Genomic DNA, 288,358 nt, shown 5'->3' with positions numbered 1-288,358 from the left:
AGTCTACGAATGGCAGGATGAACATGTCAGACAGACCTTTGTATGTACTGTTTCTATTTTGCATAAGCAACACTTTCACTAGCTCAGCAGTCTTGCCACTCAAAGCCTTGTGTCTTGTATTTCATTTCCTCTCTGCAGCTTCACACCTCAGTAGACTATAGTCCAAAACTACAGACATCGCAATTACGGCTGATGTGTTGTCACTCCTGTCTCGTCGTCATCACAGAACAAAAACCTGAAGTGATTGACGACCGGTATGTGTCTCATGAAATAAAAACTACAAGACAAATCTCATTTGTCAGCCACTAAGATTCAAAGAAGCTTCTGCCAAAATATAAAACAGTATGATACAACTTAGAATAAAACAAAATCTGTATGTAACATGACGCTAACAATAAAAATATAAAAAGCATTTACAATTATTTGGAAAAACTTAGTTGCAGTTTACATTGCTGGGCTTAAGGATCCTGGTGGGACTTAAATCTTTACCAAACAAGTCATATCCAACAGATTAAAGTGCTTAAAATATCAGCTTCTTTGCTACCTCTGTACTTCCTCTACGTTGTTCTCGACAGGCCGCTGAGGCAGTAGAAAACTACAGACGAGGTCATTATGGCTGATAACAAAAGATCCTGTTGAACGGCTCTGAGACGACGAGACACTGATTCTCCTGTCTGCCTCAGCAGGGCCACAGGAAGCAGCAGAGAGCAGGGGATTCATTCATGTACATTCACAGTGGAAGTTAGGGAGGGAAAGCCTGTTAATGTTCAACCACACACAGGAACTGATACAGTGCTTCTACAGTGGAGGGATACAACTCCCCCACCTCCCATTTGTCCAAACTTTCAAGTCGGGCATGTGTATGTGTTTTTGCGTATATACAGTATGTATTTGTATGTGTATATATGTGTACTGTCATACACTGCTGGCCAAAAGTAATGGCACCTCTGCAATTCTGTTAGATAATGCTCAATTTCTCCCAGAAAATGATTGCAATTACAAATGCTTTCGTAGTAATATCTTCATTTACCGTATTTTTTTTTGCAATGAAAAACACAAAAGACAATGGGGGAAAAAAATAATTATCATTTCACACAAAACTTCAAAAATGGGCTTTACAAAAGTATTGGCAACCTCAGTCTAATACTTGGTAGCACAACCTTTAGACAAAGTAACTGCAAACAACCGCTCAATCCATCAATGAGTTTCTTACAATGCTCTGCTGAAATTCAAGACCATTCTTCTTTGGCCAACTGCTCCAGGTCTCTTGAGATTTGAAGGGGGCCTTCTTCAAACTGCCATTTTCAGATCTCTCCACAGGTGTTCTATGGGATTCAGGTCTGGACTCGTTGCTGGCCACTTTTGAAGTCTTCAGTGCTTTCTCTCAAACCATTTTCTAGTGCTTTTTGAAGTGTGTTTTGGGTCATTGTCCTGCGTGAAGACCCATGACCTATGAGGGAGACCCAGCTTTCTCACACATTATGCTGCAAAATTTGTTGGTAGCTCTCAGACTTCATAATGCCACGCACACGGTCAAGCAGTCCAGTGCCAGAGGCAGCAAAGCAACCCAAAAAGATCAGGGAATCTCCACCATGTTTGACTGTGGTGACCGTGTTCTTTTTTTTGAAGGCCTCATTTTTTCCCCTGTAAACTCCATGTTGATGCCTTTTCCCCAAAAGCTCTACTTTTCTCTCATCTGACCAGAGAACATACTTCCAAAATGTTTTTGGCTTTCTCAGGTAGGTTTTGGCAAACTTCAGCCTGGCTTTTTTATGTCTCTGGGTCAGAAGTCTGGCCTGGGTGTCCTACCATAGAGTCCCTTTTCATTCAGACGGCGACTGATAGTACGGGTTGACAGTGTTGTACCCTCGGACTGCGGGACAGCTTGAACTTGTTTGGATGTTAGTCAAGGTTCTTTATCCACCATCCCCACAATCTTTTGTTGAAATCTCTCATCAATTATTCTTTTCCGTCCATATCTAGGGAGGTTAGCCAAAGTGCTGTGGGCTTCACACTTATTGATGACACTGCGCACGGTAGACACAGGAGCATTCAGCTCTTTGGAGATGGACTTGTCGCCTTGATATTGCCCATGCTTCCTCACAATTATGCTTCTCACGTCCTCAGACAGTTCTTTGGTCTTCTTTCTTTTCTCCATGCTCAATGTGGTACACACAAGGACACAGGACAGAGGTTGAGTCCACTTGAATCCATTTTAACTGGCTCCAAGTGTGATTTAGTTATTGCCACCGCCTGTTATGTGCCACAGGTAAGTAACAGGTGCTGTTAATTACACAAATTAGAGAAGCATCACATGATTTTTCAAAGGGAGCCAATACTTTTGTCCGGCCCATTTTTGGAGTTTTGTGTAAAATTATCATGATTTATTTTTTCCCCAATCTCTTTTGTGTTTTTTCATTGCAAACAAAATAAACGAAGATATTACTACCAAAGCATTTAAAATTGCAATCATTTTCTGGGAGAAATTGAGCATTATCTGACAGAATTGCAGGGGTGCCAATACTTTTGACCAGTACAGTTTGTCAAGCCACAGTTTCTAAATAAACAACCACAAAGAAATTATACCTAACTCCCCTGTGGCACATTAAAACTGTTTCAGCATTTTACGAGGACGCATGTCCTAGTACTTCAACAGGATTGGTAAAAAAGTAATAAATGAATAAATAATGTTCATGAAAACAAGTACAGTAATGTTGTGCTTGGGTTAATATATATATATTTTTTAATCTATTTTTATAGCATGAGTCAAAGGTCCCTTAATATTTCAACAAACTCATCCATTGTATTTTTTTTTTTTTTTTTGTACAACAAGAACCACAGCCAAAAGTTTCCAATTTCATCACTCAGCATCAACAGCTCCAAATGTTTCTTTGGAAGCTAAACATTATTTGTGGAGAAAAATGGAAGTTTAAAACTAATAAGGGAAATTCATCTCGCAGTTAGCGTACATTACTTACTGCGAAGATGGGAATAGATAGTGTTATTTTTGGACGCCATCATCTTCAGATCACATCAACAGCACTATTCAATTTCAGTCTAAATTTATCATCCTAAAGCAGAAGCACAATAGAGGCAGAGCATTTTATAATAGGTTTTATTTTGCCTTCCTGCCATTAGTCAAATGACGTGAAATCTATTTGATTTCAAAAGCGTGATGTTAAGTGGGCCTCATTAGGTATACTATCCACTTTGGTGCCCAGATGTGCCAGAAAACTTCATATCCTCCTTCTGCGCTTGATTGACATGTTAAGAAGTCAATTAAACAATAGACTGGTGTAATCAAATTTAAGCAATACCCTGTTGAGAAGGTTTACGCTTGTAATAATGTTTTTGCCACACTCTTCTCGCCTGGCCCTCACCAATTAACACACGCATAACAACAGCCGGATCAATTTCGGCTTGATGCCCGTGTTGTTCTCTCGGAATCCGCTTACACCACTGAAATTTAATAAATGGTATCATTTTTGTTCCTTAACGACAGGGTGCAGGTGCAGGGTTCTTTTCAATTCAGATTTCAGGAGACGATTTACAAAGAGGTGCGTAGTACTTGGGTAACTTTTTGAGAAAAAATTACTTTTTAAGAGTAGTTTTACTTAGCCTTACTTTTCCTTGAGGAGACGTGAAGAAGAAACGCTACTCTATAGACTTCATAATGATATTGACGGGACATAGGGCCGATTAATAGGGGGCCTGCATTATTGGTTTGGCCGTCAAAGCTGACCGAGTGGAATCACAGACAAAGAGCTTTTATTGTTGAACATTCTTGTGAATAAATGCTTGAATCCCTGAATTCTTTATACTGTAGATATGGATGTAAAACAGTCTCGATTCTTGGATAAGAGCAAAAAAAAAAAAAAAAAAAAAACGTGCAGTTAGCAGTTATTACCAGGGGTGAAAGTGGGCCAGAACGGTCAGGAACGCAGTTCCGGTATAAGATTCAGGGCCAGAATGCAGTTCCGGTACACGGTGCTTTGATTCCGAAAATATGACGGCAACTGTCAAAACGCTTTGTAAAAAAACAACAAAAAAAATGCTAAGCTGTCACACATGCATTTCAGCTCCAAGAAGAAGACAATCTACCAACATCAGATTTACATACACAAGTGTTAACAGCAAGCATAATAAAGTGCTTGTGTTGCGTAATCCGTTTCCACCAATATTTATTATTATGTTATAAATAAATAAAATTTGGGGCTCCGTGCTGAACTTTATGTTAGGGAGTTCCGGCAAGAAATTCTAGCCACTTCTTACGCCTGGTTATTACATAAATATGTCGAAGTACAATGCTAGCCTGTCAGTCAATGTAGCGGCCGCCATATGTAAACAGAGCTTTTCGGGTGAAAATTCTTGTGAATAAATGCTTAAATCCCTGAATTCATGATAGATATGGACGTGAAACAGTCTCGATTCTTGGTTAAAAGCAAAAAAAAAAAAAAAAAACTGCAGTTAGCATTTATTTTACGTTAATATGTCAAAGTACGATGCTAAGTCTGTCAGTCAATCGGCCGCCATATATAAAAAGAGCTTTTCCATTGAAAATTATTGTGAATAAATGCTTAAATCCCTGAATTCTTCATAGATATGGACCCGTACAGTACAGTTTTTTTAAAATGTCTGCTCAGTGTCGAGGTGCCAGTCTTTTTTCTCTCGTATGAGAGCAAACTGCCACATTCCTTACATTCAAGATAAGCCGACACAGGTTTCTGTAGCATCTTCAACAATCAATTTGAAGCCTTTCCACACCCCACTCTTACCGGTGCGTGTTTGTCTTTTCAATTCCCCCTTCTTTAGTTTTTTTTTTTAACTTCTTGCTGCTCCATATCGAAATACCCGGTCAAAAATATGGATGGTCTATGGATGTGGAGGGGAGGATTAAAAGAGGGCGGGGCCACAGCATTCACGTGTTCGGGGCATGCTCTGGCTCTGCGGCTCCTGTTTGCAATTACCATACAGCGCCTACTAAGTTAAACTAAGTATTCCTCAGTTCAACATCCATCAATCATTTTAGGATACATAATATATAGATGTATATTAATTTTTTAAAAAGTTAGCGAGAGACCCGGACGTAATAATTGACATTATGGGCCAATTTCGGGCTGGATCGGGTTCGGACTCTGGTTTGTGCTTAAGATCTTACCTCAACTCTGTACAGTATAATAATAACCGTCCGTATAGATGACGTTGCCGTAATTAAAAAAAATGTTTAAAAAACATACATTGTAAACAGTTACTCATTACTTAAAAAAAGATATAAACAGATCTAACATCGTCAAATAAATTCAAAATACAGATCATTGTTCAAAATACGGGCGGCACGGTGGCTGAGTGGTTAGCACGTCTGCCTCACAGTTCTGAGATCAAGGGTTCAATCCCGGGCTTCGGCCTTCCTGTGTGGAGTTTGCATGTTCTCCCCGTGCCTGCGTGGGTTTCCTCCGGGAACTCCGGTTTCCTCCCACATCCCAAAAACATGCATGGTAGGCTGATTGAACACTCTAAATTGTCCGTAGGTATGAGTGTGTGCGTGAATGGTTGTATGTCTCCTTGTGCCCTGCGATTGGCTGGCAACCAGTTCAGGGTGTCCCCTGCCTACTGCCCGTAGTTAGCTGGGATAGGCTCCAGCACCTCCGCGACCCTCGTGAGGAAAAGCGGCATGGAAAATGAATGAATGTTCAAAATACCCACGCGGCCAGAACAATGTCTCACCAAACCGCCGTAATTCATTTCATTCTGCAGGACTTTTTTTTTTTTTTAAGATGTGTAACGCAACCACAATAGAAGGGAAGACTTCTTTCACTCGTGTTCAGTCTGCTGGGGAGTCCGTTTCATCTGCCCCCCCAAAAAATCAGCAGTGAAAAAAAATGATGTGATATCACTCTGCCCTGCTTGGCTAAACAGCCTTTTCCCTGCAGAGCTGCTGGATTACAAATGTAGCTGTTCATACAACTATTATTGACATGCAATGGTAAGGTTTAATAACTTTATCCGGAAAACATAGCCAACACTTTTGATTGCATGGTTCATCTGTGATTCTCATGTATGCTAAGCAGGCACCATTTGACTAATTAAATCCCTGCTAACTCAAAGATTAAGCCTGATGTCAAAAATCTTGAACTTCCCCTTTACATTCATTGATAGGAAAGTCAATTAACATGCAATGACATTTTTCAGCCACCTGCCCCAATCTCCGCCTATGGCGCTCCCTCGCTCCCTCTCTTTACATACCTTATAATTCATTCATTTTCAACACCACTTGTACTAATCAGGGTCATGAGCCACTATCCCAGATAACCTTAGGCGAAAGGCCGATCACATCCTGAACTGCACGCCAGTCAGTCCATAGACATCATTACTATTGACGTGTCACTTCGTCATTCTTTGCGCGACGCCTTATCAGAGGAGGCCGAGCTTCATTTTGTAATAGCCGAAGACGGCACACGATCATGTTGGATTTAAACTTGGATTTTTTAAGAACTACGAAAGCTGTACCGCATATAAACAGGAAGGATTGTCTCAGGAGTGATTTGTTCGAAGATTCAAGGTAAACATATTTTTCGTACCATGCATGCGTGATTGAAACATTTATTTGCAGGAATTTTCTTCTTTGTATACACATGGAGACGAATTTTCATAACTGACTAGCCTCATAGTTTACTTTTAACCAAGAATCAAGACTGTTTTACGTCCATATCTATGAAGAATTCGAGGATTTAAGCATTTATTCACAAGAATTTTCGCCATAAAAGCTCTGTTTATGCCGGGCGGCCGCTAGCCTCATTCGCTAACATAGTACATTGTACTTCACCAATATACGTAAAATAAACACTAACTGCACCGTTTCTTTGCTTTTAACCAAGAATCAAGACTGTTTTACGTCCATATCGATGAAGAATTTGGGGATTTAAGCATTTATTCACAAGAATTTTCGCCAGAAAAGCTCCTGTTACGCCAGGCGGCTGCTAGCCTATTTCGCTCACAGTATATAGTGTATAATGATAATAAAGGCATATTCTATTCTATAAAAGGTTGTGATTGTATAATGAATTTATTAATAATCTATTTACACATAATTTATAATTGATTCTGCATGTTTTCCTCAAGTATTAAGTTTCTGATGTTAAATTGAGTGATTTATTAGCTGTCGAAAACTTGCAGTAAATACAAAAAAATAAGTTGCTATTTTGGTCAAAAACTTATATGATATGTTAAATATTGCTATTGATCCTGAAATTATAGGTGATTATCTCTGCATTTGGTGATTTTTGTGCATCTAGTGTAAAATCTGAGATTTTTATATTTTTATTTTAAGTTGTGTTATACGTATATAGAAAAATAATTAATCTGGATTTTATAAAGGAACGACTTTGATTTTTTTGATGCCGCTGCTCATTGAGACTCGTACATGGCTAAGGTAGGTGCTTGTTTTGGTTTTAGGTCAGTAGCAGCTTTGGTTTTGTAAATATTTGAATTTGAAGTTTTTTAAAATAGGCCCCCTACACTGTAAATTCTAACAAGTTAAGTTTACTTAAATAAATTGAAGAAACCGATTACCTTGGGAAAAGTAAGTAAACAAACTTATTGTGTTAAGTAGTGTGGAATTATCAAATTTAAGTGAGTGGTACTTTTTTTTTTAAGTTGTGAGAACTTAATGTATCTTAGTAAAGTTAAATTAATATCAAGTTGTTACAACGCAATTACTTTGAGTCGAATGAACTTTAATATATTGTGCCAAATCAAGTGGGCTTTACTTGAAATTTGTATTACTTTACTTGAGGTATCTTAGTGTAATCCACTTCAATAAAGTTGACAGGAACTCAATAAAGATAAGTAACAATAACTTAATATACTATGCCGAAGTAAGTGGGCAGTACTTAAATTGTCTGCCCATTCATTTTCAATGGCAAAAAAAACAAATGTCCCCAAATCAACAGGAAATTACCAAATATCAATAGGACACGCCCCTTAAATGTCCCAAAATGACCAGGTCATGCCCCCCAAATGTCCCCAAATGACCTGATATGACCAGTACACGCCACCCAAATGTCCCCACATGACCTGATATTACTGGGACATGTCCCCCCAATCAACAGGAAGTGACCTGATAGGACCAGGACATGTCCCCCAAATGTCCCCAAATCAACAGGAAGTGACCTAATATGACCATGACATGTCCCAGAAATGACCCCAAATCAGCAGGAACTGGCCAGAAATGGTCTCTAAAATGTCCATACACCAATGTGGGCGGGGTTAAGATCTTCATCTTGACACAGCAAAGTCCAGAAAAATTTCTACCGAAATTGCCGTATCTATAACATACCTAGTTTCGCCAACTTTAAAATAAGAATTCACAAAATGGCATTATGAACATGTTTTATTTTTGTTTGTTTTTTTTACTTCAGTATTTGCAAACAATATGACAACACAGCAACAAACAGACTGCGCAACAAAAAGGCTTGGCAACATTTAGTCTGTAAAAATAAAAATACAAACTGATAAATAAAAACTAACATTCAGAACACATCGTTTCCCATTACACATATTCCTTGCCAAAACATCTACGGCCTAGAGCTGCAAGCTGCAAACACTAGGCCTAGGCCAAAAGTGCATTCTTTAACGTTTGCAGTTTTGGGCTTAGCTTTTGGTGTCCCATGTTCAACAAAACCTTCTCAAAGAACTCAAAAATGTTTTTCATAGTTTTGGGATATTTAAAATGCAGTGCAAAAATTAAAGCAAAAACAAGACAAATTGCTTTCGACATTGTTGGGAACCTCATTCATAACAAGGTTCCCTTCAAGGATGATCACATTGCTGCATGGCGTTAGTGGCATGTCCTCCGGTATGACTTGCAGAACCCCAACAGGAACTTGGACAAAGTCATCGGAAGAGTCTGAATCCTGCATTTAAAATAAAAACACAAATAAATTCTATTAAGATGGTAAGACAGCACACACACATTATAGTGTGTTCACTTTGCTTATTGAAGTGCCTGCACAAAATCACAGAGAACAAACCAAAACTCTGTAATACAGTCTTAGGCTAATTTCATACTACAGGTCTTAATGCACGAATCCGATTTTTTGTCATATCCGTTTTTTGGCGTGCCCATTCAGACTGCCTTTGTCATTTGAGACCGTTCAAGTATTACGCATGCGCACTAATTCGCAGTCCGACACGCGCTGAGCTAGAAGACCCGCATGCGCAGAAGCATCAAAACAAATGACACACGTCATCCGTCATTCCAGGGATATCATATTATGCTTTTCAAAAGGAGGACACAAATAACAGACATAAATAATTCCCGTTTAGGCTTATGTTCAAAGTTTATATGGATGGATAGCATGCACGCACTGTCTGTGCATGTCACACACACATACGGGCAGTTTGCCCCGACTCTCGGCCGTGTAGGCAATGTGGAAATATTGCTCACTTGGAGCAGAGAGAAAACTGAGCATTCTCAGGCTTATCCTCAACCCATTTTCATTTTTTATGACTTTTGTCAAGCCCAGCCCTTCTCCAAAAGCCATGTTCACTGCAAGCTAGGCGCTAATAACGCACGGCTGCACCGGTACGGTAGCGTCTCTCTCGCTATTTGATGACGTAATTGCTGCATGAAATCCGATTTGGGAGAGTGGACAGTACAGACCGCCGCGACAGTCTGGAAAAATGTGGCCCAGATCGGATTTGAACCACATACGAAAGTGACCCAGATCGGATTTGAAATGGTTCAGTTCTATGCGACTTGTCACGTTCAGACCGTCAAGTTAATGCCTCACTCGAGTTGGAAAAACACGAAAAAATCGGATTCGTGCATTAAGACCTGTAGTATGAACGTAGCCGTTCATACTACACGTCTTAATGCACAAATCCGATTTTTTGTCATATCCGTTTGTTTGGCGTGCCCGTTCAGAATGCCTTTATCCATTGAGACCGTTCAAGTATTACGCATGCGCACTAATTCGCAGTCCGACACGCGCTAAGCAAGAAGACCCGCATGCGCAGAAGCATCAAAACAAATGACACACGTCATCCGTCATCCCAGGGATATCATATTTTGCTTTTCAAAAGGTGGACACAAATAACACACATAAATAATCCCCGTTTAGGCTTATATTCAAAGTTTATATGGATCGATAGCATGCACGCACTGTCCGTGCACGTCACACACACATACGGGCAGTTTGTCCCGACTCTCGGCCGTGGAGGTAATGTTGAAATATTGCTCACTTGGAACAGAGAGAAAACTGAGCATTCTCAGGCTTATCCTCAACCCATTTTTATTTTTTATGACTGTTGTCAAGCTCAGCCCTTCCCCAAAAGCCGTGTTCACTGCAAGCTAGGCGCTAATAACGCACAGGTGCATCGCTACACTAACGACTCTCTCGCTATTTGATGACGTAATTGCTACATTAAATCCGATTTGCGGGACTGGACAGTACAGACCGCCGCGACAGTCTGGAAAAATGTGGCCCAGATCGGATTTAGACCACATACGAAAGTGACCCAGATCAGATTTGAAATGGTCCCGTTCTATGCGACTTGTCACGTTCAGACCGTCAAGTTAATGCCTCACTCGAGTCGGAAAAAGACGAAAAAATCGGATTCGTGCATTAAGACCTGTAGTATGAACGTAGCCTTAGAGACCTCTTTAGATTACGAGCAGGTGGAAATGGCTGCATTTCATCACTAAATATGCACAAAAAGATTTTGAAAAAAATCACATGTGGGACATCAAATTTGTAACTCCCAAATGATTCAGAATACGTCACTTTTTTGTGACATCCTCACTTAAATTGGAAAAAGTATTTTTTTCCTTTGCATTTGGCACCTTATTTTTGAAGTAAAACAACATTTAACTCATATCACTTCTTTATCATTTGACACCTTATTTTTTAAGTAAAACACATTATTTTACTCAGCCATATAACTTTTTTCGCATTTGGTGCACTTCAAAAGATATCGTGTCAGACGATATCCCAATTTTAACAACTTTTTGGACGTGTACTGATTCAGAGAAAAGGCGCTTATAAATGTAACATAACTGACGTTACACACGTTTACATCCCAGCACTAGCATGACTTCACGGAGCCCCCCCCCAAACGCGCACGTGCGTACACACACGCACACGCACCCCCGCGTCCACACACACTTCTCACCCGACATTACAGCTTGTTAAACTGAGCTAACCAGTTAACTCAGAAGCATCACGCAAACAGCTAACAGACAGGACCGGCCGGCGGAGACATGTTAGCATAACACGTAGCTCACGGCTACACCGACTGGTCTATGAACCCGCAGGCAGACACACACAGGCGAACATGCCAACACGAAGTCTAAGAGTGGACTTCCTTCCAACAATTCTCATTTTAAACATTAAATGATATTGAAAAGGTTAGAAACAAAAGCTTTACTTACCCAAACCAAGTCAGGGCAACATTCAGTTGGCGTAATGGTTCTGTTCTGACCGCTTTCTCGAATTTTCCTCCAGAGGTAGATTCGCGCCACCCGGAAATGGACATGCGCACCACAGGTGCGCAGCTCTCGTACCACAAACCATGTTACTCACTTAGTAGATTCAAGTTCATACAACTTAATAAAACAAGTAAGCAGGTAAAAAGTGCAGACAACTCAATATGAGAAAGTAAAGTTTAAAAACTAGTATGAATTAAGTGATATGAACTATTTAATCTTGAGTCAGGACAATTTTTGCATTTACAGTGTATGAATCGGCCACGTTTCCCGTGTCATGTCAATAGGTTATGAGGTCTATGGTAAGTCATACAGATGGACAGTCATTCACACTAACATCAAAACCATCACTCACTGGTCATTGATCACCAAAGTCAGCTGAATGTACCATTACACCATCAGTGACCTATTTTGATGAAATAAAGTACTTTTTACTGAGAGCAATTCTGTAAACAAATTGTTTATGTTGGTGCTCTCTGTTTCTAATTCGGTGACGGTGAGCTCCATCTTCTGACAGTAATTTACTGAAATGAAGCAGTAGATGGCAGAATAGACTATATTGTGAGACCACTTACTAACAACGTACTGTACAATATTTGCCATGAAACTACAAAGACCAATCATACAGCAAACCTATTTACGGTACATATTTACAGTACAATAGGTGACAGAGTTCTGCCCTGTTTTTTTTTTTTTTTTTTGCATGCTATAGGCAATGACAAAAAGAGAAACATCAAAATAAATCTTATAAAGGGGACATTTTGCGGAAAATTGACTTGTTGCAAATATTTGTGTATCAAGTATCAAGCACAAAATGAAACACCGAGTCCATGTTTTTGACATGTTTTTGTTTTTTTTTTCTATGTGGAAACATGTTTGGTTTGTAACTTCTTTAAATCATTTGATCCTTTTGACCCCTTGCGTTTTTGGGGGTAGGCGTGGGGGTTGGTGGTGCGTCCCCTCCTGCCATCCCTGAAGGCCGGTTGATGGGTGCGCGGTGGCTCGGGGGACCACCCTGGATCCCGGGTGGGGGGGGGTGGCTCCTTTGCTGGGCTACGGGAGGAGGGATGGGCTGCGCTTGAACCCCCACCAACCGGCCCGCCCTCCCTCCCCGGGCTGGCTGGGGGCCGTGGCCCTAGGTTGGCGCGGTTTCTCTGCCCGTCTGCGTGGCTGTCACGTGCCCGGTGGGGCTTGCGTGCTGCTGGATGTGGTAGGGCATGCTTGGGTTGGGGGTCCTGGTGCCGGGATTGGCGATGGGGTGGCATAGGGTTGGTCACCAACGGGCTCACACTCATAAGAGATTCACACGATTACTGGGTTCTAGATCACAGAACTGATTTGTGTACACTCCACCCCTTTCAATCATTTATCTTATAGACATCCCCACCCCCGTCCCACTTTCACTGGCCAATAGGCCCCCACATGGTGTAAACCGGAAATACATCTCGCTGACGATGGCACCAGCATATTACTAATTAGTCTCGATGTTCAATGTATTTCTTGTTGTTTGTGTATGTGTTTCTTTTCTTTCTTCTCTTGTGTTTCTTTTCTTCTGTCCCCCCATAATCCCTTCCTGTTCGCTGCTTTGTCATAATAAAAAGGTATTTTGAATGATCACAATGGGAGTATGCCAGACTCTCAATGTGAAACATTAAAACTGTTCAGACAATACGGGCACTTAGACTTCCATTCTCTGTGTCAAACAGCTGAACAGGACAGGTTTAAAAAAAATTAAAAAAAAATTTTTAAAAAGGCCGCTGCCGCTCACTTTCGCTGATAAGTCCCCTCCAACATACACAATGTTGCCGCCAAACCCTCCACACTAGGCTGCCGCTAGTTTGAAGCGGCCTTAAGGGAAACATCTTATCTTGAAAGGGAGGTTGTCATTTGGGCTGCTTTTCATTCAGCTGGGCGGGTTTTATGCTGTAATTGGGCTGGAAACTGGAAACCCTGATCGCCCAAGCAGATGTATAACCAGCGTCTGTACTACTGAATGGCATTCAATTATGAGCACATTTATCAGCATGGAGGTTAGAGCTCTTTCTAATTCACTCCTCCTCTGTTGTCGCAACATTAAGACCCTCAACCCCCACTCCCACACACACGCAGACACACAAATTCATCCGCTGCTCATCTGTTATCTAAACTTCCCACATTGGCAATCTGATATTAACGCCTGATTATGAAGTCTCCTTCTCGCCTCGCCACTACTCCTCCCCTGCCAAATGAACACAGTGAATGAGCTTCTCCTACGCTGTTTTAACAAGATTAAAGCTCAGAATCAGGTATGGTTTCATGCCAGTTTTATCCAGCAAGAAACCTAAGACCCAACAGTATCATTAGCGAGTAGACATAATGTAATTACTCTTGAAACGGGTGTCTGCGTGTTTTTTTGTCAAGCGTTATTTGGGCTATATTCATTTATCACCACCAACTTTTTCTTGTTACTCTTAATGGTATTTTCTATTTGTATGATGCATATAGTACAGCTAATCAAGTGAGATGTTTGCAAACAACCATAATGAATAAGGTGATTTTTTTTTTTTAGGCATCTAGAGTATTCGAGGTCAAAGGTCTCACATTTATCACAGTTAAGTGTCAGATATGGGCAGCGTGTGTGGGATGCAGTGTATGCAATTACAAATGCGTGTGTGATCACCCCCGTTATCTTTGTCAACCTGTCGGAGAAAAACCGGGGGAATAGATGACAGAAAAGATAAGGAGAAAGTCAAAGAAAGCTACGTGTGAAGATACAGACGTCGCATGAAGTTATGATGATAAGGAAATTTGGAAGTCAGAATAATCGTAAAGATAACGTGATGATGTCTGACAGGATGACATGTGCGTACCTGAAAAAAATTGGGAATCATCAGTCGGTCAAGAAGCAAATCATAGACATGACACAAAACGTAACCCTTACACAGGTAGTCCCCAGGTTACAAACGAGTTCCGTTCCTACGCTGGGGACGTAACCCGAATTTCCGCATAAATCGGAATTAACCCTTTAAGGACCCCCTAAATACATGTAACATCTATCATATGTCATATTGATATAATAAAGTAAAAAAATTAGATACAGTCATGTGAAAATTAGGACACCCAATTAGATAATCAGTTCTTTATTAAGAAATGTTCACATATCAATGTCCTATCTTGTTTTTCTTTATCTCTGGGAAAGAAAGTGATTTAATTGCAGGTAAACAACAAAAATTAACATTGTTTTACTGATTAAACCAAATATATCAACAAAAGTGCGTATTCTCACTGAGGAAAAAGTTTGGACACCCTACCACCCTAATAGCTAGTGTTACCCACTTTGGCTGAAATAACTTCAGCAAAACGCTTTTTGTAGCCATCGACCAGTCTTTGACATCGGTCTAAAGAAAGTTTGCCCCACTCCTCAATGCAGAATACTTTCAGCTGTGAGATGTTTGAGGGGTTTCTTGAATGTACAGCTAGTTTCAATAGTTTCTGATACACGATAGAATTCATGGTGGATTCTATGATGGTGAGCTGGCCAGGTCCTGCTGCATCAAAGCATCCCCAAACCATGTCACTTCCACCTCCATTCTTCACAGTTGGTATGAGGTTCTTTTACTGAAATGCTGTATTGGGTTTACGCCAAACATGTCCTCTGTTCTGGTGTGCAAATATTCAATTTTAGATTAATCTGTCCATAGAATATTATTCCAGAAGTCCTGATGTTTGTCTAAATTCACCCTGGCAAACTTCAGTCTGACCTTCATGTTCTTCTTGGAGAGCAAAGGGTTCCTCCTTGCACACCTCCCATGAAGGTTAAACTTGTGAAGTCTCTTTCTGATTGTAGAGGCATGCACTTTCACATCAACAGTAGCAAGAGCCTGCTGTAGGTCCCGTGATGACATTTTAGGGGTTTTGGAGACTTCTTTTAGCATCTTGTGGACTGCTCTCGGGGTGAACTTGCTTGGACGGCCAGACAGTTGGCAGTTGTTTTGAATGCCCTCCGCTTGTAAACTTTTTTCCGGACAGTGGAATGGCTGATTTTATATTCTTTTGATATTTTTGCAGATCCCTTACCAGACTCACAATCTTATTTCTGAAGGCTTCAGACAGCTCCTTTGATCTCAACATGGTGTTTTCTCTCACTTCAACAGTCAATCACTTTTGGAAGTATTCTGCATTGAGGAGTGGGGCAAACTTTCTTCAGACCGATGTCAACGACTGGTCGATGGCTACAAAAAGCGTCTCACTGAAGTTATTTCAGCCAAAGGGGGTCATGCTAGCTATTAAGTGGTAGGGTGTCCCATCTTTTTCTTCAGGTAGGATATGCATTTTTGTTGATATATTTGGTTTAATGAGACAGCCTGTTTTGAGATCAGGGAGTTATTAGTCATTTACTGAATTTGGCGTGTTCCCCAGGTGAGGCCCGTGAATGAAAACTCACCATTTTGATAACTTATATAGCTGATCACATATGTCTCATGAACAGGCTCACCAATTTTGAAGAGGATCCAACAAACTAGCCTGGTACTCCAGACTCACCGCTGTTCCAGCTATTGAGTCTGGCCACCATGAAGCGGATAAAATTTCCAGGGCGGAGCAAGCCACAGCAAACAGACAGCGGAGTGGACCGATCAGCGACGGGCGGGATGAGGGACTTGCGCGCGGAAGTAAACATACGAGGGGAGCAGAGTTTATTCAACATGGCTAGCGCGAGAAAGACTGTTGTCAATGACTTGTGTCGATGTGTTTTTGGTAATTTAAAACTGATTTTACGGTGGATTGGAACATATTCTCGGCTCTCCTGTTCGCCATCTGTGTTGTTGTGGAGACGACTTCCAACGCGGAAGAGTGACGTTGTTCGTTAAGAACACGTCAGTCAAATAAATTAATCTGATTTGTCGATTGATTTTGTACTTGCTCGAGAGGCCGTGAATGGGCTGGGTCCCAGACTATTCTCTCAGTGTTTGAAAAACACAGGGAGAACAGTCTGGCCGTGCCAGGCAACTAACAAACTCCCTTGGCTCCAACATCTCAAGTATGCATCCTGTAAATCAACTCAAATTTCACATTCAATCCTAAATACCTGATTTCCTTTTACAACATTACCGCTATGTAATAATAGTACGTCTTATATCTCGTAGTAACAGTTGGACTTTTTTTCTCGTTGTAATAGTAATTTTTTCTCGTAGTAACAGTTTAACTTTTTTTCTCGTACTATTACTACAAGAATAAAAGTCATATTATTTTTTTGGGCTAATGTCGCTAAATAAGCTGCTACTTACTTTACGTAGCCCTCCCCATCCATTAAAATCCACAATATTGAAAGCATCTTGTGTTTTAGACTCAGTTTTACGAATAAGGAAAAGGAAATCCTTCATATTTTGGCTCATCTACATCAAATCATTGTCAATAGAATGATTTTTCGTCATAGGTCCCAGCTATGTGTGGCTTTACGATGTCAGTGACATAATAGCGAATTGGAATAATACTGTGCAGTACCAGTACGACTTTAATCTCGTAGTCCTTTTTTTCCCCTTCTCCTTTACTTGGCCCTAATCCTCCATTGTAGCAAACAGATTTGCATGTGTACAAAATTGTACTCATATATTTGTTTTCTTGTAGATATATTAAGTATTTAAATAGTATTGTTTGTGGACCTCACATTAGCACCATAATGTCTGTCAGATGACTGACATAGAGACAAAGACAAGGCACAAAGTGGCTTTTTAATGTCTAGACTGAATCAATATAAGTAAAATATTGGGCTGCAGGGAACAACAGTCACTTTAAATGTTACTCATGTATCATGGCTTTTGTGGTGCAGGATCAATGAGCAGTTTTCCTCATGCATTAAAACATTAAGCACGGAAAGGAGGAAAAAACGCTATATGTATTCCTTTGGATAGGAACAGCTGATATATTCATTCACACGTGACCTTAACATCAACAAGAAATATAACTGGAAGAAGCAATCGAGCTAGGATCTATTTCACAAAGCTGTTTCAATAAACTCTGAGTCTAACCCTGGATTTAAAGTTGAAGTACTTTTTAGAGAGAGTTACACAACAGCTGATTTGAGTTAATTTAATCAATTTGAAGTATTTTCACTTGTAGTTATGAAAAGCCATCAATGGCGACACGATTGATTCATGATAACAGAAGGCTCTGTTGTTCTCCCCAAATGAATTTGACATTTTGACAACATACGACAACAAAATGTCAGGGATTGCTGGGCGGGCAGGTGTGTGAGGACCCAAACGCAGGAAAACAAAAGCAGCAAAGCAGGTGGCAGAGAACTCAAAAAATGGTTTTAATTATAACTAACAAAAGCACAAAGTACAAACAAAAAGACTAGGGATCAAAAGGCAAGGTTCAAACCAAAACTTACTTAAACAGAGGGACTGGTACACGAGTGCGTGGAACGGACTCGACTTTGGCAAAGACGGACATAGACAATGACGCAACAAGGAGTGACAAGAAACTGGGTCATTATATACACAGACAAGGGGTAACGAGACGAGGAACAGCTGGGTAACACAGGTGGATGCAGATTGCAGGATACACTGGGAGAACACACACAGGTGAGAGCAATGGGTAATCACAGGGACAAGTCACACTAGGAGAAACCAACACAAAACCTAACACAAAAGGATGTTTGGAAAGAACCAGGTTACAGACTCAGTTGCCAGACTAAAAGACAGAGTTTTAGTTACACCTCTCTATTCAACATGCTCAAATTTTCTAAGGTTTCTGTAACCGGAAAACCCAAATTTTCCCTTATTGCAGAGTTCAATGGACTCAGACTTTTCATTAAACCTGTGGGGAATGTATTTTTCCTTATTGCAAAAGAATGCTTTTTGTCATTTTCAGGAGAGGTAGAATCTAAAGCCTGAGTTATGCTCCTGCGTTGCTGTGACGGCGAAGTGACTATGGCGTCAATGAGCATTCGATAGTTCTGCGGTGAGGGAACGCGTTGCTCTGTAATTCTCTGTGTGTGTCTGTGTTTGTATGGTTTTGGGGCACGCTTGTCGACTTCCTCTAGTTTAACGGAGAAAAAATAAATAAACAATGCAAGATGGAACCCTTGAATGTGGATCTTCAGCTCATTATCATTGAATAAATGTTGATTATACAAATGTTGTGGTGCAGGCGGCGCAGAAGACAGTTTCGAGGCAGTCTGTCCGACTTTTGATGCCGCACAGACAGGTCTAGCCTCGGGCTCTAGCTTCAAACTGGTGTCGAGCGCTGCGTCCAGCGTTTTGTCCGAAGTCTGCAAATCCCTCCAGCCCGATTTGTTTGCCGTGTCCTACAACCAACCAGTGGGAAGCCATAGCAGATTTCTGGCGGCTATGGAACTTCCCAAACTGCGTTGGAAGCCTTGATGTTAACGTTATCATAAAAGCACCGAGGCACTCCCAGTCAGTGATGATGTATCGAGAATTGTCTGTTGTTGATAAATATACATCAAAACAGCTCTTTTGACACCAAACCTGTGCTTTATTCTTCATATACTTGAAGTGTGACACGTAAATAAGTCACAGAATCACAGCAAACATATGTACACAATAAATGATAAGGTGCACCAACCAAAAATACGGCATAAAGTGATAAAAAACTGGCAGTTTTGGCCGACTGGGTCATCGCTTCGTGTGGGCATTCGATTCCAAACACACACACTGTTAGGTTTTGTGTTAGTTTTCTCCTATTGTGACTTGTCCCTGCGATTGCCCATTGATTTCACCTGTTGTACCTGCTCCTAGTGTATCCTCCAATCTGAATTGTCCTGTGCTTACCTGTTCCTCGTTGTGTCGTTACCCCTTGTCTGTGTGTGTGTATATAAGCTCCCAGTTTCTTTTCACTCCTTGTTGCGTCATTGTCAATGTCCATGTGCACGTCCGAACCTGTTCTCGCCAGTTTTCTCCAAGCCCTCGTGTTCCCCTCAGTGAGTTTTGATATCTTTTGTTAGTAACCTGAGTTTTGTTTGCTGCTGTGTTTTTTGGGATCTCTTCTTTATTTGTTGTTACTTTGTTTTTTGATTGCCGTAATTAAATCATTTTTGCACCGTCAATCTGCCTCGCCTCCTTTCCCTGCATTTGGGTCCACACACCTGCCTGCCCGTTTTCTGACACACACACATATTTGTCTCTGTGGTTCTTCCATTTTTTAAAATTCAATCGCTGGCTGACCTGCAACCCCATATTTTCCGCAATCTCCTTCCAACGAATTGCTTGCCATTTGGCAATCTTCATAAGGTCTTGACGAGACATTGTAGAAGTTGTCGTACTTGCTTTTCGTTGATACTCTCTTCGGCTTGGTCCATTTTTGCGTGTAGCAAAATCTTGTTTGACAATAACGGTGATTTCGCGCTGAACCGGAAACAACAGTCTGAGTGTACCAATCACAGTCCATTTCCGCCACGTCATATGCGTAGACGTGAAGCGAAGTCACAAAATTCTGGAGGTGCACGTTAGGCTACGGCGGAGGGTCGTAAATCGGGTCTTCCTTGACGGCGCAAGCCTGATGCGGAAGCATAACTCGGCCTTAAGGGCACGACCAGAGTTTTTCTCAGATAGTAGTTTTGTAAATGTGAATGCACTTCTGAACTCTAGTTTGGACCAAACAAACAAACAAACTCTGGTCCGCTCAAAATCGCTGCTTTCAACGCTTTGCTTGTGAATGCAACCGGAGCAGGGTGCACTTTTGCTACGTTACGTGCTTTGTCACAGCCTGGAGCATACACGCAGTGCATCCTTGGAAGCGGAAGTACAGTGTTATTCAAGATCAACAATTGCGAGAGGACAGACGATTAACCATGGCCAAAATTTTGTTGTCCTGCGCTAAGCAGTTGCATTTGATACACAGAATCGGATTGTAATGGACAATAAAGGCGTTCTATTGTATTCTATTCTATTCTATTCTATTGAGAGAGGTGCGGGATACTTTCACATTCTATGTTCTGTTGTTGTTTGATTTAATTCAATTCAATTTAATTCAATTCAATAAACTTTATTCATCCCTTGGCAGAGTTCCTTCAGTTCAGTTTCCAGTGCCCAAACAAGCACAGCTGCAAAGATTAAAAGTATAAGGTGCAGGATAGCAACTTCGTCTACGGCGGACAGTAGCCGTGTTGTGTTGTAAATAATAAAATAAAGGTTTGAAAACCTGAAGAAACTAGCCAATTCCTTGTTTTTGTTACAGTATTAAATACCTGCACCAGAGGCTCCATTTTCAAAGAAAATGAAAATGAAAGCTGGAAGCTGCGAACATTAAAGAATGCAATTTTGGTGTAGATTAGGTCAGAAGTGTATTCTTTAATGTTTGCAGTTTTGGGCTTAGCTTTTGGTGTCCCAGGTTCAACAAAATCTTCTGAAAGAACTCAAAAGTGTTTTTAATAGTTTTGGGGTATTCAAGATGCAGTGCAAAAATTAAAGCAAAAACAAGACAAATTTCTTTCGACATTGTGGGAACCTCATTCATAACAAGGTTCCCTTCAAGGATGATCGCGATGCTGCATAGCGTTGGTGGCATGTCCTCCGATATGACTTGTAGAACCCCAACAGGAACTTGGACAAAGTCGTCGGAAGTGTCTGAATCCTGCATTTTAAAATAAAAACACAAATAAATTCAATTAAGATGCTAAGACATCACACACACATTATAGTGTGTTCACTTTGATGATTGAAGTGCCTGCACAAAATCACAGAGAAGAAACCACAACTCTGTAATACTGTCTTAGAGAGCTCTTTCGATTACGAGCAGGTAGAAATGGATGTATTTCAGCACTAAGCCTGCACAAAAAGGTTAAAAAATATATACAACCTCATCAGAGAAGCTCAAATTTGGCTCAATCTTTGCATGCATTGAAAATTATTTCCAACTTAAATGTGCAGTTGCATTTTTTTGATAAAACCTTCTGAACCAAAGGGTAGAAATGGAAATAAAACATTTTCATTATTGACTAATATGGAAAACTGCTTTCCTTCAGCATCACATGTGGGACATCAAATTTGTAACTCCCAACTGATTCAGAATACGTCACTTGTTGTTGCGACATCCCCGCTTAAATTGGAAAAAGTATTTTTTTTATTAGTATTTTACTCACCCATATCACTTTTTTATCATTTGACACCTTATTTTTTAAGTAAAACACATCATTTTACTCACCCAAATCACTTTTTTCTCTTTGGTGCGCTTCTAAAGATATTGTGTCAGACGATATCCACTCAACGATAGCCGTGTGGGCTAAGTAAAGGGCAAGGAAATGACTTGTTCCCAATTTTAAAATTGTGCTACAGCAGTAGCAGTAGTAGTGATTAAAGTCCTTCAGACTCCTTCAGACAAACAATAATAACTTTTTGGACTTGTACTGATTCCGAGAAAAGGCGCCTAGTTACTGTAAATGTAACATAACGGACGTTACACACGTTTACATTCCAGCACGAGCATGACTTCACGGATTTTATCTTCATGAAGGCAAATGTAGAACCAAGCCAGTGCTCCAATGCTCCGTACCACAAACCATGCGTGCTTGTAACACCGAGGGAGACTGTAGGCCGTAAATGTATCGTGGGTCCCTGGCGTTCGTGTAGTCATGCTGCTGCTCTGTTATGGAAGGTATGTGCTCTAAAAATCTGGCGCACGAAATGACTTGTTGCCTTAGCTATTGATATTACGATGATGATTTTAAGGATGATCTTTAATATTATTTACTACAACTACTGCTGCTAGCCTGTTACTAATCAGTACGTGTTGGATGGCACCGCTTAAAAGCAAGTGTTACAAGTTTTTTGTTTGTTTGTTTACAGGTGGAAAATGCTTTTAGGCAAGGGAATATAAGTCGATGTGCCTCACAGCACACTTACTTACTTACTGCAGGAGAACTTAACAGCTGTTAGACATACCCGTTTCCCACTGGCCAAAAAACCCATGTCAACCCACTATCAATCGGCTTTTGGTTGCAGTGGGAAAGGTGCAGCGACCCGCCTCGACCCGTGTCGATCAACCCGCCAAACGACCCGCGTTAAAATCACCTCGGATCTGATCGTCATGCAGTGCGAAAGCAAAACCCCGGGTCAACAGTCAACACCCTAATCTACGTGGTGACGTAGGCTCTTACGTGATGCGTCATAACGACGTGCCTGTCACCTCCCATTTAACACGCCCCCACAACCATAGTAACGTCGATGCTCATAACAAAGCTAGTAGAAGAAGAAGAATTCACATCGCCTACGTTGCCTCAGCACAAGCAGAGCGTTGATCCTTTGCTGCATTTCAATCATTTTGAGGGCAGTAAAAAGCATGAAAACAGAGAACACAAACAGAAAGGAGGCTTTCATGTTGCTCTGCATTGTTTACTTCCTTGAACTGAATGAATTCGGTCGCATTTGTCGACGCGCATTTTAGCGTGGTGACGTCACGTAACCTTACGCACGGCTGAGGAGGGGTGGGGGGTTAGACGGGTAAAAAAAAAAAAAAAAGACATGGCTTTTTTTTTGTCAATGGGAAAGGTGCCAAATGCCAATTGCTAGTGGGTTGCATCGGCTTGGAAAAAACGCGCGTTGACCCACTAGTTTCAGTGGGGAAGAGACAACAGAGAAAAATACGGACCTCAAACACACATGGTAAACTGTTACGCTTAAAAAAAAAAAAAAAAAAAAAAGACCAGGGACAAAATGGCGGATGAGACTTCGCAGTCATAAACAAGGAATCATGTAAGTCAGGTATGTCGTAACCCAGGGACTGTATTTATAATTTTTACAAATGGTTTTTAAACACTGCAAATGTAATAATTCAAATATAAATGAGATATACAGTGGTACATCTACATACGAATTTAAATTGTTCCAGGACCTGGTTTGTAAGTCGAAATGGTATGTGTCATAAGAATACATTATATTTCTATTAATTTGTTCTACAGCCCAAAAACCTACGCTAAATCCTTATTAAATACTGCTGGTACGATTACATACAGCAAAAAAAAAAAGAATGAATAAATACAATTCAGAGTATTAATGATATAAAAGATAATAATAATAATGTAACGAATTGGGTTCTAATGTGGCGGTTGTGTTTTGCGTGCTGTTCCTGAATGCACCGGGCGACTGACGACAGAGTGGGAGAGGTGCGTTCGAGTCTTTACTTTCACCTTTCATGTTCTGTTGTTGTTGGCGTCGGATATGGCAGACAATAGTCGTGTTATGTTGCACAAGTTCTGAAATAAATGCGAGTCAAATTTTACATCGGATGTTGAAAGGAACAAATGTCGATGCGATTGTATGTCGTGGTACCACTGTGTATTTAAAAAAAAAAAAAAAAAAAGAATGATTTGTACATGTAGGCATGCATTTATCTTAACATTTTAATATAAAATACAGAATATTTTTAATTGAAAAAATCCGCGATGCACTGAGGGCGTGAAGTTTGAAGAACGAAGTAGCGAGGGATCCTTGTACTTGTGAAAACATCTACCAAAAAACAAGATCTTCCCTGTTGAGGTGCTTTCTAATGTCAGATATCTGCTCTGGAATAAAACATTTGTATTTGTGGACCCTCCTCTTTACGCATTTTTACTCTTGTGCGCCGCCTAAAACGCCCAGCAAAGCTTGTCTGCGTGGGTACCACCCCCTCACCACACACATAATAAATGCATTTGTTGACAGTGGCCTGCTCATTGCTTGCGCTAGGACTTTATATTCTCATACTGTCAACATTCAAATTATATCTCATCTGTAGATGATTTGAGAATTATGCTAAGTGCCATTTACAAAAAAATGTTATTTGCATAATAATTTGGAACACTGAGGATACATCTTCGTCTCTCCCTGTACTGGGGGATATTATTTTAAATTCACTTTTAACCTATTACACTCATGATGAACATTTTTGCCAAGTGTTGGCTCTGTGAGGTGTCGCTTCTACTATAATTCAAACCAATTTGTTTCTTAAGAATATAAAACAATAAAGTCATTTTTGCCACGGCAACAAACCCAACACAATCTGCTCGTTTAAATATAGCAACATCATGGCTTCATACATCAACAGTGACGTCATTTGCCTATAATGGTGTGTGTGTATGTGTTTGTAATTTTGTGTGGGAGGTTGTCAGGAAGACAAATGACCTCGGTGTCATATAAGAAATCGAGACCATATCATGGACAAAATCAAACATATTTATTTTATGACACTTTCCAAGTCAATATGGTGTTTCTAATTTATAATGATTATTTTGTGTAAAACGGGTTACCATAAACAAGAAGGACAAAAAGTAAATTATTCTAAAATTATGTTTACATATGTTATTTACCGGATCTTCATTATTCTGAAATTTTTTAGCATATTGTAAAAAAAAAAAAAAAAATTGTGATAAAAAAAACCATGCTGAACAAAATAATGGAAACACCTAACATTTTGGCATCATAATCATTGAACATAATTGTTAAAGAATGGCATGAGTGACATTCTAATGAAGTTGGGCATCTCGTATGGTCTGCACCATCCCCAGACGTCAATTTCCACCGCCATCGTCTCTATAAGATTGAGAGGGTATTCTAACTGTTGAATGGCTTAAAATTCCTTTGGAAACAATTCACAAGTTGTACAAATTAATACCTCAGAGAATTGAGGCCGTAATTACCGCAAAAGGCGGACCTACACCACAAGGGCGTAGGTTTGCATAGGGACGGTTGGGACAAAACACTACCAACTTTTCAGGATGCTCAAATTGACCCCACCAACTTTTAAGCAACTTTATTTGCGTTATGTAATGACTGCAGTTACAGTATGTAGGTCATTTATATTGTCTTATGTTTTAATTGTTGTAATTGACCCCACCCTTATGAACTGAATTATTTTCCATTATGTTTAGGTTTACATGTACAACTTTTCACTTGCTGAATGTGCCGGTCCGTTTTTTTCATCCTAAACGCACATTTGATTGACTGATGACTTGACCCTCACACACATTAGAGATATGAGAAGTTTTTTTTTTCAGCCAGCAGCAGCCAATTTTAGAAATTATCTTTGTTTTTTCTACTGATAACATTAAACAAACTGTGAGAAATGTAGTGAACCCTGCTGGAAACTATGGACCTAGAAAAACGTTAGCAAGAAGCTGCTTAGAGAAAGAGGGGTGCTGCATAACCCCGTATGTAGCTCACACAACACAACATACACACAACAATCATAATGAATTATGTACATTATTTTAAAAAAGTGTTTTTGGGACGCATGCCGTGAGCTACCCACACTAGCTTTGCGATTGACTGGTTGTTCGTGATCGACGTCATGAGCACCCCTGATTTAGCATATCAATTAATTAGGTTCATATGCATGAAAAATGTAGCCCTGACCCCCGTTCACCCAATCTGTTTGGTCTTATTAATGTCCCATCCCAAGCAAAAAGTGTACATAAAGGTTATGCTGTAATATCGTCCCTACCACTGTTTTGACCAAACCTACGCCCTTGCTACACCATATTACATTAGTTTTTGTTGATTTTTTAAAGTGCGTACGACAGGATAAAAAAAAGTATTAAATAACATTATTATGTGAATTAGAATCATATTTTGAGACGATTCGAACATATGCAACAATTTGGCAAAGCGCAGATGATTAGAAATTAGTCTTTTAATCCGCCGTTTAGCCACACTTACCATCTAGCGTCCCCAACAGGAGGATGACGTCGGCAAGGTCATGGTTTCATCTGATTTAGAATTCAGCATTGAGGGGGAATTATTCAGAATGAGGAAAATGCAACAAAGAGAGCCGCAAAATGTCATTGTTTCAGTTTTTCTACTCCAATATTTTTACAAGATATTCTTTTTATCCAAGTATTTTTCCCCAATTGCTAAATAAATGGTATGGTCATGAGAAATAACAGTCTTGTGCTAAATGGAATTTGAAATATTAAAAAATCTATTTATTCAGTACGACATGGCAAAATTATTCCATAATGGTCAAAACTGTCCACTTCTTGCACCTCCCAAACTATATTTTATGCCACCGGAGTTCTTACGGCTTTTGTCATTTCCCTGCCCTGGCTTCGGAGAGCGTAAACAAACCAGGAGGTGTGACAGCTAGCCGACATGCTAACCCGAACCGAGTGATGTTTCAAATTCTTTTTCTCGGCTTTCGAAGCGAAAAATCACACAAAACCACCCAGGAATATATCACACGGCAGCGGGGTTGTCGATTGTCTTCGCCGATCGGCAACCCGCCCGGTGTCGAACAAGTTACAGCTTGTCATTCCCCTGCTGCGGCCAGGAGAGCGGGGGAAGCAGCTGGGCAAACTGGAGCGCGTAGCTGCCACATGGTAAACATGAATATGGCATAAAATAATGCTTTACTACACGGCGAAGACGTAAACAGTGAGAGTGGCGTCCAGTTGTTGTGTAGCTAACATGGCAGGATGTGTCTGAGGGGAACTTTTCTACATGTCCGTCCACGTTTACGTAAGTAAATAGTCCTTTATTTAAAGAAAGTTTGTAGTGTTTACTTTGTAATCGCTGTATTCGCAGCCATTTTTAACACAAAGTAGCAATTTTTGATGGAGTTGAAAATTTGACAGAACACCGGGCACACGAACAGGACAGTAAGCCGAGTATAGCACTCTTCCGGCGGGCACGCGAAGGAACGAGGCGGGGGTGCGGCTGAGTGGCATACTCGTTGGACAATCAGCCACAAAATGCAAGCCACCTCCATATTAAAACATGTGCCATGATCCCAGTATTTGAAATAATACAAAACATGATGTTTACTCACATCCTCGTAAGTCCAATGGTCCCACAGTTGTTGCACACTTGTCTTGGCGGATCACAGGGTGAACCGGAACTTTCTGAAACCCAAAAAGGCTCACACGCCTCTCCCTGGTGCAGCTACAAAAGCTTGCAGCCGTTTGACTGGCGTGATGCGAAAAATAAACGAATTAATCCGCAAAATCAGATGAATACGCAGTCCATCTGTATGCTATACAGCAGGGGTCATGAATTAAAAATCCTCTGGGTCCGAAATTTAAAAATTACAACAATCTCAGGTCCGGAAATATTTTTAATGCTTCTTTTTTCCAAAAAATACAAATGTATCTTTCCGTGGCCATGGTGATAATTACAACATTCAAAATTGTAAATAATATATAAAAGGAGCATGAAACTAAAAAAGTGCTTTAACTGAATCATTAAATAGCAACATAAGAGCATGTTCAAGACTTTTTTTTTTTTTTTACTGTGGATGCTGACAGGGGGACTTGCTTTATTTTTTGACAGACCTCTTCTTTTTGCTTTCCATGAAGCAAAGATTCAACAACTGCACTCATACAATCTTTGACAATCGGTGCGTCACTGAAAGTCTTTTTGTTTTGAACCAATATCCACGCTATTCTGAGGGAGCATTCATTTGCGCGTTGCTGTGCACTGAATGAATGAACCATGAGCATTGAGGTGCGATCATATTAAGCCCTTAATTCCGCTATTTTCTGAGAACGGATGGCAGAGTTCATAGGGAAACTTTGCGAAAAAGCTGCGTGCTTCGTCTCATAGTGCCTTTTCAAATTGCTGCTCTTTACAAGCGCTACCGTCTCTGAACAGAAGAGCCATAACGGTCTTGTGCTGCCGCCAGGTAAAATGAACAAAAATGTGTTGGTCCACTCCTCCTTAAACACTGTTTTCTGCATCAATCTTGCGTAGTTTCGCCTCTTCCTCCAACTTCATTCGGCTCAGTATTTGGCTGTCACTCTGGAAAGCGAGTGTGAGGGACCGTTTACATGGTGACCCTCCGAGAATACGAAAAATTTCAAATTTGCATTTGCATTTCCATTTGAACAATGTCGCAATTCCGCATGAAAATGATATAGTATTCATGCCAGGCCCTAGGGGGCAGTGCAGATTTACAGGGCAACAGAGAATGATGCTCTATGACCCCACCAAGCTCCCTCAGCCCGGAAAAAAATATGCCCACCCACTCAAAGCAATGGCATTTTTCTTTTGTTCAAAAAGGCACAAAAATTGAAACATTCAACATATTTAATTTAAAAATATTATTAAAACAGTATATTAAAGCTGACATTCCGCCATATTTGCTGTTTTTAAAATTTGGTAGCACCGCTGCGCACGCCCAATGTGACGTGTATGAGTGCTGACGTTAACGTCGCGGTCTCGCGCCGCGGGAGCCTTTAATATGCATGCCGAGGAAGCCCCCCTCAATTCCCGGCAATCGGATTCTTCCACTTTGGAGGCAGGATTCAGAATTTTTCGTTTTCGCCTTCCGTCTTCGCCGACACCATATGCACGCGAGGCAAGTCCGCCACTCATTCATTGCGTCTTTGTGTCGCAGAGTTGCCATGTAAACTGCCATGTAAACTGCCCCCGAGACATGCTGTTCTAAAAATAACTTTCAAATGCTTCACTCCCATTGGCTGGCTCACGCGCGTCACTGCTAAGGTTTTTGTTTGTTGGCCACCTCCGCTCTGCAAACCCGCAGACAAAAATGATTTTTGTTGTTGCAACATGTATTAGTCGCGACAGCTTGAGATCCGGTCCAGACGGCTTGGGGGTCTGGAACAGGACCGAGGTCTGCGTTTCCGTGACCTCTGCTATACAGCAATGCTGTATTGTGAGATGCTGACCCGGGTGACGTCACATTCGCATTCGTCCAAAACCCGAGACTGGAGTTACTCATTTTCATGGCACGGGATTAAAAAATTGAATATATATAGAACGATCACTTCCACACACATCCAAGTGGTCCATTTCATTCAGGAGGATAAAACACTGTGTGAAATATGAAATAAACCTGCTTGTTAGTGTCATACGCACTTTAAGGTGTTAGGGTTTTCGTCCTCCATTTTGTCTCCTGTCGTTTTTATTTTTTTATTTAATAATGTTAACTTTTGTTTTGTGATGCATGCTTTTATTTCCGCACATAAAGCATAGAGCAGGTAGTATTTCAAAACTCATCTGTTTGGTAATTTTTCAAATCACCAACCCAAAAAAACATTTCATTTCAACATTTCTGATCATTTTTCAGTGTTGATTCGCATCACTGTGCGCTCGAATATTGACAGCAGATGTAAAAATTTGATAAACACCAAAAAATTAAACTTAAAACATAGCTTACTTCCTTGATGGAAGGAAATCTGAGTTGAGAAATACAAAGTGCTGCAAAAACAACAAGTGTACGTTCAAGTGCATGAAGGATGGAAGACTGAGAGACATTAATTATTACTTCTATAGTGGTTAATTAATTTGATGGACAGCAATGTATTGCAGAGGGAACCTTGCTGCATGATTAATATACTGACAGGCTAATGGGTAAACGTCAACCCTTTGCATGCTATGAAGACACGCAGAAAAACACACAGGCACATAGATGAGTTGCACCAACTCTCATGCCTCAATATGACTGCTGCAAACAGCAATTACTGAGGCCATTTGCTTGACGGACACCTGACCAGCTCTGGGGAGGTGTCGGAAGATAAATGAAGCGATTCCACAAGTATGCAGTCAACAGGTGGAGATGTACTGTCTCTGATGATGCCATTTGCTTAATGCCTTTACCGTTTACTTGCTGTTTCTGGCCATCCACTCGCTTTACTCATCAGTTTAATCAATAGGGGGATTCTGTTGTTATCCATCCATAGACTTCATAATATATTGACATGACACAGGGCGCAGGGCCGATCCGTAGGGAGCCTATTTTCAAAAACTTCAAGTTCAAATAGTTTCAAAACCAAAGCTGCTAGCGACCTAAAACCAAAACAGGCACCTACCTTAGCCATATATGAGTCTCCAAGTGCAGCGTCGTTCCCTTATAAAATCCCGATTAATTATTTTTTAAATAAGTATAACAAAACTTAAAATGGCTATTAAATTCTCGGATTTTACACTAGATACACAAAAATCATCAAATGCAGAGATTATCACTTATATTTTCAGGATCAATAGCAATATTTATCATACCATATAAGTTTTTGCCCAAAATAGCAAATTAAATTTTTTTCAACAGCGAATAGGCTAAATCACTCAATTTTCACATTAGAAACTTAATACTTGAGAAAAACATGCAGAATCAATTATAAATAATTTATAAATTATAAATGATGTAAACAGAGCTTTTCTGGTGAAAATTCTTGCGAATCCCCAAGTGAAATCCCCAAATTCTTCATAGATATGGACGTAAAACAGTCTCGAGTCTTGGTTAAAAGCAAAGAAACTGTGCAGTTAGTGTTTGTTTTACGTAAATATCTCGAAGTACAATGCTACTCTGTTAGTGAATGAGGCTAGCGGCCGCCTGACGTAAACGGAGCTTTTCTGGTGAAGATTCTTGAGAATAAATGTTTAAATCTCCAAATTCTTTATTGATATGGACGTAAAACAGTCTCGATTCTTGGTAAAAGCAAAGAAACCGTGCAGTTAGTGTTTTATTTACGTAAATATGTCAAAGTACGACGCTACTCTGTTAGCGGATGAGGCTAGCGTCTGCTTGACGTAAACTGAGCTTTTGTGGTAAAAATTCTTGTGAATAAATGCTTACATCCGCGAATTCTTCATAGATATGGATGTAAAACAGTCTCGATTCTTGGTTAAAAGTAGGGCTGTCAAACGATTAAAAAATTTAATCGAGTTAATTACAGCTTAAAAATTAATTAATCGTAATTAATCGCAATTAATCGCAATTCAAACCATCTATATAATATGCCATATTTTTCTGTAAATTATTGTTGGAATGGAAAGATAAGATGCAAGATGGATATATATATATTCAGCATGCGGTACTTAAGGACTGTATTTGTTTATTATAACAATAAATCAACAAGATGGCATTAACATTACTAACATTCTGTTAAAGTGATCCATGGATAGAAAGACTTGTAGTTCTTTATGAAAAATGTTAGTACAAGTTATAGAAATTTTATATTAAAACCCCTCTTAATGTTTTCGTTTTAATAAAACTTGTAAAATTTTCAATCAAAAAATAAACTTGTAGCCCGCCATTGTTGATGGCAATAATTACTTACACTATAAAATCAGTCGCACCCAAGCGCCAGCAGAGGGCAGCAAAACTCCGCAAAACACAATTAACAAGTGGGCCTTTCACTCCTCTGTCATTTAAATCTGTCTGAGCTGGGCCAAGTGCGTTAATTGCGTCAAATTTTTTAACGGGATTAATTTAAAAAATTAATTAAAGCCCGTTAACGCGATAATTTTGACAGCCCTAGTTAAAAGCAAAAAAATGTGCATTTAGCATTTATTTTACGTAAATATGGCGAACTACGATGCCAATGCAGTAGCAGCTGATTTCTCCTATTGATTTTTTTCACGTTTAAAAATGCATGCATGGTACGAAAAATATAATAATTACCTTGAATCCTCGAACCAATCACTCCTGAGACAATCCTTCCTGTATGTATGTTGCACAGCTTTCGTACTTCTTCAAAAATCCAAGCTTAAATCCGGCTTGGACATAAGCATGTGCTGTCTTCGAATGACTATTACTAAATGAAGCTCAGCCCCCTATGGTAAGGCGTGACGCAAAGAATGACGAAGTGTCAGGTCAATAGAGTTTTGAAGTCTGTTATCCATACTTCCATTTCTATACCGCTTATCCTCACTAGAATCACAGGTGCTCCCTGGAATAGTCATCAGCTGATTGCAGGGCTGTTGTGATGATAACGCAAAACGTATCCTCCAAAACTTATTACAGTATTGCCAACTCAGTTGCAGCTGGAGTTGATTTATATTGTTGAAATATTAATAACAATATGTAGGGGTGCAATGGTACAAACAAGTAACGGTTCGGTATGGTACGGCAACTTGTGTGTATCTGTTTTTATTGTTCAAAGATTCTTTAATTCACAGTTTCTGTGCAAAAATTGGTCAAAGCTTGTGGTTTTCAGCTAAGGGAGGACAAGTATAGGGGGGTCAAGGCGCACCTTCTCAGACTTTTTGAACTGCCATGTGCATTATCGACATCAAAGATGCCCGCCACGAGAGCCCTACTGCCCGAGGTTCACGCTCACGATGGTGGTGCTTCCACCCCGGTTCCTCGCAGTCGTACTTCCGTTCCAGTGCCCGCGCCGCCAGAGCTCGCTCCATTTCTGGCGCTTCCCATCGCCGACATTCCCGTCTCGCCTCGGGCGCCACTTTCGCTCGCCTCGGCTTTGGCGATGCTCTACCACAATGCTGCCAAGCCTGTCACAGGCTTTGCTGACGCCGCTGCACCAGTCTCATGCCTTTCCGACGTTGCCGCTCCCACATCAGGCCTTCTCCTTACACCGCGCCCGCCTCTAGCCTTCTCAAAGACATCCCGTCCGTTCCTGGCCTTCTCGACGACGCCCTGTCTGTTCCGGTGTTTCTCGTCAACACAGTGTCTGCTCTTGGTCTTCCTAACGACGTCAATCCTGTGTCTGCATCTCTGGCCACTGATCAGCCCAGCGCCTGCACCTCTGGAAGTTTCCGGGGTCGACCCTCTACTAGCGGAGCTGGACGCTGCCGCCGCTGACTTTGCTACTGTGCCAGTGCCTCCGGAAGTCTCCATGGTTGCTCCTCTCCCAGCACCTGCGAACGCCACCGTTGATGTCTCTCTTAACTCGCCGCTTGTAGACAATGGGGACGTCTCTTCGACTCTGGTTTCAGCGTTTCACTCGCTCCTGCTATGACCGGTCGACTTGACTCGACTGGGTGGCACTGCACGTCGCACTTCTCCACCTCATCCTCAGCCACGGCTGAGCAACGCATGCCGCCTTTCTGGTCGCCTGTTTCTCCGGTCATGCCTGAACGGTGCTGCACTACGCGCTTCTCGTCCTGGACGTCAACCAGATTGTCCTGCTGGCTCGTCCAACTCCTGGCATCCCAGACGTCTTCCTGATCGTCGCATTCGGTAGTTCATCGCCTGGCGTTCTGGATGTCCTTCCGGTCATCCCGATTGGCTGGCCAACTTCTGGCGTCCTCGACGTCCTCCTGATCGTCCCATTCGATCATCCTTCACCGGCACCCCGGGTGTACAGTCAGATTTTTCCGTTGGTTCGGATTATGCCTGGCGTCCTGTGTGAGTGAATTCTGAAAAGACCTGTGTAGTGACCACCAGTGATGTCACAGATTACTTGAAAAAGTAATTTAATTACTAACTACTGATTTCTCCTCAAAAAAGTAATCTAGTTACTTTATTGATTACTTTATTATCAAAGTAACTAAGTTACTTTAAAAGTAATTTGTCAGTTACTTTTCCCAATTTTTCTCCCTTTGCTGCCTCAATAGAAACATTTCATCGTATGTAATTGAATTTTTCAGATAAGGCTTTATCTTCGAGTTAGCAGGGGTTTAATGGAGTTGATTTCAACCACCACTGACTTGCGCTAGCTCAGCCACTCCGGAGCCCTGAAACTAACAAATAACTGACAAACTGCACAGAATTTGTTCAAAACAACTCCAACGACTAATTAAACCCCCACTAACTCGAAGATTAAGCCTAATGTCAAAAATTCTGAACTTCCCCTTTAAAATAAAGACCTAGCTGTTAGAATGCTGTCTATAAAAGTTGTAAAGCAATAAGACAAACAACAAAAACAAATGAAATGAACAAGAATCCTACAAAGTATTTCATAATGCATTCAGTATAGGCCAAAAGTTTGGAGACACCTCAAGGGTGGACACTTTGAAGAATGTACAATATAAAACCTGTTTACAAGAACATAATTCCTCATGTTCATTCATAGTTTTAATATTTTCACTGAGAATTTACAATAGTAGTGAAAATATATAAAAAGCACAAATGATGAGGCGTGTCCAAACTTTTGACTCGCTCTTTTGTCATCCTCCACCCCCCCCCCCCCCCCCCCCCCCACACACACACACAACGTCACACTCCGCCTATGGTTACAAACTATAACTATAAAATGTACATAAAGGCTGGTTACAAACTGTAAAAGTGCTGGCTGTCTCGTTACCTGTTGGCTTTGATTCGATTTTTGTCGCGTTGTGCTGTAATTTCAAGTGGTTCCTTGAATTAGATGTAGAGTTATTAGCGGTCGACTGCCCTTTTGAGCCAGAGCAAAATTTGCGACACACGGAGATATTTTTTGTCATCTTTATTGGAGAGAAATGCGAAGTCATGGCTCTATGTCCAATAAGCAAATGCAGCCGTTTGTGGTTCTTCTCCTACGTCTTCCACTGTTAGCATCCTAAGAGGTAGCCAGTTGTTTGTTAGCCGCCAACAGCGCTCATAGCATGGTAAAACACGTGAGCCGTTTTTTCCCCCCCGATGAGAAAACGTGACATCTAACGGAGATACTTTTGTCATCTTTACTGGACAGAAATGTTAGGTAATGGCTGTATTTCCAGTGAGCAAAGGCATCTATTTGCGGTACATATCCTGCCTTTCACTGTTAGCCTCGCTGCCTCGTCAGAATGCTATGTTGTTGGCCGCCGTGGCAGACTGCGCTCAGCCTCAAACAGCACCGTAAAACACGTGACCCGTTTTTTTTTTCCCCCGATGAGAAATGCTCTTCGTACATGACTACAGTATTCTTCATTCTACATACATTATGAGGACAAAAACAACATAGTAACGCACGGGCACTAGGGAAACTAACTTTAATCGGATTACTGGCTTGGAAAAATTAACGCGTTAGATTACTCGTTACTGAAGAAAGTAATCAGACAACACTGGTGACCACTACCTCGTAACGGAATTCACCTATGGAACTTATGTGGGGCATGTTGTGTTCCGGGGGAGAATTCTTTGTCACGCGCATTTACGGCAGAGACACGAAAGATACAAGAGACACGAACAGCCTAACCACCGAGCAACAGACTCAACAACATTATCCGCTACAATACTACCTATACCTATACAATACTACCTACTATTTTCAATGTTGAAATCTCTTGAAATACAGCAAAAACACATCATCAGTATTTCAATGATTTCAGCCTAGGGTTAAAACAAAATAAGCATTTCCTGATTTAAAAATATAAACTCAAGAAAATTCATATATTGTTAGCAATAGTGTATAACTCTCTTCAACTAGTGATCGATGATAACCTCTTCTTCGTCTGTTTTGGTTTGTCTTCTTTTTCACGTATTGCCGGCTGTCGGTTTAGGTGCATTACCTCCACTGCCCCCTGGATTGGAGGAAAACTAACTGCAAGATGGATTTTAAAAAAATCAAACTCGAGCATAATCACCGTCTGACTGCATGCACCAAACCATGATGCCAGTACCGCGACAGCAAAGGAATGAACACAAATACTCTTACACTCTTAACAATAAACCCTGATAATCCACTTGAATAGTGGTTGTAGACCTTCCTAGAGGTACCGAACCCAACGAGTTTCACTTGTGCATTCGCAGACACCTTCAGAAATCGATAAAGTTAAAAAAAAAAAAAAAAAAAAAAATGTAAACCAACATAATTAAGCTAAACAACTAAACAAATTCCCATTCAAAATTATTGTAATTTTGAAAGTATGTTTGTAAGCAGGTCAAAATTTGAGTCCACGCTTTCCATCAATCTGTTATACTTCCTCATACAGTCAACCTTCCACTGAGCAAACCATTAGACAGAGGCCTATCAGTTGAAAGAAATGGAATGAAGCATCTTTATTGGAGGCAAATCAGTCAAAAACCTGGTCTAAAATGCCAATTTGCATATGAAAATAGGTCTTAACCTTCGCAGAACCCCTTAGACTTACTCACCAAATCCCTGGGGTTCAATCGAACCCAGGTTAAGAACCACTGCACTAGAATATTCCTGGAACAAAAAATGTCAATTGACCGACATCTGTCATCTTATGGTGCAAAGTAGTAACTACATGAGGCATCATATTTGCGGCTCTTGGCTTGTTAAAGCCAGCAATGTTCTTGACCCAATTTTGCGACTTTGGCACTTAAGGGTTAAAGTTTCCATTTTCCATTCTGTACATGGTGACACAAATAGGTTTCAGTCAGATTTCTCTCTTCTTCTTCTTCTTTTTTTTTTTTAAACACAAAATGAGAACATTCACAAGGCTGTAAAAACATGCACATGAACACAAAGTATTCATATGTGGACAATAGATAAATACCTCTTCTTCCATCCTCTAATGGGCCCAGTATTAAGAGCATTTAAAAGACTGCTGTTCCAGGACATTAGCATTAATGCGTCTGATGATGGTACACAAGTCAAATGTCAATGATGGAGCCTTGCACAGTCTAATGACTGAGACAGAGGATCACTTTAATGAGTGGATACCAAGTCTGACCTGCTGATCTTTGGCTGCTCCCCTGTGAGCCACCAGACATGGGAGAGCCCTTCCAAAAATAAAATAGCCATAGCTTTGTGTAGCTATCATGGCTGAATCTGGTACTTCCAGTGACCTAAAATTGTGTTGCAGCTGTGCTTTTCAATATAAAAACAATTCATAGACTTCACTATCAGTTGACAAGACAGCTTCAACAGACATTGCACAACGGTTACCGTAGGGGGCCGGGCCAGGCAGATCGTCGTGAAGACTTTCGCTCAAACTCGTTGCGTTCTAACGCCAGATTTAGGTGGAAAGAGGATAAAAGCATTGGTGCGTACAAGCAGGCAGGAGTGTCTCAAGAGTGATATGGTCGAGGATTCAAGGTAATTGTTACTTTGAAACTTTGTGAAAAAAATGAAATGAATGGGAAAAAATTTGCGTAACTTTAGCTCGAAATATTTACGTAAAATGAATTAAAACCTGTTTTGTTTTTTGCTTTTAAGAGAATCTAAGAATCTCGACTGTTTCACGTTCATACCATAGAAATTCCAGGATTTAGGCATTTATTTACAAGAATTTTCAATTCAATTCAATTTTCAAGTAAAAAAGCTCTTTGTTTTGTGATGGCCGCCATGTTGGATTTTGTATCCATACAGTAATAGTGTAACTTTACATTTAAATAATGAGGTAAATTTCTGGCAACTGCCTGTTTTTTTTTTTTTTTTTTTTTTTTTTTTTTAAAACAGAAAAAAAAGTTTTGACATTTCTGCGCCCATACAATTTTTTTTCCGGCTTTTACGTATTTTATTTTATGTAACATGAAAAATGCAAAATTTGCTTTTGTTGAGTAAAATTAAGAGGATTATTTCCTCAAGTATTAAGTTTCTGATTTTGTGATTTATTAGCTGTTGAAAACATGACAAAATTGCACTAAATAAAAAAAAAAAATCGCTATTTTGGGCGAAAACCTATGTTATATATTTATATTTAGTTGCATTAATATGTCAGCATTATTAAATGGCATGAAAAAGAAATGTTGTCATTGTTGCTTTTAAAGGGATCCTCGATCTTAAACACATGTAGGCTCTAATAAGGCACAATTGTTTTCTTGTAGGGTGAGAAGCTCAGTCATCCGGGAGGGACTTGAGCCGCTACTCCTCCGCGTTGAGAGGAGCCAGCTGAGGTGGCTCGAGCATCTGGTTCGGATGCCTCCTGGACGCCTCCCTGGAGAGGTGTTCCGGGCATGTTCCACGGGCGGGAGGCCCCGGGGACAACCAAGGACACGATGGAGAGACTATGTCTCTCGGCTGGCCTGGGAACGCCTTGGGATCCTGCCGGAGGAGCTGGTTGAAGTGGCTGGGGAGAGGGAAGTCTGGGCTTCCCTTTTAAAGCTGCTGCCCCCGCGACCTGATCCCGGACCAAGCGGAAGATGATGGATGGATGGATGGATGGATGGATGGATGGATGGATGGATGGATGGATGGATGGATGGATGGATGGATGGATGGATGGATGGATGGATGGATGGGTGGGTGGGTGGGTGGATGGATGGATGGATGGATGGATGGATGGATGGATGGATGGATGGATGGATGGATGGATGGATGGATGGATGGATGGATGTTTTCTTGTACTAAAATTAGGGCTGTCAAACGATTAAAAATTTTAATCGAGTTAATTACAGCTTAAAAATTAATTAATCGTAATTAATCGCAATTCAAACTATCTATAAAATATGCCATATTTTTCTGTAAATTATTGTTGGAATGGAAAGATAAGACACAAGGCGGATATATACATTCAACATACGGTACATAAGTACTGCATTTGTTTATTATAACAATAAATCAACAAGATGGCATTAACATTATTAACATTCTCTTAAAGCGATCCATGCATAGAAAGACTTGTAGTTCTTAAAAGATAAATGTTAGCACAAGTTATAGAAATTTTGTATTAAAAACCCTCTCAATGTTTTCATTTCAATAAAATTTGTAAAATTTTCTGTCAAAAAATAAACTAGTAGCTCGCCATTGTTGATGTCAATAATTACACAATGCTCATTCATAGTGCTGAAACCCATAAAATCAGTCGCACCCAAGCGCCAGCAGAGGGCGACAAAATGCCCAAAAACACAAGTAACAAAGGGACATTACACTGTGCTGTCATTTTAATCTGTTTGAGCGGGGCATGTGCAATAATTGCGTCAAATATTTTAACGTGATTAATTAAAAAAATCAATTACCGCCCATTAACATGATAATTTTGACAGCCCTCATTAAATATGTTGTTAGAAACACATAAAATGTTAAATCAATGGCAATATTTTATAATATTTAGCACATACTTTGACTGATGGTTGGCGCCATGTTTTGCGGGCTTGGAGTGATGACGTAATTGGGACGTATCCAATTGTGTACAACAACTGTGTATTGCTGCCTAAACTCGTAAAATGCCACAATATGCTACTTTTGGATGCAATTTCCAGTCAAATGGAAACAAGGGTAGTGATGTGAGTCTCCACAGATTTCCTATTGACAAGAAGAAGTGAAGGTTTGGGAAAATGCCTGTAGACTGACAAAACTTCCCAAAGACCCAAGGCTTTGTTCTCGCCATTTTTCTCCCTCGCGGTAGCGTTCGAGGCTTTTAGTTGACGACAACTTATAAAAGAGCTCACTGAAGTGGCTGGATATAAGCGGAGACTAAAATCAAATGCTGTTCCAACTATTTTCCTCACAAGAAGCCTGGATAGCGAGTGAAATGCGCGCAATAAAGCGCCAAAGACAAACTGCTGGTCGCTCTTTTAAGCAGGCAAGCCGCTCCTGTCGCTACAGCGGTAGGCGAACCTTCTGTCATACCGCTAGTCACAGAGGAAGCTAATAATTCACCTCTACTGTCAGTTCATCAGGCAGTAAGTGTGTCTGTTCAGTATTGACCTAATATGAGTGATGCTGCCACTCAAACTGATCCAAACACGTCCGATGCAGCGATACAGTGGCCAGCTGATGCGCGCCAAGCACTTGATATGGACCACCCTTACGTAGCTAAACGTGAGTTGGATGTACAAGACATGGAGGACAGGACAGTCGATCCAGATGATGAATTTAATGAGGACAGCCACGACACGAGTCCGATCCTGACTATCACACGTGTGCATTCATAGTTTTATTACCTTCAGTGAGAGTTTATAATGTCACTAGTCATGAAAATAATGCACGGATGACAAGGTGTGTTCAGACTTTTGGCCTGTACTGTATTTAAAGCACACAACAGCTTTGGATGCTAACAATCTACATAATTATACTGGAATAAGTTTGATCACGCAATAGCTCACCTTGAAGATCTGCTAACAGAAAACAGAGTTCTCAACAGCATACACTCTCTCGCTCCATTGTCATTGAGACGCACTTGCCGCGAGTACATCACCAGTTTTGCCCAACTCTTGTCTTATCAGGTATTTACTGCTCCGCATATTGCCTTTGCTGCTCGTCTTGTGAACGACCGACAGTGCTGTCCCGCTCTTCACTTTTCCGATCTGGTTCAAATTGGAAGGGCAGAACTGACGACATGTTGGGGTAGCTAACGGGCGACACGCTGGAAGTTCGGCAATGGGTCCGTTGACGTCACCGCACTGCAACGTCAACAAGAATGGCGACCTATCACTTAAAATAATTTTACAAATTTTATTAAAACAAAGACATTATGAGGGGTTTTAATATCAAATTATTATAAGTCATACTAACATTTATCTTTTAAGAATTACTTGTCTTAATGATCGAGGATCCCTTTAATAAATTTAATTTTGCAATATAAACACATTACAGTATGATACATTGAACAAAATGGACTCCAAATTTAACTCTGAATACGGTTTTAATACAAATCTGGCCCAGTTTGGGTAACGTGTGCCATATCCGGACCGTACATTAATGCCGTGCCTGCTAATTTGGCTGATCCTGCACGTGAATCCTTACAGAGTTTGGGCCATTGTTCAAAAAGACTCTGGGGCAAATCTGTTTTACGAAGTTGGGCCGAAATTTGCAGTACATCTGGCTCATGTCCGCTCCAGTTCTATTTTGCTATCTTGGTAGACAATGCGGCTCACCGGTCACCCGCCGCTGTCTGCCTGCCTACACACTCTCCTTCCTCCGACTTCCGTTCACCAGTAAGTTAAGGTGACAATATAAATGCTTTTTAAAATTTCTATTTATTATTAATCCGATTTGTATTTTTCATTAATGTGTATGTGTATGTGTAATTGCTTTCAGTAATTGTAGCCGAATCAGAGATTTCCAAAAGCCACATGCGGCTCCGGAGCCACTGGTTACTGACCCCTGGGCTAAGCCGTGCAGTATTGGCGCTACAAGACCTTTCAGTTAGCTACACCATCATTTTCCTATTGCTTCTTTAATTTGAAGTTAGCGTCTATGTGAACACGTTTGTATTTCTGCATGAGAGTGTGTGTGTAATCTTATACATCAGAAATTAGAATGTTTCTTCTCTCCACGGAAATACTTTACTTGCCCTGTAAAGTGATGGTCAGATGTGTAGAGAAAAGAGCCACCTACACTAAATTACCAAGAAAAACAGAAACCACCCACGGCCCAAAGAAGAAAGAAAATCTGCTGGCCAAACTGGCTGACATCTCCAACATGGTCAGCCTATGAGCGTGCTGAGGGAAGGAAGGAGTGGTTGGGGGATGGGAGGACAGTTAGAAGTGGGGGGTTCTGGCAATTTGGGTTGACAGTGAAAACTACAGCAAGTGGGTGGACAGTGACAGGGTTTGACAGACATGATGGCATGCAAACAATATAAGGCAACGTGAAGAAAGAGACAGCAGGGCAATGTTGTTTTTATTCTTTACAGTATTTCCATGCCATTATCATGTCGGCATCAATGTCCAGGCACAACACAAAATAAAGTTTTATAGGAATGAAGAGATTTTGTCAAATGTATGATATCGTCGTGTTTTTAACTTGAAGAAATAGTTAACGACTGACATGTATTCAATTAAATGATCACAGATTTTGTATTCTTCTATATTTAGCTGTGTGGCTGTTGTCTGTAATTCAGTGTTGGTTTCGGGACACTAAAATATAACGTGATGAATGACAGTTTTGGTGTGATGAGACGAGAACGCGACGAAAATGCACTATAGTTTCCATCACATATTCACAATGTGAGACATTTTATGTGTAGTTAGCCTGTATCGTAGCAATGTCAGTTTGTGTCACTCATGGGATGTAATGCGCCCCGACTCACCAGTGTGTCGCCTCCAATGTCCCTGCAGGCTTGCACACACGGTATGATTTGTTTTCATATCATGGCTAGAGAGCAGGCCCGGAGTGACTAATCGGGAGCTTCTGGACGATTCCAGAAGGGCCGGCCGGCCAGATGGGCCGGTCCGCGTTTTATTAAAAAAAAAAAAAAAAAATTACACTGTTATCATTTTTTGTTTGGTATTTATTTATGACAGTGTCACTGAGTATAACTTACATTCTGTTACCGCTGTCCCTGTGGGCCGTCTTAAAAAAAAAAAAAACAGTATTATTTTTTTTTCCAGACTCATCCTCATGTGTGCAGACGAAAAATACAGCATGCAGCTCCGCCCCCTAATTGTAGTCTGTATTGAGCCAAATTAGCTGCTATCTCGGTGCTCGGATGGATAAAAAGAGCAAGGGTGGCGCTGAAAAATAAGAATTAAAAAGAGAAAAGCACTCGTGAAAGAATCGGCAAAATGCGCGAAAATAGCTAATTTTTTTCATGCAACGACCTTGCTGCCTCAAACTACAGAGGATTACAACGAAAGTGGTAAGGCCAGATGGCGAATAAAATGCAACTTGCACCGTGTGATACGACAATATGTAATTGTGGAAACTTTGGCTTCTTGTAGCACCTCACAAGGGATATGTAGCAGCAAGCATTAGCCATAATGAACACACCACAGGTGCAGAGCTGGAAGGTAGGATTGCCATGTCGTTCAGCGAGTGAACATTAGAATTAATATAATCAATTACGTGGCGTTTTTAAAGTGGAAATGGAAAATGGATAATAGTATCATTAGAAGTTGTTACAATGTGCAATACGTATTCTTTATTTTTCATATTGTTATGTTGCTATGTTTGTTTTATCTGTAAGCACTCATTTTGTTAATATTTGATGTTGCAGAAAAGGTCTTATTTATTCATTTATTTTGGGGCTGCCAAAATTATCGCGTTAACGGGCGGTAATTAATTTTTTTAATGAATCACGTTAAAATATTTGACGCAATTAACGCACATGCCCTGCTCAGACAGATTTAAATGACAGTACAATGACATGCCCACTTGTTAATTGTGCTTTATGGAGTTTTGCCGCCCTCCGCTGGCGTTTGGGTGCGACTGATTTTATAGGCTTCAGCACCCATGAGCATTGTGTAAGTAATTATTGACATCAACAATGGCGGGCTACTAGTTTATTTTTTGATTGAAAATTTTACAAATTTTATTAAAACGAAAACATTAAGAGGGGTTTTAATATAAAATTTCTATAACTTGTACTAACATTTATCTTTTAAGAACTACAAGTCTTTCTATCCATGGATCGCTTTAACAGAATGTTAATAATGTTAATGCCATCTTGTTGATTTATTGTTATAATAAACAAATACAGTCCTTATGTACCTTATGTTGAATGTATATATCCATCTTGTGTCTCATCTTTCCATTCCAACAATAATTTACAGAAAAATATGGCATATTTTATAGATGGTTTGAATTGCGATTAATTACAATTAATTTTTAAGCTGTAATTAACTCGATCAAAAATTTTAATCATTTGACAGGCCTAATTTATTTTTCAAATGTATCATTTAATATAGTTTTTTTTAAAATCCATTTTTAAATTTGTTCAAAATATGTTGTGTTGCACTTGTTAAAATAAAGCCACCTTGTTAAACAACCATGACCTGCACTGAATTGGAATACACAGAATTACAGTACACGGCTTTAGAGAACACTGAACTTAACACGTGTATGCATAATGACATAATTTTAAATGAGTGGGCCGGTCTGAGGCATGAAATTCCAGGGCCGAAAATGAGTCCCACTCCGGCCCTGCTAGAGAGAATAGGCAACAGGACACATATACAGTATAAACACAGAAATATAGTTTCTATTTTTTTCATTTATGTAATAATGTTATTTAATAATGCCATGTGCAATGCAATACATATTTATAATACTACGAATCCTACACTGAACCTCAATTGTACTGTGCACAATCCGACGATTTTGTATGTACAGTGGTATGAAAAAGTATCTGAACCTTTTGAAATTTCACACATTTCTGCATAAAATCACCATCAAATGTGATCTGATCTTTGTCAAAATCACACAGATGAAAAAACAGTGTCTGCTTTAACACCCAAACATATATAGGTTTTCATATTTTAATGATGATAGTATGCAAACAACGACAGAAGAGGAAAAATAAGTAAGTTTGACTATGGAAACTTAAAGAGCAATTGAAACCAATTTTTACCAAATATAGATAACACCAAATATAAATAAAAACTAAATATTTATACCCCCCCAAAAATGGGATATTTTATACTTTTTTTTAACAAATAAAAACCTGAAAAGTTGGGTGTGCACTATTATTCAGCCGTTTTACTTTCAGTGCAGCAAGCTCACTCCAGTTGCTCAGTGAGGATATCTGAATGATCCAGTGTTGTCCTAAATGACTGATGTTGATAAATAGAATCGATCTATGTATAATCAAGTCTCCGTATGAATGCACCTGCTCTTTGATAGTCTCAGGGTTCTGTTGAAAGTGGAGAAAGCATCATGAAGAGATACTGTTATGGAGAAGCTTAATGCCAATTTTGGATACAAAAAGATTAAAAAATCTCAAGGAGCACTGCGCAACCAATCATATTGTAATGGAAGGAGTATCACCGCACCAAGACCGGGCCGTCCCTCTAAACTTCCATCTCGAACAAGGAGAGGACTGATCAGAGATGCAGCCAAGTGGCCTATGATCACTTTGGATGAACTGCAGAGACCTGCAGCTGAGGTGGGAGAGTGTCCAAAAGACAACAATCAGTTGTACGCGTCACAGAGCTGGCCTTTATGGAAGAGTGGCAAGAAAAAAGCCATTTCTCAAAGATATTCATAAAAAGTTTGCCACAAGCCACCTGAGAGACACACTAAACACGTGGAAGAAGGTGCTCTGGTCAGATGTAACAAAAATGGAACGTTTGGCCACAATGCAAAACAATATTTTTGGCGTAAAGGCAACACAACTTACAGTGGGCCAAATAAGTATTTAGTCAACCCCTAATTGTGCAAGGTCTCCCACTTGAAAATATTAGAGAGGCCTGTAATTGTCAACATGGGTAAACCTCAACCATGAGAGACAGAATGTGGCCAAAAAAAAAAAAAAAAAAAAACAGAAAATCACATTGTTTGATTTTTAAAGAATTTATTTGCAAATCATGGTGGAAATTATGTATTTGGTCAATACCAAAAGTTCATCTCAATACTTTGTTATGTACCCTTTGTTGGCAATAACGGAGGCCAAACATTTTCTGTAACTCTTCACATGCTTTTCACACACCGTTCCTGGTATTTTGGCCCATTCCTCCATGCAGATCTCCTCTAGAGCAGTGATATTTTGGGGCTGTCGTTGGGCAACACGGACTTTCAACTCCCTCCACAGATTTTCTATGGTGTTGAGATCTGGAGACTGGCTAGGCCACTCCAGGACCTTGAAGTGCTTCTTACGAAGCCACTCCTTTGTTGCCCTGGCTGTGTGTTTGGGATCATTGTCATGCTGAAAGACCCAGCCACGTCTCATCTTCAATGCCCTTGCTGATGGAAGGAGATTTTTTTTACTCAAAATCTCTCGATACATGGCCCCATTCATTCTTTCCTTTACACAGATTAGTCGTCGTGGTCCCTTTGCAGAAAAACAGCCCCAAAGCGTGATGTTTCCACCCCCATGCTTCACAGTGGGTATGATGTTCTTCGGATGCAATGCAGTATTCTTTCTCTTCCAAACACGAGAACCTGTGTTTCTACCAAAAAGTTGTATTTTGGTTTCATCTGACCATAACACATTCTCCCAGGCCTCTTCTGGATCATCCAAATGCTCTCTAGCGAACCGCAGACGGGCCTGGACGTGAACTGGCTTCAGCAGGGGGACACGTCTGGCAGTGCAGGATTTGAGTCCCTGGCGGCACATTGTGTTACTGATAGTAGCCTTTGTTACTGTGGTCCCAGCTCTCTGTTGGTCATTCACTAGGTCCCTCCGTGTGGTTCTGGGATTTTTGCTCTTGCATGGATCCTCAGATCGAGGGAGATTATAAGTGGTTTTGTACGTCTTCCATTCTCTAATAATTGCTCCCACAGTTGATTTCTTTACGCCAAGCGAAGAGTGAAGAGTTACAGAAAATGTTTGGCCTCCGTTATTGCCAACAAAGGGTACATAACAAAGTATTGGAATGAACTTTTGGTATTGACCAAATACTTATTTTCCACCATGATTTGCAAATAAATTCTTTAAAAAATCAAACAATGTGATTTTCTGTTTTTTTTTCCCACATTCTGTCTCTCATGGTTGAGGTTTACCCATGTTGGCAATTACAGCCCTCTCTAATCTTTTCAAGTAGGAGAACTTGCACAATTGGTGGTTGACTAAATACTTATTTGCCCCACCGTATCAACCTGAACAAACAATCCCCACTTTCAAAGATGGTGGTGGCAGCCTCATGGTTTGTGATTGTTATAATTGATGGAAAGATGAATGGAGCCACTCCCACTGGAGTGTGTATTATCGTCACGAAGATGGTGATGCCATTATAGGCTCTACAATTATGTGCTCGTCTGTCACGATTTTCATTCGAAATTTTTGGAAACATTTTTTTTATTCATGGACTAAAACTTTAGAAGTTTACAGATGAAAAAAATTTGACTGAAACTGGACGTAATTTGTCTGAGTTTTCGCTGACTAAAACTAGACGAAGATGAACACGAAATGACTACAATATGACTAAGACTAATAAGCATTTTCATCCAAAAGACTAAGATGAAAATTAAAGGGGGTGCCAAGAACAACACCTATTAGTAACACTGTGTTGCAATCACATTTAAAGCAACACTAGGTGACTTTTCAGTTTTAGACTATTTTAGTGACGTAGGTGGACAAATGCGGTAGTGTTTTGCCTTAAGGAAGACTGGGTTTCCCATGAGGACGAGCGCACAGTGCCGTAAAATTCTGATCTTCAGATGGTTTGAACGACATTTCTGTTTCCGCCGGCTGTGTGAAAGATGAATTGTAATGAGGTAATGAACCCAACGGTGTAGAAAGTAAGGAACGTTTTATTTAGTACTGTATCCCCCCTACTCGAACTCGTCAGCGCTGACAATTTTGGTTGGGGGGGGTCACGCTAGCGAGTGAAACCCGGCTAATGTTTATTATTGAGTGTCCTTTTATCCTTTTTTTTTTGTCTCTTCGGAAAAAACTTTTTGTCTCTTTTTTTGCTCTGCCTTCTCTGCAGGATTTGCGCAGAAGCATTCGCATTGACTTCCATCTTTATAACAAATGGGAAAAGGGGGAATGATGTATGCCATAAAGCAGTCAGTACATTTGTGTCTTTTTGTGTTTTTTGTGTTTTTCAATTCCTGTCCCCCTCTTAAAAGTGAATTAGTGCTGGTGAAAGCAATACAGACCCCCTTCAAGATGTAAAAGAGGTGTCAGGGTTTCTCAAAATTATATTTTAAAAATGATGAATTATAAAGAGGTAAGAGGAACTGGTTTGCTCAGTGGAAGGTTGACTCACACTTGTTATGAGGGAATACAACAGACCAACGGGCAGCGCGTCCTCAAATTCTGACCTGTTTCTAAAAACATGCTGTCAAAAAGAGAAGAATTTTGAATGGGTATTTGCCAAATTATTAGCTTGCTAGCTTATATATAGTGGTTTTGAATTTGAAAAAAATAAATTGCTTTATTTTCTAATTCCGAAGGGTTTGATGAATCCACATGTGAAACTTGGGGGGTTTGGTACCTTTAAAAAGGTTAAGAACCACTGGTGTAAGGGTTTCACTGACGCATTAAGGTATGAATTAAGTGTATCTATTGTTTTATACTGAATTGGAATCAACTTGAAGTCATTCTCTTATTTGTCTTTGTATAATAATACATTCATATCCCACAGCGCCTCATTAGCAAAAGTCAAATTAAAGTAGAGTAAATTAGTGTTTTTCTTTGAGTCCAAAAACTTGGGGAACCCTAGTGACACACAGAAGAAAGATGAAACGTCTTAAATACAAGTCGAACTATCCCTCAGATTCGGGGCTAAATGGAGCAGAGAAACAGTAGCACACAGAGGGATTGTGTTCGCAGCAGAGAAATGTTGATTGATCTTCTGATGAAGAAGCTGGAGGGGACCGTGGCCCCCGCTGCTTTCCACCCCCGGATGACTCTGGAACTCTTGCTGAAATACAAGACTGGTAATCGAGCGAGCGGCTCGGTGTGGGCGTGCCGAGTGTTAGGCCATCAAACCCCAAAGACCATAGCAGTAACGCCTCCTCCACAACCCCCCTTTTATTCGATTAGTATGTTCTCTTTATCTTTTTTTGGTGCCTTTTCAGTATACGCACTCGATGACTCTTTTCCTTCTCTGATCATTTGGTCTTTTGCTGAACCTTTTCCTTTGTTTATTTATGAATTTTTGTTTTTTTTACTCTGGCCCTTCCTTCTCTTTGCCAGTATATGTACCGTATTTTTAGGGACTACAAGACGCATTTAAAATACTTTTTTTTTTTTTTTTACCCAAAAATTGACCTGTAATCCCTTGCACTTTATGTATGAATTCTGGATTAATTAAAATGACAATTTATTGAATAAAAATCTTTTCCACTTTAAGTAAAATAGTTTAAAGTGGTAGTAGTTTAAATAGTTTAAAGTAGTTTAATTAGTAGTGTATTATTAGTAATTATTAAGGCAAGGCAAGGCAAATGTATTTATATAGCACAATTCAACACAAGGCAATTCAAAGTGCTTTACATCACATGAAGATCATAAAAATCACATTTAAATCAATACAACATAAAAACCAAGACAAAAGATCGCATTTAATCACAAATAGAATAAAAATAAATAAATAAAAATAAAACAGAAATAAAAATAAAACTACTACTACTAATAATAAGTGAAATCAGCAATGGAGATAAGCACAAGAGGAAGAAAGCAGGTAGATTGAAATATATAGCCAGTTATGGATATGCAGTGCTAAGCAAAAGCGTTTTTAGCCCTGATTTAAAAGAGCTAACAGTTTGAGCATACTTCAGACGTTCAGGTAACTTGTTCCAGAGGTGAGGAGCATAATAACTAAATGCTGCCTCACCCTGCTTTGTTCTTGTTCTTGGAACATGCAGAAGACCGGTTCCAGACGACCTTAGGGGTCTAGATGTTTCATAGGAATCTAACAAGTCAAGCATGTATTTTGGTCCAAGGCCATTAAGTGTTTTGTAGACAAGCAGTAGTATTTTATAGTTTATCCTTTGACTCACTGGAAGCCAGTGTAGCGATTTCAAAACCGGTGCAATGTGGTCCAGCTTCCTTGTATTTGTGAGGACTCTGGCTGCAGCATTCTGTACTAGCTGCAGCTTCCTGACTGATTTTTTATCGAGACCTGTAAATATACCGTTGCAATAGTCCAATCTGCTGAAAATGAATGCATGCATAAGTTTTTTCATGTCTTGTTGAGTGAGAAGCCCCTTAATTCTGGTTATATTTTTTTAGGTGGTAATAAGCGGATTTAGTGACGGACTTTAAATGGCTATCAAATTTTAGGTCTGAATCAATAATTACGCCAAGGTTTCTGACTTGATTTGTAGCTGTAAGTGACATTGTGCTAAGTTGCCTGCTTATCTTTGACCTTTCCTTTTTTGGCCCAAAAATGATCACCTCTGTCTTCTGCACATTTAACTGGAGAAAATTCTGGCACATCCATTCATTGATTTGATGAATGCATTTGCTCAGGGTGACTAAGGGAGTATAATCATGTGGGGACACAGAAATGTACAGTTGTGTGTCATCTGCATAGGCGTGATAGGAGATGTCATACTGTTCCATTATCTGAGCTAACGGAAGCATATAGATGTTAAATAAGAGTGGTCCAAGAATTGACCCTTGAGGGACTCCACACGTGAATTTGGTTCGTTCTGACTGATGGTTTCCGACTGACACAAAGAAATCCCTATCATGTAAATAGGATGTGAACCACTGAAGAATGTGTCAGTAAGCCCTACCCACTGTTCCAATCTGCTGAGTAGTATGTTGTGATCAACCGTGTCAAATGCGGCGCTGAGATCCAATAGTAGCAGAACAGATGATTTGCCTGCATCGGTATTCCGACGAATATCATTTAGGACTTTGATAAGCACAGTCTCGGTGCTGTGTTGTGGTCGAAATCCAGACTGAAATGAGTTAAAAAGATTGTTTTGCATCATATAATTCTGGATCTGTTCGAACACAACCCTTTCGATAATTTTCCCCAGGAATGTCAGATTTGATATTGGCCTGTAATTACTAATGGTTGAGGCATCCAGATTAGGTTTTTTTAGGAGATGTCTGGGGCTATGCAATGAAAAACAGTTTTGAAAAAGTTTGAAGGAAGGATGTCAAGGCAGCATGTTGTGGGCTTTAATTTCGACACAATTTCTGTTAAAGTGGCATAGTCCAAGAGGCTAAACTGTCTAAGACTGACGTGGGGGACATTTTGGGAGGCATTTAGTGTAACATTTGTTAATCTGGAGTTGCACACAGTCTGTCTAATCTTTAGTACTTTGTGTGTAAAGAATGCTGCAAAATTATTACAGGACACCTCAGATGCCAATTCCTGAGGTATTGATGCTTGTGGGTTTGTCAGTTTGTCAACAACAGAAAATAGTGTGCGGGTATTGTTAGTGTTTCTACTAATGATCTCTGAAAAATATGACTGTCTACCATGGGCATTACTGAATGCTTATGGCAGATGTCATTCAGATGTCATCCAGCGAATTATGGCACTAACGCCATTTACAGTGGGGCAAATAAGTATTTAGTCAACCACTAATTGTCTCCCACTTGAAAATATTAGAGAGGCCTGTACTTGTCAAATGGGTAAACCTCAACCATGAGAGACAGAATGTGGACCTTATTTGCAAATCATGGTGGAAAATAAGTATTTGGTCAATACCAAAAGTTCATCTCAATACTTTGTTGTGTACCCTTTGTTGGCAATAACAGAGGCCAAACGTTTTCTGTAACTCTTCACAAGCTTTTCACAAACTGTTGCTGGTATTTTGGCCCATTCCTCCATGCAGATCTCCTCTAGAGCAGTGATGTTTTGGGGCTGTCGTTGGGCAACACGGACTTTCAACTCCCTCCACAGATTTTCTATGGGGTTGAGATCTGGAGACTGGCTAGGCCACTCCGGGACCTTGAAATGCTTCTTACGAAGCCACTCCTTTGTTGACCTGGCTGTGCGTTTGGGATCATTGTTATGCTGACCCAGCCACGTCTCATCTTCAATGCCCTTGCTGATGGAAGGAGATATTCACTCAAAGTCTCTCGATACATGGCCCCATTCATTCTTTCCTTTACACAGATCAGTCGTCCTGGTCCCTTTTCAGAAAAACAGCCCCAAAGCATGATGTTTCTACCCCTATGCTTCACAGTGGGTATGGTGTTCTTCGGATGCAATTCAGTATTCTTTCTCCTCCAAACACGAGACCCTGTGTTTCTACCAAAAAGTTCTATTTTGGTTTCATCTGACCATAACACATTCTCCCAGTCCTCTTCTGGATCATCCAAATACTCTCTAGCGAACCGCAGACGGCTCTGGACGTGTACTGGCTTCAGCAGGGGGACACGTCTGACAGTGCAGGATTTAAGTCCCTGGCGCCGCATTGTGTTACTGATAGTAGCCTTTGTTACTGTGGTCCCAGCTCTCTGTAGGTCATTCACTAAGTCCCCCACGTGTGGTTCTGGGATTTTTGCTCACCGTTCTTGTTATCATTTTGACACCATGGGGTGAGATCTTGCATGGAGCCCCAGATCGAGGGAGATTATCAGTGGTCTTGTATGTCTTCCATTTTCTTATAATTGCTCCCACAGTTGATTTCATTACACTTTAAGCATTTTACCTATTGCAGATTTAGTCTTCCCAGCCTGGTGCAGGTCTACAATTTTCTCTCTGGTGTCCTTCGACAGCTCTTTGGTCTTGGCCATAGTGGAGTTTGGAGTGTGACTGACTGAGGTTGTGGACAGGTGTCTTTTATACCGATAATGAGTTAAAACAGGTGCCATTAATACATCGTTAGACTTCTTTAGACCTCGTTAGAAGAAGTTAGACCTCTTTGACAGCCATAAATCTTGCTTGTTTGTAGGTGACCAAATGCTTATTTTCCACTCTAATTTGGAAATAAATAATTTAAAAATCAAACAATGTGATTTTGTGTGGTTTTTTTCCACATTCTGTCTCTCATGCTTGAGGTTTACCCATGTTGACAGTTCCAGGCCTCTCTAATCTTTTCAAGTAGGAGAACTTGCACAATTAGTGGTTGAATAAATACTTATTTGCCCCACTGTATATCCAGCTCAGATCTTTAACATTAATTCAAAAGTGAGATAATTTGCAGATTGACATTAAATTAACATCTGTTATAATAATAATAATAATAATACCTCAAACTTATATAGCGCTTTTTTGGACACTCAAAGACGCTTTACATAACATAACACAAAGACAGAATTAAGAATTAAGAGGTGGGAAAAGCTAGTTTGAACAGGTGGGTTTTTAGGAGTGATTTGAAGTTTTGTAATGAGTCCGAGTTCCTGCTGGGTTTTGGGAGTGAGTTCCAGAGTGAGGGAGCAGCAGCGGCGAAGGCTCGGTCCCCCAAGGTTCGGAGCTTAGTGCGAGTGATGGGTGTGAGGAGATTAGAGTCGGCAGAACGTAGGCGGCGGGAGGGACAGTGCTGTTGTAGGAGGTCAGTGAGGTAGGAAGGGGCCAGGTTATGGAGGGACTTGTAGGTGAGGAGGAGGAGTTTGTACTGAATCTGGTATGAGATTGGAAGCCAGTGAAGCTGTTGGAGGATGGGGGTGATGTGCTCTCTGGAGCGGGTGTGGGTGGGGAGGCGGGCGGCAGAGTTCTGGACGTAGCATGTTATAAGCATTCATTAATGCTCATGACAGTGTCATGTCATAATTATGATTGTCTTATGAGTCTTATGGCACCATGTCAAATAAAGTGTTACTAGATACCCTAGTTAGAAATTAATGAAACAAATAGAAAAGTACCTGAAGAAATAATTAGCACAAAACATGAATTTTGATTGTTATTTACATCTGTTGCGCTGCAATGCATGCTAGGAGGCATGTTGGACGACAGCAGTGTTGACAGCAGGTGGCAGCAGAGGTTGACTGTCTCCCCCAAGGGAGCTGTGACGGCCAAATGAAGCTTCTTGAAGCAATGACGCTTTGCAGCTAATTGGTTCAAAGCTCTACGGTGGTTCATTTTGTCTTATGACGTCTTATAACGCAGCTGTCAAATACAGTGTTACCGGTTAATATCTTTTGTCGTAAATATCCCATAATACAGTGAGAACAGCTCCGACTTATAGTCAAGTGCGGCTTATAGTCTGAAAATAATCATCCAAAAGATGAAAATTAAAAGGGCTGCCAAAAACAACACAGCCTAGCATGTGCTGTTTTCTCAACAGCCTTTGCTCATCATCATCTAGTTCAACTCTGCATTTCTGTCTTTTCTAAACTTTTTTTCACCATGTCTCATGCTCCTCTAGATTCTTCTTTTTTTTTCTCTGTACCCTCTAATACTTTTGTACTTGTCCCATCTATTGACCCTAAAACTCTTCTCTTTTTTTCCTCCTTAGTCTTCACCATCTTCAGCGTACCAAATGATCTCTCCTCCCCTCTTTTGTTCAGGGCTTTCATTCAAGCTGTGTTTCTCTGCCACAATGTGCAAACATTTTTGCATCCGTGGGCGAGACAAGAGAAAAACAGGCCACATTATCCGAGGACGTCCCAAAAGCCCAACCATTTCCTCGTCTGACTTACTGGAGGCGGGAGAGAAACATTCTTCGAAATGTGAAACATTCAGATGAGTTTTATTAATGCTGGCCTTTTCAAACACTGTCAGTGTTCTGAAGAAACTGAAGAAGACTGAGCTATTGTCACTGGGATTCTTACACAACCATCAACTATGGTTTAAACACACTGCTGTGAATGTCTAACTGGACAGAACGCCATATTCATCATGTGATGCTTTTTGTTAGGTGGTGTAGAAATATATTTTCATATAATTACGTACAATCATACATATTTGTTCAGTGCACAATGCAAACAATGTAAAAATTAACAGTTCACTTCAATGCAAACTGTGATGTCCAGCTGAGGTGTTTGCAACATTCACAGTTCACACTAACAAAGTTTACAGACAATGCATTTGTTAACGTTTATTGAAAAGTGAGATCCTCCTTTGTCACAGCTTTCAACATATAGCATAAAAGTACAGTGTGTGCATGTTCATAACTACTTCATTTTTCTAACCTGTATTAGAATTTCAGAAAATAAGTTCCACAATTCACTGATGTCATCCACATGCCAAAATATCCTACAAGGCAAAACGTTCTATCAATGCCCAGTGTGCTTGGTTAAAAGCAGCGAGTACTTATTATTTTCATTTTTATTGAGTTTTTTTTTAATGGAGTAAGATCGCTGTCAAAATTAGAAAGTATTTGCATATTGGTCTTCGTATATAAAAGATTCATACTCACGGATTACCGCTTGTTGTCAATTCAATAAGTTCAGAAAATACATTTTGGGAGCTTTTCATTTGGATCTAATGTTTTTGCATATTGAATCGAAGAGGGCGTATCGAACTGTTCAATATAAAACTGAGTATTGTTGCATCCTTATCCGCAACCACAAAATTCTGGCACCGTTAGAGGATTCGAGGATAGACTAGTTTTTCCTGTTCCAGAGTCAGTGACGAAGTGTACGTTGTGCAGGGCCTGGATATTTAAACAAGACAATGACCCTAAACACTGCTCCAGTACTACTTAGGCATTCATGAACAGCCACCCACCCTACCAGGGGGGAGGGAAGAGTTTTATACACATATATACAGTATATATATATATATATACTGGACTGTCTCAGAAAATTAGAATACACAATATTCTATTTTTTTGAGACAGTCCTGTGTATATATATTTCCTGACTGTCTCAGGAAATTAGAATATTGTGTATTCTAATTTCCTGAGACAGTCCTGTATATATACACAGTCCTGTATATAAATTTCAAAATTGTCCGATATGCATGTGTGATACATCATTGGAAAGCTTAAAATCTCAATTTTCTGGGGGAAAACATTTTTGAACAGGAGGGCATTTTTAAAAAATTTTTTTTTTTAAACAGTAAAACCCTAACTGGAGGCGAGAGCACGCGAGAGCAGGATTAAAGACGCCACTATTTTAACGAGATACTGTATTATTGGGTACCTACCTTGTTTTGATCCAAAAACTCCATGTAGCATGTATCGCCGAGTGTCAAGACACAGCTGTGAATGGCTACAGCCAGATTTTTTGGGATTTTATGGGTGTAACATGGTGAGGGTCGCGATGCACAAATCGCAGACAACAAGGAGTGGTTGCGATTTTCTTTTTCATATAGTCACCCTTTTAAACGTTATTTTTCAATTTTTCTTTGTCTGGATCGATTATTTATCATCTAACATATTGGGGAAAATGCGACAGTAACAAAAAAAAATACAATTAAGCGATAGTTATGAGGTAGATATCTGTGACTTTTTTACACGTCAAATTTTTCATTGTGGTGTAATTTGTTTAAAACTTTAAAACATGAGAGTGAATCATGTTTTAAAGTCGTTTTGTTTTTTTAAACTAAATATTAGACATCAATTAATGATTCTAAGCTAAAAATGACAGACATTTTGAATAATAAATATAATTACTTACCTTCTTTTTATGGCTAGGTTGAAACAAACTAGGTTCCGTGACGTCTGTAAACGAGGGCTTTCAGGGTAAAACGGACAAATTAAAAATAGTTCGGGGGCTTAATGTGCCATGAATCTGCTATGGCAGCATGTAGACATATTGTTCTATCAAACACAACAGTTGTTTTGGCTTAAAATACTGCAGTTTCTTTTAAAGAGGAGTGCAAGAGCAGAAACTGCTTTTTCAGTGTTTTCCGCCATAAATATATATATACACTGTATATATATATGTTTATATATTTGTTTGTAAACATATTTTCATTCATATACAGTGAGGAGCAGAAGTACTTGCACCCCTTGTGATTTTGCAAGTTCACCCACTTAGAAAATAGGTAGAGGTCGGAAATTTCAATCATAGATGCATAGAGTCATAATCTGTAAAAGAAAATTCCAGAAATCACATTGTATGATTTTTTAAATAATTGAATTGTAATTTACTTGGGTTCATAAGTATTTGTACCCCTGAGAATCAGCAATAATTATGATTACACAAGAAAGACACAGACCATAGGACAGAGGTCACGGAAACGCGGACCTCGGTCTGGTTCTGGACATCCAAGCCGTCTGGACCGGATCTCAAGCTGTCCGGACTAATACACGTTGCAACAACAAAAATCAATTTTTTCCTGCGGGTTTGCAGTGCGGAGGTGGGCAACAAACAAAAACCTTAGCGGTCACGCGCGTGAGCCAGCCAATGGGAGTGAAGCATTTGAAAGTTATTTGTAGAACAGCATGTCTCACAGTCGCTTTCCAGACTCCATGGCGTGACAGCCAAAAACTGAGCCGTATGAAGTTGGAAGAGACGAAAAGGTACGGCAAATGGCGTGCTCAAAACTACGCAAGATTGATGCAGAAAACAGATTATTTAAGGAGGAGTAGACCAACACATATTTGTTCATTTTACCTGGCGGCAGCACAAGACCGCTATGCCTCATGTGTTCTGAGACGGTGTTCTGCCAAAATCTGCTACATCGGCGAATCGTCCTACATTAGTCGAATTTAACACCCAAAATACTACCGTGCGCGCTAAACTTGGTTTGTTTGGATACATACAAGCAGAACGTACTGAAAATACTTAAATGCAGTTATACCAAATAAGGACGGTTTAAATACGCTACGTGACTAATGTGGTCAACTGCTTCAAAGCTAACACAAAAAACCACAATAATTAAAAGTATGAGAGGGTGATACATGCAAAAAGTATTTTTGAGGCATTGTAAAGGTTCTAAAAAACTAAATAAAAACAAAAATAGTGAGTACTCGCCGCTTCTGACCGATGTGCACATGGGTGCGGATGCTTGCGCAAGCGCGCTGAGCATTGTGTAGACGTTTCACCGCGTAGTAAGGATTGGGCGAACAATGGTAGCGCTTGTAAAAAGCAGCAATTTGAATTGGCACTATGAGACGAAGCAGGCAGCTTTTTCTCAAAGTTTCCTGATGAACTCTGCCATCCGTTCTCAAAAAATAGCGGAATTAAGGGCTCAATATGATCGCTTTATTATTTATTACTAATTATTCATTCATTCATTCATTTTCCATGCCGCTAATTAATTATTATTAAATATTATTCATTACTTACTATAAATTTATTTTTTATGTTTTATTCACATTTTTTAATGTTGTAATTATCAGCATGGCCACGTAAAGATACGTTTGTATTTTTGGGAAAAAAAGAGGCATTAAAAATATTTCCGGACCCGAGATTGTTGTAATTTTTAAATTTCGGACCCAGAGGATTTTTAATTCATGACCCCTGCCATAAGACATCGTTCCAGTAATCCATGTGCTTTGTTGACATGTCTTCAGCAAACTGTTTGCGGGCTTTCTTTTGTACCGTCTTCAGAAGAGGCTTCCTCCAAATGTCATTTGACTCGTTACAGGAGTGCTGTTAGCATTGCTGCAGAGATTGAAGAGGTGGGGGGTCAGCCTGTTAGTGCTCAGACCATACGCCGCACTCTACATCAAACTGGTGTGCATGGCTGTCAAGAAAGCCTGCCCGTTTTATCAGACCATCCATGTGCTTTGTTGACATTTCTTCAGCAAACTGTTTGCTGTTTGAAAAGATATACTTAAATATATGCAGAAATGCGAGGGGTGTACTCACTTTTGTGATACACTGTATGTAAAGATAACTGAGTCGCAGGGGTTCAATGAGCCACATGGGGATCCGGACCCGCGGGTTGCCGACCCTTGTGTTAGTGGATGGTGTTGGTGCCTAATTAGCTGAGATTTATGGTACTTAGCATACTAATTTGACAACTTTTTTTTTTTTTTTAATAACTAGTAGTGCTGTCAAATTTATCGCGTTATCGGGCGGTAATTAATTTTGAAATTAATCATGTTAAAATATTTGACAAATTTAACGCATGCGCGGAATGACCCACTCATGCATTGCCTCAAACAGATTACCATGACGCCGTTTTTTGCACATTGAGAGCTAAGAGGCAGAGAAAGGCGAGTGACACAGGCTTTCATTGGACCGCGCCATTAACTGGCATACGCTTCGGCAATTCCTTCACAACAAACATAAGTACGATTTAGTGAAAGTACAACAAAAATAATATTCCAATCTCTCAAAAAAAATAATGTTCACAAAGAGAAAAGCGCTTCAATCTGTATTAATGAGGCCTTTTCCTCACACAGTTAAACAACAATGCAATTGGCATTCCCAATGAAAATAGCTATGCAAAATACACATAAAACTTACTCAGACTTTGGTCAAACGCTATTCAAACATTTTGTTTAGCTCAACAAATACACTGGATGGCAATATCTAGTCACAATATACAAACCATCAGAGGTCTCGTACGTTGTGAAGTCAGCACTCAAATGACGTGGATGGACCAGTAAAGAAGGGCGTCAGTCGAGGGACAAAACTACGGTGGCCAAGAGGTGTCAGGCGAAATGCAAAGTCCAAACACTTTGCAAATAGAAAAAGCACGAACCCCAATTGCAAACGCTTTGCAAAAGAAAAAAAGCACGAATGCAAACTGCCACAACACGATCCCCAATTCCTAAAACGCAATCGCAAATTGGCATCGTGCTTATACACCTCTTGGCCACCATACAAAGCACACTCATTGGCTTGATTTCTGAGTAATTTAAAACTCGCCATTGACACCTTGTGGTGTATTTCAATCACTACCTTACGTAGCTAAAGACACTGTGGAAGAACGGCTGTGACGTCACCGCTCGGCGACGTCAACAATGGCGAGCTACTAGTTTATTTTTTGTTTGAAAATTTTACAAATTTTATTTAAACGAAAACATTAAGAGGGGTTTTAATATAAAATTACAGTAACTTGTACTAACATTTATCTTTTAAGAACTACGAGTCTTTCTATCCTTGTGGATTTATTGTTATAATGAACAAATACAGTACTTATGTACAGTATGTTGAATGTATATATCCGTCTTGTGTCTTATCTTTCCGTTCCAACGATAATTTACAGAAAAATATGGCATATTTTAGAGATGGTTTGAATTGCAATTAAGTACGATTAATTAATTTTTAAGCTGTGATTAACTCGATTAAAAATTGTAATTGTTTGACAGCCCTAATAACTGGTCATTTTATCGTAATACATTTTTAAAGCAGCCCTTCTAACCTTAGTTACCATAAGCAACCACATCAATAACATTGACAACAACAATATCTTTACAGTGGAGGAGTACTGCACACACCAAACCCAGAGAAACTAGTCGGACCTGACAGCATCTCTGGTTCTAATTAGAATTATTTAAACAGTTTGAAAAATAATGAGTACTGTCAACGCGCGGGTAGCATGTCAGCATTACAGTTTGTAGGTGAGGAGTTTGTATCTTGGCTCCTGTGTTTAATCATGATAACCCAAACAATTTAACTAATCAAATCATTTCCGAATACGCCATCAAATATCAACGAGATTTCTGGTGGAGGGGTTTTATGATGTCAAAATCAAGGCATAATCTCTGTGCAGCCCGTGAAACAGTCAAAGTTACAGTGGGCCATTGTAAGTTCGATTTACCGCCCCTCACAAAACTACTGTCATTCAGGCTGTGTGAAGCATGTGTCTACTAAAGCGGGGTCCTGGGTCCCATTCGGAAACTTTCTCATTTATCTGTAGCTCCGGTTGCTTTCTTCTTTTTTCTTCCCCTTTTTCTTCTCTATCTTGGACTGATATCAGAGCGGTTCTCTTGCTTTCATGTGTCAGACAGTACACCATTAAAGCTGTCTGTGACGCCACAACGCTAACAGTCATAGTATCAGGAGTGCAACTTAAAAGAAGAATTATGGATGTAGTCGAAGTGACTTTTTGGGGGGTTCAATGATCCTCAATTTTGATGTGAATGCTGGGGTCATTGGTGCCATAGTTTAAAAGTTGAACAATAAAATACTTGTTTTTGACGAAAACATGGTGAATCTACTGTAAATACGACATAACCATTCGAACATTTGGCACAGTCTAGGGCAGGGGTCGGCAACCCAAAATGTTGAAAGAGCCATATTGGACCAAAAAAACAAATATGTCTGGAGACGCAAAAAATTAAAAGTATTAAATAAGAATTAGCTATTTTAGCCTACTATCAAAATGACTAAGTCGGTTAAAAATACATAATGAGCCTTCATGATTTAATGTTTATTTTCCCTGCAGTGCATCCAATGCACTGTGTTTTATGATGCCACCTCAAGTTTAACTTCATTACAATATTAATGAATTGTTTCATTGCTTTTATGAAATTATAGATACAATAAAGAAATCCGATTTTTGATTTCATTTTTATTTCGAGGTTTCGAAAAACAAAATGGAACGTGCATAACATGCCTTTGAGTTTCTTTATTATCTCGGTTTTGTTTTTTAAGTCAGTGCAGAAGCGTCAAAACAAATGACCACACATGCTGGCTCAACGTCATTCAAAGGTGGTCATATTTTGATTTCCAAAAAGAGAACACAAATAACAGACATAAATAATCCCCGTTTAGTCTTATATTCAAAGTTTATCTGGATCGATAGCATGCACGCACTGTCCGTGCATGACACACACACCATACCTGTCAACCCGAGGCTATTGGCAATCTTACGAATAGTGGCGTATGCCCTCACAAATTGGTGACTAATCTTACAACGTTTTATTTAGGATGCAATATGAAACAAAAATAAAACTCAATTTTTAAAATAATATGAATTTATTGGTAATATTGTCACATATAACCTGGTGCAATCAAAGAACAATCAATATTTTCAGCTACATCATGATTACTAAAATTTAACAGTGACTTTTGTTATAATTGTATGTAGCACTTTTGGCAATTTATATCATGTCTTTTGATGGCTGTACTTCAGCTCGCAATTCAGTTTGACTTGAAGGTGGTTTGTTTGTGTGTCCAATTGTAAATTAAAAAGGTCAATTGATAAAATTAACTTACCGATGCAATGTTTGAGTCAGGGAACATTTCTTTTGCTAATTCTGAGAAGAGCTCAGCAATAGTTGCAGGCAAATTGTGTTCGGTAACAAATTGGCAGAATAAAATCTCCACTTTCGTCACTTTTCATTCTGCAGACTTCATTTTTATGACCAGTGTTGTTAACCTTACTTTTAAAAAGTAATGCATTACAGTTACAAATGATTTCTCCCAAAAAGTAATTGAGTTAGTAACTCAGTTACCTGAATGTAAAAGTAATTAGTTACTTGGCAAAGTAACTAGTGTTACCTTTAATGGGTTTATTTTTTCATTTAAAAAAAACACACACAAAAACAGTAACCTTTGCTATGTTTGGAAGTCATTTAATGTTGTGAATCAACCGTTAAAGTTGTTAAAATTGCTCCCATTTTTGCATTAGTTTCCTTCTGTATACTTTCGATATGTGAAAGTTTTAAAACTGTTTCATCATTTAAAGACAGATTCAAGTCAAGATTTTGCCGATTTAGGAATATTTTAGATAAAAGGTTACTTAGGTTTGCTAGGAAGGTTCACAACAACAGAGCCTTTCTGAGAAGTCTACTGCTTTAAGATGGCGGTTGTTTACCAACGCCGGCAAGTGTATCATTTCGCATCTAGTTCATACATGTGATATCTAGCGTAGCATCATGTGGGCGTAGTTTGTAGGCTGTCGGCTACAATCAGGTATTATTGGAGCCACCTAACCTAGCATCCCGTTTGCAACGGCGTCACAACTCCAACTCGTCACAATTTTAGGTCCGGTGTGTGCCCAATCACTGATGAGTGGCTTAAAGCCGCCCTGCCCACTATAAAACACACACCACGTAAGAACTGTCTTGATGAGATGCATTGTCTGATGTGGATCATGGCTCGGTCAAAACAGCTGTCTAAAGACCTGCCATCAAGGATTGTTGATTTTTTTTTTAAAGCTGGGAAAGGATACAAAACCATCTCTAAAAGTTTTCTCTGGACAGTCAGTGAAGTTGTCTACAAATCGAGAGAGTTTGGCACTGTTGCTTCTCTCCCAAGCAGTGGTCGTCCACAAAAGATGACACCAAGAGTTTTGCGCAGAATACTCAGAGAGGTAAAAAAGAACCCTAGAGTGTCTGCTAAAGACTTACAGAAATCACTGGCACTATATCTCTGTGCACACATCAACTACGTATATGTAAAACTATGGCCAGGAATGGTGTTCATGGGAGGACTCCATGGAGGAAGCCACGGCTGTCTAAGAAAAAAACATTGTTGCTCGTTTAATGTTCGCAAAAAGGCACTTGGACACTCCACAGAAGTTGTGGTAAAATATTTTTTGGACAGATGAAACCAAAGTCAAATTGTTTGGGAGTAACACACAACGTCATTTGTGAAGGAAAAATGGGACAGCTCACCAACATCAACACCTCATCCCCACCGTGAAGCATGGTGGACTGACCATCATGATTTGGAGCTGTTTTGCTGCCTCAGGGCCTGGACAACTTACAATCATTCATGGAAGAATTAATTCAAAAGTTTATCAAAATTTTGCAGGAAAACCTGAGGCCGTCTGTCAGACAGTTGAAGCTACAAAGAAGATGGATGCTGCAACAAGACCACTATCCAAAACACAGAAGTAAATCAACTTCAGTATGGTTTCAATAGAACAAAATGCATGTTCCGGAGTGGCCAAGTCAAAGTCCAGACTTGAACCCCATTGAGATGCTTTGGCATGACCTAAAGACAGCGATTCATGTCAGACATCCCAGGAATCTGACTGAACTACGACAGTTTTGTAGAGAAGAATGGGCCAAGATTAGTCCTGATCGATGTGCCAGACTTATCTGCAGCTACAGGAAGCGTCTGGTTGAAGGTATTAAAAAATATTATATTAAAACATATTAAATGTGATGGTTCACTTACTTATGTTCCCCCTTCTGTCATTGTTAACATTCTATTCTCATTAAAATATGAAAACCTTTGAATGTTTGGGGAGTTTTTTTCAGCAGACTGTTTTTTCATCTGTGTGATTTTGACAAAGATCAGGTCACATTTGATGGTGACTGTATGCAGAAATGTGAGAAAAAACAAAAGGTTCAGATTTTTCATACCACTGGAGATTACATAGCGATGAGGGGAAAAAATATACCATTGTTTAAAAAATAATCAGGCATTGTCAGCAGTTACTCATAACTTGAGTATCCTGTTCATCAAATACTTTTTACTTGTACTTAATTTTTTGGATGACTACTTTTACTTGAAGTAACCCTACTCTAACGTGAGTAAAAATTTGGACTACTAGATCCACCTCTGCTGCATTTTACTGCCGTATCTGGGTCCCTTCCGAAACCAGTATCGAGAAAAAAGCTAGGTTGAGGAATAACCAGGGTCAGATCTTAGATGAATACACAATAGAAAAAAAAAGTGCTGGAATGTGGCGAGAAGTTGTAATGACGTGTCAATTAGACAGAAAACCACAGGGGTTTAATGACACAAGGCAGATGTGGGAAGACACAATCAAGATCAGGTGAGTATGTTTCAGGGGGTGGGGGCTGCAATATGACAGAATGAGGTCAAGGTTCATTGTACATTTATAGATGAGTTGATAATAATGTAAAATTAACTTTCTCATTTTGCCAGTCACTTACCTGTTTTCATTATCCTTTCCAGTCACACCACACATACACTGTTCACTAAACCTAACATTTTAAATGCACATATGTTCAATGTTCATATCCTAATAACCAGGGGTGAAAGTGGCTAGAATTTCTTTCAGGAACTCCCTGACGTGAAGGTCGCCTCGGAGCCAGAAATTTTATTTATTTATTTGTTTGTTTATTTATTTATTTATTTATGGGGCGGGTAAAACCTCCTAAAACTACTGAAATGCAAAGAAGTTTGGCACAGTTATTTCTATAACACATAAAAAAATGATTTTCATTCAAAATTGTATTTTTTCAATGACTGCAAAATAAAAGTTAACAAAAACAGCAATAACCCCAGGCTCCATATCCTAATTTTTATTTTCCCTCATTTCCTCCTATACTAAATGCCAAATCTCAATTTTAACTACTTAAGAACATATGATGCATATTAAAATTGAAGTCAATGTAAACACTTACTTTTGCTTTATTTTTTTATTTTTTTATTTTTTAAATAATAAAGATATAAGTAAGATACATTCAGAAAAATACAAAAGACTTGTATTATGCAGAGTGAAATGGAATATATTTTGATATTTTAAGATCGCGCATTGACTTTTTTAAATCATAAGGAAATGAATAAGTAGCCTAACATAAATGAACAAATATAAGTCCAAAGTGCACATTGCCAGCTAAGATGTTCTGAACCTCCCCATCAGAGCAAATAAAACTAAATATGATAAATAAGCCTCCTCAACTCTTTCCTTGCTCTTAAAGATTTGATCCATTTTCTCTTGCATTGCCCTTTTTTTGTCGCATCAATTCAACAAACTTTTTTCTGTTTTGTTGCTATTCCAGAAAACACATTTGCACATTTGAAACGTTCAGAGCTAACTATCTCTGCTGATCACATGTCAGTATGTCAGCCAATTGCTGCGTGCATTCGCGCATTGATGTGACTCATCATCGTCAGACTGAAATAACTGCAGCAGCTAGGGAAACCTCTATGCCATCCGTGAAATAAAATAAACAATAAATATCGGTGGAAACAGATTACGCTACACAAGCACTTTATTATGCTTGTTTGCAAACACTTGGGTATGTTAAACTGATGTTGGTAGATTGTTTTATTCTTGGAGTTGAAATGCATGTGTGGCAGCTTAGTATTTAAAAAAAAATTTTTTTTACATAACGTTTTGACAGTTGCCGTCATATTTTTGGAATCAAAGCACCATGTACCGGAACAGCATTCCGGCCCTGAATCTTATACCGGAACTGCATACCTGCACTGAATCTTATACAGGAACTGCATTCCTGACCGTTCTGGCCCACTTTCACCCCTGCTAATAACCAAGTGCGTCGCGTTGCATAGGGACGGTAGGGACATAACACTACTAACTTCTCAGGATGTTGAAATTGTCCCTACCAACTTTTAAGCAACCTCATTTGCATCATATAATGACTTAAGTCATATAGGTAATTTCGAATGTCTTCCCATATGTTGTAAGGATAGTCGCAACTGGCAACAATTGATCTTCGTTAGCTTGTTTTTTTTTGTTTGTTTGTTTGTTTGTTTTTATTGAAAATCTGTAAGTGATGGTGTGCCTATACTAGGGCTTTAGACTGTGACCAAATCGTCCCGTTTTGCGACCAAAATTAAAGCCATTGTGAGTATTTTTTTTCATCCACTCCCACGTGCGCATCCCGTAACATTGCGGGGTTTCTTTTTTTTTTTTTTTTTTTGTTGCTGACAAGCGCGTTCACGGTTAAATCCACTAGTTGGCGGTAATGTAACGAGCTGGTTTGCCAGGGAAAATACAACAGAAGAAAAAGAAGGTGCTGGTGGACAATGTGTGAAGCGGTCGCCGCTCGGCCAGCGGGGAGGTCGCCCACTCCCGACTCAATGCCAAGCGACTCGGAGTAGATAAAAAATGCATAGGGGAAAATTAAACCACGAAAGGGAACCGCGTTGTACCCCAAGTCATACAGACGCACATTCGCTTTCACTTTCGTGACTTTTTGGCCTGTCAAATTGTCGCCACTTCCAGGAGAGCAAGACTCGTGAAACGAGCGCCCAGGGAGGCTCTGACTGTCTTGGCCACTGTTACGCACACTTCACTCTGGTCGTCTCCGGTTGTGGTTTCCACTTCTAGGAAATATACGTGGCTCCACATCATATTTGTTATTTTCTAAGTGGGCACGTGCGCAAAAATTGTAACATCCCAAGTAGCTACAATGATATGAAAAAGTATCTTAACCTTTTGGAATTTCTAACATTTCTGCATAAAATCACCATCAAATGTGATCTGTCAAAATCACACAGATGAAAAAAACAGTGTCTTCATTAACTAAAACCACCCAAACATTCATAGGTTTTCATATTTTAATGAGGTTAGTGTCCAAACAATAACAGAAGGGGGAAAAAATAACTAAGTGAACCATCACATTTAACATTTCAGTCAGGCACATCGATCAGGACTAATCTTGGCCCATTCTTCTTTACAAAACTGCTGTAGTTCAGTCAGATTCCTGGGATGTGTGGCACGGATCGCTGTCTTTAGGTAATGCCGCAGCATCTCAGTAGGGTTCAAGTCTGGACTTGACTTGGCCACTCCAGAACATGTTTATTTTATTCTTCTGAAACCATTCTGAATATCCTGAACATCCATCCTCTTTTTAGCTTCAACTGTCTGACAGACGGCCTCAGGTTTTCCTGCAAAACATCCTGATAAACTTTAAAATTCATTAGATTAATGATTGCAAGTTGTCCAGGCCTTGAGGAGGCAAAATAGCCCCAAATCATGATGCTCCCTCCACCATGCTTCACGGTGGGGATGAGGTGTTGATGTTGCTGAGCTGTTCCTCCACACATTACATTGTGTGTTACTCCCAAACAATTTAACTTTGGTTTCATCTGTCCCAAAAATATTTTACCATAACTTCTGTGGAGTGTCCAAGTGTCTTTTTGTGAACATTAAACGAGCAACAATGTTTTTTTAGACAGCCGTGGCTTCCTTCGTGGAGTCCTCCCATGAACACCATTCCTGGCCATAGTTTTACATGTAGTTGATGTGTGCACAGAGATATAGTGCCAGTGATTTCTCTAAGTCTTTAGCAGACACTCTAGGGTTCTTTTTTACCTCTCTGAGTATTCTGCGCAAAACTCTTGGTGTCATCTTTTGTGGACGGCCACTGCTTGGGAGAGAAGCAACAGTCCCCAACTTTCTCGATTTGTAGACAACTTCTCTGACTGTCGATTGATGAACATCCAGACTTTTAGAGAAGGTTATGTATCCTTTCCCAGCTTTATAAAACTCAACAATCCTTGATGGCAGGTTTTTAGACAGCTGTTTTGACCAAGCCATGATCCACATTAGACAATGCATCTCATCAAGACAATTCTTACGTGGTGTGTGTTTTATAGTGGGCAGGGCGGCTTTTAAGCCACTCATCAGTGATTGGGCACACACCGGACCTAAAATTGTGACAAATTGGAGTTGTGACGCCATTGCAAACGGGATGCTAGGCTAGGTGGTTTCATCATTCCACAAAATATATTGCCAAAACTTCTGTGTATTGTCCAAGTGCCTTTTTGCGAACATTAAACGAGCAACAATGTTTTTTTTTTTTTTTTTAGACAGCAGTGGAATCCTCCCATGAACACCATCCTTGGCCATAGTTTTACATATAGTTGATGTGTACACAGAGATATTGGACTGTGCCAATGATTTCTGTCTTTAGCAGACACTCAAGGGTTCTTTTTTACCTCTCTGAGTATTCTGCTCTGAACTCTTGGTGTCATCTTTGGTGGACGGCCACTTCTTGGGAGAAAAGCAACAGTGCCAAACTCTCTCCATTGGTAGACAACTTTTCTAACTGTCGACTGATGAACATCCAGACGTTTAGAGATGGTTTGTATCCTTTCCCAGCTTAATACAAATCAACAGTCCTTGATCGCAGGTCTTCAGAAAGCTCTTTTGACCGAGCCATGATGCACATCAGACAATACTTCTCATCAAGACATTTCTCACCAGGTGTGTGTTTTATAGTGAGCATGGCAGCTTTAAACCACTCATCAGTGATTGGGCACACACCTGACTTAAAATGTTTGGTAAAAATTGGATTCAATTGCTCTTTAAGTCTCTTTGGGCAGAGGGTTCACTTACTTATTTTTCCCCCTTCTGTCATTGTTTGCACGCTATCCTCATTAAAATATGAAAAGCTATAAATGTTGGGGTGGCTTTAGTTAAAGCAGACATTATTTAGCAGACAGTATTTTTATCCGTGCGTTTTTGACCAAGATCACAGATCACATTTGATGGTGCTTTTATGCAGAAATGTGAGAAATTCCAAAAGGTTCAGATACTTTTTCAAACCTTCTATATGTTAGACTTTCTTTGTCGTTTTCTCAAGATTTATTTCGATCGCGACTCGGCGACTACTTGTGAAAGGAGAGCGTAACCACCCTCTCCTGCCAAGTGATGCATTCAAATATGTTCACGAAAGAAACAGTGCTCACAAAACATACTCGGACAAGCTGTCAACAGAACATAGAATATACAGAATATATATATATATATATATATATATATATATATATATATATATATATATATATATGGCGGAAAACACTCAGGTGACTTGAAGTTCCACTCTGAGACCCCCAAATTTCTAATTTTTCCTATATGTATGTGTGGTACATCATTGGAAAGCTTAAAATCTTAATTTTCTGGGGGAAGAAACATTTTGAACTGGAGGGCATATTTAAAAAAAAAAAAAAAAATTCTTAGACAGCAAAACCCTATCTAGAGGTGAGAGCATCCAAGAGCAGAAATACACATGACATGACATTAACATGATATTATCGCGTACTTACCTTGTTTCGATTCAAAAACTCCATGTAGCATGTATCATGTGTCAAGAGGCAGCTGTGAATGGCCACAGCCGGATTTTTGGGGGATTTTATGGGTGAAACATGGTGATATGATAAAAGTCACAATGCAGAAATCGCAGACAACAAGGAGTGGTCGAGATTTTCTTTTTCATATATTTACCCTTTTAAACGTTTCTTCCCATTTTTTTTTGTTTGGATCGATTATTTATCATCTAACGTATTGGAGAAAATGCGGCAGTAACAAAAAAAAATACAATTAAGCGATAGTTATGAGGTAGATATCCGTCACTTTTTTACAGACGCCAATTTTTTTTTTATTGTGACGTCATTTGTTTAAAAGTTTAAAATATGCAGGTGAACAATTTTTTAAAGTCGTTTTTTTTTTTTTTTGAACAAAATATTCGACATCAATTAATGATTCTAAGCTAAAAATGACAGACATTTTGATATTAAATATCATTAGTTGCCTTTGTTTTATGGCTGGGTTGAAACAAAAGCGGTTGCACGACATCTGTAAACGGGGGTTTCCAGGGTAAAAGGGACAAATTAAAAATAGTTCAGGGGCTTAATGCGCCATGAATGTGCTACGGCAGCATATAGACATACTGTTCTATTAAACACAACAGTTATTTTGGCTTAAAATACAGGAGTTTATTTTAAAGAGGAGTGCAAGAGCAGAAACTGCTTTTTTTTTTTTTTTGTCTGTGTTTTCCGCCATATATATATATATATATTTTTTTTTTTTTTTTTTTTTTGTCATTAATGGGACACTCCGCATCCATGTTATAGCTGTGTCTCCCTAAAAAAATCCCACATTAACCTAATTTCCAAGCAGTATACTGATTAATGTCAAAATTAACAGAGAATAAAGTATAGATTCATAAATTTGCAGTTTTACGCATTTACTGTATTATGAAAGTATGTATGGGTCAAACATGGATAATTAGAGGAAAACTTGTGTCGATTAACATTGCGCGCCCATGAATCTTCTGCTTGCGCCCCTAAAATTTTAGGTTAGGGGCCACTGTGCTCCTAGTAAAGTTAGTCTGGAGCCCTGATTACATTTTTTTTCCCCCCTTTTTTTGAGTGAGCTAGTTAGGTCATGTCATAGATGTGGTTGGCATAAACAATTTAATCATATCTCAGATTATTGTGTGCATACGGGACAGGGCAAATTAAAATCACATAAAATACTGTACATAGAATAATGGAAACCAAATTCCACTTGAGAGGCTCAGCGCTTTCTGTATGGCAACATTCTCTGCCTACACGGGGAATTTACCAGGTTTCAAAAGGTGTGACAGAGAGAAGAGAGAGTACCTTATGAGGCCTTGGGGGCTGACTGGGTTAAAGAGAGCATAAATTCAAAACAGACAGAATTAACAAGTAACCCCATAACAGTGGTCACTACAGTGGACAAAGGGTAGATGTAAGCTTGGTGGCCCAAAATGGTACTGCAACCAGGATCAAAATATTGAAGCGCACAACTTCACTTCTGTTTTGGGCTGACAGATAAGTGCTTCTCAATGGAGACTCAAGCTGCTTTATCATACTACATTATCATACATAATACCAAAGTTGCATTTCAATCAGAAACAAGAACATTTAATTTCTAGAGAAACTGCGTGGAAATGTTTGATGTGCTGCTCAGTATACTTGCAGTAAAATTACATGCATACTTGGAGTATAAGTACATGCAAGTACACATACTTGTAGTACAGGTGGACACAAGTAAACGTGCTTTGTTGACTAGTACACATACTTTTAGTGGTAGAACACGTACAGCAAGTACACACAAATACATGTGCTTTTAGCAGTAGTGGATGAAGTACTCACGTTTTTAATAAAGTAAAAGTACAGATACAGGTGCAAAAAAATGCCTATTAATTAGGATCATATTCATGAGAAATGTAGCCCTGACCCCCGTTCACCCAATCTGTTTGGATTTAATAATGTCCCTCCCTAAGCAAAAAGTGTACATGCATATGCTGTTACATCGTCCTTACCCATGTTGAGACCAAACCTATGCCCTTGGCCACACCTACACTGCCAGTCAATTTCTTCACGTGCTCTGCCTGCGGCAAGCAGTGTAGATCTCGGATTGGGCTACACAGCCATCTTGGGAAAAGATGGACAACCTTAACCTCACAATTTTGCTTCTCAATTCCTCAGAAAGTTCTTTGGTCTTTTTTCTTTTGTCCGTGCTCAATTTAGTACAACTTTAAACCATTTTAACTGGCTGCAAGTGTGATTTAGTTATTGCCACCACCTGTTATGTGCCACATGAAGTAACAGTTGCTGTCAACAACACAAATTAGAGAAGCATCGCATCATTTTACAAAGCGTGCCAATACTTTCGTCCAGCCCATTTTTGGAGTTTTGCGTAAAATGATAATGATGTAATTTTTTCCCCATTCTCTTTTGTGTTTTTTTTTCATTGCAAGCAAGATCAATGAAGATATTACTACCAAAGCATTTGTACCATATTTTTCGGACTATAAGTCGCACCTGTCGTACCAGCCATAAAATGCCCAACAAAGAGGATAAAAACATATATAAGTCGCACCGGAGTATAAGTCGCATTTTTGGGGGAGAGTTACTTAATAAAATTTGATGTTCTGTCATGACAGATCTCAGCTACTCTCCCCATTCACGACGCTAGATGGCACCAGATATCATTGAAGCGATGTTCTGTCATGATAGATCTTAGCTACTCTCATTATTTTATTGCAATGTTTTTCCTTATTCAGATTTGTTTCAAGACTACAGTTACAGTTAGACTTCACTTTGATGGTTAATGCAGTTATTGCAATTTTGTTCTTTTATCACAATAGATTGGTTTATTTACATTTCAAAATCCAGAAGCCATTCATTTACGAATGTGATTGCACTTTAGGTTACATATTTAAATGTTCAGATATTAAGATTTGAATGAAGCAAAATAACATGCTTTTTCTCTCAAATATAGTGTTATAATCATTTGTTTCGGATGTACTGTAATCATTTTCTGTATAAAAAAATAATTTGTTGTTCAAAAAGTCTTTTTTTAAAACTTGAGTCTTGAAAAAGAGGGGGTCGTCTTATAATCAGGGCTGTCCTATATTTGGGCCAATACGGTAATAATGTGTTAATAATTTCACATATAAGTTGCTCCAGACTATAAGTCGCACCCCCAGCCAAACTATGCAAAAAATTGTGACTTATAGTCCAAAAAATACAGTAATTGCAATCATTTTTTGGGAGAAATTGAGCATTATCTGACAGAATTGCAGAGGTGCCAATCCTTTTGGCCAGCAGTGTACTTTTAGTACAAGTATATTAAATAAGTGAAATGAGTGCCCTGTCATGTTTTTTTGTTTGTTTTGTTTTGTTTTGTTTTGTTTGTTTTTTTAGAAAAAAAAAAAAATCATAATTACATTTATTTATATCACACAGCCCACCACATTCTTCTTCTACAATGCAAATTTCTGTATATGTCATATTTAAATTTCCAGTACAGTCATCTTGCACGAAAACATGAACGCATTTCCACTTGGTCCTTCAAATTCACTTATAATCAAAAGTGGCTTTCTCACACCAACGCGGTAAAACTCGTCACTTTCCGACAGTCTCAAACAGGAAACAGAACCAAATAAGGCAAGACCTGATCCGGAAATTGTTTTTTCAAACACAGGCTTCAGTTGAACTAAAGAAGTAAACTAAATATTTCCTCCAAAAAAAATAAAAATACAGTTCATAAATGTCTGTGAATTAAAGTCAAAGATAAAAATTGTCGTTCATATTGACTGTCACACGCTTCTACTTCTACTCTCCATCGTCATGGAGCTTCCTTGCCAATCAGCATGTGGCTCCGCCCCCCGCCCACTCCATATTTGGTTAATGACGTACGGCTACAATGAAAAGGGTTCCCTCATGTGCGGCAAAGTCCCAGGGCCCGCTGCTCCCCAGTAATAAAACGACTTGTTCAAACTTTCAACAGCAGAGCGCACGAACTATGCAGCTCTCGTCTGCTCTCCTGTCATATTAAGAGACATGCAGCGGCTTTAAAAACTCGTGAAAGAGCGTCAATTATTCGAGCGGCTTCTAAATCTGACGGGATGACGGCTAAAACTCTGGAGAAGGTGCCGATGCCGCTCGGGGGGTTCGACAACGTGTATTCCGTGGATGACATCGCCGCCGGTTTGCCCACGTCGGTTGCAATTTTTCCCTGCAACTCGGACTTGGGGTCACATTACGAGCAGATCAACGCGGCTGGAGGTGAGAAATCACTTCAAATATGTATAAGTAAATTCACCGTGTGACTTAAGTGCAAGTGTTTTGCGTGAATAACATAAAAGAGATTATTTTAGTGATATATTGTATTGCTGCTCAAATTTTGAGAGTATCACAAAACTATTAAGCCCTATAAAGTGACGTGACTCTTATTACAGAGCTCGAAACTTTATAGCTCAGTTCTTATTCAACTAAATTACAGTGTCTCATCTGCAAATTTCTCTAATTATCTGTCATTTTTTTCCCACAGATCCCTTAATGAGCGCAGAGATGAGCGCAGAGAGGCGTTCTCTGGACCTCTCGTCTTACTCCGGCGGTTTCTCCCAGCCTTCTTCACACCGCAACCAGACCTTCACCTACATGGGGAAGTTCTCCATCGACTCCCAGTATCCCGCAAACTGGAATCCCGAAGGAGTCATCAACATCGTCTCGGGCATCTTTAACGTTGCCCATCCTCCTCCATCCACGTCATCGACCTCTCCGGCTCCCTCGGCTTCTCCCAGTCACTTTCCGAACCGAAATTTGAGTTGCACCATGGCCGCGGCGCATCAGAACCAAGTCGAGACAGAGCACCATCAGCTTTACTCCCCTCCGCCGCCGTACTCTTCCGCCGCCTGCGGGGAGGTGTACCAGGATCCGTCGGCGTTTCTTTCCACTTCCACCTGCCACATCGCCTCGTACCCGCCGCCCTCGTACTCATCACCTAAGCAGCACAACGGCCAGGACGTGCCGGGACTTTTCCCGATGATCCCCGAGTACCCTGGCTTCTTCCAGCCGGCTTGTCAGCGAGACATGCACGGTCCGAGCATCCCGGATCGGAAGCCCTTCGGCCCGTGTTCCCTCGACACATTCCGCGTCCCACCACCTTTGACTCCGCTGAACACTATCCGAAATTACACGCTCGGCGGTCCGAGCTCTGAGGGAGGGGGGCCGGCGAGGCTTCCCTCCGCGTACAGCCCCCAGAATCTCCCTCTGAGGCCCATCCTGCGCCCGAGAAAATACCCCAACAGACCCAGCAAGACGCCCATCCACGAACGCCCGTACCCGTGCCCGGCGGAGGGGTGCGACCGGCGTTTCTCCCGTTCCGACGAACTCACCAGACATATTCGCATCCACACCGGACACAAGCCCTTCCAATGCAGGATATGCATGCGCAACTTCAGCCGCAGCGACCACCTGACTACTCACATACGCACCCACACGGGGGAGAAGCCGTTTGCTTGCGACTTCTGCGGCCGAAAATTCGCCAGGAGCGACGAAAGGAAGAGACATACGAAAATCCACCTGAGACAAAAGGAGAGAAAGTCCTCCACTGTCTCTACTTCGTCTTCGTCGTCATCCGTTAGCTCCGCGTTAGAGCGCACTGGAAGCATTTGCGCAACCAACGGGATGAGTTCTTAGGTGGGACATGTTTTTGCGCTCAAAAGCGGCGTAAACCAAACAAATTTATTGTTCATTAACCCTTTTAAACCACGAATTATGATTTTTTTTTTTTTTTTTTTACTATTGTCCAACAGGACAATATTTTGTGCCAGTGTTGCTCACAAGTATTTTGCGATGGGCAATAAGAAATAATAATTAATGAATAATTAAAAATAAAATGAATAGATTAATTCACGGAAGCATTTGGGGGGGGGGGGGGGGGGGATCAATTGGTATTTTAATAGTACGGAAGCGTATTGTATTAAAAAAAGTTTTTTACGTGATCGTTATGTTTTTACATTATAATTATCACGTTATTACATGATCGTTACCACGTTTTTTACATAATTATTATGACTTTTTTTTTTTTTTTTTTTTTTTTTACTATTGTCCAACAGGCCAATATTTTGCGGCAGTGTTGCTCAGAAGTATTTTGCGCTGAGAAATAATAATTAATGAATAATTTAAAATGAAATGAAGAAATTATTTCAAGGAAAATGAATAAATTAATTCAAGGAAGCATTTTGGGGGAGAGAGGGAATAATTAGTATTTTAATATTACAAAAGCGTACTGTATTAAAAAAAAAAAAAAAAAAAAAACTCCAGTATCGTTTTTTATGTGATAGTCATCATGTTTTTACATGATAATTATCATGTTACTACATGATCGTTATCACGTTTTCACATAATTATGTTTTGGTAGTTATTTATAAGAATTTCTTTACATGATGACTATCACATTTTTACATGATAATTATAACATTTTGACACGATCACATGTAAAAATGTAGTAACTATCATGTATCAATATCAACGTGAACAACAAATTGTTCGTAAACCCTTTTCCACGATTTATGATTTTTTTTTTTTTTTCAAATTATTGTCTATTGGGACAATATTTTACGGCAGTGTTGCTCAAGTATTTTGCAACGAGCAATAAGAACTAAAAATAAATAAATTCATTCAAAGAAGCATTTTTCGGGGGGGGGGTGTCAATTTTTTTCATGGTACGGAAGCATATTGCATAAAACAAAAAAAGTACAAAGAAGTCCACTATCGCATTTTACATGATAGTTATCATGTTTTTACACGATAATTACCATGTTATTACTTGATCATTACCACATTTTTCATAATTATCATGTTTTTATAGTTATTACGTTTTAAAATGATAGTTTTCACATTTTTACACAACAATATTTAAAACTATCATGTAAAATTATCATACTAGATTTTTGTTTATGGGTGTCAGCATTACGCATCCATAAAAAAAAAAAACAATTAAAAAATGAATAAATTAATTCAAGGAAGCATTTTTGAGGTGGAAATCAATTATTGTAATGGAACGGAAGCGTATTGCATAAATAAAACGTGATAACTATCATGTAAAAACATACTGGATTTTTGTTTTTGGGGGGGCAGCAACACACTTCCATAATTAATAGTAATATAAAAATGAATAAATTAATTCAACGAAGCATTTATGGGGGCGGGGGGGGGGGGTCAATTATTCTAATAGCATGAAAGAGTATTGCATAAGAAGTACAAAAATGTCCAGTATCATGTTATTATGTGGTAGTTATCATGTTATTACATGATTGTTATCATGTTATTACATGATCGTTATCATGTTTTCACATTATTATCATGTTTTTATCGTTATTACGTTTTAATATGATTGTTTACATGTTTTTACATGATAACTCACATTTTTCCCGTGATAATTTGCATATTTTTACACAATCTTATGTAAAAACTATCATGTGAAAATATTATACTGGATTTTTGTTTTTGGGTGGCAGTGATGCGCTTCCATAATTAATAGTAATATAAAATGATAAAGTATATATGAGTAATAAATTTAGAAAATATATTTTATGTGTTACTCATGGCTTTAAAAAATATATTAAAAATTTAAAAAGACTGAAGACTTACATTCAAATAAGTGTAACCAGTGTGTAATTTGCTCTGAGAATTTTATTTATTCATTTATTTTTGTTTGTTTGTATTGTTTTATAAAACTTTTGTGACCTCACATAGCTTAACTCTTTGGCTGCCATTGACGGCAATAGACGTCCAATTCATTTAACTGGGAATCAGTTGAAATTACAGTCAATAATACCGTCAATAGTTGTGCTAATGATAAGTTTTGAAAAGATATCCACTGGAGTGACCACTGTCCGAAAGGTTTAATATTCATCATTATGAATGATTACTGAATCATAATTACACCAATCTACTGAATATACAACATCCGTGATTACAAAGCGATGAATACAAAAAAGAATTTAATGAGACTCCTGAATGAATAATGGCAATAACATTTTAAAAGTGGTCGAAGTTATTCAAAAAGTGAATTAACGTTCATTCTAACGCGTATTTCGCGTTCGTGCCTTTTTGTATATTTTGATTGACGGACGCTTCTTATACTATGTATATTTGTTCTTATGTAAAAGTTGAAAGATTCTATTTTTGTACTTTTAATTTTGTGTCAGTGTTAAACAGACTAGCTTGTACATGTGTCTAACTGTTAAAACAATAATGTACTGTGAAGGAAAAAACATGATTGCTGTGGGATTTATTAAACACATTTGTTTGATGGCTCACATAATTGATGGCGTAACAAGATGTGATGAATCCCCCGCCTCTTCTATGAAAGTGGTAAGTACGGAAAGAAAAAGTCTAATAATGATGTTGGAAATTAGATGAGGTAAATCCCACATTGCGCCATGTATGGTATTTGTGACTCATTATATCCCCACCCACTCGTGACCTTTTATGCAAAGTGTTTGTTGTTTCATATAGCCAAAATAGTGTCTCCCTTGCGTGACACGCATCATGGTGGCAGAAAATGTGGAAATTAAACATATAATTTCTTTTACATCCTCAAATTGGTCTTTTTTTTTCAACCATTGTTCCAGGTAGGCGTGTTGAGCCAAAAAATAGACATAAACACAAACATATAGTGGGTACTGAAAGTATTCAGACCCCATTAAAAATGTTCACTCTCTGTGTCATTGCACCCATTTGCCAAAATCAAAAAAGTTAATTTTATTGATAGAAAAAAAAAAAAAAAAGTGGAAATTGTGGCAACTTTGGTAAAAAAAAAAGGTTAAAATGTAAATATCATGTGGTCATAAGCAAGGGCTTAGGTTTGGTCTAAACATTGGCAGGGACGACATAACTGCATATTCTACATGTACACTTTTTGTTGGGGACCGGACATTAATAAGACCAAACAGATTGGGTGAACGGAGGTCAGGGCTACATTTCTCATGAATATGAACCTAATTAATTGATAGGCTAAATGATCAATGCAAAATAAATCTGTATTGGCTTATACTACCTTTCATGTGTATTGGTTCAGGTGACACACTGTTCGATTCAAACCTTTGTTTTCAAAAACAACTAAAACCTTTTGAAAACTTCCAGAATAAATCTCTGGATTTTATAGACAAGTTTCCTGAGCGAAATATGGGCGGAGCCATCTTGGAAATGTCTTCTCTGGACTTCCGGTTTCGAAAAAACAACATGAATTGCGGTTGAAGTAAGCAGTGTGTTGACAAAGTTAAAACTACAAAATTAAAGCGGAGGAACTCATGGAATCTCCAAAAATTATTTCAGCACGACGTAGATGATACGTAGATGTGATTGTATGATTGTTCTTATCAATGCGTTGATGATTCGAGGACAAAATTATAACAACCTCTCAGCCAATCACATTCGTAAATGAATGGCTTCTGGTTTCTGAAATGTAAATAAACCAACCCATTGTGATAAAACAACAAAATTACAATAACTGAATTAACCATCAAAGTGAAGTCTAACTGGAACTGTAGTCTTGAAACAAATCTGAATAAGGAAAAACATTGCAATAAAATAATGCAAACTGGTTAAACTAAAAAGAGTAGCTGAGATCTGTCACGACCGAACATCGCTTCAATGATATCTGGCGCCATCTAGTGTCGTGAATGGGTATAATGTCTAGACTGCGAATATAAGACAACCCCCTCTTTTTCAGTCTTATTTCAATGCAAAAAACACCTTCTAATAACCGGGCCAATACGGTATATATTAACAAAAATAGTATGTCATTCTTTTTTATTACAGATATTAATCGCAATAAAACATTTGGACAACACGATTTGATTTCTTGTTTTATTGAAAACAATTGGTGCATGTGCAAAACAGGTCAATGAATCACAATTCATAAAATGATGAGAAAAATATTAACAAAGGTCGAGCATACTAGGAATGTGTTATCAGACAACAGAGCTTAAGGGAGCCTCGCCAAACTTTCACCCGACATTACGAGACCCTCAGCGGCATTCAGACGGGCTTTCTCCCGCTGTCCTCGGTAAGTCCAGATCCAATAGCGTATCTTAAAGCTGCTGCAGTTAAAATGCTCGTAGTTGGATCTCGGGATCGAGGTGATAGTGCGCAGCAAGGCGAGCTACCGTCTGTCCAGCCCCTGCCTCTCGGCCACCCCCGGGAGTCGAGCCTTCCATCATCAAAGTAGAACGCACGTAGTCTCGGTATACTGTATGTCCATCAACGTACAAGTCAACTTGTCTTCCCTTGTCTAACAGCGTTTTCCACCTGTAAACAAACAAACAAAAAACTTGTAACACTTGCAATTATGCGTTGACATAATTGTGCCATGCTACACGTACTGATTAGCAACAGACTAGCATCAGATGCAGTAGTTGTAGTAAATAATTTTAAAGATCGCCATAATTATCATCATCATCATCGTAATAACAATATCAAAGGCAACAAGTCGTTTCATGTGCAAGGTTTTAGGTTTAGTATTTTTTGAGCACCGGACACATGAAAATGCAGGGATAGGAAGAACATACCTTCCACAACACAGCCACAACACGGCTACAAAAACACCCGGTCTTGGAAATGGATTGGATGTCTAGCGCTGTCAATGGCAGCCAGTGAGTTAATATGGACACTATTCTAATGGAAGATTTTCAATTCAATTCAATTCAATTCAATTTTATTTGTATAGCCCTAAATCACAACAAGGTTGTCTCAAAGGGCTTTGCAGAGGCAATAAAGAGGGAAAGCTGAAAGCACAGTCAGAAACAGTAGATGAAATAAATAGAGATGAAGTAAATAAAGGTCAAGTCCTGGGCATCCCCCATCCTTTGACCCTCCACGTCGGCAAGGAAAAACTCCAACACTCTCAGGGAGAAATGAGAAACCTTGGGGAGTACCACAGTCAGGAGAGATCCACTCCCAGGACGGATAGACAGGATGCACTCGGGCTGCCAATGGGAATTAGCAGACGGAGTTACAGTTTGTAAAGATGCAATAGAGTAAAGGAACAAGAAGAGGTCCATCTAGCCACATCAGACGGAGGTGGCGACGAGGACGACCATACAGCCAGGGGTCCAGATAGTCAGGAGACTGCAGCTGAAAAATAGCCCCTCCCCAGAGGAAAAGGGGGAAAGGGGACACCGGCTGACAAGTGATGAAGAGACTAGTCAACTAGATATTAACATTGGAAAATAGAAATAAAGTATGACAAGTGGTAGGTAGAGTGAGAAAAAGGAGATAGAACTCAGTGGCTGTACTTCCCCCTGCATTAAAGCTTCTAATGCAGCTTAGACTGAACTGTGAGTCTAGTCCGACTTCAATTAGCGTGACAATAAGCTTTGTCGAATAGGAACGTTTTCAGTCTAATCTTAAAGGGTATGAAAACGCAAAGGGGGTGTGAGACATCAATAGAACCGTTAACAAAGAAATCAATCACATTAATGAGCAATTATCGAAAATAGGTCGAAAATGACGAACATTTCCAAAAGTGTTCCGGAAACAGCCGAATGGGGCGGCGACGTCACTACAAGTGAATGAAAGTCGAGGCGGAGCCAGGTGCCATTGTTTTTTATCGACGAGAGAGTAGCGTTCAGGTTTGTTTGACCAAAACATCACTAAAATGGTTCAAAACTGCTCTGCTATGTGGTGTACAAATAGCTATTTATCGGAATATAGTATCCATGAGTTCCCGAACGCGAAAAAAAGAGCTGGACTACGCAATTTTCCAGACTCAGCCTCCGGCACGGTTTTGCATGGTGCGCATTTTCCACCTGAAAGCTTCTTGAACTATGGACAAGTGAAATCGGGTTTTGCTAAAAGATTGCTGCTCAAAGGAGATGGGGTGCCCACCATACACACACAGCCACCTAAATGTCCCAAGACACGAAGAAAGAGGACGAAGACTGCCACTGATGAGACCACCTCACCACCCCAGGCAAAGCAAAGGAGGGTAGTTGCTAAGCTGGAAATGGCCAGAGTGAGTACTCTTCTATAATAAAAAACATATCATATCCGATGTTTCATCAGTGTCATTGCTCCTCTCAATGACCGTTTCATTACGCTGCATTTGCGTTCGTTTGAGCTCAAATTCGTAACCTAAAACACCAATTAAAGCTTCGGAACTCTCCTCGTCAACATTAGATGAACATTCGTTACGTCCTTCTACGTCGGATTCGTCGCTGGAACTAGAAACAAAATTGTCTCCCCTCATCGCCGCCATTCAGTATTAAAGCACTGAGTCTTTTTCTTGTTGAAAAAACACCCCTCACTGTCAAGTCTGAATTCACTTTTATTGACAACGAGGGGTGTTTCTTCATGAGGGAACCTGGAATATGTGCAGAGCAGGATAAACACAATGCAACAGCATAAACAGCACAAAATACCCCTAATTCTCCCCTCACTAGAAGGAATTATATTGATGCAGACAGGCCCTGCCCCCCTAGTGGCCGGTGGCACTCTCTTCACTTGTAATGACGTCACGCACACAATCTGCCAGATCTCGGGCACCGGTCGTTTTAGCTTGACAATCGATCCAAATTTCTCTCATTTTCTTGTGTGTAATTACACGAAGTGGCATGATATGAATACAAACGGCATGCGTTTATGGATAAATGATGGAATATTAACATTTCCCCAGGGGTTGACATACCCTTTAAATGTACAGACTGTCTCAGCTTCTCTAATACTAGCTAGAAGCTGATTCCATAAAATAGGGGCTTGGTGACTAAAGGCTCTAGCTCCGACAGTACTTTTAGAAACCCTGGGAACTACCAGTAGACCTGCATTCTGAGAGCGGAGTGTTCTGTTGTGGGCGGTATGGAACCAGAGCATCGGTGAGATACGATGGCCCCAACCGATTAATGGTCTTAAAAGTAAGAAGAAGGATTTTAAATTGAATTCTAAACTTGACTGGAAGCCAGTGAGGGGCCTGAAGCACAGCAGTGATGTACTCTCTTCTATTAGTTCCTGTTAAGAGTCTTGCTGCTGCGTTTTGGACTAGCTGAAGACCTTTTAGAGAACTTTTAGGACAAGCTGCAAGTAGGGAGTTACAGTAATCCAATCTAGATATAACGAACGCGTGAATTGATTTTTCTGCATCGTTTTTAGATAAAATATTTCTAATTTTGGCTATATTGCGCAGGTGGAAAAAGGCCATTCTGCAGGTTTGTTTAATATGAGCTTTAAACGATAAGTCTGGGTCAAATAGAACTCCTAGGTTTTTAACTGTGGTGCTGGAGGCTACACTTACGTTGTCCAGAGTGACTATCTGGGCAGTTAAAGAGTCTCTCACACTTTTTTGGGCCGATTATAAGGACTTCTGTCTATTCAGGGTTAAGTAGAAAATAGTTAGAGCTCATCCAGGTTTTAATATATCGGACGCAAGTGCTTAGTTTATCCACTTGCCTGATCTCCTCAGGTTTAATTGATAAATACAGTTGTGTGTCGTCAGCGTAACAATGAAAGTTAATGCTATGTTTACTGATGATACAGTATTACCCAGAGGAAGCAAATACAACGTAAACAGGATGGGCCCGAGGACCGACCCTTGCGGCACACCATAACTAACTCTAGAGTACGGTGATGATTGCTGGTTTACATTGACAAACTGGTACCTATTAGATAAATATGATTTAAACCAGCAGAGGGCTGCTCCTCTAATGCCTATGTCACATTCTAGTCTCTGCAATAAGATATTATGGTCGATTGTGTCAAAGGCTGCACTCAGGTCCAACAGAACCAGGATCGAGACTAATCCATCGTCAGCAGCTAGTAACAAGTCGTTTGTTACTTTGACTAATGCACTTTCAGTGCTATGAAAGCCAGACTGGAAATGTTCAAATAAATTATTGTCCTGTAGGTGCTGACCGAGTTGTTTAATTACTAGATTTTAGGAGCAACGTGTTGATTCTTTTTTTTTTTTTTAAAACAGTGACAGAATTTTGAAATGATAAATCGATTCTTGGCGTGAGCATATCAATAACCATAGACTTCATAATAAATGACAGGTCAGATTCCACCTTTACTGCGCAACGCCTTTAAGTTGGCGGCCGCCCTACAGTCCGTTTCAGTTATTCGCAGTCGATCGCAGAGTCAACACATGCAAGTGATCCAACGCCTGATTTAGGACTGAAAAAGTACGAAAGCTGTACCGCATACAAACCGGAAGGATTGTCTCAGGAGGGATTTGTTCAAGGATTCAAGGTAATTATTATATTTTTATTACCATGCATGCATTTCGAAATGTGAAAAAAATCAATGGGAGAAATTAACCGCTACGAACTAGCATCATTCTTTGACATATTTACATAAAGTAAATGCAAACTGCCCTTTTGTTGCTTTTAATCAAGTATTGAGACTCTTTTACATCCATGTCTGTAAAGAATTCAGGGATTTAAGCATTTCTTCACAAGAATTTCCACCGGTAAAGCTCTGTTTACATATGGCGGCCTCCTCATTGAGTAACAGACTAGCATTGTACTTCGACAAATTTAAATAAAATAAATGCTACCTGCCCTTTTTTTTTTTTTTTTTTTGCTTTTAACCAAGAATAGAAACTCTTTTACGTCCATATCTATAAAGAATTCAGGGATTTAAGCATTTATTCACAATAATTTTTTAACGGAAAAAGCTCTTTGTTAACATAGGGTGGCTGCTAATTTCCTTACAGATTAGCATCGTAAATGACACTTTTACATCCATATTCATAAAGAATTCAGGGATTTAAGCATTTATTCACAAGAATTTTCAATGGAAAAGCTTGTTGTTTACATTTGGCAGCCGCTAATTTCCTTACAGACTAGTCTCATAGTTAGCAATATTTACGTAAAATAAATGCTACATGCACTTTTTTTTTTTGCTTTCAACTAAGAACTGAGACTGTTTTACGTCCATATCTATAAAGAATTCAGGGGTTTAAGCATTTATCCACAATAATTTTCAACGGAAAAAGCTCTTTGTCTGTGATTCCATTCAGTCAGCTTTGACGGCCTCGCCAACAATGCAAGCCCCGTATTTATCGGCCCCGCAACCCGTGTCCCATCAATACATTATGAAGTCTTTGCGATAACCTTTCGGGCTACACTGCAAATTTATAATGTCCTAATCAGATTATTTTTCTTAAATAGAGTGAAATAATTTTCTCCATCATGTTTTGAGTGTTAAAGACTAGTTAACAAATTAAAGTGTTAGGTTAATCCACTTACTTTAAGTAAATATTACTATTTTTTTCTTATTAAGCCCATACATCTAAAAGTTATCATTTTCACCTATATCAAGAAAAATGTGCTTAAAAATATAGTTTGAAACAATATTTGTTCTGGAATTAAGAACATTTCTGACAAAAAAAAGTTTTTTTTAAGATTAAATATCCTTATTTATTGCTTAAAATAAGTCTGTTAAGCTTATTTTCAGCTAGCTATTTTCTTATTTCAAGAAATCTGAGTAAAATTTCCTTGAAGTAGAGGTAGATAATTTTACTTATTTCTAGTAGATTCACACTGAAAATGAGGGATTTTGACTAGTTTTAAGGAGTTGTGTTTTTGCAGTGTACAAAGTGTCGCAATATATCTACTTTTCGATATATTGTCAAACACCGAGCTTGTAGACATGAAAAATGGCATCATGAAAATGCAAGCGAGACGCCTAATCTAGAAGACATTCTTACGGAAGACGCTACAACCAGTGGTAGCGCGGTGAATCCCTTTTCACTTCCAAAGGCAGGAGAATAAATCCAAAATTGTATCGATATTCAGGGGTTAATTTGTGCCGGATCCTGCCAGAACAAGATCCGGCACCTCTTGATTTTGGCCTCCCCGTGTTCCGGGACTTATTTGGGCAGATCTGGCACCTCTCATATGTAGAAAATAATAATAAAACTATAAAAACATTTTTAAGAAATGTAATAGCTCCAAATGTGTGAAAGAAGGAGAGGAGTCGAAGATGGCTTTCTTTACTTTATTGTGGCACCTATAAAAAAAAAAAAACAATAAACAAAATAACAGCGGACTGCTGCCACAGTCGACCACTAACTTTTGCTTCTCGTCTGTCTCCCCCTCGCTTCCTACTACTTCACAGCTCTTAAAGGGACCATGCATAGTTACTGGCATTACAGTAAAAATAACAATAATAATATGCATAAAATTATTACAGAACAAATCCCAAGAATTGCATTTTGTTTATAAAAATTTAATGTCATTTGAAAGAGTCGGAGATTTGTTGATGCACTGAAAAGCAGGACCAACAAATCAAGCCCCTGACATTAAAAAAAAAAAAAAAAAAAAAAAGGGAAATTTGCAGCATCTGGGGAGCAAGCAGCCAGGATCAAATGGTATTTCGACATGCCAAAAAGACAGTTGTATTTACTGTCTTTTTTTCAAAAAGAAAGAAGATGGTTCTACGAGTCAGAAAAGCAACAACCGTCGATGAGGGCAGCTGCAGCCATCATGCTAACGGAGGAGGCATGCTAACAGCAGGAGGCTCGCTGCAGCTAGCCGGGTTCACTGACAGCCAGCCAAGCCAGGGCAGCAGGCTGCTACTGTGGCAGAAGCTGGTCAGGTTCAGCGCCACCTGGAGTGGGGGCCAGCTACAGCGCCACCAGTCAGCTAGGTGGACCACCAACAGCCGGAGCAACAGGCCAGTACCCTTATGGGAAATTCGGGTATGGGCTGGGAACTTTGGGGCCAGAGAAGACGGAGGGGATGAAACTCGCAAAAGAATGGGTTTGTGTTATTTATTGTAATCTCAGATTTTTATTTTTACAAGTTAGATTGTACATTACTGTAAGTCCCACCTGTGGTTATGTGGCCAATTGCCTGTGCTGTAAAGAGTATAGCCTAAATAATTGTAAATTGTTGTCATAACATTTATACCATGGATATTATCTGAAATTGAGGCTTATACAGCCCACAGTATGGAAAGTGGGCATTTGCGTGTTGTTTTCAGCACCATTTTCTGCGTAGGTTCCGGTACCTGTGCCCGTCTCATCATCCTTGCGCTGTCATATGTACTTTGCGTTTCGGCACCTTATGATTTACAAATTAAGCACTGTCGATATTGCTGTACAGGTGTATATGTTAACCCACTTAGTACAGAACCATCCAACAATGAATGTTGAATCTACGCATAACAAAATCAGCTAAATATTGTCACTGCAACCAGATATATGTGCCTTCTGTGAATATGTTCATCTTTCCAGCAAACACATTTTTCATGTTCAGGTTGTTGCTGCCTTACGTTGCGACTTTAACGACAGCTCTTTGCCAATAGAATTATCAGATTTTCATCAACAAGTGCTCCTCTACTGGAAGTTGATTTTCAAACCTAATTTTTCTCCGCATAACACACCTGTATGGAATAACCGATTTATTCAGTAGAAGAAGAAAATCACGAGGTATTTGGGCGGTTGCTCATTTTCTTGACAAAAATGGGAGTATACTGCAATATGAGGAGTTTTGCTCAGCGCATGTCGGACTGCGAATTAGTGTGCATGCATATTACTTGAACGGGTTAAATGGACAAAGGCAGTCTGAACGGGCACGCCCAAAAATCCGATATGACCAAAAGGGTTCAGGTTCAGACCACAGGTCTTAATCCACGAATCCGATTTTTTTCGTGTTTTTCCGACTCAAGTGAGGCATTAAATTGAAAAGTGGACCATTTCAAATCCGATCTCGGTGACTTTCGTATGTGGTTAAAATACGATCTGGGCCACACAGTTTGCTCAGCTCATCTCGGACTGCGCTTTAGGCTAGGTTCATACCGCAGGTCTCAATGCACAAATCCGATTTTTTCGTGTTTTTCCGACTCAAGTGAGTCATTAAATTGACGGTCTGAATGGGAGAAGTCACATAATAGTGGCCCAATTCAAATCTGATCTAAGTCACTTTCGTATGTGGTTGAAATCTGATCTGGGTCACATTTTTCCAGAACTGCATTGCATTGACGCACAAGTACACAATTGCAAATAAGGACTATGCACGTCCTTGCCATTGACGTCCATGTATGTCGATTCTATCTATGCCAATGTACTTGGATTCCATTGACGCATATGTAAGTTGATGCCATTGACGGCCATGGACGTCCAAATTTCCCATTCACTTCCAATGGGCATCACATTGCATTGAAACCAATTTAGACAGATGCTATTGACGGCCATGTATGTCAATTCTATTGATGCCAACTTACTTGGATTCCATTGACACATATGTACTGTAAGTCGATGCCATCGACGGCCATGGACGTCCAAATTTCCCATTCATTTTCAATGGCAAATAAATGTTTTCAAATCAACTGGAAATGAACAGAAATCAAGAGAACGTGTCCCCCAAATGTCCCCGATTCCATTGGCGCATATGGATATCAATGCCATTGACAGCCATGGACGTCCAAATTTCCTATTCATTTTCAATGGCATTTGCTTTGTTTAATGCCATTGATGGCCATATTTGTTGATTCTATTGATGCCAATGTACTTGGATTCAATTGACACATATGTAAGTCGATGCCATTGACGGCCATGGACGTCCAAATTTCCCATTCTTTTCAATGGCAAAAAAACAGATGTCCCCAAATCAACAGGAAATGACCAGATATCAATAGGACGTGTCCCCCAAATGTCCCCAAATGACCTGATATGGCCAGGACGTGTCCCCCAAACGTCCCCAAATCAACAGGAAGTGACCTGATATTGTCCCCGAAATGTCCCCAAACCAACCTGGGCGGGGCTAAGAGCTGTATCTCCTCACAGAAAAGACCCATAGTAATAGTCCCATAGTCGAAACTTTCGACGTCAAGTTGTTGTTTCAACGTCATCTGATGGTACGTCAGGCGATGGTTGGGTTAACATTATTCTTTTAGTTGATGAACTAATGAGGGCAAATAGTTGATTTATGGTTGACCGGGAAATGTGATTGAAAAGACATTGAATCATGGATGAGCGGGCGTTTTGGTCGAAAACATAACATTGATTCAGCGTTCTTCCAATATTTTTAATAACTGAAATGACGTTTAGGTTTTGTAAGGATTTCAACGTTGAAACGACATTAATTGAGGGTGCAAAAGTGACGTTGATTCAACGATATAAGATTGACAGCGGAATGTTGATCCAACGTCTTTTCAACATCGGTCAGCTACCTGAGATTTGTTTTGATGCTCTTGCGCATGACGGTCAGTTTGCTCAACTCATCTCGGACTGCGAATTAGTGTGGAAGCGTGACACTTAAACGGGCTTAATGGACAACCTGAACGGGTACGCCCAAAAAACAGATATGGGAAAAAAAAATCAGAATTGTGCATTGAGACCTGGAGTCTAGCCTAGGCTAGGTTCATACAGCAGGTCTTATTGCACTAATCCGATTTATTTGTGTTTTTCAGACTCGAGTGAGGCATTAACTTGACGGTCTGAACGTGACAAGTCACATAGAAGTGGACCATTTCAAATCTGATCTGGGTCACTGCCATATGGGGTTTAAATCTGCTCTGGGCCACATTTTTGCAGTACGAACCTAGCCTAGTGACTTAGATCGGATTCGAAATGGTCCATTTCTATGAGACCTGTCCCGTTCAGACCGTAAAGTTAATGCCTCATTCGAGTCGAAATAGCACGAAAAAAAATCAGATTTGTGCATTCAGACCTGCAGTCCTGGAGGGAGAAACAGTAATGTGCTGGCTGCAGTCCCAACAAATTGATCTTTCAACATGGACAGTGGATTCCAGTTTAAGACAAAACCTTGTTTTAAACTTCGGATGATTGAGTTTCTTCTTTGGTATAGGTCTATGAAGGTGATTCATAAGCGAATATCCCTCAATTTAATGTCATTTTTTGAGTTAATATTGCTTTGTGAAGCTCCATGATCGTGTATTTGTATGTGTGTGCGTGAATGCCAACATACAGTGAACAACTAGGATTTTGTAAATTGTGGTATATAGAGTGTTACATATACTATTAGTTTCGTTCTACAATACTGTACTGTCAAGAGCCTGTTTTTGTTTGTATAGTTGTTGTGTTTAAAAATAAAAATTTTTGCAGCTAAGGGTTCAACGTTATTTGAATTTTATAATCTTAATAATTAGAGGTGCACGATAATTATCGGTCCGATAATAGGAATTATGACGTCATCCCAATAAATCTAATAACATAATATATTATCGGCCCTATTAATAATATTTTTGGCACGGTGTCTGATTGGGATTTGTGCGTTTGTTTCCACTCCTGTTTTTCCAGTATGCAAAGTTTTGTTACTGTCTTTGTTTTGTTCATTTTAATAATGTTCATGTCATCATGAAAATTCTGGTTCGGTCAAAGGCAAATCTAAGCTGAATCAACCACTAGTATTTTTGACCTACAGGTGTTCAAAAACTCAGGTGATTATACATTGAAAAATTATATATTATCGGTTATCGTATCGGTATCGGCCTTGATGAGCAGGAAGTTATCGATATCGGTTTCAAAAAATGGATATCGTGCACCCCAATTAATAATGCATTAATTTCATTAATTTTAGGAATTGAGGGTAATTCATTTGAAATATCACCCTCACTTTTATTTATTTACACAAGTTCTATTGTTTACATTTTGAAAAATAAAAGCATTCAAAGTATTTTTCCCCGCAGTTTTTTGTACCGAACATTAACCAATCTGAGCACTCCAAATAACTGAACCGAAATTATATTTAGCTTTCCCTTACACCCGAGAATAAATTGCCAAGAAATAATTCCCGGATGCAATATATTATACAAAGACAATAATCTGACTTGACTTTTCAACATTTTAAGATGCACTTTACTTATTGATTACAATTTAAATCAAAGGGCAGCAAACAAAGAAATTGTGTCATCGTTGCAACACTGCTAACCCAAGCCATTCACACACAATAAAACTCCTTTAGGTAAATATATGAAAAAAAAAACATCATGAAATGTGTATAGCATTTGCTAAAAAAACATCTTTAGCTGGGAATAAATAAGGATAAAACTAGTGATTATGCATTGCAAAAGTATTTTAAAGCTTATTGTTCTGCGACGAGAACTCAAATAATGTGCTCTGATTTAAGTAATCAACACCTCTGTTAGTCCAAGGTATTTCAACTTGGAGATACAAGCTCTGAGCAATCAGATCTTTCAGAGTAAATTCTACTTCAAGATTACATTCATGTGTACAAGGCAAAATGGTCCAAAAAAAAAAAAAAAAAGTGACATCCTTCTGGAAAATCACAATTACAATCCAATACTAAATAGTTGAATTTCCACTGCGTAGAGTATGTCACTAACCTCAACTTAATTTACTTTCTTTGTAGCTTTTTAATAAAGCACTCAAGGTATGAACGACCCTGATATTTGTCTTCCCTGTTCATAAATGAAATGAGTTAATGTCACAATACGCATTGCAGTACTGCTATAGTTCCACGGGTTTTCACACAGAAACTACGGGACCCGGGTAAGGCTCTCCTCCACAACAGAAGTCCTCCGGCTGAGGAATTTCTAAAAGCCACATTTCTTTCTCTTTCCCCCGCTCCTCTTCCTGCAGCTCCTGGTTATCTGCCACAGTTTTCAGAACTTTGTAATAGTGACAGTCCCGCCCGTCGTCCGGATCGTACGGCGGCGCCAGTATGTCGAGGAAAGCGGCGGGTCCGTCCACTGTGTCGATTTGGTGGAGATTATCCCGTAACGGCGTAAGGAGGCACGGTCCGCTGTTCTCCGAGTACTCAGTCACCGATCGGAGCAAGGAACGTCGCAGAGAAGCGCGTTGGAACGGAGCCGGTGGGGTCTCAAAGCGAGGAAGGGCACTGCCGACTGTCTGACCACTTTCTAACTTATCGAAGCAACTGACGTTCACCTTCCCGTAGAGGACCTGAAGAAAGAAGATGAATTTGAAACCAAGCCAAGGTATTTTTTTTCTTTACTGCTTATCTATTCACCAGTATTGTTTTTGGCGGCCCTTTTAACTTTCGTCTTAGTCTTTTGGACCGTAATACTTACAACCCCTAGCAAAAAGTATGGAATCACCAGTCTCTGATAAGCACTCAATCAGATATTTTATCATGTAGAACAAACATAATAATGGATTAGTTCAAAAGTGCAACTCTTTCGCATTCAGAAACACTGAACAAAATGAATAAAAAACATCGTGGTGGTCAGTAAATGTTACTTTTATAAAGCAAGTGCATAGAAATGAATATAGAATCACTCCATTCTGAGGAAAAATATATGGAATCATGAGAAACAAAGAAATAACAATCAAAACACATCTCTAGTATTTAGTTGCACCACTTTTGGCTTTTATGACAGCTTGGAGTCTCTGAGGCATGGACTTGATGACAAACAGTATTCTTCATCAATTTGGTGCCAACTCTCTCTGATTGCAGTTGCCAGATCATCCTTGCAGGTCGTAGCCTTGCTGTGGACCATTTTTTTTTCAATTTCCACTACAGGTTTTCAACAGGGTTGAGATCTGGGCTATTTGCAGGCCATGACATTGAACGGATGAGTCTTTCTCCAAGGAATGCTTTAACAATTTTAGCTCTGTGGCATGACGCATTGTCATCTTGGAAAATTACAAAAATATTTTCAATTGAAGGGATAAGAAAGCTGTCAAAAATTTCAATGTAAACTTGTGCATTTACTGAACATTTAACCACAGCCATCTCCGCAGTGCCTGACATGCAGCCCCATGTTATCAAGGCCTGAGGGAATTTTGATGTTTTCTTCAGGCAGTCATCTTTGTAAATCTCACTGGAACAGCACCAAACAAAAGTTCCAGCATCATCACCTTGTCCAATGCAGATTCTTGACTCTTGACAAGGTGATGATTTCACTCATCAAGTCCATGCCTCAGAGACTGCAAGCTGCTTGCGCGGATGTCCAAAAGACCAGTTTAACACCAGCAAGGTGAAGGCATTCACATTTCATATGCAGTAAACATTTTGTTGGGGGCCAAGGTCCTACAGATGACGAAGAGGTAAGCCATTTTGATATTTATACTTATTTTTTAGCGTGGCGTTTTGCTGTGCTGCTTCTGTCTGACTGTGAATTTTTTTTTAAAATGGTATCTGACTGCCACTGTTGCTACATTTTCTGTTGTAAAAAATAACAATTTTAGTGAGAGGGGGAGTGTAAATAAATTGTAAATTTAAGATTTTTTTATTAATGAAAAAACTTAAAAGTGTTCGTTGGCTGTCACTGAGTAGCATTTAGAACGAACAGAGACATAAGACAACCAGACAATATAATATATAAGAAAGACAGGGCATATGGTGGTAAAGGATAGATTGTTGAAACAGGAGAATGTCATCGTCAGTGGCGTAAGGTAATGCACACAAGAAAAAGGTGTCGATAAAAAGCTACCTCTGGATCAGGTCGGCTCTTTTTCAGCCCTCTACACTCAACCATCTCTTTAACCCTTTAACACCGAACGTGTCGGCAGCGACGCGTTTACGCATATCGTCTTTGAAGCTTCGTCACGCTGTAATTACATCACCCACGTGCTGCTGGTTGGTCTCGTTTGAAAGTGCGGAAGTTGATGTCCACACCAGTTTTTATTTGAAGTCAATCGGCCAAGAAAAACGGGAGATAATGTCATTTGAGTTTGATAGTTTTATTGCACTCATAAATATGCATGAAAATGCTGCATGGACCATGTATCCATCTCCATATTGTCATCATTTCTTGTCCTTTTTCAAAAGCGAAAGCAGCACAAAAGACTACTTATCCCAAGAGTCGTTGTGATGTCAGGAAGGACGAACCGAATGTGATCATTTTTAATAAATTTCCGAGCGAGGCGCCAACTATTGAAAGGGAGGCATGCGAAGCAAGCAGCGGCCGGTGTTCTGTGCCGAAAAATGCACAACACCGGTTGGTTTGAGCGAGCGACTTTGAAACGTGCAGAATGAATCTAAAACTACATTTAGCACAAGCTAATGCATTATTTCATTAACTCAAGGAAGAAGATGAGTCGTATTTGTCGTTGTTTTCCTCTGATGTCTCGGCGAGTAGAAGTGACAGTAGAGCGCAAACGGCGAAAGAGTAGGCTGTGTGACGTTGTGTGTGACGCAGCTCCGTGACCTGTTCAAGAAGAAGCTTTATTGAGTGCGCAAAAAACAAAAACAAAAAAAACTTTATTGGGTCGCATGCCTGAAAAATCCAAGAAATTGAACTACTTGTCAATATTTTTTAAAATACTTTTTTTCAATGTTATATATATTTTTTCTTCAATATAATCTTTTCAATTTTTATGTAGATGTGTGTGCGAGAAGCTTGATTGCATGTACTTATATACTTTTGATAAGGTGTTGGGTACAACACCTAACTTCACAAAGAGATATCTTCCAAACCCTTTTTGTGTTAGATGATATATATACATTTTTTTCTCACTATTTTGCACACTATATAGCCTGTTTTGACCATAGTATGTGTAAAGGCCAAAAACGCCTATGACCATACCTGCTGTTTGTGTTGAATTGTCAAACATAAAACTATTCAATCTTATTTTTTTCTATTGAATGTTTATCCTAACAAGTTGAATAAATATTATCAGGCTTCAAAACGGTTGGTCGAGCATGTTTGGTTGTCAATGGGACGTCAACATTACAAATTTTGAAAAAAGATTTTGGGATTTTTTGTCCTTTTGGGTCCAAAATGTGGATTATAATTGGTCAGTGAAGAAAACAACAGTTTAGACATGAAGTTCAAGGTGTCCTGAAAAAAGGGACCCAATTTGGCCAGTGTAAACAATTTTTTCTTTGAAATATAAAGGCAACATGAAATGCATGCAAATTCGGCCAAAATAGGCTTCGGTGTTAAAGGGTTAATAAACATTGGTATGTTCTTCCACATCTTTACCAGTGTATTTGGCAACAGGGACATCATTTTCGAACAGAATTGGTAGGTTTAGCTCAGTAAACATCTCGTTCGTACACTATTTACATGCATTTAGCATTAGGGAAAAATGCGAGCCTGACCCGCCGAGTGACAATTGCTAACGTGAATATTGCTAATATGAATATTAATAAGCAAAAGTGACGTGCTGCGTGCGGTACGCCATTAAAATCTCAATATCCCTCAACGATAGCAGCACAAACGTAGCAAAAATGATTGAAACTATTTTTAGACATTTTTAATCAAAATGGGGGGCTGGTTGACCTCAGACTGACCAGTAAAAGAATTGTTCCTATCTCAAAAACAATAGCAGCACAAACGAAATTGTGTCTGCTGGGTCAGGGCCGGTTGGGACGTGGGGGGCACTTTTCATTTTGTATACTCTGACAAGAATGGGTAGTTACGCCCCTGCCCCAGTCTCCTACTTGAGAACATTTTTTGGATGACTATTTTTACTATTACTTGAGTCAAGGGCGTAGGTTTGCATAGGGACATAACACCACCAACTTTCAGGATGCTCAAATTGTCTCCACCAACTTTTAAGCAACCTTATTTGCATTATATAATGACTTCAGTTACATAGGTAATTAGATTGCTAGATTGTAGATTGTCTTCCCATATGTTGTAAAGATAAAATTGACCCTACACCTATTAAGTGAATTACAGTTCTTTAATTATGTTCAGATTGACCCCTTTTCACTTGCTGAATGTACCAGACCATTATTTCCCTAAAATACACGTTTAATTGGCTGATGACTTGACACCCCCCCACACCCACACAATAAAGCATTCACGACAGAAATACAACATGCCCCCTCCCACGCCCCCTTCGAAGACGAACGATATTAGACGTTTTTTTTTCTGCCAGCAGCAGCCACTGTTAGTAATGTAAAAAAGTTAATGTTGTGTAGGTCGGGAACACACCACTAATTTTGCTACTGAAAGTCCTACCTGCATCAATTAGCATAACATTAATCTGTGTGAATTCTGTTAATCTGTTAACTAGCCTTTAACACTCAAAACAAGATGGAGAAAATTATTCAACTAGTTTTTTTTTTTTTTTTTTTTTTTTTTTTTTTTTTTTTAAATCAGATTAAGACGTTTTAAATTTGCAGTGTGAAAGTAGTATAAGTCAATACAGATTTATTTTGCATGAATCATTTAGCCCTCTCCATTAAATAAGTTCATATTGGTGAAAAATGTAGCCCTGACCCCAGTTCACTCGATCTGTTTGGTCTTCTTAATATCCCATCCCCAGTAAAAAGCGTACATGCAGGTCATGCAGTAATATCTTCCCTACCAATATTGAGAACACATTTACGCCCTTGACTTGAGTAATACTATTTTGACGTGACGCTACTCTTACTTAAGTAAAACTGGTTATTCTTCCCACCTCTGATAACAGTAGCGTCTTAGATAAACACTATCAAAACATAAAATACGCAAATAGGAGCATCCCAGACCTTCAGCATCCCGTTCATGCCTGGATGGTCGTGGAGAGGTATGGAGGCTCCGGTTCTGAGTAGGAATATCCCCATGCTGAACACGTCCGTCTCACAAATGTGCATGTAGGTGACAGGGGGAGGCTCAAGCTCCGATGTCCCGGAGGTCGCTTTGTTTTCCCGGGGAGCGATCTTGAGATCATTAGCCCGAAGCGCGGTCACTAAGGAAATGAGCTTGGCCTGTTTTTCTGCAAAAACTTTACTATCTCCGTGTTCCGAGCATTTCAAACCTTTAAAAGTCGTGAAGGCTTGTTTTGCTATTTTCTGGATAAGAGGATTTTTGTTGTTTCGCGACATTCTTGTCGATGGGAGAGAAAAAAAAAAACGGCTAAGGGTGCACCTTTTCCGCCGCAGATGAAACCCGTTTTAAATGCCTCGCGAACTACCCAATGTCAAAGAATGTTGCCCAGAGTCTGTGGGTCCACCTTATCTAAAGATAGAAAATCGATGTTTGGGTGAAAAACGTGGCTTTCGTAGTAATAACTCCCAATTTTATCGCCATATAGTGTCCTTCTTTTGGTCATTTTCTAAGATGCTATCGTTGCCTGGCTGCCTGCTCTCGCGGAGCCTGCGCAACAAACGCTTAGGATTGTGGGGAAATGAGTTTTATTTCAATTGCTGTATTCGTTTAATCGTCTTCAAATGTTCAATATTTTTGAAACATTTTACTAAATTGGTGTTTTTAAAAGTGGGCAACATTTCGCTCACAGAATCTGGATGAATTTTGCTTCGACATGACATAAATTGATCATGATATCACCAATGAGACTACATTCCCCATCAATGATGGCGGCAACCAATAGACGAAAAGAGGAAAGCCAGATAGGCCATTGAACTCAACGCATACCTTCCTCTTCCTTCCGCCCTTCACTTGAAAAGAAAGATCAATTAATTGTAGATTTATTAGTGATGCACGATAATACATTTTTCAACCGATAAATACCTCCTCATTCCAACCGAACCGATAATGTCAAAGCCGATAATTCTATTAAAAGATTTATGTAAAATTTTTAAGTATACACAAAAGAAAATATTACTGTGCAAAAAATATGATTTATTGCTCTTTTTTTCAACATAAAATATGAACAAGTATTCAATTCCAACATCTAAATAATGACAGATACCTAAGTTGCACAAAAATGCCTTTAAAAGTAAGCCATTCCTAACATATATAACATTAATACACTGCAAAACACACCTCCTTAAAACTAGTCAGTTTTAAGTGTAAATCTAATGGAAATAAGTGAAATTATCTGCCAGCGCTTTAAGTGTATTTCTCTCAGACTTCTTGAAAGAAAAATAGCTAGCTGAAAATAATCTTAAAAGCCTTATTTTAAGCAATACATTATTATACTTAATCCTAAAAAAAAACTTGGAAGGAAAGATTTTGAATAATATTTGTGGCTAGAGAATATTATTGTTATTTCATTACAACAGGAATGTGCATATAAAAATTGATAAGTGTTAATAAGTGCCAATAAGTTTTGATTATCTAATGTGACTGTAATTGAGCAGACAAATAAGTTAAATTAATTTAAAAAGTGATTGCTAATGTTATATGGTTTGTTGCACACTGTGAAAATGATTAACTCAAAAGAGCGAGATGTCATGTTACATGTTTCTGCAGCGCTTTGTTTACATTTGCGGCACACACGACATTTGCTTTACAGCAGCTAAACTGATACACGGCAGTACTATTTGGACGGAGTTGGAGCTCGCATCCCAGTGCGTGTTGTTTTGTGCCTGAGTTTTGTTGAGCCAAAAATAAAGGCAGCGTTACAAAGTCATTTGACTGCTCATCATTTTACATACTGAATGCATTATTGACTGGCTGACTTAGTTTTCTCCATGTTTAAATTATCACCTAACCACTGTGCCGTCATGATAAGCTTGCTTACTGGACATCACTTTTCCAAATGTCCGTGGTGAAAATGTGATTGGTATGTTTTTCATGAAGAATGGTGGACGTATAAACTGCATTATTTTTTTAGCCAAGGCTTTGGCTCTCGGGTCATTTCGGTAAAAATAAATGTCTTGTCTTGGCGGAGGCAGCTTACGTTCGTACCGGATAATCCGCCCGCACCGGCCAGTTCACCGCGGCGTATTCGGGGAAGGCTCGAGAAACCGGGGTGTTCGCCAGAGGTTCCGAAGCCGGGGGACCGGGCTCGGCCCGCCCCACCAACTGCGAGGCGGAGGCGGCCTGCCGGACCGGTCAGAGCAGCGGGCTCCGTCGTAAGACGGCTACATGCCGACTATCGGTCTCCAGTCGTGCCGGTTTTTAGCCTTAGATACGAGTTTACTACTCGCCTTGGCTGCATTCCCAAACAACCCGACTCTGTATCGTCACAAGCCCCGTAGTTAAACTTAGTTTGTGTTTACAATAGCTTTAGCATTCCCGCTAGCAGCAGCCTCGTATTTGTTCCAAAAATCTTTGTGAAGCAGTTTTAAATGGATGCTGGGTTAGTGGTTTTGAATGAGGACGCTTTCTTTCCGCCTCGTAGAACTTCTGAGGTACATGTTTCGCAGATAACGAGAGCGTAGTTTTTTTTTAGTAACAGTCGCCATAATATTCAACTACTTCTTGTCATGTAACTCTGCCTCCTCAACCCCTCCTCCCTCAGGGGCTTCAGAGAGGGGAGGAGTTGAGGAAGCGGCGTGCTGAATTCTTCGGTTGCGCACATTTGGAGGCTAAATCAAGTATATAATTATCGGATTGCATTATCGGTTTAATTTTTTTATTTTCTGGATTATCTGTGTGACGTCATAATTGCCATTATCGGCCGATAATTAACGGTGACCGATATTATCGTGTATCTTCAAGATTTATTTTTATTTTTACGTAGGGCCTGAGTAAAAGTACGATTTTAGTGCAGTATTACAGTATGAGCCGCAGGGTTCTGCAGTATTTTCAGTATGCAGAGCATATTTAAAATCTCTATTCCAATTACAAACATATGTTCTGTAACTTGTGTTTTTAACAGTAACTACAATCCCATCCTATTCTATGTCCAATTTTCGGAGTTCTTAAAGGGACATCCACAAAAATAAAATAAATTTAAGCAATTTGGTGCGCACCAGATAGTATTTGGTGCGCACTAGAAACGATCTTGTAATTTTGCCAAGTTGCAAGTTACTAGCAATGCAACGCAAGTAAGAAAATTGTAAAACTAATATTATTACTATTTTCAGAAGAAGAATGCCAGAGGTGGATAGCATATCCAAATATTTCACCCAGGTAAGAATAGTATTGCGACAAAATAATATTACTCAAGTAAAATTAATCATCCAAAAATTTACACAAGCAAAACGGTATTCGGTCAAAAGAATACTCAAGTAATGACTACGTACAATGTCTATTTTTATGAACAGTGTTAATTTTTTTTTTTCTCAGCACAACTTTAAGAACTGTTTTTATTATAATGTACTGTAACCTAATACATGATGAGAAAAGATTTTTTAAAAAGTCAAAAATAATCAAATTCCAAGTAGAAAAATCCACTGAAATGAAACATCACCTGTCCAAAGAGTATGAGTGCCCTCTTGTGGAAAAAACATATTTCCTACTTTGAAATTTAAACCATCATATCTCTGGTTCTCCATTGTCTATCGGCGCCAAATAAAAACTGGTAGAGAGGTTGAACTCTATGCTCTCAAATAATGTTGACAACAGAGCTCTATGTCAAAGAGTTATTTTTTTACAGTGCTTTAAAAACGCCACGTCATTGAACAGACCGTCGGAATAATAGTACATCTGGCTGCAAGCTTACACTGGTGGCCAAAAGTATTGGCACCCCTGCAATTCTGTCAGATAATGCTCAATTTCTCCCAGAAAATGATTGCAATTACAAATTCTTTGGTAGTAGTATCTTCATTTATTTTGCTTGAAAAAACACAAAATTGAATGGGAAAAAAATACATCATTATCATTTCACACAAAACTCAAAAAATGGGCCGGACAAAAGTATTGGCACCCTTTGAAAAATCATGTGATGCTTCTCTAATTTGTGTAATTAACAGAACCTGTTACTTACCAGTGGCACATAACAGGTGGTGGCAATAACTAAATCACACCTGCAGCCAGTTAACATGGATTAAAGTTGACTTAACCTTTGCCCTATGTCCTTGTGTGTACCACATTGAGCATGGAGAATAGAAAGAAGACCAAAGAACTGTCTGAGGACTTGAGAAGCAAAATTGTGAGGAAGCATGGGCAATCTCAAGGCTACATGTCCATCTCTAAAGACCTGAATGTTCCTGCTTCTACTGTGCGCAGTGTCATCAATAAGTGTAAAGCCCGTGGCACTGTATCTAACCTCCCTAGATGTGGACGGAAAAGGAAAATTGACGAGAGATTTCAACGAAAGCTTGTGCGGATGGTGGATAAAGCACCTCGACTAACATCCAAACGAGTTCAAGCTGTCCTGCTGTCCGAGGGTACAACAGTGTCAACCCGTACTATCCGTCGGCGTCTGAATGAAAAAAATGAAGGACTCTATGGTAGGAAACCCTGGAAGACCCCACTTCTGTCACAGAGACATAAAAAAAGCCAGGCTTGTTGTGAACGGCAAGCCGTTGAGGCGGATCCAAATCACAGACCAAGAAACAGAAATAGTGAACGTTTGTATTTAATAAGTACAACAAAAGGAGCACGCCAAAAATGCGGGTTTAACAAACTGAGAGAGCACGCCAATAAACGCGAGTGTAATAATAAAGTACAACAAAGGGAGCACGCGAAAAATGCGGATATAACAAACTGAGAGAGCACGCCAATAAACGCGAGTATAATAATACAGTACAACAAAGGGAGCACGCGAAAAATGCATGAATATAACAGTACAAGAATCTAACTACCAAGCCCAAAAGAGCACTAGTGTAAAGATGACCAAACCAAAATACGACCGTAGAACGTCGGGAAACTCGAAGGCTGACGATGAACACACAGGCGGTAAGCAAGGCAAGTAGTAAGCAAACAAGCAATAGTCCGACACTCGCAGACTGTGGCCGGAGTCCTTAAATAATGAGCGCTCCAAATGCGCCACAGGTGTGTTGCAACGGCCCCGCCCATCCAGCTGAATCAGATGCTGGAATGAAAAAAGAACTGAGAAGGCATACAGATATGACAGAACCCCCCCCTCAACGGACGCCCCCTGGCGGACCACCTGGTTTCGTGGGATGACGAGAGTGGAAATCCCGCAGCAGCGACGGATCGAGGATCCAGGAGCGGGGGACCCATTGGCGTTCCTCAGGGCCATAACCTTCCCAGTCGACCAGGTACTGCACCCCCCTACCCCTCCTCCTTGAGTCGAGAATGGCACGTACCGTGTACACCGGCCCACCGTCGATTACGCGAGGAGCAGGAGGAGGCACTGGCGGAGGGTTCAGGGGACAGGTGGAGACTGGCTTGAGCAGAGAGACGTGGAAAACTGGGTGAACCTTCATCGAGCTGGGAAGCTTCAGCCTTACAGTCACAGGGTTCACCACAGCATCAACAGCAAAAGGACCCACGAACCGAGGGCCCAGTTTCTTTGAAGTCCCAGCCAGGTGTAAATCCCGCGTTGACAGCCAGACCATCTGGCCTGGGCGATAGACTGGAGCGGGCCGTCGGTGGCGATCAGCTATCTGCCGGTTGCGGGCCGCCGTGCGGACTAGTGCAGCCCTTGCGTCCCTCCAGACCCTATGGGCCCTCCGCAGGTGCACCTGGACAGATGGCACGATGACTTCGGCTTCTTGGGAAGGAAACAGTGGAGGCTGGTACCCATATGCAGTCATGAAAGGTGACCTCCCAGTAGCAGAGGAAACAAGGGTGTTGCGCGCATACTCCACCCATGGGAGGTGCGATGACCAGGAGGCCGGATGCAGTTCACAAACACAACGGAGGGCGGCCTCTAGCTCCTGGTTGACCCGTTCCGTCTGCCCATTGGATTGTGGGTGGTAACCCGAAGATTTGCTTGAGGTGGCCCCCAAAGCCTTGCAGAACGCTCCCCAGACCTGTGAGACAAACTGGGGCCCTCTATCAGAGACGAGGTCGCACGGGATCCCATGAGCCCGAAAAACATGTGTCACCAGCAGGTCAGCGGTCTCCAGGGCTGAAGGCAACTTGGGAAGTGCGACGAAATGCGCCATCTTGGAAAACCGGTCCACCACCGTCAAGATGACCGAACAACCCCTGGATCGTGGAAGACCAGTGACGAAATCGAGCGCAACATGTGACCAGGGGCGAGTTGGAACAGGTAACGGATGGAGTAAGCCCGCTGGAGCACGATGGACTGGCTTGCCCCGAGCACAGACGGAACAAGCAGAGACATAGTCAGTGACGTCCTTGCGCATGCCTGGCCACCAAAACCGCTGGGAAACGAGGAAGAATGTGCGGGACACACCCGGGTGGCAGGCAAACTTCGAGGAGTGGCCCCACTTCAGCACTCCTGCGCGCTGAGCAACTGGGACGAACAACTTGCCGGCAGGGCAGCCCCCAGGTACCCTAACCCCTCGTAAGGCTTCTTCCACAAGACGCTCTACTTCCCAACGTAGGGCGCCAACGATCAGATTCTCGGGAACAATAGACTCCTCTGAAGACCCCTCCTCCGCTGCCTCATGGAGCCTTGACAGCGCATCGGGCTTCCCGTTCCTTGACCCTGGACGGTAGGTAATCTGGAAGTTGAAACGGGTCAGGAACAATGCCCAGCGGGCCTGGCGAGAGTTGAGGCGCTTGGCTGCACGAAGGTATTCCAAGTTCTTATGGTCTGTGTATATCTGGAACGGTACCTCAGTGCCCTCCAACCAGTGTCTCCATTCCTGCAATGCCTGGACTATAGCGAGCAGCTCCCTGTTGCCAACATCATAATTCGCCTCGGCCGGGCTGAGGCGGCGGGAGTAGAATGCACAGGGGTGCAGCCTCTGGTCGACTGCAGACCTCTGGGAAAGGATGGCCCCCACTCCGGAACTCGATGCGTCAACCTCGACCACAAAAGGGAGATCTGAGTCAGCATGAACAAGGACAGGTGAGTTTGTGAACGCTCGTTTAAGGCTTACAAATGCGGCCTCTGCCACAGAGGACCACACAAATGGTCGCTTGTTAGAGGTCAACCTGGTAAGGGGCTCGGCCCTCATACTATAATTGCGGATAAAACGCCTGTAAAAGTTAGCAAACCCGAGGAAACGTTGTAATTGTTTACGTGAGGTGGGGGTGGGCCACTCTGCCACCGCCTGAATTTTTGCTGGATCAGGCCTTAGCTGCCCTTTTTCCACAACAAAACCGAGAAACTGCATTGACTCACGGTGAAACTCACACTTCTCGGCCTTAACAAACAACCGGTTTTCCAACAGTCTTCGCAGAACTATCCGGACATGTTGGCGATGTTCTTGCAAGCTTCTGGAGAAAATTAAGATGTCATCCAAATAAACAAAACAGAACACATTTAGCATGTCCCGCAATACGTCATTAATGAGGCTCTGAAACACTGCGGGCGCATTTGTCAGACCGAAAGGCATGACCAAGTATTCAAAATGCCCAAGCGGGGTTTTAAATGCGGTTTTCCACTCGTCTCCTTCACGAATCCTGACCAAGTGGTAAGCGCTGCGCAAGTCTAATTTGGTGAAAATGGTGGCAGATTTTAGCGGCGCGAAAGCCGAATCCAACAACGGTAACGGGTATTTATTTTTAACAGTAATCTCGTTGAGACCCCGGTAGTCGATGCACGGTCTAAGTCCCCCATCTTTTTTGCCAATGAAGAAAAACCCCGCCCCCAAAGGAGAGGACGAAGGGCGAATAAGGCCCGAAGCCAAGGAAGAGGATATGTATTCCCTCATAGCTTCCTGCTCCGGTCTAGAGACCTTGTATAATCGCGAACTGGGCAACGGTGCATTGGGCAGCAGATCAATGGCACAGTCGTAAGGACGGTGCGGGGGCAGGGTACCAGCCTGCTCTTTACTGAATACACGCTGGAGATCATGATACTCGGCGGGAACATTTTTCAAATTAGCAGGCTCGGTAGCAGTTCTTTCTTGACCGGGAAGTAGACACGCCGAACGTAAACAGTGCGCATAACAGAACGTACTCCAAGCAACTATTTGAGTCTTCGCCCAGTCAATATTAGGATTATGCACTTTCAACCAGGAGAGTCCCAGCACGACCGGAGCCGATTTGCACGGCATAACCCAGAAGCTACGGGCCTCAAAATGATTCCCGGACAACTTTAATTTGAGCGGGGGCGTAATAAACTTCACGTCCGCCAGAGGGCGCCCATTGAGGTCTAAAACCCTTTTGGGCCTAGCGAGTCTTATTAAAGGACATTTAAGCGCGTCAACAACACTCTGGTCTATAAAACAGTCATCTGCCCCTGAATCAATTAGAGCAGTAAAACTAAAGTGAACCCCACCGTGCGACACTTCTCCCGGCAATTGCAGTCTCACCACACCTTGGGAGTCTCTTTGTTCCTTCAACTCGTCCCGAGGCAACTCACTTGAGTGATTGCTGTCTTGTACGAACCTCGTACTAGTACCCCCTCGGGCGAGGGGAGCCCCAGGCAACGAAGATTCCAGTCGATGCGAAGGGGCGGCGTCACAAGCGGCGACACGGTGCCCCGGCAAGCCACAAAACAGACACAAGCCTGCCATCATCCGTCTTCGTCGCTCCGCCGCAGAAAGATGTCCGCCGCCGAGTTGCATAGGCTCCTTCCCCGTCGGTACCGGCCTCCGTGTCGACGTAGAGACCAACGGTGGTTTGATGAAGCCGTCCGGACCGGCCGCCGTCGGGCTGCTCTGCGGCGTTGACCCGCGACGTTCCCGATGCTCCGCAGCTCTCTCTCTCTCACGCTCTTTTAGACGATGACCCAAGTTTACGGACAACTCAATCAGCTCCTGCAGATTCGATGAGTCATCCCGGGCCGCCAACTCGTCTTTAACCGCCGAAGACAGCCCGCGCCGAAAAATACCACACAGTGCTGCTTCCTCGAAACCGCACTCCGCGGCCAAAATGCGAAACTGAATAGAGTAATCCGCTACGGTCAGATCGCCTTGGGAAAAATCCAGCAGGCGGCTGGCTGCCTCTTTGCCTTTAACCGGATGATCGAAAACTCTCACGAGCTCAGTCTTAAAAGTTTCAAATGAATGACGGATCGCGGGTCTTGAGTTGCTTACCGCCATGGCCCATGTTGCAGCTTTACCGGCAAGGAGGCTCATTGCATACGCTACACGGGATCTATCACTCGCAAACGTTTGAGGTTGTTGGTCGAACACAAGGGAGCACTGGTGCAAAAATAGTTGGCAAGCACCTGCCTCTCCCTCATAACGATGGGGGTGTGGCAACAACGGCTCCCGAAAAGCTGCCGGCGAGCCCACTGGAGACGGGGTGGATAGATCGGGCGCCGCGGCAGCGTCAACGGGCTGTACAGGTGACGTCATATTCTCAATTCTTGTAGTTAGCGAGCCGATCACATTCACTAATGCACGCAATGACTGATCATTCCTGCTGATCATATGCCCGTGTTCCGCGAGCACATGTCGAATACTTTCTGAGTCTGTGGGATCCATATGGTCGGACTATTCTGTTGTGAACGGCAAGCCGTTGAGGCGGATCCAAATCACAGACCAAGAAACAGAAATAGTGAACGTTTGTATTTAATAAGTACAACAAAAGGAGCACGCCAAAAATGCGGGTTTAACAAACTGAGAGAGCACGCCAATAAACGCGAGTGTAATAATAAAGTACAACAAAGGGAGCACGCGAAAAATGCGGATATAACAAACTGAGAGAGCACGCCAATAAACGCGAGTATAATAATACAGTACAACAAAGGGAGCACGCGAAAAATGCATGAATATAACAGTACAAGAATCTAACTACCAAGCCCAAAAGAGCACTAGTGTAAAGATGACCAAACCAAAATACGACCGTAGAACGTCGGGAAACTCGAACGCTGACGATGAACACACAGGCGGTAAGCAAGGCAAGTAGTAAGCAAACAAGCAATAGTCCGACACTCGCAGACTGTGGCCGGAGTCCTTAAATAATGAGCGCTCCAAATGCGCCACAGGTGTGTTGCAACGGCCCCGCCCATCCAGCTGAATCAGATGCTGGAATGAAAAAAGAACTGAGAAGGCATACAGATATGACAAGGCTGGAGTTTTCCAAAACTTACCTGAGAAATCAGAAAACATTTTGGAAGAATGCTCTCTGGTCAGATGAGACAAAAGTAGAGCTTTTTTGGGAGAAGGAATCAACACAGAGTTTACAAGGAAAAAAACAAGGCTTTCAAAGAAAAGAACACGGTCCCCATAGTCAAACATGGCGGAGGTTCCCTGACTTTTTGGGATTGCTTCGCTGCCTCTGGCACTGGACTGCTTGACCGTGTGCATGGCATTCTGAAGACTACCAACAAACTTTGAAGAAATATTCTAGGGCCCAGTGTGAGAAAGCTGGGTCTCCCTCAGAGGTCATGTGTCTTCCAGGAGGACAATGACCCAAAATACACTTCAAAAGCACTATAAAATGGTTTGAGAGAAAGCATTGGAGACATCTAAAGTGGCCAGCAATGAGTCCAGACCTGAATCCCATAGAACATCTGTGTAGAGATCTGAAAATGGCAGTTTGGAGAAGGCACCCTTTAAATCTCAGAGAGGTGGAGCAGTTGGCCAAAGAAGAATGGTCTAAAATTCCAGCAGAGCATTGTAAGAATCTCATTGATGGACACCGGAAGCGGCTGTTCACAGTTATTTTGTCTAAAGGTTGTGCTCAGAGGTGTTGCGTCCAATTAGGCAAACCAGGCAATTGCCTAGGGCCCCCAGCCAGCAGGGGGCCCCAGAGGGCGAACAGATTTAGCACACACAGCTTTATTGCACTGTTGCGGCGACAAGTGCAACAGTGCCAGTGAAAGCCTTGTTTCTGAGTTCCCTGAAGGGGCCCCTTCACTAGCTCTACACTACCCCCCCTTTACGTGACTCAGAGTGAGATTGAGCGGCGATTTGGCTTTTATTTATTTGGCGTATATCCAAAATGAATAGAAGTTATCCTTCTGGAAGCCACAAAAGAAAGAAAAAAAAGCAGAGTGGAGAAAAGGAAGCAAGACAGCGGTGAGTGTACTATGTTACTGTAGTTTTATGTCCTAATGTAGTAGAAGCAAGGCACTTTGTGTGTCCTAAAAAGCGCTCTATGAGACTGAGGCGTTATTATACTTTTATTAAATATGCTGTCGCTCCAAGTCCAACTGTCCCTTCACTTGCACACGCTCGAAGGGCCCCATGTTGCTTGTTGCTTGGGGCCCCCGGGGTCCCTTGCTATGCCTCTGGTTGTGCTACCATGTATTAGGCTGAGGGTGCCAATACTTTTTTCTGGCCCATTTTTGCAGTTTTGTGTAAAATGATAATGATTAGAGCTGAAACGAATACTCGAGCAACTTGAGTAACTCCAGTTTAAAAACTGACCTGAGTAATTTTATTCACCTCGAGGAATCGTTTTAATTTTGCCAGCTCTAAGCATCACGTTTTGCCCGGACTACTTTTAATGCGGGACAACGCGCTGACATCACATGCGTAGAGGAAGAAGTAATAAAAAAATAAAATAAAAAAACTTACGGCAGCCGACAGCCGCTACAAACTACGCCGACGTTGCTTAAAAACTACGCCCGCATGATTCTAGTTTAGTAGCAGGTAGTGTCCGATGCGTCTCATAGATATCGCATGCATTTAAGACTAGATGCGAAATGCCAGCCTCGGCCGCGTTAGTAAATAGCCGCCATCTTTAAGCAGTAGACTTCTCATCGCTAATAAATATAACGTTACTGTCACTCGCTAACGTAACGTTAGCCCTTCGGAGGGCTAGGTTTCTATTGATTATGACCACTGTCGATGCGTGGCTGACATGTCCTACATACAGGCTTTATTTAATCTGTAAAAAGACAGCGCTCTAGAGTGATGAGGGTGTAAAACTAGAACATAATAAAGCTAACTGTCAGTTTCAGCTCAGTAGTCATTACTGAATAAATGTGCTCCAATACAGCAGGTATCATACATTTATTTTGAACACTGCAAAAACTCAAAATCCTACCAGTACTTACAGTTTAGACTAACTTAAAACTTCACTAAAACTTAAAAATAGCTTGACACAAATGGAAATTAAATTGAAACACGTGGGAAAACCACGTAGCTTTCAAGTGATGTGTGTTATCAAGCGTAATTACATTTTTAGGTTAAAAATATGTTTTTTTTAATAAGATCTAGAAGTTTTTTGAGTGAAAGCAGTGAATTTTTTTTTTGTAGTCACATCTTAGATGCAATTGTTGGCTGTTTTCAACAATGTACATCGAAAATAAAGACATGGATTGACTGAAAATGGTTCACTATTGGATTAAATGTCTTTTTTTCTCATGTATATTTATAATTGCTCTTACCTAAAAAAAAAATTTTTTTTAAAGTTTTATCCGATTACTCGATAATCGATAGAATTTTCAGTCGATTACTCGATTACTAAAATATTCGATAGCTGCAGCCCTAACAATGATTTTTTTTTTTCATTCTCTTTTGTGTTTTTCTTTGCAAGCAAAATAAATGAAGATATTACTACCAAAGCATTTGTAATTGCAATCATTATCTGGGAGAAATTGAGCGTGATCTGACAGAGTTGCAGGGGTGCCAATACTTTTGACCAGCATTGTATCATTGGGCTGCTTACAGGTCACTTTTTGTTCATTTTAGGGCATTTAAAGGTCACTTTTATGTTGAATTTGAGTCACTGCCTATTCATTTGGGGAGATTCTTGGGTCACTTCCTGTTCTACCAACCGAAATAAACCCAACCTAAAATAAACCGGAAGTGAACAATAAATGCCATTGCCATGACCATAAATGCCCCAAAATCTACAAGTAGTGACCCATGAATGCCCCTAAATAAAAAAAGTGATTAAAAATCAACAGCAAATAGCCTGAAATGCAACCAAATTAAACTCATTGGTTGCCATTGACTGCCATTGAAGTCCAATCCATTTGAAGTGGGAGGGATGGCAACAAATGTTCATTCGCTCCCAGCTCAGAGGGATTGGACGTCTACCTGTGATGAACTCACAGCAGATGGATGAAAATAGCTTGTTTTTCTGTTTATTAATTGTTTTGTAGAATCTCCTAGAATTATTTCATGGCCAATGTACATGGCAATGTTCATTTGTCGTCTTGCCAAATCGTGAGATCATCATTATTGTGAGCTTTGTATCACAAATCGACATTGCGTTTTTGCATCGGGAGAAAAACCTCTATAGCAACTACTTTTGTACTTTTACCGTATTTTTTTTCTTAAACACTTGTACATTTACTTAAGTATTTTTTTGCATCTGTATCCGTACTTTTCCTTGAGGAAAAATTGTGAGGTCTTCATCCACCACTGTTTAAAATGTGCATTGTGATGAAGTCAAGTGAGGTCTACATGACTCTTTCAGAGCTGAAGCCAAGACTAATGGACTCACGGAAAGTTATGCTGACATCCTATACATTACGTAAGTATAACTGGGTTCATACTGCACAGCTATGTTTAGTTTAATAGACAAACCTAACGTATACTGAAGTACTGTATATATAGTACTGTAATATGAAAAAGTATCTGAACCTTTGGGAATTTCTCACGTTTCTGCATAAAATCACTATCAAATGTGATCTGCTCTTTGTCAAAATCACACAGATGTAAAAACAGTGTTTGTTTTAACTAAAACCACCCACACATGTATAGGTTTTCATATTTTAGTGAGGCTAGCATGCAAACAATAAAAGAAGGGGGGAAATAAGTTGAGGTTGTCCGGTTTGGTTGCCTCAGCATTGCATCTCTGCTTTTTGCAGACGATGTGGTGCTGTTGGCTTCATCAAGCCGTGACCTCCAACTCTCACTGGGGCGGTTTGCAGCTGAGTGTGAAGCGGTTGGGATGAAGATCAGCACCTCCAAATCCCAGACCATGGTCCTCAGCCGGAAAAGGGTGGCATGCCCTCTCCGGGTCGGGGATGAGATCCTGCCCCAAGTGGAGGAGTTCAAGTATCTTGGGGTCTTGTTCACGAGTGAGGGTAGGAGGGAGCGGGAGATTGATAGGCGGATCGGTGCAGCGTCTGCAGTGATGCGGACTCTGCACCGGTCCGTTGTGGTGAAGAAGGAGCTGAGCCAAAAGGCGAAGCTCTCGATTTACCGGTCGATCTACGTTCCTACCCTCACCTATGGTCACGAGCTGTGGGTCGTGACCGAAAGAACAAGATCACGGATACAAGCGGCCGAAACGAGTTTCCTCCGCAGGGTGTCCGGGCTCTCCCTTAGAGATCGGGTGAGAAGCTCGGTCATCCGGGAGGGGCTTGGTGTCGAGCTGCTACTCCTCCGTGTTGAGAGGAGCCAGTTGAGGTGGCTCGGGCATCTGATTCGGATGCCTCCTGGACGCCTCCCTGGAGAGGTGTTCCGGGCATGTCCCACCGGCGGGAGGCCCCGGGGTCGACCCAGGACAAGCTGGAGAGACTATGTCGCTCGGCTGGCCTGGGAACGCCTTGGAATCCTGCCAGAGGAGCTGGCTGAAGTGGCTGGGGAGAGGGAAGTCTGGGCTTCCCTGCTGAAGCTGCTGCCCCCGCGACCCGACCCCGGAATAAGCGGAAGATAATGGATGGATGGATGGATGGATGGATGGATGGATGGATGGATGGATGGATGGATGGATGGATGGATGGATGGATGGATGGATGGAAATAAGTAAGTGAACCGTCTGCCTAAGGAGACTTAAAGAGCAAATGAAACCAATTTTTACCAAACAATTTAATTCAGGTGTGTGCCACATCACTGATGAGTGGTTTAAAGCTGCCTTGCCCACTATAAAACACACACCTGATAAGAATTGTCTTGATGAGAAGGATTGTCCGATGTGCATCATGGCTTGGTCAAAAGAGCTGTCTGAATATCTGCGATCAAGGATTGTTGATCTGTATAAAGCTGGGAAAGGATACAAAACCATCTCTAAAAGTCTGGATATTCATCAATCGACAGTCAGAGAAGTTGTCTACAAACGGAGAGAGTTTGGCACTTTTGCTTCTCTCCCAAGGAGTGGCCATCCACCAAAGATGACGCTGAGAGTTCAGCGCAGAATACACACAGAGGTTAAACAAAGAACCCCAGAGTGTCTGCTAAAGACATACAGAAATCATTGGCAGAGTCCAGTATCTCTGTGCACACTTCAACTATACTTTGGACAATAATGGTGTTCATGGGAGGACTCCATGGAGGAAGCCACTGCTGTCTAAAAAAAACACTGTTGCTCGTTTAATGTTCGCAAAAAGGCACTTGGATACTCCACAGAAGTTTTGGCAAAATCTTTTGTGGACTGATGAAACCAAAGTTGAATTGTTTGGGAGTAACACACAATGTCATGTGTGGAGGAAAAATGGAACAGTTCACCAACATCAACACCTCATCCCCACCGTGAAGCATGATGGAGGGGGCATCATGATTTGGAGCTGTTTTGCTACCTCAGGCCCTAGACGACTTGCAATCATTTATGGCAGAATGAATTCAAAAGTTTATCAAGACCTGAGGCAGTCTGTCAGACAGTTGAGGCTAAAAAAGAATGGATGCTGCAACAACACAATGATCCAAAACACAGAAGTAAATTAACTTCAGAATGGTTTCAAAAGAACATAATGCACGTTCTGAAATGTGGCCAAGTCAAAGTCCAGACTTGAACCCCATTGAGATGCTGTGGCATGACCTAAAGACAGCTATTCTTGCCAGACATCCCAGGAATCTGACTGAACAGCAGCAGTTTTGTAGAGACAAATGGGCCAAGATTAGTCCTGATCGATGTGCCAGACTGATCTGCAGCTACAGGAAGTGTCTAGTTGAAGAAGTTATTGCTGCCAAAGGGGGGTGCAAAATACCAAATTTGATGGTTCACTTACTTATTTTCCCCCTTTCTGTCATTGTTTGCATACTATTCTCATTAAACTATGAAACCCTATAAATGTTTGGGAGGTTTTAGATTAAGCACTTTTTTTCCATCTATGTGATTTTGACAAAGATGGGGGATTTGATGGGGATTTCATGCAGAAATGTGAGAAATTCCAAAAGGTTCAGTTACTTTTTCATACTACTGTAGATTCATTCACAAGTGTGAATTGATGTTTTTAATTCCTATTTTTGATTTAGTGACCATGCATTTACACACATGTGGAATCGCACACACATACACACACACACACACACACACACGCACGCACGCACACACACACACACACACACACACACACACACACACACACACACACACACACATTCCTCTCTCTAGAATTAGCATAGTGACACAATGAAACTGCAGATAGCATCTGCTTATGGATCACTTCATGCAGCCAGTCAAGATAGCTTTTGTATTCAATAAATACGCTAGTTGTTTTCTGAAATCAGTGTTGGTATTATTTTGTCCTCCACTGTCAAGAATATTTTATTCGTTGACCTCATTCAAACAGGCCATCTACCCGAAGAATGAAGTCCACTCTTTTGTCTGTGAACAAATGCTCACAGCCACTGCCAAAAATGCATTTTTAATCGTTTGCAAGGAAAAATGTCTGCATAACTAGATGGGAAACAGCAAGAACAGATTATGCTAATGTTTGTTCATTCCATCAAAAGCTGCTTTCAGTATGCAGGGAACACGATTTGAGCGTTAATCGTGGACAAATACGAAGAGATTTATTCAAAGGCACACCACTGTATGAAGTGTTGTACCTGAACAAGTTCATGAACAAGTTAAAGTGATCGGGCTCCGCTCTCAGAACGTAGCTCTAGTTTTTCATGAAATGCCTTTTAAAGATTTTTAAAAGACTTCATAGAAATGAGGACATTTCTATTTCAATGACACTTTTTTCAAATGTGTTTTGCCTACATGTTTTTAAGGTGCTATGATATGGTGAGCATCTGAAGTAGCCTGTGTTTTAACTCTTTAACTCATTAACTCACTCTTCAAGGTTCACCATGTGTTCGTTTTTCATAAAGGGTTAGGGTTAGGACTACCATAACCAGTGGCGTTCCCAGCCTACATGGTGCCCTGGGCGACAAGAAGCTTTGCCCCCCCCCCACCCCCGACATAAAAAAAAAAAAAAAAAAAAACAACAACAACAAAACAACAACGGTTCACCCACAAAATACACCGCATGAAGTACAGTGGTATGAAAAAGTATCTGAACCTTTTGGAATTTCTCCAATTTCTTCATAAAATCACCATCCAATGTGATCTGATCTTTGTCAAAATCACACAGATGAAAAAAAAAACATGTCTGCGTTAAATAAAACCTCCTAAACATTTATAGGTTTTCATATTTTAATGAGGATAGTATGCAAACAATGACACAAGAGGGGAAATAAATAAGTAATTAAGTGAACGATCACATTTAATATTGTGTGGCCCCCCTTTGGATTTTCCAATCCAATTACTTCAACCAGACGCTTCCTGTAGCTGCAGATCAGTCTGGCACATCGATCAGGAGTAATCTTGGCCCATTCTTCTCTACAAAACTGCTGTAGTTCCGTCAGGCTCCTGGGGTGTCTTGCATGAATCGCTGTCTTTAGGTCATGCAACAGCATCACAATGGGGTTCAAGTCTGGACTTTAACTTGGCCACTCCAGAACATGTATTTTGTTCTTCTGAAACCATTCTGAAGTTGATTTACTTCTGTGTTTTGGATCATTGTCTTGTTGCAGCATCCATCCTCTTTTAAGCTTCAACTGTCTGACAGACGGCCTCAGGTTTTCCTGCAAAACATCTTGATAACCTTTGAATTCATTCTTCCATTAATGATTGCAAGTTGTCCAGGCCCTGGGGCAGCAAAACAGCCTCAAATCATGACGCTCCCTCCGCCATGTTTCACGGTGGGGATGAGGTGTTGATGGGGATGAGTTGTTCCATTTTTCCTCCACACATGATGTTGTGTGTTACTCCTAAACAATTCAATCAATCCAATCCAAATCTAAACAATCCAAAACCTCTGTGGAGTGTCCAAGTGCCTTTTTGTGAACATTAGATGCGCATCAATGTTTTTTTTGTTTTTTTTAGACAGCAGTGGCTTCCTCCATGGAGTCCTCCTATGAACACCATTCTTGGCCATTTTTTTAAGTATAGTTGATGTGTGCATAGAGATATTGGACTGTGCCAGTGATTTCTGTATGTCTTTAGCAGACACTCTAGGGTTCTTTTTTTTTACCTCTGTGAGTATTCTGCGCTGAACTCTCGGCGTCATCTTTGGTTGACGGCCAATCCTTGGGAGAGATGCAACATTGCCAAACTCTCTCTATTTGTAGAAAACTTATCTGACTGTCGATTGATGAACATCCAGACTTTAAGAGATGGTTTTGTATCCTTTCCTAGCTTTATATAAAACAACAATCCTGATCGCAGGTCTTCAGACAGCTCTTTTGACCGAGCCATGAGCTTCTCATCAAGACAATTCTTATTAGGTATGTGTTTAATAGTGGGTATGGCAGCTTTAAACCACTCATCAGTTATTGGGCACACCTGACTTAAATTGTTTGGTCAAAATTGGTTTCAATTGCTCGATAGGTCTCCTTAGGCAGAGGGTTCACTTACTTTCCCCCCGTCTGTCATTGTTTGCATGCTATCCTCATTAAAATATGAAAACCTATGGGTGGTTTTAGTTCAAGCAAACACTGTTTTTTTCATCTGTGTGATTTTTACAAAGATCAGATCACATTTGATGGTGATTTTTTTTTTTTTTTTTTTTTTGCAGAAATGTGAGAAATTCCAAAAGGTTCATATACTTTTTCATACAACTGTAAGTACAAGTGGACTCTAAGGTGACAGTGAAGATAGGCACTATAACAAAATCACAATGCAGATCCAGCAGTGTGTTTGTGCAAGAGAGAAGAAGAGGTTTCTGTGACTCTCATCGGCCTCATGTTTCATGGACAATTGAATGTGGGCACAGTCCTCTCCTGTTGTAATGTCTGATGGCAGACTTCAACCTGTAATATGCTGTGACAAACCAGCTCTCCTGCCAATAAGTCATTAATACAGGAATGTTTGACAAAATAAGTCGTTTAACTCGATAACAAGTAGCATGACAGGTATACCGGTAAGTATATCATTGAGAATGAAACCGCTTTATACTACAATGACTCTGGATATACATATATGTATGATTCAGTTCTGACTAGAAGATAAGCAGCCACCTTAGCACAATGTCACTTACAGCTACAAATCAAGTCAGAAACCTTGGCGTAATTATTGACTCAGACCTAAAATTTGATAGCCATCTAAAGTCCGTCACTAAATCCGCTTATTACCACCTAAAAAATATAACCAGAATTAAGGGGCTTCTGACTCAACAAGACATGGAAAAACTTATGCATGCATTCATTTTCAGCAGATTGGACTATTGCAACGGTATATTTACAGGTCTCGATAAAAAATCAGTCAGGAAGCTGCAGCTAGTACAGAATGCTGCAGCCAGAGTCCTCACAAATACAAGGAAGCTGGACCACATTACACCTGTTTTGAAATCGCTACACTGGCTTCCAGTGAGTCAAAAGATAGACTATAAAATACTACTGCTCGTCTACAAAACACTTAATGGCCTTGGACCAAAATACATGCTTGACTTGTTAGATTCCTATGAGACATCTAGACCCCTAAGGTCGTCTGGAACGGGTCTTCTGCATGTTCCAAGAACAAGAACCAAGCAGGGTGAGGCAGCATTTAGTTATTATGCTCCTCACCTCTGGAACAAGTTACCCGAACGTCTGAAGTATGCTCAAACTGTTAGCTCTTTTAAATCAGGGCTAAAAACGCTTTTGTTTAGCACTGCATATCCATAACTGTCTATATATTTCAATCTACCTGCTTTCTATTCCTCTTGAGCTTATCTCCATTGCTGATTTCAATTATTATTAGTAGTAGTACTTTTTGTTTTATTTTTATTTTTGTTTTATTTTTATTTTTTTATTCTGTGATTAAATGCGATCTCTTGTCTTGGTTTTTACGTTGTGTTGATTTAAATGTGATTTTTATGATCTTCATGTGATGTAAAGCACTTTGAATTGCCTTGTGTTGAATTGTGCTATATAAATAAATTTGCCTTGCCTTGCCTTGCCTAGAACCTTTATATAAAAAAAGGAATGGTTTAAATCTGCTTTTAAATGATAAGTGGTTAAAAACTGGGAGATGGTTACACATGAAAGGACCTTGATGACTTCTGATTCTTCTTTTTTTTAAAAAATTCTGGTAACACAGTACACAGAAATAAAGACAATCATGTGCTCCCTGTGTCTTTCATGGTTGATCTGCAGACCCTGACCATGTGCCAGACTTTGAATTAAGAATAATGATAGTCAGTGTTACACAAGTCAGAGAAATTGGAATGTTCAAATGTTACTGTAGAAATACTGTTGAATCAAATGTTGCATATATTTAATTTATAAAATTACATTATAAATGTCTGGCCTGGAAAGTAGCTATTGATTTATTTTCAGATTACACATCGTGGAAAAAATACTTGTACACAGTATGTCTAGCATTGTATACAATGATCATAATGAATGATTTTGTGTATTGTGATATGAAACAGAGGTGTCAAACTCTTTTTGGGTTTGTGGGCCACATTCAAGGCAAGTTCAGTTGATCTCATGTGGGCTGGATCAGTATAGTGTTGGCCAAACAGGACTAGGAAATGAGCTTTCACAGCGAGTCCTCCCAGTTTAAGCCAATTGGACGTCTTTTACTGTCAATGGCAGACAAAGAGTTTGTATTGGTTCACTGCACTCGTAATTTTAGGGTCATTATGGGTCAATTCTTGAACATATTGGAGTATCTCAGAGTCACTTTCAGTAGATTTTGGATCATTTCCTGTTGATTTTAGGGCATTTTTAAGGGATGTTCCATGTTCATTGGTCACTCGAAAGGCAAACTGGCATACGGGGATACTGGGGATTTCCCCGGTGCGCCTTTGAGCTGGTGTAGCGAGAAATAAGTAGGGTCATAATTCCCAAAATAAGTAGGGTTTGGTGTCACTACATATGCGCGAACTGCAACCTTACATATTTTACACGTACATGGGAAAAATAAGTATTGGGTAAAAACAAGGGCGTAGGTTTGATGTCAACATTAGTAAGGACGGTTTAATAGTATAACCTGCATGTACACTTAATTGTTTACTTTAATGTAAATATAACTGAAAAGACTTCTTAGTCAATGAATAACAAAAAAATGGAGCCTTCTTTCAGGTAAAAAAAAAAAATACTGCTTTTGTCTACAAGCATAGCCAAACTCAACAAAAAATGAAAGCGCCTTTAGGCTGCTTTCAGACCACATAAATAAAATTAAAATTAAAACTGGGGAGAAGAGGGTAAACATCGGTTTACTACATTTCTCACAGTTTAATTAGCGTTAACAGTAGACAACACATACAGGAGGACACTTCTCTCGAAGCAGCTTCCTACTCAAGTTTTGCAGGTTAGCAAATTCACAGTTTAATGTTATGCTAACTCTGATGGAGGTATGTTCCCCACCTCCACAACAGTGATGTCTTTTTACATTACTTACAGTGGTTGGTGCTGGCAGAAAAAAAACTTTTAATATCCCTCATGTTCGAAGGGGGGGCGAAGGAGGTAGCATGTTTTCGACATGTCTGTGTCTAGGCTGTGTCCATGTGCGCGTGTGTGTGTTGAGTGAAATCATCAGCCAATCAAACGTTATGTGTATTGGTTCAACCTATACCATTCAATTCAAACCTTTGTTTAAAAAAATTACTAAACAAAATTTTTGAAAACTTTTATGAGCAAATTTAAATTTTAATATTTGAACATAGATTATAATAACGGACACAATACATACAAGTGTGTTAATCATCTGTTAACTTTCCAGAACTGCAAAAAAAATAATAATAATAATAAAATAAAAAAATAAACATTTGTCTTAAGACCACTCAACATTGTCGAAATAAAGAAATTAAATATAGCTGAAAAAACTTATTTGTCAGGGAATAACAACAAAAAATAAAAATGGAGCTGTCCTTCTGGTAAAACACTACTGCTTTTGTCCACAAGCACAGCAAAACTCAACAAAAAATGATAGCTCTTCTGGGCTGCTTTAACATCACTTAAATAAAATTAAAAAGAAAAATTGGTGAGAAGTGGGTAAAACATTTCTCACAGTTTAATTCACGTTAACAGAAGAAAACACATACAAGAGGACGCATCTCCCTAAGCAGCTTCCTACTCGAGTTTTGCAGGTTAGCAAGTTCACACAGTTTAATGTTATCGTAACTCTAATGCAGGTGGGATTTTCAGTAGCAAAATTAGTGGCGTGTTCCCCACTTCCACAACAGTGATGTCTTTTTACATTGCTTATAGTTCTAATATTGCTAGTACCTCTAATATCTAATGTGTGTGTGGGGGGGGTTAAGTCATCAGCCAATCAAATGTGTGTCTAGGAGGAAAAAAATGGACCGGCACATTCAGCAAGTGAAAACAGGTACATGTAAGTCTGGTCATTACAACAATTAGAACATATGGGCAGACAATCTAAATGACCCATATAATTGAAGTAATTATATAACACAAATAAGGTTGCTTAAAAGATGGTGGAGACAAGATGAGCATCTTTAAAAGTTGGTACCGTTTTGTCCCTACCGTCCCTATGAAAACCTACTTCCTTTGTGCATGCACTCAATTACAAAAATCAAAAATCTCTATTTTTTACAGTGCCGTTGTCAAAATAAAAGTGATTTTGGATGCACAATATGAATGAGATATAACATTTAAGGCAAAACAAACCCTAAAGCTGGATTGGACCTCTTGGTGGCCCGCGGACCGTACGTTCGGCACCACTGATTTAAAACATGAAAAGCACAGTTGAGCATGTGGTTGTCTATATTTAGATGTCAGCTCAGGCCCACCCCTGTGGAATAAACACTTTCGTTCTCTATTTGTGTAGGTTTTCTGTAGGTTTGTCAGTATCGATTTGAGTATGAATGGCTATATGACAATATTTGCCCCACAATTGCCTTGTGACAAGTTCAGTCAAGTGGGATAGACTATAGCTTACCCGTAACAGTAATAAGAACAAGTCATAACATTAAAAAAAAAAAAAAAAAAAAAGGAAATAAAATTGTTTGTGTGGGTGGGGGGGTTGAATGGATGGAAGACTCAAGCACTTTCCGAGATGAAATGTAGTGTAAAAAATCTCATTCAAAGTTCATGATTAAGTCACCTGTATCATGACCAAGGAGTGCAACAATAAAGTATGAAAACATTGGTGCGTAACCAGCTCGTTTTTCACTGTTGGTGCTGCTTTGATAGATGCTATTAACTTTCTGCAAACTGACTGCCTCCCTCATCTCAGAAGGTGCACATGAAAATATTTGTACAAAGCAAAGTTACAGTACAAAACAGCACAAAAGCAGTTATTTGTTAAGATTATCTTCGTACACATGAAAAACAATTGATAGCAGATTCCATCCATCCAGGCATCGTGCTTTGCCAGGCAACTTCGTTTAGCTCCTCCTGGAGGATCCCAAGACGCTGCCAGGCCAGCCAACACTCATGGGGTGCTTTCCAGAGGTGGGTAGAGTAGCCAAAAACAGCAGGTGGACGTACACAAATCAGCAATGTGAGGTGTAGAACTCAGTATTATGTGAATTACTTGCAAGTGAGGATATGTTGATATACTATTCTATGCTGCCTGATCATTAATCCTGGCACCAAAAGTTTCTCTACTTGAGTGTGTCTAATCACACCCAGTCATGCGTGAATCCCATCAGACGTGATAATCTAGCAGAGAAGTGGAAATACAGCGCAGGGGCTGTCCCAGGTCCACGGCCACCTCCAACATTATTTCACTGTTCACATTTACGTGACCATCATCCGTCACTTTACACAAAATTCAAGGTAAGTAAACGCTGTCATGAACGTTCCCACCAGGTACGAGAGTTCAATCCAGCATGTTTCGTGTGTCTAGCGATGGTAAAACAAATACTATAACTTAAGCTTGTTAACGAGGCAGATAACGTGATTAGTTAGCATGCCAAGATGGCTAACTAGTTTCCTCTCTATAAATAGCCTACTTTTGTAAAATCTTCCGCCATTGTAAACATCTGTTCAAAATAACATTTTCATAATAGACACGGTGTGTGTTTGTGTGTTCCTGTGTAAATAACAATACGAGTCATACACATGTCTCTTACTCTCGCTCTCCATTAACATTCAACTAATTAATATTAATAGTAGAAGTGGTTTTACATAAAATCAATTTGGTCATATATTGTTTAAGTCCAGTTCTATATTACCAAGGGTTCTTGTTCTAATGTTGCACAACTTGAGCTGTGGCTGTTCTAGTTATTTGAATTTTATTCAAAATATTTCAGTTATTTCATTTTTTGTTATTTTATTAATTTATTTCAATATTCATGTTGATGTTCCAATTTGCAAAAGAATTGCATTACCGTGAAACCACGGTATTTTTGCTTAAGGTTATCATACCGCCAAAATCTCATACCGCCACATGCCTACTGCTTACAATGTCTGATTTTTTTGTTTTTTAAACAATGGTCACCGATGATCAGAACAACATCATCTATGTGATCTGTTATTATTATGCTTTACCATAACCTATTGCATGACCACATTAGTGTTATGAACGGCAAGCCGTTGATGGAGATCACGAACATGGACCAGGTAGAGTGAATGTTTGTATTTAATATGTACAACAAAGGGAGCACGCCAAAAACGCGAGTATAACAAAGTACAACTAAGAGAGCACGCTAGAAGGCGCGAATACGACAGAGTACAAAAATCTAACGACAAAGACCAAAGAGCACGAAAGTAAAATTGATCAAACCAGAACATGACCGTAGAATGTCGGGAAGCACGAAGGATGACGATAAGCAAGGCAGTAGCAAGCAATAGTCCGACACTTGCAGATGGTGACAGGATTCCTTTAATATTGAGCTTTCCTAAGCAAGCACAGTTGTGTCGCATTACCCCGCCAATCTGGCTCAGTCAGGTGCTGCATAAAGAAAAAAGAACTGAGAACACACACAAATATGACAGTTAGGGTTTAGAGTTTAAATACACATAATTCATAGAATTCCAAATTGAAATATCTATGGAAATGAAACACCACCTGTCCAAAGTGCATGAGTGCCCTCTACTGGAGAAAACATTTCCTTCCATGAAATTAAAACTAATCATATCTCAGGTTTTCTGTGTTCTATCGGTGCCAAATAAAAACTGAGAAAGAGGTCAAAATCTCATGATTGGTGTAATGGAGTCATGAGATTATTGCTGTGACATCTCGATCATGAAACTGGTAGATCCACTGTGGGCATCTCTGCGACAACAAAAAAGTCAAATCTAATATTTCGACTCAAGTGGAAAAATTTACCCACTCTAGCAAGGACGTAGGTTTGCTCTCAAATCGGTAGGGACGATATAACAGCATAACCTGCATGTACACTTTTTGCTGAGGACAGAACATTAATAAGACCAAATAGGGTAGGCCAGGGCTACATTTCTCACGGATATGAACCTAATTAATTGATAGGTTAAATGATCAATGCAAAATAAATCTGTCTTGACTTGTACTAACTTTGATGTGTAGTGTATTGGTCCAGGTTATATACCGTTCGATTCAAACCTTTGTTTTCAAAAACTACTAAAGAAACATTCTGAAACTAGGACTATGATTAATGTATTATTATCTGGAAAAAAATGTCTGCAAAGACTAGAAATAAAAATATTTTTAAATAAGGTAGAAAATAAATAAATACATTTTAAATAAATGCAACTAGCGGAGTAAGTGTAACGTTTCTTCTTCACAAATCTACACAAGTAAAAGTAAAAAGTCTGACGTGGTAAAACTACTCTTAAACTACTCTTGTTTTTGTCTCAAAAAGTTACTCAAGTAAATGTGATGCATTACTACCCACCTCTGCCCATATCAGATAATATCAAAGTTATTCATTTTACTTCACCATCACTACTTCACTTATACTTTCTCAAAAAATTTGCATATTGTGATAAAGTTCATTATTTTCTGTAATGAACTGATAAACATTAGACTTACATATACTTTAGTGTCATTACACACAAATGAAGTAGTTCAGGCCTTTTATTGTTTTAATTTTGATGATTTTGTCAAAAAAGTCAAGAAAAAACAAAAATCCCTATCTCAAAAAATTTGCAAATCATGAAAAGGTACTCTAAAGAAGCTACTAACCTAATCATCTGAATCAACGAATTAACTCAAAACCCCTGCGAAAGATTCCTGAGGGTTTAAAAAAAAAAACTCCCAGCCTGGTTCATTACTCAAAATCGCAATCATGGGCAAGACTGCTGACCTCACTGCTGTCCAGAAGGCCATCATTGACACCCTCAAGCAAGAGGCTAAGACACAGAAAGAAATTTCTGAGTGAATAGGCTCTTCCCAGAGTGTTGTATCAAGGCACCTCAGTTGGAAGTCTGTGGACCCTAACCCTAACCCTGAGAAAGATTGCCGGGAAGGGGCGATTCCAGACCTTGGGGGACCTGCAGAAACAGTGGACTGGGTCTGGAGTAGAAACATCCAGTGCCACCGTGCACAGGCGTGTGCTGGAAATGGCAGAAGCGCCTGACCTGGGCTACAGAGAAGCAGCACTGGACTGTTGCTCAGTGGTCCAAAGTACTTTTTCAGATGAAAGCAAATTTTGCATGTCATTCAGAAATCAAGGTGCCAGAGTTTGAAGGAAGACTGGGGAGAAGGAAATGCCAAAATGCCTGAAGTCCAGTGTCAAGTACCCACAGTCAGTGATGGTCTGGGGTGCCATGTCAGCTGCTGGTGTTGGTCTACTGTGTTTTATCAAGGGCAGGGTCAATGCAGCGAGCTATCAGGAGATTTTAGAGCACTTCACGCTTCCATCTGCTGAAAAGCTTTATGGAAATGAAGATTTAATTTTTCAGCACGACCTGGTACCTGCTCACAGTGCCAAAACCACTGGTAAATAGTTAACCGACCATGGCATTATTGTGCTCAATTGGCCTGCCAACTCTCCTGACCTGAATCCCATAGAGAATGTTTGGGATATTGTGAAGAGGAAGTTGAGAGACACCAGACCCAACACTGTGGATGGGTTTAAGGCCACTATCGAAGCATCCTGAGCCTCCAGAACACCTCAGCAGTGCCACAGACTGATTGCCTCCATGCCACGCCGCATTGAAGCAGTCATTTCTGCAAAAGGATTGAGTGCATAGCTGATATAATTAATTGAAGGTTGCCTTTTTTATGTATTAAAAAACACTTTTTTATATTGGTTGAATGAAACATGCCAATTTTTTGAGATAGGGATTTTTGTTTTTTTTCTTGACTTTTTTGCCAAAATCATCAATATTAAGACAATAAAAGGCTTGAACTATTTCAGTTGTGTGTAATGAATCTAAAATATATGAAAGTCTAATGTTTATCAGTACATTACATAAAATAATGAACTTTATCACAATATGCAATTTTTTTGAGAAGGATTAGTATGTCATAAATTCGTGTGAAGCCTTAGGAATTGATGTCTAGTCATTCTGTAAATTATGGCTTTACTTGACACTCAAGTTTCCCGAGCATTCAAGACATTTAACCATCAGGCTGCTTTCATTCATTAGTGTTGAGACTTGGAAAAGATGGTCAGTTCCTGCTTCTTACATACTCAGCCATTTCAGGAATGTCTGACAGGAACCGAGGCACCAAAGAACCTTCACTCCTCTCCTCCACTATCGGTCTCCTCACAAAGACCTGTGCAGGGAAATATCCGTCCATCTGCTCATGCATTCTCTCTTCATCACTCATTCATCTATCGGCCTGTCACGACTTGGCGGGATCCAGTGTGATCGCCAGGCGTAAACTGCCATCAGGTTGAGAGTTTCCTTACGATGGTCCCTCCAAGAGCTGCCCGAGGGTCCCATTGGTGCCTGGAGTGCCACGCCAACTCAATCTTAGTAGTGGACAAAGTAAAGAGAAGGATCTGTCCCATCAGTCTCCATTATGGGACACTGTAGTTGCTTTGCTGTCATGTTCCTGCTGTAGTCCAAGGGAGATGCTGTCTCATACATCATCAGTGAACAAAGGGCCTGGCTCGGGGGGTCGAGGTAGGTGGATCCTTCCTGCCCCAGACACACATAGACCCACTTACACTTTCAAATACATGTTACAGTAGATACACAAGTTACTGTACCTTTAATGCTTTTCTGCTTGAAATTCATTTGTCATTTTCATGTTTTGAATGGATCCTTTAGTTGAAAGGGTCATTTTCTGTATTATGTCTCAATTGTATATAATAAGAAAAAAGAACTAGATTAAGATAGTTTTAATACAAGCATGCATATTTAACTTCACTTTCACTGCCTTTTCAGCTTTGTATCAGACAATATGGGAGGCCCTGGCTTTCGCATCTGTTGAGTGCATTAACATCGCAAAGGGAAGCTCAACTGACATTGCAGTTGCTCCAATCAGCCCTCCCCCGTCTTCTATTTCAGGGTCACCAACACAGTGCCCATGGAAGCATGTTTGCGCGAAGACTACTTAAGGCTAACACAAGTCATATTCTAAAAATTAAATGAATGAATGAATTATTTTAAATGCTTTAAAAAAATGCTTTAGATTTTTAGCAGAAATGCTTATACTGTAAATTGATGCAGATTTTGGTCACACTTTACTATAAGGGTCCCTTAATTAGCATTATTTAATGCATTTTTAGACAATAACTAATGTTTATGTAACATTATAATAATTCATAAAATCCCATATCCAGAGGTGGGCTGTAACGCGTAATGTACTCCGTTCCATTTACTTGTGTAGCTTTTTAAGAAAAATGTACTTCTACAGTGCTGGCCAAAAGTATTGGCACTCCTGTAGAGGTGTGCATTGGCACTGCCCTCACGATTCGATTCGATTACGATTCAGAGGGCCACGATTCGATTCAATTCGATTCGATTCAAAGGGTCACGATTCGATTCGGTTTGATTCGGCAAGGCATCGCGATGCATTAAAGCCTGGGATGCATTAAAATTCTAAAGCAAAGCATATTTTTCGTGAATCATGAGGCAACACAAGCGGTCAGACATTAAACAACTTTTTATTGACTCTTGTGTCACTCCTGGTTGAATTCAAATGAAAATAGTATACTTTCAGATATATATTTAAAAAAAAAAAAAAAACAGATCACAGCATTTAATTAGTGCTTTGAATGAGACCAGAGCTTTCTCTTTTTTTTTTTTTACACACAGTAGCAGCCTTTCACACAGTGCAACATCTGTGGAAAATCAGTAATAAGAGTCACTGTATTTTAGTCACAACGACCCATCAATAAAAATATTCAAGCAAATTTAAAGAAAATGACAAAGAAAATATTGTAGTGCAGCAGCATCTTTATCGCAAAATGTCAATCATTTACGTGCGTGTCAGGTGGGGTCAGGCCGGACTTCTCTCTCGCTAACTTTTTTAAATAAATATATATTTGCAGACTAAAACGATGTATGGATGTTAAACTAAGGAATACTTGTTATAAAATAAATAAATTGAAAAAAAAAAAAAAAACAGAGAGAAGGCGCTTTGGTAATCCCGACCATGAGCCGCAGCTGAGCCAGTGCATTGGTTGCGCACATGAACGCCGTGGCCCCGCCCTCCTTTTAATCTTCCCCTTGCGCTCTAGTGCTCTCCGCGAGTCTGCAACTCTGCATCCTGGTATTTCCTTTTCGGATTTCGATATAGAGCACCAAGAGGCGATAAGCAAACTAAAGACGGGGGGCACGCTGAGCAGGCATTTTAAAAACAGTACTGGCCTAAAAGATGATATTAGTCACACATCGTTATTATCATTTGTTTCGAGGGCTGCACCTCTTCGTGCTAAACAGGACATCGTGGAGTTCGTGCATGGTGTTCCTTAAAATGTTAATATTTATTTTGTTTCAGTGCTCCTTAAGGCAGCTTGTTCTTTTGTGTGTTCTGATGCGAGTCATTAAAATAAAGAATGTTATTTAAAAGTTTTTTAGTTTATTTTTGCATATGCAGCTGTTCCTCTCCTTGTCAGAGAGGCGCGTCCATGCATGTGAGCACAATATCCGAAACAGAAATATATTTAACATACATTTGCAGCGTTATTTCGTTGTGTACGCTCATTTATAATGATAATAAAACTATGTAGACTTTTTAAACATTAAGAAAACTTACGTTTTTTTCTGCCAACTCGAATAAATTAAAATAAATGTCTGTTGCTGCATTTTGCCAAGTAAATGAGCATAAACTATCCACCTGATAGAACAGAGACACAAATATAAACGATATAAATGTTTATTGAATATGCATCTTACAGTCTTGTTTATCTGGGAGAATTTGTGACAAAAGACAGGTTTTAATTTATTACTATGCACATAGGCATCGTCACAATTGTGATCACACAAAACGCAACCACGCATTGCATCCCCGCATTTGCTCCTCCTGCTGAAACGGGCTCGGGCCTACAAATGAAACGTACATTTTCGGGGGGGGGGTTTGGGCTCGAGCCTACAAATAAAACGTAAAATTTCGGGCTCTCGGCCTTTAATGCACGCGGGCCGGGTCGAGTCGGGCTGGATTGTTCAGGCCCGAACTAAGCTCTAATCGAGAGAGCAGAGAGATAGGACATAACATAACAATGGCTGAAGCGGAGAAAGAGGGAGCGAGAAAGATTATTGATGCACCTAACACATTGAAAACAGACGTCTGGAGACATTTTGGCTTCTACGAAGTTGGTGGGAAACTTGACCAGAGTTATGTGGTGTGTAAAAACATGAAACGTGAGAATAATAATATAAATGGGGAAACCAAATCCGTTGCATCAACGGAATTGCGTGGGGAAGATTTTTGAACGTACTTATATATTTTAAAATGCGCTGAATCGATTTGGCTTGTTGCCCGCATTGAATCGAATCGTCCATGCCCCGCATCGGGATGCATCGCCGCATTGATTATTGTTGACACCCTTACACTCCTGCTATTCTGTCAGATAATGCTCAATTTCTCCCAGAAAATGATATCAATTACAAATGCTTTGGTAGTAATATCTTCATTTATTTTGCTTGCAATGAAAAAACACAAAACAGAATGGTAAAAAAAAAAAAAAAATCCTTATCATTTTACACAAAACTCCAAAAATGGGCCGGACAAAAGTATTGGCACTAGAGATGTCCCGATCGATCGGGTCCGATCACGTAATTTTCAAAGTATCGGAATCGGCAAAAAAATATCGGCCATTCTTTTTTTTTTTTTTTTTTTTTTTTTTAATTAAATCATTTTCTAATTGTATTAAACGTTACAGACATAATATGTTACACTCATCCAGAGTCTTTAGTTTAGGCTTAAGGTAGGGTTATTAAATTTATCCCTATAACCGCGGTAATTTTTTTTTTTTTTTTTTTTTTTTTATGTATCACGTTAAATTATTTAAGCAATTAATGCATGTGCAGCACAACCCACTCACACATTGTCGCGCTCAATCTGTAATGGCGCCGTTTTACCTCTATAGCGAGATAAATGACAGCATAAAATTTTGGAGCTTTTTTTTAATTGGCTAAAGCCTTACAAATCCTCTCCCTACGATTAGAAATATCATGGGAAGCAATGTGGGGAAGCAAGGTAGCAATTGATCTTTTTCTTAACCCCTTATTTTATTTAGTTATTTCCCAACGCAGAGAAGATACATCAATTGGTAGCACTACACACAGTCATGGTTCCACTTCCCATCATGCATTTTGGTTGAATGGCTGCAGTATCATTTACTGAAAGCTCAACAAATACACTAGATGGCAATATTTAGTCACAATATACAAAGTCACAAGTCTTTCTATCCGTGGATCCCTCTCACAGAAAGAATATTAATAATGTAAATGCCATCTTGAGGATTTATTGTCATAATAAACAAATACAGTACTTATGTACTGTATGTTGAATGTATATATTCGTCCGAGTTTTATTCATTTTTTTCTTAATGCATTGCCAAAATGTATATGATCGGGAACAATTATCAGGAATGATTGGAATTGAATCGGGAGCAAAAAAAAAGCAGATACTCAAACTAAAACGATCGGGATCAGATCGGGAGCAAAAAAACATGATCGGAACAACCCTAATTGGCACCCTTTGGAAAATCATGTGATGCTTCTTTAATTTGTGTTATTAAACAGGTGGTGGCAATAACTAAATCACACTTGGAGCCAGTTAAAATGGATTAAAGTTGACTCAAACTCTGTCCTGTATCCTTGTGTGTATCACATTAAGCATGGAGAAAAGAAAGAGGAACAAAGAACTGTCTGAGGACTTAAGAAGCAAAATTGTGAGGAACCATGGGCAATCTCAAGGCTAGAAGTCCATCTTCAAAGACCTGAATGTTCCTATGTCTACCGTGTGAAGTGTCATCAGTAAGTGTAAAGCCCGTGGCACTGTTGTTAACCTCCCTAGATGTGGACGTAAAGGAAAAAATTGATGAGTGATTTCAACGAAAGATTGTGTGGATGGTAGCTAAAGAACCTCGACTCTTATCCAAACAAGTTCTAGCTGTCCTGCAGTCTGACGGTACAACAGTGACAACCGGTACTATCCGTCGGCATCTGAATGAAAAGGGACTCTATGATAGGATACCCAGGAAGACCCCACTTCTGAGCCATAAACATAAAAAAGCCAAGCTGGAGTTTGCCAAAACTTAGCTGAGGAAGCCAAAAACGTTTTGGAAGAATTTTCTTTGGTTAGATTAGACAAAGTAAAGCTTTATGGGAAAAGACATCAACATAGAGTTTACTGGGAGAAAAAACGAGGCCTTCAAAGAAAAGAAAATGGTCCCCACAGTCAAACATGGAGGAGGTTCCCTGATATTTTGGCGTTGATTTGCTGCCTCTGGCACTGGACTGCTTGACAACAAATTTTGCCACATAATGTTGAACCAAGTGTGAGAAAGCTGGGTCTCCCTCAGAGGTCATGGGTCTTCCAGCAGGACAATGACCCAAAACACACTCCAAAAAGCACTAGAAAACGGTTTGAGAGAAAGCACTGGAGACTTCTAAAGTGGCCAGCAATGAGTCCAGACCTGAATCCCATAGAACACCTGTGGAGAGATCTGAAAATGGCAGTTTGGAGAAGGCACCCTTCAAATCTCAGAGACCTGGAGCAGTTGACCAAAGAAGAATGGTCTAAAATTCCAGCAAAGCATTCTAATAAAAAACTCATGGATACCGGAAGCTGTTGTTCGCAGTTATTTGTGCTACAAGTATTAGGTTTAGGGTGCCAATACTTTTGTCCAGCCCATTTTTGGGGTTTTGTGTAAAATGATAATAATTTATTATTTTTGTTTTTTACTTTCTTTTTTTGTGTTTTTTTCATTGCAAGCAAATGAAATGAAGATATTACCACCAAAGCATTTGTAATTGCAATCATTTTCTGGGAGAAATTGAGCATTATCTGACAGAATTGCAGGGGTGCCAATACTTTTGGCCAGCACTATAAGAGTAGTTTTACTAGGCCATACTTTTTACTCAGTAGATTTGTGAAGTAAAAATGCTACTCTTACTCCACTACTTTGGGCTACACAAGAGTCGTTACATTTTTCCTCTTTATTCTACAGATTAGATTTTTTAATTTTTTTTGCTAGCGATGCTATTGCCAAGAGTAGCGCTACTAATTTCACCAATGAGGAGTCGCAACAATAATCACATTACTCCGTTACACTAATCAGGCGCAAGCTTGCCGTTCTATTATTACGACAGCCTGTTCAATCACGGGTCTTTAATGCACCATAACAAATGAAGTATTTGACATTGAGCTCTGCCCTCAACATGAATCGAAAGCGCAGAATTGAAACTCTCTCCCAGTTTTTATTAAAAAGAAAACAGAAAACAGGAGATATGATATTTTTAATTTCATAATAATAACTATGAAGGAACTACAGTATTCACTATTCAAATTATGAACTATTTTCTCCACTAGAGGGCAGGGCACTCATGCTCTTTGGAAGAATAACGCCTCATTACTGTTTTTTTTCTCTCTCCCTTTAATGCAATGACCTTTAATGCAATGATTTTTTTTTTTCTTTTTCTTTGGCTTGATGTGGTTGTGTAATGGGTTATTGTACGGTATCATTATAACAACAGCTCATATAGATAGTATTTTTTTTTCTCTCAGCACAAACTTATTGTTAAAAAATAAAAAAGCAGTTGCTCAAAATGTTACTCATCACTTGAGTATTCTTTTCATTGGATACTTTTTAATTTTACTTGACTACATTTTTTTGGATGACTACTGTTCCTTTACTTGAGCAATATTATTTTGAAGTCAAGCTACTCTTACTTGAGTCAAAATTTTTGCTACTTTACCCACCTCTGCCCAGATCTAACATTAATATATGAATTAACATTAGTGAATGTGGTAACTAATGATAAGTGCCAAAGTGCATTTTTTTGCATGTAACTGTTGAAATTAGGATGTCACCTTGAATAATGATGAACGGTTTTCAATAAAATGTATACAATTCTTTGGTTGTGATTGCTTTAACTTCACTCATTTGAACTATTATTGCTTCAGTTTATCCACTACCCAAGGGTTGCATGTGGTCCACCGTCCACTTTACAATAAGGGTCCAAAAAAATTCAGTAATAGTTAATTAGGGGCACTTAAGTATTTATAATCTCTTAGTTAAGGGACACATGTGCTACACTTTACAATAGGGATCAAAACAGTATTCAGTCGTTGTTAACCATAGTTAAGTAATACTTACGAGGCGCCTGTAGGCATAGTTTTAGAAAAATATTAGGTAACTAAACTGTCAGGGTTTCAAGGACGAGGTGGGCCCAATTGGAGAGAAAACAAAAGACAAGGCAGGGTGTGTGGGAACTCATAATGCTTTAATAACTTAACAAAAACAAAAGACCAGGGGATCAAACAAAAAGGTATCAAAATTTACTTTCTACAGGAATCTAAACACGAGGGCTTGGACGTACAAATAGACATGAACTCGACAGACCTTGGGACAGACAATGACCGAACAAGAATGGACTGCACATGGAGAACTTAAATGCAGACATGGAGTAACAAGACAATGAGACACAGGTGGTTGATACAAGAGGCAGCGGATTGGTCAAGACACAAGGAGCAGGCCACAACAGGTGAAATCAATGGGTAATCACATGGACAAGAAACACTAGGGCTGGCCGATCGGTCAAGACAATCAACCCCACCGCCGTGTGTGACATGAGTCGGGGCAGTTTTGTATGATTTTTCGTTTTCGAAAGGCAAGAATAAAGACTTGAAAACGCCGCTCGGTTCGGGTTATCATATCGGCTAGCTGTCACGCTTCCTGTTTTGTTAAGCTTGTTCTTCCGTCTCCGAAGGCAGGGAAATGACAAAATACAGACAAATTAGCAGTTTTGACTAGGGTTGTTCCGATCATGTTTTTTTGCTGCTGATCCGATCCCGATCGTTTTAGTTTGAGTATCTGCCGATCCCGATATTTCCCGATCCGTTTGCTTTTTTTTTGCTCCCGATTCAATTCCAATCATTCCCGATAATTTTTCCCGATCATATACATTTTGGCAATGCATTAAGAAAAAAATGAATAAAACTCGGACGAATATATACATTCAACATACAATACATAAGTACTGTATTTGTTTATTATGACAATAAATCCTCAAGATGGCATTTACATTATTAACATTCTTTCTGTGAGAGGGATCCACGGATAGAAAGATTTGTGACTTTGTATATTGTGACTAAATATTGCCATCTAGTGTATTTGTTGAGCTTTCAGGAAATGATACTGCAGCCATTCAACCCAAATGCATGATGGGAAGTGGAACCATGACTGTGCATAGTACTACCAATTGATATATCTTCTCTGCGTTGGGAAATAACATAAGGTGTTAAGACATAGATCAATTGCTACTTTGCTTCCCCTACATTGCTTCCCATGATATTTCTAACCGTAGGGAGAGGGTTTGTAAGGCTTTAGCCTATTAATAAAAGGCTCCAAAGGCTGCAAAAATTCACTCTACTCATCATACGCTTTTATCTCTCCGTCTAGGTAAAATGGCGTTATTATAGATTGAGCGTGACAATGCGTGAGTGGATCGTGCAACGCATGCATTAATTACGTTAAATATTTTAACGTGATACATTTTCCAAAAAATTAATTACCGCCGTTATCGGGATAAATTTGATAACCCTACCTTAAGCCTAAACTAATGACTCTGGATAAGTGTAACATATTATGTCTGTAACGTTAAATACAATCAGAAAACGATTTAATTAAAAAATGTACTGTATATATATTTAAAAAAGCATGGCCGATATTTTTTTGCCGATTCCGATACTTTGAAAATGACGTGATCGGACTAGATCCCGGGATGCCGATCGATCGGGAGATCTCTAGTTTTGACCATTATTCAGTAATTGTGTCTTGTCGTACTGAATAAATGCATTTTTAATATTTCATATTACATTTAGCACGGGACTGTTATTTGTCATGACCATACCATTTATTTAGCAATCGGGGTAAAACACTTAGATCAAAAGATTATCCTGTAAAAATATTGGAGTAGAGAAATTGTAACAATGATGGCATTTTGCTGCTCCCTGTCGCATTTTCCACGTTCTGAATCTTCTTCCTCATTGGGCTGAATTCTAAATCAGCTGAAATCGCTATCATGCCGACGTCATCATTCAGCTGGGTAGGCTAGAGCGTTATAATGACAGGCGGGGCTAAACAGCAGATTAAAAGACTAATTTCTCGTAATTTTCGCTTTGCAAAATTGTTGCATATAGTCGAATTGTCTCAAAATATGATTTTAATTCACATAATATTGCTATTTAAGACTTTTTTATCCTGTCACAGGGCCTTTAAAGGTGCGCCTTATAGTGTGGAAAATACGGTACGTACTTGAGTGACGACTTGACAGGCTGCCTTCAGCTAGTAAAAATAAATCATGAATAAAAAAAAAAAAAGTTAGGTATGAGGACCCGTCTCTTTTTCTGGGAAACTAAAAAATTGTCACTTCTTGTGTTTGTTGTACAGAGGTAACAACCAGGCTCAGTGAGGTGGAAATATTGGCTTTGTTATAGTGTCATTCATCTCCTCATCGCTTCTCCCTTACATCACACTCTAAACATCAGGACATCCCGACTAAATGACGGATCATTCCTCCAAAAACCTTGCACCAATATAAGTGGGTCTATTCATCAACTACCTTTACTAGTGTGTGCCTTTGTCAACCAATCTCTTTCTATTCAGTGTGGAGCACAGTATATTCTGTAAACCAGTAATTCCTAATCACTGCGCTTTGAAGATCATCAGTAGAGCCACGGGAAATTATCCAATTTAACTTTTAAACTGTATAAAATAATATTTCTTGTGAATACAACAATGCCTTGACTTCCGTGTTTATTTTCTCAATGCAAAATACTTCTGTCTCAAATTGTCTTTCTCAACTGAAATGAATGGAAATTCCTTTAACCTGTTTTAGCGCCAAATGAAAACCAACAAATTACTGATATGGAAAAGTATCTGAACCTTTTGGAATTTTTCACATTTCTGCATAAAATCATCATTACATGTTATCTGATCTTTGTCAAAATCACACAGATGAAAAAACAATGTCTGCTTTAACTAAAACCACCCAAACATTTATTGGTTTTCATATTTTAATGAGCATAACATGCAAACAATGACAGAAGGGGGAAAAATAAGTAAGTGAACCCTCTGCCTAAGGCAGCGCTTCTCAATTATTTTCTGTTACGCCCCCTCCAGGAAGATGTTAACGTTCCACGCCCCCCCCCCCCAACTCTCTGCCGCCACTGTAAATATACTGCTGTATCATTTGTCTATAAAATTCTCATTATTATCCATACACCTCTCTGTAACATTGTATCTTTTTTAATATTGAAGACAAAAATAATATAGATCAACTTATAATAAAGTGTAATAAATAAATAAATAAATACATGAATCCTTACCGTAAAAATACACTCAGAACATTTTTTGACCGTTTGATGCTGAAAAATATAGTTTAATAAAATCAATAAATTATAATAAATTCTAATTGATTAGCAACATTAACTCAAGATGACATATGCCAAACATATAGACCGAAACAACAAAAATGACAGTGTCATTGGACAGAGGGACAGTTTTTATTTTTGCTGTATCAGCTCCTTTGCTATGGTGTGGGGTTATTTTGCACTGAGCAACTTGTTATGGCACCTTATATGATCCTAACAGTTCTTGCTGGTTTACCGATGAAACACTGACAAAGCGGGAAGACTGTTGGCAATATTCGGCACGTTTTCGCTGAAAAAAAAAGAATCCCGCTGTCCGCTGCGGACATTTTAGACATAGTAAACGGACTGGTCTTTCCTCGTCTCCTGCTGTACTAAAAGTTAAAGCCAAAAGCCAAATGCTTCATACGCCTAGTCATATTTCCTCGTCTTAGTTTTTCATATCTCAAGTGCTCTTTGCTGTGTGCTCTTGTTTGGTTAAGAAATACTGCGCACAAACCATCAAAACCATCTCCTAAGTCTGGATGTTCATCAATCGGCAGTCACAGAAGATGTCTACAAACGGAGACAGTTTGGCACTGTTGCTTCTCTACCAAGGAGTGGCCGTGCACCAAAGATGACGCCAAGAGGTCAGCGCAGAATACTCAGAGAGGTAAAAAAGAACCCCTTGAGTTTCTGCTAAAGACTTACAGAAATCAATGGCACAGGCCAATATCTTTGTGCACACATTGACTATATGTAAAACAATGGCCAAGAATGGTATTCATGGGAGGACTCCACAGACGAAGCCACTGCTGTCTAAAAAACAACATTGTTGATCGTTTATTGTGCGCAAAAAGGCACTTGAAAATTCCACAAAAGTTTTGGCAAAATACTTTGTGGACTGATGGAACCAAAGTTGAATTGTTTGGGAGTAACACACAGCGTGTGGAGGAAAAATGGAGCAGCTCACCAACATCAATACCCATCATGATTTGGAGTTGTTTGCTGACTCAGGGCCTGGACAACTTACAATCATTCATGGAAGAATGAATTCAAAAGTTTTTCAAGATGTTTTGCAGGAAACCCCGAGGCTGCCTGTCAGACAGTTGAAGCTAAAAAGAGGATGGTTGCTGCATCAAGACAATGATCCAAAACACAGAAGTAAATCAACTTCAGAAAGGTTTCAGACGAACAAAATACGCGTTCTGGAGTGGCCAAGTCAAAGTCCAGACTGGAACCCCGTTGAGGTGCTGTGGCATGACCTAAAGACAGCAATTCATGTCAGACATTCCAAGAATCTGACTGATCTACAGCAGTTTTGTAGAGAAGAATGGGCCCAGATTAGTCCTGATCGTTGTGCAAGACTGATCTGCAGTTACAGGGAACGTCTGGTTGAAGTTATTGCTTCCAAAGGAGGGGCCACAAAATATTAAATGTGATGGTTTACTTACTTAGTTTCCCGCCTTCTGTCATTGCTTGCATTCTATTCTCATTAAAATATGAAAACCTATAATTGTTTGGGTGGTTTTAGTTAAAGCAGATACTGTTTTTCCATCTGTGTAATTTTGACAAAGATCAGATGACATTTGATTGTGATTTTACGCAGAAATGTGAGAAATTCCAAAAGGTTCAGATACTTTTTCATACCACTGTAAATTGATGTATATAGTGATCCCTCGATTATCACTGTTAATGGGGACCAGAACCGACCGCGTAAAGTGAAAAACCGTGAAGTAGTGTCACCCCCACACTAATAACAATATCAATAAGTGTATTTAAAATCCTACAAATACAGAGGTTATCATTAGAAGATTAAGTAACAATTTGAGACATGTAAATAATATAAATAACGAATATAAAATAAAGTATAAGTAATGTACTGTATTTACGTAGTGTACATTAATTTGTTCACTCTCTCATATGATACGTGTGTGTGTAAGGGTATATGGCGGAAAACACAGACGAGGCTGAAAAAGCAGTTTCTGCTCTTGCACCCCTCTTTAAAATAAATTATTTTAAGCCAAAAGAACCGTTTGATCGAACAATATGTCTATATGCTGCAATAGCATATTCATGGCACATTAAGTCCCCAAACTATTTTCAATTTGTCCGTTTTACCCTGGAAACCCCCGTTTACAGACGTCACGCAACCGCTTTTGTTTCAACCCAGCCATAAAAAGATGCTTTGTAATTATATTTATTATTTGAAATGTCTGTCATTTTTAGTTTAGAATCATTAATTGATGTTTAATATTTAGTTTAAAATTTGTTTTTTTAAATATTGTTCACTCCCATATTTGAAACGTTTTAACAAATTACGTCACATTGAAAAAAATGTGTCCGTAAAAAGGTCACGGATATCTACCTCATAACTATCCCTTAATTGTATTTTTTTTTTGTTTTTTGTTTTATACTGTCGCATTTTCCCCGATATGTTAGATGATAAATAATCGATCCAAACAGAGAAAAGTTGAAGAAAAAAAAAACGTTTAAAAGAGTAAATATATGGGAAAGAAAATGTCGACCATTCCTTGATGTCTGCGATTTCTGCATCGTGACCCTTGTTATATTACCATGTTTCACCCATAAAATTGCCCAAAAATTCGACTGTGACCATTCACAGCTGTGTCTTGACACTCGGTGATACATGCTACATGGAGGTTTTGGATCGAAAATTGGTAAATTTTTAATCTTAGTCTTTAATTATACTCTGGCGTGCTCTAACCTCCAGTTAGGATTTTGTGTTTAAATTTTTATTTATTTATTATTTTTTTTAAATGCCCTCCTGTTCTAAATTTTTCTTCCCCCTGAAAATTGAGATTTTAAACTTTCCAATGATGTATCACACATGCATAAAGGACAATTTTGAAATTTGGCCAAATTGGGGGTCTCAGAGCGGAACTTCAAGTCACCTGAATGTTTTCCGCCATATACATGCATAAATGTAAATAAAGTTTACATAAATGTGTTTAGAACTCTTATACATTTTTTTAATCCGAGAAACACTGAGTAGCAAGGGATTACTGTAGATTGTAACAGTGGAAACGTGTGCTACACACGTTTGTACACTTGGTGGCGGTATAGCTGTTTACAATCCCTCATTCGTTGAAAGAAGAAGAAATAGGTTGTTCTCTTCCGGGTGAAGAGTCACAAAATACATGTGGATCGCAAGTTTTTTTATTTAAAACCAACGTGGTGTTAAGTTTTTTTTATTTTTGGCGTGAATATGCCTGCTAAATCAATGTTTTTCCTTTCGAGAGAACTAGCCAGTATTTGCATTTGTTAATTCATAGCCGACAAACGGACAAGTGTCGATTTTTACCTACAAAGACTACACCACTGCTGGCGCACGCCTGATTCATCACACCAAAATAACACAATTATACGTATTTTCTGTGCCTACTTGTCGAGAAATTCCCAGGTGAGTTGACCGCAAGATGAAATACATTTTTAAAAATTAATTTTAACCCTTTCTTGTAGTTAGTAAGACACTCTCGTAGCCAGAAATATATGAGAATTGCAGTAACAGTGTGTCCCCCCGTGGATATTTTGTTTTGTTTTGCGATTTATTGACGCAATGCCAAATTTGATAACATTGCAGAACTATTCATGACAGCATACTTTAATAGTATTTACAGGTTTCCATATAACATGTTGTTTACTCTTTCAATTTTGTTTAAGCGGCGTTTACATCACTTCTCCATAAAATAGGAGGGTACATCTTTATTAGTTTTACATTTGCCAATAGGCCTAACATTACGCCGATTGCAAATGTGAAACATTACTTACTCCAAAGTAATTTTTGGGAAATATTTTCTTAAAATGCATCCATTGTCAATAATGTCTGCTTTGATTTTTATTTTTGTGCTAGACAAAATGGATAGCAAATTTAAGGAAAAGAAGAAACATCAGCACAAAAACAGTGGGCCAAAGGCGGATAGAAAAAAATTTAGGAAGCAGGGAGACTCAACAGAGAAGGATGAACGCAAACGTAACCCCAAAGCCTTTGCAGTGCAGTCAGCTGTACGCATGGCTAAAACGTTTCACAGGTAAGGGAATATTTTGCCTCAACACAAATGTGATTGCTCTCTAGTAAAGTATTTCATCTATGTAATCAATGATAATAAAAATGTTTATGTTTGTATTTTTTTGTTTGTTTTGTCTACAGGGCGCAGGATATAAAGATGAAAAAACACCACATCCCACTTGTTGATCGGACACCCTTGGAGCCTCCCCCAATAGTTATTGTAGTAGTTGGACCCCCCAAAGTTGGAAAAAGCACCCTCATCCGTTGCCTGATTAAAAACTTCACGCGCCAGAAGCTAGGAGACATATGTGGACCTGTAACCATCGTCTCAGGTGACTCTTGACTTCCCATGTTTACATTATTAGAGGAGTGGGTTATATTTTTAGTTAAATGATTAGGACTAAGTTTGTCAGTACTGTTGAGGTTAAGTGGACAACTGCATACGAGGTTAAGCTTGATTTCTCTTTCTAAATTTTACAGGCAAAAAGCGCCGCCTCACTTTCATGGAATGTAGCAATGACATCAATACAATGATCGACCTTGCGAAAGTAGCTGACCTGGTAAGTTTTGACATGGGAATCATAAAGTACTGGACTGCAAAATGGACTTCACTTAATTGATTCTATCAATGGATTCCGATTGAACAATTTGAATTAGTGTAAATAAGGCTGCAACTAACGATTAATCGGACGGTTATTTAACCGATTAATTGAAAAAAAAATCACTTTTTTTCCAATTATCTTCACAATTTAACTTGAAGTTGTTTTAAGCATGTTGTAACAATGAAGACAAAATAGATGAATACTTTCTTCGAAAATATTTTATTACAGCTTCCTGACTTAACTGTAGTCTGCAGCTGAATTGTTTTAAGTATAGAAAACTTGTTGAACTTTTCAATAAAGGTTCTGAGTATAAAACATAAAAAGAGTTCCTCAGTACAAAATTCTGACAAATATCCTGTTCATTCAAATAAAAAAATAATGCTGCTGTTTGCAAGGGTGTAGGTAAGGTCTCAACATTGGTAGGAACGATATGATAGCATAACCTCCAAGTACTGTTTTTGCTGGGGACGGGACAGTAATAGGACCAAACAGATTATTGAACGGGGGTCAGGTAGGGCTACATTTCTCCCGAATATGAACCCCTGAATTAATTGATAGGTGAAATGATCAATGCAAAATAAATCTGTATTGACTTATACTAACTTTCACGTGTCTTGGTTCAGGTGATACAACATTCGATTCAAACCTTTGTTTTCAAAAACTACTAAAGAAACCTTTTGAAGTGCAAGTCCCTTTCTTAAAAAAATGGGGAGCTATCCAAGAATGGGTCCAATTCTGCAGGACACTAGAGCACCCATAGACTCAAACTAAAGTATTGTAATACTCTCATGAAATTCTGGTGTGCCATTTCATATCAGATTTTTTTCATGTCAGTGTCTACCTGAAATGGACCCATTCCTGGATAGCTCCCTGTATGTTTTAATAAAGGGACTTGCACTCTGAAGCCACCACGTTGCATTACGTAATATCAACAATGATCCAAATAATGGACAGCAAGCTTGACTTCGTTGTGGAGGCTGGCCGGACCGTGGTAGTTTTGGAGACTAGCAAGTTCACACAGTTTAATATTAAGTTAACTCTGATACAGGTCGGACTTTCAGTAGCAAAATGAATGGCGTTAACCCCCCAGCTCCACAACATTGACGTCTTTTTACATGACTTGCAGTGGCTGCTGCTGGCAGAAAAAAAACTCAAATATCCCTCCTCTTCAAAGGCGGAGGCGGAATGTTCTAAACATGAATCTGTCCGGGCTGTGTGAGTGTGCGCGTGTGTCTGGCGGGAGGGGAGTGGAGTCACGTCATCAGCCAATCAAATGTGGGTTGGGGGGGGGGGGGAGGTTTGACCGGCACATTCAGCAACTGAAAACAGATAAATGTACTGTTAGTCTGAACTAGAGCAGGGCGGTAAACCGAAAATTTACCGTCACCGAAATTCTTAACGATGACCGACGTAATTTTGACCATGTCGGTAAATTCGGTAAATTAATCAAACAAGAAAATATAGTCTTTTCATCCCGCTTTGATTCTGTGTTGTTCGTCTATGTTCATTCCCCTTTAAGAAAGCAGTGAATGTGCTTACGTAGGGAGTCACGTGATCATCAGGAAGCCAATCAAACAAAAGCCCGGTAAGCTAACGCTAGCAGCTAACGCTACAAGCAAAACGTGATGGAGTGTGGCTTAAGGGAGGTTCACCAAACTTTCAACCGACATTTAGTAGACTCTTGGTGGCATCCAGACGGGCTTTCACCCGCTGTCCTCCTTTGTTCTCACGATTTCCGGAGATGGTGCTTTCAGTGCTTTCTACTGGTAGCGAGGCTAACGCTAGCTAGCGGCTAACGCTACATATGAACGTTATGGAGTCGGATAGCGGCTCTAACATTGTCGAAACGGCTGAACTTAATGAGTGGATTGGGCACGGACTGCATCTAGCAATTACTATGTGGCGTTATTTTGTATCTGTGTGTGATTCCTCTGATAGCTTTTGTGATGGTAAAGCATTCAGCGTAAAGTAGAATCCAATGACAAAACTTATAATGACCGAGAAATGGCCCCAGCTATTTTTATTGTGCGTGCACTTATTGAAAAATGCACTGGGGGGGGGGGCCCTTAAACCATAAAGTAAACACTTGTATTTAATAATTATGTCACAGCAGCCATTAACAATAAGTTGTCTTTTTGAAGTGTACTGTTCAAGCTGCAAGTCATTTGTGTTACAATTACATGTTTGCACATGCATATTGATTTTGACAATGTACATTGTTCAAGTCATACACGCTGTTATAAATGTTCATACTTGAATTCTTATTGCTTACAATACATTTTTATAAACTTAATGTTTAGACTGCATGTACAATTGTTAAATACAGTATATCAAATTGAATGCTGGTAAATAAATCAACAAGAAATAGTTAATCTGTATTTCATGCATTGATTCAGATTTTCAAATTATATAACAGTCCGCTTGGGCGAATTTATCGGCATTTATCGTTATCGAGATAAATCTGCTCAATTTATCGTTGATACATGTTTAAGGCCATATCGCCCAGCCCTAGTCTGAACATAAGGAAAATAATGCACTTAACAATGGGAGCCGGATCTATTCTATCCTTACAACATGGGGAGACAATCTAAATTAGTGTTTTTCAACCTTTTCTGAGTCACAGCACATTTTTACATTGGAAGAAATCTCGCGGCACACCACAAACCAAAATGTTCCAAAATTACTTACATTGCAGTTACAATTACAGTATATTCAGTTATAAAATAATATCTCAATATTTACACTTAGTATGAAACTTGAGCCTGCTTAGAACACAAATCCAATATCCTGGCAGGAATCTTCGTCAAGCTCTCAGTCTCTAGCGCTCTTTTTTTTTTTTTTTTTTTTTTTTTTTTTAAATAGCAGTTAGGCTTGAAAAGCTCAGACTTATCAGACGGGGACTTTAGCAATGCCTTTAACCGCATAGAGCTGAGCATCTCGCTGACAATGGCTTTGCAGGCAAGTACATTTAATGTCTGCCACAGTGTGGAATTTTTTGGCTTTAGCAACAAGTTCAGCAACAAGGTAACTTGCTTTGAGGGCTTATTTACCTTTTTATTTCACTGTTTCTCTGTGTTTTCACGAAGGTGAACAAAAAAGTCCATCGACTTGTTTTGAAGCGACGGGTGTTTCGTTTGGAGATGACGTAGTTACTCGTGTCGCATTCAAGAACTACTCTGATTTCTAGCCATCTTGCCGTCCTCGACAATGTGTTGGAATTAAACATGAGGAGGATTGAAGGTCGGCACATATGGATGAAATGGAAAGGACACTTTTGTGTATATCGACACTTGACAAGTCTAAACAAATGATGTACAGTTAACATTCTGTGGTCCACATTGTCGCGGTTGTTCATACAGTAAATACAATCCAAATCCAATTTCAAAGCACACTCTCTTGTATGACAATTTACAGTGTGAATGGGTGTTTGTGTTTAAAGGAGACTAAGCTGTTATATGAATGGGTTGTTCATGCGTGTGGTTTCTTTATAAAAAGAAACTGGACAACTTTACTATCTAACAAAAACTCAAGTGATAATACGCTTCTCCAAAACACGATATAAAAGGACACTTAAGACACTGATTAGCATTATCGCTAGCCTATCGCCCCGTGCCAAGTAGTAACGTCTCATTAACAAAGAATACAAACAATACAATTGGCTTCATTTACTCACCTCTGACGGCACACTGCATCTAACAACTCAAAAGACAATCTAACTCAACACATCATAATATCAATTTAGTAACCCAACCTGTGAACTCACTCTCTCTTGCTCCAATATTACACACAAACAAGGACCCAAACGGGACTGCTCATATCTGCTGGCAAAAATCAATGATCAACTGGCAGCTAATTTAGTAATAGATTTAATCGATTAGCTGTTGCAGCCTTATTGAAAATGCAACAAACTCAATCTTAAGCTATAAAGCATCAGTCAAGCTATAAATCGTGTCTGTCACTTTCAGGTTCTGATGTTGATCGATGCCAGCTTTGGCTTCGAAATGGAAACATTTGAGTTTCTGAACATATGCCAAGTACATGGTTTTCCACGCATTATGGGTGTGCTCACTCACCTCGATGCTTTCAAAAACAACAAAACATTAAGGAAGACCAAGAAAAACCTGAAACATCGTTTCTGGACTGAGGTTTACCAGGTAAATAACATTTTCCTACTTTGAGTCGGTTCACTCCTCAGCCTGTGATCATGTCAAAATGTCCTTGAGGAAGCTGCTAAGCCCCCAGTTGCTTCTGTGCTAATGTTATTGTTTGAAAACCTTTAGGGTGCCAAGCTCTTTTATCTGTCTGGTATGGTGTACGGCGAGTATCAAACACAGGAGGTGAAGAACCTTGGCCGCTTCATTTCTGTCATGAAGTTTCGTCCTTTGGTTTGGCAGACATCCCACCCTTATGTACTTGTTGATCGGTAAGACCACCTTCTCAGAAACCCATTGTGAATTGCTTTTTTTTCTCTCCAGCATACATGGATATGAGTCATCATTATGCATTGTTTTGGTGAAAGTAACAATACTGTCTAAATTTGCACTATTTTTTGACAACTGAGCTAAATTATGCTAAGACAAAGGAAGTGTGTTATTTGGAGTAATTTTAAAACATATTTTTTCCTCCTATTGTTGAAGTACATAAGCATTAAACACCTATGGGAGACACATTTTTCTTCCCAAATACATTTGAGTGGCTGGCAATAAAGCAGGAGACACGTACCAAAGTGAACACAAACAACAAGCATCGGAAACTAAGTATTCAATAATACTGTAGATGAGGAAAATTGGTGACGCGTGGGGTAAAAGGTCTGTGTGTGGGAGGGGGGGGTTGTGTATGTGCACCCATCTGTAAAATGGGAAGAATAAAGACAAGAATTTGTCTTGTTTTGTAAGAGTTTTACCTTGCCATACTTTTTACTTGAGTAGATTTGAAAAAAAAAAGCTACTCTTATTCTCCTACTTTAGGCTACACTAGAGTCGTTACAGCTTTCCTCTTCATTTTACATAGTCTACATAATAGATTTGACTTTTTTTTTGCCAGAGATGACCACAGTGGCTCTACCAGTTTCACCAATGAGAGGTCGCAACAATAATCACATGACTCCATTATAGCAATTGGACGTAACAGTCCAGTCGCATGACTACACACAAGCTAGCAGTCGCACGTCCTACACTGCTGGCCAAAAATATTGGCACCCCTGCAATTCTATCAGATAATGCTCAATTTCTCCCAGAAAATGCTTGCAATTACAAATGCTTCGGTTGTAATATCTTCATTTATTTTACTTGCCATGAAAAAAACCACAAAAGAGAATGGGGGAAAAAAATCTTTATCATTTTAAACAAAACTCCAAAAATGGGCCGGACAAAAGTATTGGCACCCTTTGAAAAATCATGTGATGCTTCTCTAATTTGAGTAATTAACAGCACGTGTTACTTACTTGTGGCACATAACAGGTGGTGGCAATAACTAAATCACACTTGCAACCAGTTAAAAGGGATTAATGTTGACTTAACCTCTGTCCTGTGTCCTTGTGTGTGTCACATTGAGCGTGGAGAAAAGAAAGAAGACCAAAGAACTGTGTGAGGACTTTTTAGAAGCAAAATTGTTTGGAAGTCCATCTCCAAAGACCTGAATGTTTTTGTGTCTACCGTGTGCAGTGTCAAAAATAAGTATAAAGCCAACAGCACGGTGGCTGACATCCTTAGATGTGGACAGAAAAGAAAAATTGACGAGATTTCAACGAAAAATTGTGCGGATGGTAGATAAAGAACCTCGACTAACATCCAAACAAGTTCAAGCTGTACTGCAGTCTGAGCGTACAACAGTGTCAATCCGTACTATCCGTCGGCGTCTGAATGAAAAGCGACTCTATGGTAGGATACCCAGGAAGGCCCCACTTCTGACCCAAAGACATAAAAAAGCCAGACTGGAGTTTGCCAAAACTTACCTGAGAAAGCCAAAAATGTTTTGGAAGAATGTTCTCTGGTCAAATGAGAGCTTTTTGGGAAAAGGTATCAACATGGAGTTTACAGGGGGGGGAAAATGAGGCCTTCAAAGAAAAGAACACGGTCCCCACAGTCAAACGTGGCGGGTTTCCCTGTTTTGGCGTAGCTTTGCTGCCTGTCGCACTGGACTGATTCGCCGTGTGCATGGCATTTAAACAAATTTTGTAGCATAGTGCAGGGCCCAGTGTGAGAAAGCTGGGTCTCCCTCAGAGGTCATGGGTCTTCCAGCAGGACAATGACCCAAAACACACTTTAAAAAGCTTTAGAAAATCGTTTGAGAGAAAGCATTGGAGACTTCTAAAGTGGCCAGTAGTAAGTCCTAACCTGAATCCCATAGACCAGGGGTTTTCAACCCAGTCCTCAAGGCACACTGTGGGTCCTGGTTTTTGTTCCAGCCGATCCAGCAGAGACAGTTGAACCAATGAGGCTTCTGCTAAAACAAGCCACACCTGACTGCAATCAACTGATTGCACTTGTAAAACACCAGATTGGGGAAAAAGTGTTGTCATCTTGTTTGGTAAGAATGAAATCCTGCACCCACAGTGTGCCTTAGTGGAATAGGTTGGGAACCCCTGCCATAGACCACCCGTGGAGGGATCTGAAAATGGCAGTTTGGAGAAGGCACCCTTCAAATCTCAGAGACTTGGAGCAGTTGGCCAAAGAAGAATGGTCTAAAATTCTAGCAGAGCATTGTAAGAAACTCATTAATGGATACCGGAAGCGGTTGTTCGCAGTTATTTTGTCTAGAGGTTGTGCTACCAAGTATTAGGCTGAGGGTGCCAATATTTTTGTCCGGCCCATTTTTTGGGGGTTTTGCGTAAAATGATAATGATTTATTTTCTTTATTCATTCTCTTCTGTGTGTTTTTTTATTGCAAGCAAAATAAATGAAGATATTACTAACTAAGCATTTGTAATTGCAATCATTTTCTGGGAAAATTGGGTATTATCTGTCAGAATTGCAGGGGTGCCAATGTTTTTGGCCAGCACTGTACGTGTGACTTGGATCATAGTGACGCGTGCAATTGTCTGCTACTTTTACATGAGTAATATTATTTTTAAGTAACACTACTCTTATTTCAGTAATTTTTTTTGACTCCTCTACCCACCTCTGCCAACGACTAATGAATAGACATGTATGTGAAATTTTATAAATCTTTTTCCCTGTCTCCACATAGCATGGAGGATTTAACCGACCCTGAGAAGATAAGAACGGATGTGAAATGTGATCGCAGAGTGTCGCTCTATGGCTACTTGCGAGGCACATATTTGAAAAACAAGAGCCAGGTTCATATTCCAGGTATGAATAGACTGTGTTTGTTTGAAACGTACTTTACACTGTCGTATGTAAACCCTTTCTTTCATGAAGGCAAAAAAAAGTAAAGTCGGGTGTGTCCTCTCATCATTGCAGGTGTTGGAGACTTTCAGCTTGCCGATGTGAATTTTCTGCCTGACCCCTGTCCGCTTCCAGGTGCTCAGAAAAAAAGAGCACTGAATGAGAAAGAGCGGCTGCTTTATGCCCCCATGGCAGGAGTTGGCGGAGTTGTGTATGACAAAGATGCTGTGTACATCGATCTTCCTGCATGCCAAGTTAATCAAGAGAAAGTGTGTGATTAATCTAAACTTATTTTAAAATTAAAAATTTTTAATTATTATATTTAAAATTATTTTTCTTTGGCACAGGAGGAGATGAGACCTACCACGGAGCTTGTCCAGTCTCTTATTGACACACATGCGACTATAGATGCCAAGATGGCTGCCAGCAAAGTGACGCTTTTCAGTGGCTCTGCTACACTGGACTCCACAGATGTCGAGTCAGAGAGCAGGTGAAACGGTTTTAAAAAGAATGGTTCTGGATATGACAAAAGAAACCAGTACAACCCCTAGCAAAAAGTATGGAATCACCCGTCTCGGACGAGCACATACTCAGACAAAGTAGAACAAACTCGGATAAAAAGCTTGAAAAATAATGAATTAGTTCAAAAGTACAACTCTTTCGCATTCAGAAACACTAAAAGAAATGAATAAAAAACATTGTGGTGGTCAGTAAATGTTACTTTTATAGCAAGTACAGGGGAAATATATATGGAATCACTCCATTCTGATGAAAAAAATATGAAATCATGAGAAACAAACAAAGAAATAACAATGAAAACAAATCTCTAGCATTTAGTAGCACCACCTCTGGCTTTTATGACAGCTTGCAGTCTCTGAGGCATGGACTTGATGAGTATTCTTCATCAATTTGTTGCCAACTCTCTTTGATTGCAGTTGTCAGATCATCCTTGCAGGTTGGAGCCTGGCTGTGGACCATTTTTTTCTATTTCCACCGCAGGTTTTTAATAGGGTTGAGATCTGGGCTATTTGCAGGCCATGACATTGACTGGATATGTCTTTCTCCAAGGAATGCTTTAACAGTTTTAGCTCTGTGGCATGATGCACTGTCATCTTGGAAAATGACAAACATATTTTCAATTGAAGGAATATGAAAGCTGTCTAATATTTCAATATAAACTTGTGCGTTTATTGAAGATTACACCACAGCCACCCCCCCCAGTGCCTTTGCCTGACATGCAGCCCCATATCATCAAGGACTGAGGGAATTTTGATGTTTTCTTCAGTCAGTCATCTTTGTAAATCTCACTGGAACAGCAACTAACAAAAGTTCCAGCATCATCACCTTGTCAAGAATCTGCATTGGACAAGGTGTCAAGAGTCAAGAATCTGCACGCATTTTACATACATGTACCTTGGCTGGGAGCTACGACAAAGCATTAGCATAAATCATTCTATGGATAATAATTTGATCTAGATGAGGCAAGAGAGAAAAAAAGCCTAACTATTACTACGAGAATGGATGTCGAATTAATAGTATGAGAATTAAAATCGTATTATTAAGTAGCTGAATAAGCAGCTACCTACTTCTCGTAGCGCGTTGCCGCCTCCGTTAAGATCAACAATATTGAAAGCATCTTAAGTTTTAGAATCAGTTTAACAAATAAGGAAATCCTTAATATTTTGCCGCATCTACATCAAATTATAATCAGTAGAAGGATTTATACTAATGCTTCGTCGTAGCTATCAGCTACGGTACATGTACGTAAAAAGCGTAGCTGATTACAGCTACATTACCCCTATTTAATAATACGACTGTTTTTCCTCGTAGCAACATTACGCCTTACATCTCTTTTCTTTATTTGGCCCTAAAATGCACTACATTACTACAACAATAAGTCCTTCGGTTAACGGACCCTCATTCTTTGGCAACTTCAAGCTTTTCTGAACACTTCAAAATACTCATCTGAAATTATTACCAGTGACATCAGTAACGCACAAATGCTGTGCAAGGATGTTACAATTTGGGTAAAACACACACCAAAAAAAACCTAAATGTCATGTCAAAGTCAATATTAAGGTCTTTTTTTTTTTTTTTTTTTTTCAGGGTTTAAACCGGAATTACATTCATCCGCACCAACATAGTTAGACTCACGCTTGCAACAGGAGAACCGATGTGATTTTCAGAATAAAGCATGGAAAGGAAGAATTTGTATTTGACGTGCTGCTATTGTTTCTTATAGACATGTTTTATGGTTTCAATTGCAATGACTCAAATCTTTCTTCAATCACTCTTGGTTTTATTGGATTGTTTAAAAAGTTCCCATTTTATTGGGTCACCCTGCATTGTTATTACTATGTGTTAAACTGGGCTTTTTTTGTCATGTTGTCTTTGTTGTATTTGACATATTCTTTTTTGTGTGTGTGCGTGCAACAGGGAAAAGAAGGACCTCACTGAGGAGTGTATCTGGGATCCCTTGAGCCAAAGAGAGAGGAGAAAGGTGATCTTCACTGAAGAGATGGAGAATGGCGAAAGTGATGCAAGTGACTCCAGTGATAATGAAGACAGTGAGAATGAAGAAAGTGATCCCGAAGAGCAGGATGACACACATAAACATGTCGCCAGTTTAACAAAAGATGCTAAGGATGGCCCAGCAGTGAAGAAACAGAAGCTGGAGGAGAATAGCGACCTTAAAGAGGTGGCTGCTGAGTTGCCTGTTTTTGCTGACAGTGAGGATGACCTCGAGATGAGTGAGGATGAAAAGGAAGCTGGGAGAGCAGAAGACTCAGGACATTGTTCTGAAGAAGATGGGGATGAAGAAGAGAGCGGTGATGACCAAACAGATGATGAAGAGCTGTCACAAGTGGAAGAATCAAGTCAAACCACAGTGGAAATGAAAGCGAGTGAAATTGAAGAGGGAAAAGCAGCAGCAGAAGAAGAATTAGGTATGTGCATTTTTTACTGGATTATTTTTGTTGAGTTAAAGAAATGAGGGCGGCTCGGAAAATAATGAATGAATATATAATAAAATACATAAACAAATGAAACACTCCAAATTATCCATAGGTGTAATTGTGAGGATGAAAGGTGTTTTGTGTGTTTGTTCCCCGTGATTGCCAGGTAACCAGTTCAGGGGGCACCCTGTCCCATCCCCATATTACATTAGCAGCATAGGCACCCCCTGTGCATTTTTAAAATACAAAAAATTGTGGATTTGGCTTTGGGTCAGCTACGCCTTATAGTCCAAAATTATGGTAAGTGGAATAGTCCAAAAGTTTGAAAAACTCGCCATTGGCTTGTCTGGATGTGAACCATAGTCCACCATTTGAATTTCTATTTTAGCATGTGATTTTGGAACGTCTTATATGCAGAGGTGGGTAGGGTATCCAAATATTTCAATCCAAAAACAATAGCATTCCGTCAAAAAAATACTGTATTCAAATAAAAGTAAAAGTCGTCATCCCAAAAAATTCTCATGTACAAGTAAAGTATTTTGTGTAAAGAATAGTCAACTAGTGAGTAACATTGTAACTGCTTACAATGTGTTTTTTTGTTGTTGTTTTTATTAACGAGGTTATATATGTATATTTTTTTCCCAGCACTACGTCATCCATATGAACTGTTACTATACTGTACTAGAACATTACATGACCATATTAGGCCAAAGAATAGACAAAAAACATTGAATTCCGGGTAGAAATATCTATAGCAATGAAACATTGCCCGGCCAAAGAGCATGATTGCCCCCTCGTGGAGAAGATTTTCCGTACCAGGAAATTAAAACAATCATATCTCAGATTTTCCATGGTCTGTTGGTGCCAAATTAAAATTGGGTGAGGGGTTGAAATCCTCCCTTTTGAGTCATGTTGGCAGCAGCGCTCTATGTTAAATACTTTATTTTTGACAGCGCTTTAAAGTAGAGCTGAAACGAATACTTGACCAACTCCAGTAACCCGAGTTTAAAAACTGATCCGAGTAACATCGAGGAATTCTTTAATTTTGCCAGCTCTAAGCATCACGTTTTGCCCGGACTACTTTTAATGCGGGACAACGCGCTGACGTCACGTGCGTCAAGGAAGAAGCAATTTAAAAAAAAATAAATAAATAAATAAAAAAACTTACTGCTGCCGACAGCTGCTACAAACGGTGGCGATGTTGCTAAAAAATACCCCCGTGTATTGCTACGGTGCTAGCAGGTAGCGTCTGATGCGTCTCATAGATATCACATGTATGTAGAACGAGATGCAAAATGACAGACTCGGCGGCCTTAGTAAACAGCCGCCATCTTAAAGCAATAGACTTCTCAGCGGCAATAAATAAAATGAATGTTACTGTCACTTGCTCACGTAACGTTAGCCCTGCGAAAGGCTGTTTCTATTAATTATGACCACTCTTGATGGTGGGCTAACATGTCTTACATGCAGGCTTTATTTAATCTGTGAAAACAGTGCTGTAGAGTGATGAGGGTGTAAAATAAATCCTTAATAATGCTAACTGTCAATTTTAGCTCAGTAGTCATTGCTGGATAAAACATCAAGTAGCACTGGTGCCTAATGTGCTCCAATACAGCAGGTATCATACATTTATTTTGAACACTGCAAAAACTCAAAATCCTATCATGACTTACAGTTTAGGCTAATTTAAAACTTAACTAGAACTTAAAAATAGCTTGACACAAATTGAAATTCAATTGAAACTCGTGGGAAAAATCCCTGACTTTTAAGTGATGTGTGTTATCAAGCGTAATGACATTTTTAGGTAAGTTTGAATGAAAGCAGTAAATTAGTCTTTTTTTATTCTAGTCACATGCTCACATCTTAGATGCAATTGTTGGCTGTTTTCAACAATGTACATCGAAAATAAAGACATTGATTGACTGAAAATGTTTCAATTAGGGGTATCAAATGATTAAAATTTTTAATCGAGTTAATTACAGCTTAAAAATTAATTAATCGTAATTAATCGCAATTCAAACCATCTATAAAATATGCCATATTTTTCTGTAAACTATTGTTGGAATGGAAAGATAAGACAAGATGGACATATACATGCAACATACGGTACATAAGTACTGTATTTGTTTAATATAACAATGAATCAATAAGATGGAATTACCATTATTAACATTCTGTTAAAGCGATCCATGGATAGAAAGACTTGTAGTTCTTAAAAGATAAATGCTAGTACAATCCATCCATCCATCCATTATCTTCCGCTTGTTCCGGGGTCGGGTCGCGGGGGCAGCAGCTTTAACAGGGAAGCCCAGACTTCCCTCTCCCCAGCCACTTCAACCAGCTCCTCCGGCGGGATCCCAAGGCGTTCCCAGGCCAGCCGAGAGACATAGTCTCTCCAGCGTGTCCTGGGTCGTCCCCGGGGCCTCCCGCCGGTGGGACATGCCCGGAACACCTCTCCAGGGAGGCGTCCGGGAGGCATCCGAACCAGATGCCCGAGCCACTTCAGCTGGCTCCTCTCTACGCGGAGGAGTAGCGGCTCGACGCCGAGTCCCTCCCGGATGACCGAGCTTCTCACCCTATCTCTAAGGGAGAGCCCGGACACCCTGCGGAGGAAACTCATTTCGGCCGCTTGTATCCGGGATCTTGTTCTTTCGGTCACGACCCAAAGCTCGTGACCATAGGTGAGGGTAGGAACGTAGATCGACTGGCAAATCGAGAGCTTTGCCTTTCGGCTCAGCTCCTTCTTCACCACTACGGACCGGTGCAGAGTTCGCATTACTGCAGACGCCGCACCGATTCGCCTGTCGATCTCCCGCTCCCTCCTACCATCACTCGTGAACAAGACCCCAAGATACTTGAACTCCTCCACTTGGGGCAGGATCTCATCCCCGACCCGGAGAGGGCACTCCACCCGTTTCCGACTGAGGACCATGGCCTCACCGAACTCCTCCCATGTCCGAGTTTTTGCCTCGGCGACTGCCGAGGCCGCAGTCCGCTTGGCCAGCCGGTACCTGTCAGCTGCCTCCGGAGTCCCACAGGCCAAAAAGGCCCGATAGGCCTCCTTCTTCAGCTTGACGGCATCCCTTACCGCTGGTGTCCACCAGCGGGTTCGGGGATTGCCGCCACGACAGGCACCAACCACCTTACGGCCACAGCTCTGATCGGCCGCCTCAATAATGGAGGTGCGGAACATGGCCCACTCGGACTCAATGTCCCCCACCTCCCCCGGGGCAAGGGAGAAGTTCTGCCGGAGGTGGGTGTTGAAACTCTTTCTGACAGGGGATTCTGCCAGACGTTCCCAGCAGACCCTCACAATACGTTTGGGCCTGCCAGGTCTGGCCAGCATCTTCCCCCGCCATCGGAGCCAACACACCACCAGGTGGTGATCAGTTGACAGCTCCGCCCCTCTCTTCACCCGAGTGTCCAAAACATGCGGCCTCAAGTCCGATGACACGATTACGAAGTCGATCATCGAACTGTGGCCTAGGGTGTCCTGGTGCCAAGTGCACATATGGACACCCCTATGTTTGAACATGGTGTTCGTTATAGACAAACCGTGACGAGCACAGAAGTCCAATAACCGAACACCACTCGGGTTCTGATCGGGGGGGCCGTTCCTCCCAATCACGCCCCTCCAGGTCTCACTGTCATTGCCCACATGAGCGTTGAAGTCCCCCAGTAGAACGAGGGAGTCCCCAGAGGGGGCGCTCTCTAGCACACCCTCCAAGGACTCCAAAAAGGGTGGGTATTCTGAACTGCTGTTCGGTGCATAAGCGCAAACAACAGTTAGAACCCGTCCCCCCACCCGAAGGCGGAGGGAGGCTACCCTCTCGTCCACCGGGGTAAACCCCAACGTACAGGCGCCAAGCCGGGGGGCAATAAGTATGCCCACACCTACCCGGCGCCTCTCACCATGGGCAACTCCAGAGTGGAAGAGAGTCCAACCCCTCTCGAGAGGATTGGTACCAGAACCCAAGCTGTGTGTGGAGGAGAGTCCGACTATATCTAGTCGGAACTTCTCTGCCTCACACACCAGCTCAGGCTCCTTCCCTGCCAGAGAGGTGACATTCCATGTCCCAAGAGTTAGCTTCAGCAGCTGGGGGTCGGACCGCCAAGGCCTCCGCCTTTGGCTGCCGCCCAACTCCCTACGCACCCGACCCCTTTGGCCCCTCCCACAGCTGGTGAGCCCATGGTAAGGGGAACCCACGTTGCCTTTTCGGGCTGAGCCCGGCTGGGCCCCATGTGGACAGGCCCGGCCACCAGACGCTTGCCTTCGAGCCCCACCTCCAGGCCTGGCTCCAGAGGGGGGCCCCGGTAACCCGCGTCCGGGCAAGGGAAACTGGGGTTCATTAATGTTGCTCATCATAAGGGGTCTTTTTGAGCCATACTTTGTCTGGCCTCTCACCTAGGACCTGTTTGCCATGGGTGACCCTACCAGGGGCTTGAAGCCCCAGACAACATAGCTCCTAGGATCATTGAGACACGCAAACCCCTCCACCACAATAAGGTGATGACTCATGGGGGGAAATGTTAGTACAAGCTATAGAAATTTTATATTATAACCCCTCTTCATGTTTTCGTTTTAATAAAATTTGTAAAATTTTCAATCAAAAAATAAACTAGTTGCCCGTTATTGTTGATGTCAATAATTACTTACACAATGCTCATGGGTGCAGAAGCCTATAAAATCAGTCGCACCCAAGCGCCAGCAGAGTACACCTTTCACTGTGCTGTCATTTTAATCTGTTTGAGCAGGGCATTTGTGCGTTAATTGCGTCAAATATTTTAACGTGATTAATTTAAAAAATTAATTACCGCCCGTTAACGTAATAATTTTGACAGCCCTAGTTTCGATATTAGATGAAATGTCTTGTATTCTCATGTATATTTATAACTGCTCTTTACTTTAAAAAAATGTTTTCACCGATTACTCGATAGAATTTTCAGTCGATTACTCGATTACTAAAATATTCGATAGCTGCAGCCCTACTTTAAAGACACGACAAGGCCTACCTGTTTAAATCCCAGGATTTAAACGGGTAGGCCTTGTATGTGAAAGCAATTTCCCAGGTTGAATGACACGGATATTACACGACATTTAACAGGTCGCTTCTTAGTATAATGTCCGTGACATTCCCGGGACGAGGTGTATGTGAAAGCAAGCGTTAAATTCCCTGGTCACAGCACGATAACTGATGACGTAAATATCATAGCGGGCCGATCGTCACTTCCTCTTTGTTCGCAGTAAGACGAAAAGCGGTAAACAAACATGGCAATTATCATCATAGCAAGCTGGAAATGGCTAAATTAAACTGAAAACATAACGAAATTAAATTGCTACTGGTTTGTAGAGCTGAGGAAGAGAGTCCAACGTCCATCTTTGGAAATGTGTGGTTTATTTTGTTGCCGATGTAAGAGTCTGCAACTGCGGAAACAATGTTGTACTTGAAAGCAGAAAACAACGGATGGAAGCGTTCAAGGGTTTATTAAATACAAAAAAAAAATACCCGCCGGTGAATGGGAACCTTTTGAAACCCCAAAAAGGCTCAAACGCCTCTCCGTGGTGCAGCAACATTTTTCTGCACCCGTTTGGCTGGCATGATGTGAAAAATAAACAAATTAATCTGCAAAATTAGCTGAATCCTTAGTCCTTCTCATACAATAGTACGGCTGGATAGTTAAGAGGACTCTTTCTACCGTACACGTCACAGCGCCCTCTTTCTCAACTTGAGACTGGAGCCGGAAGTCACTCATTTCCATGGCGCGGGACTGAATAATTGAATATATAAAACGATCGCTTCCACACACATCCAAGCAGTCCATTTCATTCAGGAGCATAAAACAGCACGTGAAATATGAAATAAACATGCTTTTTGGTGTAATATGCACTTTAATGCACAATTCAGATTTTTTGTCACATCTGTTTTTTTGGCGTGCCCGTTCAGACAGCCTATGCCCGTTGAACCCGTTCAAGCGTTACGCATGCATGGCACGCGCTGAGCAAACTGACCCGCATGCGCAGGAACAAAACAAATGACCACACATGCTGGCTCAAAGTCATTCAAGGGTGATCATATTTTGATTTCCAAAAAAAGGACATAAATAACAGACATAAAAAATCCCCGTTTAGTCTTATATTTCAAGTTTATATGGATTGATAACATGAACCCACTGTCCGTGCATGACACACACACATATGGACAGTTTGCCTGACTCTCGGCCGTTGTTCTACAATTCCTCCCTCTACGCAACGAGATGTCCTACACAATGCTCAGTGCGCTGGCGCAAGCATCCAGACGCATGTGCACATTGGTTAAAAGTGGCGAGTACTCATTATTTTTGTTTTTATTGAGTTTTTTATTACCTTTTCATAGCCTCAAAAATACTTTTTGCATGTATTTCCCTCTCATACTTTTAACCATTGTGTTTTCTTGTTGTAGCTTTAAAGCAGTGTTGCTCTATTGACCACATTAGTCACGTAGTGTATTTAAACCTTCTTTATTTGATATAACTACATTTAAGTATTTCCTTAAGGCATGTTTTAGTACGTTCTGCCTGTATGCATCTAAACAAAACAAGTTGAAAAGGTAGTACTTTGGGTGTCAAATTCGCCTCATGTAGAATGTTTCGCTTATATAGGACATTTTGGCAGGACACTTTATAAGCACTCTTGAAATATTGCTCATTTGGAGCAGAGAGAAAAAAACATTCTTAGGCTTATCCTCAACCCATTTTACTTTTTTATGACTGTTGGCTAGGCGCTAACGCTAATGCACAGCTGTACCGCTACTGTAGCGTCCTGACTCTCTCGCTCTTTGCTGAGGTAATTGCTGCATGAATTCCGATTTGCGAGACTTGACTGATCAGACCGCCACACATTCTGGAAAAATTTGGCCCGGCCGGATCAAATTTAAACCACATATGAAGATAATCCAGATCGGATTTAAAATGGTCTGCTTCTATGCGACTTATCCAGTTCAGACCCTCAACGTAATGCCTCACTCGAGTCGGAAAAACACGAAAAATCGGATTCGTGCATTAATACGTGCGGACCGAACCTAGCCTTTGTGACTCACTTCAACGGACTCTGTGTTCTGTTCGACAGGGGCTCTGCGTTGGAAAGACTGTCTGCAGCAGAAGGCATCTGAGGCATTTTTACGCCATCAAGAAGCTATGCCCAATCTCCGAAAACTGGTTTATGGTTCAGGTAACACATGGATTTTACAAGTGAAAATTCAATTTCACTTTAGATTGTTTTCAGTCCTTTTTGTTCCTTTCAATTTGTTTGAATTAGTTTTCAGAATAAAACAAATCATAGTGCGCCACTTCTATTCTTTTATCAACATTTTGAAACAACATTTGCCAAATAATCTGGAATAATGAAAATGGGGGGGGGGGTCGGCACACTTGTGTGTAAAAGATTAGATAAATTTAAATTGTTGTTTTTACCAACTTTTTGCTCTTTTTTTTTAAAAGCTGTGGCAAAAGACGAGGTTAACGACAATGACGGTGACGAGGAGGAGTTGGGAGGACTCTTTCGCGTCAACCGCCCTCAGAAGAGTAGAAGCTTTCAGGCGAATGCTCTTGATTGTTCCCATTTCAAGCCTGATTCTTCACATAACTGGGATCTTGAAGAGGTATTGTTTTAAAACAACATAATAGGCTGGATGGATCATGTGTAAACATTGCTCAGAAAATTGTATTTTCCTCAACAGATGCTGAATTCCATCAGGGACTGCTTTGTAACGGGGAAATGGGAGGAAAGCCAAGATGCTGCCACACTTCTGAAGGAGAATGGTAAATACTAGGGGTACACGATATCCATTTTTTGAAACCGATATCGATAACTTCCTGCTCCTCAAAGCCGATACCGATATCGATAACCCATAATATAATTTTTTAAATGTATAACCTATATATATATACAGTATATAAAACCTATAAGTTTTTGAACACCTGGAGGTTTAAAAAAAAAAAAAAAAAAAAAAAAAACTAGTGGTGGATTCAACATAGATTTGCCTATGATCTCACCAGATTTTTCATAATGACATGAACGAAACAGTGCATTTCACTTCTGCACTGCCCAACAGCCAGCTAAGAATGAATGCACTTCCATAAACCACAAGGCTTGGTCTTTTGCTTTTATGGGAAGACATGCGTCTTAATATTGTAAAAGTACAACAGAAAAATGCACTTATTCAATACTCAATATGCAATAAACTGCACAATACACTTATATACACAACTATTATTAAAGCATTTGCTGGCTTCCATAACACAACAACTTATGAAGTTCTGTACATATGACCCCTCCCCACAGAAGCAAACATATATTGCACATCCATATGTTATAGTAAACATAAAATACTTACAGACATATATTTCCGAGGCGGAAACGTAACAGAAAGCATTCACAATTGTCAATGCTACCGCTAGACACCGCAATGTGTAAGTGAATGAACCAAACTACTGTAACAAAAAATAGAATTGCGAATAGCGAATTATTCTGACCAGCAGGTGGCAGCAGTGCCCCGCAAATGGTCAACTGATTTCCCATACTAGTGTGTAAAGCCAGCACAGTTTATATTATCGATCCTATTAATAATGTTGTAGGATTTATCAGGATGATGACATAATTCCTATTATTGGACCGATAATTATCGGACCAATAATTATCGTGCACCAGTAGTAAATACTATAGATTTATTGAATAATAGATTAGATACATTTCTTATTTGGAATTTTGGAAAATTATTTGATTAAAAATGCTGCTGTTTGCATTTTTCGTCCAACTTGTATTCTGCCCAAGCGTGTTTAGCTAAGCTGTAGTATGACTTGCGAACATGACTTGAGGAGGAAGGGGAGGTGGGACGTCGGGGACTTGAGCAGTGCAGCATACAGTTGTGGTCAAAAGTTTACATACACTTGTGAAGAACATAATGTCATGACTCTCTTGAGTTTCCAGTTATTTCTACAACTCTGATTTTTCTCTGATAGAGTGATTGGAACAGATACTTCTTTGTCACAAAAAACATTCATGAAGTTTGGTTCTTTTATGACTTTATTATGGGTGAACAGAAAAAAGTGATCAAATCTGCTGGGTCAAAAATATACATACAGCAGCGCTAATATTTGGTAACATGTCCCTCAGCCATTTTCACTTCAGTTAGGCGCTTTTGGTAACCATCCACAAGCTTCTGGCAAGCTTCTGGTTGAATCTTTGACCACTCCTCTTGACAGAATTGGTGCAGTTCAGTTAAATTTGATGGCTTTCTGACATGGACTTGTTTCTTCAGCATTGTCCACAAGTTCTCAATGGGGTTTAAGTCAGGACTTTGGGAAGGCCATTCGAAAACCTTAATTCTAGCCCGATTTAGCCATTCCATTACAACTTTTGATGTGTGTTTGGGGTCATTGTCCTGTTGGAACACCCAACTGCGCCCAAGACCCAATCTTTGGGCTGATGACGTTAGGTTATCTTGAAGAATTTGAAGGTAATCCTCCTTCTTCATTATCCCATTTACTCTCTAAAGAACCAGTTCCATTGGCAGCAAAACAGACCCACAGCATAATACTACCACCACCGTGCTTGACGGTAGGCATGGTGTACTTGGGGTTAAAGGCCTCACCTTTTCTCCTCCAAACATATTGCTGGGCATTGTGGCCAAACAGCTCGATTTTTGTTTCGTCTGACCACAGAACTTTCCTCCAGAAGGTCTTATCTTTGTCCATGTGATCAGCAGCAAACTTCAGTCGAGCCTTAAGGTTTCGCTTTTGGAGCAAGGGCTTCCTTCTTGGACGGCAGCCTCTCAGTCCACGGAGATGCAAAACACGCTTGACTGTGGACACTGACACCTGTGTTCCAGCAGCTTGTAATTCTTGCAGATCTGCTTTTTGGTGTTTCTCGGTTAAATCTTCACCCTCCTGACCAATTTTCTCTGAGCAGCAGGTGATAGCTTGCGTTTTCTTCCTGATCGTGGCAGTGACAAAACAGTGCCATGCACTTTATACTTACAAACAATTGTTTGCACTGTTGCTCTTGGGACCTGCAGCTGCTTTGAAATAGCTCCAAGTGACTTTCCTGACTTGTTCAAGTCAATGATTCGCTTTTTCAGATCTATATATGTATATTTTTGACCCAGCAGATTTGATCACTTTTTCTGTTAACCCATAATAAAGTCATAAAAGAACCAAACTTCATGAATGTTTTTTGTGACAAAGAAGTATCTGTTCCAATCACTCTATCGGAGAAAAATCTGAGTTGTAGAAATAACTGGAAACTCAAGAGAGCCATGACATTATGTTCTTCACAAGTGTATGTAAACTTTTGACCACGACTGTATGTCAGAGCAGAGGAGGACCTCAAGGATAGAGGCAGAGATAGGTACTACCGAGCGTGTCAGCAGCCACCACCGGCAGACAGGAGAGATTTGACGATTTCTCAAACATTAGTAAACCACTGCAACTGTGTTTGTAACTAGGAAATGCAGTTTCACGATAATTATAGGTCAAATAATAGAATTATGACGTCATCCCAATAAATCCAATAACATTATTAATAGGACCGATAATATACGTCCAATATTTTTGGCACGGTGTTGGTGGATTGGGATGTGGTTGTTGTTTCCACGCCTGCTTTGCCAGTACAATGCATCAGTAACTGTGTGTGGTTTAGGAAGACGGAGTTTTGCCACAAATCAAGCGCTCCCTTTCTGTGATGTAACGCTCAAGTGACGGCAGTGTGCAGCACGGCTGGCTAGTAAACAACGAGCATGGGGTCAGTAGTGTGGGATTTTTTTTCAAGTTATCAGTCGAAAATGCTTCAGTTGCAATTTGTAACACATACAAAGCCGAAGTTCCACAAGGAAGGAAAAAGTTGTCGAGCTACAACACATCTTAATAAGCCCCTTAAAAGATCACAATCGCTTCCATGGTGTTTTAAAAGAGTATGACGCGCGAACTGCAAATGAAGCTGCCAATCCAATTCCAAAGCCAGCTACGTGGCTAAATGATGGCGCTAGACGACCAGCCCTTTTCCCTCGTCTAGAACAGGATTCAGGCGGCTACTTCGTCATTTGGAGCCCAGGTTTATTACTCCAAGCCGCCACCACTTTTCAGATGAATGTTTACCGATGATGAGATCACCACACTCCTCCATACTTTGATCGGCAACCATTCATGGGACATATAAGTTTCACCACTGACATATGGACATGTAATGTTAGTTCTGTCATCATGCCTGGTCTGACGGCGCAGTGACTGGACAAGGATTTCGTACTGTTCAGAGAAGAAACCTCATGCTTCATTGAAAATGGGTTCACTAACTGCCATTTATTATAAGGCAAGCCATTCATCCTTTTTGTTCTACCATATTTTTGATAATGAGGAATGCGCTTTCACTGAATTTATAACTTGTTTCAGTGTCTTAGTTATTCACTTTTTGATACTGCAAAAAGTCTTAATGCACTTTTTGTTTCATTTGAATTTATACAGACATTTACCTGTAAGTACTTCTTTACTTGAATCCTAGCCTTGGCCTAGATAGTTACCCTTCTAGAGGCCTTATTTTTCCATTATTGAGCAATGAACCTTACTATGGCAATCAGCAAATGTTTGCATTTTACAGTGTCATTTTTACAAGTCATTGAGAGGCCTTTTGGTTATTGATAGGCTTGCTGTCCCATAATTACCAGGCTAGGTAAGTTGTTTCATGGAAGACCACAAGTCTCCTCTCCTGTTGAACCAAATGTTTTTATCTTATGACAAAGCACAATACCTGTTGGGTTTATGTTTTAGTTCAGTGCTCATTGTTCAGGGGAACATAACTTCAATGACATTGACCGATTGATTGTGATTGACTCAAATTATATTTATTTCAAAAAATAAATATGGGCACTTCATTTAAAGTCAAGATTGTTCTTGTCTTTGTTTTGTTTATTATAATAATGTTCATGTTATCATGAAAAATCTGGTCAGGTCAAAGGCAAAATCTATATTGAATCCGCCACTAGTATTTTTTACCTCCAGGTGTTCAAAAACTCAGATGAATATACATTTAAAAAAGTATCTATGTATTATCGGCAATTTAGGGAAGTTCCTTTTTATAGCCGCTTTTTTAGTACGGCACCCAATCTGTTCCCAATGAATATGTTCACCTGTGGTATGTTCCAAACAGGTGTTTGATGAGCATTCTTAATTTTCTCCGTCTTTTTTACTGTTTTTAAACTGATTATTAACAAAGACCTCATTCTTGTAGACGAGATGTTTGGAGATTTTGAAGACCTGGAAACGGGCGAAGTCCACAAAGGTGAAACTGAGGCACAGAATGAAGCTGAGGTAAGCTTGGAAAGTTTATTACTGACAGATTAACATGGAACTATATCACTCAATGGCTGCTAGTGACAGCTATAGCCGTCTAGTCCATTTTGACTGGCAGGGCTGGGTGTGGTCTTTCGACATCAGCCCTTCCTACCAGCTCCAAATTGATTGGACGTCAATCTATGTCAATGTCAGCCAATAAGTAAATACTGTATGAAATGAAATAAGTCTTTGGTAAGCTTTTGTAAAACACTGGTGCAGTATTATAATTAAATGATTCAGTAGAATCACTGTTAGGTAGGGTCAGATTTCTGCCTTGTATATGACTTTTTTAAATTAAATATAAATGATGTTTTTTAATTGTGACCAACAGAATAGTGAGAGTGATAAAAATGAGGATGCTGAAGAGATTCCGATGAAGGTGGATGAGGATGAAGTCCAGAAAAACAAACGTTTGGACAAAAAACGCAGGCTGAAAGAGCGATTTGATGCAGAGTATGATGATGAAGATGCCACATACTTTGATGACCTGAAGGAGGAGATGCAGAAGCAGGCAGAGGTATTCACACATGTCACGCACATGTCATTTCTTTGACACAGGTTCTAATGCTTAGAATTTTGTAAAAGAAAAATCCTTCATTGACCTGAGTGTTTTGTATTGCCATAACATTCAAAGTAAATATTCACACTTCATCTTATTGATTAACTGTATTGCTAATAATGCCACTGCTCCCAAAAACAGGAATGGCAATTTACTTACAAGTCTAAATTCTTCAAAACTAAATAACTAAAAAATAAATTAATTTGAATTTCCTGAAAGAAAATGTTGCATTTTCCGCACTGTAAGGCACACCTAAAACACTTCAATTTTCACAAAAGCAGATAGTGCGCCTTTTATATGGATCAATATTAGTTAATCATGGCATGATATTCCCTTTAACGCAGCTAACTCTAATGGATTCATCATGCAACCCCAACTACTACTACTACTGCGCGTTATAATGCAGTGTGCATGTGTGAAAACTGTTTTAAAATAAGCCATTCACTGAACGTGCGGCTTATATTCATATATTATAGTTCGGAAAATACGCTATGTTAAAAGTTCGCAACCCACTAAAAACTGAATCCAGCATCTGAATGTTTAATTGTTTCAACAATACCAATGAAATGATTGCGTATGTCATTTTCTATTTCTGAACCTTATTTTAATTTGTATTTGTCCACAGCTGAACAGGAAGGAATTTGAGGATCTGGATGATGAGACAAGAGTGCAGTACGAAGGTTTCCGGTCAGGAATGTATGTCAGGTTGGAGATCACCTCTCTACCCTGTGAGTTTGTCACCAACTTTGATCCTCACTACCCCATCATTCTGGGTGGCTTGGGCTCCAATGAGGGGAGCGCTGGATACCTTCAGGTATGTGCATTTGATTCATTTTTATGTATGTTTGGACAAGGTTTTTCCTTTACTTATGTGTGTACAGAGGTGGCTAGTAAGGTGTTTTTTAATCTGTCACTTTTATATGAGTAACTTTTTGAGAAAAATGTGCTTTGAAGTGTCGTTTTACCACGCCATACTTTTTACTTGAGTAGATTTGTGAAGAAGCGGCACTCTTACTCTGCTACTTTGGGCTACACAAGAGTAATTATATTTTTCTTCTTTAGTCTACATATTCGATTTGACTTTGTTTTTGCCGTAGATTCCCACAGTGGCTCAACCAGTTTCGCCAATTAGACATCGGAAAAATAATCACATAACTCCATTTTGGCCTGATATGGTCATGAAGCAGTTTATAGTACAGTACAGTACAGGTAGTCCCCGGGTTATGAATGAGTTCCGTTCCTATGCTGGCGATGTAACCCGAATTTCCGTGTATATTGGAACTAACCCTTTAAGTACTCCTAAATACCCCCAAAATCTCAAAGTAACTATCCAAAAACATGTATTATACTGTATGTCATTTCCCCAAGATTTTGAAGCTGAGTCCTACAGTGAGCTTAAAGTGCCTCTGACAGGATAAAAAAAGTCTTACATAGTAGGCCTGAACGATATTGGAAAAAACTATTGTTGCGATTTTTTTGAGGTTTGCAATATATTGCGATATTTTATTGCGATATTAAAAAATATATATATCTATCTTTTTTAAAGAAATTTTCACTAAATGACTTGAAAAGCTGTTTGGAAATACTTTACATAACACACCGTGACCACAGTGTATTCATATAATACCGTTTCATTTGTGAATGATGAAGATTGCTGTATGAATGGATCCAGGAAGCCATGTCTGCACAAAATAGATCATTTATTGAACACAATATTTTACACTTCAACAGCAGCAAATACATTAAATGATAAATAAAAGAGCAGGTGCATTAGTCCCCTAAGTTTTTGACAAAATATAACAATAAATAAAAACTTCTGTAAAATAACAACATAGTTGTCAACACATTTGAACAAAAATATTAAATATGACAAATAAAAGAGTTGTTCACAAACTATAACAATAAATAAAAACCTCAGTAAAACAACAAAGTTGTCAACATATTTGAACAAAAATATGAAATATGACAAAAGAGTTGTTCACAAACTATAACAAATAAAAACCTCAGTAAAACAACAAAGTTGTCAACATATTTGAACTTAAATATTAAATCTGACTAATAAAAGTGCAAGTGCATTAGTCCCCTGAGTTGTTTACACAAAATATAACAATATTAAACTGCAAAACGGCAACAAAGTTGTAAAAATATTTCAACAAAAATATTAAGTATCAAAACTTTATGTGCAACTGTACTATATATAGTTATTTGAAAAATACGATTTACAATAAATTTAAATATAAAAGAAACAGAAACTCAATTGAACTTGTAAATAATTGAACTGAATAACTGCAAATAACTGTGATGAATAACAGAACCATTTTAACTCCCAAATTTCCTGCCTTCCTGATAGCTGTCACATGAATAAAAAGAAGAAAAGACATTCCTGCAGCTGTGTTATGTATTTGTCTGCATATCGTCCAGCTTACTTGCTCAGCAATTCTCAACTGGGTCTCATAGGTTTTTGGCCAAGACTATTAGTTTATCCACTGTAGCAGGCTTGAGACAAGAACGTTGGCACGTAACAATGTTCCCACCTGTGCTAAAAAGCCTCTGATGGGAAGGTCGTAGCAGGAATGCATAGATACCTGCGTTTTAAATGGTCCCACAAGTTTGACAGATTACTTCTTGTTGAGGGAACCACGGCGAGGCACTGTCGACAGGGCTGTTTTTTGTCCTTTATAGTCTTGTTCTTGCCAAAATACATCCAAAACTCCTTTTGGATACAGTCTTCCTCGCTCCTCCAACGTGTTGCTTGCTTGCTTTCACTTTGAGAACGGGCCCTCCTCCCTCCGCTCTGCTGTTCGGCCCCTCCTCCCTCCACTCCGCTGTCGCAGGGGGAGGGGGAGGAGTCGATGACTTGCTGGAGGGAAAGAGAAGCTGTGCGCTCTCCTTCCCTCTCCTTCCTCAAAACAAACGTTTGTGGATTAAAAAAAATGAAATGAAAAAACTATCGCACGTCCTTGCGATGGCACTATTGCACATGCGCACATCGCGATGGCGATGTTTAAACGATATATCGTTCAGGCCTATTACATAGCATTAATATTAGAGCTGGGAATCTTTGGGCACCTAACGATTCATTTACGATTCAGAGGCTCCGATTCGATTATAAAACGATTATTGATGCACCCCCCTCCTTTTTCTTTTTTCTTTTTTTTTTTAATGTTTTGTAAATTAGTTCCAAAATTGTTCCAAAATACTCTCAAGCTAAACCAAACTACTATTTCAGTATCAAGTTAACATATAGCAGTAAACAATTTTTTTAAAAAAATTTTTTTTATAATGTTTTGTAAATTAGTTCCAAAATTGTTCAAAAATACTCTCAGGCTAAACCAAACTACTATTTCATTATCAAGTTAACATATAGCAGTAAACAAATATACAAAAATAACAGTAAACAAAAAACTAACTCCCCATTCTGTATCAGCAGCTTTAAACTACATTCAATTAATTTAATGTTGTGAATCAACCGTTAAAGTTGTTAAAATTGCTCCCGTTATTCCATAATTTCCCATTTGTCTACTTTAGACATGTGAAAGTTTTAAAAGTATTTTAAAGATAGATTCAAGTCAATATTTTACCGATTTGGGAGTATTTTAGATAAAAAGTTAATTAGGTTCCCTCGGAAGGTTCGCTACAACAGCCTTGCAGGGAAGTGTACTGCTTTAAGATGGCGGCCGTTTACGAACGCCCGCATCTAGCTTTTTGTAGATGTGCTGCTAACGCTATCGAATCTATTACGCATCTAGTCCTATATAAATGATATCTATCGTAACATTATGTGGATGTACTTTGTAGCAGCTTTTCGGCAGCAGTCAGGTATGTTGTTGTGTTTTTTATCTCGTAGCATGAGTTGAGCTCGAGCCGTGAGTTGAGCATTGGCATTAACCGAGGGGCCAGGTAATGAGAAACATGATGTTTAGCTACTCTCGTGCCGTTCTTCATTGTGCCGAAGACCGCGCGGCGCGCTGAGTGTGTTGGACTTTCGCTTTACTTGGCATATTTCAATAATTGGAATTTGGATGTTTGAGAATCGTTCACGAATCTTCCACGGCCGAATCGCGAATAATCTAAGAATCGGAAATTTTGCACACCTCTAATTAATATGTAAATAAAAATCATATTTTGAGACGATTCGACTATATACAACAATTTAGCCAAGCGCAGATGATGAAAAATTAGTCTTTTAATCTGCTGTTTAGCACCGCCTGTCATTATCGCGCTCCAGCGTCCCCAGCTGGGTGTTTACATGCGCAGCGTAACAATTTCAGCTGATTTAGAATTCAACCCATTGAGGGGGATGATTCAAAATGAGGAAAATGCGACAGAGAGCAGCAAAATATCATCATTATTTCAATCTCTCTACTCCAATAAACACTTACCTAAGTATTTCTCCCCAATTGCTAAATAAATAGCAAATAATATTCCTGTGCTAAATGGAATATGAATGAATAAGAATTCATTGATTCAGTATGACAGGGCAAAATTAATGCGTAATAGTCAAAACTGCCGACTTCTTAAGCCTCCCGAACGGTATTTTATGCCACCAGAGTTAATCCGGCTTTTGTCATTTCCCTGCCCCGGCTTCGGAGACGCAGGAAACAGCGTAAACAAAACAGGAGGCGTGACAGCTAGCCGACATGCTAACCCAAACCGAGCAGCTTTTCCAAGTCTTTTTCTTGCCTTTCAAAAACCAAAAATCACACAAAACTAGCCCTACTCTTGCCACACACGGCGGTGGGGTTGATTGTCTTCACCGATCGGCCAGCCCCCGGCGGCGAGCAAGTTACAGCTCGTCGTTCTGCTGCTGCCCCGGCGGGCAGGCAGTGCTCTGGGAGAGAGTGGAATGAACGCCGAAAATAGCGCATTGTCTGTGGACAAACCGGCCGATGTCGGTGCGGGGGGCTGCTTGGGGCCAAGCCAAGGAAATCGCTCTGTAGGCGGGCACGCCTTGTCGCCGGCCATGTGGCATCCTCGGTGGATAGGGAGTATTGTCACCCACAAAATGCAAGACACCTCCTTATCAAAACGTTTGCCATGATCTCACTATGTGACGTAATATCGAACAAGAAGCTTACTCACTTCCCTGTCTGTTCCTCGGTTGTCTGACTTGTTTTGGCCGTCGCGGTGAACAAGGATCTTTTGTGTAGCAACAAAAGCCTGCAGCAAATTGGGCTGGCGTAAGGCAAAAATAAATTAATCCACAAAATCAGATGAAACTGCAGTCCTTCTGCATGCTATATAGTATTGGCTGTACTGTGAGATGGTTACTCGGCTGACCTCACATTCGCCTTCTTCCTCAACCTGAGACTGTAGCCGGAAGTCACTCATTTTCATGGCGCAGGATTAAAAAAAACTGAATAAATATATCGATCGCTTCCACACACATCCAAGGGGTCCATTTCATTCAGGAGCATAAAATACCACATGCAATATGAAATAAACATGCTTTTTTGTGTCATGGGCACTTTAAGTTCCGTAATGACGATGTCTGACGTCCGTCTGGTTTGCTGACTTTATTCAGCTGCTCATGACATCAACATTTGCAGAATATAACTAAAATAAAAATGAAATTAAATCAGTTTCATCTTCAATGACAGAAATTTAAATTTTCCTTTGTAACTAGCTGCTGATACAGCAAAAGCTATCCACACAAACGATTAGCATGTATCAGTTAACGTCCTTACTTCATCAAAAACAATCACATAAACTCATCCCAAGTATTTGACCACAATTGAAAATGCATAATACACAGTATAAAATGTGTTGTGTATATATATACAGATGTGGCTTCCGTGCATGCTTCACCGTCAACAAATGTGCGCGCAGGCTTGCATGCTTTCCCCTGTCTCTCTCCCTCGGCTGTACAACTTCTTTGTTGGAACAAATGCGCTCTTCCTCGTGTGTGCGCGTGCTTGTGCACTCTTCTTCGTGTGCGCAAATACGTTCTTCTTTGTGTTTACATGCGCTCTTACTCACGTGCCATGAGTACAACCTGCTCTACGCATACTGCGCCAAGATAAAAGCATGCATCACAAAACAAAAGTCAACATTATAAAAAAAAAAAAAAAAACTAAACAAAACGACACTGGTGTCATAAAGTTGAAATCACGTAAGTCAGGTACGTCGTAACCCGGGGACTACCTGTGTAATAGCAGTTCGTATACATGACTTGCTGAGGAAAAGAGTTACTCATTACTTGAGTATTGTCTTGACTGAATACTTTTTTACTTGTACTTGATTAGTTTTTTGAATGACCACTTTTACTTTTGTAATGAAGTTGTTACTCTAGAGTAACATTTTTGTCTTCTCTACTCACCTCTGTGCGTGGACATTCATGTGTGTCTCTTGCAGATGAGATTGAAGAAACACCGCTGGTATAATCGCATTTTGAAGACACGAGATCCACTCATCCTATCCCTGGGCTGGCGTCGCTTCCAGACCATCCCCCTTTACCATATTGAGGATCACAATGGAAGACACCGTCTTCTTAAATACACACCACAGCACATGCACTGTAGTGCTTCCATCTGGGGTAGGTTAGAACAGTACCATAAACACAAGGGAACTAAAAATCATGGTCTCTTGGTCGAACTGCAACTATTACATGGATAGTTAATTAAACTCTTGATCATCTTTATAAAGTTGAAAACAATAATTATGTCGCTTTTATTCATGATAAACAAGAAATTATTTCAAACTAATGTTGCATAGAATACACATACATACATTCCAATTATGTCTGTGATTATTATTCAGATTGATTAAACTGAGATAATCAGTTGCTTTCATGGACTTCTTGGGTCAGCCCAAATACCTTTAAAATAAATGTAATATCGTTCTGGATTGGCGATCTTTTGTAGGAGCGACCAGAAGTAAGACAGCAAATTCAGGTATTTCAATGCTAGGCACAAGGATTGTCATTGTTTACAGATGTTGTTTGTACATGCCAGCATGGTTACTGTCCCACCTCCCAGTTGTCCACAACAGTGTTGTTTCCGACAGGTCTTTTAATTTACGTCTTAGTCTTTTGGACGATAATACTTATTATTAGCCTTAGTCATATTTTAGTCATCTCAAACTGTCTTCGTCTAGTTGGAGTCGATGTTTACTAAAAATGTTTTCGTCTGTAAAACAAAACAATTACTCAATAAATAACTAAATAAAGGTTTCCAATTACTTCGAATGAACATTTACAGACGAGCACATAGTGTAGCATCTGCCAGGACAATGCCAATTTGGTGATAATATACTCTCAGCAGGAAAACGGTACATTATTTGCAATTGTACCCACCTAGACGCAACGAACTGTATGTATAGAGTAAAAAAGGTTTGTCCAAGAGTGTGAAGATGCTCACCGTTAGCTAATGCGAATGCTATGCGTACGCTACGAGTTACATTTTGTGTGTGATGACCACACAGCACAGACCTTTACAGGCTAAAGCAACATTGCATGGTCTCTCTGGCGAATATAAGAAAACAGATCTTACCATGTGTGCCTGGAGAGTAGAGAGGACACTATTAAGTGGGGGCGGAAGCGCACCACGTCACATTAGTGACACAACCAGACACTGCTAGATGCAGGCTAACTACACATCAAATGTCACACATTGTGAGCATGTGACGGAAATATGCGCATTTTTGTCTCGTCGGACAAAAACTGGTATTATGTTCGTTATCTTTAGTCTCCCAAAACACGATTCTAGCTCGTTATCGACTTGTGATCGTCATGGAAAAAGTGTTCGTTGACGAAATATTTTTGTTATCGTCCTCATTGTCGAAAAGAACACTGCTCCACAAGAGTGGTTGGAAAGCAATGCCTTTGGTTTGTTTAATTGGTTTAGAGACAGCACTGAAATTAAATGAAATTAAAGCTGTCTTCTTTCTGTTTTGTAACAAGCAGGGCACTAGTTTACTGTGACATCTAGCGGTTGAGATGAAAACTCAAAGTAAAATGAAATATTCTGCACCTTGCCCTGTATTCTGTGGACTATTAAGCAATGAAATTTGTGGTGAATTCACAATCAGGGATCTCTCGCTTAGCTTAATTTCTGTACTACTGCTGAGAAAAAACATAATAGACTTCAAAGTAAATCTTTAGGTAAAAAAAAAAAACTGAAGAGTACAATTTTGACACGGAGTTAAATGCATTTAATTAAAGTGCCTGTGACACGAAAAAGCATGTTTATTTCATAATACACGCGGTATTTTATGCCCCTGAATGATATGGGCCGCTTGGATGTGTGTGGAAGCGATCGCTATTTTTATTTAGTTTTTTTAATCCCGCGCCATGAAAATGAGTGACTTCCGGCTTCGGTCTTGCATTGAGAAGGAGGGCGCTGTGACGTGTACGGTAGAAAACGTCCTCTTCACGCTACAGTGTACTGTTGTGTATGAGGACGAAGGATTCAGCTGATTTTGCGGATTAATACGTTTATTTTTCGCATCACGCCAGCCAAACGGCTGCAGAAAAATCATTCTGTATGAGGGAGAGGCGTATGCACCTTTTTGGAGTTTCAAAAGGTTCCCATTCACCGTGGATATTTACTGTGGGACCATTGGACTTATGAGGAAGTGAGTAAACATCTTGTTTTGTATTATGTCAAATACGAATGCAGCGATTACCAAGTAAACACTACAAACTTCCTTTAAATGAAGGACTACTTACGTTCGATCATTGATAGGCATGTAAAAAGCTCTCCAAATGCTAATTAGCAGCACCACGTTAGCTGCACAACAAATCCAGCCACCCTCCTCCGGGGAACAAACTGTAAATTGCTCTCCGCCGGGCGGTTTGCCGATCCACTAAGACAATCGACAACCGGGTCGTCATGTCAAATAATCCAGGATAGTTATGTGTGATTTTCCACTTCGAAGACTTTGAAACATCACTCGGTTCAAGTTAGCATGTCGGCTAGCTGTCACGGCTTCTGGTTTGTTTACATTTTCCGAAGCCGGGGAAGGGAAATGACATATGTCCGATTTAGGTGTCATAAAATATCGTTCGGGAGGTGCGACAGTAAAGGTGAAGTCGACATTTTTGACCATTATGGAGTAATTTTGCCATGTCGTCCTGAATAAATGCATTTTTATTATTTCATATTCCATTCAGCACAAGACTGTTATTTGTCATGAACATGCCATTTATTTAGCAATTGGGGAAAATACTTGGATAAAAAGAATATCCTGTAAAAATATTGAAGTAAAGAGACAAAAACAATGACATTTTGCCGCTCTCTTCGTCGCGTTTTCCTCGTTGTGAATAGTTCCCCCTCGACGAGCTGACTGGTCCTTCTCAAGCCATTTATATAGCTATTGGGGAAAATACTTGAATAAAAAGACTATCCTGTAAAAATATTGAAGTAAAGAGACAGAAACAATGACATTTTGCCGCTCTCTTCGTCGCGTTTTCCTCGTTGTGAATAGTTCCCCCTCGATGGGCTGACTGGTCCTTCTCAAGCCATTTATATAGCTATTGGGGAAAATACTTGGATAAAAAGAATATCCTGCAAAAATATTGAAGTAAAGAGACAGAAACAATGACATTTTGCGGCTCTCTTCGTCGCGTTTTCCTCGTTCTGAATAATTCCCCCTCAATGGGCTGAATAGTAAAACTGATGAGCCCAGTCTACCGCTGACGTCATCCACCTGTTGGGGACGCTAAAGCCCTATAATGGTAGGCGTGGCTAACCGGCAGATTAAAAAACTAATTTCTCGTCATCTGTGCTTTTCTAAATTGTTGTATATAGTCGAATCGTCTCAAAATATGATTCTAACTCACATAATAATGCCATTTAAGACTTTTTTTCTCGTGTCATATGCTCTTTAAGTAACCAGAGTAAAACCAACTCATAATAAATGTGATTACTGTAGATGGCGTTAATACAGTTATAAAATATATAATGATATAGAAACCATTTATAAGGCTAAGCTTATTGTGTCACTGAAAGTGCTATATAAAATAATGTATCAAATCTACTGCACTATTATTACCTACTTTTTCCTCCTCTGAAGGTCCAATTACACCACAGGGAACCGGATTCCTGGCTCTGCAATCAGTGGCGGGAGTTAAAGTAAGTCTTCTCAGTATCAGTGTTGTTAAGCTTACTTCAAAAAAGTAATTAATTACGGTTACAAATTTCTTCTCCCAAAAAGTAATTGCGTTAGTAACTCAGTTACCTGAATGTAAGAGTAATTAGTTACTTGGAAAAATAACTGGAGTTACCTTTCATGTTATTTTTTCATTCCCCCCCAAAAAAAACAGTAACCTTGGTTTTGTTTGGAAGTCATTTGATAGAATAGAATAGAAAGTTTTAAAACAGTTTTATCATTTAAAGATAAATTCAGGTCAACATTTTGCCAATTTAGGATTATTTTAGATAAAAAAGTTACTTAGGTTTGCTAGGGAGGTTCTCTACAACAGAGCCTTCCTGAGAAGTCTACTGCTTTAAGATGGGGCTGTTTACTAATGCCGGCAAGTCTATCACCGTTGTGTCTGTCATTTCGCATCTAGTTCTATATATATGTGATATCTAGCATATCTATCTACTGTAGCATCATGTGGGCGTAGTTTGTAGGCGATCGGCTACAGTCGGGTATTATTGAAGCCAACTAGCATCGCATTTGCAACGGCGTCATAACTTCCTTCCCTCCTCAACACTTCTGCTCTGCTCTCTCGTCTCCGTGAGTCCGTGTCTTTGACTTTTCTCGTGTCATTCAACCAACGTAGTAACGCGTAGAGAAACACGCCTTTACATCGTCAGTAACGGTAACGGCGTTGCCAAGTTGAAAAAAGTAATTAATGGGATTACTCACTACTGAAAAAAAATAACGCCGTTAGTAACGCCGTTATACTCTAACGCCGTTATTAAAAACACTGCTCAATATACAAGCCAAACTTAGCCAACAAATAAACTAAGTTGGAAACGAAATCACACTGCCAATTGTTCAAAGATTCTGTACTTTTCGCACAACTTCTCTAGTGAGGAACTAAAAATTCACAATTGGTATTTGATCCAATCGACAATTATATTCTGTTTCAACTAGAATTGCTATTAAGTTCGACTGTATAGGTCATATGGCATCCTAAAATTTCATTTGTTGCTGCATTGTCTTGCACTAAATGCATTCCCCCCTCCCTGCAGGCCAATTTCCGTATTGCAGCCACAGGAGTCATCCTGGACCTTGATAAGTCGGTGACCGTGGTAAAGAAGCTAAAACTCGTAGGCTACCCTTACAAGATCTTTAAGAACACGTGTTTCATTAAGGTAGGACAATTTAACTATCTCTTTGTCTCTATTTTCAAATACAATGCCATGTCCCTCTAAAGTGTAAAGGAAACCTATTGATACTTTTGGAGTGAGTTTAAGTTTGGCTGCTTTTCGTCTTGGGAAAATTGGTGCCTTTATAGTGGTCCCTCTCTATGTACGCAGGGCATGTTCAATACGGTACTGGAGGTTGCTAAATTTGAAGGGGCGTCTGTAAGAACAGTGTCTGGCATCAGGGGTCAAATCAAGAAAGCTTTGTCAACGCCACCTGGATCCTATAGAGCCACATTTGAGGACAGGCTACTTATGAGCGGTGAGTTTGTTGTTATTACTTTCCTATATTGGATTTAGCAGATCTATATGACTACTACTTGCGTAATACGACCACACTATTAAGTGTTTGAAAGAAATTTGACAGTTTTTTGGCTTCATCATAGAAATATAGAATCACAGTACATTTAGCATCCACTCATCTGTAACACGTCTAAAATTGACCAATTTTGGGTGGTTCTACATAAATGGATCTGCTTACTATCGCTTGTGCAAGGCCATAGATCTTTTGTTACCATGACAACCAGCAAGCAGCTCTAGCGTGATAAAACTAGGGAATCCGCTATCTGTTAACAGACACCTCAAAGAGTCAAGTCACCTCAAAGAGTCAAGTCGACCCTTAGCGTAGGCGAGGTAGGCGGTCGCCTAGGGCGCCAACCAGTGGATAGGGCGTGAAATTGTTTGGTGGAAAAAGATCATGCTACACTTCCTCATGTTTTCTAACATATCCAGTAGGGGTGTGCCATCTTAGGCACCCCACGATTCGATTCGATTACGATTCAGGGTGCTACGATACGATTATTGAACGATGGTCACGGTATATAAACATTAGCTGTTTCAAAGGCAGCACTTATTTCTCTCAACAATACAATAATATTTACACAGGTGGAATTAATTTCACATCTGGAAACAAAGTGTCTTTAGAAATAAGACTTCTTTTAACCAATATACTTTGTTTTCACAGATTTCTGTACTATTTCGCATGTTTGTAACGTTACCGCTGTACTTAATCATGGTTTTACAAGTTCTGCATATCGAGTAACTTTTGTACACCAACAAACAACTGTTAACTGCTAACTGTTAACATTACAAAAACAACAACAATAAAGGCTAAACAGTACAAAGGGTTCGTGTACTCACCTCTTAGAGACGCACACGGGACTTAGCAACACACTCAGGACATTTGTCAAATGACATGACTTGAAATTACTGGACAACTGAAAGACAAGGAGCAACAAATTATCTCTCTTCCCTCTCGCTCTTAAAAATAACTTGTGCACATAAGAGGGCGCAAAGCGCGACCGCCAGGACCCTGTCTGTCTCATACACAAATTTATTTTCGAGTCTTTTGAACTGGAGTAAATCTCTCACTCAGTAACTTCAACTGCATCCCACATAACATTCTGCGTGCGTCCATTAAAGGTGTCTGGGCGGCAGACGTGTCTTGAATTTCATTGCGCTACTAGCGGCTGTCATAATGTTACTAGGGAAAATCATCGTTTTTGAACATTTGAGCATCTTAATCGAATCGTCACGTGTTGAATCTCGATGCATCTAATAATGCATTCAGATAATCCCTGGCAAAATTCAGATGCGCTGGCACATGCAATGGCTTCAAAAGGAGAACCTTCTAAGCAATGTATTATTTTAAACCATGGTGCCGTATTGTTCTACTGACAGTATCCTTTGAAACTGGGCATCCAGCTCCCTTCAGGTCATTTAACAGCTCCTGCCGTGTAGTTCTAGGCTGAGCCCTCACTTTTCTCATCATGAGTGATGCCCCACGAGGAAAGATTTTACATGAAGACCCAGTCACATGTAGATTATCATTTATGTTTAGTTGGGTTCTGTTACTCTAGCAAGGCCAAGAACCACTGAGCTAGAGTATGACGTACTGGTCAGACAGTACGGTCTGAATTATTGATTCATTGTACAGTACTGTCTTGCCAACCTTGAGTGTTTAGGTAAGTTTCTCAAGTTTTGTCTGAAATACACTTCATTTCAACATTAAAAGAGGAGTAAAGAACGTTACTAACATATTTTTGACTGTAATCAATGTCTTTGCAAGTTTAAGCAGCCACATATTTTTTGAAGATTCCTCCCATGAAAAAGGTCTCAATTGGATCTTGCCCAGATTGATCTCTGTACTATATTCGTAGTGGATATAAGAATATGCCAGGTTAGCCAGTGAGCGATTTTTTTTTTGACAATATAGTGTATTTATTTAGCAGAAAATTACAAAAATGACTTAGGAGCTTCCTGACTATTTTGCAGATATTGTGTTCCTGCGCTCCTGGTATCCGGTGTCTGTTCCACAGCTCTACAACCCTGTCACGTCTCTCCTCCTACCTGTGGGTCAGAAGGACAGCTGGTCAGGCATGAGGACACTGGGGCAGCTCAAACATGACCTGGGAATCCGCAACAAAGCCAATCCAGACTCTCTCTACAAGGTAAACTCCGCTTCTGAAGTGATGATAAAGCCTTGTCAAACAAAACATTTCGGTTAAATACAGATCAAAATCTTAACACCAGTTGAAAAATAACTAGAATAGAGGAGAGTATAGAGGAGTTTGAAAAAAGCACTATTAAAAAACGTAATTTATTAAAAACAACAATAAAACTGAAATAGACCGTTTATCAGCTGATCAATAGTTTAAGACCATCGCTCAAAAACCAGAACAAAAAATGTTAATTGGGAAATCACTGTCGTCTACCATAAAACTTCAAATGGTGTGCGTTTTATTAATGGCCATGCACATACAAGAGTTTGCGATTAATATTTTATAAAAGATAATATCGGTTACCGATGATTGTCGGCCGATTATGGCAATTATGATGTCACACTGATTATCCAGATTTAAAAAAAAAACAACAGATAATGCAATCCTATAATTGTATACTTGATTCAGCTAAATGTGCGCTATCGATGCAGTTTTTTCCAACTCTGCACCGGCGCCTCAACCCTTCCTAAGGCATTTTTGTGCAATTAAGTATTTTCGAAGTATTATTAATATTAATTAATTTGTTTCGATGTTGAATTTTCTACTTGTTCACATTTGGTGTGGAAAAAGTAGCAATAAATTCTTTTTTTGCACCGTAATATTTGCTCTTGTGTATAACTTAAAAATTAATATATACTCTTAGATTTATCCACTTGACATTATCGGTTATCGGCTGTAAAGGAGGAGGAAATTATTGGTTATCGGTATCGGTTGAAAAATGCATCATCATGAATCACTGTAAGTTATACGGTACATTATCTGCAACTTCGGCGTACGTCAGCGACTTGAGTTGTCGCCATGGCGCCATTTCCTGGTTATTTACAGTTGTATAAGTGAGTGGAAATTTGCAGAGATGTGGATGAGTGAATTTGTGAGTTCTTCATCAGAAATTGTTACGACATATTTTGCTCTTAAATTATATTTTTTAGGGTCTTAAAATGTTTTTAAAAGCATGAAATTTGACTTTTTAAACTGTGTAAGAACGTTGACCTGAGGATTTTTCTACCCGGCGAGGTGAGGGGTCAAGGATGCCAGATTGGATAGACAGTATCCAGTCCAATCACACCGTAAAACCTGCCCAGTTCGATTAAAAACAGCCCAAATTCCAACCTCCTGTTCATAAAATGTTTCCCTTTTACAGATAACTGGTACAGTATATGTTTCTACAATTGGATGTGCGAAAAAGACACTCCAAGGAAGCTATTTCAAGCTTCATTGGAGGGTTCCTTCAAAAAAACTGTAGACGTTTGTCGAAAGTAGCCCAAATTTTATCAACCCACCAAATGAATTTCTGTCCCACCCCAAGTCTTTAAAAATAGCCCAATTGGGAGGGAGGTTGTTCATGATCTGAGGTCCTTTTTCATTCAGTGGAGTGGCCCACTAACATTTTGTGTCAATTAATGAAACCGAATGAGATTAAAAGGTGGAAACAATAACAACCAAAATGATTCCAGGATATTGTAAAAGACGGATATGTCTTGATTTTTAAAGGGAAGTGAGAGTTCATTTCCATTTTTTTCCTCGTAGTGTGGAATAATTTTTTATTTTTTTATTTTTTGCAGTTGTGATGTTGTTTATGTTTTTTGTAATTCTATGAATCTTATTCACAACAGCCTGTGGCCCGGACACAAGCACATTTCAATCCACTCCACATCCCCAAAGAGCTTCAGAAGGCTCTTCCCTTCAAGAGCAAACCAAAACAGCAGCAACGCAAAGGAAAGACACCCAGAGACCTCCAGCGGCCCACCGTGATCAGAGAGCCTCACGAAAGAAAGGCGAGTAAAACTCAACAAATAACTTACCATTGTGGTCTTTGAAAAGGGGTGGATGGAGGGATTTCAAAACATGTAGTCCTCGAGTTACGAACGAGTACTGTTCCTACGCTGGCGACGTTACCCTTGCTTTGGTTGGCCAAAACTATACACCGGAGGAGGAAAGATGAATATTTAGATATTTATTTATTTATTTAAACCTAAGATTTCAAATGAGCTTGAACCAAGGATTGAACACCAACTGTGTCAATGTGTGTCTGTACAGTATGTACTGTATGTATGTATAGAAGAATGCACCACATATTGCAAATTTCGAGAGAACATGCAATTGGCCTGCTAACTGTAAGAATGTCAGCCAGAGATGTTTACCATAGATACAATGTTCATTTCGCTACCATTAATCGGTCCCAAGTGCATTGTACACAATTTGGTACGATTTGGCAGACACCAAGTGTGTGTGTGATAGGCAGTGTTTTTAATAACAGCGTTGTAGTATAATTGTGTTACTAACGGCGTTATTTTTTACAGTAGTGAGTAATCTAATTAATTACTTTTCTCATCTTTGCAACGCCGTTACCGTTACTGAGGATGTAAAGGCATGCATTACTATTCGTTACTACGTTGGTTGAATGGCGTGAGAAAAGTCTGAGAAACACGGACTCGGCTCTCTCGGAGGAAAGGGATTGACGCCGTTGCAAACGCGATGCTAAGTGATTCCAATAATACCCGAGTGTAGCCGATAGCCTATAAACTACGCCAACATGATGCTACGGTAGATATCACATGTATATAGAACTAGATGTGAAATGATGGACTCGCCGGCGTTAGTAAACAGTCGCCATCTTAAAGCAGTAGACTTCTCGGGAAGGCTCTGTTGCAGAGAGCCTTTCTAGCGAACCTAAGAAAGTTTTTATCTAAAACACTCCAAAATCGGCAAAATGTTTACTTGAACCTATCTTTAAATGATGAAACAGTTTTAAAACTTGCATAAGTAGACAGAAGGGAACTAAAACAATAACGGGAGCAATTTTAACAACTTTAATGGTTGATTCACAACATTAAATGACTTCCAAACATAGCAAAGGTTACTATCTAGTTATCGGAATATCCGCAATAGCCCTGTGTCGGGTTCAGTTTAGGTTAAAGAATTGGGCAAAGGCCAATTGTCCCAAAAACCCTTTGAGCTTCATATAGTGTGACCTGTTTTTTTTTTTTTTTTTTTTTTTTTTAATGGGAAAAAAAAAAAACATGAAAAGCAATATCAGTTACTTTGCGAAGTAACTAATTACTCTAACATTCCGGTGACTGAGTTACTAATGCAATTACTTTTGAGAGAAGTAATTTGTAACTGTAATTAACTCATTTACTCCGAAAAATGTATAAATACGTTCTATTTTTAATTGTTTCAGTGTCCCAAAAATGTATTTATATATTTTTTAAGGTTTTTTTTTTTTACGGGGAATCTCTGGGTTCTGTTGCACCTAAACTGCAATGCACAATGCTCAAAACTCATTTTTAAGCAATAAAACTGGCCACTGGAGGGCAGTAGCGCATATTGTAAGAACTCATCTCGTGCCAAGAAAGGAACTGAAGAAAAATAGTCAGGAAACGGAAGTTGGAGGAATTTTGTGAAGGCGCGTGATAATTTGAGGAAAATGTGGAGAACGATCGGGCGGAAAAAAGGCAAACGACACTGGAGGAGTGTTTTGAAAAGAAAACGAAACCATCGTCAAAGAAGGATTCAAAAAAATCTTATCTTGATGAGACCGACGGTTACGGCCACAACAGCGTCAGGTTCCACACGCGTTCTGCGGAGCTCACGTTGCGTTACTCCTGAGCCAGAGGTTGAAACCAACGATGAAGATGATGAAAAAAGTGAGACCGATCTTGATCCGGACTCATCAGATTACTGGCAGCCACCTCATTCAACCGGGAGCAGCCGAGAGCCTTCCCCATTATTATGTGCGCACATAGTTCAACAGTTCGATAGTTTAGTTATGTGTAAATAAATTGTTACTTTGCGATCAAAAGCTCTATTTGTCTTGTTGTTTATGATATTTTGTAGAACGAAAACATTATTCAGATGTTTGGGGTGTCACAAAAGCAAAAAATTGCTGTGTTAAAGTCAAAGATATGTTTGAAATATATGCTTTTACAAAAAGCTCAATTTCTGTTTTTTTTTCCATCAAAAATGGGAAAATTGCTCAAACTAAGCTATTTTATAATGCTGATTTCTAAAGAATGGAAAAAGATATGAGCTAACTTTTTTTCCTGCTGAAAGAAGAGAGTCTAATCTTTCTTTTGGTGGGTTCCATGTTTATATAGCAATAGAATGGATTTTTCTGTGGGCCTTGCAAAATCAGTCAAAATCCAGTAAAACGGCCAGGAGCAAAGGGCCTTGCTCTGGTGAAAATGGCTGGGAGTGAATGAGTTAATTACTTTTTTAAAGTAAGATGAGTAATGTGAATGTACATTCGAAACCAGAGCACTCACAGTCACTATTTCCGATTTTCGGGGCATTTACAGGTCACTTTCTCTTGATTTTAGGGCAGTTACAGACCATTTCCTGTTGAGTTTGAGTCACTGCCTATTCATTCCGCGGGCAGTGACCCATAAAATGCCCCAAAATCAACAGACTGAAAATCAACCGGTAATGAGCTGAAATAGCCCCAAAATTACCTTGTTACCTGGCATTGGCTGCCACAAACGGCCAGTGAGGAGCCCGTTTGAAGTGTGAGGGGTTTGTTCGCTGCCACCCTCCCAGTTCAAATGGATTGGACGTCAACTTTTGATACATATAGCAGAATGAAGATAGCTTGTTTTTTCTGTTTATTTGTTGATTTGTAAAATTATAATCGGTATATCGCCATATCGTGAGATTTGTATCGCAAATTGCATCGTATCGTGAGGTACCAAGAGGTTCCCACTAAGCCTGAACGATATATCGTTTAAACATCGCCATCGCGATGTGCGCATGAGCAATAGCCCCATCGCAAGGACGTTCGATAGTTTTTTTGTTTTTCTTATCCCACAAACTTCATGTGCTCGCACAGCCTCCCTCCCTCCCTCCCTTCCTCTCCCAGCTCTTTGTTCCTTTGTCACTGTGGCACACGCTTATTAAAGTTAATGATGTTGACAGATGGTTGTCATTGATCTTGTCAGAGAAGCAGACTGAACATGCGCCTCATAAGTCAATCATCGTTTAACTTGTTAAACAGTTGCTGCGCAAGGAAGCGCGCGCTGGAATGAATGTGTGTGTATGTGTGTGTGTGTCGAGATGTTCGAGGCAGCCAGACATGTTATGTCCTGGCAATAAAGGCTAGAAGCGATCTTGAGTTTGTAATTTCTACATGTCACTCCAGGACTCACAGCCAAGGTAGGTAAACAGAAGCATTTGATAAAGCCAAGCATTTTTCTACTACAGTACTTTATTCTTAGTTAAAAATAATTCGGTGGGACAGTAATGTTTAAAACTGATCATAATTATTACATTTGAAGTGCTTAAAAACCATTTGTTGAAATACACTGTATATATAATATATATGGCGGAAAACACTCAGGTGACTTGAAGTTCCGCTCTGAGACCCCCAATTTGGCCAACTTTCAAAATTGTCGGATATGCATGTGTGATACATCATTGGAAAGCTTAAAATCTCAATTTTCCGGGGGAAGAAAAAATTTTAACCGGAGGGCATTTGAAAAAAAAATTGTAATAATAATTTATACAGCAAAAGCCTATCTGGAGGTGAAAGCACGCGAGAGCAGAATCACAGACGCCATGACTTTAACGAGATATTACCGCGTACTCACCTTGTTTCGATCCAAAAACTCCATGTAGCATGTATCACTGAGTGTCAAGACACAGCTGTGAATGGCCACAGCTGTTTTTTGGGGGAATTTTGTGGGTGAAACATGGTAATATAACAAGGGTCACGATGCAGAAATAGCAGACATCAGGGCGTGGTCGAGATTTTCTTTTTCATATATTTACCTTTTTAAATGGTTTTTTCCCTATTTTTCTTTGTTTGGATTGATTATTTATCATCTAACATATCGGAAAAATGTGACAGAAACAAAAAAAAAAAATACAGTTAAGCGATGGTTATGAGGTAAATATCCGTGACTTTTTTACAAACACCATTTTTTTCATTGTGACGTAATTTAAAAGTTTAAAATATGCGAGAGAATAATTTTATTTTTTTTAACGAAATATTAGACATCAATTAATGATTCAAAGCTAAAAATGACAGACATTTTGAATAATAAACATAATTAATTAGTTTCGTTTTATGGCTGGGTTGGAACAAAAGCGGTTGCGTGACGTCTGCAAACGGGAATTTCTGGGGTAAAACGGATAAATTAAAACTAGTTCGGGGACTTAATGCGCCATGAATCTGCTATGGCAGCATATAGACATATTGTTCTATTTAACACAACAGTTGTTTTGGCTTAAAATACAGCGGTTTCTTTTAAAGAAGAGTGCAAGAGCAGAAACTGCTTTTTCTGTCTTGTCTGTGTTTTCCGCCATATACTGTAGATTGTTTTAAAATAATACTTTGGGGGAAAAAAGTGAAAAAACGTCTTACATGTATCTCTGTCCAATGCTAAATCTGAATAAATACATTGAACACACACCCCAAAAAATTTTTAAAAAAATTTGGGGCGGGGGGGGGCGTGCGCTACTTTGCGGTTTTTTCACTTATCGCGGCGGGTTCTGGTCCCCACTAACGGCGAAAAACGAGGGATTGCTGTACAGTGTGGTCACAGTGAATCATCCAAAGTCTTTTCAAATACCTATTCAAGTCATCAAGTGAAAGTGTCTTTAAAAAAAAACACACACACACACACATACACACACATATATATATATATATATATATATATATATATATATATATATATATACGTTTTTAATATCGCAATATATCGCAAACCCCCCAAAAATCACAACAATAGTTTTTTCCAATATCGTTCAGGCCTAGTTTCCACCCCTAATATATATATATACTATACAGTGGTACCTCTACATACGAAGTTAATCCGTTCCAGGAGCTTGTTTGTAAGTCGAAATGGTCGTATGTCGAGCAGGATTTTCCCATAGGAATACATTATAATTCCATTAATTCGTTCCACAGCCCAAAAACCTGCACTAAATCCTTAAAAAATACTGCTGGTACTATTACAAATGGCAATTACATATAGCAAAACAAATAAATAATAAATAAAAATCGGATTAATAATGTAATAATAATAATAATTCCTGTAATAGTGTAACGAAACGGGTTCTAATAAGGCGGACGTTTTTTTCTGTACCTGAAGGCACCGCGGCGCTGACGTGACAAAGAGGGAGGGGAGCGGGTGAAAGTTTACGTTCGCTTTCAATGCGTTCTTGAGAACATCGTCAATTGCGGCAGACAGCAGGCGTTTTGTGTTGAATAAGTTGTGAAAGAAATGATGAAAACGTGGCGAAGCTGGCGATTTCTCTGGAGATGTTACCACAATAAGAATTGTCAGCTTAACTTATAAAGACTGGCGAACGATGGTCGGAGGAGGACCGTGGAGATGTATTGTTGAGCCATTTCACGGATGCCCACCCTACGCTCATATTTTTCTGTCATTTGCATCTTCATTTAGAAGGTAAGCGTAAACTTTTTCCTTGTTTCACCACCTGTACCAACCTTTTCTGAAACCTGTGTTGATTTGTCACACAAGAAAATCCGCCGTGCATTCGTCTGCGGTGCTGCCATTGTCGTCGTATTTCGAGCATGTCGTCGGATGTAGAAACAAATGGCGAGTCAAATTTTACGTCGGATGTCGAAAAGGTCGTGTGTCGAAGCGATCGTATGTAGAGGTACCACTGTATATTGTAAGTTTCTGACACTGCATTTTGTGGTCATCAACATCTAATCAAAAGCTTGATAGCAAAAATATCAGTGAGTCTGCCCCCTGCTTTTGGGTTCAAAGTAATAAATAATCCACTGTTTTTGTGACCTTTTATATTTATAGGTTGCAGCTCTACTCCATGCTCTGAGCACAGTTCACCATTACAAGACAAAGCAAGCAAAAGCAGCTCTACATGCCAAACACAAGGAGTTCCTGCAGCAGAAAGAGAAAGACGAGGAAGCAAAACTGAAGAGACAGAAGGAAGCTCGTAAAAAACTCTTCCGCGTCATGGGCCAAAAGGACCAAAAGAACCAAAGGTCGAGCCTTAAGGGGGCATCACAGGATTACTAAATACACTGTTTTGGGCTGCTCCAGTTCAGGATTTCTGACAAGGTTTTTAAATTATGATTATGATGGTGTAAAGATCGTCATACTTTTGGACATTATAATGACCAACTAATGCTTGTTGGTGTCACCTTGACTGTTCACAAAGCATATTTGATTCTGGGGGTGAACGCCCCTTTACTCATGATGTGATCCTGAACCCTAGCATTGCCTCAAGGAAAGATGAAGATTCCCCCATCCTGGCTTGGTCACTTGGCGAAAAGGCAATACAGCAGCTTTGGTTGTTACCATAAACCAAATAAGAGAAAACCTATAAAGGCATTCCTCTGAATCTGTTTTTATTTTTAAAAATCATGCATAATCGTGTGTAAGTAATAGAGGTGTGCATCGGCAGTGCCCTCACGATTCGATTCGATTACGATTCGGAGGGCCACGATTCTATTCTATTCAGAGGGTCACGATTCGATTCGGTTCGATTCCGCAATGCATCGCGATGCATTAAAATTCTAAAGCAAAGCATATTTTTCATGAATCATGAGGCAACACAAGCGGTCAGACATTTAACAACTTTTTATTGGCTCTTGTGTCACTCCTGGTTGAAGTCAAATGAAAATACTTTCATATATATATATATATAACAGATCACAGCATTTAATTAGTGCTTTGAATGAGACCAGGGCTTTCTCTTTTTTTTTTTTTTTTTTTTTTTTTTTTTTTTTTTACACACAGTAGCAGCCTTTCACACAGTTCAACATCTGAACTCCTGTGTAAAATCAGTAATAACAGTCACTGTATTTTAGTTACAACGACCCATCAATAAAAATATTCAAGTAAATATTGAAGAAAACGACAAAGAAAATATTGTAGTGCAGCAGCATCTTTATCACAATATCAATCCAGGGAGCAGTTCAGTTGCAAACAAAACATCAACTAAAAATTGCAATGTAGAACAAAAGTAAAATGTAGGCCTAGCCCACGATATATGTTCAATAGAGGTTAAACCGGGCCTAAAAAATCCAGCCTAACCCGCCACGGCCCGCTGGTATTGAAGCCCGACCCGGCCCGAGCCCGATCAATTAACTAGATTTGCAGGCCCAGCCCGAAAAACACAATTTTTTTTTTTTTTTTTTTGGGGAGTGACGCAGAAAAAAAGCAGCATTAATTTATTTTCATTTCTTCGAGTTGGCAGAAAAAACGCTTTCTTAATCTTTAAATAGTCTACATATTTTAAAAATCATTATAAAAGCATTTACACACTGAAATAATGCCGGGAAAGTTTATTAAAAAAACAAAACATGCGGTTTTGCAGACACACAGAGGAGAAGATTCAGAAGGATCACATTTGTGTTGCCTTTGTGTGCATAAATAAAAGTGTCTTTTGTAACGAATCGCAAGCGCCACAGCGGGAGGAGAAGAAGAAAAAGCGGGCGGCGCCACGGGGTTCATGTGCGTGCACAAGCAAATACACAATACAGAGAGCCTGCTCTCGGTTTTATCCTTTTTTTTTTTTTTTTTTTTTTTGATAATTTATTGGTCGGTGCGGCGGCCCGACCTGACCCGACCCGAATGTGAATGTTTAACATTTTGGGCACAAGATCTAGCCTCTAAGAGATAGGACATAACATAACAATGGCTTGAGCGGGAAAGATTATTGATGCACCTAAGGCATTAAAAACAGACATCTGGAGACATTTTGGCTTCTACGAGGTTAGTGGGAAACATGACCAGAGTTATGCGTGTGTAAAAAATGAAACATGAGAATAATAATACAAATGGGGAAAACAAATCCGTTGCATCACCGGAATTGCGCAGGGAAGATTTTTGAACGTACTTATATATTTTTAAATGCGCTGAATCGATTCGGCTTGTTGCCCGCATCGACTCGTCCATGCCCCGCATCGGGATGCATCGCCGCATCGATTATTGTTGACACCACTAGTAAGTAACTATGATTTCACAGCAGTAACATAACAGTTTGTAGTGGGGTGTATGTGCATTAAAAGTATCCTGATTGGTCAAACTGATGAACGTCAAAGCATTTAACCTTGCATACAACACATTAAAAATATTCGTTTCAGTAGTCTTTGAGTTACGCTTATTAATGTTAAAGGGGCAATATGCAAGTTCTGCACTTCAAATATTAATTAAATGGTCCTGATATTTCAGGGAGAAGAAATGGTTTTTGTATATACTTAAACCACATGGTTCTCTGGCTAAGCTGAGATTTACCCATTTTAAAAGTCGATTGTCAGCCAGTAAATGTTGGTTTTCATTCTGTGTTTACAACGCACGTCCCGCCATCCAGTCAATTACGAGATTCTTTGTCTTCATCCAGCTTGCCACAGCTCTTTAGGCAACGTCAATTGAGGTTGCAGATGTAAGACAAGGATATGCATATTTGTGAGTACTTGTATTACAAATACCTATAGTAATGTGTACATGTACTACAAATGTGTACTTGCACCACAAGTATGCGTACTCAAGTGTTATTGTACCACAAGTACGCGTACGGCATTTGTTCATAGATAAGCCCCACCGGACTATAAGCTGCAGCTGTCCTAACTCTATTATGGGATATTTACACCAAAGATATTAACCGGTAACACTTTGACAGTGGGTTCATAAGACAGTCATAACTGACACATAACACTGTCATGAACATTAATGAATCCTTATGACAGTTATGGAGTGTCCAAGAAACCCTTGGCACACCCCCGAAAATCACTTGCCTGGTACACCAGACTCGCCGCTGTTCCAGCTATAAAGTCTGGCGACCAATGAGCGAATCAAATTTTCAGGGCGGAGAAAGCCACAGCAAACAGACAGCGGAGTGGACCAATCAGCGATGGGCGGACGTGCTGTTGATAAAGCGACAATAAACTCTAGCGCGAGGGAATAAACATACGAGAAAAGCGGAGAACGGAGAAGTTTATTCAACATGGCTAGCGCGAGACAGACTTGTTTTTAGCGACTCGATGTGGCCAATAAGGAGATGGGTCCCAAACCCTTCTCACAGTGTTTGAAAAATCCAGGGAGAATAGTCTGGCGGTGCCAGGCAAATCATCCGTTCAATCAGATTCATTTATTTGTGTGAAGTGTTCTTAACGAGCAACGCACCTCTTGCGCGTCGGAAGTCGTCTCCATAACTACAAAGATGGCGAACGGGAGAGCCGAGAATATGTTCCAATCAATGGTAAATTCAATTTTAAATGACCAAAAACACATCGTAAAGTATAAAGTATGTCGCGCGCTAGCCATGTTGAATAAATTTCTCCGCTCTCGTATGTTTATTCCATCGCGCTAGAGTTTCTTGTAGCTTTATCAATGGCACGTCCGCCTGTCGCTGATTGGTCCACTCCGCTGTCTGTTTGCTGTGGCTTGCTCCGCCCTGGGAATTTGATCTGGCGAACGGTTGCCAGACTCTATAGCTGGAACAGTGGTGAGTCTGGTGTACCAGGCAAGAGGCCAATAAGGAGATGGGTCCCAGACTCTTCTCACAGTGTTTGAAAAATACAGGGAAAATAGTCTGGTGGTGCCAAGCAAGAAAATCACCACCCTCTTCAGGCTGCGTTACAGCAATGCACAGAGGTGTGTCCGCGTCAAGGGCTGAGACTGACTGGTTTCCCATCTCCAGTGGTGTCCGCCAAGGCTGCGTAACTGCTCCAGATCAGTTTAATTGAATAACCGATCACCTGATGTGCACAATCTGTGAGCGAGTTCCCGGAGTGTCCCTTGGCAACTACCAACTGACAGACCTGGAGAACGCTGACGACACCATCTTGCTCAGCAACTCCTACAAGCAGCTGATGGACGCTCTGAGTATATACAGCAAAGAGGCAGAAAAGCTTAGTCTCCACGTGAGCTGGACCACGACCAAAATGATGCATGTCGGTGAGGGACCTGATCTACCCCCCAGCCTGCTTGGCGATGACACCATAGAACCTGTTACGTGCTTTGTTTATCTGGGGTCCACAGTGACTGATAACGGGGATCTTAAATCAGAGATCCTCCGCAGGAGAGCCCTGGCAGCTTCCGCCCTGCAGTCTCTCTGGAAACCACTCTGGCGGCACAAAGTCATCTCACGGAAGACGAAGCTCTGAATCTACAACACCGCCGTCCGCTCTATTTTCCTCTATGGCTCCAAAACATGGCCCTTAAACAAGACACTGGCCGCAAGAATAGAGGGTTTTGATAGCAGGGCTCTCAGAACCATCGAGAACATCAGGTGGCCCCAGCAAAGCCCCAACGAAACCCTGCAAACCCGGACAAATCAGCCCAGAGCCTCCTGCCTGGCTGCACAGCGCTGCATCCACCGGCTTGGCCATGTTCTTAGTCTTCCTCAATACCACCCGATAAGAGGCATCCTGGAGTTTGACACAAAGGCTGCAGGCTGGAGACGACCACGACTAAAGCCCCGCACTGAATGGCTCGACACCATCACGGAAGACGAAGCTCTGAATCTACAACACCGCCGTCCGCTCTATTTTCCTCTATGGCTCCAAAACATGGCCCTTAAACAAGACACTGGCCGCAAGAATAGAGGGTTTTGATAGCAGGGCTCTCAGAACCATCGAGAACATCAGGTGGCCCCAGCAAAGCCCCAACGAAACCCTGCAAACCCGGACAAATCAGCCCAGAGCCTCCTGCCTGGCTGCACAGCGCTGCATCCACCGGCTTGGCCATGTTCTTAGTCTTCCTCAATACCACCCGATAAGAGGCATCCTGGAGTTTGACACAAAGGCTGCAGGCTGGAGACGACCACGACTAAAGCCCCGCACTGAATGGCTCGACACCATCGCGGACGACCTCCAACAACACTGAGTTACCTTGAAGGATGCAAATCAGCTGGCACAAGACCGCCAATACTGGAGGGGCCTAGCTCAACTGGTCAGCTCTATGCAACCGGATGGGAAACTAGCCCCAGTGCAAGAGCTGTGATGATGATGATATGACAGATGAATCCGAGCTGGATATAAATGGAGTTAGTGACAAAATTTGCCAGATGACATTTAATGACATCTGTCATTAGCATTAATGAATGCCCATGACGGTGTCATGTCCAGACCCGGCGGCATGGGCGGGCATTAAGGGGCCGGGCCCACCCTGAGAGACTGCTGTGCCCGCCCTAGCTCGATTAGACTGTACTGCGTATTTATTGATTTGTTTATTTTTAAAATCTTCCACAAAAACGCACACGGAAAGGACAAACCCTCTATTCATCCTATCTTGATCTGTCGTCATTCAATTCAACCAATCTGAGCAGCGAATGAAGGCAATGTCTAGCCAATCACAGATAAGGGGGGCAGGCAAAGTAGCCGGCCATTGGGTACTGCGAATGGATTTAGAAATGAGTGGAAGGACATTATATAAAAAGGTTTCACTCAGTCCACAAACGCCGCTTGCCACTCTACTAGAGGGGAGTAACCCTCTGTCTCTTTCTGTGCCCCCCACACCATACCCTGTCACACGCACACACACCACTTAGGCTACTTGTAGATAGGTGAGTAACCCATACCTGTCAAGTTGTGCGGTTTCGGCGTAATTTGTACAAATGAGCACTGATTTTTAAATGTGTACGCCGTACGTTCAAAATCTGTACGTTTTTCGTGCATTACGTTTTTTTTCTCCGGATTTTGTCACCGTTTCTGCAACGAGACAGTGTGCGTTACTACGTTGGTTGAATCACGCAAGAAAAGTCAGAGACACGGAGAAAGAAGGGCGGGAGTGGAAAACCCTAAAACCCTTGCAAACACAATGCTAGGCTAGGTGGCTCCAATTATGCCTGACTGGAACCGACAGCCTATAAACTACGCCCACATGATGCTATGCTAGATATTACATGCATATCAACTAGATGCGAAATGATACACTGGTCAGCGTTGGTAAACAGCAGCCATCTTGAAGCAGTAGACTTCTCAGAGAGGTTCTGTTGTAGTGAACCTTCCTAGCGAACCTAAGAAACCTTTTATCTAAAATACTCCTAAATCTGCAAAATCTTGACTTGAACCCATCTTTAAATGATGAAACAGTTTTAAAACTTTCACATGTCGAAAGTAGAAAGGGAACTAATGCAAATACGGGAGCAATTTTAACAACTTTAGCAGTTGATTCACAAAATTAAATGACTTCCAAACATACAGTTGTGGTCAAAAGTTACATACACTGGTGAAGAACATAATGTCATGGCTCTCTTGAGTTTCCAGTTATTTCTACAACTCTGATTTTTCTCCGATAGAGTGATTGGAACAGATACTTCTTTGTCACAAAAAACATTCATGAAGTTTGGTTCTTTTATGACTTTATTATGGGTTAACAGAAAAAGTGATCAAATCTGCTGGGTCAAAAATATACATACAGCAACACGAATTAGCAATTTCTTGTGAGTGATTATTGACTTGAACAATCATTGACTTGAACAAGTCAGGAAAGTCACTTGGAGCCATTTCAAAGCAGCTGCAGGTCCCAAGAGCAACAGTGCAAACAGTTGTTTGTAAGTATAAAGTGCATGGCACTGTTTTGTCACTGCCACGATCAGGAAGAAAACGCAAGCTATCACCTGCTGCTGAGAGAAAATTGGTCAGGAGGGTGAAGATTCAACCGAGAATCACCAAAAAGCAGATCTGCCAAGAATTACAAGCTGCTGGAACACAGGTGTCAGTGTCTACAGTCAAGCGTGTTTTGCATCTCCATGGACTGGGAGGCTGCCGTGCAAGAAGGAAGCCCTTGCTCCAAAAGCGGCACCTTAAGGCTGTACTGAAGTTTGCTGCTGATCACATGGACAAAGATAAGACCTTCTGGAGGAAAGTTCTGTGATCAGATGAAACAAAAATCGAGCTGTTTGGCCACAATGCCCAGCAATATGTTTGGAGGAGAAAAGGTGAGGCCTTTAACCCCAAGTACACCATGCCTACCGTCAAGCACGGTGGTGGTAGTATAATGCTGTGGGGCTGTTTTTCTGCCAATGGAACTGGTGTTTTACAGAGAGTAAATGGGATAATGAAGAAGGAGGATTACCTTCAAATTCTTCAAGATAACCTAACGTCATCAGCCCGAAGAGTGGGTCTTGGGCGCAGTTGGGTGTTCCAACAGGACAATGACCCCAAACACACATCAAAAGTGGTAATGGAATGGCTAAATCAGGCTAGAATTAAGGTTTTCGAATGGCCTTCCCAAAGTCCTGACTTAAACTTGTGGACAATGCTGAAGAAATAAGTCCATGTCAGAAAGCCATCAAATTTAACAACTGCACCAATTCTGTCAAGAGGAGTGGTCAAAGATTCAACCAGAAGCTTGCCAGAAGCTTGTGGATGGCTACCAAAAGCGCCTAATTGAAGTGAAAATGGCCAAGGGACATGTTACCAAATATTAGCGCTGCTGTATGTATATTTTTGACCCAGCAGATTTGATCACTTTTTTCTGTTCACCCATAATAAAGTCATAAAAGAACCAAACTTCATGAATGTTTTTTGTGACAAAGAAGTATCTGTTCCAATTACTCTATCAGAGAAAAATCTGAGTTGTAGAAATAACTGGAAACTCAAGAGAGCCATGACATTATGTTCTTCACAAGTGTATGTAAACTTTTGACCACAAATGTAGCAAAGGCTACTATGTTTTTTGTTTTGTTTTTTCATGAAAAAAAAAAAACATGAAAGGTAACACCAGTTACTTTGCCAAGTAAGTAATTACTCTTACATTCAGGTAACTGAGTTACTAACTCAATTACTTTTTGGGAGAAGTCATTTGTAACCGTAATTAATTACTTTTTGAAAGTAAGATTAACAACACTGGTCACAAAGATGCAGTCTGCAGAATGAGTGACGAAAGCGGAGATTTTATTCTGCCAATTTGTTACCGAACACAATTTGCCTGCAACTATTGCTGATCTCTTCTTAGAGTTAGAAAAAGAAATGTTCCCTGAATGAATGATTGCATCGGTAAGTTCATTTTCTCAATTGACCTTTTTAATTTATAATTGGACACACGAACAAACTACATTCAAGTCAAACTGAATTGCGAGCTGAAGTGCAGCCATCAAAAGACATGATATAAATTGCCAAAAGTGCTACATACAATTATAACAAAAGTCACTGTTAAATTTTAGTAATCATGATGTAGCTGAAGATATTGATTGCGCCAAGTTGTATGTGACAATATTACCAATAAAGTCATATTATTTTAAAAATTGAGTTTTATTTTTGTTTCATATTGCACGCTATATAATACGTGAGATTAGTCACCAATTTGTAAGGGCATACGCCACTATTTGTAAGATTGCCAATGGCCTCGGGTTGACAGGTATGGTAACCCTGCTTTGTGCTGATCCTTGTGCTCTTTATCTGCTAGTTACCTCTTCAAACATGACTGTTGATTTCACTGCGCATCTTGACATCAGTGCTTATGTTTATCAATGCATATGTTATGTTTACGCTGAAGCACTTTAGTTGAATAAATGCACACAGAACTGCACCATTGTTTTTTGTTTGTCTTATAGATTTTACGATGAACTACCACTCGTGACTTCAGTGACGGAAAATATTTCACTGCACTGATGCAGTAATGTACGGGTAACAAGGACGTAGGTTTAGTCTCAACATTGGTAGGGACGATATAACAGCATAACGGGCATGTACACTTATTGCTGGGGATGGGACATTTATAAGACCACACAAATTATTGAACGACGGTCAGGGCCACATTTCTCACGAATATAAACGGAATTAATTGATAGGCTAAATGGTCGATGCAAAATAAATGTGTACTGATTCATACTGTACTATCGTGTGTATTAGGTCAGGTGATACAACGTTCTATTCAGAAGTTTTTTTTCCAAAAACTACTAGAGAAACATTTTGAAGTGCAAGTCCCTTGTGGTGGTTGGTTGTGGCGTTTCAGTTGCAGGTAGGGGTTGTCAAGTCATCAGCCAATCAAACATGCGTTTGAGGGGGAAAAAATGGAACGTCAAATTCAGCTAGTGAAAAGGGATGAATGATCTAAGAACATAATGAAAATAACTCACTTAATAATGGTAGGGTCTATTCTATTTTTACTACATATGGGAAGACAATCTAAATTAACTATAAAACTGAACTCATTAAAGAATATAAATAAGGTTGCTTAAAAGTTAGCGGGGACAATTCGAGCAGCCTGAAAAGTTGGTAGTGTTATGTCCCTACCATCCCTATGCAAACCTACGCCCTTGACTGGTGATAACGCCACTCTTCAGGCGAAATTTACGTTGAAGAAGTGTAAAATGTAATGCCCCCCCCCTGTAATTTCTTTCTGCTGCCGGGTCTGGTCATGTCATTAGTATTACGCTCTTATGGCAGTCTTATGACGCCACTATCAAAGTGTTCACTACTACCCAAATAAATCAATCAACAGATAAGCCACACTGGACTACAAGCCGCAGGATTCAAAATGAGGGGGAAAAAAGTGGCATCTTATAGTCCGAAAATTACAGTAATTCCATTTCTTTCAAATGCTATCCCTCGATTAAATGGTAGCAGAAACTGGTTTGCTCAGTGGAAGGTTGACCCGCACTTGGTGCGAGGAAGGATAACAAAACAAAAAACATTTTTGTCACATTTTATCCTAGGAAAATACTATATGATGCAGGGATGCAAAACTAAAATCAGAATGTAAACATGAAAACAATTCATTTACCCAGGTGAAAATCAAAAGCAAAAGGCACAATTATTTGTTGTATATTTGAAATGAAGTAATTTGAATGGGAAATCACTCATATTTTAGCTAGCTATAACTTAGCCATATCAGTTTCGAATTTGGGGGAAAAAAGAATCTTCATTATTTAATTCCGAGGGGTTCAGTGTATGCACAGAAATGTGAAACCTGTGGGGTTCAGTACGCTTAGCATGGTTAAGAAACACTGATTTTAGCAGTATGGATTCTCCAAACAAAGTTTCGTTGTGCTTTTTGTAACAATGACAATAAATATTCTGAATCTGAATCTAGTGTTTACGCTGAGAAGTGCAAAAGAATGTAAACTAGATCTAAGCTTCTTGTGTGGGCCATATTCATTGATATTTTCATTGTTCGCATCAGACCCGAATTTTGATACCTAAATTATAATCCAATGAATAGGATTTGAATCACTCTAATCTTTTACTGACATCATCCAAGATGAAGAGCGACACCGTTTTATTTTGAAGTACTTCAACAGGAAGCTTTACTTGGTGCTGTGAAACTTTACCACATTTCAACTCCATGATAATTCATTTTTTACCCTCAGCAGTTTTAATTTGGGAAAATTTCCCTTCTCCCACACATAACTGAAGATGGTTCGGACGAACGGCGCCCCCCAATATTCTTCAGAAACAGGTATTTGCATTTTAAGCACACACACAGTAGCTTTGAGTTAGCTGTTAGCACGCCTTTTTCACGTGCCAAACTTTTGGTTGCTGACGTGCAACCAAGCTGCTTAAGTGACCAGTTGCATCACCTCCTCTCTCTGCCCTTCTTTTCCACTCCGATAGATGCAACCGGTCCAAATTTGACAGTTAAAAACAGCAATGGATGTTTTTATGAGTTGTAGTACAGATAAGAGTTGTTTTTGAATGGACACCAGTTGCAATCACAGAACTGTGCATTATTTTTGTGCAAAACGATATCGTTTACTCGTGTATTCCGTGGACAGCAGTGCTTCTAGGTAATTGATAGGCTAAATAATCAATGCAAAATATATTTGTATTGATTTATACTAACTTTCATATGTATTGGTTCTGGAGATAAGCTACACTGTTCCATTCAAACCTTTGTTCAAAAACTACTAAAGAAAGTTTGTAAACTTCTCGAATAAATGTCTGGATTTAATTAGCACATTTATATTTCAAAATTTCAACATAACTCAAATTATATTAAAATACGCAATGCATACAAACTTGTTAATAATCTCTTAACAATCCAGGAATGCAAAAAATAAACATCTGTCTTAAGATCACTCAACATTGTTGAGAAATTAATACAACATCTATATAATATATAAAAATATAGATTAGAAATAACACAAAAAACCTCTTAGTCAGGGATAAACAAAAATAAATAAAAATGCAGCCTTCCATCAGGTAAGACACTACTGCTTTTGTCCACAAGCACAGCCAAACTCGACAAAAAAATGAAAGCTCCTTCGGTCTGCTTTAAAACCACATTAATAGAATAAAAAGAAAAATTGGGGAGAAAGGGATAAACATCGGTTCACTACATTTCCTACAGTTTAATTAATGTTAACAGTAGAAAATACAGGAGGACACTTTTTTTTCTAAGCAGCTTCCTGCTCAAGTTTTGCAGGTTAGCAAATTCACACAGTTTAATGTTATGCTAATGCTGATACAGGACGGACTTTCAGTAGCAAAATTAGTGGTGTGTTCCCCACCACCACAATATTGACGTGTCTTTACATTAAATATAGTGGCTGCAGCTGGTCGGGGGGAAAAAACTATTAACTCGCCCAAGCGGACTGTTTTATGAATTCAAAATCTGAAAAAATGCAGGAAATACAAATTAAACATTTCATGTTGATTTATCTACCAGCTTTCAATTTAAAATATTTAACAATTGTACATTCAGTGTAAACATGGGTTGTATTAAAATATCTTGAAAACATTAAGCGTTAGGATATGAACATAAAACGGCTCTCATTACTTGAACAATGTACAACATTGTTAATATTACTATGGCCACTGTGCAAAAATGTCATTGTAACACAAAACTGGGTGGTCGTGCAATTACACTTTATTCTAGTACGTCAAAAAAGTATGTTCCCTGAGGTCACATGTGGCACCCCAGCATAGCTCTGCCCCCCTACCCCACTATTTGAAAAGTACTGCTCTAGATGGAAGTCACTCATTTTAATAGCACGGGATTCAAAAAATTGAATAAACATATCGATAAATATATCGATCGCATCAGCACACAGCCAAGCTGTCTATTCCATTCAGAAGCATAAAATAACGAGTGTAATACGAAATCATGCTTTTTCATGTACAGAGACAAAAAAGTTAAAGATAAAAGCTTTTTAAAATTATATCTGATACTATCAACATCGGTGCAGATAAAAGCTTTTTAAAATTATATCTGATACAATCAACATCGATTTGCCCTTACCAGTTTTGGGCCAGTATCCATGTTGCCTGCAAAGTGAATTTAGAAGCCTTCCGTCTTTGTGCATGGACTGGTCACAGCTTAGCACCGCAGTTATGCTTATTGACAATTAGACGTCTCCAAACTAAGATGCTTGGAATTTGCTATGTGAGCATTATCATTATTATAGCATCCAGTGGGGCCTCACAACACAATTAGCTACAGGGTGAGCCAAAAAAAAGTTTACACTTAGTTGACTGCTTGTTTAAAAGCCATTGAAACATATCTAAATAGGTTGTCATGCTTAAGTGATTCATTAAGGTCACTCAATGCAGCTGGTAATCTCGCGTCTCTGCAATTCCTGTGCTTCTGCTGAAAATGAAGAAAACTTTAGCTGTACCTGAATTGCTGCGTGCCGGTCTGACACCTGCTGAGATTGCAGCAAATCTGAGAATATCCAGATGTGCAGTCTACAAAGTTAAAAAGAAGCTGAAAGATCCTGGAACAGCCTCACGAAAACCTGGGTCTGGAAGTGCCGATCTGTGCGGACCAAAAAGTTGATTGACAAGGTGATATGTGGCCACCCCAGAGTCCAGATCTCAATCCCCTGGATTATAGCATATGAGCAACTGTGGAGGACAGTGCCTGTAAGAAGCCACAAACGTCTGTGGCAGCCTTGGAGAGGTCCATTGTTAGATCTTGGGAAAAGATGACGGCATCCTACATAAAGAAGACCTGTCAAGCGTTCCGCAGTCGCCTGGAGGCTGTTGTGACACTTAAGGGAGGACACATTGAAAAATAGAGTGTACTGTACATGTTCTTTACAACAATGTATAATTTGTGATTAAATTCTAATTCTAAACTGAATAAACATGGCATTTAAGTTGTATTATGGCAGTGTAAACTTTTTTTTGGGTCACGATCGCATATATTGGTATCTGATATCGGTATCAAATTTCTGGAGTTGGACAATATCAGGATATTGGTTAAGCAATCATTATTGGACAAATGTAAAATAGTAGCGGCTTATAGTCAGAAAAATAGGGCATCTTCAAATACCTTACTTACCTGAATCTGACTTCTGTATTGGACTTTCAGAGAGCAGATGTCTCCTGGAGTCAGAGCTGCGAGGACTGTTGCGAAAAAGAATCATGATCTTGGACGGGGGCATGGGAACCATGATCCAGCAGCAGGAGCTACAAGAGGAGGATTTCCGGGGTGATGAATTTAAAGAGCACAAGTTTCCTCTTAAAGGAAACAATGACCTGCTCGGTATCACAAAGCCCGATATCATCTACAAAATTCATAAGGTATCTTATTTAAAACAACAGACTTTTATCAGTATGTTATGTTGTATCTATTTCCTATCAGTATAGTATTAGTAACATGACTGATGATGGATAAATATTTCATGTTGTACATTTCTTGAACAAATTCAGCAAAGCATCTGTGTCTAACCTGTGGACTGTTTTGCTATGGCAGGAATATCTACAGGCTGGTGCGGACATTATTGAGACCAACACATTTAGCAGCACGTCTGTGGCTCAGGCCGATTATGGACTCGCGCACATGGTAGGTGAAAATTCAGGATTAGTTAGCAAAAATAAATTTCACATTGAAAGAAAATAGGCGTTTCTCAGTTGTTTCTGGCCTATATGTCTTTGCCTCATAGGCTAATTGACGACATACAGTAATCCCTCGCTACTTCGTGGTTCACGTTTCGCAGCTTCAGGTTTAAATAAAATATTAATGAAAAATAAATAAAAATGAAAATATATGAGGGCACTCATCCAAGGTGCGTGATTGGTTCCTGGTGCGAGATTGACACAACGAGAGCACCAGCGGAGTCGCCGCTATTATGATCTACTGATGAGACTGCCAATAAGAGTGGCTTTATCCTGTGAGCTAATTGGCTGCACATCATCGCTGTCTCAAATATGGTGATCGACAAACAAGGCGACCAATAAGAGTGGCTTTATGCTGTGAGCTGATTGGCTATACACACAGCAGCCTCGCCCAGGCTTTTACCTTGTTTCATCAGTTTCACGGAGGAGATTTAAACAGCACCACCTCTGGGGGCATTTTTAACAAAACTTTTCACCATTTTTGAATGTTTTGAGCGCACAAGAATTCTGCTACAAACCTACTTCTGAGGGAATTTGACCCTTTTTTACTTTTTTTTTTAAAACCTGAAAATGGGGCACTTTATCCCTGCCAAAAACCTCTAAGACTTCTTAGGGCTATTTTTACCCCGCTCTGAGAGCAGCCAGAGCCTGCTACAAACCCCCAATATCTCTGCTTGCGAGTGGCTCTCCATGACATCTAAGGCACGTGACTGGTTCCTTGTGCGAGATTGACATAATGAGAGCACCAGCGCAGCCGCCGCTATTATGATCGACCAATGAGACCACCAATAAGAGTGGCTTTATCCTGTGAGCTAATTGGCCGCACATCATTGCTGTCTCCCATGTTGTGATCGACAAACGAGACGGCTAATAAGAGTGGCTTTATCCTGTGATCTTTTTCACCATTTTTGTATGCTGTGAGCACACCAGAATTCTACTACAAAACTACTTCTGGGGGAATTTTACCCTTTTTTACAATTTTTTTAAGCCTTAAATTGGGGCACGTTATCTCCACCCAAACACTTCTCGGACCTCTGAGGGCTATTTTTACCCCGCTTACAGAGCATCCAGAGCTTTCTACAAACCCCCAATATCTCTGCTTGTGAGTGGCTCTCCATGACATCCAAAAAGTGTGCCAAGTTCCCCTCCACTTATCACGCAATGAATGTATAAGCTACTGTAAATGAATTTAAATACTGTACTGTTAATGTGAAATATACAATGTGTGTAAGTATGTCAATTAAGGGTGTAACGGTACATGTATTCGTATTGAACCATTTCGGTACTTGGTGCTCGGTTCGGAACGGAGGCGTACCGAACGAGTTTCTGACGTAATGTAACCCTTACTTTTCGAGGCTGTGATCGATCGGGTTACAGTTTCTTTGTGTAGATTATATTTACTCCGTCTTCTCTACTATAATGAGGAGCAACACGGTAGGACCGTAAGAAACGTCAACGGCGCGACAACGTGGCCGCCGCGAGAACGCAGTGAAACGCGGGCGTTAAAGTCAATCAGCCAATGCACACAAGTCGCAGTGCGGCCGCGTGTTAGACGCGTCCCAGAAGCGGCTCAAGGCAACGCACGCGAAAGGAACGGCAGAGTTTATTATTTCATGTGAGACGCGGCCCTCCTGCGTCAATACTACTAGCTAGCAGACCGGAAGTCACTCGTGAAAAATACGGTGGATCCGGTCGATTTTCAAACTAACATGCAATCGTAACTCACTTTTTGAGTCCATCAGATCTCTTGAGTGGTAGATCGGGGCACAGTTGACTTGTCTTTGTTGATTTACAGTTGTCTTCTCTGCTATAATAATAACCAACACGGCCCCGTATTCAATACAAAACCCTCCTACCACAACAAAACAAGTAGGAACTAATATTCACATACTGTAGGAACTAAAGTTATACAACATAAACTATACCATATAAATTAATTCTACATCACATTTGTGAAATACAAACGCAAAATAAAATAAATAATAGCCCATTTAAATCAAATGAGCTAAAACACCTGTAATTAAACATTAAGAATAATACACACATCCTGCTTACACAATTAAATTTATTAATTTCTGTGTGGCGCTTAAACTTGACAAATATCCACCAATAAAGCTTTTGAAAACCGTTCATAAGAAATTCATTAAGGCATTTCATTTTTAAAATACATGTTAAAATCTTTGTCATTGGGATTGCTTTTCTCTTTTGCACAGGACTTCTTTTTTCTTCTTTCTTTCAGAGAGAAAGCTGACCAATACGCGGGGTCTAATAGGCAAATTGTTGTTGGATTATTATCTTTAAATACCCGCGACTTTTTGAGCACAATTCTAGCTTTGTATAGCCTACTGTTCCGATTGTTGAAAGCACAAAAGTGTGTAATTGTAATAAACAACTAGCACATTTATATTATGCGTTTTGTTTTCTTACTGTACAGAAAATGAACCGAACCGTGACCTCAAAACCGAGGTGCGTACCGAAACTGATATTTTTGTGTACCGTGACACCCCTAATGTCAATAAATATGGTTAATGTCCATCTTTTAACTTTTTGAGGCGGTGGCGGGAATCCTACTCTGCGTTTTTTTTCTCATGAACATTAACTGTGAAAAACGAGGGATTAACGGGAAAAACGTTGCGGCTAATACACTTTATGCTTTCCCTGTTTTGCACAATATCACTGCCGTTCATGTATTCCTAATGATTACTCAAATTACTCACCAACTTTCCTGGACACATTAAAAATAGGGGGTTAGACTCTTTAAAAAATGAGTGAAATCATGGGACTTTTACTACTTTTCGATTACTAAGACTCACCAGATCTGGTGATAATATTCAATTTTATACAAGTCAAAATAGGGAATACTTAACCTTAACCCAGTGCTTAAGTATTAAGTTACAGTTACAAATCACTTCTCCCAAAAAGCAATTGAGTTAGTAACTCAGTTACCTCAATGTAAGAGTAATTAGTTGCCCGACAAACTAACTGACGTCACTTTTCATGTTCTACACGTTATTACATGAACCATTCTATAATGTCTTTCACATTAAATATGTTTATATTGACTGAATTTCTTTTTCATTCCCAAAAACATAGGTCACCCTTTTACATTTTTTTTTAAAAATTTCACCTATATAAGCTTAATGTCTTTCACATCAAATATGTTTATATTGACTGATTGAATTTCTTTTTCATTCCCAAAACCATAGGCCGCCCTTTTACATTGCCTTGTACTGAGCCAGCACCGAACTCTGACCCCAGTACCGATGTACGTACTGAACCATGACTTGGGTGTAATGTCACACCCCTAATATATACATATATAGATATATTTTTCAATATACAGGTGAGGGTCTGAATTTCTTCCCTCTTCTATCGCTGCTCTAGTTGTTTTGATTGGCAAAAAATCACGCAAAGTTTATGGATACAGTGAACAAAATAAGTATTTGAACATCCTGCTATTTTGCAAGTTCTCCCACTAGGGTGAGGGGGAGGGATCTGAAATTTTCTCTTGAGCAAAGAGAAAATTGATTTTTAAGGAATAAGGTCGGAGTCCAAGAAAAAAAGGGCCACTACTGAAAGCCCAACTTAGTAAGGATGAAACAGATTCAAGTGAGGTAGTCTCGAATCATGTGATTTAAAATAATCACCTCAGTGTCAGAATTTTTGTGTCGGTCTCTTCAGGCTTATCGTCTTAACAGAGCATCAGCAGAGCTTGCAAGAAGAGCAGCTGATGATGTCACCAAAGAAACTGGTTTGTTTTAATTTGATCAGTTGAAACACAAACAATGCTGACTTAACAAATGTACTAATCAGCTCTTTCTCCCATATTTGTTTTCAGGATGTAAGCGGTACGTGGCTGGGGCAGTTGGACCAACCAATAAAACTCTGTCTGTATCGCCTTCTGTCGAAAGACCTGACTTTAGAAACATCAGTAAGTTATCTCTCAAAGTGTTTTTTCTTTTCAGAAATCGTTAAACGTAATAAAAAACAACAACATGTCTGTCACATGCATTAGGGATGAGACAATACACATAAACTCACAATACAATGCACCTCGATAAGATATGTCACGATATGAAATTTTTTTTAAAAATGGTTAAAGAAAATACCGTAATTTCCTGAATATAATGCGCACTTTTTTCCCCCAAAATCATGGTGCGCATTATAAAAGTGCACATGGATGGAGACAGAAATATATATATTATATATATAATATATACAGGCAGGTGTCCTGCCTAAAACTTTTGCAGTTTGCACAGTACTGTACTGTATATATATTTTTTTAATTATTAAATTTATTAGGATCATGGAAGCTTCAACTGGGGAAAATATATACATACAGTATATCCTGTAAATACATAATATAATAAAAACCTGCCTAAAACTTTTGCACAGTACTGTACAGTTTTGGTCAAAAGTTACATACACTTGTGATGAACATAATGTCATGGCTCTCTTGAGTTTCCAGTTATTTCTACAACTCTGATTTTTCTCCGATAGAGTGATTGGAACAGATACTTCTTTGTCACAAAAAACATTCATGAAGTTTGGTTCTTTTATGACTTTATTATGGGTTAACAGAAAAAGTGATCAAATCTGCTGGGTCAAAAATATACATACAGCAACACGAATTAGTAATTTCTTGTGAGTGATTATTGACTTGAACAATCATTGACTTGAACAAGTCAGGAAAATCACTTGGAGCCATTTCAAAGCAGCTGCAGGTCCCAAGAGCAACAGTGCAAACAATTGTTTGTAGGTATAAAGTGCATGGCACTGTTTTGTCACTGCCACGATCAGGAAGAAAACGCAAGCTTTCACCTGCTGCTGAGAGAAAATTGGTCAGGAGGGTGAAGATTCAACCGAGAATCAACAAAAAGCAGATCTGCCAAGAATTACAAGCTGCTGGAACACAGGTGTCAGTGTCCACAGTCAAGCGTGTTTTGCATCTCCATGGACTGAGAGGCTGCCGTGCAAGAAGGAAGCCCTTGCTCCAAAAGCGGCACCTTAAGGCTCGACTGAAGTTTGCTGCTAATCACATGGACAAAGATAAGACCTTCTGGAGGAAAGTTCTGTGGTCAGACGAAACAAAAATCGAGCTGTTTGGCCACAATGCCCGGCAATATGTTTGGAGGAGAAAAGGTGAGGCCTTTAACCCCAAGTACACCATGCCTACCGTCAAGCACGGTGGTGGTAGTATTATGCTGTGGGACTGTTTTTCTGCCAATGGAACTGGTGTTTTATAGAGAGTAAATGGGATAATGAAGAAGGAGGATTACCTTCAAATTCTTCAAGATAACCTAACGTCATCAGCCCGAAGATTGGGTCTTGGGCGAAGTTGGGTGTTCCAACAGGACAATGACCCCAAACACACATCAAAAGTGGTAATGGAATGGCTAAATCTCGCTAGAATTAAGGTTTTCGAATAGCCTTCCCAAAGTCCTGACTTGAACCCCATTGAGAACTTGTGGACAATGCTGAAGAAACAAGTCCATGTCAGAAAGCCATCAAATTGAACTGAACTGCACCAATCCTGTCAAGAGGAGTGGTCAAAGATTCAACCAGAAGCTTGCCAGAAGCTTGTGGATGGCTACCAAAAGCACCTAATGGCCAAGGGACATGTTACCAAATATTAGCGCTGCTGTATGTATATTTTTGACCCAGCAGATTTGATCACTTTTTTCTGTTCACCCATAATAAACTCATAAAAGAACCAAACTTCATTAATGTTTTTAGTGACAAAGAAGTATCTGTTCCAATCACTCTATCAGAGAAAAATCAGAGTTGTAGAAATAACTGGAAACTCAAGAGAGCCATGACATTATATTCTTCACAAGTGTATGTAAACTTTTGACCACAACTGTATATATGTGTGTGTGTATATATATATATATATATATATATATATATACATATAAACCGATTTTTTTTTTTTATTGACACGGCCACGTTGTGTTGAAGAAACGTATGCGGCGATCCGTTGCCGACCATTACGGTACCATTTTGTTTCGGTAATACTTCACTCTGATCGGCCGAATGATTTCGTCTGTGTTAAATACTGCTTTTTTCACTCATAAAGCACAGAAGTTAGTTTCTTGAACTCATTTTAGTCAACGTTTATTGCAGCTCCGCAACTCGGACCATAACAAACGTAACAACACAGACTTCCTGTGTGTGTCAGTCAACTATATCTGTCCCTCGGGAAACTCAAACCCAAATAACAATAGTTCCTATTGTTACTGTCGCGTCGACAGCGATGAGCGCTCTCGGATTCCGACTTACGTTCTCACTTTCATATTACCGTATCAATCCATGGAAGAAACATTTATTCATCATGATGAAATGAGCAAGTTATACAGCAGCCTTTAAAAGATCAGAGAGATCAAAGAGAAGAAATCACAAATCTGTTTTGTTTTCTCCTAGATTCTGGTAAGTTGGAGAAGTTGTCAAATCATGTAGTCCTTAATCTGTTTCAGGGAGTGGTCCTGTCTTAGCAATATGAGTGACAGTTATCACCATCACCTCTTCTCTGGATCCAATGTGCCATTAGTTACAATCACAGTAGACACAAATCTGTGAGGTCACAACATAACTTATGATGCAAGTACCAGTCCACTTTGCGCTTCCTACACTCCCCAACAACAATGCGAGGACTTCATGTAAAATCACTGAAAACACTGAAACATAACATTTATTTAGATTGAGATGAGAATTGCTTAACTCTTAAAGGCCAGCAGCATGAAGCAATTGTCAGAGAATCCAAAAATTTGAAAAATAAGGTCTTAATGGAACCTTTTTTTTTTTTAAATTGTAAAAAAAAAAAAAAAAAAAAATGTTGAGTTTTTCACAAAGTGAGTACACCCCTCGCATTTCTGCAGATATTTAAGTATATCTTTTCATGGGACAACAATGACAAAACGACACTTTAACACCATGAAAAGTAGTCTGTGTGCAGCTTATATAATAGAGTTCATTTATTTTCCCCTCAAAATATAGCCATTAATATCCAAACCCCTGGCAACAAAAGTGAGTACACCCCTTTGAAAAAACGTACATCCCTAAATGTCCAAATTGAGTACTGCTTGTCATTTTCCCTCTAAAATGTCATGTGACTCGTTACAGGAGTGCTGTCAGCATTGCTGCAGAAATGGAAGAGGTGGGGGGTCAGCCTGTTAGTGCTCAGACCATACGCCGCACGAGGGAGCCTCTTCTGAAGACGGTACACAAGAAAGCCTGCCCGTCTCATCAGACCATAGGACATGGTTCCAGTAATCCATGTGCTTTGTTGACATGTCTTCAGCAAACTGTTTGCGGGCTTTCTTGTATACCGTCTTCAGAAGAGGCTTCCTCCTGGGTTGACAGCCATGCACACCAATTTGATGTAGACTGCGGCGTATAGTCTTAGCACTAACAGGCTGACCCCCAACCTCTTCAATCTCTGCAGCAATGCTGACAGAACTCGTGCGACGATCTTTCAAAGAAAGCATTTGGATGGGACGCTCAGCACGTGCGCTCAGCTTCTTTGGACGACCGATCCGAGGCCTGTTCTGAGTGGAGCCTGCTCTTTTAAAATGCTGGATGATCTTGGCCACTGTGCTGCAGCTCAGTTTCAGGGTGTTGGCAATCTTCTTGTAGCCTTGGCCATCTTCATGTAGAGCAACAATACGTCTTTTAAGATCCTCAGAGAGTTCTTTGCCATGTGGTGCCATGTTGGAACTTTCAGTGACCAGTATGAGAGAGTGTGAGAGCTGCACTACAAATTTGAACACACCTGCTCCCAATGCACACCTGGACCTAGTAACACTAATGAGTCACATGACATTTTGGAGGTAAAATGACAAGCAGTACTCAATTTGGACATTTATAAGGGGTGTACTCACTTTTGTTGCCAGGGGTTTAGATATTGATGGCTATATTTTGAGTTATTTTGAGGGGAAAATAAATTATCTCTATTATATAAGCTGCACACAGACTACTTTTCATTGTGTCAAAGTGTTATTTTGTCAGTGTTGTCCCATGAAAAGATATACTTAAATATCTGCAGAAATGCAAGGGGTGTACTCGCTTTTGTGATACACTGTATATGTGTAATAAGCGCTCTAATATCTATAACCCATGCTATATCCTGATTTTATTTTTCTCATAGAACCTGCAGATTTTGACTTGCATCCATCAATTAAAAAAAAAAAAAAAAAGTAAACTCTGAATTGGTCTCAAAATCATGAAATTCTAAGTATCAAATCTGTTACATTTGGCTATAAACGGTTAGAATTGGACTTTCCAGGCATTTTAAGCACGACTTATCTTGCAACCCTGCTGAAAGATCATGTAGAGTGATTTAAAAAAAAAAAAAAAAAAAAAGTGTACTTTGTCACTAGACCTTTTTATGTTTTGGATGAGTTACTTTACATTTTTACGACAAATAGCTTGATCGTGATATTTTACGATCATTTTGCATTATCTGAACCACTTAACAAAGGTTGCGGTGTACTGGAGCCTATCCCAGCAATTGCACATTCTACAATCACCCTTCAAAAATGTTCTGATTCTATCTTGTATTAATGTATCTTTTACAGCCTTTGATGAGCTCGTCGAAGCTTATTTGGAGCAAGTCAGAGGTTTGTTGGATGGAGGAGCGGACATCATCTTGGTTGAGACAATCTTCGACACTGCCAATGCCAAGGTAGTGCCACCAAGAATCAATTGACTGAACATTGAGCTCAGCCACAAACCACCTGAGACCTACGTGAACACTGAATTTAGAAAATAAACATTTCAAGATTGATCATCATGTATAAAATGATGATGATACTTTCTCATTCACCCCAGGCTTAGAGGCCACTTCCCTCTAAGAACATCCTGTTTGAAGCCTCGCAATGGCGAGGTACTATTGAGCAATCGTTTAGTGTGGTCTTGATCTCCTTGTGTAAAAATGTGGGAAGCATGATTTGATGGCTCAGTTCAGTTCCAATTTTAATTGGACGGAGCAGTTAACCCTACAGCGCAACACATGGATCAAACGCCTGTGAATTTTTATATTTTTTACTCCGAAGCTCGTTGTTAGAGAACAGCAAGAATGACTAAAACATGATTGAACAGTTGGACATTTGCTTCATAGGTTTAGAGAAGGTAAAATAGCAAACACCAATTCCAATGACGTTGGAATGTTGTGTAAAACAATTCTGTGAATTTTAGATGATTTACAACCTATATTAAATTTAATTAACTTCATACAAAAACTTTTTGATAATTAAACTCATAAGCTATATTATTTTTATTCACTCATTTTAAATTTCAAGGGTGACAAGATCCCAAGTTGCCTAATATGGGACAAAGAATACTCGATAATTCGCAGTATAAAATGCACCGGATTTTGATCAACTAGTTTGTTATTCATTAGGCACATAAGTGCATCAATTTACTGCACTTGTAATTTATTCTTTACCATATATATACACTGTAATTTCCGGACTATAAAGCGCACCTCAATATAAGCCACACTACCCAAATTTCCAAAATCTAAGAAACATAAGTATTCTGTATTTGTCGGACAAATAAAAAAAACAAAAAATTTTTTTAAAAGTCGCACTGGAATACATAGTAAGTCGCATTTTTGTGACGAAATTGAATAAAATCACATTTTCGTCAGACGAAAACTGACAATCGTCTCATTGTGTTACAGGCATCCAGGACGGTTTTAACTCGTTATCAGCACGTCACTGTCATGTAAAAAAAAAAAAAATTTTCAACGAAATACTTCTGTAATCATTAGCAAAAACATTGCTATTGAGTCATGTTGACTGCATCGCTCAATGCAAAATTATTTTTTTTATTATGGCGCCTTAAAGACATCACATAATTGATAACGCCGATGTGATCATAGGTAGGCCTGTCGCGATAACAAATTTTAGTGTGCGATGATTTATCTCATAAATTATTGCGATATGCGATATTATTGCGCCCCCCCCCATTTTTTTAAACCAATGTACAATAAAACAGTGAGAATACAGTATATATTAATAGATCAAGTACACCCATTTAAACGCGATAAATATTTACTCTTAAATTCAAAAATACTTAAGAAATCACAACTAAAAACCATGCCCCTTAAGTAAAAGACAAAAATATTAATACTGCACAGAAACAGAATAAATAAAATGTGTTTTTTCAAGAAAAAAATAAAATTGCACATAACTTTTCCCCTCATAGCTTCTGCAGTGGTGTTTCATAGGGATGCAACGATACAGTTAAGTAACGGTTTGGTACGATTTTCGATACGGGGGACACGATTTTCGATCTGATTCAATACATTTAATGCTCTGGGAAAAAAAAAAAAAAATTTGTTTCTTTTTTTTTTTTTTTTTGCTAACGAGCAAAAATTAAATTGCAATCGTATAAACATGCATTTTACTGCATAATATTTATGTGCTTACTTCTTACTGATCTGAAAAAAATTTGTATAAAAGTGCTGATTGTAAAGTGAGGCGGGGCACACTGTTGATTGCAACAGCTCTCTTAGCAGCGAGGTTTACTACATGAGCAAGACATCCTATTTGTGGTCCGAATCCATCTGTGTCACGTACTAAATTAACAATATTTGCAACATTATCTATAGTCACTGGTATGGCTTGATTTGGCCTTCTTAACTTCCATTCAGTCATGGTGGTTTATAATTCATCGATGCAGTATATGGACTACGTGTGCCATAATCACTTTGGGCTCACGTAGCCAATGGCATGGGATGTAGCACATCTAGTTTGCTATTTCATGAAATCTAGTGTGTGCGCGCATTAAAAAAGTTAGCAAATGCCCCAAAAGTCACGTCCGCTCATTATTGCACAACACCAGCATATGACAATCGACTTTCATAAACCGGAAGAGTTTGAAGCAAAGCGCTCTTGATTTGCCACTCAATGTTCATCATGTCCATTCAGCTGTCCATTGTCGAAGCAAGGTTGTTCTGAGCAGCCATGTCAGTAACAATGTTTTGGCGGACTTCGTTGTAAATATTCGGTGTTGTGCCGAAAAATAGCCGTGAAATGTCACCCCTGACGGGAGCGCCCACACGTCAACAACACTGGCAGGCCGAAGATGGTCCGCAATCAATCCGGAGCACTGACACGGCCGGTATAAGTTGAACAATAGGATATAATGGGAACGATTGGCTCCGGCGCTACTTTTTCCGGGCCCGGAACGAAGATGCATTTTGCGCAGTTGGCAACAAGGAATCCAAACTTTTAACAGCACGTCTGCCGCACGCGCACACGCACGTGCACGCGAGGCGATAAATCGCAGCGGAAAAATTACCGGCTTCATTTTTATTTATCGTGCGATAAATGGAATTATTGCATTTTGCGACAGGCTTAATCATAGGACTCAAGATATTTATAGTAGGGGTTTGACGGTACACATGCATCGTTGTGTGTTCAGTATAACAGCGTTTGAAAGTTAGTTTGTTCTGTTGGCTAAAACTAAAAAGAGAGCTTATTAAAGTGCAAATTAAAGCAACGCTAGGTAACTTCATAACATTTGTGATGATATGTCGAGTGACAACTAGTTGAATGACACCTCTTTTATGTCTTGAAGGGGTCTGTATCGCTTACACCGTCACTAATCAACTTTGAGGAGGGTGGCAGGAACCCTGCCACAATAAGCCACACGGTTGCTAACTGTCATATGCTATTGTTTAGCCACAACTGGATTCATTACCTTATTATTATTCATCCTTCACACAACCGCTGGAAACAGAAATGTCGTTTAATCCATCTGCAGGTGACCGGGAGATCATGATTTTACTACACTGTGCTGGTCCTCATGGAAAACGCAGTCTTCCTTAAGGCAAAACACTTACGCGTTTGTCCACCGGCGTCGCTAAAATCTACCTTGATTTTCGGACTATAAGCCGCTACTTTTTTCCTTCATTTTGTATCCTGTGGCTTATAGTCCAGTGCGGTTTATTTAATGATTTATTTGGGTTGATAGGTACCACATTATTTGACAGCGGCATCATAAGACCGTCATAACTATGACATGACACTATCATGGGCATTACTGAATGCTTTTGACAGATGTCATTGAGTGTCATCCGGCAAATTATGTCACTAACTCCATTTATGTCCAGCTCGGATCTTTTACACCCATTCAAAAGTGAGATCATTTGCCGGATAACACTAAATGACATCTGTTATAAGCATTCATTCATGCTCATGACAGTGTCATGTCAAAATCATGAGTGTCTAATGACAGTCTGAAACAACTGGAGCAATAACTGAAGAAACAATTGGCACAGAACATGAATTTTGATTGTCATTTACATCTGTAGCGCTGCAATGCATGCTAGGAGGCATGTTGGACAACAACTGTGTTGGCAGCAGGTGGCAGCAGAGGTTGACAGTCTTCCCCAAGGGAGCAGTGATTACCCAAATGAAACTTCTTGAAGCAATGACATTTTGCAGCCAATTGGTTCAAAGCTTCATGGTGGGTTATTTAGCCTTATGACAGTCGTATGATGCCGCCGTCAAAGTGTTACTGGTAAATATCTTTTAGTGTAAATATCCCATAATACAGTGAGGACAGCTGCGGCTTATAGTTCAGTGCGGCTTATCAATGAACAAATGTGGTTTTCGTGTCAAATTTGGTGGTCTTATAGTCAGGTGCGCCTTATAGTGAGAAAGTTACGGTATCCTAGGAGTGATCACTGATTAATTCTTCTTCGCCTGTTTTGGTTTTGTTTTCTTTTCCCTGTAACGTCGGTTGTTGATTTATGCGCATTACCTCTACCGCCCCCTGGATTTAAGGAAGACTAACTCCGACATGGAATGGTTTTTTTTTTTTTTTTTTTTTTTTTAATTCTAAATTCAAAAGTATGACTGTACGGGACAAATACAAGTATTGTTACACTCCTAATTTGTAGATATTAATGTAGAATTAACTGAATATGCAAAGAAGACTGTGTAAATATAGCAATATGCACATAAACTGCTTTAGAGCTCTCCTTTCTAAGCTTTGCCGCATCAATATTCACACACAGGCACATCCAAATATACAGTCCCACACAGATATACTCAAAAATTGATTGCTACAAAATAGTCTTAAAGGGTAAGAATTAGAGATGTCCCGATCTGATATTTGGATTGGATCGGACGCCGATATGGGCAAAAAAATGCGCATCGGTATCGGATCGGCCAACACGGAAAAATTCCGATCCAGACTTCGATCCAGTTTTTTTTTTTTTTTTTAATTCTGGTCCGGGTTTTCCAGCGCACAGATTTACATAATCCATTCCAGTTTTTGCTTCGGTTTCCCTAAAATCCGGTCCGCATTTTACAGCACACCTTCAACACACTACGTTTACATTACCGTCTCCCAATTTACCGAGAGACTTTATCGGTAAAAATGTCAGCTGTGTGGGATCATTTCACCTTAAAGGACGACAAAGACGAAGAGGCAGAGTGCAACATATGCCACAATAAAGTCAAGTGTGGTGGTAAAGCTTTTAAGTTTTAATACAACCAACCTAATCGAGCATTTAGTTAAATACCACCACAAACAATATGAGGAGTATGTTAAGAAAACCGAAGACAAAAAGAAAGGTCCTACGCAACGAACACTGGCAGAAACTTTTGCTATGCGTGACAAACTGGCACTCGACAGTCCTAAAGCCCAGGGAATAACAAGAGTCATTGCCGAAGAATTCATTCTGGATGACAAGCCATTATCTCTCGTGAGTAAAGGCGCACCATCCAACACTTAGAACCACGGTATAACATGCCCAGCCGTCATTACATCCTTGAGAGATTCGGCCGTGGAAGATTCGAGAACGATTCACAAACATCCAAATTCCGATTATTGGAATATGTCGGGTAAAGCGGAACTAATACACAGCGCGGTCTTCGGGACGCAATGAGAAACGGACCGCATTGCGTCCCGAGAGTAAACATCATGTTTGTCATAGAACCGGGTAATGCCAATGCTCAACTAATGCCGCTGGATAAAAAACACAATAATACCTGACTGCTGCTGACAGCCGCTACAAACTACGTCAACATCGTTTTACTGTAGATGATAGATATCATATGTATATAGAACTAGATGCAAAATGACAGACTCGATGGCGTTAGCAACACGTTTTGAAAACTAGACGCGTTAGTAAACAGCCGCCATCTTAAAGCAGGAGACTTCCCTAGTAGGCTTTTGTAGTGAACCTAATTAACTTTTTATCTAAAATACTCCTAAATCGGCAAAATCTTGACTTGAATCTATCTTCAAAACAGTTTTAAAACTTTGACAATTTTGAAAGAAGACAGATGAGAAATTATAGAATACCGGGGAGCAATTTTAACAACTTCAACAGTTGATTCGCAAAATTAAATGAATTGAATGTAGTTGAAAGCTGCTGATACAGAATGGGGACTTGAGTATTTTATTTACTGTTTTAAAATGTTAACTTGATATTGAAATAGTCGTTTATTTAAACCTGAGAGGCTTTTTATACAATTTTTGTAACTAATGCACGAAACATTAAAAGCATCTAATAGCTTGGGGGGTTTGTGGGCTTGTCCACTGAGGTTGTTTGTGTGTTTTGTTTTTTTAAGACCGTTTACCGTATACCGTTATATTATTTGCACGTTTTACTGACTGACTATGCCATTTCTGTTTGTTATTTATAATGTTTTGTGTTTGTTACTGAATAAACAGGTCAGTTTCTTGTTACCAACCGTTGTGTGTTATTCAAACTCACCTAATTCAGCTGGCTAGTTGTTATCAAGAGTACTACAACCTTTTTTCAACATGAGTCTGACAACTAAGTAAGGAGGCTAAATAACTTTAAACTTTAACACATGCTCAGATAGGCCGGTATTGGTATCGGCCAGTATCTGTATCGGATCGGAAGTGCAAAACAATATCGGTATTGGATCGGATGTGCAAAAACCTGGATCGGAACATCCATAGTAAGAATGTTTATGCAATTAGGCTATCGTACATCAAATTTAAAAAAAAAAAAAAAAAAACATTCTTTTTTAATCAGTTGTCACTTCATTTAGATGATGTCACCTTAAGGTTGAAAAAGTTTTCAGGACATTTATCTCATCTCATTGTTTTATATCCTAAAATACAGGCATTTAATCAGTGGTGAGTAGATTTTTTTTGTGTCACCTCACCTGTATAACTTTGTCTCCAAATCCTGCTCTGTTTCTGCAGGCAGCACTGTTTGCCATTGATCTGCTGTTTGAGAAGGGTTATGAAAGGAAACCTCTCTTTGTAAGTCTATTCTAAACTGCACGTTTTTTAGTAACTCGATTAGGTTATGTCCATTATATCCAAACATGTCTATTAACATAAAACTCCCCTTCCCATTGTTTAGATATCAGGAACAATTGTTGACAGGAGTGGGCGTACACTCTCAGGTCAGACAGGAGAAGCTTTTGTCGTGAGTGTGTCACATGCAGAGCCATTATGGTAAGTGGTACAAATCTTTAAACATTTCAAAATTACACTGTGGTCCAAATAATTATTTATGTAGTAAGCATTTGTTCTAGACGTGAACTTTTTATTTGCATACAGTGGGGCAAATAAGTACATAGTCAACCACTAATTGTGCAAGTTCTCCCACGTGAAAATATGAGAGAGGCCTGTAATTGTCAACATGGGTAAACCTCAACCATGAGAGACTGAATGTGGAAAAAAAAAACCAACAGAAAATCACATTGTTTGATTTTTAAATAATCTATTTGCAAATGATGGTGGAAAATAAGTATTTGGTCAATACCAAAAGTTCATCTCAGTACTTTGTTATGTACCCTTTGTTGGCAATAACGGGGGCCAAACGTTTTCTGTATGAAGTAACTAGAGGTGTGCGAAATTTCCGATTCCTAGATTATACGGGATTCAGGCGTGGAAGATTTGAGAACGATTCACAAACATCCAAATTCCGATCGTTGAAATATGCCAAGTGAAACGGAACTAAAACACAGTCAGCGCAGTCTTCGGGATGTAATGAGTAACGGACGGAGAGTAAACATCATGCTTGTCATTACCGGGTAATGACAATGCTCAACTCACGGCTCTGGCTCAACTCATGCCGCTAGATAAAAAACCAATAATACCTGACTGCTGCTGACAGCCGCTACAAACTACGCCCACATAATGCTACGGTAGATATCACATGTAGAAAGAACTAGATGCGAATTGACACTTGGCGGCGTTAACAGCACATGTATAGAAAACAAGATTCGAAATGACAGACTTGCCGGTGTTACTAAACAGCCGCAATTTTACAGCAGTAGACTTCACTGGAATGCTGTGTAGCGAACCTAATTAACTTTTTATCTGAAATAATCCTAAATTGGCAAAATCTTGAATTGAATCTATCTTTAAAACAGTTTTAAAACTTTCACATGTCGAAAGTAGACAGAAGGGAAATAAAGGAGCAATTTTAACAACTTTAACGGTTGATTGACAACATTAAATTAATTGAATGTCGTTTAAAGCTGCTGATGCAGAATGGGGACTTGAGTATTTTATTAACTCTTTTGAAGTGTTAACTTGATACTGAAATAGTCGTTTATTTAAGCCTGAGAAGGTTTTTGTATAATTTTTGTAACATGTACGAAACATTAAAAGCAGCTAATAGCTGGGGGGGTGCACCAGTAATCGTTTTATAATCGAATCGTATCCTGTGAATCGTAATCGAATCGTTAGGTGCCCAAAGATTCCCACCTCTAGTAGTAACGCATAATAACGCACGTCTTTACATCCTCAGTAATGGTAACGGCGTTGCAAAGATGTGAAAAGTAAGATTACTCACTACTGACAAAAATAACGCCGTTATTAACAACACTGATTAACAGTGACCTGAAAAAGGACTGTATTTCATTAAAAAAAAAGGTCAATTCTAGACAAAGATTACCCGAGTAGTCTTACAATGTTTCTATTGAAAGATGATTTTATTTATTAATGGGCAAAAGCCAATAGCCCTGAATGAAAAGGTTATTGCCTCCATTAATAGATGACGTAAATGTTGCTAATTACAGGTTCTTTTTCAGCAAGAACGGCCAAGACTAATTACCTCCAGACCAATTAATATATCATTTAAGTAGAACCTATCTGATGAAATGAAGTCAGCTAAAAAATGTCAAAGAGGTGTACCAAAATACAGGTAGTCCCCAGGTTACGACGTACCCGACTTACGTGATTTCGACTTCACAATGCCTGTCTCGTCATTTTTTTGTTGTTGTTGTAAATGTTGACTTTTGTTTTATGATGCATGCTTTTATTTTGGCGCAGGAAGCGTAGAGCAGGTTGTACTTCCGCACGCGAGAGCATTTAGACTCCGCCCATCCCACACACGCACATACGAGGGGTATTCAAAAAGTAATGCACCCAACTTTATTATGTACAAACAAATTATAATAGCAACATGTAATACACATAAAAAAAAGGTACAAGTGTGAGGATTACATTTTTACCTCTCCACATTGTCTCCACCTCTCTCAAGAGCTACAGTCCACCTATGAACGAGGGCATGTATACCAGTGTTGTAGAATTCAGCCGGTTGATCTCTAAGCCAATTCTTGACTGCGGTTTTCACTTCATCGTCACTGCCATATCAGTTGCCCCGGAGTCCTTCTTTCATTGGACCAAAGAGGTGGTAGTCTGATGGTGCCAAATCAGGAGAATATGACTGATGTGGTATCACAGTCCATGCAAATGAAGTGATGACCTCCATGATCCTGATGCTTGTTTGAGGATGTGCACTGTCATGCTGAAGGAGCACATTTGCCATGTCCAAGTTGGGCCGAACACGTCGAATTCTTGCTTTGAGCTTCCTAAGAGTCTCAATGTATACCTCAGAGTTAATGGTTTCCCCCTTCGGCAAAAAATCCACAAGGATTACACCTTGAGAATCACAAAACATGGTGGCCATAATTTTGCCAGCTGACTTTTGGGCCTTGAACTTTTTGGTCCTTGGTGAATTCTCTCATTCACTGTCTTCATGGTCTTCAGTATTGTTTTTAAATCGCTGTACCCATCTTTTTTACAGTACTATAGTCTTTGGCAGAGGTCAGCAACCTTTTTGGTGTGGAGTTCCACTTTCAAATTTTCTTGTCAATCAGTGTGCCACACCGAGATTAATGACGCACATCCAATTTTTTATATCCAACAGAGCTGTAATTTTACCCCAAAGAAAACAACACCAACATCAACATGAAATCGTATAACTACCAATCTTTTTCAATTAACTAAAAAATAAATGCATATTGTAGAAAATGTCAAAACTTGAAAATAAGTGCAACAGTTCACTAGCTAGTTGTTCACTATCAACTTAAACAGTAAATTATATGCAGCATTTTAGATATTCTTTTATATTACAAAGATAAAAGATGCCTACCTTAATGTGATCCCTGGCCCTGTTTTCCTTGGCTCAGCTCTGATTTCGGGGTTGTACTTTGTGGCTTTTAGCTGCTTATCCTTTTTTTTGAGTGTCTCTTTGTTAGTCAAGCCATCAACCAAAACCTCTGACCCTGACAAGATCGCCTCTTTGATATATTCGCCATCAGTTTTTCTTTTTTTCATCAGGTTTTCCTTGCTTTGCAATGCAGTGAGCAAAGTGATAGCTTGCTTCGGTGGCGGTGTTTTTAGCAGTGACAAAGGTTTTCAGGGTGTGTTTGTTTACTGTACCTGGACACAGCACGTTTTAATGTCTCTGCCTTGTCAGACTCACCCTTGAATGAATTTTCATGTTTTGTCTCGTAATGACGTTTGACACTTGTTCTCCCCGGGGAGAGCCACGGGCCCGGGTGGAGCCGCCGCGGCCCCCGGGAGGCTGGCTCTTGCGGTGCGCACGAAAGGCTCGGGCGCGGGCCCGTGTGGAGCCGCGAGGAGCGAGCCTTTCCCCGGGGAGAGAAAGCCTCCCTATCGCGGTGCGCACGGAAGCCTCGGGCGAGAACCCGAGTGGAGCCGCCCGCCTCTCCCCGAGGAGGCTGGCTCTCGTGGTGCGCATGGAAGCCGCTGGCGCGGGCCCGGGTGGAACGGAACCGCTAGGAGCGAGCCTTTTCCCGGGGAGAGAGAGGCTCGCTCTCGTGGTGCCCACGGACGGCGCGGGCGTGTGGGGCTAGAAGACTGATCTAGCCCCATACCAGCCCGGGTGGAGCCGCGGGTGCAGATCTTGGTGGGGGAATAACACTCTTAAATACAGTCTTGATGAGATTGAATTGGCTGCAGTTACGACGTTGGGAACGCTGACTCTGGAATAAAACACGATTTGACCAACATTGTGACAGCCGATGCCTACCAAAAATGACGTAATGTCAGAAGTTATAAAATCGCGCCAGCGGCTCTTCCCGCACAGAGAGCGCCAGTGGGCAATACGGGACAAGTCTCAGTCTGTGAAAGCGTCCAACCCGCTCCATTCTCGGGACATCTTTTATTTTTTTATCCATACCAGCCCGGGTGGAGCCGCGGGTGCAGATCTTGGTGGGGGAATAACACTCTTAAATACAGTCTTGATGAGATTGAATTGGCTGCAGTTACGACGTTGGGAACGCTGACTCTGGAATAAAACACGATTTGACCAACATTGTGACAGCCGATGCCTACCAAAAATGACGTAATGTCAGAAGTTATAAAATCGCGCCAGCGGCTCTTCCCGCACAGAGAGCGCCAGTGGGCAATACGGGACAAGTCTCAGTCTGTGAAAGCGTCCAACCCGCTCCATTCTCGGGACATCTTTTATTTTTTTATCCATACCAGCCCGGGTGGAGCCGCGGGTGCAGATCTTGGTGGGGGAATAACACTCTTAAATACAGTCTTGATGAGATTGAATTGGCTGCAGTTACGACGTTGGGAACGCTGACTCTGGAATAAAACACGATTTGACCAACATTGTGACAGCCGATGCCTACCAAAAATGACGTAATGTCAGAAGTTATAAAATCGCGCCAGCGGCTCTTCCCGCACAGAGAGCGCCAGTGGGCAATACGGGACAAGTCTCAGTCTGTGAAAGCGTCCAACCCGCTCCATTCTCGGGACATCTTTTTATATGTGAAAGCAATGACGTGAGTAAATCCAATGTCTCTTTAGACAGGAATTCCATTGGATGTGTGTGTGGCTTAAATAACAGGGCGCGCAACAGAAAATGTCTGAATTTCAGGTAAAAAGGCGCTCTTTTTCTAGTTTTTTTTTTTTTTTTTTTTTTGCCATGCGCTAGCGTGTCACTGGTTAACCCTTCGCGTGCCAGTGCTGACACGCGTGTCATAGGTTGCCGACCCCTGGTCTATGGTATCATCCTTGTGGACATTTTCCAGCCGGTTGTGAATCCTCAGAGGGGTTTCTCCCTCTGCAACAAGGAATTCGATTACAGCTCTTTGTTTTTGACGAGCTTCAAGAGGGACAGCCATTTTGGAAGCTAGTTTAAGCTTTAAAAATCTGAAAATAAGAAAAACACATACAACAATCGCAAAAAGGTGTGTCCTATCATTTTGTGCCAAATTTAAACAAGATTGGTAAAATCCTGTACGAGCAATGCACTTTAGTGCATTATTTTTTGAATGCCCCTCGTATGAGGAAGAGTGCAGCCGAGCGAAGAGGTGCCAGCCTGTGTGCACATTTGTTGCTTGTGAAGCGTTTAAAAGGTGACAAGTGTACATATTTTTGTGTTATTTATTTAGCATTTTCAATTGTGGTCTAATAGTTGGGGCGAGTTTATGTGATTATTATTGATGATGCGCGTTTGCTGATACATGCTAATGGTTTGTTATTGCTGTATCACTAGCAATTTGTAAATGTAAATTTCAATTGCCGTTATTGAAGATGAGACTGACTAAATTTCATTTTATATTAGTTTCGTTCTGCAAGTGTTGATGTCATGAGCAGCTGAATAAAGTTGGACGTCTGAAATCATTTCGGAGCTTAGCTTGCTGGCTTGCTAGGACTTAGCTCCAACATCTTGGCGAGGACAGTACAATGACGTATAATACATGTTTTTGGATATTATTTTTATTTTTTATTTTTTTTAGGGTGCTTAGAGGTATCTAAAGGGTTAATTCCCACTTCCGTGGAAATCCGGGTTACATCGCCAGCGCAGGAACGGAACTCATACGTAAACCAGGGACTACCTGTAATTTATATTTTATGTTGGCCAGGAAACAATGCTTCCTTTCCTTGAATGAGCAGCAGTTGTCACTGGTTCCAACTGTGGGTTCTCTCTGGCCACATGAATGAATGGTATGAAAAAGTATTTGACCCTTTTGGAATTTCTCACATTTCTGCATAAAATCACCATCAAATGTGATCTGATCTATGTCAAAATCACACAGATGACAAAACAGTGGTCATAGTTTTACATATAGTTGATATGTGAACGGAGATATTGGACTGTGCTAGTGATTTCTGTAAATATTTAGCAGACACTCTAAGGTTCTTTTTTAACCTCCCTGAGTATTCTGCACTGAACTCTCGGCGTCATCTTTGTTGGGCGGCCACTCCTTGGTAGAGAAGCAACAGTGCCAAACTCTCTCCATTTGTAGACAACTTCTCTGACTGTCGATTGATAAACATCCAGACTTTAAGAGATGGTTTTGTATCCTTTCCCTGCTTTATACAAATCAACAATCCTTGATCACAGGTCTTCAAACAGCTCTTTTGACCGAGCCATGATGCACATCTGACAATGCTTTTTATCAAAACATTTCTTACCAGGTGTGTGTTTTATTATGTGTAGGACAGATTTAAACCACTCATCAGTGATTGGGCACACACCTGACTTAAATTGTTTGGTAAAAATTGGTTTCAATTGCTCTCTGTCTCCTTAGGCAGAGGGTTCACCAACTTATTTTTCCCCCTTCTGTCATAGTTTGCATGCTATCCTCATTAAAATATGAAAACCCATAAATGTTTGGATGGATTTAGTTAAAGCACACGTTTTTTTCATCTGTGTGATTTTGACACATATCAGGTCATATTTGATGGTGATTTTATGCAGAAATGTGAGAAATTCCAAAAGGTTCAGATACGTTTTCGTACCACTGTATGTCCCTAGTAGTTTTCCCTCAGTTGATTGGTATCAAGCCCCACTGTCTGCAGACAGTAACTCAGCGATTTTGGTAAGGACTTCAATGGGGCATTCCATCCCAATAAAGAAGCTCGAACAAACCAGGGCGTAGCATTTGGATTTTTTTTTCAGTTGTTGGAATCCCTCGCTACTTCGACGCTCAACTTTCGCACCCTGAGTGCGTCGCGGGTTTATTAGGGATGTGATGAAACTGTGTTGATTTTGGCAACCCTTTAATTTTTGTCATAGTCTTTTGGACGATATTTTAGTCATCTCAAAATATGTTTTTTTTCTTTGTCTAGTCATAGACTTCACTATTAGTTGACGGGGCTATGGGCCGATCCGTAGGGGGCCTGTTTTCAAACCTTAAAATTCAAGTATTTTCAAAACCAAAGCTGCTAGCGACCTAAAACCAAAATAGGCACCTCCCTTAGGCATATATGAATCTCCATGGACAGAGACATGAAAAAATTCAAAGTCGTTCCCTAATAAAATTCCAGTTGTTTTTTTATGCAAGTATAACAAAACTTAAAATGGCTATAAAATTCGCTAGATGCACAAAAATCACCAAATGCAGAGATAATCACCTATATTTTCAGAATCAAAAGCAACATTTAACATATGTACGTTTTTGCCCAAAACAGCAACTTAAATTTTTTGTTTAGCGCAAGTTTTCAACAGTTAATAAATCACTCAACTTTCACATCAGAAACTTAATACTTGAGGAAAGCATGCAGAATCATCTTAATTTAACTCAACCAAAGCAAAATTTGCAAATTTTCTGTATACAATATACAATCACAACTTATTTAGGTTGAATTCAGATGTTACTATTGCTTCAGCATGGGAGGCACGTCTTCCAGGCTATCTGGCCCTCGTTGTTTTTATATTGAAATGTTACATAAAATAAAACACGTAAAACGTGGATTTTTTTTTTGTATGGATGCAAAAATGTCTAAATTACTGCTATTTTTGCCAAAAAACGGGCAGCTGGCTGAAAATTACCTGATCATTTGAATGTAAACTTACGCTACTGTGTATGGATACAACATGGCAACCAATACATAACAAAGAGCTTTTTAAGAAGAAAAGTCTTGTAAATAAATGTGTACATCCTGGAATTTGTATAGATATGAATATAGACGTCTAGAGTGGTTAAAAGCAAAAAAAAAAAAAAAAAAAAAAAAAAACGGGCAGTCATCATTCATTTTACATAAATATTTCGAGCAAAAATTACGCTGTTGTGTAAATCCAACGTAGCGGCATCACAAAACAGAGCTTTTTAAGTTGAAAATTCTTATAAATAAATACGTACATCCCTGAATTTCTATAGATATGAACATAGAACAGTCTAGATTCTTGGTTAGAAGCAAAAAAAACGGGCAGTTATCATTCATTTTACGTAAATATTTCGAGCTAAAATTACGCAAATTTTTTCCATACATTTATTTTCATTCATTTCATTTTTGTTTCAAAGTGCATGCATGGAGGCATTTTATATAATAATTACCTTGAATCCTAGACCAAATCACTCTGGAGACTCTTGCCCCCTGCCTGCTTGTATGCAGTAAAGCTTTCGTAATTTTTCCACCCAAATCTGGCGTTTGAACGCAGTGTGTGTTTAAGTTATCACAGTGAAAGCCAAATACTCTGCCTGGGTCGGCCCCCAACGGGGAGGCGTGGCGCAATGGTTGTGGGAGCTGTCTTGTCAACTGATGAAGTGTATGGTCTAGTTTCTGTTTGCGATTACTAAAAATGTTTTCGTCTGTAAATTAAAGAAAATATGTCAAAAATAAATAAATGTTTCAACTATTTCGAATGAACATTGACAGACGAGCACAAATTGTAGCGTCTATCTACAAGGACAACACCAACTTGTTGATAATACACACTCAGCAGGAAAACAGTACATTATTTTCAATGAATTATACCCACCTGGACCTCACAAACTGTAAATGGAAAAAAAAAAAAAATTGTCCGAGAGTTTAAGATGGCGCTCGCCATTAGCATTAGCCTAATGATAACGTGAATGCTATGATAACGGTGCCAGTTACATTTAGAGTGCAATGATTACACAGCACAGAACTTTAAAGGCTAAAGTAATATTGCATATTTCTCTGGCCAAGAATACAAATCTCACCGTGTGTGCAAGCCTGCCTGGAGACGACACACTGGTGAGTCTGGAAGAGGGGGTTCAGGGGCAGCACGTCACGAGTGACACAACCAGACACTGCTATGATGCAGGCTAGCTACACATAAAATGTTACACATTGTGAACATGTGATGGAAACTATTGCACATTTTCGTCTCCATCTCATCTCGTGAGATGAAAACTGGCATTCATCTCGTTATGTTTTAGACTCCCAAAATACGTCTTTAGCTTGATATCGTCTCATCATTGACATGAGAAAACTGTTCTTTGATGAAATATTTTCGTTGTCGTCATCTTCGACATCTTCTACCGAAAGCCAAATTCTTGGCCGAAACCGAATATTGGAAATACAACACACTCACATTTTGTGTCAAACTCTAAACGCGTCCAATAGCAGAGGTGCCGGCATCGTCGTAGCATTCTATTCAGTGGATGTCACGGCCGATAAAATTTTGACAAATGCGCTTTCTTGGAAGTTTGGGATACTCGAAAAATGGGTCTCACTCCTCCAGTTGCTTAGCTAAATGAGATCTCAATGTACGTTTGTGTTGAACTGTAGTTCACAACAACAACAAAAAACTATTTAGTTCTCGCCAAAACTAGGAAAGCTCTTTATAAGGCTATTACCATTTCTCCTACTCCTTTCAAATGAGATTACAGTATTTTTCGGACTATAAGTCGTTTTTTTCATAGTTTGGTTGGGGGTGCGATTTATACTCAGGAGCGACTTATGTGTGAAATTATTAACACATTATGATATAATTTTACATGTTATTTTAGTGTTTTGGAGTGACACTGATGGTTTTGTTTTCTCATGCTTGTTAGCATGTTCTTATGCTATGTGAATAACTTTTAATAGCTATGGCCACGTTCGCGTTCTGTTCTGCCTTTGGCAATGGTATGTTCAATTGTATTATTGACTTTTTTATATTGAAATGGATGCATTTAGTTTGTGGCGCTTTCACGCCCATGCGGGGGCGCACTCGCACTTGTTTACGCGAAGAAGAGTGCTCACACGCCTGAAGAAGACGGACAGCTACACAGCATTTGAGCGAGTGGGCAAGAGAGAAACAAGGCTACGAACCTACGTTCATTGTTTATGTTTGTAAAATATCTCTACAGAGGCAATGCCTGTGTGTATCATCTTTTCTGTTGTTGTTGTGTGTTTCCACCCGCGATTGGACACTTAGGGTCAGTTGTGTGGTTGTTTGAACAATGTGCTAATGCTAGCGAACGCATGCTAAACGTTTGTGTCATTGCTGTAATAGCAGCTAATTATCATTTATTTACGTTGATGTGAACCTGTTTGGTATCGAGGACGAAATTGATTTGTATTTTTATTTCTATTTTTAATTTCACTCTTCAAATGATGGTGTCATAACAACGGCCAAAATTAAGTCGGCATATTATACGGACGTCCAGCATCGTCATTTGGGAGTTTAGCTCGCTGTATAGCCAGGACCGAGCCGTAGCATCCTGGTTAGGACAGTATATTCGCATTTCATTGTTCATGCATAATGTAACATTATCATACTTGTGTTTCTCCTCAGTATTGGCCTGAACTGTGCCTTAGGAGCAACAGAGATGAGACCATTCATCGAGGCCATAGGAAAGACTACCTCTGCTTTTATCATCTGTTACCCCAATGCAGGTAAAGAAAATCAACATCCCCAGCCTGAGATAATCAAGTCATGAAGTTGAAATTTAAGACGCTTTGGTTTAAAATTTGGTACTCAAATGACCTTTCGCTAAATCCACCTCCAAAACGTCCCTTTACCAATCATACGTCTTGGCAACCGTTGTTAAGTGAACATGATCAGACAAACTTTTCCCCTTTTCCACCATTGTCTCATTGATTAATTTGACAGTTATTATAAGTGTTACCTGACTGCCAACTGTAATACAACTTTACCGAAGCCCCGGAAAAGATCAACAAGCTGTAGACGTCCAAAATGTTGAAGCTCTGTGCCTATGGCGTATATAAATCAGACACAAGGTGGTATCTAAAGAGTTTATCTGGGGGGGAGCTTTTTTATTCCCCCTTCCCAAAGATGATAAAACAACAGCCGTACAACGGATGATGTACGGTGTCACTATAGTTTAATGCCTCCAAAATAAACAAGCAGACATATGTGTTATCTTAAAGTGCCGGTGACACACACATAAACACATGTTTATTTCATATTACATGCGGTAGTTTATGCTCCAGGATGAAATGGACTGCTTGGATGTGTGTGGAAGCGACCAATATCTTTAACCAGTTTTTTTAATCCCGCGCCATGAAAATGAGGTCCTTCGGCTCGAGTCTCGGATTGAGGAAAAAGGCGAATGTGACGTCAGCCGAGTAATCATCTCACAATACAGCCAAATGGCTCCCTGTCCACCGAGAAGGCAACACGGCCGACGACCGGTGTCTTGTCGCACACCGCGACATTCGCTATTTTCGGCTTGGGCTCGGGGAGCCCCCCGCCCTCGTCTCGTTCTCAGTTGCGTCCATTTTTGTGTCGTACATGTATGTGTAACGGGTACACGGAGGTCCGTTGTGGAGCGTGGAAACCTCCCTGCCGATTCCTTCATGTAGGGCCGCTGGCGGCTATGCTGTTGGCTCGAGCTTTATGGCGCAGTGGTTAGTGTCCCTACCTGCCGAGTGGAAGCGTCGTGGCGTGCGGGTACGCGTCCCAGCATAGTCAGAGGTGGGAGCAGAACGTGGGGTGGCGCTGACACACCGGTTACATATGTTTATGTATGTAAAAGAGAGCTTATTCACCGCACAAAAGCTTTGGGAGCAAAATATTATAAGGTTGCAAAATTTGGCAGAACACCGGCGACGAGCACTGCCTGCCTGCCGGGGCCGCAGCAGAACAACGAGCCAAAACATGGTCACCGCCGGGGGCTGGCGGATCGGTGAAGACAACCACGCCGCCGTGTGTGACGTGAGTCGGGGTAATTTTGTGTGTTTTTTTGGTTTTGTTTTCGAAAGGCAAGAAAAAGACTTGGAAAAGCCGCTTGGTTTGGGTTAGCATGTTGCCGAGCTGTCACACCTCCTGTTCTGTTTACGCTCTTTCCTCCGTGGCAGGGGCAGGGAAATGACGAAAGCCGGATTAACTCCGGTGGCATAAAATGCCATTTGGGAGGTTTAGGAAGTCAGCAGTTTTGACCATTACGCAGTAATTTTGCCCTGTCGTACTGAATGAATACATTTTTTATATTTGATATTCCATTTAGCACAAGACATTTATTTAACAATTGGGGAAAAATATAGGAGTATAGAGATTTTGCTGCTCTCTGTCGCATTTTCCACATTATGAATCTTCCCCATTGGGCTGAATTCTAAATCAGCTGAGATTGTTACTCTGCCGACTTCATCCTCCAGCTGGGGACGCTAGAGCACTATAATGACAGGCAAGGCTAAACGGGAGACTGAAAGACTCATTTCTCGCCATCTGCGCTTTGCTAAATTTTTGTACATAGTCCAGTCGTCTCAAAATATTTTAATTCAGATAGAAACTCTATTTAAGACTTTTTTTTTTTTTTAAAGCCTGTCACGGGCACTTTAAAGTAAGATTGAGCTAACACCAGAGGCTACCTAGCAAACCATCTTGCCTAACTTGCAAGGAGATGAAAGAACATCAAACTGCATATCCATGTTGTAGTCACTGTTTTCGAGCATAATATCTTACGAGGATGTCATCGCTATAACGTCTTACAGCAACACTAGGTAACTTTTCAACCTTTCTAAAATATTTTCATAACATTTGTGATGATATGTCGACTGACAACTAGTTGAATGACACCTCATCTTGAGGGGTCTGTATTGCTTTAACCATTACTAATTAACTCTGAGGGGGGTGGCAGGAACGGTGCCACACAAAAAAAAACTACAATTGTGCTGACTGCTGTACGGCATATGTCACTTTCCCCTTTTCCCATTCATTATAAAGACGGAAGTCGATGCATACGCTTCGGCGCGAATTCTGCAAAGATGGGAGAGCAATAAGAGACAAAACGCTTTGTCTGAGGAAGAAAAAAAAGGTAGCCTACCAGGATATAAACAATAAACATTGGCCCGGCTTTCACTTGCTGGCGCTGGAAACAGAAATTATTTAATCCATCTGCAGGCGACCGGGAGATTTTTTTTAATCGATGATTTTACAACACTGTGGGTGTGCGCTGGTCCTAATGGGGAACAGTCTTCCTTAAAGTGCCTACGACACGATGAAAAGTCTTAAATGGCATTTATTATGTGAATTAGAATCATATTTTGAGACGATTCGACTATATATAACAATGTGGCAAAGCGCTGATGACGACAAATTCGTCTTTTAATCTGCCGTTTAACCCTGCTTTTCATTATAGCGCTCTAGCGTCCCCAGCTGGAGGATGACGTTGGGGAATTATTTAGAACGAGGAAAATGCGACGAAGAAAGCCGCAAAATGTCATTGTTTCAGTCTCTCTACTCCAATATTTTTACAGGATATTCTTTGTATCGAAGTATTTTTCCCCAATTGCTAAGTAAATGGTATGGTCATGACAATTAAGTTTTGTGCTAAATGGAATATGAAATATTAAAAATGCATTTATCCAGTACGACGTGTCAAAATTACTTCATAATGGTCAAAACTGTTGACTTCACCTTTACTGTCGCACCCCCCGAACAATATTTTATGCTACTGTAGTTAGTCGGGCTTTTGTCATTTCCCTGACCCGGCTTCAGAGAATGTAAACAAACCAAGAGGCGTGACAGCTAGCCGACATGCTAACCCAAACCGAGTCACGTCTCATAGTCTTATTTTCGCTTTTCGATGGAAAAAAATCACACAAAACTAGCCGGGATCAATCACACGGCGTCGGGGTTGTCGATTGTCTTCGCCGATCGGCAACCCACCCGGCGGCGAGTAAGTTACAGCTCGCTCCCCTGCAATGGACAGGAGAGCTCGCCAGGGAAGCAGCTAGAGCAGTCATGTCCAAAGTCCGGCCCGGGGGCCAAATGCGGCCCGTGGTCAAATTTAATCCGGCCCCCTGCCTCTGTCCTAAAATCAATAACGTCTGGCCCGCACACAGAATTAATAAATTGGTCAATAGTACTGCTACCAGCATATGAAGTAGATTACACACTAAATGCTGATCCTCGTTTACCCACTAAAAGGCAGCAGCACTCCAAGCAATATTTACCTGTGTGACTCTTTACTCCCAATTTTCTAAAATGGCGACATTTAGAAAATAAAAGAAAGTTGACTGGGACGGCCGACGCTTCAAGGATAGGTAGAAATTGGACTATTTCTTCACTAAAATACGCAACAACTGTGTCCGTCTCATTTGCAAAGACACAGTCACTGTTTTTAAAGAGTTCAATGTGAGGCGATATTACCAAACAAGACACGCTGACATGTACAACAAGATTACAGGGAAGATACGTCGCGAGAAACTTGACGAGCAACTTGAAGCTAGTTTAATTTCACTGTAATGTTTCGTAAGAGCCCGAGAGTCAAAAGAGAACACCACAAAGGCTAGTTGTGAGATTGTTGAAATTATTATTTAAAAAAAATAATAAAGCAAATGTAACGCACAGAATGGCTTGCTAAAATTTGCTTGAATATATTGTTCTATGTAAAGGACATCAGCCAAGGTCGGCCCCCCACATTTTTACCCCACCAAATCTGGCCCCCTTTGCAAAAAGTTTGGACACCCCTGAGCTAGAGAGTACCACCGGACAAACCGGCCGACGTCGGAGGAGCACGTAGCCACATTGTCAACACGAATAAGGGGTAAAACAATGCTTTACTACACAGCGAAGATGTAAACAGATAGCAGCGTGCAGTTGTTGTGCAGCTAACATGGAAGGATGTAGCTGAGGAGAACTTTTCTACGTGTCGGTCCATGATCAAACGTAAGTAAATAGTCCTTTATTTAAAGAAAGTTTGTAGTGTTTACTTTGTAATCGCTGTATTCGTGGCCATTTTTAACACAAAGTTGCAATTTCTGATGGAGTTGAAAATTTGACAGAACACCTGGCACACGAAGAGGGCAATCAACCGAGTACAGCGCTCTCCCTGCAGGCACGCGAAGGACTGAGGGGGGTGTGCGGCCGAGTGGAATTCTCGGTGAACAATAAGCCACAAAATGCAAGCCACCTCCATATTAAAACGTGTGACATTATCCCAGTATTTGACATAATAAAAAATTTGATGTTTACTCACCTCCTCGTATTTCCAATGGTCCCACAGTTGTAGGGCTTGTTTTGGCCGATATCCGCGGTGAACGGGAACCTTTTGAAACCCAAAAAGGCTCACACGCTTTTCCCTGGTCCAGCAATAATTTTCTGCAACACATTTGGCTGGCATGATGCGAAAAATAAACAAATTAAATCGCAAAGTCAGCTGAATCCGCAGTCCATCTGCATGCTATAAAGCAACGCTGTATTATGAGATGCGGACCCATGTGACATCACATTCGCATTCGTCCTAAACCCGAGACTGGAGCCGGAAGTTACTCATTTTCATGGCACAGGATTCAAAAATTGAATATAGAAAACAATCGCTTCCACACACCCAAGCGGTCCATCTCATTCAGAAGTATAAAACACCGCGTTAAATATCTAATAAACATGCTTTTTGGTGTCATACACACTTTAAGACAAATACTACTGCTTTTGTCCACCGGAGATGCTAAAATTGCATATTGTTGCTTAAGTATAGCTGTTTCTTTAGCTAAAGTTAATGTCTTTGTTCTATGTCTTTATGTATTGGAGATATATTCCAATTTATTCAAATATGAATACGAATATACATACAGTGAATCACAAAAGTGAGTACACCCCTCGCATTTCTGCAGTTATTTAAGTATATCTTTTCAATTTGGACATTTATGGATGTACGTTTTTTTAAAGGGGTGTACTCATTTTTGTTGCCAGGGGTTTAAATATTAATTATTATTATTAATAATAATATTTTGAGTTATTTTGAGGGGAAAATAAATTGACTCTATTATATAAGCTGCACACAGACTACTTTTCATTGTGTCAAAGTGTCATTTTGTCAGTGTTGTCCCATGAAGAGATATACTTAAAGTGCGTACGACAGGATAAAAAGTCTTAAATAGGATTATTATGTGAATTAGAATCATATTTTGAGACGATTCGACTATATACAACAATTTAGCAAAGTGCAGGTGACGAGAAATTAGTCTTTTAATCTGCCGGTTAGCCACGCTTATCATTATAGGGCTCTAGCATCCCCAACAGGTGGATGACGTCAGCGGAGTCATGATTTCATCTGATTTAGTATGCAGCCTATTGAGGGGGAATTATTCACAGCGAGGAAAACGCGACGAAGAGAGCCGCTAAATGTCAATGTTTCAGTCTCCTACACCAATATTTTTACAGGATATTCTTTTTATCCAAGTATTTTTCCCCAATAGATAAATACAGGGTGACCCAAAAAAAAGTTTACACTCAGTTGACTGCTTGTTTAAAAGCCATGAAAACATATCTAAATAGGTTGTCATGCTTAAGTGATTCATTAAGGTCACTCAATGCAGCTGGTAATCTCTCGTCTCTACAATTCCTGTGCTTCTGCTGAAAATGAAGAAAACTTTAGCTGTACCTGAATTGCTGCGTGCCGGTCTGACACCTACTGAGATTGTAGCAAATCTGAGAATATCCAGATGTGCAGTCTACAAAGTTAAAAAGAAGCTGAAAGATACTGGAACAGCCTCACGAAAACCTGGGTCTGGAAGTGCCGATCTGTGCGGACCAAAAAGTTGATTGACAAGGTGATATCTGGCCACCCCAGAGTCCAGATCTCAATCCCCTGGATTATAGCATATGGGCAACTGTGGAGGACAGTGCCTGTAAGAAGCCACAAACTTCTGTGGCAGCCTTGGAGAGGTCCATTGTTAGATCTTGCGAAAAGTTGACAGCATCCTACATAAAGAAGACCTGTCAAGCGTTCCGCAGGCGACTGGAGGCTGTTGTGACACTTAAGGGAGGACACGTTGGAAAAATAGAGTGTACTGTACATGTTCTTTACAATAATGTATAATTTGTGATTAAATTCTAAGATGAATAAACATGGCATTTAAGTTGTATTATGGCAGTGTAAACTTTTTTTTGGGTCACCCTGTAAATGGCTTGTGAAGGACCAGTCAGCCCGTTGAGGGGGAATTATTCAGAACAAGGAAAACGCGACAAAGAGAGCCACAAAATGTCATTGTTTCAGTCTCTCTACTCCAATATTTTTACAGGATATTCTTTTTATCCAAGTATTTTTCCCCAATAGCTAAATAAATGGCTTGAGAAGGACCAGTCAGCCCGTTGAGGGGGAATTATTCAGAACAAGGAAAACGCGACGAAGAGAGCCACAAAATATCATTCTTTCAATCTCTCGAATCCAATATTTTTATAGGATATTCTTTTTATCCAAGTATTTTTCCCCAATAGCTAAATAAATGGCATGGTCATGACAAATAACAGTCTTGTGCTAAATGGAATATGAAATATTAAAAATGCATTTATTCAAGACGACATGGCAAAATTGCTCCATAACGGTCAAAACTGTCGACTTCACCTTTACTGTCGCTCCTCCCGAACGATATTTTATGCCACCTAAATCGGGCTTATGTCATTTCATTTTCCCGGCTTCGGAGAATGTAAACAAACCAAGAGGCGTGACAGCTAGCCGACATGCTAACCCGAACCGAGTGATGTTTCAAAGTCTTCGAAGCAGAAAATCACACATAACAAGCCCGGATCATTTCACATGACAACTGGGTTGTTGATTGTTTTCGCTGATCAGCAAACTGCCCAGCGGAGAGCAAGTTACAGCTCGTTCCCCTGCCACTACGGACAGGAGAGCTTGCCGGGGAAGCAGCTGGACAATGACCGCTGAACAAACTGGCCGACGTCGGTGCGACAAGGCGCCGGTCGTCAGCCGAGGGAACAAGGAGCATGTCAGCCACAAAATGCAAGCCACCTACATATTAAAATGATCCCAGTATTTGACATAACTTAAAACACGATGTTTACTAACTTCCTCGTAAGTCCCATGGTCCCATAGTAGTAGGTATTGTTTTGGCCACTATCCACTGGTGAATGGGAACCTTTTGAAACCCCAAAGGCGCACACGCCTCTCCCTCGTACAGCAAGATTTTTCTGCAGCTGGGGTGATGCGAAAAATAAAGGTATTAATCCGCAAAATCATCTGAATCTCCTTCCTCCGTACACATCACAGCGTCCTCTTTCTCAACTCGAGACTGTTGTTGGAAGTCACTCATTTTCATGGCGCGGGATTAAAAAAAACTAAATATAGCGATCACTTCCACACACATCCAAGCAGTCCATTTCATTAAGGAGCATAAAATACCGCGTGTATTATGACATAAACATGCTTTTTCGTGTCATATGCACTTTAAATATCTGCAGAAATGCGAGGGGGTGTACTCACTTTTGTGATACACTGTACATATTGCAGTTCTGTTACTGTCATCAGGCTTGCTCAAAAAGTATGTGCCTATTGTCCTTTCTGTAAACATTTGAATACTCCTCAAAGATGTGATAAGGGGGACATAGGAATTTGTTAACACTTTGTATTCCATCGCGGATGATACCATTGCTCAGCCCAGGAGGCTGCAATGAACTTGCTCATTTGCATAGGAACAATTTAATCTCTGCCACTCTCGTTGCTCAAGGCTGTGTCTCCTGTTGAAGGAGGCTTTTTTTTTTCTGCTTCTATCATTGATGGGTTTTATTCATAATTCTTATTTTAATTTGTTATGAATTGTGTGTTGTCATCTTCTGTACATTTATGTGAATTAAAAAAAAAAAAAAAACTAAAAAGATAAAGTTGACTCCGGTTTTTTTTTTTTTTTTTTTTTTTTTTTTTTTTAGGTCTTCCCAATACATTTGGTGCTTATGATGAAACTCCAGCAGTCACAGCCTCCAACTTAAAGGTAATAGTGTTCGTTCTACTTGCCTGAGACACCACTTTATTGTCATGGAATGGTTTGTCTGTCATAATTCCCCAAGGAGCCCTGTTGTTGGTGGCTTCATGCCCCATGTAGGGTCATTCAGGGCGACAGGTCCTAGCGGAGGGGGCAGACCATACACGCCTATAAGACCTGATGTACAATAATTTTAAAAGCCAGGTCTCAATATGGGGCTCAATTAAAATTTTAAATAAACAGAAGCACTGTGGATTGCTCTTTCAATTCTTCAAGAATTCCTCCTTGAAGTGAAAATATGAATCACAAACATGCAAAAGTATCCCCTCTAACAATTTGTATCTAATGTTTAAATCATTTTCATTTGATTATCTGCCTTCAGGAATTTGCAACGGACGGGCTAGTGAATATTGTTGGAGGCTGTTGTGGCACCACTCCAGCACACATAAGGTTTGCATAATTTGTGTCATTTGATGTAGTTTCAGGCAGTGTTGTTTTCTTCAACAATGACGAAAACGAAAATATGTTGTCGACGACCAATTTTTTCATGACGATGACGAGCTGAAAACGTGGCTTAGGAGACGAACATAACGAGACGAATTTTCATAGAGTACGTAAGCTTGCATTGTATCAGTGTTTGGGTCATGTCACCTGTGTGAGATGCGCTGCGCCTCTCCCTCACTCGATTGTTGCAAGCCGTGCATATTTGCACCTTCATGCTACCAATTCGTGCACCACAGTTCTTCTGACTGATTCAGTGTTTGGTGGAATAAAATGTCGAAAGCCTCTAAAAATGACTTTAGGAAAAAAAAAAGCTTTTGAAGAACAACGTAAAGGTGAAGCATGTTGCGTGTTTTCATATGTATACTAGCTTTGGTAGACTGGCGGCTTACTATTTGGGTGGAAGTGCGGTGACGTCACATGAAAATACTATTTAGTGGCATCGTTGTTTTAGTGAAATACTTGTTCTTTTACTTTTTGTCAGTCTCACACTCACTTATCACACAGAGCCATTTCAGAGGCGGTAAAACTCTGTCAACCTAGAGCTCCTGTTGAGGACATTTTTCAAGACTACATGCTGCTCTCAGGTAATTCAGCCGCTTATTTGGAGGAACAATCTCCAGAACTTTGTTGTGTGGTCAGGGCATCTTTACTACTTTGAAGGGTATTTTACATGTAATCAGTGTGTCATTTTTGGCCGTATCTTTCCTGTACAGGACTTAATCATTGTTATCATTGCAATGCATCCAGGGGTGAAAGTGGCTAGTTTCTTGCCGGAACTCCCTGACATGAAGGTCACCACGGAGACAGAAAGGTTTTCCAATGAAACACTCTGCGGCCTCCCAGAGTTGGCCACTAACTAAACAGTATAGTTTGTTTGTTTTTTCTTACCCCATTGTGAGGACTCAAAGTATCTCTTTCTGGTCTTCAACGCGAATCAGCACCACAAGCCTTCGTACGTCTTTTCAAAGGACAATGGTCGGGGGTAAAGTATGGTCCTTTTCCCGAGTTCCAGAGACACATGTGGCAGGGAGTCCAAGGCAGGTTGCCATGTCCACATCCCAGCCGACCCCTTTCGCATCTGGAAATGTAGAGGCGATGCTTTCGACCTGGAACTGTCCTCTCAGGGCGTTCTGGTCTGCAATCCACACCAGATCTCCAATCTTGAAGTCCCGCTCTGTTCAATGCCACTTGTGTCGGATGAACAAGCCAAGTAGTTCGCTCCATTTTGTCAAAAACTTGTCCAACCAGCTTGAACAGCTCTCAGTCTGCGCCAGGGATGGGTGTCAACGTTCTTCTGGACAATCCAGAACAAATGGCGGGAGATCTTGTCTTGACACAAGGAACATCTGATAAGGAGGAGCCCGCGACGGAGAAGTGAACACTCAGCACTCATGTGGCTAAAGGTGGCAAAATCCACAATCCTAGTTGCCCTGACAACAGTAACTCCGGAATCCTCCTGTCCAATCCACAAGCAGAAAATAATCCTAAACGACCCGTAAACACACCCTTCTTCCAGCCCACAGTCCGCCCTGCGAAAGCCTTACAAAAAATGAATGTTTAAGTAATCATTGTCATTTTTCTCGGGAATCTTTTGTTGACTTGTGATGTGGTGACCATTAGGGTGTCCCAGGCCCCCTATATAAAATCATATATTAACAGATTCGGACTCACCCCTTCATTGTATTCCACTTGCTAAAAGAACCGAGCACACGAAATTTCACTCCTATAGCTGGTTGCTAAGGCTTCCCTCATTGACATTCCTACTGGACTGGCAGTGGTTAACGTGTCGGTCTCGCACTCTTCTGACTAATGATCGCCTCCCAGACCGATTGTCTACCTTGCACAATTCACATTGGACAAGGTGTTACATGCACTGGTGCAATACAACTGAAGTGCAATACAACTGGATAGTAGCAATACAACTGAAGACAGGGAAGTGACAGCTGCACTACTGGAAGCTGGCCTTGTCAGCCGTGGGGAACTGGCGGCGGTGATGTTCGACAACCTGAAAGATGAGCTGCCGCTCGTCTTCGTCCTTCGTCAGGCACTGGTTGAAGTCCGTCGCCAGCTTCACCGCTCGCTCGGCAACATCATTCACCGACTTCAGCTCAGAAACGACAACTGGAACTTCCCGCAGATCTGCGACCGTAGCTGGGAGAGGCAGCTTCAGGCAGTGGAACAGGTTCTGCGACCTCCGGGTGATGAAGTCGCCCAGGTCAGCCCTCTTGAGTGTAAGGGTCCTCCTTCCTTCCAGCCGCCGCAGTTCCTTCCCTTTCTCCTGAGCCTCGTAGAGGTTGTGCAGCATCTTGGCCTTCTCCTCTTCCTCGGTCTTCGTTGAAAACAATGCCAGGGGGGCCAAGTCCTCGCTCAAGTACCAGAGATGCCCACGGAACTTCTTGAGAGCAGCCGAGCCGACTTCACTGTCAACAGCTGTGTATCTGTCCAGCTCCTCACACATCTCCAGGTTGTTGACAGGTGCTTCGACGGTCACTGGAGCTTCGAACCACCGCTTGAGGTAGACCGTCACTGCGAACACGTTGATCTTGCGCAGAGCGCTTGCTTCATGTGGAGTGAGTTGGAACTGCTTCCGGAAGATGTAGATTTTCAGCGAGTAGATGCCTTTGGCCATCCATCGAGCCCGGTGGTACGCCCCAGGCCGGTTGAAGCGGTCAACTTATGTCCCGGGGCCCGTGAGGAATAAGCGGGCGAGGAGGAGGACCTGGCGGTAGTCGTCCCTGTGGTGGGTGGTCTCCAGCTGGCTGTCGATAAACCCCACGACTTCGTCCTTCTTGAGATGCACCCACTCAGCGAGGTTGTCGTTCGGATCGTCGTCAAAGGGAGATGCCTTCGAGTGGTCCAAAAAATTCCATTCTGCTTTGAAGCGGACGAACAGGGAAATATCAGGGCTAGAGGATTGGAAGAAGAGGTCGAAGACAGCGGCGATGACCAGTTCCATGCTATGATAGTTTGAAAGTGCGATTTTCTCCAAGTAAAGTCACATTCAATCAGAAAAAGACTTGCTTAAACCACCTCCTACGTGGTAAGCTTCCCAAATCCGATGAGTTTTTCAAAATCGGTAATATTTTGGGGGGAAATCCCCCCCCTTCGAGTTTCAGATAGCTTTGTTGGATCGGCCACTGTCAACACCAGGTCAGGGCAACACCGCATACATTCTATGCATGTGAATGCAAATGGACAGTTGAAAACAGATCAGGATGACACCCCTACCCGGCTGGCCCCTGTATACGGCATAGCAGACATTACATGTGCTCTGAGGGAACCCTAAATATTAAGCAATCATTGTGAATTTTTTCTCACATTACTTTGGCAAGAAGTGGAATGCATTGAGAGGGTGTGCGAGATTAGTTTCCTGGATTTACTTTTTTGGGACACCCTAGTGACCATGGAACCAGTCTGCCTCCTCGCCTAGGTCTGTTGCTGTTTTGCCTTGCTGTTTGATGGCTGTCGACCTGAATAAATTGTCAACTTGTGTTTCGAAGCCTTTTCCCAGCTTTCAAAATGGAGTCAGTACAAGGGGTTAAGACTAAGGTGAACGTGCGAGTTTAGCCTTTTGGCCAAGTTGTCAGGTTCCGCCGGCCCAGGTTGTTGGAACTGCGCGGGTGCGGCGGTTCGGCTGGCGTGATTCCGGCAGTCTGGCTGAAAGGTCAGATTCCTTCAGTTTGGAACTTGGTTAAGTTAAGGATTCTGAAGCTCCTCTGGTCAAGGCGATTGTTCCGCATAGTCTTGACAAGTTACTGAACTGTTTGGGCTTTGGGCTCAATAACTCATACAAGGGCTACAGCCCGGGGTTTCCTCTTCAGCCTTTCTGGTGGATTGGAAGGATCTAAGGGTTTCCGAGACTGAACCCTAGTGACAGTCTTTTGACGTCATCAGCTACGTTGGTCAGGATTTCGCTGGCTGACTTCACGGGCCATTTGGACTCAGGAAGTCACAGGAACTCTGGACCTTGTTGCCATTCTTACTCTTGGTGGAGCTCCTCCGGAGTTGCTCCCCCTTGTCAGAATGTCCGCTATATTGTGGTTTCCATCAACCCGTTCCCAGTCTTCTACTGGTGCAGCCATCTGTATCTCTCCAATACGGTTGGGAAAGAACATCTGGATAGTTTGGCTGTCCATAAGGTGAACCCAGCGAGAGACCTTGATACGGCAGTGCTTTTCAAAGTACCTCATCAGACGGGCTGCAAAGACAGCGTGGCGTAGCTCTGCCTTGATCACAGCTCTTATTTGGTTGAGCGGAGTAAATTTGGCTTTTGACTCAATTAATCTTACGATGACTGCTTCGTGTGTCTCCCATCAGTTGTATAGTACAACACCATATGAAGCCTCACTTCCATCTGAAAATGTAAATCCCACTGGGTGGCCTTTTGCTCTGCGAGATGTGAGGCATCTTTCAAACTTGATTTGGTCAAGTCGTACGTACTCTTCAACCAGTCTTGTGGAAGCCTCTCTTGAGTTTTGGTCTGTTCTGGCCCACTTTCACCTCTGAATGCATCCTTGTTAAGTTACAATGCCCTAATTGAAAAAAAATGTTCCTGTGTATCAGATAGAAGACATTGTTTAATCGGATGTTGATTTTGGTTTTTGAAAATACATTTGTCTTTAATGGCCTAAGAAAACGTTATTGTTTTAGCTTTAAGTATCCTGTGGACATAATTTTTTAAACCCTTGGTTATTATCTTGTGGTTTACTTCCTTCTGTTTAAAAAAGTAGCTACCAAATCTCTCTCCTTGCTTCTAGGTTTGGAACCATTCAAGATAGGCCCTTACACCAACTTTGTTAATATTGGTGAACGCTGTAATGTGTCTGGGTCACGCAAATTCGCCAAGATGATTATGGCTGGGAACTATGAGGTGAGACAGAGGCCAAATCAAATTTCTTTACTTGTACCCTTCTGAGACCTCGTGCCTCTCTCCTCTGTTTAAATATTAGCTCCTCCCACCAGAGGTCTTGACCAGGAAACGAGGAGAATATACACTGTAAAAAAATAAAACTTCCATGGAGCTCACGGCGGGATTTTCGTGAGTTGAACTGACGCGATGTGTTGAGTTGATGAAGCCATAGATGTTAAAAGACATTGATCACTATCAGTTCACGGGAAACTGGGCAAGGGGCCGCTCCATAGGGGCAAAAACTTAAAATTCAAATATTTTCAAAACCAAAGCCGCTAGTGACCCAAAACCAAAACAGGCACCTCCCTTAGGCATATATGAGTCTCCTTGAGCAGCGGCATCAAAAAATTCAAAGTCGTTCCCTAATAAAATCCCAATTATTTTTTTTTTTTAATAAAAGTATAACAGCACTTAAAATGTATATAAAATTCTCAGATGTTACGCTAGATGCACAAAATCACCAAATGCAGGGATAATCACCTAAGTTTTCAGTATCAATTGGAATATTTAACATAAAAGTTTTTGCCCGAAATGGCGTCTTAAATTTTTTTTATTCTGTGCAATTTTGACATAAGTTTTCAACAGCTAATAAATCACTCAATTTTCACATAGGAAACTTAATACTTGAGAAAAGCATGTAGAATCATCTAAATTGTACGCGTAAAAGCTGCAGAAATGTCTAAATTAATAGTTTTCTGCCCAAAAAATGCAGTTTGGCAGTTAGCCAAAAATTACCTGATTATTTGAAGGTAAAATTACGCTATTGTGAATGGACACAAAATCCAACATAGCGGCCATCGCAAAACAAAGAGTTTTTTAAGTTGAAAATTCTTGCAAATAAATGCGTAAATCTGGGAATTCCTATAGATATGGACGTAAAACCGTCTGGATAAAAGCAAATAAACGGGCATTTATCATTCATTTTGCGTAAATATTTCAAGCTAAACTTACGTTATTGTTTTCCATTTATTTAATTTTTTGTGTGTGCATACCTGGTGCTATTTTATATAATAATTACCTTGAATCCTCGACCAAATCACTCTTGAGACACTCCTGCCTGCTTGTATGTACTAAAACCTTCGTCCTGTTTCCACCTAAATTCGTTGTTAGAATGCAGGATGTGTTTGAGTTTATCGCAGTGAAAGCTGCCACGAAGCTCTGCCTGGCCTGGCCCCCTACGGGAAGCCGTGGCGCAATGTCTGTAGAAGCTATCTCGTCAACTAATTGTGAAGTCTATGGTCTGGGAACGGTCAGATTTGACTGGGGACGTCTTTGAGGACAAGAAACGAAAACCCAGAGCTGACCACGCCTAGTCAAGTGTAGTGAAACCAAAATTTGGTGTAGTGTGCAGAGGTGGGTAGAGTACCCCCAATTTATTTATTTTTTTATTTATTTTTTTTTTAGTTACTTGGGAATAATATTACGTAAGTGAAATTAAAAGTGGGCGTCCAAAAAACGTACTCAAGTACAAGTAAAAAAGCATTGAGTGAAAAGAATAGTAATGAGTAATTGCTACTACATTCTTTTTTCTTAAACAATGGTATGTTCTATTTGAAATTGTGTTATTGTACTGTACTTTACTGTACTGTACTGTTACATGACCATATTAGGCAAAAAAAAAAAAAAAAAAAAAAAATCCCAACTAGACAAATTTACAGAAATGAAACATCAACTGTTCAAAGTGCACGAATGCCCTCTAGTGGAGAAAAGATTTCCTACCATTAATGTAAAACAATCATATCTCAGGTTTACTGTGGTTTATCATTGTCAAATAAAAACTGGGAGAGAGGTTGAAATCTGTGCTTTCGATTAATGTCGACGGCAGCGTTCTATGTCAAATAGTTTTTTTTTTGTTTTGTTTTTTACGGCGCTTTAAGGGCGCCACGCGATTGAAAAGGCCGGCGTGATAATAGGACTTCTGACTGCAAGCTTGTGTGTGGTCACTGTATTGTTAGGTGTGATTGGTATAACGGAGTCATGTGATAATTGTTTTGATTTGTCATTGGTGAAACTGTAGGCATCTCTGGCAAAAATAAAAAAAAACCTAATAAGTAGAATAAAGAGGAAAAATGTAACGACTCTAGTATAGCCTAAAGTAGCAGAGTAAGAGTAGACTTCACAAAACTACTAAGGTAAAAGTAAAAAGTTTGGTGTGGTCAAACTACTCGGAGTACAGGAGGATATTTTTCTCAAAAGTTACATAACTAAATGTAACGCGTTACTACCCACTTCTATTTGTGACCCCCTGCACATGACCAGTTACTGGTGATGCGAATTAGTACTAGAATTAATACCCAGTAGCTTTTTTTCCGATAAAACCAAGCGGAATGTGATGCAGTTGTGAAAGGGAGGGTTTCTCTGAAATGAAGTGGAAATGAAATGAAATGGAAAGGAATTTAAATGTTTCCTTTTGACATTTTCAGGATGCCTTAAGTGTTGCGAAGGCACAGGTGGAGATGGGAGCCCAAGTCCTCGATATCAACATGGATGAGGGAATGCTGGACGGTCCAACAGCGATGGCTCGATTTTGTAATTTTATTGCTTCTGAGCCAGATATTGCCCGGGTAATAGAAATTATCTAAAGGTTTTCACTTACTTTATAATTTATTGTCTTATAATTTATTTGCTCTGGCATTACCTGTACAGAAATGCTATATGAAAAATGTCCTCGACAGCATTTACAACTTGTATAGGCTAAATGAACTACAGAACAAATTGTTCTAAACTGTGTGTTTGTGTGTGCCTGTCTGTGTTGAATTCCACATGGTTTAAAGAAGCAATATGTTAGGTTTGCACTTCAATTATTCATTAAATGGCCCTAATATTTCAATAGAGTTTAAGCAAACGCCTGTACTTGGACCAAAAGTGCGTGCACTTGCCTGTAATCGGACCACAAGTGCGTGCACTTGCCTGTAATCGGACCACAAGTATACCGAGCAGCACAGTAAAGCTACCCACCCAATTTCTCCAGAAAATGTACTTTGTATTTTCTGATTGAAATGCAGCATTGCTATGATAACACAACCTCCTTGTGAAGCACTTATCTGGCAGCCCAAAGGGGAAGGAAACGGATGTTGTGCAGTACCATTTTTGAGCACCAATCTTGCATCTTGCTCCTTTAAACTAATGGTGAGCGAGAGCTTGAGCAGTCTGTCCAGAAGTGTGGCGTTTGTCCTCATGTTATTGTAATTCAGTGGACTTTAACTGTTTTTGCTTACGAAGCAATTAAAGTGTTCTTATTTCCTGATTAGTTAAAGTGCCTGTAACACCATGAAAAATCTTTAACAGCATTGTTATGTGAATTAGAATCATATTTTGAGACCGTTCGACTACGGTATATAAAACAATTTGGCAAAGCGCAGATGACGAGAAATTTGTCTTTTAATCTGTTGTTTAGCCCCGCCTGTCATTATAGCGCTCTAGCGTCCCCAGCCGGAGGATGACGTCGGCAGGTTCACGATTTCATCTGATTTAGAATTCAGCCCATTGAGGGGGTAGATTCAGAAAGAGGAAAATATGACAAAGAGAGCAGCAAAATGTCATTGTTTCGATCTCTCTACTCCAATATTTTTACAGGATATTCTTTTATCGTTTTTTTGTTGCCAATTGAATGATATGGTCATGATAAATAACAGTTGTGTGCTAAATGGAATATGAAATACCAAAAATGCGTTTATTCAGTACGACAGGGCAAGATTACTGTATAATGGTCAAAACTGTCGACATGTTACACCTCCTGAATGGTATTTTATGCCACCGGAGTTGGTCTGACTTTTGTCATTTCCCTGCCCCGGCTTCTGAGACGGAGGAAAGAGCGTAAACAAAACAGGAGGCTGACAGCTAGCCGGCATGCTAACCCGAACCAAGCGGCATTTCCAAGTCTGAATTCTCGCCTTTCAAAAACGAAAAATCGCACAAAACTACTCCGGACCATGTCACACAGCGGCGGGGTTGATGGTCTTCACCTTCGCCTTCCCCTGCTGCGGGCAGGAGTGCTCGTTGCCGGGGAAGCAGCTGGAGAATGACCGCCGGACAAACTGGCCGACGTAAGAGGAGTGCGTAGCTGCCCGAGCCCAATCTGAGGATAGTGGTCTATGGCCGGGCACACGAAGGGGGCAGAGGGGGTTGGAAGACTGGACGGTATGGAGAACCGCAGACGAGAGCGAGGGGCTTCACGCGCATAAGCCAGGTATTGCGCACTCTCGGCGGGCTCACAAAAAGGACCGAGGGGGGCGGGTGCGACAAGTCGTCGGCCGAGTGGCCTTCTCTGTGGACAAGGAGCATTATCAGCCAAAAAATGCAAGCCACCTCATTCTTAAAACGTGTGCCATGATCCCAGTATTTGACATAATACAAAACGTGTAGTTTACTCACTTTCTCGTAAGTCCAATGGTCCCACAGTTGTCGGTGACTTGTTTTGGCCAATCCCCGCAGTGAACGGGAACTTTTTGAAACCCAAAAAGGCTCACATGCCTCTCCCTGGTTCAGCAACAAAAACCTGCAGCAAATTCAGCTGGCGTGATACGAAAAATAAACAAATTAATCCACAAAATCAGCTGAATCCGCAGTCCATCTGCATGCTATAAAGCAATGCAGGTATTGTGAGATGCTGACCCGGGTGACGTCACATTCGCATTCTTCCTCAATCCAGGAAGTCACTCATTTTCATGGCGCGGGATTAAAAAAAAAAAAAGAATATATTGATCGCTTCCACACACAGCTGTCCATTTCATTCAGGAGCATAAAATACCAGTACAGCATGAAATAGGAAATAAACATGCTTTTTGTTGTCATATGCACTTTAAGGAAAGCGAGAAGCTGGGGAGTGTCATTGTTTTCTTGAACAATCTTGTTGTATAAATACTGTGATATTTGCCTTTTACAACAGTTGTCATCTTCCCCAGGTTCCTCTGTGTATTGACTCATCCAACTTCACAGTGATTGAATCTGGACTGAAATGCTGCCAGGGGAAGTGTATAGTAAACAGCATAAGTTTAAAGGAAGGTGAGCAGGAGTTCTTGCGGAGAGCTGCAACCGTCAAGCGTTATGGTGCTGCTGTGGTCGTTATGGCCTTTGATGAAGAAGGCCAGGTGAGATGAAAAAAATGGCATTTAAAGGATTTCTGAATAATACATTGTTTAGGGAAATAACTAATTCAAAGGTACCTGACGCTTTGTGGAAAAACTAATTGCACCCTACACCTAATAACGTGCGGCCACTCTCAGCTGTACCAGCTAAAATCATGCATTTTCTATAACTGCCAATTATTCTTTCTCTTCTCTTGAAATATTTTGGACCTCTCTTCCTTGAACAGTTCTTTTAAATCAGCAACACTGGATGTTTTTCCAGCATGAACGTCGTTTTCAAGGTCACACCAAAGCACTGTAATCAGATTAATGCCTCAACTATGATTAGGCCAGTCTAAAGCTTCGATTTTTTTCTTTTGAAGTTATTTAGAAGTTAACTTACTGGTGAAGTGGGTTATGGTCCTGTTGTAGAATCATGAAGTGATTGCTTAACATTCACCTTCAAGATTTTCTGCTAAAAAGCAGAAGTCATGGGTCTATCAATTAGAGCAATTTGACCAGGTCTTGAGCACTAACACAGCCCGAGGCCATTACCATGTTTAACTGTTGGTATAATATTCTGTTTCTGAAATACCACCAGAGGTAACAAAAAGTTTAACTTTCATCTTGTTAAGCAAAGAATGTTCTCCTTAAAGTCTTGGGAATCGTTCAGATCTGTTTTTGTAAAGATAGATACTGACTATGTGATCTTTTTGGTCAGCAATGCTTTTGTCCTTGAAACGCTCACTCAGTCTCTTTCTTATTGTTGAAACAATCATTCACCTACTGAGCAGCAACGTTGGGTTCAGTATCTTGCTCACAGAGACTTCGACATGGTCACCAGAGCGAGGGAATCAAACCCACAAACTCTTTGTTGGGGAACGACTTTACCACAGAGCCATGCCGCTCTGCAAGTTGTGTTGGAATTTGACCTTTTAGACAGATTGCCGGAGTCATGCCAGCCAAATTGCTGGAACCGCGCCAGCACAATTCCAACAAAGCGGGCTGGAGTGCCCCAACAACCTGGCCAAAAGGCCAAACTCTGCACGTTCCGCATAGTTTTAACCCCTTGTACTGACTCCATTTTAAAAGTTGGAAAATGGCTTCGAAATACATGTTGACAATTTATTTCAAGTCGACAGCAATCAGACATAGCAAAAAAGGCAACCAGACCCAGACGAAGCGGAGGGCTGGATCCAGGGTCAACAATCAACAGGTCAACAAAAGATTCCAGAGAAAAATGACAGCGATTAGTTAACATTCAGTCTTTTGAAGGCTCTTGGGAGGTGTGCTGTTGTCCGGAAGAAAAATGTGTTTGGGCGTTGTTTAGGGTTATTGGCTGGTGTTGATTGGGCAGGAGAGGTCGGGCGTTACTGTTGTCAGGGCAACGAGAGTTGAGGATTTTACCAGCCTCAGCGCCACGTTAGTGCTGAGTGGCCAATGGGTTCCTCCGTTATCAGATGTTCCTTGTGGGAGGACAGGGTGTCCTTTCATTGTTCTGGACTGTCCATTATTAGTTACCAGAAGAGCTGATGGTGGGATCTGGTTGTCCGGATGTCTTGGCCGTTCCCTGCTTGTCCTGCTCCGTCCGTGTTACTCTTGCTCAGTCAGCAGCACGACTCGCACGTGTAGCCCGTCCGTCAGCGTGACATTCTTGATGATTGTCTTTTCTGGTCATGATAGGGCTGTGCTGACCCTGGAACTTTCAGTCATCCACATCTGGGCTCATTTGTCTGCCCTCTCACAGCATATATACTCCATATATAGTCTACTTGTTTTCCTAAAATATGATTGTTTATTTTATATTGGGTATGTTCGGGTAATACAAGCAGTCAATCAGTAAATAACGGAAAAGATACTAATTCCTTCAGTTGTCTCTTTGTTTTTAGCATTTTTGCGGGTCAGCCCATGCTGGTAATGTTTGACCCATTTGTCGATAATTAATGCTACCGTGGTTTGAGGGTGTAGTAAATGTTTAGAAAGGCCCATCAACCTTTTACAGATTTTCATGGATGGCAATTACTTGCTTTATTTGTAATCTCATCATACTTGAATTGGGCTATTTTTGTGCACCTCTTTGACATTTTTTAGCCAACTTCATTTTATCAGATGGCTTCTACTTAAGTGATTTATTAGTTGGTCTGAAGGTAATTAGTCGTGGCAGTTGTTGGTGAAAATGAACCTGTAATTAGCAACATTTACGTCATCTATGAAGGGAGGCAATTACTTTCTCATACAGGGCTATCGGCTTTTCCCCATGAAAAAATATAATCGCCTTTCAATAGAAACATTGTAAGACTACTTGGGTAATCTTTGTCTAAAATGTACATATTTTGATGAAATACAGTACTTTTTCAGGTCACTGTTAATGTGTCTACAGCACTTGTGAAATTATTGTACATTAACTCATTGATTTGGACGTCTATCACTGCCAATGGCACTGAAACATGATTATTCAATGCCAGCCATCCCATTTCAAATGGGTTTGATGTGTATTGCTGTAAATGACATTGAATGAGTTAAAGAAACAATTTTCTTTTCAGGCCACAGATACAGCTCGGAAGGTGGAGATCTGCACCCGAGCTTATAACTTGTTGATTAATAAAACTGGGTTTAATCCCAACGACATCATCTTTGACCCTAATATCCTGACAATTGGTACTGGCATGGAGGAACACAATGACTATGCTGTCAATTTCATCTGGGCAACAAAAATGATTAAGGTACAGTATTCACTCTTCGAATCAACCGTTAGTTGTTTTTCGTCAACATGCAGAATATACCGCAGAGAGAAATGTTGTGTGTGGACCACTGTACAGTCACTTAAAATCAGTGTTGTTAGTTATGGTGTTCGAGTATAACGGCATTATTGTTGTTAGTAGTGAGGAATCTAATTAATTACTATTAAACTATTACTGTTACTACACTAAAAGTACTTCCAGATAATATTTAGGTTTAGCAAGGAGAGCTCTGTAAGCCACTTTTCGACTGTCCCAAAGCTGAGGAAACTCGAAAGAAGCGCATTTATGAAGGCCTCTTGACTGCCGAGCAGTATGCTGCTCAGAAATGGAACTTTCTGACTGGGGTCCGCTCCACCCCCGTACATTCACTCACACCTTGCCATTTCCTAAAAATGGTCACAAATGCTCCCTGTCACGGGGCAATCCTCTTCTGGATCATCCATATATTCTCTGGCAAACTTCAGACAGTGCTGGACGTGTACTCCTTCAAGCGGAAACAGAACACGTCGGGCGCTGCAGTGTTTGATTCCCTCTCGGTCTAGTCTGTTATTGATGGTAACCTTTGCTACTTTGGTCCCTGCTCTCTGCAGATGACTCACCAGATCACCCTGTGCACTTCAGGGATTGCTCAGCGTTCCTATGATCATTTTGACCCCAAGGAATGAGGTCTTGCGCAGAGCCCTAGACTTTGGAAGATTATCCATGCTTTTCTATACCTTCCAATTTCTATTAATTGATCCCACAGTTGATTTAATCACAGCAAGTTGCTTACCTATTGCATTTTACTCATCCCAGCCATGTGTATATCCTGCTCCTGGTGTCCTTCGACAGCTCTTTGTCTTGGCCATGGCGGAGTATGGAGTCCGACTGTAAACTGTGGAGACGTGTCTTTTATATAGATCAGTGAGCAGATTCCCCTCCTTAAAATAGTGACAATTGGTGGCTGTTGAATACGTTTTGCCCCACTGCATGCCAGGCAGCAAATATTTTTTTACATTCCTTATGCCTATTGCATTTCTTATTTTTGTTGCCCGAAAGGGAATGTTTAATGTCACCCAGTAAATTCATTTTTTGGATAAAGGTTCTGGGATTGGTAGGGTCACCCCATAATGTTAATCCAGTGTAGGATCACGACGCTACTCACTAACATGTGCATAGCTTTGTTTAAAAGCCGGTTTCAAGGGTTTTTCCGTTCCATCACAGGGCAACGCTGGGTCTTCATATTCTTACACATTCAAACCAAGGGCTACACTGCTGGCCAAAAGTATTGGCACCCCTGCAATTCTGTCAGATAAAGCTTAATGTCTCCCAGAAAATGATTGCAATTACAAATGCTTTGGCAGTAATAGCTTCATTTATTTTGCATGCAATGAAAAAACACGAAAGAGAATGGAAAAAATATATATACTGTATATCATTATCATTTTACACAAAACTCCAAAAATGGGCCGGACAAACGCATTGGCACCCTTTGATCATATGATGCTTATCTAACTTGTGTAATTTTATAGCACCTGTTACTTACCTGTGGCGCATAACAGGTGGTTGCAATAACTAAATCACACTTGCAGCCAGTTAAAATGGATTAAAGTTGACTCAACCTCTGTCCAGTGGCCTCGTGTGGACAACATTGAGCATGAAGAAAAGAAAGAAGACCAAAGAACTGTCTGAGGACTTGAGAAGCAAAATTGTGCAGAAAGCATGGGCAATCTCAAGGCTACAAGTCCATCTCCAAAGACCTGAATGTTCCTGTGTCTAATGTGCGCAGTGTCATCAATAAATGTAAAGCCAATGGCACAGAGGCTAACCTCCCTAGATGTGGACGGAAAAGATACATTAACGAGAGATTTCAACGAAAGACTGTGCAGATGGTGGATAAATAACCTTGACAAACATCCAAACAAGTTCAAGCTGTCCTGCCGTCCCAGGGTACAACAGTGTCAACCCTTACTATCCGTTGCCGTCTGAATGAAAAGGGACTGTATTGTAAGATACCCAGGAAGACCCCACGTCTGACCCACAGACATAAACAGGTTGGAGTTTGCCAAAACTTAACTGAGAAAGCCAAAATATTTTGGAAGAATGTTCACTGGTCAGATGAGACAAAAGTAGAGCTTTTTGGGAAAGGGCATCAACATAGAGTTTACAGGGAAAACAACGAGGTCTTCAAAAAAAAAGAACACGGTCCCCACAATCAAACATGGCGGGGGTTCCTTGATGTTTTGCGGTTGCTTTGTTGCCTCTGGCACTGGACTGCTTGATTGTGCATGGCATTATGAAAAAGGGCTACCAACAAATTTTGCAGTTTAACGTAGGGCCCATTGTGAGAAAGCTGCGTCTCCCTCAGACGTCATGGGTCTTCCAGCAGGACAATGACCCAAAAATACACTTAGAAAAAGTAATAGGAAATGGTTTGAGAGAAAGCACTGGAGACTTCTAAAGTGGCCAGCAATGAGTTCAGACCTGAATCCCATAGAACACCTGTGGAGAGATCTGAAAATGGCAGTTTGGAGAAGGCAGCCTCCAAATCTCAAGAGAATGGTCTAAAATTCTAGCAGAGCATTGTAAGAAACTCATTGATGGATACCGGAAGCGGTTGTTCGCTGTTATTTTGTGTAAAGGTTGTGCTACCAAGTATTAGGCTGAGGGTGCCAATACTTTTGTCCGGCCCATCGTTGGAATTTTGTCTAAAATGATGATTAAAAAAAAATTCCCATTCTCTTTTGTGTTTTTTCATTGCAAGCAAAATCAATGAAAATGTTACTACCGAACCATTTGTAATTGCAATCATTTTCTGGGAGAAATTGAGCATTATCTGACAGAATTGCAGGCGTGCCAATACTTTTGGTCAGCAGAGTATAAGTTGTCGGAGGAGCTGGTTGAAGTGGCTGGGGAGAGGGAAGTCTTGGCTTCCCTGTTAGAGCTGCTGCCCCCGCAACCTGACCCCGGATTAAAAGAAAAAAAAAAAAAAAAGCTTCATGTGGTCAACAAGTAGAAACGTCAGCACCTTTTTTTCCCAAACGATACAATATCACGCGTTAAATTTTTTTTGTTCTTTTTACACGAGTGTTTTCTTTCTGTACACGTAGAAAATGGCAACGTAATCCACGATGACACTATGTAAACATTTTTAAACGCAATAAATAAATAAATACATAAGCGGAAGATGATGGATGGATGTATAAGTTGCTTCACTCTCCTCACATTGTAGAGAATTCAATATTTGGGGATCTTCTGACCAGAGTCAGAGACCAGAGTCCCCAGGAGCTTAATTTTGCGCTTCATTAAGGGGCAGAATAAGGGGTGGGAGTTTTATCACGTTTTTCACTTGTGCCAAACCGACTGAACTGTCAAGTGTGGGCATGCGTTTGTAGTTTGTTACAGATCACCTTGGTCACCCACACAGTGTGCTTGGTGTAAATAAACACATCATGCATATTGTGTAATTGTGTATGTGCGTAGGAGACATTACCAAGAGCCAGAGTGAGTGGAGGTCTCTCCAACCTTTCTTTCTCGTTCAGAGGAATGGAGGCCATCCGAGAAGCTATGCATGGAGCATTTCTCTATCATGCTATTAAGGTAAATACATGTTCTTAAATCATCATTTTAAAAACCGAGTGCCTATTATATGTTGTTGTGTAACATTTTTGTAAAACCCCCTCAAAAATCGTTATTCTTTGACATAGTTTACACTTTTCCAGAAAAATGGAACAATTACAACTAGTAATTACAGTAAAAATTACCACATTACAGACCTGTCAAGTTGTACGCATTTGGCGTAATTTTTACTAGTGAGCACTGATTTTTAACTGTGTACGCCGTACGTTCAAAATCTGTACGTTTTTCGTGCATTACGTTTTTTTTCTCCGTTCAGATTTTGTCACCATTTCGGCAACGAGACAATGTGTGTTACTATGCGTTACTACGTTGGTTGAATGACGCGAGAAATGTCACGAGACACGGAGAGAGAAGAGTGTTTGTTGTGACGCTGTAGCAAACGCGATGCTAGGCTAGGTGGCTCCAATATTTCCTGACTGCAGCCAACAGCCTATAATTTACGCCCACTTGATGCTACACTAGATATCCCACGCATATAGAACTACATGCGAAATGACAGACTCGGCGGAGTTGTTAAACAGCTACCATTTTAAGGCAGTAGACTTCTCAGAAAGGCTCTGTTGTCGTAAACCTTCCTAGCTAACCTAAGTAACTTTTTATCTAAAATACTCCTAAATCAGCAAAATCTTGACTTGAATCTATCTCTAAATAATGAAACAGTTTGAAAACTTTCACGTGTCGAAAGTAGACAGAAGGGAACTAATGCAAAAACGGGAGCAATTTTAACAACTTTAAACTTTTAACAAAATTAAATGACTTCCAAACAAAGGTTACTGTGTTTTGTTTGTTTGTTTGTTGGGTTGTTTTTTTTTTTTTTGGAAAAAAAAAAAAAAAATGAAAGGTAACACCAGTTACTTTGCCAAGTAACTAATTACGCTTACATTCAGGTAACTGAGTTACTAACTCAATCACTTTTTGGGAGAGGTAATTTGTAACTGTAATTAATTACTTTTTAAAAGTAAGATTAACAACACTGGTCATAAAGATGAAGTCTGCAGAATGAAAAGTGACGAAAGCGGAGATTTTATTCTGCCAATTTGTTGCCGAACACAATTTGCCCGCAACTATTGCTGATCACATCTCAGAATTAGCAAAAGAAATGTTCCCTGACTCAAAGATTGCATTGGTAAGTTAATTTTATCAATTGACCTTTTTAATTTATAATTTGACACACTAACGAACTACCTTTAAGTCAAACTGAATTGCGAGCTGAAGTGCAGCCATCAAAACACATGATAGAAATTGCCAAAGTGCTACATACAATTATAACAAAAGTAACTGTTAAATATTAGTAATCATGATTTAGCTGAAGATTGATTGATTATTCTTTGATTGCACCAGGTTATATGTTACAATGTTACCAATAAATTCATATTATTTTAAAAATGGAGTTTTTTTCATATTGCACGCTACATACAACGTTGTAAGATTAGTCACCAATTTGTAAGGGCATACCTCACTATTTGTAAGATTGCCAACGGCCTCGGGTTGACAGGTATGCTAATGCTAAAAGACGCACCCTTTAGCTTAGTTAGCTACTACGTTGCATCACTTCAGATCAACAACTCTCACTTCATCAGATGTCTTCAACTTTTGTAGCATGCATCAAGCCTTTTGCTCACGCTTTTGACTAATACTCGCCTCACCGACACTTCCGTTAGCTTAGCTTAGCTGTTGCGGGTTCCCATTCTCCAAATTAGCTCCAGGATTCAGTTACGAGTTTCCAGTGACCAAGTTGTCGTCCAGCTAGCCTCCAAAATGTTCAGATTGTGGTTAATTTTTAGTTCATTGTGTGCCAGATTTACATTTCATATGTCAATTTATAGATTTTAACATTATCTAAGTCACACCTGAGTATAATTCCCAGGCTCAGCCAAAGTATGAAAAGAGTGTTACTTCTCGTCCAGAAAATACATTACTTTGCCTGGTAAGCAACAACATTTGTAAAGGAGTACGGTAATTAACAACCAACCCAATTACTTTTGTTACTATGATTAGGTAGTAACAACAGTATATACAATTACTTTTAATTTACACAACCTTGGTATGTCCTAATTAGTGCTTCAACGATTAATCGATTAACTTGAGTAATTCGATTAGAAAAAAAGATTTGAATTAAATTTTGCTGCTTCAAGTATTCATTTAATTAAAGTGTCGTTGTAATGGGTACTTTTGAAAGTCTTTGTGTTTTATTGATTTGGGTGGATACACTGCCCTCTAGTGGTGACAGTGAATATGACATAATTCATTTCACATGCCTGAATATAGCTGCTACCTGTTAAGTCCAACATAAGCCAAAATTTTGTTTCAGCTAATTTTTTAATGCATTTGTAATTTAGTTTATTGGTGTATTTAGCCTCTTTTGTGGGAACATGTGTTTGAACCATTTGTTTACGAGCATTGTAAAAAAAAAAGTTGGCATTTTATAGCATTTAAGCTAGCGGACTTTTGCTATGTAAGTTAGCCAATTGTTTTTTTGTTAGATCCTAGTTTTTTTTTTTTTATACAGTTTGAGGCTCAGGTATTTTAATTTTCTATGTTCCATATCCGATTACTTGATTATTCATTAGTTCATCGAATAATCGACTACTAAAATAATTAATAGCTGCAACCCTAGTCCTAATGCTTTGTGTTTTCTCAGGATGGTATGGATATGGGAATCGTGAATGCTGGGAATCTGCCAGTGTACGACGATATTGATAAAGAACTGTTGTCACTATGTGAAAACCTGATCTGGAACAAGGACGTTGATGCTACAGAGAAACTTCTGGCATATGCACAAGTACATTTACACAAGAAAAGTCAATTATCGTCCTGCTGCTTTGATTGTTTGATAATGTGTTATTCTAACTCGTGTTGACAGAACAACGTGAAGGGAGGTAAAAAAGTTATTCAAACAGACAAGTGGAGAGAGGAAAGTGTGGAAGAGAGGTTGGCATATGCCCTCATTAAGGTAAGTCTTAATTTTCTAGTATAATTCAACAATTAAAGCTTGGGGCCCGACGGGGGAACTTCATTTAATTCTGCCACTGCTCTAAAGCTGCTTGACTCACGTCACATGTCACATTAATAAATATTATCATTTAACAATTATTAATGGCAGTCAGACCCGGCTGCAGAAAGAAATTACAGGGGGGGCATTACATTTTTTGGGGGGGGCACACTTCTTCAATGTAAATTTAGCCGTAACAGTGGCGTTTTTACCCGTTATATTTTCTGATGATAGTGTCAGTCAGTGAAACTGCAGGAGGTGGCAGCGCTATCCCTTCATGTTGACTTTCGGCCGCGTCTTTGTCATGGCTTGAGTTCGTCTTTAGTTTCTTGAAAAAAAAAAACATGGATGTCCATTCCAATTTGAATTAGCAACGGAGGAGCCGCTTAGTCGCCATTTCTGTAACCGGAGCTATCCCTATCCAGTCGCAGTACACAATGGCAGGTGTTGTGCCGAAAAATAGCCGCCCCGCGTGAAATGTCCCCCCTGATGGGAACGCTTATTTATAACGCTTTATTGAGGTGAAAACATCAAATGTTTTCATGGACTCGTTACAGTAATGGATTTACGACTGTAAAATAAATTTTAAATAAATAAATTAGACAAAATACTAGTACTTTATTTTACTAACAAATCGTGGACTGGGCCACATAACAGTCTTTGAACAGAAATGTATTAGTCTACAGGTTTTCACGACCATATCTCAATGACAATCACACAGTTATGACATTTAGTTCAAGCAGAGTACAATAATACTGTACATATATTCACGGTATAAGAAAGTCGTTTCCATGTCCATCGATACGAGTACGAGTGACGTGTGGGCGCTCAACAATAAAATAAACAAATAAATCAAATAAACGCTCAATAAAGCGTTATAAATAAGCGTTCCCGTGGGGGGGGGGGGGGGGCATTTCACGCGGGGCGGCTATTTTTCGGCACAACACCGGCTACTCAGCCCGCTCCCCTTATCTGTGATTGGCTAGAAATTGCCTACATTCGCTGCTCTGATTGTGACGACAGATCAAGATAGAATGACTAGAGCAGTGTTTTTCAACCTTTTCTGAGTCACGGGACGTTTTTACGTTGGAAAAAATCTCGCGGCACACCACACCAAAATGTTCCAAAATTACTTTCTGTATAGTATATTTAATTATAAAATAATTTCTCAGTATTTATACTTACTCAGTGTGAAACGTTTAGCAATTAGGCTTGAAAAACTATCAGACAGGGGAATTGAGCAATGCATTTAAGCACATCAGGGCTGGTCGTCTCGTTGACAATGGCTTTGCAGACAGGTAGTATTAATGTCTCTGCCACAGTTTGGGACTTTTGGGATTTAGCAACAAAGTAACTGGCTTTCAGGGCGTTCTTATTTACCTTTGTAGTTTTCCTCAAAAGAGTTGCCCATTTCTCTGTGTTTTCACGAAAGCGTACAAAATAATCCATCGACTTGTTCTGAAGCGACGGGGGTTCATTTGGAGATGACTTTAAGCTTGTATAACGCCATGGCGCTAGATAGCCGCTCGTGTCGCGTTCAAGAACTGCTCGGATTTCTAGGTATCTCCCACCTAGCTGTCCTCGATAATGTGTTGGAATAAAACAAAGAGGGAGGATTAACGGTCGTCACATATGGATAAAATGGAAAGGACATTTTTGTATATATCGACACTTGACGAGTCAAATAATGAACAGTAGAAGTGCTGGGGTCCACATTGTTACGGAGAGCAAGGTGGCTGACGGCTAGAAATACGAGCAGTTCTTGAAAGCAACACGACTCATCTGCACACAACCGAGAACTTTTTCCACATTCCTTCCTTCCTACTGCAACTTTGCCCGACGATGTTAAAAAAAAAAAGCGACATTGGATAATTTCTCGCGGCGGCGGCACAATCGATTGAAAAACACTGGAATATAGGGTTCATTCTCCCCGTGTGTGTGTGTTTTTGTGGAAGATTTAAAAAAAAAAAAAAAAAAATTACACAGTACAGTTTAATCGAGCTAGGGCGGGCACAGCCGTCCCTCAGGGCGGGCACGGCCCCCTAATGCCCGCCCATGCCGCCGGGTCTGATGGCAGTATATATTTTGTTGAAAAATGGTTTTGTTCAATTGGGTCCTCATATTTTTTTAATTCATTTTATATTTCTTTTTGCTCCTGAATTGTGTGTCATCGTCTTCTGTTCATTTAACCCTTATACAGGTATTCTGTTGGGGTGAAGCTTGACCGGGTTTTTTAGTTTGACTATGCAAAAATCAATGATTTTTTAAAATACCCACTTGGAATTGGGTCAATCTTGACCGGGAAACATTACCGTAATTTCCCGTATATAACGCACACTTTTTTTCCCCAAAATCCACATGTAAAATCATGGTGCGCATAATAAACGGGTACATTAATGGAGACAGAAATATATATATACATACAGGTATATATATTATATATATATATATATAAAACCGATTTTTTTTTTTTTTTGACACGGCCATGTTGTGTTGACGAAACGTATGCGGCGATCTGTTGCTGACCATTACGGTCCGTGATGTCACCATTTTGTTTTGGTAATACTTCACTCTGATCGGCCGAATAATTTCGTCTGTGCTAAATTCTGCTTTTTTCACTCCTCATAAAGCACACAATTTAGTTTCTTGAACTCATTTGAGTCTACGTTTATTGCAGCTCTGCAACTCGGACCATAACAAACGTAACACAACACAGACTTCCTGTGTGTGTCTGTCAACTATATCTGTCCCTCGGCAAACTCAAACCCAAATAACAACAGTTCCTATTGTTACTGTCGTGTCGACAGTGATGAGCGCTCTCGGATTTCTGACTTACGTTCTCACTTTCATTTTACCGTATCAATCCATGGAAGAAACATTTATTCATCATGATGAAACGAGCAAGTTATACAGCAGCCTTTAAAAGAAACGTCACATCTTTTTTGTTTTCTCCTAGATTCTGGTAAGTTAGAGAAGTTGTCAAATCATATTATTACCGTAAATATTGTCAGTTTTTGGTAATGTTTTGAACTACCAATATGCTATGCTTGTGCTGTGTTTCACCATTCAGTAAAATGACATTTCTGTATCTGTACATGAGCTCTATTTGATTGTATTCTTCTATTTATTGGTGCTAAAATTAGGGTGCGCGTTATAAACGGGTACAATAATTTTCCCTAGATTTTACAAGTAAATTTGGGGTGCGCATTATACACGGGTGCGCCTTATATTCGGGAAATTACGGTATATTGCAAAGGTACAGGTAGTCCCCGACTTTACTACACCGAAGTCTCGTCCGCCATTCTGTCTCCAGTCATGTTTTTAATTTGTTTTGTTTTAGTCACGGTAACAGTACCTAGTTCTTGCCATGCCTCCTCCCCTAGCAGTGTCGCTGCCGTCCTGCGTTCCTGATGGCGTCAGGTCCCACCAGCTGCCATCTCCGGTTCTTATGTGTCCACCCAAGAAGCGTCCTTTTTGGCTTGGGAGCGTCATGTCGCCCGCCCAAACCTCCGGTTCTCCTCTGACCGCCGATAAAGTGCTTTTTTCGGACTGGGCTCAAGCAGCCACCCGCTGTCATCTCTGGTTCTCATGTGCCTGCCCGAGAAGCGCCCTTTTCAGCTTGGGAAAGTCATGACACCCGCCCCAAACTCCTGTTCTTCCCTGGCCACCGACAAGATGTTTTTTTTCGGACTCCCCAATTCCTTGTTTTCTTGCTGCTGTTGCCGTTGTTGCTTCTCCCCCGGCGCCAACCCATCTGAGTTCGGACGGCAGGCTTGTGTCAATAGAGGCGACCTGAGCGGCCATGAAGCTCGAATTATTTTTTTTTTAAAGCCCGTATCGTAGTTTGAAATAACTCCATTCAACACAAGGTACTTCACAGTATTTTATTTTTTACTTGATCTTATTTATATGACATATAATTCATGTTTTCGGACAGTTATTTTGTATTTAGAGGTACTTAAAGAGTTAATTCCGATTTAGGCAGAAATTCAGTCGACAACGCCAGCCTAGGAACGGAACTCGTTCGTAATCCGGGGACTACCTGTATAGTATTTTCCGGCTGAGTTACTGTAAATCGCACATCAAATTTTATCCACTAGCAAAAATGTGGGCAGATTTCTAAGAAAACACAAGGGTTAAGAGAATTGTAAAAAAAATTGTAAAAAATGATAGTCAACTCCAGCTATCATTGCCTTGACTTTTTTTTTTCTTTTCAATACCTAACTGCTGTATATAAAATTAAACTCTCACGCTCCTTATTAGCAGGTGAACAAGGCAGTAGTTGTTTAGGCTTTTTTTTCCTACTAAACAAAATCAAAGTAAACAATACAAGAAAATACAAATTGTAATATGTAAAACTAGAGGGGGAAAAAAAGCATCCACTTGGTTTGTCTATAGTTTAGGTCGGTATTAAGAAACAAAGCCACAATCCTTGTAGATTCCATGTTGTTATTTATGTCTGAAAATGTTTTATGCAGTTTCAAAATACGATATGTAGCAATATAACGAGCTGAGTATACGCATATATACAATGGTAACCAGAAATTAGTAATTCAGTATCAATGAATCAAATTCATAAATTCTGCTTTTCATTCCATGATTTCATGATTTGTACTTTTTGTACCCTGATATCAGGGAATAGAAACATACGTGATACAGGATGTTGAAGAATGTCGGGCACTTGCTGATCGCTACACCCGCCCCCTTCACATAATTGAGGGTCCTTTGATGAACGGCATGAAGGTGGTTGGTGATTTGTTTGGCGCTGGCAAGATGTTCCTGCCACAGGTAGGTTTGTCCGCACTGTGACTCTTATAGCATCGTTTCAAAGAATTGCTGTCACAGTCAAAAATAGCTCAAACAATAGCTAATAATAGCTCATGCCTGAAGCGCAAGTGTGTGTATTTGCCAGAAATTGCCTTATCTAGTTTCTGATTGAATTTCAACTTTGGTATGATTACGTAGCTTGATTTCTCCATTTACTTACCTGGCAGCCCAAAGGATAAGATGATGTTGCGCACTTCAAGAATTTGATCCTGGTTGCAGTACCATTTTTGGCTACCAATATTACATATTGCTCCATTAAATACTATAAGCGATCATCTTAAATACAGGTCAAGCATACTAGGTGTTGTCTTTGCCTTTGATAGCTGCTAAGTTGTCATGAAAGTGCATAACTATTATTGCTCTCTCTATTAACATTGTCTTATACTCTAATAGAGATGAGTGAACATTATTTTATTGCAGGTCATTAAGTCAGCTCGTGTTATGAAGAAGGCAGTGGGCCATCTCATTCCTTTCATGGAGAAAGAGCGGAAGGAAATGTTATTGTCATCTGGCTCAACTGAAGACATAGTTAGTATTAACCAAATAGTTTTTCAATAAAATAACATTTTTTGAATTTCATCAATGAAACCTGGTGGTTACAAACAGATCAGCGTTTCCCAGCATTTACTGAGCCAAAGCACATATTTCACATTGGGGAAAATACGACACCCCACTCAACAAAAATGTCAAAACATCTAGCAGAATACCAGCTTTTTTGCCTGTTACTACAGTATGTGAAATACAGTGGGGCAAATAAGTATTTAGTCAACCACCAATTGTGCAAGTTCTCCTACTTGAAAGATTAGAGAGGCCTGTAATTGTCAACATGGGTAAACCTCAACCATGAGGGACAGAATGTGAAGAAAAAAAAAAAAAAACAGAAAATCACATTGTTTTATTTTTAAAGAACTTATTTCCAATTTAGAATGGAAAATAAGTATTTGGTCACCTACAAACAAGATTTCTGGCTGTCAAAAGGTCTAACTTCTTCTAACGAGGTCTAACAAGGCTCTACTCATTACCTGTATTAATGGCACCTGTTTTAACTCATTATCGGTATAAAAAACACCTGTCCACAATCTCAGTCAGTCACACTCCAAGCTCCACTATGGCCAAGACCAAAGAGCTGTCGAAGGACACAAGAGACCTGCACCTGGCTGGGAAGACTGAATCTGCAATAGTTAAAACGCTTGGTATAAAGAAATCAACTGTGGGAGCAATTATTAGAAAATGGAAGTCATACAAGACCACTGATAATCTCCCTCGATCTGGGTCTGCATGCAAGATCTCACTCCGTGGCGTCAAAATGATAACAAAAACGGTGAGCATAAATCCCAGAACCACACGGGGGGAGATAGTGAATGACCTACAGAGAGCTAGGACCACAGAAACAAAGGCTACTATCAGTAACACAATGTGCCGCCAGGGACTCAAATCCTACACTGCCAGACGTGTCCCCCTGCTGAAGCCAGTACACGTCCAGGCCCGTCTGCGGTTCGCTAGAGAGCATTTGGATGATCAAGAAGAGGACTGAGAGAATGTGTTATGGTCAGATGAAGCCAAAATAGAACTTTTTGGTAGAAACACAGGTTCTCGTGTTTAGAGGAGAAAGATTAATGAATTCCGTCCAACGAACACCATACCCATTGTGAAGCATGGGGGTGGAAACATCATGCTTTGGGGCTGTTTTTCTGCAAAGGGACCAGGACGACTGATGTGTGCAAAGGAAAGAATGAATGGGGCCATGATTCGAGAGATTTTGAGTGAAAATCTCCTTCCATCAGCAAGGGCATTGAAGATGAGACGTGGCTGGGTCTTTCAGCATGACGATGATCCCAAACACACAGCCAGGGCAACAAAGGAATGGCTTCATAAGAGAATTTTCAGGGTCCTGGAGTGGCCTAGGCCAGTCTCCAGATCTCAACCCCATAGAAAATCTGTGGAGGGAGTTGAAAGTCCGTGTTGCCCAACGACAGCCCCAAAACATCACTGCTCTGCATAGAGGAATGGGCCAAAATACCAGCAACAGTGTATGAAAAGCTTGTAAAGAGTTACAGAAAACGTTTGGCCTCCGTTATTGCCAACAAAGGGTACATAACAAAGTATTGAGATGAACTTTTGGTATAGACCAAATACTTATTTTCCACCATGATTTGAAAATAAATTCTTTAAAAATCAAACAATGTGTTTTTTTGTTTTTGTTTTTCCACATTCTGTCTCTCATGGTTGAGGTTTACCCATGTTGACAATTACAGGCCTCTCTTAATATTTTCAAGTGGGAGAACTTGCACAATTAGTGGTTGACTAAATACTTGTTTGCCCCACTGTACATCTAGCATGGTGCGCTGACGTGCATAGGCTCACTGGTTGAGAATCACTGAAATATATTCATAGTTGCATGGACATTACTGCTGTTTGTGTATTAAAATGACATATATTTTTAATAACACTCCAGTTCTCAACATTGATCAAAAACTCATGAAAGATCATCAATGTGTTTTTTGTGTTTTTGCTGGCACTTTTCTGATTTTACCCCTTTTGTATGCAGAATCCCTATCAAGGCACTGTCGTTCTAGCTACAGTGAAAGGTGATGTCCACGATATTGGCAAGAACATTGTAGGCGTCGTCCTGGGTTGCAACAACTTCCGGTAAAACCTTTTCTTCTAAGATATTACAAGATTGACTGTGTTTGACCCCATTATTATTGTTATTATTTTTCTCATCAATAGGGCCCGAGCACCGAGAGGTGCGAGAGCCCTATTGTAAAGCAAATGATGATGATGATGATTATTATTATTATGTTTATTATTATTTTTTTTTAGGGTCAAATGAAAATGGACAATTTGGAGGCCTTAACATGCTCGAAAACTCAGCAAATTTTGCAGATAAATGCGGCTTGGCGTAAATTTCGATAATTTGACAAAATGGCTCAAAAGCGACCCCTTGAACTTTTCAAAAAGGACTCTTCTATTAGGTTTTTTTTCAATGTGAGGTGATGAAAATTGGGGAGTCGATACCTTGTGCAAAACTTCACCAAAAAGTCTCATAGACGTGGGTCCCAAACCCAACAGAAAATCAGGTATTTTGGATTGAATGTGAAATTTTAGTTGATTTACAGGGCACTGTTGAGACATTGACGTACAGGGAGTTGGCGCTTCCTCAAAATTGGTGAGACTGTTCATGAGACATATGAGAGCTTAAGTTTTCAAAATGGTCGGTTTTCATTCATGGGCCTGACCTGGGCAGGGTACCAAAGTCGGCCTTTTTTTGTGGCAACACGCCAAATTCAGTGAATGACAAATCACTCCCTTATCCAATCTTTTTCATACCTGGCATGTCTGAGAGGTATTCCAGCCTGAACACGACTGCATTGAAATATTACCCATTAGCCCTGGCACCCCCTACTAAAAATAGAAAAACGCCTTTTTTTACTAGATAGGCTCCTGCTCCAAGGGAAAAAAATGAATTGACCTCAAGCCTGCATTAGGGGAGCCTTTTCACCTAGGTGTGTAAATGTATTTCTGGTCTCAGTATATACAAAAACATCTTTGTCAGCTATGGCCACAATACAAAAGAGTTTACACACAAAAAAGAGGAGCGTTTCAAGTACATGTTAATTTCTCATGAGATGATGAAAACATGCATTCATTGAACACATGACTGCTGGCATAATTTTTGTGTCGCAAACAATATTGTGTTTGAGGGAGCAACACTGAGCAGACCTCCACAGGTAGGTGTGCTAGTGCGCTATTTTGCAATACTGCAAAATGCAATAAACAGTGATGTATACAGTGTAATCCTGTGATGCAGCGAAGCAACAAGATTTTAAACCACAAAATAGAAAGGGAAAACTTTGTTGCGAACAAAGCATGCACTTCCTTTGTTAATGTATTATCATTTGAATTTAGATAATTTACCAGTCATTTTTAACGATTGTATGCTATTTGTACATATTTCAGGGTTGTTGACCTGGGTGTGATGGTCCCTTGTGATAAGATTCTCAGAGAGGCAATCCAAGAAAAAGCAGGTACAATTAGCAAAAAGTATTTTTGTATTTTTACTCTTTATTTATTTGTTTTTGTTTCTTCCATATTTTTGGGGCTAAACCTGCTGCATACAAGAAAATTATCTTTATTATCAAGATTTTGCTGATTTAGGATTTTGTATTTTTGTTGTTGTTTAATCTATTCTGTTCAGCAGCATAGTCATGCATGATGGTGGATCTTGTTCCTTTAACATGCCAAAACAATCTTTTTTTACTGCAACAGAAGTTTCATATACTCCCTGTATTGCACTCTACTTTGAGATTTATATGTATTTGTTGTAAACGCAACAGTGAACTTGGCCAATAATTCAATATTGAACATTGTTATCACAGCAAAATGTGTGCATAAATGTCATTAAATGTCTAAAACTACAATAATACAGTGCACTGAACACATATTTCAAAAAATGTTAGATTTCTTTTTTTTTTTTTTACCGTATATGCCGCATGTCCAGGTCTTAATATGGGATATCTACATAGAGAGATGACACAGAAATATTTCATTGATCAAATATCTATCAACCAAATAAGCATACTGTGCATCAACACGCCACATTGTATCCTTAGCATTCATATGCAGTGGCCTGTCACTCGGCAGGCGGAAACAACAAGTCCCACTTGTGTTCTCTGAAGCGGTCTGAAACCTTAAAAGATACAGTTCACTGCATTTACAAAAAAGATAACATAAAATCCTTTGTACCTTGCATTCTAAGCTTTAAGTGGATGAAGGCCTCTCAAAAACCCCGGTCATAGCAGCTGCTATACTCAGGGTTAACGGCTATCAGTGCTAGCTGTGGTCTGTTGTAGCACCTGTTTAAATCAAAATAAAGTCAAAACACCCAGGACAAGCCTGAAACCGTTCTCCTGTAATGGGATCGTGCATGAAATGGGGCCTTCCTGGTAAGGCTGAGTCATATGACCTTTGGTACTTATCATGGTAAATTGAGCAGATTTACCTCGATAACGATAAATGACAATAAATTCCCCCAAGCGGACTTTTATATAATTTGAAAATCTGAATCAATGCATGAATTAAAAATTAGCCAGTTCTCATTGATTTATTTACAGGCTTTCAATTTAACATATTTAACAATTGTACATACAGTGTAAATATTAAGTATATAAAAATTAGGGCTGTCAAAATTATCGCGTTAATGAGCGGTAATTAATTTTTTAAATTAATCACGTTAAAATATTTGACGCAATTAACGCACATGTCCCGCTCAGACAGTATTCTGCCTTTTGGTAAGTTTTACAGCAAGGTTTTTTGTGCTGTCTAACAGCGAACTCTTGTGGTCGCTTTGCGACATGGTTTATTGCTTTCTTGCCAGTTCAATATGGCTGCACGACGTCTCGGGCTGACGCTTACGTTGTAATGTTGTGCTTATATGATCCTTGGACAAGATTTGTCCGTAAGTATGGTCGTTGTAAAGAATGTACATATTATGTTAGTAAGCGAAATGTTATATTTTTTGTATGAGACGCTTTTTGTATATGTTTAGTGAACCTGTATAGCGTGCTAAGCTAACGTTGTTGCTAATGCAATGCTTGTGTACTTTTTTTTTGTAGCTTCACTACGGTCTAAAGAGGACAATGGTTTGAGGCCATTTCATTAATAAATCAGATGAAAAAGGAAGAAGTCTGATTATTAAGGCGTCATTCACTAGCTGTCTAGCTTTGGAAAAAGTAGACGCTTCGGAGTGAGGACAGCATAGACAGATTTAAATGACAGTAGAGTGAGATGCCCACTACAGTCCTTATGTACCGTATGTTAAATGTATAACTACCTAACCCTATGCCAACAAATTATTTTACAGAATATATATATATAATTTACAGAAAAATATGGCATATTTTATAGATGGTTTGAATTGCGATTAATTGCGATTAATTACGATTAATTAATTTTTAAACTGTAATTAACTCGATTAAAAATTTTAATCGTTTGACAGCCCTAATAAAAATATCTTGTAAATGATATACATTCAAGTATGAACATTAATAACAGTTTGTATGACTTGAACTATGTACAACATTTTAAGTATCAATATTGCCAATGTGCAAAAGTGTCATTAGTAACACAAATGACTTACAGCAAGAGGTGCTTGAACAGTACACTTCAAACAGAGGACCGAGTATCAGACAACTTATTGTTAATGGCTACTGTGATACAATAACTCAACAAAAGTGTTTACTTCAAGGTTTCAGGGTTTTTTTTCCTTCTGAAATACACGCACGCCCGCCCCCCCCCCACACACACACACACACACACACACAGGTACAGATATTAAGCTTCACTGCTGTAAATCTTATGCCAATGAAACATTTAAGATGTTATTATTGCAGTAATGATACAGAATAAAGCAAGCACTTACAGAAAAATGGCTGTCGCGATTAAACGGTCCTATTATAGGCTACACTGTTGGATTATACTTTCTGTTGAATTCTGTACCATCATAAAAGCTATCAGAGAAATCACACACAGATACAAAATAACGTGACGTACTGATTGCTAGATGCAATCCGTGCCCAATCCACCCATTAAAGTTCAGCTGCTTCAACAAGGTTAGAGCCACTGTTACAGGTGGTGATGGCGATTTTCTTGGCACCACACAATGAGCGTCGACTAATGCTATACTCGAAATGCCTCTGGCCTGGCTGCCAGTAGCCGTTTCAGTATTATCAGACTTCATCACTTTCTCTTGTAGCGTCAACCGCTCGCGGTAGCGTACTGGGAATCTGTTTGTTTGATTTCCTCATAGCCACGTGACTTCACACGTAAGCACCCTGGCTGCTTATTTAAAGGAGAATGAGCATAGTCAAACAACACATAGTCAAAATGAGCTGGAAAGACTATTTTTTTCGTTTCATTAAAAAAACAAATTTACCAACATGGTCAAAATTACTGTCGATCATAGTGAACCATCTCGGTAACGGTACATTTTTGGTAAACCGCCCGGCTCTACCTCTTGGGCAAGAAAGTTATCAATGTGATGGTTGAAAACTGCTAATCCTCACGATCAGAGCGTCCTTTTGTCGTCGCAAACAGTGGATATCCATCCTTTAAAATTCTTTTGTAGCCTTATATACGGTCATGTGAAAAAATTAGGACACCCCATTAAATATTCAGGTCTTTATTAAGAAATGTTCACATATCAAAGACTGACTTGTTTTTCTTTTTCGCTGGAAAGGAAAGTGATTTAATTGCTGGTAAACAACAAAAATTTACATTGTTTTACTCATTAAACCAAATATATCAACTAAAATGCATATTCTAACTGAGGAAAAAGTTAGGACAGCCTATCACCTAATAGCTAGTGTTACCCACTCTGGCTGAAATAACTTCAGTCAGATGCTTTTTGTAGCCATCCCCAAATAATGACACTTCTGCCCCTATGCTTCACAGTTGGTATGAGGTTCTTTTTCTGAAATGCTGTATTGGGTTTATGCCAAACATGTCTTCTGTTCTGGTGTCCAAATAATTCAATGTTAGATTCATCTGTCCAAAGAACATTATTCCAGAAGTACTGATCTTTGTCTACATTCACTCTGGCAGACTCCCGTCTTTCCTTCATGTTCTTCTTGGAGAGCAAAGGTTTCCTCCTTGCACACCTCTTATGTATGTTAAAATTTGTGTAGTCTCTTTCTGATTGTAGAGGCATGCACTTTCACATCAACAGTAGCAAGAGCCTGCTGTAGCTCCCGTGATGACATTTTAGGGTTTTTGGGGACTTCTTTTAGCATCTTGCGATTTGCTCTCAGGGTGAACTTGTTTGGATGGCCAGACCTGGGCAGTTGTTTTGAATGTCCTCCACTGGTAGACTATTTTCCAGACAGTGGAATGGCCGATTTTATATTCTTTTGAGATCTTTCCATATCCCTTCCCAGACTCATAAATGCCTACAATCTTCTTTCTGAAGGCCTCAGACAGCTCCTTTGATCTCACCTTGCAGTTTTCTCTCACTTCAACTGTCAGTCACTGTTGAAGGGATTCTGCGCTGAGGAGTGGGGCAAACTTTCTTCAGAACAATGTCAAAGACTGGTACATGGCAACAAAAAGCATCTCACTGAAGTTATTTCAGCCAAAGGGGGTAACACCAGCGATTAGGTGGTAGTGGTGTCCTAACTTTTTCCTCAGTTAGAATATGCATTTTTATTGATATATTTGGTTTAATGAGTAATACAATGTTAGTTTTTGTTGTTTACCTGCAATTAAATCACTTTCTTTTCCAGAGATAAAGAAAAACAAGATCAGGCATGAATATGTGAACATTTCTTAATAAAGAAGTGAATATTCAATAGGGTGTCCTAATTTTTTTTCATATTACTGTAATATGCATATATGCAGTCCTATTCATCTATAAAAAAGAATGTTTTTGTTGAAGTCTGATAAAGCTAACCCTACCCGGAATTCTTTGTCAGTGTTAGTGTAGCAGTTAAGAGCCATACCATGAGCCATGGCAAAATTTCGATGTCCATTTTTTAAAGAATGTGTAATCATCCATGGTTAGTCTTAAATGGTTCTTCTATACTGCTAGCAAAAGTCTTAACAACAAGTCGGTTGGTACCTGAAATTTTGTTGTTTTCTCTCAAACGGAGCCCATGGAGCGATCACTAGCCAGGGGCGGACTGGGACTAAAAAGCAGCCCTGGACTTTGACTCAGCCCAGCCCACAAGAATCGCTGTACGAAGGGAAACACAGACCCTCTAGGGGTGTCTGGGGCCCCCCCCCCCCCCCCTCTCGGGAGAAATGTTTTTTTACATTTTATTGTAAAATGCATTGATTTCGTGTACTTTAAGAGAAAAATGAAGCTACTATAAAGAACTACACATTGCATTATTATACATTTTAACTTGAATACTCACTGAGAAATTATCAGCACATTCCAGGACTCAAAATAGAACCAGAAAAGGCAGGAGACTGCCTGAAGCACAAAGAAAACATGGTATGATTTTTGATAAATCACAATGAAAAGAGGCTGTAATTATACATTTTAACTTGAATACTCACTGAGAAATGAACAGAACACTCTCAGAAATGAAAAGAACACTCTCATGATCTCTATGTACAACCAGAAAAAGGCAGGAGACTATATTTCTTCTGAATTAATATTGCTGCTGCGTGTGCATACGTTGTTTTACAGCTAAAATATTTTTTCAAAGGAGAGGGATAGTAGGACTAGCATACTGTAACTTGACATGAATACCAACGGGGACATGGACTAGCTGGCACTAACCCTTTAATTGCCATTTATTTCATTTAAAATGTAGCTACCTGGTGGATAACAATTGCCAATATACCTAGCAAGTAACCCTCTTCATCCCTACTTGCCCTGCGCTAGTCTGGGGAACTTCCACCAGCTCATCATTACCCTCTCCCTTGTCTATTGTCTCTCCCTGCACCGGCTGCACGTGAGAGCGGCTGCCACTCCCACTCTCACCATTGTCGGGGGCTGGGACGTTGCTAACCGGAGTGGCGGTTGCAGCCAGACTGCTGCTTGCGAACATGTGTGTCAACTTGTGACATTTCGAGTTTCTTCAGTTTTTTTTCTCACTAACCTTCTCCGTGCCACCCTTCTCTTTTTTTTTGCCACCACCAATTCAAATTGTTTATCCACGCTCGTCGCTATTTTGCATCCACATGGAGTAAGGCTTAACCAAAGTAGGCTACTCTATGCTTTCTTTGTTTTTTTCCTATCAGATTGACGGTTAACAGCCAGGTGCATTGCTGCCACCTGTCGGATTGTAGATAATCATAGAGGATAGGGGGGATAAGAACAGTGATGTATGTATGGTGGCCGCCGGAAGTCCAGAGCACCGGCCGTTCTGTGATCATCCAGAAGCTACAGATTACCAGTCTGCCCCTGTTACTAGTTCATGGTGGGTGGCGCTATCACTAGCTAATACTGCATTTGGAGAATAGAATACACACCAAACGTGTGCGGATACGACGGGAACTCAAGTTTTGTCGGAAAGAAACACTCACCCTAATTGTTAGAGAGTTTGAGGTGCCAATGAAAATGTCATTTATAAAGAAAATATCAAGCTTGTTTGTCAAAAGAAAAATAAAAAATTCATAAATTAGCCGCTTCTTTAGAGAGAGAGTGAAAAAAAATCTGATTTATAGTCCATAAAATACTGTAATCTAACATTTGGATTCTTGCAGACATTATTGGTTTGTCCGGTCTGATCACCCCTTCTCTGGATGAGATGATCTACGTGGCCAAAGAGATGGAGAGACTGGGCTTGGTTACACCGTTGCTCATTGGAGGAGCCACGACATCAAAGTAATGCAACCACTCTGCACTATTTTTCTTCTCTTTGATTGACCACTTTAGTACTGGTATGTTTCTCGTTTGATAGAACTCACACAGCAGTTAAGATTGCCCCACGCTACACCTCTCCTGTTATCCATGTTCTGGATGCCTCTAGGAGTGTGGTGGTGGTAAGAATGTCTACTCCTGCATGACTAGCTAACATAGACTTACTAACATACTCCTGCTCCTACTCGACAGTAGTAGATAGAAAATGTAATTGTTTTGTCAGTTGGTTTACTTATCACCTGAAATTAGTCGTAAATCGAAATCAAATGAATGATTACGAAAAAAAAAGGCTACATTTGTTTCACTGGTTGAATATTTTCAAAGTTGACATTTCTTCATTCATTCATTCTATAAGCAACACTATTAACAATTCAAACTTCTGTTATCATTAAATAACATCTTGAAGATTGCCAAAATTATCTAAAAGACACTCAATTCCTTATCGTTTTTATAACATTTTTCGAGTTCACCGAAGCAGCCCAGAAGGACCAAGGGGGCCCTAGTTAGTAGGAAGTCGGAACTATAACCGATCTGATACTCACTATTGGTATCTGTGAGCGATAAGGCTATTTTTGGAGTATCGGACAGTATCAGATTTGGTCACAAGGTCCTGTATACATGTGTGTTTTCAGCACCGTCACACTTTTTGAATGGGCAAATGTGTCCACTGTCTGGGACTACTATTAAGATTTTATAATAATACTTTTTCCTCCAGACAGTACTAGCAGGGCTCACTTAAATAGAAACAAATGATTCGTCATTTACGTTTTTTTTTTTTTTTTTTTTTAGTTTTCTTATTTTTGTCTAAAAAATATATGTTTCGATTAGCTTCAGATTGGTATCAGAAAAGCATATCTTGTGGGGGGGGGGAAATCAGACACGATCAGAGATCTCTAAACTCACGAGCGTGTTCATTAATCATCACTGAAGAAGGGAGTAAATGAAAAACTCAAAGGTAGTATTTTCTCTCCTTTATTCAAGGATTTCAAAATCGCTCTCTGTGTTGATAGATAGATAGATAGATAAATAGATAGATGTCTATATATACAGTATATATATATCTACAGTGAGGATTGGAAGTATTTGTACACCTTGTGATTTTCTACTTAAAGAGACATTCTAAAAAAAAATCGGGAACTCACATTGTATGATTTTTAAAAATAATTTACTTGTAATTTACTGGGGTCAAAGTAGACAAAGATGTGCTTGTTGCCGTCGGCGTCGGGGTTGGTGTAGGACCATGGTGTTTCACTGAAAGTTATTAGATTGAAATATTACATAAAACATGTAAAAGCTGATTGTTTTTTAATATGGACGCAGAAATGTCTAAAATAAAATCTAGAGATACAAAATCCAACATGGCCGTCGTAGCAAAACAATGAGCTTTTTCCTTTGAAAATTCTTGTGAATAAATGCTTAAATCCCTGAATTCTTTATAGATATGGACGTAAAACATTCTCGATTCTTGGTTAAAAGCAAAAAAAAAAACAAAAAAAACAAGCAGGTGGCATTTATTTTACATAAATATTGTGAATGTGCTGCTCGTCTTTAAGTTCACTGTGGCGCCGCCTTACCACAAGTCCACAACAGACAGATTTTTACATTAAAATTCTTGTGAATAAATTCTTACATCCCTGAATTCTTTATTTATATGGATGTGAAACAGTCTCGATTCTTGGTTAAAAGCAAAAAAAAAAGCGTGCAGGTAGTATTTATTTTACGTAAATATGGTTAATGTGCGGCTCGTCTTTAAATTCACTGTGGCGCCGCCTTACCACAAGTCCACAACAAAGAGCTTTTTATTTTTACGTTGAATTTCTTGTGGCGCCGCCTAACCACAAGTCCACAACAAACAGCTTTTTACGTTGAAATTCTTGTGAATAAATGCTTAAATCCCTGAATTTTTTATAGATGTAGATGTGAAACGGTCTCGATTCTTGGTTAAAAGCAAAACAAACCGTGCAGGTAGTACTTATTTTACGTAAATATGGTTCATGTGCGGCTCGTCTTTAAGTTCACTGTGGCGCCGCCTTACCAGAAGTCCACAACAAAGAACTTTTTACGTTGAAATTCTTGTGAATAAATACTTAAATCCCTGAATTCTTTATAGATATGGACGTAAAACATTCTCGATAATTGGTTAAAAGCAAAAAAAAAAAACATGCAGGTAGCATTTATTTTACTTAAATATTGTGAATGTGCTGCTCGTCCTTAAGTTCACTGTGGCGCCGCCTTACCACAAGTCCACAAAAAACAGCTTTTTACGTTGAAATTCTTGTGAATAAATGCTTAAATCCCTGAATTCTTTATAGATATGGTCATAAAACAGTCTTGATTCTTGTTTAAAAGAAAAAAAAACGGGCAGTTTGAATTTACTAGTATTAGTACTATATACTAGTTTGTTAGCTCTTTGTTATGATAAGGGGGCTGGCACAATATCTTTTTCCGTTGAAAATTCTTGTTAATAAATGCTTAGTTAACTGAATTATATATAGATATGGACGTAAAACAGTCTTGATTCTTTGTTAAAAGCAAAAACCGGGCAATTGGAAGTTATTTTACGTAAATATTGCGAGATATTGAGTTGCTAATTTCTCCAATTGATTTTTTTCACAACGTTTCAAAATGCGTGCATGGTACGAAAAATATAATAGTTACCTTGAATCCTCGAACAAATCACTCCTGAGACAATCCTTCTTGTTAGTATACGGTCCAGATTTCGTACTTTTTAAGTGTGAATCCGGGATTATGCTCAAAAGCATGTGTGAGAGTTTCACTCCCACCAATGTCTAATAAATAAAGCTGAGTCACACAGCCTCCTACAGGCAGGCGGGGCGCAGAGAATGACTAAGCTTATCAGTCAAGTATCTTGATGTCTATGGCTCTGCATAGGATGTAATCAAATAATCAGACTTTTCTTTATTCTACGCCAGTGCTCTCAGCTTCTAGATCATAATGTAAAAGAGGACTACTTTGAAGACCTGAAAGAAGAGTATGAGGAGATAAGACAGGAGCATTTTGACTCCTTGAAGGTATGACAGAGTAAAATGAGGTCTGATATCTCACACACAAATGAAGTTTTTTTACCACTTTATATAACTACACATTTCAAAGATGATAGATTCATCCTGCATTGCAATTTGTTTCAGCGAATGGAACTATCTTCCTTCTCTTGATGATTTTTTTCTTTGCAGGAGCGTCGTTATCTGTCTCTGTCTCAGGCTAGAGAAAAAGCGCTACGTATTGATTGGCTATCAACAACAAAGCCAAGTAAGTTATCTTTTAATACGTTTCTTTTTATGTTCAATTGGTTTTATTTTCTGTTGATAACCATTTCAAAATTTGGCCATTTAAAGAAACTGGTTTGCAAACACGGTTAAGGGTAACAAACAAAATCACGGATCGGCTCATTTTTCAGATCAGCAAAATGGAAACATTTAAATTTGAATAAAATATTTTGGGACGCAAAAGGGCACCCTTTAATGCTACTGTAGGTGCAGACAAAATAGGGCTAAATTACAAGGGAACAAATACCATCTTTTTTTTTAAAAATTCATTTCAGTCTAACAAATAATTATATCACAAAAAAATCAGCATTTGAAATTGTGTCCCTTAAATGAAACTAAAATTTAGCACATGTTGTAGAAAAATGTGCAATAATATACATATAATTGAAATATTTTTATTGTTGCAATATTTCTGAAAAAAATTGTGGTCAGTTTGTGGCCACAAGTAACTTTAACCACATGATTTATTTATTTAATTTATTGCCAGTCTGGAAAGTAAGCACTATACACCATTTACTTCTAATGCTGTATAACAGGATGCAGGATAATCATGATTCACATTATCTTTCAGTGATTCCCCAGTTCTTCGGCACCCGTGTTTTTGATCATTATGACCTGACCAAACTGCTTGAATTCATTGATTGGAAGCCTTTCTTCGATGTCTGGCAGCTGAGAGGCAAATACCCCAATCGTGGCTATCCTAAGATCTTCAATGACAAGACAGTTGGTATGTATTCATATTCAAACCAAAATGCTGGAAGTAACACATTTGTTCAGTGGTATCTTCTGCACCTCTTTTAAAGAATGATAATAATAATAAAACCTAAAGGCACGCTATTGAAAATCAATATCAAATGTACGACTTGTCTCAAATCATTTCTTTCAACTTGAAGTCAAGTGGAGTTTCATTCAATATGAATGGCTGTCTGCCACAGTAGAAATTAGGGATGCAACGATAGTTATGTCACGGTTCGGTGCGATTTTCGATACGAAGGACATGATTTTTGATTCGATTCAATACATTTAATGCTCTCAAACAAAAAAATACAAATGTTTTTTCTTTTTCTTTTTTTTTTTTTTTTTTTTTTTTTTTTTGCTAACAAGCAAAAATAACAACGCCATCATATGACAGGCATGAAAATCACTCAGCTTTCAGCGAAATTCACCGTTTTGAAGTCAAAAAGGGTGACCTACGTGAATTGTGTAGATCCGAGGAGAACATTTCTAGGGGGAGGGGGTCCTAACTAACTAACTAACTAACTAACTAATGACATGTCTTATTGAAACTGCTAAGCCTGTCGCAATATGCAATGAGTCCATTTATCGCAAGGTAAATAAAAATGAGGGCGGTAATTTTCACGACTGCGTTTTATCACCGCGTGCGTGCATACATTTGTGCGCGCGTGTAGATGACATATGAGATTCGAGTTGTTGTGTCCAGATGTTTATTGGTCAACAACACACCATAGAATTACAGTTCACTCATACAAAATAAGGAAACACATCAATATTAAACACTAAACGTTAGCATTGCTACACTGAGACTAATGGGGAAAAAAGACAACTTACTTTACCCTGCTATAAAACATTGGCAGTCTTTTCCAAAACACAAACTTGCGGTTAAAAGGTGACACTTCAAACATAAAAAATCGCTGGTTAACAGCATTTGCAAACGAAAAAATTTAACGAAAAAAAAAATCTACTAGTAACTCCACGAGCAATGACGAAAAGTGCTTTTTGCGGAGTGTAAAGTTGTTAGCGGTTTAGCAAACTTACTTCCGGTGAACATTTCAAAATAAAAGCACGTAACGTTTGTCATATAAATAACGATTTCTGGAGTTAATCCCACATACTTCAGAATTAATACTATAATATGTAAATACTATATTACTCCTGAATTCAGATTTTACACTAAGAATAACTTTAAAATGACACCCTTTTTAAAAAAATATGATTGGACATTGATATTATAATTATTATAATACTATTATATATAGTAGTATATATAATAATAATAATAATAATATGACTTAGGTAACTAATAGCTATAACTAATAACTATAATAATAATGCTAGACATTAGGTAACTAATAGCTATAACTAATAACTATAATAATAATGCTAGACATTTTTTTTAATAAGAATTATTTTGAATAAGGTTGGAAAGGGGAAGTCAGTGTTCTGAATCTGTTTACGTTCACTCGTTCGCACTAGTAAATGCTATCAGCTAAGCCTGCACAATATATCGTTTGAACATCGCCATCGCAATGTGCGCATGCGCAAAAGTCACATCAAAAATGAGGGCCGATGGCGCCATTTTTCAGAGCATCGGAATCGGGTTTTTATTTAAAAACAACATATATTCATGTTTTTCTGCTTCATGCTCGTACAGCACCACAGTGTCTCACTCTCCCTCCTGCTAGGCAGCACGACCAAACTGTTTTTCTTCATCAACAGTGCAGCTATCCCGAACGGAGCTATTCAAGTTATTTGGTGAAAATGTTCTCATTTTAATATCGCAAACTTCCCAAAAATCGCAATGATAGTTTTTTCCAGTATCGTTCAGGCCTACTATCATCATTTGACCACAGTTCTTCATATGTGATTATTGTTATTTACATGTTTATTTGTACTTTAGCAAAGAATTTAAGTGTTCCAAAATGTTTTTGTGAATCAATAAGCGTCAAAAATGCTAACTTAATTAAAATATATATATATATATATACAGTGCCTTGCAAAAGTATTCGGCCCCCTTGAATCTTGCAACCTTTCGCCACATTTCAGGCTTCAAACATGAAGATATGAAATTTAATTTTTTTGTCAAGAATCAACAACAAGTGGGACACAATCGTGAAGTGGAACAACATTTATTGGATAATTTAAACTTTTTTAACAAATAAAAAACTGAAAAGTGGGGCGTGCAATATTATTCGGCCCCTTTACTTTCAGTGCAGCAAACTCACTCCAGAAGTTCAGTGAGGATCTCTGAATGATCCAATGTTGTCCTAAATGACCGATGATGATAAATAGAATCCACCTGTGTGTAATCAAGTCTCCGTATAAATGCACCTGCTCTGTGATAGTCTCAGGGTTCTGTTAAAAGTGCAGAGAGCATTATGAAAACCAAGGAACACACCAGGCAGGTCCGAGATACTGTTGTGGAGAAATTTAAAGCCGGATTTGGATACAAAAAGATTTCCCAAGCTTTAAACATCTCAAGGAGCACTATGCAAGCCATCATATTGAAATGGAAGGAGCATCAGACCACTGCAAATCTACCAAGACCCGGCCGTCCTTCCAAACTTTCTTCTCAAACAAGGAGAAAACTGTTTAGAGATGCAGCCAAGAGGCCCATGATCACTCTGGATGAACTGCAGAGATCTACAGATGAGGTGGGAGAGTCTGTCCATAGGACAACAATCAGTCGTACACTGCACAAATCTGGCCTTTATGGAAGAGTTGGCCGACACCTGGGAGACACACCAAACATGTGGAAGAAGGTGCTCTGGTCAGATGAAACCAAAATTGAACTTTTTGGCCACAATCCAAAACGATATGTTTGGCGTAAAAGCAACACAGCTCATCACCCTGAACACACCATCCCCACTGTCAAACATGGTGGTGGCAGCATCATGGTTTGGGCCTGCTTTTCTTCAGCAGGGACAGGGAAGATGGTTAAAATTGACGGGAAGATGGATGCAGCCAAACACAGGCACATTCTGGAAGAAAACCTGTTGGTATCTGCACAAGACCTGAGACTGGGACGGAGATTTATCTTCCAACAGGACAAAGATCCAAAACATAAAGCCAAATCTACAATGGAATGGTTAAAAAATAAACGTATCCAGGTGTTAGAATGGCCAAGTCAAAGTCCAGACCTGAATCCAATCGAGAATCTGTGGAAAGAGCTGAAGACTGCTGTTCACAAACACTCTCCATCCAACCTCACTGAGCTCGAGCTGTTTTGCAAGGAAGAATGGGCAAGAATGTCAGTCTCTCGATGTGCAAAACTGATAGAAACATACCCCAAGCGACTTGCAGCTGTAATTGGAGCAAAAGGTGGCGTTTTAATAGTATGAACGCAAGGGGGCCGAATAATATTGCACGCCCCACTTTTCAGTTTTTTATTTGTTAAAAAAGTTTAAATTATCCAATAAATTTTGTTCCACTTCACGATTGTGTCCCACTTGTTGTTGATTCTTAACAAAAAATTAAAATTTTATATCTTTATGTTTGTAGCCTGAAATGTGGCGAAAGGTTGCAAGGTTCAAGGGGGCCGAATACTTTTGCAAGGCACTGTATATACATATATCTTAAAAACGATAGCACAGACTAAACTTTTTTCAGCACAAACTTAGCACAAACGGTTGACAACATTTTTATATAAATTTACGTCTTATGGGGGTCCAACTTCACAGAGGTTAATTCCCAAGTAAGCAATGATTTACCACTGTTCTAGTAGAGAATTTTGGTTTTGTTTTATTTAACAGTGGCACCTCGCTATCTCGATTCTTAGTGGGAGCATATTGATAACCTTTTGGGATACAAAGTATCATGATATATCACCGTTTCAATATTTTGTCACACCCCTAATTGATTCCTGCTTAGAATAGATATATCGTTGGGGCACTTACAGGTCACGTTTTGTTCATTTTAGGGCATTAACAGGTCACTTTGTGTTGATTGAGTCACTGCCTATTTGTTTGGGCAAATTCTTGGGTCACTTCCTGTCCTGTAACCCTAAATAAACCGGAAGTGACCCATAAATGCCCCAAAATTAAAAAGAAGTGTCTAAAAATCAACAGCAAAAAGCCTGAAATCGACCCAAATTAAACTCATTGGTTGCCACTGACCGCCATAAACGTGCAAACCATTATAAGTGGGAGGGCTTTCAATGAATATTCATTCGCTGCCACCCTCCCAGCTCAAACGGATTTGACGTCTAATAGTGATAAACTCACAGAAGGATGCTAATAGCTTGTTTTTCTGTTTTATCTTGAGCTTTGTACCGCAAATCTTATGGTATCGTGAGATACTAAGAGGTTCCACCCCTAATTTCAATGTATTGTCCCACCGTAAGGGTCCACTGTAGAGATGTCGGATCGGACGCCGATATGGGCAAAAAAATGCGCATCAGTATTGGATCGGCCGACACGGAAAAATTCCGATCCAGACTTCCGATCCAGTTTTTTACAAAGTCCGGTCGGGGTTTTACAGCCCAGCGACTTACATAATCCATTCCAGTTTTTGCTGCGGTTTCCCTAAAATCCGGTCCGTATTTTACGGCACACCTTCAACACACTACATTACCGTCTCCCAATTTACTGAGAGACTTTATCGGTAAAAATATCAGCTGTGTGGGATCATTTCGCCTTAAAGGACGACAAAGACGAAGAGGCAGAGTGCAACATATGCCACAATAAAGTCAAGCGTGGTGGTAAAGCTGTAAGAAGTTTTAATACAACCAACCTAATCAAGCATTTAGCGAAATACCACCACAAACAATATAAGGAGTATGTTGAGAAAACCGAAGACAAAAAGAAAGGTCCTACGCAACTAACACTGGCAGAAACCTTTGCTATGCGTGACAAACTCGCACCCGACACTCCCAAAGCCCAGGGAATAACAAGAGTCATTGCCGAAGAATTAATTCTGGATGACGAGCCATTATCTCTCATGAGTAAAGACGCACCATCCAACAGATGGTAGAACCACGGTACAACATGCCGTCATTACATCCTTGAGTGATTCGGCCGTGGAAGATTCGAGAATGATTCACAAACATCCTAATTTTGATTATTGAAATACGTCCAGTATAGCGGAACTAATACACAGCGCGGTCTTCGGGACGCAATGAGAAACCGACCGCATTGTGTCCCGAGAGTAAACATCATTCTTGTCATAGACGCGGGTAATGCCAATGCTCAACTCACGGCTTTAGCTCAACTCATGCTGCTGGATAAAAACCACAAGAATACCTGACTGCTGCTGACAGCCGCTACAAACTACGTCAACATCGTTTTACTGTAGATAATAGATATCATATATATATATAGAACTAGATGCATGATGACAGACTCGACGGCGTTGGCAACATTGAAGTATGGAAAACTAAACGGCCGCCATCTTAAAGCAGGAGACTTCCCTAGTAGGCTGTTGAGAACCTTCCAAGCGAACCTAATTAACTTTTTATCTAAAATACTCCTAAATCGGCAAAATCTTGTCTTGAATCTATCTTCAAAACAGTTTTAAAACTTTCACATGTCGAAAGTAGACAGAAGGGAGATTATGGAATAAGGGGCGCAATTTTAACAACTTTAACAGTTGATTCGCAAAATTAAATGAATTGAATTTAGTTTAAAGCTGCTGGTACAGAATTGGGACTTGAGTATTTTATTTACTGTTTTAAAAGTTAACTTGATACTGAAATAGTCATTTATTTAAACCTGAGAGGTTTTTTATACAATTATTGTAACTAATGCACGAAACATTAAAAGCATCTAATAGCTGGTGGTGGTGGTGGGGGGGGTTGTGGGATTTTCCACTGAGGTTGTTTGTGTGTTTTGCTTTTTTAAGACTGTTAACAATATTATTTGCACGTTTTACTGACTGACTATGCCATTTCTGTTTGTTATTTATAATGTTTTGTGTTTGTCATTGAATAAACAGGTCAGTTTCTTGTTACCAACAGTTGCGTGTTATTCAAACTCACCTAATTCAGCTGGCTAGGTGTTATCAAGAGTACTAAAACTCTTTTCAACATGAGTCTGACAACTAAGTAAGGAGACTAAATAACTTTAACACATGCTCTGATAGGCCGGTATCGGTATCGGCCAGTATCGGTATCGGGTCGGAAGTGCAAAACAATATCGGTATCGGATCGGAAGTGCAAAAACCTGGATCAGGACATCCCTAGTCCACTGTATATATTTTTGCCTGTAATGATTTTTTACCCCACAATTCTCAAAAGCTGGAAGACTAAACCAAATCTCACTGATATTTATTCCCTGTAGGATTGGAGGCACGAAAAGTTTTTGATGATGCCCAGCAGTTGCTTAACCGCATGATTGATAACTCGAGTCTGACGGGTCGAGGATTGGTGGGATTCTGGCCGGCCCAAAGTGATGGCGATGACATCCGTGTGTACAACGAGGGTGACACGGTTCCTAGAGATACCGAGCCGATCTCAATTTTGCACGGTTTACGGCAGCAGGCGAGGCAAAATGTTAATAAAGCTTTGGGTCTCAACGCAAATGCTACAGTTAGTTATATTTCTCTATTTTAGGTGCAAAAGGACAGCACAAGTTCAGAACCCTACCTGTGCTTAGCCGACTTTGTGGCACCCATAGACAGCGATATACCTGATTTCATTGGATTATTTGCTGTTGGAGTGTTTGGTGCTGAGGAACTGAGTCAGCAGTTTCAGGCTGAAGGAGATGACTACAGCAGTATTATGGTCAAAGCTCTGGCTGACCGACTGGCAGAGGTACAGGATCAACCATCTCACTTTTCAATGCGTTTACTTACATATGTCTAATTTAAATATCTTCCGTTGGCACTTTATGTGATGCTTTTCTGAATTTAGTATGTAATTTATGTAAATATTATTGTAAAAGAGCATTAATTTTAATTTCAGGCTATTTGTAAAAGCAAACAATGTCATTATTCCATACAGTATCTGGTACATTGGATAAACTGAGGAGGAATTTCAATCATAGCTTAATTTAAGTGCATTTGAAACCTGGGTTTGGGTATTGTTTGGGTTTTATCCACGACCGGTTACTACACAATACTATCTTCTTAAAATGGGTCTTGTGCTCAAAAGTTTTTTGAACACAAAGATAGTCAAAAAACAATAACTATCCTTTAATTTACAGGGCCAAATTACATACAATTTAAAGTCTTTCAAAAGTATGCAAATTATTAAAATTAGTATTGTCTTCCTTCTCTTCACAAGAGCAACCATACAATAAAGAAAAAAGTTGAAACATTACGAGAATAAAGTCATAATATTACGAGTCTTAAGTTGTAATATGACGAGAATGAAGTCATACATTATAATACTATAGGAAAATTCACAATGTTACAAAAAAAGGTGTCATAATATTACGAGGATACATTCATATATTATAATCAGATTAAAATTGTAATATTACCAAAACTTTTGAGAAGAATAAAAAGATTTAATTCGTTATGTTACGTATCTTTGCGACTTTTTTCTCAGAACATAACGTGATGTTACGTAACCACAATTGTTGTATTTTAATAGAATATGTTATTAGAAACACATATTACCATTGATTTAAAATCTATAATATTTAGTACATGTTTTGACCTACAGAGGGCGCCGTGTTTTACGCGCGCAGTGCACGTTGGGGGTGATGACGTGGTTGGGCTGTACTGTGAGAAATAGCTGTGCTAGCTAGCGAGCAAAGCTAGTATGACGACTGGCACAATTTTGTCACATTCTGCTGCTAGCATCCAATTTAAGCTCATCGGCAATGTCTTTAAACCGATCCTAGGCGGCTTGCTGAGATATTGACGTGCTGCCATGTGACAGTTTGTATTCTTGACCCCTTCGTTGTGAGTTGCATCTTTGCCTTGGTTTTTCCATTTGTCTGCCTCTCACCGCGGTTTTCCCTCATTTTTTGTGTGTGTTCAATAAACCCTTTTACGCTATCTCTATGTTATTGAGACAAAAGTTGAGCTTTTTGGGAAAAACGTGGCCTTCAAAGGAAAGAACACGGTCCCCACAGTCAAACGTGGCAGAGGTTCCCTGATGTTTTGGAGTTCCTTTGCTGCCTCTGGCACTGGACTACTTGACCGTGTGCATGGCATTATGAAGTCTGAAGACTACCAACAAATTTTGCAGCATAATTTTGGGCCCAGTGTGAAAAAGCTGGGTCTCCCTCAGAGGTCTTCCAGCAGGACAATGAACCAAAACACACTTCAAAGAGCACTCGAAAATGGTTTGAGAGAAAGCACTGGAGACTTCTAAAGTAGCCAGCAATGAGTCCAGACCTGAATTTCATAGAACACCTGTGGAGAGATCTGAAAATGACAGTTTTGAGAAGGCACCTGTTTTCCGAAATTTCCAGGTTCGCGGTGTGTCAGCAACCAGCACACTTTTGCTCAATAGACGATGTTTATTGATTAGAAAATGCAGAATAAATTATTCATCGATTATAATCCCACAAGAGCAAGCAAACAAGTATCAAAAACAAGCATAACAAATGGCAACGATAACGCTAGATTTGAGTTTGTCAATCCCAGAATCCCCGCACTACCGTTACAGCACAACCAGGTGTTCCTTTAGCAATGAAAATCGCTTACCGTGACGAATGAGGGGGAGCCAACGCTCCGGTAAGGCGGCGAAGGAACAAAGCCAGGCGATCCGTACGTGACCCGCTGGCGGACTTCACTGGTCGCCCAGAAATGCCCAGTTTTTGTAGGAACGCGCCACACGGGGGCGGAGACGGCCAACCTCCGCTCCCAGGAGGCGCGGCCCCGTCCAATGACAAAGCTACTTTTGGTTCAGCCCCTCGAAAAAGGGGCTTTTCTTTGCGTGGTTCCCAGATTGTGCCGTCCGGTAGCAGATGTTGTGTTCCCACGGTAAATATTATGAGTGCAAAACAGGTTATCTCTTGGGATTCCTTCCTAACTATGAAACTCAAGGCCATACATCACAAAGGCATAATGTAATATTTTCCCCCATCAGCACCCTTCAAATCGCAGAGACCTGGAGAAATTGGGCAAAGAAGAATGGTCTAAAATTCCAGCAGAGCATTGTAAGAAACTCATTGATGGATACCGGAAGTGGTTGTTCGCAGTTATTTTGTCTAAAGGTTGTGCTACCAAGTATTAGGCTGAGGGTACCAATACTTTTGTCCGGCCCAGTTTTGTGTAAAATGATCATGACTTAATGTTTTCTCTTTTGTGTTTTTTTCATTGCAAGCAAAATAAATAAAGATATTACTGTTGTGACATCATGCGGGGGCAAGTAGTAGAGGGCCGTTACATTCTTAGGCCAGAGATGAAGAATCCAGTCAAAATGGCCGCCAGCCAAAAGACTACGCCTCCCAGCATGCCGCACAACTCCTCCAGGTGTGGCTGCTTAAGCTACTTAATTGCAGCTAGCCTGGATGACTGTATAAGAGACGACTAGATGAAGCAAAGAGAGAGGCAGAAGGAAATTGACAGAAAGACTTGGAAGAAACTATTTTGATGAGAACAGACCTAAGTTGCCATTTGAGAGACATTTTAGTCGATTGTTTGTTTTGTTACTTCTTCTGCCGCCTTTCAGGCTTTTTCTTTTGGGGAAGCCCGCTGTCTTTTTTCCTGAATAAAGAACTGTTTGGTTGGACACCTTGGCGTCTCGAGCTCCTTCCTGGCCAGGCCTACCTCGTGTTCGGTCACACTACCAAAGCATTTGTAATTGCAATCATTTTCTGGGAGAAATTGAGCATTATCTGACAGAATTGCAAGGGTGCCAATTAAGCCTGAACGATATATCGTTTAAACATCGCCATCGCGATGTGCGCATGCTCTGTCACTGCGGCACTTGCTTATTAAAGTTAACGATGGCTTTGATCTGGTCAAAGAAGCCGGGCAGCAATCTGTCAATCATCGTTTAACTTGTTAAACAGTTTCTGCAAAGAAGCGCGTGCTGGAATGAATGTGTGTGTCTGTGGGGGGAGAATGTGGAGACGTGAGATATATAAAATAAACGCCAGAAGTGATTATGAGGAGTTTGTAATTTCTACATGTCACTCCAAAAGTCACAGCCATGTTAGGTAAACAGAAGCATTTAATAAAGCCAAGCATTTTTCTACTACAGTACTTTATTGTTGTTTAAAAATGATTCAGTGGGACAGTTATGTTTAAAACTGATCATAATTATTACATTTGAAGTGCTTAAAAAGCATTTATTAATATACATATATATACATTTTTTTATACTCATACTTTGAGGGAAAAAAAGTGAGAAAAAACATGTCTTATATGTATCTCTTTCCAGTGCTAGATCTGAATAAATACATTGAGCACACACACACACACACACAAACAAAAAAAATGGGAGGGGGGGGGTGCGCTACTTCATGGTTTTTCACTTATCGCGGCGGGTTCTGGTCCATATTAACCGCGAAAAACGATGGAATACTGTACACTGTGGTCATGATGAGTCATCCAAACTTCCAGTCTTTCCAAACAGCTATTCAAGTCATCTAGTGAAAATTTCTTTGAAAAAAAATATTTTTTTTGTAATATCGCAATATAATATCCCAATATATCGCAAACCCCCAAAAAATCGCAGCAATAGTTTTTTCCAATATCGTTCAGGCTTAGTGCCAATACTTTTGGCCAGTAGTGTTTATGAACTGTTATACTATACTATAACCTGACATGACCATATTAGACAATACACAAAGTCATTGAGTTCCGGCTAGAAAAAATCTACACAAATGAAACATCACCGGTCCAAAGAACAGGAGTGCCCTCTTCTGACGAAAACATATTTCCCACCATCAAATTAAAACGATCATATCGGGTGGGCTATTGGTGCAAAATATAAACCGGAAAAGAGGTTGAAATCGCTTTGGAGTAATGTTGTCGGAAGTGTTCTATATCCAATAGATTATTTTCCTATGGTGCTTTAGAGATGCCATGTAATTGAACAGGCTAGCGTGATCATTGGACTTCTGACTGCAAGCTTGTATGGAGTCATGTGACTGTATAGTTATGCCTGATTAGTATGATGGAGTCCTGTAGCACCACTGTGGGCGTCTCTCGCAAAAATAAAATCTAAAGAGGAAAAATGTAAGTACACGTGTAGCCCAAAGTAGCAGAGTAAGAGTAGCATCTCTTCTCAAGTAGAGAATGGCGTGGTAAAACTACTACTCTTAGAAGTGCAGTTTTTTCAATAAGGTACTCAAGTAAAAGTAACGGAGTAAATGTAATGTGTTACTAATCACCTCTGCTCACGAGTCATGTTTTCTCCACCCCTGCTCTCAAGAGACCTCTTTGAAAGTACCCTTTTTAGATCCATCCTTGCCATTACACTAAGTGCAACCAAGCAGAATTTGACCTCATCTTTATTTTCCCTAGGCATTTGCTGAGCAGCTCCATGTTCACGTACGCAAAGAACTGTGGGGCTACTGTGCTGATGAGTGTCTGCTGGCTTCAGACCTCCACAAGGTTCATTATCAGGGTATCAGACCCGCCCCAGGATACCCAAGCCAGCCGGATCACACTGAAAAGATTGTAATGTGGAACCTCGCTGGTATACAGGAGAAGACTGGTAAGAATTAGGGGTGTGACAAAATGTCGAAATGGTGATATATTGTGATACTTTGTATCCCAAAAGGTTATCGAATTGCTCCTGTCAAGATTTGAGACATCGTTTTAAAAAGGTGTCAATTGAAAAAAAATAAATAAATAAAGGCTGCCATTGACGGTGCTCGACGCCCAATACAGTTATGGGAACGTTTGTTCATTCAAAACCAGAGCATTCACAGTCATTTGGTCCGATTTTCGGGGCAGTTACGGGTCACTTGCTTTTCATTTTAGGGCATTTACAGGTCATTTCCTGTTGAGTTTGAATCACTGCCTATTCATTTGGGTGATTCCCAGGTCACTTCCTGTTCTGTAACGCAAAATAAACCGCAAGTGACTCATAAAATACCCCAAATCAACAGGGAGTAACTGAAAATCAACAGGTAAATGACCTTAAATGGCTCAAAATTACTCATTGCCTGGCATTGGCTGCCACTGACGGCCATAGACGTTCAATCCGTTTGAAGTGGGAGGGATGGCAGCAAATGAACCCCTCCCAGTTCAAATGGATTGGACGTCTACTAGTGATAAACTCATTCCAATTCACAGCAGAAGCTTGTTTTTCTGTTTATTAGTTTTTTGTAGGATATCCTAGAATGATTTCCTGACCTATATCGTCAGATCGTTATCGTAAGCTTTGTATTGCAAATCGTATCGCATCGTGAGGTGCCAAGAGGTTCCCATTCCTGGTAAGAATACAGTTTTTATACCTATTGATGGAGGCCTGGTGGATTTTAGAATAGCGGTACTCCAAATTAAATATCAACAATAGACCCCAATCACGTGACGTCACAACTCCGCTGCCCTGACTGGTGCCACCATATTGTCCGTCAGCTCATCGTGTTTACATATTACCGCTACGTACATTCCTGCGTCCTACAAAACTGCGTGTTTTTCTGCTTGTCTAAGGAATAACCGCCTAGTAAACGAACCCAAAAACCTTCCTGACAATCGTTGACGTTGAATAATCAAAATGGTGAAGGCATGTGTTGGTTGCAGTAACAGAGAAGATAAACGGTCATTTTAGTAGTTGCTGTGTGCCCATTGTTAAAAGGGCAAATCTCGAAAGCAGCACGGTTTGTTTATCTCGGTCCATGACGCGTTTGTGTCGACACCCATTAGACAGCGGCAAAAACATCAATATAATGCCAACACGATCGCAGATATCATCAGACGGAGACTACGAAGCTCGTCGCCACAGTCGCGCAGCAAGAAGGTGAGCGCAACAACAGGTGTTGTGCCGAAAAATAGCCGCCCTGCGTGAAATGTCCCCCCTGACGGGAGCGCCCACACGGAAACTACTTTCTTGCACTGTGAATATGTATTATTTTACTCTGCTTGAACTAATAAATGTCATACCTGTGTGGTTGTCATTGGGATATGGTCGTGAAAACCTGTAGACTAATACATTTCTGTTCAAAGATGGTTATGTGGCCCAGTCCACTATTTGTTACTAAAATACAGTACTGATATTTTATGTAATTAAATTATTTAAAACTGATCTTACAGTCGTAAATCAATTACTGTAATGCGTCCATAAAAACATTTGATGTTTTCACGTCAATAAAGCGTTATAAATAAGCGCTCCCGTCAGGGGGGGGACATTTCACGCGGGGCAGCTATTTTTCAGCACACACCGGCCCGTTGTCGATCAAGTTTCATTTTACAATCGTGACAAAGGTGACGCTCAGCTGACCAAATGTCGGTTTATATTCGGGCCGGTGCCGATTTTGGGTACCCGATTCCTCATTGTGACATAAACTGGAGTATGATTGGAAATTTTGTGGTCTCAGGACGAGCTCTGACGCACGGGACGGGACCGGACGGGAGGAAACATCGGTTTGGGCATCAAATATGGATCTGGCAACCGGATCGACCGAAGCTTTTCCAAATAACTGCTTTTATGCAACTCATCCAATGAGTTTACAGCGTCTGAAAGCACCGGGGCTTCCATAATTTGCAAGTGAATCCACCTTTAGAAACTACGATCATTGACAATACGGACACACAATGACGGACAATATGGCGGCACAATACAGCGATCACGTGATTGTGTGACGTTGGTGATTGGGGTCTATAGGGATGTCACGAACCGATCACGTGATCGGAAATCAGGCCATTTTTCAGAGGATGGAAATCTGTTGAAAAGGATCGAGTTTTTAATTTAAATAATATATTTGTTTTTCTGCTTCTTGCTCGTACAGTGCCACACCCCACTCCTACTAAGCAGTGCAGCCAAACTGTCCAGTGCAGCTTGCGTTTAGTACTTAAAGTTAACGATGATTGACAGGTTTGTAGCTTTGATCTTTCCGTAGAAGCTGCGTATCTCTAAGATCAAGGGCACAAATGTGTCAATCATCGATAAACTTACATCAGTGTGCTGTGGCAATTCATTGTGTAAGTGAGAGGCTGTTCTCAACAGCGTGAGCGTCAAAGCATGAGTGGAATGGAGTCAATGAAGCATTTCATAAAGACAAGCATTTTTCTACGTTACTGTTGTTTGAAAATAATTCACATTATGAAGACGGTCAGTGGGATAGTAACATGTTTGAAACTTTTTTTAACAACTTTTTTTTCGGTATTGGAACGAGACTCTGGATCGGTAGATTCTCAAAATCAGTCGACTCGTATACTGGTGCAAAAATATGCAATTAGGACATTTCTATACTCAAGGTGTAACACAGGGCTCCAGACAAACATTTTTACTAGGAACAAAGTGGCTCCTAATTTAAGATTCAGGGGTACACACTGTAAATCGACATGCCAAGCTCGGTTTTCTTTGTGTGCGCCAATTGAGCAATATTTCAGTGTTGCTTACATGGCCGAGTCGGGGAAAAGTGACGCGCACACATAAGGTTTATATGTGTGCGACATGCATTGCCAGCGACTCCGTCAGAGCAATACCTGCACAAAATAAAAAACCCTATACTTTTCACCCAATTCCAGTCCACTGAAAAGAGACGCGCTCGCCCTGATTTCCGATCACATGATCGGATCGGGACATCCGGAGTAATGTGACACAGCATTTACCTGTGTCATACCTTTCAGACATGGAGATGTACCAGGAATTACCTGGGTTGGATCAGACTTGTCCCGTCTTGGCAACTTAGCGCTCTCTGTGCAGGAAGGGCGAGGGGCGGGAATTTATAACCCAGACATTGTGTTATTTTTGGTTGGCATTGGCAACCAAAATAAACCACACATTTCCAAAGATGGACTGTGTCTTCCTCGGCTCTAAGATCCAGTTGAAATGTATTTTTTGTAATGCTTCCAGTTAAATTTTGCTTTCTTTCCAGTTTGCCATGTTGATAAGTGCAATGTTTGTTTACCACTTTTCGGCTTATCAGCAGCCTTCGCACTGTAACCCGGTAATCAAACGGCTGCTTTCACATATGCTGTGTCCCGGGTAAGTCCCGGACAGGACACAACGACGCAACCCGGTTAACGTCCGTGTCATCTTTGTGTCCATCGACCCAGCAAACTGCTTTTGATTTAACCGGAGTTCAGTGAATGTCTGAAAGGGGCTTTGTATATACTGTATTTACTGTATATGGTTTGACTTTCAGTTTAATACACATTTCTGTTTGGCTGTTAATACCTGCGAACTCATTCTGTTTACCCGTGATTCAAATGTTGAATTAAATGTGTGCACATGCAAAGAATATGATTATATACAACTTATTTATGTGTGCAGGTATTGCTCTGACGGAGTCGCTGGCAATGCGGCCCGCTGCCTCGGTCTCTGGACTTTATTTCTCCAACCCTCAGGCTTCATACTTTGCTGTTGGAAAGATCACCAAGGAGCAGGCATGTTCTACAAAAATTATTTAAAAAAAAAAAAAAAAAAAAAAGTTAAATGGTAAAAAAAAATAGTTAAATGGTAAAATTGGAAATCACAAGTGTTTACGTAGAACAGGGGTGCCCAAGTCATCTATCCAGCCTATTTTCCACTTCTCCCTTCTCCAACACACTTGAATCAAATAATCAGGATCGTTATCAGACTCCTGCAGAGCTTGCGGATGAGCTGATCATTTGATTCAGGTGTGCTAAAGGAGGGAGACATGAAAAATAAGCCGGATCTAGAGCAGGGGTCCCCAACCTTTTTTGCACCACGGACTGGTGTTCTGACAAATTTTGCAACCCATCAAGAATTCCAACGATGCGGTTCTGCACGTGCAAGTAGCGTTAAACATGGCCGCCAATGCAGCGATTCCAAAGTAAACACTACAAACTTTCATGAAAGAAAGGAAAATTAACTTACGTTTGATCATGGAAGGACTTGTAGAAAAGTTCTCCTCAGATACATCCTGCTATGTTAGCTGCACACAACAACTGCACACTGCTCTCACCATTAACGACTTCGCCTTGTCGTTAAGCATTAAGAAGAAGCCCGCTTCCCAAAGATACGATGTTGGAAATTGTAGCAAGGTTTTCAATGCTCTCGTAGCGAGTTTAGGATGTTCCGGAATCACTTTAATCCAGAACCTCGGTAAAGTTGTTGTCTCAAATGTACGTGTAATAAGGTCGCCGTCATTTGCGATCTCTACAAGTTGATCCTCCTGTTGCACAGACATGCTTGAATCAATCGGTTTATTCACAAACGGGTCACGAATCCACTCATTCGCAGTTCATGGGTCTTCGAGGTTGTAGGCTCGTCAGGGTCCCTTTTCGCCGTAAAAATATTTCCAAAGATGTCTGTTTTCCAGTCATTTTCGCTCGTGTGGGGGCTAATTATTTCCGGGAACAAACATGCTGCGCCCGTGGCCTAGTAATACGTTATAATCGAGGACAAGCGAACATAGATATATTATGTACACAAACAAGATGTGCTGCTAGCAGTTAAATCAATGGATTTCTATGACGACATTCTAATCTATCCTGTAGTATTATATCTAGAGTAGACAGGGATATTGGTGTGTTAAGCAGGGGCACGGGGTTAATTCGGCCAGAATGCGGTCGTTATTAAATTATTATTTCTGTGCGGCCCGGTAGCAAATGCGCCACGGACTGGTACCGCTCCGCGGCCCGGCAGATGGGGACCACTGATCTAGAGGACCAGACTTGGTCACGCCTGACTAAGAATATTCACTGCGGCTTGGCCTCGAACCCTAAATCTGCATACATGTTGCAGGCATGAAAATCACTCACCTTTTGAAGTCAAAAACGATGACCTACGTGAATTGTGTAGATCCGAGGAGAAAATTTTTAAGGGGAGGGGGGTCCTAATTCCATCTAAATAACTAACGACATGTTTTATTAAAGTTGCTAAGCCTGTCGCGATATGCAATGAGTCCATTTGTCGCAAGGTAAAGAAAAATGAGGGCGATAATTTTCACGGCTGCGTTTTATCATGGCGTGCTTGTGTGCGTGTAGATGACATATGAGACTGTTGTATTTTTCAGGAAAACTGAACATTGTTTTTGCTGGCTCTAGCATTGTAAGACGCTTTCAGGGATAATGGAGGCTGACTGACATCTTCCATTTCTTTGTTTTTTCATACCAGGTTGAGGATTATTCAAGAAGGAAAAAGATGAGTCTTGAGGACACTGAGAAGTGGTTGGCTCCCATCCTTGGTTACGACAGTGAAGTGTAGAACACGTCTAGTGAACATCACTTAAGTTAGTATTGTTTTGTATGCACGGTACTTCACTATGTTCTGATAGTATGACTTATTTAGCTAGCCATGAGCACAAATTGCTGACACTTTGACTGGCTAGTACTTTTTTTACTCTGACAGATAAACCTATTGTTAAGAATACTGATATTGAACCACAAAATGTGTGACATTTTTTATTGACGAAAATAAACAGATTTGATCTGCATCTTTTAATCTTGTGTTTGACTGAGATTGTAAAATTGACCTGCAATTAGATACTGCTGAAAAATTTTAATGGGGTTGAGACCAGCATTGATGTTGAGTATTTTTTTTTTTTTTTTACTGTGTATTATCTTGCATGAGATTTTTCCTATTTTCCTTCACTGATGGAGCATACACTTTACTATCAGTTGATGGGACACGGGCCTATTTTCAAAACTTAAAATTCAAATATTTTCAAAACCAAAGCTGCGAGCAACCTAAAACCAAAACAGGCACCTCCATTAGGTACACATGAGTCTCCATGAGCAGCGAAATAAAAAAATTCAAAGTCGTTCCCTAATAAAATCCTGATTTATTATTTTTTTATACAAGTAAAACAAAGTTTAAAATGGCTATTCTCAAATTCTATGCTAAATGTACAAAAATTACCAAATGCAGAAATAATCACCTATATCTTCTGGATCAATAGCAATATTTTGCATATCATATAAGTTTTTGCCTGAAGTAGCGGTAGCTAGTTTTCAACTGTGAAGTTCAAATACGAATCCTTAGGTAGACATTTATAATATTACCCTAAATAAGGAGAGAAGGCACTCAATCTAGTTGAAAAGTTTGCAAGGAGAAGGAGGGGAAACTGTACAGTGTAATACCAGACTACAAAATACAGCTTCCGCAATCGTTCTGACTAGCCCCTCCATCACCTCTCTTTCTATTTGGGATGGCCCTAGCAACAGACTGGTGTCTTGCCCTAAAAGGGAAAGGGGAAGCAAGCTGGCGACACCCCTTGTACAGTATTTGTTTGGCTATGTGTGTGCATGTAGGTGTAATTATATACGTGTGTGTCAGCACATTTCAGAAAAGCAAAGCTGCCTCTTTTGCCTCTGTCCTTGAACAGGCAAGAGGCCTCTTCAAGGCTTCTTCAGGACAAAACATTCCTTCTTTGTGAGCAACAATAAGCAAAAACATTTCTTCATTGCGAGCAGCAATTTATTAGAGCAAATATATAATAATTATCTCATCAAATACATTTCATGAAGCAATAGCATTTGGTAAGTAATAAAATGCCACAATATGATATCTTAAATGTCCCAAACAGTTTAGTTTCTCAATGTCTGTGGCTTGTCCTCGAAGTTGACCTGTGGAACCTAGGCTGGTTTAAACCGGTCAGAATGACAAGGCAGTTTTATCAAGAACCAAACATGTCTATAGTTATCAATTACTAAAATGTCTCTTTACTACGATCAATCATGCAACATACTAGTATAGCAATCAAT

At 40.0% G+C, this 288,358-nt stretch overlaps 4 protein-coding genes across 6 annotated transcripts; 3 read left to right on the top strand and 1 right to left on the bottom strand.

Annotated features, from left to right (window-relative positions):
- Positions 1-72,638: 72,638 nt before the first annotated feature.
- egr2b (early growth response 2b) lies at positions 72,639-74,561 on the top strand. Its single transcript, XM_057826466.1, has 2 exons — positions 72,639-72,936; positions 73,202-74,561. The coding sequence occupies exons 1-2, from the start codon at positions 72,777-72,779 to the stop codon at positions 74,350-74,352; spliced, it is 1,311 nt and encodes a 436-aa protein (XP_057682449.1). The 5' UTR covers positions 72,639-72,776; the 3' UTR covers positions 74,353-74,561.
- Positions 74,562-89,350: 14,789 nt separating this feature from the next.
- Positions 89,351-95,612, bottom strand: adoa (2-aminoethanethiol (cysteamine) dioxygenase a). The gene is made up of 2 exons (XM_057826312.1): positions 95,034-95,612; positions 89,351-90,547 (listed from the first exon to the last, which is right to left on the bottom strand). The coding sequence occupies exons 1-2, from the start codon at positions 95,367-95,369 to the stop codon at positions 90,110-90,112; spliced, it is 774 nt and encodes a 257-aa protein (XP_057682295.1). The 5' UTR covers positions 95,370-95,612; the 3' UTR covers positions 89,351-90,109.
- Positions 95,613-136,187: 40,575 nt separating this feature from the next.
- bms1 (BMS1 ribosome biogenesis factor) lies at positions 136,188-183,323 on the top strand. 2 transcript variants are annotated; one of them, XM_057827065.1, is made up of 23 exons: positions 136,188-136,510; positions 136,961-137,138; positions 137,258-137,448; positions 137,597-137,676; positions 141,684-141,872; positions 141,999-142,141; positions 144,907-145,028; positions 145,140-145,333; positions 145,412-145,554; positions 147,501-148,009; positions 155,124-155,225; positions 155,495-155,655; positions 155,734-155,815; positions 160,275-160,354; positions 160,710-160,895; positions 161,563-161,751; positions 167,292-167,472; positions 170,952-171,010; positions 172,082-172,204; positions 172,370-172,517; positions 174,530-174,705; positions 176,370-176,531; positions 182,535-183,322. In XM_057827065.1, exons 2-23 carry the CDS (start codon positions 136,966-136,968, stop codon positions 182,760-182,762), a joined length of 3,621 nt encoding a protein of 1,206 aa, XP_057683048.1. In that variant the 5' UTR covers positions 136,188-136,510; positions 136,961-136,965; the 3' UTR covers positions 182,763-183,322. The 2 variants fall into 2 exon arrangements, with proteins under 2 accessions (XP_057683048.1, XP_057683049.1); XM_057827066.1 differs by lacking the exon at positions 136,188-136,510 and having other exon boundaries at positions 136,963-137,138; positions 182,535-183,323.
- Positions 183,324-192,927: 9,604 nt separating this feature from the next.
- On the top strand, positions 192,928-287,061 carry mtr (5-methyltetrahydrofolate-homocysteine methyltransferase). Of its 2 annotated transcripts, none has more exons than XM_057826815.1 (33): positions 192,928-193,097; positions 195,954-196,165; positions 196,338-196,427; positions 200,162-200,231; positions 200,319-200,411; positions 205,057-205,163; positions 211,682-211,741; positions 211,845-211,939; positions 222,234-222,334; positions 230,568-230,629; positions 231,003-231,070; positions 231,629-231,708; positions 235,882-235,994; positions 238,457-238,597; positions 240,938-241,123; positions 243,643-243,822; positions 247,303-247,419; positions 250,100-250,240; positions 250,322-250,411; positions 255,086-255,238; positions 255,698-255,805; positions 257,826-257,926; positions 259,238-259,305; positions 265,490-265,610; positions 265,687-265,768; positions 268,580-268,678; positions 268,841-268,916; positions 269,505-269,660; positions 275,947-276,146; positions 276,219-276,419; positions 281,039-281,231; positions 284,961-285,073; positions 286,770-287,061. In XM_057826815.1, the coding sequence occupies exons 1-33, from the start codon at positions 193,055-193,057 to the stop codon at positions 286,857-286,859; spliced, it is 3,810 nt and encodes a 1,269-aa protein (XP_057682798.1). In that variant the 5' UTR covers positions 192,928-193,054; the 3' UTR covers positions 286,860-287,061. The 2 variants fall into 2 exon arrangements, with proteins under 2 accessions (XP_057682798.1, XP_057682797.1); XM_057826814.1 differs by having other exon boundaries at positions 275,947-276,158.
- Positions 287,062-288,358: the final 1,297 nt, after the last annotated feature.

This window comes from Corythoichthys intestinalis, chromosome 21, assembly GCF_030265065.1.
Source record: "Corythoichthys intestinalis isolate RoL2023-P3 chromosome 21, ASM3026506v1, whole genome shotgun sequence".
NCBI lineage: Eukaryota > Metazoa > Chordata > Actinopteri > Syngnathiformes > Syngnathidae > Corythoichthys > Corythoichthys intestinalis.
This window is presented reverse-complemented; position numbering and strand designations above follow the sequence as displayed.

Bases quoted from the DNA above. Each gene is read 5' to 3' on its own strand.
- egr2b (XM_057826466.1), top strand. From the start codon at position 72,777: ATGACGGCTAAAACTCTGGAGAAGGTGCCGATGCCGCTCGGGGGGTTC. The intron at 72,937-73,201 runs GTGAGAAATCAC...TTTTTCCCACAG, and splicing joins GCAGATCAACGCGGCTGGAG to ATCCCTTAATGAGCGCAGAG.
- adoa (XM_057826312.1), bottom strand. From the start codon at position 95,369: ATGTCGCGAAACAACAAAAATCCTCTTATCCAGAAAATAGCAAAACAA. The intron at 90,548-95,033 runs GTCTGGGATGCT...TTCTTTCTTCAG, and splicing joins GCATGAACGGGATGCTGAAG to GTCCTCTACGGGAAGGTGAA.
- bms1 (XM_057827066.1), top strand. From the start codon at position 136,966: ATGGATAGCAAATTTAAGGAAAAGAAGAAACATCAGCACAAAAACAGT. The intron at 171,011-172,081 runs GTAAGTCTTCTC...CCCTCCCTGCAG, and splicing joins AATCAGTGGCGGGAGTTAAA to GCCAATTTCCGTATTGCAGC. The intron at 174,706-176,369 runs GTAAACTCCGCT...TATTCACAACAG, and splicing joins ATCCAGACTCTCTCTACAAG to CCTGTGGCCCGGACACAAGC.
- mtr (XM_057826814.1), top strand. From the start codon at position 193,055: ATGGTTCGGACGAACGGCGCCCCCCAATATTCTTCAGAAACAG. The intron at 231,709-235,881 runs GTAATTCAGCCG...CCTTGCTTCTAG, and splicing joins AGACTACATGCTGCTCTCAG to GTTTGGAACCATTCAAGATA. The intron at 276,420-281,038 runs GTACAGGATCAA...TATTTTCCCTAG, and splicing joins TGGCTGACCGACTGGCAGAG to GCATTTGCTGAGCAGCTCCA.